Below are 259,548 nucleotides of genomic sequence, written 5' to 3'. Positions count from 1 at the left end.
TTTTATTATGGGTAAAATGAATGAGGTCTCCGGAGACACCTAATTTATAACTTCCGTCTGGAGTGCTTCCCGCCTGCCAGCCCCGAGCCATGCTCCCGCTTTCCTCTGCTGAGTGGCCCTGTGTGAGCCCAGACCTCACTCTTCTGACCCCTGGCAGCCTGGGGACTGCTTTTCCACCAGGCCTCCCCCCATGGCCTCTATGCCCATCCCCTCCACACCGGGGCAGCTGAGCAGTGCCTGGGCCAGGTCCTCAGGGGGCACAGGGCCGTTTTTCCTGCAGCACAGCAAGTCAAAGACTTCTTAGAGCGAGGAGGGGAGGAGCGAAGAGGGTGTTTTTGGAGCAGATGAATGGTGCCCCTGTCTGCTGCTGGCGCTGGCAGTGCTGACACAGGGTGGTTCAGCTCCCTGCCTCTTGTATGCAGTCTGCTCATGGCCCAGCAGGGAACCTAGCTCTGGCCTTTGGTGGTGGAAATTTCTTTGGCAGTGGTTTTCTTCCTATAAAAGTAAAAATAAAGCTTGCATATGACTTCCTCTGCTCTTGAGTCACACAAATACATCGTGTCCCTGTCTCAGTGCTGTCAGTAGGAAGCCTGCAAGTCAGAGGCTGCAGAGCAAGAACCACCAACACCTGTCCTGCATTTAGTTCAGTGCCTCCAGGGCTGTGTTTTGGCTCCAGCTGCCTCTGCCTCCTCCTCCTTCCCTTCAAAAGAAGAGACCAGCAACAAAGCAAAGCGAGAGAGGGAATACTCTGTCTGCTTTGGGCAAAGAGGGGGATTGCTGGTATAAGAGGGATGAGCCAGTGCTGGGGCTCTGTGGTCCAAGACTGGACCTGACAGCAGCTGGGGATGAAGGTCGGCCTCGTGCCCATCTGTTCTGCCTGCCCGTGTAATTCAGGTACAAGGTGCAAAAGCTGGATCTGGATCCCCTGCAGAGCAGTCCTGCCCTGTGGGCTGGCCCCGTTTCCAGCTAGGAGTGACGCTGGGGCTTCTGAGCCCCATGCAGCTGTTGTACTTAACAGACATGTTGAATCCATGTGATGGCTTTTTGAGTCTGTCTGTCCTTCTGACCTTCACGAGATCCTGTGGCAATGTGTATCCCAACATAATTACATGTGGGTGAAAGAATTACTTCCTGTTTGTCTTCTAAATTGCCTGAGAACAACCCCAGATAATCCATCACCCTGATGCTGCCTCAGGTGAGTAATGGCCCCTGCTTTGCCTTGTCTGTGCCACTTACAGGCTTCTCTTCTGTCACCTTGCCTCCGTTCCAGGATGAGGTGTCTGAAGTCCATTTAGCTCCTTACAGGGAAGCTGGTGGTACCATGCGTCCTCCCTGCACCTTTTCTAGCTCCACACCGGCCTTTGGGAGATGAACACATACCAGCATCTTTCCTCCTTTTGCTGAATCAGGAATGTAAGAGCTGCTGCAGAGTCTCAGGAGTATGTTTTCATGTCTAAAAACGTGGTCAGATGTTTTACAACAGCAGCCTTGGTTTCCTCAGCCCCCGGGACGTCAGTGATGGCACTGAGCGGTGCGCAGGCTGTGGTGCGGCCCCGGGGTCCTTCCCCTGGGAGAGGGGGATTGGATTAAAGGGGCTCCCCCTCTGCTCAGCGCCTGTCCCAGCTCCAAAACTAGGTGGGTGACTTTTTTTTTTTTAAATATACCTGAACTCTACCGTTTGGATTCAAGGATGCTGAAGTGATGTTTGAGGCTGTTCAAGTAGGGTGCTCTCATTTCTGGAAAATAGCACTTTCAAAGTAATTTGTGGATCTGGGTTTCTTTCCTAGGTGTTGTCTGAGTCTAGACCCTCTGTGTCTGAGGGATCGAAGCCCCTTTTCTGGCCCTCAGGAGCTGCTCCTCGCTTCTGGTTACAGATAACAATGTAAACCGCCCCGGTCACACCCTGTGGCTCCAGTTCTGGCCGTGTCCTGCCCGGGGCTGGCGGCCTCGCACTGCTGGCAGGCTCGGTTCCTGGGAGCAGGGCGGGAATTGTGGGGCGCCTCAGCCAGCTCCCGGCCCCGCCGCTCCTCGAGGTCCCCTCCTCAAGTCCCCAGGGCCAGCCTGGGCCTGCGGGATCCCTTCCAGCCCCAGCCGGGCCGCGAAGGCCCCACGGCGGGGAAGGGCCTCGCGGTGCCCCCCGCGGGACGGGCCCGGGGCAGCAGGGGGCGCCCGAGCACCGGCCGGGCCCCGCCGGGCCTCCTCTGGCCCCGGCCTCGCCGCCCTGCCCCCGGGGCCGCTGCCCGCGGCGGAGCCCGGCTTTGTTCTGCCCCCGCCCCCCCCTCTCCCCAGGCCAGCCCGAGGTGAGGCCGCACTGAAAGGCGGACTTGGGGCTGTGGAAGCTGAAAACACAGTTCGGTGCGCTTAAAAGAATAAAATAAAAGAGGTGCCGGCCTGACAAGTATGAATGAGCCTGGAGAAAACGTTCCTGTTCAGACGCTGCAAATACAGTGCATGGAGGTGTTATTTTGCTTAATTAGCAATAAATTCAAGCTTTATTTTTCATATTTCTAAGCCCTTTTGTATTTTGGAGACTGAGTGCGTGCTGAATTTATATAATTAATTTTACACAGACAAAAACCGCGCTTTCAGGAGCCTGTAGGCAAGCTAAGGTGCCATGTATCACAACTCTAACTTCATTTTTTTTAAGACCTGACAAAAATAATGCACGGCTCTTCTCATCTTCGAGGAAGAAGGCAGTGAAGAATCACAGGGAGGCTGACGAGGCAGGGGCTCCCCAGGCTGCTGTCCCTGAATGCTTTCCTCGGCCAAGCACCACCTCTCCTAGTCTCTGCACCGTGCTGCCCCAGGTACGTGCAGGGAAAACCGGCCTCGGGGCACGGACAGAGGCTCAGAGATCACCAGGGCACAGTCCCGTGGAGCACGAAGTCAGCGGTGCTGCGCTGCTTGCCCAGCCTGCGGGCTCCTGAGGAGCAGCGAGACCCCAGCCAGGGACACGGGCGCTGCTCCCAGGAGGACGGAGGAAAGTGAGCACCAGGCAAGGCCTCGTGCTGCTGAGCCCACACGGATGGGGACTGAGGGCAGGAATGGTGCCTGAGCAGTTCATGTCCAGCTGCAGCAAACCACCGGAGTTTCAGCTGCAAATGATCTACCTGGACTTAACTTGAGAAGGAAGGGAGGAAACGCCGCAAAGGCAGCCCTGCCAGGTAGGAGCCGTGGCGGCAGAGAGGGGACAGAGCCCCCGTGGTGCACGAGCCCCCGCTGCCTCTGTCTGTGCCGCTGCTCAGGCTCTGGCCTTGAGCGAGATGCCTGGGCCAGTGCTGGCTGGGACACGTCCCTGCCTCTGTCCTCGTGTGTTGGGAGTCCCCATTATTGAGAATGGGGAGAGAAAACTACTTCTGGCTTCAGCTGTGAGCCCCCAGCTGTAGCTCGTGTGAAAGACGCAGGTGAGCCCATGGGTTTTCATCAGCAGCTTGACCTCCTGGTCAGGGCTCTCGCCCTGCAGTGGAGAGGTGCCCTCTTTCTTCCACCCTTCTGACTTGTGTGTAATAGAAGGGCTAAGTGCTTATTACCTTTCCGTAGTCTTTTCCAGTTGCCAATCAAACGTGTCTGGTTTGGGGTTTTGTTTTGTTTCTTTGTTGCTGTGACTATGCAGGATGCTCTATCTCGCTGTAATTACAGTTCCATCATTGTCTTGGCATGAAAACATCTGCTGTCTCCCTGCGATCTCCACTTCTCCTATTTTTTTTGAGAATTTCACGGATCGTGATGACCTTCTATTTTCCATAACATCTCATGCATCTCAGTGTACACAGCTGTTTCTCCTGTGTTCCCCTGTCTCTCCCTCTATCCCTTTTTTTCTATCAGCATCTCCAGTGCATTCAGAATTTCAGCTCATCTGCTTATCAAATCAATATCTCACCTGCCATCTCCTCTGCGTCGCAACCTCTGTAAACACAACGCCTTTGCACCTAACTGCCCACGCCGCTTTCTCCTCTGAGCGCAATTTGTCTTCCAGCTCACGTCTAAAGTCTTTGTTCTTCTCACTTAACGTTTTTAAGTTAATTTTCTCGGCCTTTTTGTGTTGATTACGTTGTACTCTAGTTGTCTGGGTTTGAGGTCTGTCTGCACAGGGAGGAAGCTCCGCTGCAGGTGAGGTCGCTCCGGCTGCTGGTGCCGAGTTACAGCAATGACGGAGCGAGGTGGGGGAAGAGGAGCGGGGTTGCTGGCAGGGTGTGGCAAAGGCATTGGAGGGGCTGGAGAAACACGGGCTCGAGTTCTATTTTTGTATGACCTTGGTTCAGTAGCATTGGGTCCGTGAGTATGATGAACAGAGATACTTCAGTTTTTATTCTGTTCTGGCACCTTTTATTACTAGGACCTTCCCGCTATGCCTATTCTCTTAAAAAATAATAATAAAAAAATCAGCCCTATAACTACTGCAGAAGGACTAATAAAATTCCTGAGTATGACAGGACCTTAAATCTCTTTGCTTTGTTCCACGTCTGCCGAACGAGCATCCCAGCCCCCTGCCGCCCGCGCCTCCCCTCTTGCCTTCGTGCTGCTGCCGACGGCAGGAGCTGCCCACAGGAACCCGGCTTTGCTCCAGTCACTAGATGATGCTGCAGCAAAACTAATCCTGAGAGTATCGAAGGCTTCTTTATTTTATTTTATTTTATTCACCCTCAACCCATGGTCTGTATGTGTCTGAGCTAGGAATGTTCTATTCTTGAAAGACTTTGCAGAAGTTTGGCACCTGGAACGTGCGACTGAGGAACGGCTATTTATATGTTGACAGAGGAGAGGGTAGAGGGCAGAAAGCAGGGTGGAGATTACTGAATCATGCAATAACTTTTAAGATGGATGGAAATAACACTGTGCATGCATCATAGTTTTTTCCCCTTTCAGGAATATAGCTGTTTACGCAGATGGCTTGGTACTTTTTTATACAGATATGCATTATATGTGGGTACTTATATATAAATAAGGCTGTAAGGTCATACATTAAAGGATTTGATCATCCACAAAGAGTTACGTGGTTGTCAGAGTGTGTAATGGCTACTTGATTCGGGACAAAAAGAGCTCCTGTGAAGATGCAGGCTGCACATGGCCGAGGGTTTAGCACTCTGTGTCCTTACCCAGGCGAAGCTGCCAGCAGCGTTACCCAAGGTCCTGGAAAATCCTGGCAAAACTGCTCACAGGAAGGTACGTAATGGGAACACCGTGTGAGTGGAGGGAGGGATTTGGGTGAGCAACCCGAACGCCGAGGACGGTTTAACAGCTCTCCGGCGTCCTGCAGGGTGCTGGATTAGGCACAAAGCAGTAGGCAGAGGCGGGACCAGCCCCACAACCCCAAATCTCTGTGGGAAGCCGGGTTCCCCGCCCATGCACTCCAATGTGTCATAGATCCCTTGGTTTTGCTCTCTAACCAGCTCAGCAGCGCCGTGCCCATGTGGCAGGATGGCAGCACCGGCCTCGGCTGGCACCGCCGGGGGCTCCGCGGGAGGTGGGTGCTGGGAGGTGGGCGCCAGCCTCCTGCCACCGGGAACTGCTGGGGCTGCGCCTGCCTCGCCTCTTCCAAGGCTGCGTGAGGTGCAACAGAGCACCTTTTGCTGGAGCTCTGGCTCTGTAGGAAGGCACAGCAGCAACCTAGTGCCAAGACGGGGCCATAGGTGTTGGGCCAAGTGTTGCTCTGGAACAGGCCAAGCCAGAGCAAAACAAACGGAAATCAAATGGGGAATAAACGTTATCGGAAATAATTTCCGTCACTGAATGTGCTCCGGTGGCTTTGAAATAATTGGCTATTTCCTGGATGTATCCAGATGTACCAATGTTCCCCCTGTTTCCTTTCTGCATACTTGTGATCTTTCAGGGACCTGGTTGTCCAGTTGTCCCTCCCCCTTTGACTCTTTATCCCCCCCAATTTTCTTGTGGAGTTTGTATTTTTCCCCCAACAATGTCTCCGAGGAATCACAAATGTGTAATATGTGTCCCAACGCTTGTATTTTAATAGCGCGAAGCAAACCACATCAGCACAGGCAATTTCACATTCAACACATTATTGCTATTTAAAGCGCAGAGGTATAAAAATGATTGGCAATCCAGCTCGCCCAGAAATCACAGGCTGCTGCTGGCTGCCAGATTGTGATTTTTTAATATTGGCTGCTCCGTGCAGTCATTCCCTCACCTTTGACTTGCAGATTTCCTGGCGTTGAAATAGCAGAATCATTTTTGGTTGCAACAGACACATTGCTTGCTGCTGAAAAGAAGTCATTATCATTAAGCACACCCGTGTATATATACATACGCATATACATACACACACGGTAGAGTGGCTGGTCAGTTTTTCCAGCTGACCAACCCTTTACATTTCCCCCAATTGCAAAGATGTTTTCCCTGAGCTCCTGGGGGCCAGGCGGACAAGTGAGGACTGGTGGTTTTTTTTTTGTTCCCTGTTCTCATGGAGGAGCAGGGGCAGCCAGCGAGCTTGGTCCTGCGAGCAGGGGGTAGGGGGGGCTCCACATTTTGTTCCTCGGGCTGTAATAGCAATCCGTTGCTTTGCTGAGAGGTGTTAGCTATGTCAGTGCTGTTTACCTAAATGCCTTGCTCTGGGTTAATGTACAGTGTGATTAACAATTAGACCTTTATGAATTTCTATTTAAGACAACCTTACCCTGCTTACGTTTTAGTTTGAAATGAAAGAAAAATAGCTGTCCTTACAGGGAAATTAGACTTTGTCTTCCCTGGAAGTAATGGCCCCAGAGTGACATACGCTGTATAAAATCCCGTGTAGGTGCTTCCTGGTGTCTCCAACCCGCACCGTGCCTCAGGGTCTCCTGCAGCTGGCTGGAGGAAGGCAGGACCGGCCTCATCCTCAGCTCTGCTCTGGCAGCAGGGGCACCAGGGGTGTGCAGGTTCTTCTGGGGAACACGTCTTCCATGGACAGCAATGGCACAGCCAGGCGGGGAGAGGGGGAGATCGGAGCGCCTTGGGGTGGTGGCGCTCTCCCGCGAGGCCGTGCCAGGCCAGGAGCTGGCGGCAGCGCTTCGCCCGCCTCCGCGCCCATGGGCCCAACGCGGAGCGCTTGGCGCCCCTCTGCTTGCGGAAGGGATTAGCTACCTCATAACATCCAGACAAGATAATCTCTCCAATTTTGCCTGGAAGAAGTCCCTGACAAACAGCAGCAAAGCTACAATAATGCCAGATGAAACAGTAATTGAGTTTGCCTTCTTATTACTTTCTCAGCTAAGTTCGTGTTGTTTTTAATTTTATCTTATTTTTCTGTTGCTGATAGAGAACAGCCGAGTATTGTCCCTGTATTGACTCAAACCCGCAGCACTGTATGCGAGGTGAACCGCAGCCATACAGGGAGGAGAGCAAAAAGAAGGGAGAGAAGTGACTGAGAAGTTTTTAAAACTCCCATGCATTTTAAGAAAAGAGAAGGCTCTAAGTGGGAAGAAGCTTGGATGAGGGCTGCCCATTGCCTGCTCCTCGACCACCATATGTTAACAGCAGGGCTGTAACCGTGCCCGCGTCCCGGCATGCCGAGCTGTCTGTCTGTCTGTCTGAGGGAGTCTGTGGGACTGCAGCCCCTGGGCTATTTGCTTTTGGTAAGCTGCAGCCACAGCTCATCAGGGCTGCCAGCAAATGCAACATGAAAATTGAAGAAACCCTTAGGGGGTTTCCATTGACTTCAGCTTGTTCTGAAAATTGTTTTCACCTCTTAAGTAGCATGGCATGGTGAGGCTTGTGGGGTGTTCTCCAGAGATCTGAGCGTTCCTCTGGTCCCAGCTGGGTACCCAGAAAGAAATAAAGCTGAGTTTCAGAATAAACAGTGCAAGTGTCCAAAAGTTTCTGAGACTAAATTAATATGTACTGGCTGTCCTGAACATGTTCTTGCTGGTGGACAATCAGCTGGCAAGAGGCTAATGCTGTGTGAAGAGTAATGCATCACTGGAGCAACGCTGCTCTGATGATGCATTGCATTAATACATCATGGGGCCAGCAGCACCGTGATGATGTATGACTCCAAAATGGCCCCAGTCAGGAGAGCAGGTCCAGGAGACCCTGTCCATTCCCGCTTAGGATTGCCCAAATTTTCTATTTTTTTTCCCCTTTCATTGAAACAGCACCTTGATAAGAACCTTAGGATCCTGATGGGCCTCCAGGTGTGGTTCCCAAATGATGTGAAGATGTTGATTTGGAAAGGTGAAGCTGAAATGCTCTCGAGTGCCAGGTGAGCGGGTGTCACCTCCTGGCACGTGGCCACAGCTCCCTGAGCAAAGCGCACGGTGCTGCTAGGACTGCCAGCACCCCCATGGGATGTGCCAGGTCTGTGCCTGGCCGATGGCTGAGCAGCGAGCGTGGAGCGGTGGGGACGTGGTGCCTGCTCCTGCAGCACGGGCTGCGTGTTGCACGCAGCAGAAGTTTGCCAGTACCATGTTATCCCTCCAGTATTTTTAAAGATAACACACGGGCCCGCTGTCAGTCGTGGCCTCCAAGCAAAACATGTCATCCTTATTTCTTTTCTCTGCTTGCTAAATAGTAGCCGTGCATGTTTTTGAAGGGATTGTCTGGTTTATTTTTATTTGTCGTCTAGTATCAAAGCCCTGAAGGTCACATTTTTAAAGTTCTTTCCTCGGAGCTTCACAGACTATACATTTACCCTAAACAAAAAGAAAAGAAAAAAGCCTGCATTTTCAGAAAACCATTCCACACGCAGGGACTCTGGAAAGCTCTAAATGTCCCTGCCAGTTTGATGCTCCCAGCTCAGCTTAAAAGCAGCTCAGTTTTGCTTAGTTATAACCAGTCCATAAGTGTGAATGATGCACATTTTTTGACTGTGGCTATTCAAAGACCAAGCGTAAATGCCCACTTCTTACTTTCAGCCAGTGAGATGTGTGACTAACCCTGTTTCTGTCAGGTTTAAATGAATTCAGGGAAGCTGGCACAGGCAGCGATCCCGCAGCTGAGCTGGGTTTCGGTCACTGCTGCACGAGGAAAGGCGGCTCTGAGGGTGTGCGGGAGGCGGGAGGGTGGTGCAGGAAGAGAAATGAAGGGCCCAAATTTTGCTTCCAGCTCAGATGGACTGAGGGGAGCACTGCTATAGATCTTGTCACCCAAATCTCTTTTATGGGTTTTACTTCCCTGACGTAGCCGGTTCAAATTATTTGTGTAGCTTGATCTTAACATCGACAAACATTCCAGCTGAACTTTGGCCAAGACGGGACAGGTATGTCAGGACGGGTTGCTTAATTATGTTTACATCTAAATTACTGCAGTAGATCTTCACTTCCTCGAGAGTGATTTTCCACTGCACTTTAATTTCATAGAACAATATGAAAGACATGAATCTTCATGAAACTCTGCTCCTAATGCAGCAGAGACTCCACAACGTTCGCAGCCTTTGCTCTCCATCACACGGAGTCCCGGGGGAAGTTCAAGGCAGGATCCTTGCCATCTCAGCTTTGCAACCTCGGAAAGCCAAATAAATAAAGCAGAAAGTCAGCAAAGCCCTGATTCAGCAAAGGTGTAAGCACAAGTTCAGCATTAACCTCTGCTTAAGCTGATTTGGAACAAGGGAGTAAATCTGATGGCAGCCCGATAGTCAAACCAGGAATCCAGGACCCGGACAGCCGGAGCATCTGTGCTTTAAATCCAAGGGGAGAGGATGCTTCAAGATGAGGAATTTCTTAAATAAGGGAAGAGAACAAAGGGTTGACGCAGAGGGAAGGAGCGCTCCCGGGTACGGGGACATTTCTTGGCCATAACTTAGAGGCTGGTGCGGTGCTGGCCGAGGCTGCTCCCGGGGGTGGGATGGCAGTGGGCAGCAGCATGGGGAACATCTTCTGTAGGCGGCGGGCTCGTGGCATCAGCCTGTGGGCTGTGCAGTGCTGCGAGGAGGTCGTGGGATGCTGTCTGCACATGGGACCTGCCTGCTGGCGTGCCACAGGGCTGGGGCTCTGCAGGGCTCAGCTCCCGCGAGCAGGGCACAGCGGGCGCCGGGTTTGTCCCCCCGGCTCTTCGTGCTTATCTGATCTGCGCCTCCGTCATGATGTGGTTAGAATTAGATTACGGCATTTTAACGTAGTTACAGCTGCATTTACCAGGCACGTTTCTTCCTGACGTACAATGCTGGAATGCGAGATGCGGCCAGCGGCTGCGCACGGCTTCTGGTCTCCCAAGCTGGCGGCAGCCGGCCCGCGTGCCGTGCCAGGCCCCTCCAGAGGGCCGAGCGGAGGAGCCCAGTGCACTTCGCCAAGGGGATGTCCTGGGTGCGGGCACCAAGGGGCCTTCAGGCACCCCAACCCTTCTGGGGCGATGCATGGAGGTGCTGTGAGGGCACCCGACCCCACCAGCATGCACACAGAACAGAGGGCCCCGAGGGGAAACTGTGCCCGGCTGCACCATCTGCAAGGAAGGCCTGCAAGACAGGCGGCAGCTGCTGACAGACCGTGACACACACCGGGCCATGCGGGGCTGGGAAATAGCCCCTTACAGCCGGGCCATGGGGCTTTGTCCTTGCTTTGAGTGCAGGAAGATTCCTTCACAGGTTCCTCCAGTGCCAGCGGAGCTATGGCAGCTTGTACCTGCTGAAGAGCTGTGCTCAGGCAGCCTAAAAGCTTAGTGGAAGCCTTCCTGCTTGTGTCACCTTTGGTGTGACCTTACTGGGCATGGGATTTGCCAGATCAGCAATGAAAAGTATTTCAGTAGCTGGAAGAACTAAATAAATTGGTTAGCTCTCTGAAGACAGCTGGGAAACACCAGAAATCGGAGCTTTGTGTGTTTCCAGGGTGCCATAAGTGCAGGAATGCTACAACTTCAAAATGGAGCCGCTGGCCGGGGGGCACATGGCTCAGATAAACGGGCAGACAGCGAGCATTCCTCCCGGCTGCAGAGTCGCTCCTGGTCTCCAGGCTTTCAGGGTGTCTTGCAACAATTGTGGTCTGCCTGTTGGAAATGTATAGCGATGATGCCCTCTAGAGAGCGACTTGTTTTTCCTACCCCTAATTCAGCTTCCGATTTGTGCATTTTAAAGTGCATATACACATATAAACGTGTGCCTGTATCTACACAGATACTGCCTGCACATGTTCTGCGGTAGTTCTCCTTGGATGCTCTTGCTTTCTCCTGCAGTCAATTTTTTTGAATGACATGGAGCTGATAATGAATGTGGCTTCAGTGCCGAATGATTGGGCTGGCTCATCTCATTCCACCTCTCCCGGTTTTGAGCAAGAATGTGAGGACTCGCTGTGTCTATTTCAGATTCCATCATGAAAGGAATAATTGAGATTGAGATTCTTAGTCACTCAATGCAGAAGGTCAGGGAATTAATGCTGTGTTACATCCAGACCATTCATTTACTGTGCCTCCTTTTTTTTTTTTTAACTTAACCGTCTGTTGGAGAAAACAAATGTGCCACAGAGAAGGTAGCAGATCTCCAATGCTGCGCACTTCCCCAGCCTCTGATAATACATGGTTTGTCTTTATTTTGGGGGTGTTCCAGGGCAGTTTTATCATCGTAATTGATTAGTGGCAACAGAAAAAAAGTAGTCCAGGAGTAACAGGAAGAAATGATTCCAGTGAATCCATTGACTCTACTGTAGCATTGATCTACTTCTGGGAATTATTTATAGGGGAAGATTCATAGTTAATAATATTAGTTTGGACTTCTGGAACAGTTTATCAGAGGATCTTAAAGGCCTTTTCTAACAATTAATCGGGTAGAAAAATAAGGTGGAGAGCCTCAGTTCAGGGTCCTGGCATAGAAAATATTTGTGGCCCCAAAAGTGCATCTCCCCAGGAGGCACCACCAGCAAGAGGCGGTGGCACTGCCCAGGATCTTAGGATGCCTTCTTGGAGCAAGGCCATGGGAGCAGTGAAGGGACAAGCTGCTGCTGCTGCTGCTGCCTGTGCTGGGCACGGGGCTGGCAGCGAGGCTGGAGCCTGTCCTGCCACAGCACCGGGGTGGAAGCTGCTGCCAGCTCTCCGACAGTGAGAGGGAGTGCGCTAGGTCGGTCAGGTGGCTCCGATGTTTCTAGCTGAAGAAATGCATGGATTTCAGCTGCTGTCAGCTGGTGCAGTTGAGGGACAGTCCTTGAAGAAATCTGCACTAAAACCCTCGGAAAGGTGAAGGAAAGGTGTCCATGAGATGGTCACCTGAGCCAGATGGAGCAGGGAGCGCTGAACAGGGACAAAAACAAAACCACCTCTTCTCTCTCTGCCTTTCCTCCCCTTTTTGTTTTTGTTTTTAGCTTAATTGATCTATATCCTGCAATCCTACCTGCAGGAGAAATGACACGTCTGAAAAAAAGCAGGAGGATTTCTTTAAAGCGGTCTGTTTTTTGTTGTTGATGTTGTTTTGGTGAAATATATAGAATTGCCTGGAAGTTGTAAATCGAATTAAACACCATAGTTCTGAAAAACAAAATTCTCAGGGCTGTCTGTTGATTTCAAAGCTGATGAAAACAAAAGCAGGCTTTGAAACCTCTCCTCACCGAGCTTTCTCCTCCCCCCCCATCATCTAAAAGATGGGACTGATAATGTTTGTTTTTTTATTCTTCTTTTGAAACAGTTGAAAAACGGTGTCTTCTCAATTAGGATGAAAATCCCCATGTTTTTAATAAGGTCAGTGTAAGGTCTTCATTAGCAAGATGCTGGAATGCCTCAGTGCAGATCTGGAACTGCTGCTGAGAAAAACTTCAGTGTCTCCACAAAAAGTCCAGAGCCACATCTGCGCTAGATGTGCCAAAATTACTGGCTCTGGGATAAGGTTTTTCAGCTTAGGAACTGGTCACTGCGTTTTTAAATAACCACTCCTTCGCGCACAGCCCAGCTCAATGGCTTTTGTTTGTTGTTTTTTTTCCTGGCAAGCTGCTGCGGCAGGGGCAGATCCTCCTCGGTCCCCTGCACAGCCCGGCCGAGGGCAGGGTTTTGGCGGCTGTGTTCTTCCTGCGTTCCCCTTTCGGCGAGGTAGCAGCCGGTAACAAAGAGGCCTGGCAGCCCGAGCAGACGTGTAGCGCTCGCCACCAGGAGATGCAGTTGGATATTGAAGGCTGGAGAGCCTTAAAAAGCAAACCCCCAAACCTGATCCAATAAATCTGCACTCTGCTGAACTTTTGCCTGCGAGCATTGCAACAAAGCTGCTGGTGCCGTGCACGTGAAAACCTCTCCTCCGTTAGGAACGTCGGGATGTGGAACGCCTCTTCCAGGCCCTTCGGGGCTGGAGCTGCAGCCTCCTGGCCATCCACGGCTGTGCTGGAGCCGTGGCCGCGCGTCGCTCCCTTTCTCCGTGCCACCCTTGCTCTGCGGCCGGGCTGGCAGAGCCGGGCTGGCAGAGCCTCTCTACAGAGCGCTGCGGGCACCGAGGCAATGCCAGCGGCAGCGAGGCTTCAGCGAGACCAATTGTTTGACAACGACATATTCTGCATTTTAAATGCTCTTTGATTTCCTGGCAGCTCCCCCGTGCATTGCCCCTCCGTGATGCTGTCTAAATAACATTTGTCAGGTGAAGCCGCATCTGGGCAGCGGGCAGGCCAGCCCGCAGCGCACCGCCAGTGATCAGGGACTTCCGAAACCCTCCGGCCGATCAATCCCAAGAACTTATTAAATGATAGATGGAATATAATATGTCATTATTTCTTCCTTACGCATGAAAATGAATTATTCAGTAAAGATTTAGACCCTTTTTATTATGACACTGAATTTATAGCACACACAAAACATAAATGCAGATTTCTCCTGCAGCAGCGAGATGAACTCCTTCTCCGGGCGGCGTGCGTTAGGTGCAGCCGTCCGGCAGCGCCGCACAGTGTAGACGAGATGTCCAAGCAGGCAGGGTACACGGCTGCCATGCGGGCGATGAGGACCCACACCTTGCTCAGCTGCCCGCTTCCACCTTCCTTAACAGACATAATATTTTCAAAAGCCCCTAGCTGTTTTAGGAGCCCGACATCTATGTGTTTCAGAATCACTTAGCCTCCCAGGACGTGTGTGTCTCTGGTGAGATCCAGAGCCAGGTGTTGGTTAGGCCCTCTAAAAGCTTACCTCAGCGAACTCAGCACCTCAATTTCAGATCTGTGAAGCGGAGTTGCTCTATGTCGAGAGGCGAACAGTGAGGCTAAAACCTGCTAACGAGGAGTAGGTGCTGTGAGAGTACGTGGACAGATGTGTGAACGCGAATTCAGCTGTCTACAGCGCTACCAGCTAAAGTCTGGTTCGGGTTATATCGATAGTGGTAACTTTCCTTGTTGTTGGAATAAATGCTCCAACTTTTAATTGTGCAGCTAGGGACAATATTACCACTGAGCAGCAGTTACAGATGTCAGCTTCGCAGTTCATTAGCTCCTTCCAAAAGTCTGTTGGGAGCTCGGATCTTTAGCATGAATGCAGGCAGCCGGAGAGGAGGAGAGCACACGCTCCCGTCGTGGTGCCCATGGGCATCAGGCACCACAGCAGCCTGGCAGAGGGGTCGCTGCAACGCGGCCCCTTCCCTGGGGTTGTCTGACTGTGGAGGCTTCGAGAAGTAGCAGTGCTGGCCCCTCTGCTGCCCGTATGCACACATCCAGGGAGGCGAAGGTGGGTGCCTGGGTCCTCTGTGCTTGGACCAGGCAGTAGAGAAGCTTGTTCTCTCTGGATGTCATCCAGAGATGTTACCAAAACTTGCTGCTTCTTTCCCCTACCAGGCAGGGAATCCCCTGAACGGTAATAAACCTTCCACAGGCACTCTGTACTGCAGCACTTTTCATCTTGCATTAAACGTGAATAACTAATCAACTCGGCGCAGGTCTGCTGTTGAGAACCCCACGGTGCGTGAGGCGCAGACGCTGCTTTCACTGCGTGGGTGACGGACGGGCAGGACCGGGCAGCGCTCACCCCACAAGCACGCTGCTCCTGCATGGGGGCTGCAAGCGTGCCCGGAGCGCTGTGCCCAAGCCACAGTGGGCGGCTGCTCGCCCCGACGCGATTTGTGGGCCGGGAGGGGTGCAAATTCCAGGAGCTAAAGCTGTGGCCAAGCTGTGGCATTGCCCACTCAGTGATGCTCACCCCATCACTTGATGTTTGCGTGAGGCATCCCGGCTGGAAAGGGCTCTTGGTGTGGCAGCAAGAGAGAAAAAGGCCACCTCTTCCTCAAGGGTTTGTTGCAGGCTTTGATCATGTTCACGATAAAAAAAAAAAAAGGTGGGTGTGGTGAACAGCAGGCCCCCACGCTGCAGGATGTTGCCTCCAGCCCCACAGCTCTCCCTGCTCCCCCATGGAGGACAAACCTCAGCCTGGCCGTGCTGGTCGGGATTCTCCAGCTTCAAAAGCTGTGTTGGCTGAGGGCATTGGTGCCGTGCCCCGTGGGAGGCAGCTGGGCTGAGAGAGCACTGCGTGGAGAAGGAGACCCTGCATGCAGAGCAGAGAAAGCTCGCAGCCTGGGCTGCGCTGCTTTGGATATCAGTCACACGGTGCATGTCAGCTGAAACAACCGAGGGGCTGTTTGCAGAGCCCATTTATGTGCCTCTCAGCCCTGCTTCTGGTTTGACGCCCCGTTAGGACTGGAGACAGCAAAGAGAAAGAGGGGGAAAGGAATAAACTCAGGGGAGAAGAGGTTTAGGTCCAAAAGGAGCCACAGCACCACTGAACGATCCTGTCAGGGGGTTACCACTTGCTTCCTTTCCAGAGAAAAGCAGAGGCTTGCCCCTGCCCTGTGCTTTTACCAGTTGAGGATGGGATTTGTCCCCTCTCCGGGTTTGCCACACGTCCTTGGTTTCTGCAAATGGGGCATTAATGGGCTCTTCCTCCAGCACTCACCATTGGATTGCTGCTGCCAGGACACCAGGGGCAAGGACCTGGGGGTTTCTGCCCCAACAAGCCGTGTCCAGCCTGACATGCATACGTGAACCGCTCGGGTTTGTAAACCTCACCAAGGGCAAAACCACAACAGGGTAATGGAAGGCTGACTGAAAATGAGCTGAATTTGTAAATCTACATGATGTGTGCAAGAGAAATAGCAAAAATGACTGAATAGATTGAAACTGGTCACCTGCTTGAATCCGGCCACAGTGCAGGGAGAGGCAGACGAGACGGCACCGATAAAGCCTGCCCAAAGCCACCGGGCCACAGTTTTCCCTGATGTAGGGGATAACAGCAGAGATTTCTCTGTAACATACAGAAATCCAGATTTCATTCTCGAGCTGCAGCTGGCTCCACTCCAGCTCTCTCTGCCCACCAGCTGCCCCCTGCTCACCCTTTCCGCACTCCCTGTACAATTCCGCACCGGGATCAGGGAGGTTTTGGGGTGCCCTAAACCAGGCCTCGCTCCCCTGACGGCCAAAGCATCCCTGGGGCCAGGGCCGGGGCTGGGGCCGGTGCAGCTGCTGGAAGTCGATGGATGCCCCTGGAGATGTAGGGCACTGTGGCTTGGTCCCACTGGGCGGGTGGCCTGCACCCCTGATAAGGGCTTAACTTAGGTGAAATTGACTGCTGGCACCTCATATGACTGTGCCAGGCTGGCAGCCCCACACTGCTCCCACCTCCTGCTGTAGAGCTGCCGGGCACCGAGCGCCAGCGGCGGGAGCAATGCCGCGGCCGGCACCGGGGCCACTGGGGTGTTGAGTGCTGGGATGTGGGGACACCGGGACACTGGGATGGGACCACTGGGACACTGGGATGACACTGGGATGGGGCCACTGGGATGCTGTGATGTGGGGACACCAGGACAGTGGGATGACGCTGGGATGGGGACACTGTGACACGGACACCGTGATGCTGGGATGTGGGGGCCACTGGGACACCGTGAGGGGGACACGGGGCGGCTCCGTCCGGCTCCCTGCCGTTACCTCACGCCCCCCCCCCCCCAACTCGGCGCCGCGCTCCACAGGGACCCGGCGGGGGCCGAGGGGCGGCGGGGCCGCGGGTGCTCGGCGCTGCCCGCGGCCGCTCGGCCCCGCTCGCTCCCGACGGCTCGGTGCCGCGGCGGGCGCGCGGCCGCGGCGGGAGCGCGCGCGGCGGTGACGTCGCGGCCGGGCCACGCGACGGCGGCGGCCCCGCCCCGTGGCGCGCGGGATGGAGGGAGGGGGGGGGGGGAGGAGGAGGAGGAGGAGGAGGAGGATGGTGGCGGGGGGAGGGACGGCGCTGAGCCGAGCTGAGCCGAGCCGAGCCCACGTGTGACGGCTCTGGCCGCTGCCCCAGCGCCGCTCCGGCGAGAGCCTCCGGTAGCGGAGGGAGGAGGAGGAGGAGGAGGAGGAGGGGGGAAGGGAAGGGAAGGGAAGGGGAGCCGAGCCGAGCCGAGCCGAGCCGAGCCGGGCCGGGCCGGGCCGGGCCGGGCGGGGGGCGGGCGGGGGGGGGGTCTCGGGGCTCTCTCTCGCTCGGCGCGGCGCGGCTCGCTGCGGGCTCCGCGCGGCCATGGAGGCGGACGGGAGCCAGGCGACCTCGGGCAGCCCCGGCGAGGCGCAGCACGACCCCGGGTAAGTCGGCGGGGAGGCGGCGGCGGCGGCGGCGGCGGCGGGGCTGGGGGTGGGGGGGCGGGGGCCCGGGCACGGGCCGGGCCGCCCCCCCCCCCCCCCCCAGCCCTCCCGCCCCCAGCCCCGCTCCGCTCCGCGCCGCCGTGCGGTGCCCCGTCAAAATGGCCGATCCCGCCCCGGCGCTCAACCCCGCTCTGCTCTGCCCCCCCAGCAAGATGTTCATCGGCGGCCTCAGCTGGCAGACCTCCCCAGGTAGGCGCCGGGACCCCCCCCCCCCTCCCCGCACCCCCTTCCCTCACGCCCCCCCCCCCCCGTTTAGCACCCCCCCCTCGCCCCGCGCTGCCTCTGTGCTCTTCTCTCCGCAGACAGCCTTAGAGACTATTTTAGCAAATTCGGGGAGATCAGAGAGTGTATGGTCATGCGGGACCCCACCACCAAGCGCTCCAGGTAAACCCCCCCCCCCCCCCTCCCCGCCGCCGTGCACGCAGAACTTCGCCCGCGGGGCCCGGCGGGGCGAGGCGGGGACCCCCCCCCCCCTCTCCCGCAGCCCGGCTCGGCCCGGCCGGCACCGGGCGGCCGCGGGGAGGGGACGGGGCCGGGGCCGGGCCGGGGCCGGGGCCGGGGCCGGGGCCGGGGGGGGTGCGCGGGGCGGGGGCGGCGTTGCCTCCGTGCCGCCGCTCCTCCGCTGCCTCCGGTGCTCACCGCCCCCCGCCCCCCGCTCCCTGTTCTTTGTCTCTCGCAGAGGCTTCGGGTTTGTTACGTTCGCGGACCCGGCGAGCGTGGACAAAGTGCTGGCCCAGCCCCACCACGAGCTGGACTCCAAGACGGTAGGTGCGGGGGGCCCGGCCCGGCCGTGTCACGCTGTCATTGAGCCCGGCCTCCGCGGGTCTGTCTTTTTTTTTTTTTTTTTTTTTTTCCCCTTCCCGGAGTTCACTTTTAACAGAGGAAACGCTGTAACTTTTCTTTTTTCCTTTTTTTTTTTTTTTTTTTCAATCCGAATCTTCCCATAGCAGCTGCTGGCTCCTCCCATAGCCTTGTATTTTATCGAGCGGTGACATTGAAAAGAATTGTAGGGTGAAATGTAACTTTTTTGGTGTTCCGCTGCAGAAGACTTTCCGCAGGGAACTTTTTATTTGCTGCGATCGATTATTTATTTCCTTAGCGGTGTGTGTGTCTCAGGGCAGGGGTGACTTACCATCAGATCGCAAAAGCTGCCTCTGGTGTCACTCCCTAAGCCATTTTTTCAGAGAGGTTCCCCCTGCCCGGTAATTTCAGGGAGCTGTGTGAGAGCTCGAGGTTGGCGGTGGTAGAGCAGCCCAAGTCCTGATTTGTTGTCATTTCTGCAAAGCTTTTTGCTATGCTCAGTCTCCAGTGGATAACATAAGGAGACCGCTCATGAGATTATTCATCTGATCTATTTTTTAATGAACATTACATTTGCATGTGTTTTTTTTTTTTTTTGTTTCTTTTTAAACATGAAGTTCACCCCTTGACCTGATAGTGCACGTTCAGCGTTGGGTCAAACAATAGGTGCCCCGTGTGTGCAGCGTTAGGCCCTGTTTTTCTCCCTGCAATCGAGGCCACGCAGAAGGATGATGAAGTTTGCATGTGCCTTACTTTGTTTCAGTGTTCAGCCTCAGCAAACCTGGAGGGTGGGGGAAAGGACGCCGGTAGAGGTCATTTTTGCTCTGGTACCGATCGGTCTGAGGAGGGTCGTGTTTTGGGAAGGGAAGGATCGTATTGGTTCAACTGTCTGGCAGAGAGCTTCTGCTGAACGTATCAAATGTGTTCGTTGCTGTAACCGTCCTTTATAGTGTGCATTCTGGATCTGAAATGTTTTAACGTGAGCGTGGTGTTAGGGAGAATCCTGTCTCAGGGCTGGAACATCTTGCGTGTACCTGTGTGGATGAGATGTAGTTAACTGAGGCATAGAACAAGCAGGGAGCAAACACGAGTATGATTTTTAATGTGATTTCTGTGAAAACAAAAAAAACCAAAGCCCTTGTAGAAGCAGGTGGAATTTAGTGTTCTAATTTGACCTACAAATTCTGTTGGGCTTGTCTGAACACGTAGCCCATGCTTTCACATGCCTTAATAATTTGATTTTAGGTTTAATCAGATATGGTATGATAACTGATTCAACTGTGCTTCGGAGATTAAAGTCACCAGACTTTTCGTGTACGGCTGTATTCTCTATGTGTTTTAAAAGATAAATTTAGATAAGAAGAACAAAGACAAACAGTATCTTGAACGAGAGTTCAAAAAAAAATCATGGGAGGACACCCTGTCTCATTTCTGCCTATAATTAGGTCCTCCCCCAGCTTTTTTTCTTTAGTCTCTGCAATATATTAATTTTCTTTTCCTTGGGGAAGGGGTGAAAAGCTTGACCAGGACAAATTTGCCTCGATTTTGATTGTGTGATAATGACTGAATCAATTTGATAAACAAATCAGCCTTACAGTCAGAGTGCAACCTAAAAGTAACACACAGAGCTAGCCAGGCTCCCTTTCAGCCATTTATCTGTAAACGTATTGTAGTAACTGTTCTTTAGTATAACATAGCATTTGACTCTGTTTCAACGTTCAGCACAGGAGGCAGATCGGTTGGGTATTGGCATGGAAACGTCGCTCTTGTTTACAGTTACGTTAAAAGCTTTGTTTAGGTAATGGCCATTCATATCAGAAATAGTATTATAGTCATTTCCTAGAGGACTTGTAGATACAGTAAGTAGAATTGTACCTAACTAACTAATTTTTTTTTTGGTAGAATTTTTTTTTGGTTGTTGTTTAAATAGTTGACAGGGTTATGCAAAAGGTATGGATTTGACATGTTTATCGGTAGCGTTCATCTGAAAATGCTGATGGTGTGCATCCAAAAGTTCTTGTGAAGGAAAATCGCCTATTTAAGAAATAAGTGCTGTTGCTGTGGTGCAAAGAACTCCATGCTCTTTGAACTGACCTTCAGAAATGACTGTTTTGCTTTAGAATTTAATGGCTCTCCCAACTTTTTCTGCCAGTGGGACTCTGCAGCAATGTCGTTCTGGTGGGACTGACGTTCTCCTTTATTGAGAAATCTTTGACTTCAGAAGCAAATGTAGGAACGTGCATATTTGCCTCTACCTTTAGGTATCTCTGTGGAAAATCCATACCTGTTGTATTTCCCCAGTAGACAAATGCCTAGTCAGTGCTGAATATATTTGTAGATAATGTTAATCTCTATGAAAAGGTTAGCTTTCTAGATAAAGAATTTTACTTTTTATGCTTTTTGAACAATTATGTGGCATGTAATCGCTCATTTCTCAGGTATGCTTTTAAAAAAAGGAAAGATACTCTATTTGTATCCAATGCAGACAAATTAGTTTATCAGTTGCACATCAAATGTTTGTGATGTTTGCAATTTTGACATGTTAATTGAGTAAAACTGATTTTTGTGAGAGGCCCGTGGTTATTTATCAGTCCAATCACCACAGGAATGACAATAGCATATTGAAATATCTCCTTGTTCAGGTTTAGCTGGGGGCGCTGGGGGGGGGAATATAACAAAAACCAAACCCAAACTATCAAAGCCTCTACTTCTTTACATATGCCTTAGCATGATCAGAATTAAAGTTCGTTACGAAGTCAGAAATGACGCGGAAAGCAGTCGCGAGTTGCACAGTTAAGGTAGGATTTAGTCCTTTGAAAGATCCTTTTCCAGTCTCTTTATTTAGAACGTGTCTGTGTGCAGATGCTGCTAAAAAAAAAAATAAATACGGGTGCAATCAGGAGCACGTAGACATTTTATTACAGTCATTTTTAAAGTGACAATTTAAGATGGACATCTGTTTAGAAGGTGGGATTTTTTTAATTCACATCCAGCCATTTATTTATGATGCTTTTTATTTTCAAGTGATTTTTGACAGGTAGAGAACTTTTAATTTTTAAAGGTGACCCATGTGGAATTTTTTTTTTCAATTGCAGAAGTAGCATTTTGGAATTGCAAAGTGGACATGGTTTCTAATTTATGCAGCATGATGGGAGTCAATGCTGTACCTTGAAACAAGGGACTGTGGGGTGAAACAGATTTTTTGTTGTTGTTGCTTTTTGTCTCTGTGGTAGCATGCTTCGTTCAAGAATGCTTTAGGTAATTCCTTCATGGAAAATCTTTAAGAAGTTGGTCCCTTATGGTTTAAAGTGCCTGCATGTTTTGTCTTGCTCTCTTCTTTTTCCACCCCATAGTCTTTAATTGCTCACCCATATTTTTTGAGGGAAACAGTATACCAGATCAATTAGCGATGTTATTATGAAGGATAATCTTGCATTCCTTCTAACGATTTAGTTCTAATAATTAATTGAGATAATCTGACTTTTGAGTTTTGCATTTCTTTTTTTTTTTGTGTGGTGTTACTAGTCAGCTGACAAAACAGAAAACTAAAAAACAAAGTAACCCAAAGCCCAACTGAAGGAAGGTGCAGGTGTCAAAAACAACAGGTTAAGATCTTGATCAGGAGTGCTGATTTTTCTGTGCAACCTCCAGAGCATGCAGATATGGTTTAGCGTGCAGTTTTGTTGTAGAGGTAGCACCCAGAGGCTACACAGAGCTCCCTGGGTGCAAGCAGAGATCGTAGCCCTGAAGTTGATGCAGGGGATGTACGGAAGAGATGGTTTCTTCCTCTATTCCTATCTCCCTCCCCTTGCCAAAAAAACTACCTGACAAACCCAGACTGTGATCTCTCACTTCCAAAGTAGTTCTAGATGACCCAGTGTGCTGAATTATAAGCCTGAGAAATGAGGGATTAATAATTCAGTGATTTAAAAAAAAGAAAAGAAACAAACCCTGACAACAAAAGCTGTCTTGTTGATTTCCCCTTTCTTTTTCCTCAGATTGACCCTAAAGTTGCATTTCCCCGACGAGCACAGCCTAAGGTAAGTAGGAGGATCGATAATAGGATTTTAGGCACACAGAGAATCATTGTTGCCAGGCAGTTCAGGTTTCAAACAGGGAATTGGCAATGAAAGCTTTTAAAGCCGGAGTGCATGGCGTCTTAAGGGTATCAGCGTATGGCTGTGAAACTACAGGAGAGCTGCTTTGTGCGATATTACATGTCTCCAGTTTAACCGTCTCCTTGCAGAGTCCCGCTCAGCTGCCACTGGCTGAAAACCAGAGGCTTCTCTCGTTGTGGTGGGAGATCGTTGCTGCATTACTCGCGTTTGTTATGCTATTTTACGCAATGTGTTTTGCATGGTGTTTATGAAGAGCGTTTGGATTAAGTGCAGACTTTGGGCTTGTTTTGAGCTGAGCTTTCAGTTCTGTGGTTGTGATGGATGGGAATATATCTCTGCCTTCATTGTTTGCAAGTTTTCTTTTGTATAACTTCAGAGATGTGTTTGGAGACTTAATAAGTGTTGGATAGCAAGTTTCTGATGAAGCTCTGAACTCTTCAGGCCACAGGGTATTCTTTTGCAAGAACAGTGAAACAATGAGCTTTAAGTCCCTTATCCGCTGGCTGGAGGAGTGACCTTCTTCCAGGGCACTCTTGCTGTAGTGCGGCCGGTTTCCGCACAGGGACAAAGATGCTTTAGCTGTGTGCAGCGATGCTTCTGTCTGCATGCTTGCTCTGAAGCATCGCTAGGTGCCATTTCCTCTGGAGGACCTGCTTATGGAATAGAAGTGGTTGTTGCTCTTTAGACTGTGGCTAATGAAAGCAACAGATCAGTTTCAGATCCAAATGTGTGGGCAGTTGCATTTGAATTCTGAAAGTCAGAGGCCAAAGGAAAACTTTTATAATCAACTTGGTCTTAAGATTTGTTTCTGAGAATCTATAGGAAGAATTGAATTTATCTGGTGTACACCACTTGCATACACTATAATCACCTTGAGTTGCTTTGGTATCCTGTTTAAAAAGCGGGGAGACGACTGCAAAGTTGTAGAGGCATGTTTATAATACGGAAGAACAGTTGAAGGCTCATGGCATGAGATTACCTGAGCAAATTTAACCTAACAGTTTTATTGCGTATAGCTTTTATGAAAGCAAGCAGTTTAATGGTGTGTGGAACTATAACATTATATATTGTGCAAAGTGTGCATCTGGAAAAAACAGCGTGTAATTTAAGAACCTTAGACATACAGCAGGAGAGGTGCTAGTGATTTCTTTAAAATAAAAACGAACAACAACAACAAAAAAGCTAACAGTCTACTTGCAGAATTTTAAACCAAACTAATATAGTCAAGTATTTAGGGGTTCTTTTCTTCATTGGACATATCTAATAACTAATTAGTGAGTAATGAGTTGCCTGGCTTGCTTCCACGCTGAGCAGAGTTTATAGTTTGTGGGGTTTGTGGCTACTGGATTATGTTGTTGAATTAATGCTGTCTTTCAGATAAAATTCAGGAAACTTAAAAAAATTTGTAAGGTTTCGTGATTCAAGACGATTATCTTGCATGAGAGTGATCTTGCACTGTGGTTGCTGTTCCTTTCCCCCTGCCCAATAACTTTAAAGGCTTATTTGCTTTACAAACTGTCTTCAACTGCCAGGTATCTGTTTCTATAGTGCTATTTGTAAAAGTTAATAATAGTTACAACAGAGCTGTTAAACTGTCCTTTGCGATTTCTTCTAAAACAATAAATTAAAAAAAAAAAACACACCAAAAACAGGGCATGTCTTATGCAGTGGATATAAGTGTGTTAAATTGACCTGATTTTTGCATTGTTTAACAGGAAATTTTTACAAAAGGGATTTTGTTTTTCTTCAAGTAGCTTTCCTTGGTAGTTTTTTTGCTTTTGGTGAGAAATGTGTGGGGTCAATTCTGGAATGTACGTTGCTCTTAGCAGGAACTGCTCTGTCTGGAGAGAGGTCAGCGCTGTCTGCGGCTGCTTTTTACGTACTTGTCCCTTCTAAGGTGCTGGGATTTCCACAGGGTACTTGGGGGGGAGGAGGGACAACAGACTTGAAAGGGGCTTTATCATGAAACTGGAGAAAATCGTGTGCAGTGAAGAACAGATTTTACATCGTGATAGATTATTCTGGACTGTATTTTATAATCTGGATTTTTTTACTTTCTGTTTTTTTAATTAGGTACTGAATTAAGGTTTTGGACTTCAGTTGTTCACTTATCGCAGTTGAATAGTGAGTGTTCACCGTTAAAATGCGACTGTGCTTTAGTCTAATTAACTAGCTAATGCTTGGGTCTGTGGAGATTAATGGCATTTAATGAAATGTCTCTGTCTCTCTCTAGGTGCGAGGGGAGACTTTTTATTTTTTTCATTTTCCCCCACCAGCCGTCCTCCCTGGCGTGTGTAGCCAAACGCAAAGGGCTCAGCTCTCTCCAGTGGTCTCCGTGTCGGGGTACGGGGCTTTGGAGGAGGAGGCTGGGCTGCGGGAAGGCCGTGCTCGCTCACGGGGCCTGCTGGCAGTGCCTTCCTTCCACCGGGCCCTTCCTCCCCCTGGGAACCCTCCTGACCTGCCCAGGGTGCTCAGCTCTGGCCGGCCGCGGTTCTCGGGCCGCACGCGCCTCCTTGCCAGATCACGCCTCGCTGTGGCCTGCGGGGTCACGCTCGCTTTTTTGTGCTCGCACGATGATTTGTGTCCATTCCTTCCCCTCTTCTGATCGATTTTAATTGGCTGGGCCTCCTCTTTCAGACCGTGTCCCAGTAAAACGCTTTCTTTTGGGCTTTTTTTAACTGCATCTTCATGATTTGACACCTCTCTGGTGATGCAAATTGGTTACTGAGCAAGAAGTGGCAGGCTGTAACAGCGGAGCATTCTTCCCTGATTCTCTGAGAATGACCCTTGCAGAAAATCCTCAGTGATTGCCTCCAGTGGATTACGCAGTGATGTGTAATCCTTCTCTCCTTGTGAAGTCCAGGATGACTTGAAGCCATTGTTTTTGGAATATGCTGCAGGGGTTTGACTCGTTGAGGTTCCAGTCTATGGCTGTCAGCGAGATGAAAAGAATACACATCCATGTTCTGGAGGCTGCTGTTCCTTGATAACAATCTGTCCTGCTTCCAAATGCTGGAAGGAGCTCTCTAACAGTTGATTGTTTGTAACTCTGCTGACATAAAAATCCTTAAAAAGCAGCCAAGACTGGGTGGGCGGGGGAAGGAAGTAGTTTAGTACCCTTTTTTTTGAATACCAAAGACTACTGTCATTTGACTTGTGATATACGCAGCCTGTCAGCTCCGACCTTACCTGCTATGTTAGCTTGGAAAAGCCCTATCAAATTTAGCACGTTCACTAGATGTTCTCAAATGGGAGCAATTTCCACCCCCTGCACCACCTCCCCCTTCCTTGGAGAGTGTTACTTAAAGGGGAAAGGGGCAAAAACCAAACAAAGCTGAAGAGCAGAAATACAGCAGCCTCAGTCCATGAAGAAGCTCTTTGGTCATGAAAGTATGCTTGTGTAACTTACTGGTACAGATATTTGGATGCTTTGTTGTGCAAAGCAGTGCGTGAGGCAGAGGCAGATAAAACTTCACTCCAAACTTGCAGTTAACGAGGCTACTCCCTGAGTTGTGTTTTGTGCTCGGGTTCCTCCAGCATGGGACCGAGGATCCTGTTCTGGCACTACTATGAGGCCATGGTGCATGCGGCTGGGAGTTGGTCTGGCAAGTCAGCAAGCTGGAGCTACCGGTAGCAGTGTTCACAGCATTCGCCAGCACCATGTGTGACCTGGCGACTGCAGTCTGCGTCCTCTGCAGCGGCTGTGGGGGCAGCCCAACTACTGCTGGGAGCTGCTGGAGGTGCTCCTGCAGCGCCGTGCCGTGGGCTGGGCGCTGACCACCCGGAGTAGAGCTTGTTCTTGTCAGGGTTGTGTATTGTAATTTGGGATCTGATCTGCGTTGGTTGGGCACAGTATTCTGGTGACTGTCCAGCACAAAATAGCAAAAGGGCTTTATTTGGTGAGACAGATGTTTAGTCTGGTAGTCGAATGGTGATGCTGAATACCGGTGTTTCTGTTAGGTATGTTTCATCCTGACAGAGGACAGCGCAGGACCGATAACTAGTTCTGGCATCTCTGTGCTCAAGTCAGCCAGTGTATCTGCAAACTGTGCATACCTTGTCTGTGGACTAGCTGGTTTCCTGTCTGGCCGGGCCGATGGATTGCAAGAGGTGCAGTTGTACACATCTGTTCCTCCTTCTTGGGTGAAAAACAGCATCAACAACTCTCCTTTCATTGGAGTTGCTCTGGTTAAACCCATGTGAAGCTGGCTGTTCCAGAGCGGCAAATGGAGGGCATGCCCTTTTGAAATAATACCAAGGCTAACCTGGGATTTTTTTTTTTTTTTTAAGTGAAACAGTGGATTTGGATGTCTGATTCCAATTAAGTTAACCGTAGGTGGGGTGTCTGCATCCCTTGGCTGTTTGATAAGCATGAGCCAGAGTAGCAGAGAGGTTTTATTCCAAAGCAAATGATGGACCTTGGAAATCAAGAGTTCTGTTGTTTCCTCCCCTGCTTCTTCCTCTAAACTCCTCCGGGTTAGTCCCACTACTTCCCTTCTTGCTTTAAGTATAGGGTAGACTTTGAAGTCCTTTTCAAAAGAATGCGGCCTGAACACACTAGCAGAGCTTAGGATTCTTCCTTTCCTGCCACCCTTCCTTTCCTATCAGGCTCAAGAGCAGCTAGGTCAGACCTTTTTGCTATTAAATTTGTTGTTATTGTTTTTTTATTCCCCTGCATTTGCAGGTCTGGATAGAATAAGAGAGGTAGTATTTACTGCTCTTGGCATTGGGCATATATGTGTACCTTAATAATATTGCTTTATCTTCAGCATACAGAGTATGACGTCTTTGCCAAATGGTATGAGGGACTTCTTTTTGCAGCTTATGGCCAGTGCGTGGGTACCTTCAACCTACCCTGATGTAGATGCCTTGTTCAGCGTAAGCGGCTCTTGAAACTCGTCTCCCTTTGGCATCAGGTGCTCAAACAAAAAAGTTGATGAGTCTGAGTCTTGGCTGATCTTCTCAGGTAGTAGAGGATCAGGGTTTTAAAACCCATTATTCTTGGGCTCAGCTTCTTGCTTTCTGTGATCTGTTTGAGGCAGAACATGATCTCTGTTCTTTCATGCTGGCAGCCAGAGGAAAAAGTGGCTGTGCAAGGCATTCTGTGAGTGCAGTGAGTTTTGTCAGAGGCAAGAGCTGAGCTGGATTTTCCTCGCTTTGTTATTTTTGGAGATGTAAACATATATTTCTTCTCCCTAAACACTCAGGTAGATGCTCACATTGTCCTTAATCCCCAGAGACTGTCCTGTTCTTGTGTAAAATGTCTTTCTATTATCATTGCCTAAGGGTGTCTTTTGTGTTACAAAAACACAAAAGCTGTGTCTAGTGTATTTTTCATTTTAACTTACTGCTGACTTAAAAATTAAAATTGAACATTGCTTAACTTTTTTTTTTAATGTGTTTCTCCGTTCCCTTTGTTTTTCCCTATTATTAGATTTCTTTAAATGGCATCCAGCCGTAACTTTACTGCACTAAGACCTGGGTGCTCGGATATGCCAGGAAGGGGTCCGAAATAAGGGAGGATAGGGAGATGGAAGAAGAGCAGCATGCTAACACCCTTGTACACTCCTCTCTGCTTCCAGATTGAGTACATCTCGTCTGCAAAGTGCTGAGCCTTTATCAGCCCGGGGGTAGGTCTACTAATGACTGATCTAAAACCATCAAATTCATTTATTTGTCACTGCCAGTGACAGCCCAGTTAATGCTAATGGATTCTTTTTTTAGCCTGTTGACTCTGGTGATAGTCTCATAAATGTTGTGAAATCCAAAGCATTAGGGGAACTTCTAACTTATTTTTAGAGGAGAGCTAGTGAAACGGGGTAAAGTGATGTATGCAGATCAAGGTATATGCTATGCTGGGAAGGAAAAAGAACAGCTCTTCTATTTTGTTAAGTCACCCGAAGATGTCTTTGCTGTTCCTAATAGTTATTTGACTTTTCAATTGTATTTTAATGTTCTCTTCAAACACATTTTGGGTCATGCCCTAAAGGGAAGGGAAGCTGTAGATAGGGCCAGTCATTTTATGAGGGAAAAAAAGGGCTTCTTTCAGAAACTGGTTCATCTGCAGGGCCTGAATCTTCTCTGTCCCTATTGTGCAAAAGCACTTAAGCATATACTTAAGTTGGCATAAGCATGTGGGTAAGTGCTTTGCTGAATCAGAATGGACTAAAAGCACGTTATTAAATGCTTTGTTGAACTGAGGAGTCTGTAGCAGAAAAAGATTAAAAGATTACTTTGTGTGTTTGACAGTACTTTGTATACGGTCAGTTCCATCACTTCTCTTTCACAGATAGTCAGTTTCATCTCTCTTGTTTTTTCTCTTCCACCAGAGGATCTCTCTCACAAGAAAATACTTACTAATCTGCTGTTGCCTCAAAAAAGTAATTGCAAGCATGAGGCTGGGTCTCTGTAGTATCTGATTATTTTTTTTTAAATCGTCTAAGCTTAATTTAGTCTCTAGTCCTGCAATCACACATTCTGTTTGCCTTAGTCACTGGAATAATTCTGTAAACTATGTGAGTAGTGTTCAACGTGGCTTAGGTTTCTGAGATGATATTGCTGTAGAAATTGTGGTTTGCTGAGTAACTTTCAAGTTAATGTGAAGCCCTGTAGTCGGATCAGCATGCGGTATTAATAAGTTACTTCTAAACTTTGACGTTCTGCTGCTCTCCTGTTGAAAATGTTTCCTTTATTTTTTGAGTGCAGAGAAAATGTTAAGAATGTTAGGAAGTGCTTTGCCCTTGCTTGGTCGTTCCTCATGCTGGGACATCTGCAGCTGTATGTATTGTTGTGATCAAGTAGGCTTAATTTATGTATTAAGATTGTACTCGGAGCTTTAGATTAGAAAGAAGGACCCTACCCTGCTAACGTTTTTGAAACACTGCACATGAGGAATAGTTCCAGAGACTTTAGCAAGAGCAGTTAAATGCAAACAGGGCTTCTTAATATGTTGGTGAAGTGTACGTGGCAAGAAGGGTGAGGGGAAAGTAATATCAACAGCAGCAGAAAGCGTCATTCCCTCTGCCCTTCCCTCCCCCCAGCAAGGACTTGCATTAATTTCCCATTGACTCTGATGTACAATAGGGAAGAGGTTTCAAGCTGACTGAAGGGGCAAAGGTCCAAGAAAACTACTGTAGCAAGAGCTGATGTAGAGTGACAGTAATGAGGTGGCCTGGCAGGTGGGAGGGAAAACGGTGGGGTGGGGGAAAGAAACTAATATCTAGTGAATTAAGTAGTTCCCAAGGTTTGAAGTTGTTAAGTCCTGTTGGTTTTATTTTCTTCTGTATGGGCCTCGTAACTGTGAGATACGGCCAGAGCAAGGCCTCTGTGCTTCTTCCCTTGGCTGGGAACTTGGGCAAAGCCCTGGAGCAGTTCCAGCCCTTGTGGCTTAGCCCAGCTCATTGGGAATGCTGGTATTGCTCAGAGGATATGAAATTCTAGTCCCCCCAAACCTGTCCTGTGCTGTTTTCCTTTCTGTTCTGGTATTCCAGATTCTGAGCTCATCTTGATGCTGTTTTGTGGGTCAGTTTTGCATGAACAGGAAGGTGAGGAGCATAGGGAGAAAAAGCGTTCTGAAGATTTGATTTGTTTAAAATAAGGACTGTGAAGTGCCAGCAAGAGTTTCAGCTCCTTGAATGCTGGCAGAAATAGAGAACCTACTAGGTAGAGAGTCAGTAGAGGTTTTTGTTAGAATTGCTATATAAATGTTGTACAGGAATCCTCCTGAAGGGTGATTTGATGGGGTGTGTAAGGAGTTTGCAAAGAGCGGAGTGTTTGTCCCAAGCATCTGTAAATCCAGCTGGACTGAGAGGTATCGCTCAAGCTGGAGGCATGGACTGTGGCAAAAGCTTGTCAATAGCAAACCCTTAGCACTGGTTTTCTGTTGGGTGCACTGCTGGAGAAAGGTGCTGCTGCAGGGACCTTGCTCGTGTTTTTTCTGAAGCACTTACTGAAAGCAGGAAACGTGTAGTTTTCCATTTGGCCCTGTTATCAATCATTTATGTTCAGAGATGCACAGGTGCTGTTCTCTGCTCGGAGTCTGAGCTGCACGTTGAGCCTGATGCATACACGGTGTTTATCCTATGTTTGCCAAAGGTTTGCAAAATGTTGCAGAAAAGTATAGAAGATGCTCATTTGCTGGTGAAATCTTCCTACTTCTGGCATTGTGTTTGGCAGACCCGCAAAGTTTAAAGCAACACTGTGTGCTTAGTGAAGTGTAGAAGGGAACAGAAAACATGGAAAAGAAATCTGAAGTTGATGTGGAGATGTGAAATATCGCAGGAATTTGCTGAGGACACAGGGCTAGCACCCCACCTTTTGGTGCAGGGCTGCTGTGGGCTGTGGTGTTAAACGCTGTGCCTCTGCTCCCTGCAGCGTCCTGAAGATCCTCGGAGATCTCGTGTGAGTCCCACACGAGCCCAGCCAAGCCAGCTGCAGGGGGGGGTGTCAGTCTGGTGGCTGGGGCTCCCTTGTGTTTTTGTTTCAGTTTGCTCGTTTTTTAATGATTGATATATTTGTACTAGATAGCCGACCTTCCTCTCCAGTCAGTGCTGTAGGTTATCTCGATAACTCTGGCCCTGGCTGGGTGGCCTGCTGAATACGCAGCACACCTGAAGTTTGGTCTTCACCCTGTTCAAACTGTACTCGGTGATAAAGCCCCCTGAAAACCTGCGCTTTGTGCCATGATGTTCGTGTCCCAGGAGCACCGAGGTCAGCACAGCCTAGTGTCGTGGAGATGGGACTCTGAGGAGTGTGTGGGAACCCAGACGAAATAAGGCCCTGATGCTGCTGGGGATGCTGCCATTGACCCTGAAGAAACAAGGGCTGGAGGAAAAAATGGCACAAGGGATTATCCAGAGTATCTCAGTGTGGCAGAAAACGCAGCTGTTTCCTGACCCCCGGGTTCGGTGCTGTGAGGTAAACGGTCTCCTCTGTTCTGAAGAGATGCTGACAGCGTCCCTGGACGTTGGGAAGGAAGTGCGTGAAGCGAAGCAGTATCGAGCGCTGCCAGCTCTTTGTGACTTGTTTGAGGGATTAAACTGAGGTTTTTTTGTTTTTAACGACTTTTGATTGAGAACTCAGGAGGGAGGCCCTGACTCAAGAGTGCCGGTGCTGTGGGGCACGGTGGAGGTTGCAACTGCTGAACGCTGAGGTTCCTGCTGCGTGCTCGGGTTTCCGAACTGCACCGGCGGGGCGAGGCTTTGGGGAGGGGGGAAGCAAGATAAGGGCGCTAGGCCACAGTGTGCGAGAGGTGGTTTGTGGTGCGAGTTACGGCTGATGCCGTCACGTGGCGCTGCGGGCTGCCATGGGGGCTGGGGCGCAGCGCTCGCCTGGCGGCTCCGGGAGGCGAGGGCAGGGGCTGGCAGCGGACTCAAACACGCACGGCGCCGCTTCGCAGCGCAGGCCGGTCCTGGTGCCCTCAGAAACGAGAGGAGAGGAGCGAGCATGCTAAGCTGCAGGTGTCCTGGGGGCCCTCTGCCTCCAGATAGCGTTGGCTGCTCTCTTCCCTGCAGAGCTGGGCGCTCAGCCATGCCGGACGCTCCTCCGCCCCCGTGGCCCAGCTCCTGGAGCCTGGCGTTCTCCTTTGTGCAGCGGGACCGTGACCGCTGCTCGCAGCCAGGCCCTCGTCCTTCCCTGTCGGTGCCTGGAGAGGTGGCTGCGGCGGTTCCTCCTTCCTGGATGAGGAGTGTGTCCCGATGCGCCTCCACCGAGGGGCGCGTTGCCAGAGATGTGCCGTGTCTGAACTGCACCTGTCTGTCCCCCGCTGCCCACCTGGGGGTCCCTGTCCTGGTCAGCCTGCATCCCGTGGGTGGGTGGGTGGCGCGGAGGGGAGCTGGAGAGAGTCTCCTGCCAGGTGCCTGTGTGCTTTAAATCCCCAAGTCAGCCTAATCCTGGTGAATCACCGTGAACCGTGATCAAAGCGTTGGGTTATGCATGCGATGTCCGCAGCAATTTATGTACGAAGAGGGAGTTGTGCTTGTCTTGTGTGACTTTTTTTTTTGATTTGTTTTAATCCGGTCACATCTTCTATGTTGTATCTTCCAGATCAAATAAAATGATAGCTGAAAGCCGTCCATGGTTAAGATTTCCCACAAAGTTTTGTGATCCTGGCTTTGATTTTGTTGTAGTTATTAGAAGTCAGTTTAGATTTCTGGGCTGCTGTTTTTGAGGTATCTTCAGTGGATATTTTAGTAGGGGCATTTCTTTTTTCTCTCAATCAATTATTTGTATGTGTTGGGGGGTCGAGAAAGCAAAACATAAAATACAAAAAATGAAAGCAATTTAGTTACCAGTCCAAAGGCTTTAATGCTAAAGAGCCATGAAGAAACTTTATTGAAACTATAATTGCCGACATAAGCAGTGATTATCTGTCTTCATGCTTTTATAGTCCCCATCACTGTCATCTGAACACATCAAGCTGATGAGAGTGTGTGTGGAACTTTATTCAGCTGATGCTGCGTAATCCTGATCTCTTGCAATATGTGGAAAGTAAAATAAAGTGTCAATTCATTTGAAAATGATGGCTTCAGAAAAAAGGGAGGGAGGACAAGTATCCTTGCAGAAAATGTAACCTTATTTCATCCAGCTTGCAACTGAAGGAACGTGGTTGACAGGGTAAGCATCTTATATGGACAAGATGAAAAGAAAATTTTCTGTTTCTTAATGTTCTTAGAGGTCTTTGGCAGGTGCATTCCTTCATCTGCGGAGGGTGCATCCCTTTGTTTCCTTGAAATGTTCTGAATTTCCTCCAGCTGAGAGAAGGACAACAGCACCTGTTTGTCTTGCCGAGAACTGGAGATCGTTGGATCAAGGCAGACAAATGGATGCTGCCAAGCGCTTCTTGAGGTGGAACAGAGATCAGAGAGCAAGTCCTGAATTGCTTGGCCTGCTTATTGGTGCTGGTTATGTGGGCAAAAATGTGCTCTAGGCTGTAAAGAGGCAGAGGGAGGAAGAGGTAATTTGGTGGTTATGTGCAAGATTATTTTCCTGCTGCTTGGCAGGTCTGAAATGTGCAGCAGTAATGTACAAGTAGTTTTTGGTAGACTCGCTGGGTGCCGTGTACATGACATGGGGCTGTTCTGTAGAAGAAGAGCTTGCACTTCCAGTACAATTGAGTGAATAAATCTAATATGGCATTCCCGAACGGTAATCTGGTCCCTGTTTTTGTAAGGAGGATCTTAGGTCTTCACTGTCCTAAGGAATGTGAGAGACTTTCTGCTGCCTGGCAGCCAGAGTGGTAGAAGCAGCAGTGCGTGCAGAGCTCTGGCGTTTTGCGTTGAAGTTAGCAGACCAGGATAGATGGTTCAAGTTTGCTTGGTTGAGGCCAGGATTACTAGGGCCTGATTGCTGTCTCTTCTGTCCCTTGCTCTCCTGCTTTTTGTGTTTTCCAGGCAGGTGTGTAAATGCCTGAATTACATTTCTAAGTCTCATAACTTCCATCGAAGTCAGCTGCTCAGGGTTTCTGAGGAAGTCAGTGGAAGAAATGAGATAGGAGCCAGGAGTAGTTCTGTGATTTCTTAACGAACAGGACATAAGTAGTCCAGGGCTAAGTTTGGGCTGTAAGTGAACTGTTTTGTGGATGACTTTGGGGTAACGGAGGTACTTCTTGGACAAGAAACTGCTATGTTTTTTCTTGTTTTCCCCCCATAAAATTTGGAGGCAAAAAGGCAGCTCTTTTGATGGAGGAGAACATGCAGGAGAATTCACAGCTTCTAAATCTATTTTCATTAGCACTATTATTTACTGTTATCTGTTATTTACTCTAGGTAAAAACCATGAGTGACCATGTACATTTCAGGTGGACTTTTCTAAATTACTCATTGCTGGTTGTCTTTGCCGTCATTGAGGTTAGCAGGAGCTAACTGTAAGCTTCCATTAGAGCAGGTCAAAGCAAAGCTCCTAAATTGCTTGATACACTCATGGCCATTTCAAAAACACAACTAGAAAACTACTAGTAAAGTGCCTAGATACACAAAGAAGTAAGGTAATGCAGTTTTTAGAAGCATGTTCCTGCCTGGCTTCTATTTGAAAACAAAATGAGGTAGTGATATTTTGAGAGTTTCTGGTATTCATCTTAGTGAGATGCCAACGAAAAATGCTTCTTGGAGAAGTTTTATTGAAAATGTAGTTGAAAGTCTGCGGGACACAGGTTTCTGTAGACATCAGCATCTTCTTTTTGTAAAAGACTGAAGCGCTGAAATGACTGGAACTAGCTCAAATCTGACCCTTATTCGCATCACATGGAGATGAGCTAAGTGATTGTCATCGCTCTTGTTTCATGGATGTGGAAAACAGAAGTGCTGCTCACGTGTCCTGCAACGTCCAAACCGGTGGAAATAACCGGTGCCTCCAAAGAGGGCTGCTGCTGACTTGCCTCGGGTGCATCCTCCCCTGTGGGGCTGTGCCCGTGTCGCCTCTGCCCTGGTTAAAGTGAGGAGATGAGGGCTCGTGAAGCCGGCATTGTCCTGGCTGAGCCATGGCCAGTGCAGTGTGAGTGGTGTTGTGTTGTCTTCAGTTCCACGAGGGGACAAAGCTTTGTGCAAAGGTTGCCCTGGTGTTGCATCGCGGGGCTGTTTGGGAGCTGGGGAGCAGGCGTGAGTCAGTCGTGACAGCCCTCTGTGAAAGGCTGATGCTGGCTTATTGGAAACAGTTGTTCGAAGTAGGCCTGGTTTCACTGGGCATTCAAAGCATCTTAACAATGGTGCTGGTGTTGTTCACTGTCTGAGGGGGGACAAACGGATGCAGGGACTAGGCTGGAAAATGTTTAATATGTAGAGAAGAGCGGACGGAGCGCAGCACACTGCGCTGAAGCTTCTGCAAACAGCCTGGGGCAGGGAGGGGAAGAGATGAGCAGAGAAGGGCGCTCTGCTGCCGTCCACTTAACTTCTGGGGGATGCTCCGTGTGTGCCGGGGGGCTGAAGCAGCAGCAGGACGGTGCACTGGGGACTCTCCCCCCCCCCCCCCCCCCCCAGCACCGGTGCGGGTGGCAGCGCTTGGCTCCTTCCTCAGCAGCCCCTAAGCCTCTGCCCTCGCTGCCATTGCGGTGCAGCGCTGCCCGGGAAGCCTCCTGAGGGCCAGGCAGAGCCGTCCTCCTGCCCACAGAGGACTTGCCTGAACGGCACCCCTGTCGGGGAGGTAAAACGCACCGGGCCCCTCTGGGCCCCAGCCCAAGCACCCTGAAGGCTGCGCCCTGCTCCGCACCGTGGCCGGCTCCGTGAGGCGCTGGAAGCTCTGACTGATGTGATTTGGGATCCTCTGGCAGGCAGCGCTGTAGAAACGAGGAGTATCATCATGTTTTATTGTGGCTTCTAAGAACGCAGTGTGTTTGTGCTCCGGGGAGCCCCAGGGGCTTTGTTTTTTCACCAGGCCCGAGCTATTCTTCAGCGGAGCCTTCCCGGAGCGTGATCTAGTTCTGCCCATTAGGAGTGAGAGACGGGCCTGACTGATTTCTGCTCCCTGCTGCATAATAAATCTGATACTAAAATTAGTGCTGGTCTCCCTAGGCCATAATTCTTGCTGAGATTATAGAGAATTGTGTGTGCAGAAAGGAATCATCGTTGTGTGTGTGTGCAGTTTTTTGTTTTTTTATAACCTTGAGTGTCCAATTTCCAGGTTTTTTATTTAACCCCCCCCATCTTTTTCCCCTTTTCCTCTCTTTTGGGAAGCGCTTAGCCTTTCTGTGTATTTTGGCTATTTAAGCCTCTGTCACTGCAGGCAGATGAGTTCCTTGGGAGCTCTTCTGAAGGTTTTGTAATTGAGTCTTTTACCACGGCGACAGGATATTATTAACCTTCAGTAAAGCAATTTATTTCATACTCCTTTGTGGGGATAAGCTTTTTTTCCCCCAGGAAAATATGTATGTGGAAAGGGTTTTATGTACAGGGGTAGCTGGACTTGCAGTAGTTATTATGATTTAAAAAAATAATAATTTACATGAGAAATAGGCAGTTCTGTTTGTGTCAGTTTAAAAGAAACCTTTGGTCCTGCATGACTCCCACCCCTGCTCCAGCATTTTATTTTAAAGAACATAGTTTTTGCCTATCAGCGGCTTTGAAAGGAGGTTGTATTTCATTTTCGAACTCCATATATTTAGCCCCTGTGAGCACTAAAGCATTTTGTTCTCATCTTTGAGACGGCCTTAAAAAAATGAGCTGAGGCTGGAGGGAGGAGTTCTTCACGGGGTCTCCCTCTTGGCTTGGCCTTTGCCCTGAAATCAAATGCAGACTCATCCAGAAGTTGTTACAGATTGGGCAGCTCCTAGAATAGCAATTTCCAGCGAGCAGGCAGGAGCGCGGGATAAGTAGTCAGCCTGCCTGAATAACTTGTATTTTCTATTGAGCGTGATGACAAAGGCACCGGTCTGGGATTCAGGGGGTCTGGGCTTGTCTGTTACAGGGGATTGTGGCATTGCCTCTCCCTGTGCTTAATTTTTTATTTTCAAAGGAGGATGAGAGTATCTTTTCCCATATCTAGTTAGATTTTGCTTTTCACTTCAGTAGACTGTTAAACTTTTAAATAAATACAAATTGATGACGTTTTCCCGGTTTGTCTCGTTACTTGAAAACTTTGCAGTCACAGAGCCTGGTTTTTAAGGAGTTTGCAGTACCTTGTAGTATGAATGTGTTCTCCCAGCAATTATGAGATAAAGAGCTGGTATTATTGCCACATCATACAAGTGAGCTTGGATGAGAGGCAAAGTGCTTTGGCCAGAGCTTTACGTTTGTTAACACACTTGCATCTCCTGGCGCAGTTCATGGACTTCAGTTGCAGAGTTACCTGTTTTTCTACACTGTGCATCTTCAGCTGAACTGCTTCTGCTTTGCTATTGGAACGGGCACCCTAGAGAAGGTATTTTGGGAGGAGAGGCTGTTAATGACCTTTACTATGCCTGTCCTTGGGAGCCACAGTCTCCCAAGCTGGTCTTCCTGCATTTTACCACTTCTGATTTTTGGGATGTTTGGTCGCTTCTACACAAACCTTTTAGCATCTCTTCAGTGGTTCCATCCCGTGCATGTTGGAGGAGCCTTTCCATTCAGCTGTCAGAAAGCTCTGACTTGACCTGGGGAGCTCTTGCTCCTGGCAGCAGGGGCTGCAGGGTGCAGCATGCTGCGGGGCTGTGGGTCCTGCCACAGGAGCTGGGGAGGGCTGCTGGCGCCCACGGTGCCCCGTCCTCCGAGGTTACAGCTGTCTGTGTGCTGCTGGCACTGAACAGAGATCCTGGGAAACAAAGATAAATCCGGTGACCTTGCTTTTATACTGCAGCCTTCCAGCGCCATCGGTTCTGTGTGCTGATGGATCTTCTGCTTTGCCCGGAGCGGTGCAGTGCTGTTACTGCTTCAGGGGGAGCAAGGGGCTTCCCCAGGGGCTGCCCTCCTGCTGATGCCGTCCCCGCTCGTGCCTGGGCTGTGCTCGGCCCCCTTTCCTGTTTAGTCCTTCAGACCCAGCTAAGATGTGGGAGAAGGTGCATGTAACAGAACATTTTGGTCATCGGATGACTTTTTGGCCCGTTTGCGTGCTGGCTTGTAAAACTTTGGAGCTGGTAGATTTATTCTTATGTCTTCAGAGTATCTTTCTATTTTAAAAATGCTTAAACTACCTCCCCCCCCCCCCTTTTTTTTTTTACTATAGTTGTTGTAAGTGAGCCCCACAATCTGGAAAAAAAAGTATTAAAGCTTCCCCACCAGAGATTTAATTAAAATATTGTGAAAGGCAGTCATTGAAAATGAGAAACCTTTTGAGTGGAAGGCACCCTGATTTCCCTCCGCGGAGCTTTTTGTCACCATAGAGATGAAAAGAGAAGCTCAAAATTGCGCCTTCCCCTTGTGCGTTGCTACCGAGGGGCCGTGGCTGCAGGTAGCAGCTGCGCTGGTAGCAGCGGGGCCGGGGCTGCAGGGACAGCACGCGCTTTAACTCTTGCAGGGCTCCAGCGCCCGTCGGGATTTCCTTCCCCAATGGATGCGTGTCTTCATAGTTTATTGTTCTCTTTTAATTTCCTGTACTTCAGGGCTGGAATTTATCTAGGCTGGCGAAGGGGAAGAATTAAGACGCCTGTCCTTTTGTCTCGGTAAATCATCACCAAGCAACTTTGTGCATAGCACGGCCTGTTGGGTCTGCGCTGGGGTTGTTCCCAGTGGGTGCAGATCGCTGCATCGTTCTTGAGGTGCTCGTGCAGAGGGCCTGTTACAGTAACCCAACTTTGCATTTTTAATTTTATCACATAAGAGTAAAAATGGGAACCCTCTGCATCAGGGTTCAACCCTCTCTGATTCTTATTTAAAATATCTATGTCACTTTTTTGTGTGTGCCTTTATTTTAAAACAAAGGGGTTAAGGTTTTTTCCTTCCAGCAACTCCTCTAGAGGAGTAGGGATTAATAAACATGCTGTAAGTGATGTAACTGCTCTGATACAGTTTCAAAGACAGTCACACAAATTGAAGACTATTGGAGGGTATATGACACTGGGCAGTGTTATGCTTTTAATCATTTTAAAAACAAATTTTTCTCCCTAATTGTATTAAAAGAGAGTGAAGAGCAAGCTCAAGTGGATTCTTGGCACAAACATCTCAGACAAATGAAAGTAAAATGTATATTCAAGCTGTCTGCTGTTGTATATTTTACACCATACCTGTCTTTGTGTCTGATTGCAAATGAACTAATAGTTTAGTTTTAAGCTGTTTGAGTGAGACCTGTTGTGTTTAAACTTCTGGATAGAAAATGAACATAACCCATGAACCCATGTAATGGCTTTACTAATAGGGAGTATTGCTATATTGTAATTTGCAAATTAATGGTTTAACTCTGAGATTAAATATACAGCTGTGTTCTTGTGTAATGTTACAAGACAAAATTACATCAAGTACTTAAAAACAAAAGGGCCTAATCCAAAACCAGTGGGTGTCTTCCCAGGGACCTCACCAAGCTTCATATTAGGCCTTTTGTGCTCTGCAGCAAGGGTGCAGATGTGTAACGTGAGCAAAGTTGCTTAAATGTGCCTGTGCCCGCAGTAAGGGGCTGTTAACATCTAGCTACCTGAGATAGCAATATATTCAGAGCAAAATAATAAAATTACTTGTTTCCATGGTGGTGGTGACTAAGGCCACCTAACTGATGGTCAGGTTCAGCTTGTATCTGGCAGGCTCATCTAAGTGATGCTGTTGTGCACATCTATTTGAGTCCTTGCAAAATTATATGTGAATTTTCAGTGGAGACTGTATTTGGGAGCTGGGCTCGGCTCTGATGCAATTTGCCCTTGTGCTTTCCTTGACTGTTGCTAATAAGAAGTGCTGGCCTAAATCAGTGTCTTGGAGAATCATCGATTCACTAATTGCAGATAATCAAGTCTCTGCTCCCTGCTCATGCTGAGACCACTTTTGTTTCCTGCCATTCCGCCAGGATTCGGGCAGCATCTTCCAGCATTTGACGTAACCAATAAAGTAGATTTTGAGCTCTCGTATTGTTAATTCTCCGAGGTGATGAAGCTATTGGTATTCAGGCTCGATAAACAAGAAGCTGTTACACCGCTGCCCTCTCCCGCTGGAATGCGCTGCCGAGGTCTGAGCCTGGCGGGGCGCTGGGGGGAGCCGTGGCCGTGCGGGTGGGCTCAGCGCTGGCCTTGGCAGCCGCCTGGCTCCCCCGGCCTGCGGAGCTGCTCTGGACGCAGGCAGTAGTTGCTTTGTGTCTTACTGGTTTTTTAAGACGTGCTTCAAGAGGTTTCTTGTCTTCACGCTTCCGGGTTCAGGTAGGGAGGGCGTTTTTGCATGTTGTGGATTTTGCAGGTAGTGTTTATTGTGAAGCTGCTCAACATGGCTGTGTCCTGTGGCTAGCTCACACGGGAGAGGAGAGGAGAGGGGCTGCTGCTGCTGCACGCTGCCATCTCCTGCATGCCCCGTCCGCGCAGCAGGCTGCCCGCGGGCGCTCTGTGCTGTCCTGCAGCCAGCCACCCGGCGTGCCTCCAGCCCCGCTTCAGATCCTGTCGGGGTTGAGTATCACTGAAGGATGTGGAAAAAGGGGCAAGAGGTGATAATGGCTGGCAGGCTTTTCAAACGACTTCATGTAGAGCAGCGGTTGATCCCAGCCCATGAAAAAACAGGAGGAAATAAGAGTTCTGAGGAACACGCTGTTAGCTAGTGGACATGTCTTCTTTCTGTAGGTGTCGGTCTTCTGGGTCAAGTAGAGCAGGTCAAATCCTCTTAAGTTCCTCTTCCTTTGCTTTGCAGGTGCAGGAACTGATTGTACTGCCGTGGCTGAAGCGTTTTGCAGAAAATAACACGGGTTTCTCACGGTGCCTACCTGGCTGGGAGTTGTCTCTGTGTGCAGGCAGAGCCTGAGGTGCAGGCGTGGGCTGGCTGCCCCCTGTGCCGCCTGGAGGGGTGTGCGGGCAGGACACGGTGCTGCAGGGGCAGGAGCAGCGCCCGCTTCAGCCCTGTGCCTGTGTGCTGTGGTCACCCGTGGCGTGAGGTGTGTGCTGGCAGGTCTTGCGGCGGAGAAGGGCGTAAGGCAGCGTGCTTGTAGCACACAGAGGGCGATGGTGGCGTCAGCCTCGGGAGCGCGCGAGGACGCGCAGGGAGCAGGCCCGGCCCAGGCCGCACGGGCGCTCGGCAGCAGAGCCGGAGGAACAGATGATCGCGGACAGCTTAGGTTACATAATCTCTTCTGGGTTTAGTGTCAGCGCTCCCGCAGCCCCATCCAGCGCCAGTGCCCAGTCTGGCTTGCAGTGCTCCTGAACGTCCTTTTAATTTTTCTCTTTATTAATAGTTCTCTGACTGTAGCGCGCTCCCTCCCTGGCTGTGTGTGGTGTGCGTGCCTCGAGTGCGTGCCGCTGCTCCCTGCTGCTGGTGCTTCCTGCTCCCCCACCAGCCTCGAGCTTTTCACGTGTGTTTTTTTTGCTAGTTCGAGAGACGTTTTTGAAAAAATGTTGTGGGGAGGGAGGCAGGAGGGCTGGGCAGGGTTGGAGCTCACGAGAGGAGCTGACTGTTCTCATTCATAAGCGAGGCTCGTGGGGCCGTGAGGGAGAACGGAGGCCGGTTTGGGAAGATGGGCGCGGTGGTGGCTGAGCTGGTGGGGAAGGGGAGGCAGGGGGGCCCTCCTCTGTCCCCCAGGGATGGGGTGGTCCTCCTTCTGAGCACAGCTTTATCGGCTGGAAGAGAGTTTTTGAAACGTAGCTTGCTCATTTCTGAAAAGGCTGTTCTCTTTCTGTATGGAGCTTTTATTTTTGTAAATGAAGTTCAGTGCATTAGTTTGTGTTCTGCTGATAAGTAGTGAAGACTGATATGTCTGTGGAGGCAGAGCAGCAGCATTTCTGAGCGCTACAGGGCTGCGATGCAGGATGCCAGTGCCTCCCCTCACCGAACCCCATAACTAGGTCGCTTGGAAGTTACTCTCCACTCCTGCTGGGATTGTCACTAATTATACATACGAGCCCTGGTGGCTGGCACTTACCTGAAGCTCTAGTATTGTCAATGTCAGCTATTATTTTTATTGAAAATAATAAAATAATTTAAAAAATAATAAAATCATATGCAGACGTACATTTTCAGAGGGAAGGAGAAACTGAGATGTGATTCGAGATTCAAGTCTAGAAATCAAATAGAAACTGCAAGATATGTGTTTAGAGTGGACTTGTGATTTAGCAGCAACATTAAGCATTCAAAATACTTGTGCATTCGTTCACTGAGGCAGCTTCTCTTACGTTAGCTGTTGCATAATGCTCTCGTGTCAGTTTAAGCAGTTGAAAAATATTGTGGCGAAGGTATTTAATGCATTGTGAACATCGGTGCAATGTAGCAGCTATTTAAAAAATATACAATAAAAATATGGAGAGCAGAGAGCAGCGCACGCTGCTTTACACAGGCGTGTTGGCAGCAGGCTGAAGTTATGGGTAGAGGATTTGGAGATTGGTTTTTTTGTTGTTGTCGTTTTTTTAGTTTGTTTTTAGTCTCCTGGGGTCTTGATTTATTTTTGTTACTCTAAGTGATGGCTTAACTAGGAAAGGATGATGAGGGGCAGGAACTAGGTGAGAGGAACGAAAACGGGGGGGGGGGGGCACAACAAATGTTTAATACATTTTTTTGCAAGCATAAGCAAGTACTGTTCTTGCACATCTTGTGCTAGTAGCTAGTACTGAACAATTTCTTCCTAAACTCTGTGATTGTGAGTAAATTATGAAGCAAAACTGCTAATGCCATCATGATCTTGACTGTGAGCCAAATTGTGCAAAATCTAGTAGTATGTCTGTATGTGTAAAGAAAAAAAAGTCAAAGTGCTGCTAATACAGCCAGCTACTGCTGTTTGCTAAAGCGGTGGATTGCAGTCTGTGATCCCTAGGTGAGTAAGTCTCTAAATTGTATTCTGAGATGCTGTACGGCATAGCTGGAGTACTACAACATTATTATTATTTTTTTGCATAATGTGAAAGAGCAAGAATCTAGAGCTGTTTTATTTTTACTTATTTTTAATTTTTGTGCTTAGCATTTTGAGCTGTGTCATTTTGCTGGTGGATATGTGCAAATAGAAGTCAAGGCCCAGATGCAGGGGGGACATTAATTTTACTTTCTTTATAAATATATGTATGAATATGCACACGTAATGGATGCCAGAATCGCTTATATATTTACGTTTGTTCAAGTGTACAAGAAATGTGATTGACGCCACTGAAAAAGGGAGAGGGGAAAGCGCAGTGAGTTATAGCTTTTGGTCCCTAAACTGCTATTTCTTACTGTATCCTGGAAGAGCCTTCGTACTAATGATGCTGAGCAATAAATAACACAGGGAAGATTAATAGCTGCCTATGGTAGCAAATTATAGTTGATTTATTGCTCATAATATATACAGGTGCAGCTAATTTAATTAAACACAAGACCTTTTTAATGCTGTAAAGACATCCCTCTCTCTAAAAGCGAACCAGCAGTAGGATACTGTAATGAGGCTTTAAGTGAAATAAGCAGCATTACAAGCAAAGCTCTGCTTGGTCTGATCAGCCTCCTGGAGCTGGGGGAGGGAGTGTTTTTCCATAACCATTAATGCCACTTTAAGTCAACTTATGCCATAACAAAGTCCAATTTAATATACTGATGCAAGTTATCCCATCTCTGCTTCATCGTCCATAAAGCAGCATGTGCAGCTTGTTAGTTCTTGGCGATCCTCGCAGTGCTCGCCCGGCAGAGGAGCGGGCTGGGGCGTGGGTGGTGTGGGATCTCTCCCTGGGGACGTGAACAAGTAACAAACAAGTCACAGCTCCCTGGAGCTTCCCACGTGCTGGTGGGTTGTCTTCTGTTCATCCCTCGTCTGACTCTGAAGATGGGGAATGCGCTCAAAGGAACCCTCTTGGAGCCTGTACCTAGGTGTCCGCCGGCAGCTTTCTGGGTTGGCTTGTTGGTGGGTTTTAATCCCCTTCTGCTCCTTCTTCCAAACCAACGGAAGTAGGAAAGTTGAAGTGGGCATTGTTGTGTGTGTGCATAAAACTACAACTTTACCTGGCCTCACACTGTCATCTCTGCTCCCGCTGCTGTAAGTTCCCCACGAGCAGGGGCTGGCAAGCTTGCCCTGCAATGCAACCTCTTTCAGCTCATCACGATGCGGAGTTGGGTACTCCTGCCTGCATGTAATGGGGAAGATGCTCAGTGATACTCTGCCACCATTACTTGATTATTTGTGAAAGCGTAAAAGGCTCAAGTAGCTGATTGATTAATTTTTCTCTAAGTTTTCTTCCCTCTGTTGCCTTCATTTGGAATATGCAATCAGTGACGGAAAATGTGTTAGGAATAGATGGGTATGCATGTGAATGCTTAATTTTTTTTCTAATTCAGGCGTTCATGTGGGCACACGTGTCCTGATGCACGCTGTGCAGCCAGGTCTCCGGCACCCACGGGGGGCTCGGCAGCCGCTGCCCTGCTCAGGGGGCCGGGGCTGGGCAGAGCCTGGCGTCACCCAGCTCGAAGCGAGCGCCTGCTCGCCATCTCTATCCCTCCCGCTGGGAAGCAGGCCAGCAGCTATTTGTCATAAATCTTGCCAGTGCTTTGCTCCGGCACCTCGGTCGGTCACGGTTAAGGCTTCTGGTTTGGGGGCGTTAAACACAGCCTTGTCTGGGGCTGGAGGGATGTGTGGAGGGAGAGGGCATCGCTGTGTGTGCTGCGGCGGTGTCGGGCCGCGGGTCCATGTGGCAGGGAGCACGTCGGGCACGGCCGTGCTGCCGGAGTAGTGGAAGCAGCCCGGCTAGCATGAGTTAGGGTGCAGGAAGAAGAAAAGCCCCAGAGATGCCCGCTTTGTGAATTGGCAACATGCTATTTTAAATCCTTTCCCCCAGTTCCCCAGAACTCTTAAGCAAAAGGAAACGAAAATCTCCTACGCGTTTTCCAGGATGTGTTGCAGAAAATTCCCCTAGTCTGGTATGTCTTGTGGTACTTGCTGGTGCTTGCACGGGGAGAGATGTGTAAATGCAGATGGGTTTTTATTTTAGAAAGCTAGAACTACATATTTTCACATAGTTGTCAAAACTTCGACATCAGCTGATGGCAAGTACCAGGTCCGACGGCCCGGCTGCATGAAAGCAGCTGCTGTGCTGGTTTTGTGTCTCCATGGGAAAAAACTTTCCTTTCTTTTCTTTTTTTTTTTTTTTTTCCTTTTCTTCCCCCCCCCCCCATGTAGTCCTGTGGCTGTGTGCTGGCTGGAAGAGGAACTCTATGCCTCTGTTTCTTATCTGTTTAATAGATAGAGTAACAATTAATTTCACTTTTCAAGGATTCCGTTGTGAAGTGCTTTTGAGAAATCTGGGCTGAAATGTCACATTCGATAAGGCTGCTTGAGAGCTTCCATAAAAACTACTTTTAATCCAGATTACGTTTGATGATAAAATATTGCAGAATGTTCTGCTTCCCTGTTCTCTGCCCTCCTCTGTGCCTACGTCTTCTGTTAAGAGCTGGGAGGGAGCTGAGAGCATGGAGACAAAATGAGCACTTTTTTGACTTCTGAAACCTTTACAGTTACTCTTATGGTTCGGGGGAAGAGAGGAAACTGTCTGAAAACCTCCCTGGGACTGAAAATAACAACTTAATATTTTAATTTCCCATAGAAATTGTAACATTGTTTTCTAACTGGGTCCAGTGTTTGCCCTTTTGTGCTGTACTAACTCTTCTGGTACTTGTAGTTCTGATTATGTTCCCTCATCTGGTACTTCAGGAAATGTTTTCGTCTTCAAGCATGTCTAGTGACTCAGATACGCGTCTCCTTAGCATCTGGTGAGCGTAATTGTCGTTATTAATCTGCCCTGTGCCAATCTGTCTGCAGAGCATCGGTGGCAGGACAAAGAGGTGTGTGCCTGGGAGTGCATCCACGTGCCTTGTTCTGCGGAGACGTGACTTCAGGGAAAGAGTTAGAGAGGGGTCTGGGCTTGGCTGGTGGCCTTTCACTTCTGTCACTGCCTCCAGTACCGTTAGAAATAGGGAGCTAGGGACATTGTTGACTTGATGTTTTTAAATTGCATGTTGGGCACGACTGTATGCGGAGTAGTTGGAGCAAGAGTTTGAAGGGAAGTGGTTCCATGTGGACGAAATACTGTAAGAGTTGTTTTTAATGTGCACTGCTGTTGCTGAGGTGGGCTGCGAGGGAAAGTTGTGGTGTGAGCAGCTGCACCTGCATGCTGCCTCCTCAGAAACCGGTGAGGTTTGCTGCATCCCACTGCGCCTTCCTGCAGGCTGCTTGGTGTTTGTGCCAGCCTCTTACAGAGCCGGTGCGTGCTGCTGAACGGGCACGTCGGAGAGTTCTCGTGGCTCTAAAAGAAGAGTTAATTGGTCAAGGGGCTGGAATCGGTGTGCTGCCTGCCTTCGGACATGGTTGACCAATGCAAACATGCTCTAATTACGTCATGCTTCTATTTTCGATATTGTGAGTGGGTTGTAAGTTAATATCTGGCTCTAGAGTTCAGAGTTAGAGGCTCATTGGAACCACATACAACTTGGCATTATCTCCAGAGCTTTGTGCATTTTCATTTTAAACACAGTTGAATGAAATTTCCTACAAGAAAGTTCATTCTTGCCCCTCTGGTTCACGTAAGGATTCTGCTTCCCTGTGCTCTAGCCACAAGGTGGGCAATACATTAGCTTTAAAATGATCTTTTTTTCCTAAGCCCAGAATATCTCTTACAATGCCTGTTCTTAGGGGAAGGCTTTAAACACTTTTTCTCCTCTCTCTCTTTAGTGCTGTAACTCCTGCTTGCCAGTTCACATAATCACAGGCTTTTCCTTCATTCTCGTTGTTCATCAGATTTGACTGCTTAATGCTTTTTTTTCCCCCCTTTTTTCTGACATGGTGGTTTTGTCATTGCTTCCATAACAGCAATTTGTTGCCTTTGGCTTCAGAATAAATTGGGGAAATTAATAGTGCATGATTGAGAGCTCATATTTTAAAATAAGCTGAACTGGAAATAGATATTTTTTATTACTATTAAAAACTCCGCTTTTTCAGTCCTTTTGTTTTGAGCAAAGGGCACATTCTGCTTTAACAATTTTATCGTATGTGTGCTATTGTAATTTACATAAATGAATTTTAAATACAGTTATAAGCTGTGGGAAGATGTTATTGTCTCTGCACAATGAATGTGGAGATTTATGCTGTGCATACATCTTGAGTTAGATTAACATTTGTTCCCCTGTCTCTGCTGCGTAGTGTCGTGATGGAGTCTTGAAATCTTTACACAGGTACTTCTCGAGTGTGTTTGAAATAGCGTTTGAATTCTTCTTTCAGTTCATTCATTTCATTTAAAACACGCTTTATGGATATTAGACTCAATTCTGATGAAATTGAAAAAAATAACAGAACTTTGTTTTGTTCTGGGAGCGGCTGCGAGCGCCCTCCCGGGCCCAAATCTAAAACAGTTCCAGCTTTTGCCAGGGTTTGTTTGTGCGGAAGTCGAGCACCAGAGCTGTTCAGTGAAGTCAGTCCAACCATGTGCTTTAACTTCTGTTGCTTTGATGGATTGGGACCTTCGTCACGAATTTTCTGCAGTGTTTTTCTGTCTTCTGTCCAAAGCCATCAGTGGCGGAAGCTGGTTCAGCTCCTGCCAGGATTATTACAGCCCTCAGCTGTACCGCTCGTGACCTGGAATTGAGGAGGGCATCCGCATGGCGAGGTGGAAGCCTCACCCTGGAAGGTGCTGGCTGTGCACACCCTGCTTCGGGGTGAAACCTCAAGCTCAATGCAGACCTGTCCCCGGGAGCTGGCGGCAGAGCCTTAAACTGAGTTCTGGTCACTTGGAGTGAGGACTTGCCCCGTGCCCTGCGGTGGAGGGAGGCACAGGACGTCCCCTCTGTTCCAGCCCTTTCCAAGCCTTCCTTTTCCTCCGAGGAAAAAACAACCTGCAAAGTGGTGGTTGGCAGACTTTTTTGTGTTCAAGATGACACGATGGTCAAGTTCAGGTGGCGGAGCACACCATGAAGGGAGAAGTTTTGCTGGAGATCTGGGTTCGGGCGGGTTGGCCGCTGCACCGCAATGAGCAGGAGGAACCTTTCCGAAGCCGACGGCGTGCGGCGGGGCTGCTGGCTCGCTTGCCAAATGCAAGCCTCTGGTAAAGGCTCTTGTGGGGGCACTTAGCGTGCGTGTTGTGGGGGAGGAGAATAACAATTTGACTTGGGGCTGGTGATTTTTCTATTGCAGTGGTTGAATTTCTTTCAACTATAGTGGTGTTTCGAGTTCTGGGGACAATTACCAGCTCTTTTAGATGTCTTTTTATTTCCACAGCCTAAAAATGGCCATTTGGGGCAGATCCACCTGAATAGCATGGCTTTCTTTCAAGGCTGCCTATTGAGTCCTCACTTTATCAAGCCTGGGATTGTAATGTTTCCCAGCCAAGTAAGGGCCTCTCCCTGAGAGGTTAGGATTTAGGCCGGGAGTGTGCGCGCTGATACGCAGAGGTGTAAAGGAAAGCTGTGAGCGTGTTTTCTGTGTGTCATAGAGGATAGATTATAATTCTTAATTTATCACCCACATTGGCTTTCATCTGGATTATTTAAAGCAGACTTCCTCAGACAGCTGTGCAATTAATCTTAATTTGTGTCAGAGCATTGCCTAGACAAGGGGCGGCTTTCCAGCGGCAGCGGGACAGGTGAGTGACCCCGGCAGGGCCCCGCGTGCGTGCTGCTGGCTCCGGTGCCTCCTGGCTGCAGGCAGAGCTGGGCCCTGGGCAGCAGTGCGGGGTCCTCCTGTCCTCGAGGGCCTGGGCTCTGTCCCCGGCCCCGCTTGGCCGAGGAGGGGCCGTCCGCAGGCCGCGGTGCCGTCAGGGTGGCGAGGGATGCCGAGTCCCCGACAATTTCTCATCCCCTAGCCTGTGATGTGGGTGTGCGTAGCTGCCAGGACTAGTGGTGGTGTTTTTTAGCATTGCCACGCTTGGTTTCCTGCCAGCTGGAGTCTTTTCCCATTGTGATCGGGAGCAATACACTTACCATAAATGTTTCCTCTTAAAGTAGAAATTAAGAGAAACAAAGAAAGTGCAGGGGTTGTGCCGGAGGGCTCCGTGGGGCTGGCTGCTTGCGGTCACCTCCCTGGAGCCTTTCTGCTGGTTAGAGGAGGGTCCTCGGCCCCTGATGCGTCCTTGGGCGGCCTCCCTGGCGCTGGACACTGTCCTCATGTGGTCACTGCCGTGGTGGGATGGCAGCAGTGGGGCCAGTGCTTGCCAGCCCCACCGCTGCTCGCTCATGGCCTGCTCGGAGGGCACCGAGTCGTGGCTGGCGACATGGGGAGCGCGGCTCTGCCGAGGGGGGCGGCTTGTCTTTGTGTGTGCGCTGGGGTTTGGTTTTTGGGAGGGCCCGTGGCAGAGACACGTAATGAATAGTGCTCTGTTCTTCACAACCTGAACTTTCGGCGCAGGCTCCGGAGGGAAGTGTTGCCGGCTCTGCTTAGTGAGGGAGAAATATTACACAGAGCCGTGACTTCAATTTTTTCAGTTGATTTGGAAGGGTTGGGGACGAGAGAGAGATTATAGCTGAGAAAGGGGAAAAAGCTACACAAATAATCCCCCTTTTTTTGTTGTCATTTCTCTGTTTAAAAAAGGAGTTACAGCTCTGAGAAATGGCTCATCTGCGAAGTAAAACTTCTTTGAGTGTCTTGGAGATGGAAAAAGGGTGGTCTCATGGGGTACTGTTGTGCTTTTTTTTTCCATCTTTACTTGGCTGGACAAATTCTGCTTCCAAAAATGTACGTGAATGTTTCAGTGAGCTTTTCTTTGTATTAGTCCAGTTGCTACGGTGACCTTGGTGAGAGTTTTGTGTGTTTTAAGCTTGCGCTCTCTCTCTCTACTCCTGCTTTCAGTACTGCTTTCGTGTACAAGGATTGCTGTAGCTTTACTTTCTTGGTTTTGGACTGTCAGGAGCTTTCATGGGAAGGGGATGAATAATGCTTATTGCTAGGTAAATAGAGATGCTCTGTGGTTTTCCCATAGCAACGTGCTCACCTGGAGGTGCTTTCAGACCTCTCTGAAGAATCACCTGAAGGATTTGGTAAATTAATCTGTGGGGACGAGCAGCCCTGCTGGGCAAACACCATCAGGTTTCTCTGGCCTCCTGTACTAGGGCAGATGCAGTGTGCAGTGATGCTGGGAAGGCTGGATCATGGGGTGCTAAGAGACCTGGAGTGCATACTTGGGGTCTTTAAGTTTCCAAAGCAGCATGCAATCACTTAATCTGCCGTTGGGAGATACGATGACCCATTGCACAGATGCAGAGAACTAAGGCACGGAAGCTGATGGCTGTGTGACAGCCCTGTTGTGCCCGAGAAGTATTTAAATATCGTGAGTGCCTGATTTGGAAACGCCCGGTGTGCTTCCTAGGCTGCTTTGTGCCTTGCTGACTTGAGCCTGTCAGAACGGTGGCAGGCCTACTTAAAGCTGTTTGGGGGTCTCTTTTCTTCTCAGATCTGTAGCTGAGTATGGCAGCAGGAAGGTACTTTGAAGTTCAAGAAAATCCACTGGAAACAAAGACTTGCTCTCTGCTCACGGAGGGGCAGGCTGGAGGTCACTGCCTTGGGAGCTCGAGAGCAGCGTTATGGCTGAGCGCAAACAAACCACCTCTTCTCTCTCCCCCTCATATTTAGTTTTATGTTCTGTAGCTACTCTTGCAAAAATCCAGCATCAGTAGTTAAAGCTGAAACGTGCTAATCCATGGCAAAAACCAGGAGGAGTTTTTTGCAGAAAAGGATCTGTGCATTGTGTAGGTGCGTAGCATGAAAGTTCTGCTGCCTGTATTGAAGCAGTGAGTTTGGGTCTGAGTTGAAAGCCAAAAAAGTAAGGGGTAGGTCTTAGCGTGCTAAATAAGCATATTACAGCCCTCTTCCCATTTTCTCCTCTCAGAACAGCGGGAACAACTGGCACGCTTCCACAGCACCCGATGTTTTGGTTCTTCTTCTGCTCCACACTTTGATTTAGTCAGAAGACGCTGAGATCCTTTGCATATAGGACTCAGTGTAATGTCGGGCATGGAAATGAATTCCGGGTGTATTCAGATCTAGTAGAGTGCACCAGATAGGGTGGGAATCTGGAAGGAGGCTTTATCTCACGTGCTGGAACTGCAGCAGTGGTGAGGAGCTGCTCTTACAGCCTGAGGACATGGGGAGGAGCATGCACAGACCCGCAAGGTGGTCTCCTTTTCCAAAAAGCTGGATGCGGATAACTTGGGCATCCCCAGTACAAGCTTGCTTTTCTGTCCTGCTTGATAATGGAGCGAATGGCAGAGCCTTGAAGTCAGTGCAGAAATTTTGTTTTGCAGGCGATGTTGTCTTTGCTGTCTTTGAAGGTTCCAGCTGGTGTTTCTGGCTGGCCTCACCCATCCCTCGGGAGACAACATTAGGTCATTCGGGCTCCGTTTGCAAGGGCACTGAGCAGGGTAGAAGGCAGAAGTTATTTTAAGCTTCTATTGACCAAAGCAGGATTTTAGATGATAAATATTTTGTGTTCAGCTGCCAATTATCCTCAGTTGTTGAGATTCAAGATTTTTAGATAGTCTGTATGCAAGTCACTGTATAAGAGGAAAAAATTGGAAGTGGAGTTGTTTGTGCAACTCTGTATTTTTGGTAGGTGGTTTTTAAGTTCTTGGGAAAACCTGGCTGCGACAGCTGTGTGAGGTAATGCAGCGGATTGCCACGGCCTGGGTTGTGCTGAAACTTCCTGATAGTGAAAGAAACGTGGCATGCTCTTCTCATCACACTGAATGGCTGCAGAAGTTTTCTCTGTGTATTTAATAGTCACATCTCTTCACTTTTGAGATTTTCCTTGGGTACTGCACCACAGATTCCGGGGATTTCAGGCAACTTTGCAAAGAAGACTTAACTGTCTCAGATGAGGTTAAATGGTAAAAAAGCAGCTGGGGTCAATGGTCAGCTGTACTGAGTGCCTAACCTGTGCTCAGCTCCTTACTTTGCGGGAGTTAGGGCTTGTCATGCGTCCTCTCAGTGTCTCTGGTTCGTTGCTGTCCCTGTTTATCTTGCTGGCTCTCGTTGTGAGCTTTCTGGAGCAGGGAGTCTCGCTCTGTCCACGCGCTGTACGCTACTGTGGTAGGGCCCTGATCTTGTCAGGGCCTCCATGGGTGCTGGCACGATGTGAGGAGAACAACAATAATGATGAAAGTGTCCTTAAATGCCTTTTGACACGCATGCAACTCAAATTCCACTTGTGCCAAAGGAAAATGTTGCAGGCAATTTAATCCATAACACGGGGAAATGGCTGGGAGTTTTCAAAAGGGCTGCGGTAAAGAGCCAGTGGCCCCAGATGCGGGGGAAGGTGGGGATGGGGAGGAGTTGTCTTTTTTCTGTTTGAGGTCACCTGCTGATGTCATTTCAGGTTTAGAGGAGCTTTGTTGATCAGGAGCGGGATCTAAAGAAGGGTAGAGATGGGAATGTTTGCAATTAGCTACTTACGTGATAAACAGATATATCATAGTGACTGATCTATCCATCATAATACAATTTCCATCACTTTGATATATTTAGGTGATAGTGAGGGGAGAGGAAGCTTTCGTTCCCTGAAAAATGATTCTGAAGCACGTATTAATGTTGTTTTCTGTCCTTGCAGTCTCCTCCCCAACAGAGGATGAAGTTTGTGGGGCAAGGTAGTTTTTATTGCCATCGCTGTTACTCCTTTGCATCTTCGAAACGTTGTTTTGCAGCTGTCACCCTACAGATTAAAACTGGTTTCCCGAGCCAGCAGGACTGCTATTGGAAAGTGTGGCACGTTTCCTTTTCCAGGCGCTGAGAGTTCCTCTTTCCCTGGGCGTGAGGTCTGAGGACCCTTGGGTACCCTCTGCGGCGGTGGCTGTGGGTTTGGGCCCGCTCTGCTCGCACCGGTAGCGCTCTTGCTGTGGCTGAGTGTTTCCCTTGAGTCGTGTTTTGGGAAGAGTAGGGGCAGGTGCTTGCTCTTAGGAGCAATCGCTGCTGCTGAGCGTCTGGAAATAGAGCGAAGACCCATTTCTGAGGGGAAGATGTGCTTTGCCTTCATGGAGGAGTCTCCGAAGTGAGGCTGAGCGCTGGTGGAGCACTGGGTCCTGTGGGACTGCGCCGAGTTGCTGAAGACCGTGGGCAGATTTTTTTTTGAGCAGCTGTAGTTTTGGCAGCTCAACCTGTGAAATTTCAAACGTGCCCTGATGTTTGAAAAGTTCACAGAGTCTGTCCCGTGCCAGTCAGAACCCAACTAGGGATTCTGGGGTTTGGAGCACACAGAAAGGAGGCAACTCCCGGCCCTGCAAGGTCGGCCTGGCGGTGCCGAGGGGTGAGCTCCCATGAGAAGGAAGGCCTGCGCCGACACCGAGGTGGCCGCTTTGTCCGTGTGATGCGAAGCACACAACTGCTCTCCTGCTCACTGTTCTTTATGGCCTTTTTCTTGCTTAAGAATGGATGCTTGAACTGCATGTTTACTGAAATCCTGGTTTGCTGGGAGATCTGAGGATTTGCCAAGATCTAAACATCAGTGACCTTGGGATTTGGAGCCCTTGTTCAGGGAGCCAGGAAGGACAAGGTCTCTGCTGAGATGTTGGCCGTGCCCGCGTGTAGCGAAGCGAGCGGTGGGCGAGTGCTGTCTGGGCTTTTATTGCACGAGCCTTAGGATCCTGCCTGGATGTTCCTCGATGCGTGAGCTCTGTAGCCCAACCGAGGAGAAGTTTGCTTCCTGGATCAGGAGGGGAGCATTGTTAAACATGTAGCAGCACAAAGGCCTGCTTTTAATGAAATTTGAAGGGAAGCCCTTACTGAAGTTGAGCTCCTGAGCTTCTTTTAATGAAATGTGAGGAGCACCTTTGGCACCTCCTTTATTTACGCTTGCTAGTGAAAATGCAACTAGTGAATGCAAGCTAGTGAAAATGCAACTTGGTGGCAGGACTACGGGAACTTATTTTGGGGTGTTAGCACAGAAAGTCTCCTCTGTCTCCTTCCTTCTTGCCTTCAGCAGCATTAACAGTGTGTGCTGTACTCTTTGTGCTCCAGCACTGTGCAGCAGAGATTGTGCACTGCTGGGGTATTGCTTACTCCACGCGTTCGTTAGCCAAGTGGAGATCCAAGTCTAACCAGTGTGAAACGGAAGCAAATCTTCCTACCCACACAATAAAAGTAGCATTTGTGACCAGGAGAACTTGGATGATGTCACTCTTCTGCCATGGTCTCCTTTTCCATAGATGAAGCCTCTGATCGTTGGCTTAGCTTTGGAGCAGAGTGCCTCCACTCTGCAGGCTGTGCCAGCAGGCTGCTGGCATGGAGAACTGATCGATAGTGACTGTTTTTTTAAACATTTCTAGTTTCAAAGATTAAATATTACACTAGACTTTATGATTTGAGGTCATTTTAACCTCCTAGATCTGGGCTAGGACAGCTCATCTGCCTCTCATTTTTCAGGCTTTGTTACATACGTATTTGAAGTCATATGTAGAATAGTAAAAGCTTGTAGCAGTTAAAAAAGGGAGGGAGAAGTGTAAGTGCCACGGGCTGTTTGACAGTTAATACTCCCCCAGCTTATGATCGGAATTCAAAGTAGGTTTATGCCATTTGCCTTCCGTCTTATTTTACTGCATTAGTGGTTAACCTCAGCAGGACACTCCCTTATTATTATTATTGTTATTTTCTTTCAGGAAAATTGCCCAAAGAAAATTAGGTTCAAGTTGCATCAGGCAGATTTAAAATATATGTGTGTGTGTGTGTGTATATATATATATATATATATATATATATTTAATATATTTTTATATAGGAGAGGTGGAAGTCTTACTTGAAGAAGTAAGTAAGAATTGATGTCTCTTCCCATAGTCAACCGAGTCCGGGAAGCAGTGAACCTGAAGGAGGTTGGTATTTGCCCTCCTCCTTCTGTCCACCATGCGATGACATTAGGCAGAGGAGATAAGTGAAGGATATTTATTCTGGTGCCACTCAAGTGCAAGGCTAAGATGAAAGCCACCAGCATTCTTGGGTTCCCTGGCAGTTAAAATGGAAGAAGGCCGGAGTTGTACTTGTTCAGTTAAAACAATCTGCCTACCTGAAATTCCTTCTCTGTGTATTTTCTTTCTTTGTTTCTGGTTGTTTAGTTTATCATGAAAGCAGCAGTTGTGTTTTGCTCCAGAGATGATTGTGTAGATCTGGTCACGCTGCAACAGAGAAGTTTATTCACTTTGGAAAGAAACTAGAGTCCTTTAGGGGAAAAGCAGCTGTGTGAGTGGTTAGGGTGGATTGGGTTTTCTGTGCGTGTACATCTTCGTGAATCCTGGTATGCTTCTCTAACATGATGTTTCCATGCTTTTTTGAGGGATGTTGTACAGAAGGAGGTTGGTGTTGGTGGTGTGATGCTGTGTGTGTATACCCTTGTCTGCTGGTCTTTCTTTCTGGGTGTTTGTAGCATTCACGTAGCAGGCTGTTGAGCATCAGTGCTGCCAGAATGCCCCACAGAGGGGTGGGCGGTTTGCATTCATACAGATTGCCGTTACCGTTAGGTTGGGTTCTGATTTCATCAGTCAGGTTTCCAAGTCCTGAATTGGTTTTGGTGATAGGAAGCAGTAGAAAAAGTGATTTGCAGTGCATTTCTCTTCCCCCTAAAGGAACATTGTCAAGAATTGCAGGGGGAGATTAGACAATTAGTCTTGCTCTCCTAATTTGAATAGTTCTCGGAAAGTCTAATTTTCAAGTGTGTGCTCCTGAACCAAACTTGCTGTTCCCCACTGGCAGTCGGTTTTGAAAGTGTCTGTAATACATACACAGGATGGTGAGGGGGAGTCGTTTTAACCTCTGCCAAGAAGGAAAACACAACAGTTGGGAGAGGCACAATGTAATGATAAATATTTTATTGACATGTTCCAAACATATTGGATGTAAATTTACACAGTATCTGAGATTTGTGAATTTTTATGTTCCTGTAAACCCTATCTCGCTAATTGGCTGCAAGGTAACGAACATAAGAGGCAATGCTTCAGCATGCGCGGCCCGGAGCAGCGCGCCCCATTCCGGCAGGGGCCGGGGGTAAAACCCCTCTGTGCACATGAACAGGGGTCAGGCAGTGGGCACAGACAATCATTTTGTGGCTTCTGAGGAGTGTAGTGGGGGTCTCCAAAGGAATTGGAAGCCAGGTTGCCTTTGTAACCTTAAAAAGGTTTAATTGTTTTTCACATTAACTACTATCTTTAGGCACTGCCACCATCTTGTTTCCATTACCGCTTAGCCCTGATCTGGCTCTTGTTAAATCACTTGTGTGAGGAGCGGCTCTGGGCTTGGGGCAAGGCTTGGTGCTTTAGCAGCAGTGCCAGCAGCAGAAGCAGGTGCCTGAGCCCTCTGCTCAGTGTCCCCGGGCCGGTGGGATGCTGCTGCCCTGGGACCCCCCCCAGCAGAAGCTCAGGACGCCTGGCCTGGGGGCTGCCTGGTAGGACACCTCCTGGGAGACCTCCCCCTTTGACCGCCAGCCCTGTGACAAGGCCTGAAGAGAGAATTGTCCCTCTGCCGTTCTGAAACCCGAGCATTTGTCTGCAAAGCAGAGTGGGAAAAATTTGATTAAATCTGCAATTTGGTGTGAACGTTGCAGCTAAATGGGATTTTACAGAAATGTGTCCTTCTGACTTCTATCAGCATCCTCATAATTTAAAGGTTTTCCATTAGATGTGCAATAACTTTTTTTATTCTTGCAACACTCTGAAGATGTGTCCTGCTTCGTAGCCTTTGTGTGGGCTTCCCAATCAATGATCATCAAGAAAAAACACATCCAGTTTTGGATGTGTGGTTTGGGCTCAGAAGGTTATACAACATGTGTTTCACTGCTTTTCTTCCGAAATTCCTTTCCTGGAGTATTCTGTGGCTTTTATGATTTTTATTCCATCTAATTAGACTTCTGGGCTCAGAGGACTGGCCGAGCTCTGCCAGTTAGGCTCTGTCAGAGCAAAGTCTTTGGTGCTGTGAAGAATCCAGAGACGGTAACAATGTCTGTATTTCAGCGGTAACTGCAGGGGCTTGCAGGAGCTAGTGGTTCAGAAGCTCTGACTTTCTCTCTGAAGGGTGGTCTGATCATAGCTACTGCTGTCCTAAGTTGGCTGAGTTGGTACCCTTTGTGTGTTTTCATAGACTTTCTAGGAGTCAAATCTTCCATTCAAACTGCAAGGTTGAGAAAACAGCTTTTAAAAAATAAACAAAACAGGCTTATCTGCTTTAGTGAATCTTCTTTTTGGAGCTTCAAAATAGCTGAGGCATTGCTAACTTTTTTTTTTTTGAAAGATGCATCTTCAGAAATTAAAGCTTGGGCGTGTGAACGAGCTGCTGGCAGCAGGGAGGTGCTGCAGGGGGCGTTCAGCTCGCCCTGTCTGCTGCCACACCTTCCGCATACCGAACCCGCAAACTTTGGCTTCATCACCTCAAGAGAGCACGTTATGAATTAAGGCTTCAGTCAGTCTTTCAAGAGGATCCTTACAGGCTGGAACACCTGTTCTGGTTAAAAATTAAGATGCTGATTTGTTAAATGTAAATTTCCCAGTGTTTACTGAATCGTCACAGGAGGTAGGCAGGAAATCTGTATAAACGTGTCACTTATCCTTCATTTAGTAGCATGTCATGCATGATAGGTACCTAGTGACAACCCATGTGCTTGTGTTGCACAGGGCTTACTTACTCTGGGGCCTTTCTGAGCAAGCGTTGTAGAGACTTGCCTCCTCCTGGTGCCAGCAGCTTGCACTGCTGCAGCGCCCCGTGGCCCCCGGAGCAGCCCTTTGCGAGCTCCTGGACGTGTCCCGGGTGGTACCTGGACTACCTTACTGGGGTGTGAGTGACAGTAACGGGAGAACAGAAAATACTGCTTTGAGGGTTGGTCTTCTGCCCCTGAGTAGCCGTGGCAGGAACATGTCAATCCTGTGCTGTCATCTTTTTACCGGCCTCCTTTCAGTTCGCTCTTTCCATTACCTTTCTTTGGGTTGCCTGGTGGATTAGAGGCCAGTGATGACATCTCAGCTCTGCCTCTGGGTAATCACAGAAGAGCAAACCAAACTTGCCAGTCGCCATAGGAAATGTTTGAAGAAGACAGGAAATGCAAGGCACCTATTTCTATTTTTATCTACAGCCTTTTTCAGAAACATCATACAGTAGCCTTCTCCTCCGTGCCCACCTGGGATCTTGCGTAGTTCACGGCTACAGCTGTAGTTCACCAAAGAAAATCACTTGAAAAATCCTGTCCGGGAGGGTAAAGATCAAAAGGAGCTAACCTTTTGTCATCTCCTGACAAACAAAACACTCTTCTCAAGAGTTAGTTAGGAAATGTGCCTTCATTACAGAGAGAAGTGCAGCCCTCCCAGCATTGTATGTCTAATCTTCACTTGAGCTGAACGCAGGAAGTCTTTGTACCCGTGGACTTTTTTCCTACTGCATCTGCTTTTATCTTCCCTTAGCTCACCTGGCTGGGGCCTGTCTTGTGGAATGTGCAGTGTGCCAGTGCAGATGTGATAGGACTTGAAAGGAGAACTGCAAGATGAGCTGAGCAATACTTTTTTTTTTTTTATTTTGCCATTTTAATCTTGGTTAAACCTCTTAGTCAGAGGGTGATTTCCATTTCATCTTGAGTTACGCTGGGCTTCCATGGCTTGTTTCAAGCTACAGCTTGCCTCCTTAAATTTCTGATGTAACCCCTATTATTACATTACCCCGATGGCTGTAAGGAGCCATATCTACTCCTGGGTATATAAATATTTTCTATTCTCTGCCTTGATTTGTTAGACATTTGGGTTTGGTATGAGCATGAACAGAAAGGTTTATTCTTGTTTCAGGGGAAAGGCAACAAATGTTTATCTGAACGATCAAAGTAGAATTTGTGGGGAAACACAATGGAAACTATTCCTGTCTGTTTAGAAGCTGATATACAGGAGAAAGCCAGGAACAGAAATGAGCATACTCGCTTTTCCTGGGTCTTTCCTGGTCCTGACCTGCAGTGTTTCCATTAGGCAAATGCTTTTTCTTTGCATACGCCTAATACTTATTATGGATTTGTGATGAGCAGCAGAGGATTGTGAAAAGCAACAATCCCACTTCTTCTGAAATGCTGCTCTAGTGAAGCCACAGAAAGTGACATTTTAATTCTAAAATACTATATAATATAGCATTGTTATTTTTGCACTTCCTTTCTGTCTCCTTCTTACCTGACATGACTCTACCACCCCCGGCACGAGGAAACTTGGCTTTCCTGTGCTTTCTGAGGCAGGCGGTGCCCAGTGCGGTGGTTGCGCCGCTGCGTTCCGGGTTAACTGCGATAAACTTGGGTTCAGGGGCTTTCATTTTCTCTCGTCTGAAGCTTGCTCAGCTGAAGATAGCATCCCTAGCCCACTTGACAAAGCTGTCCTTGTTAGGTGTGGTGGCTTATCTTCTTAAATTAACTTTAATGTGTGTGACAGGAGTTCAGGCACTGGCCGCTGGAGGGCTCTGTGGAGAGCAGGGGTTCAGGCGCGTGCATTATGTTGCTTTAACCAATGTATTTCAGCACTTTGAGTTGTTACAGCCAGTCTAACGGGCTTGAAGTGAAGACACGGGTTTGCTGCATGTTCATATTGTGTACCTAAACCTGATTCTTTCAAAGAGATGAATTGTATGCTGTGTTTTCTTCCTCTCAGTGTGTCAAGGAAGTCTTGGGTAGCTGGTCCTGTGCAGCCTCCTGAGCAGTGGGGAGGTGCTTTGTACCCTTCACAAGGCAGATGTTGGGAACGACTTCCCCTTTGTGGTGCTGTTTGCGCACGACGTGGTGGTGAAGTTCCTTGGCCGTGGCAGTTGCGGGTACGTCAGCTATCTCTGTCTGCTTTCTTGAAGACCGTTTTCCCCCGGTTCTCAACGAGCTCAGTTAGTTCCACCTGCGGACACTGGGCACAGCGCTGCTTGCCCTGGGCAGAGCACTCAGGGTGTGCTCGCTCTCTGTGCAGCAGCACCCGCTTGGTGCCACCCGGTGCGCTGCAGCCCCGCCGCCATCACTGGAGCACAGCATCGTACAGCAGTCCCTTCTAGCCTGCTGAGCCAAAGGTTAGCTTGCAGCCTGTCCAAATCCATGATCGTACCATCTCGTTCCCTCCCACGCTTAGCATTTTGAACAGCAGTGTCCAATTATGGCCAGGAGACACTGCAAGAGCTTCACAGAAGGGTCATTATTTTGTCACCTAGGTGACAGTTTGTTACCCTGCCAGTTGTCTGGAGTGCAGTAAGCCACTTCACGCACAGCTGACATGGTTTAGACACTTCTAGTGAACAGAGTGGGTAGCTGTATCCTTAATCCTTGTATCTCCGAAAAAACAGTTTTCAACTGTTGCACCTGTAATGAGGATTCTTTGAATTGGTGAATTTTGCGGTGGTCATCTCCTTTGTCCCTTTCTGCTCGAGAAGGTGACACAAAGAGGGCTGTCCCGATCTAGAAACGTGAATCTTCAGAAGGCGCTGGGAGATAGGAAGGTGCTGTTCCTGTTTCTCAGATAGGTAAACAAGGTGTGGTGCTGTGATTTGGGAAGACTGGCAGAAGCCATCCCTGGGTGGCCGCTCAGACTAACATGAGGCTTCTGTGTCTAAACCAACGTATGTTTATAATCCTAACTTTCAGAGAGGTCAGCCTAGAAAACCCTCTTAAATTTATACTGCAAGTCATGAATCTGAGAGCTGAATGACTCCTCTTCGGAGATGTCAAGTACAGTTCAGTGCTTTAAGTTTTCTTTTACACTTGATTTCTATGATGCACTCCGGTAAGTAATGTCAAAGCTGCTGCTTTGCCGCTAGCCAAGTACAACCCCCCCATCCATTGCTATACGGGGAAGAAATGACATATTTACTGTGTGCCTCTTCTCGTTCTTCAGGGCTGTATTATGCATATAGCATTAAAGCCGTGCTGCACATAACGTGTTGGTAAGCATTTAACAACTGTCGTTACCACGGGTTGCGTTTTGGAGGAATCCTCTCTGCTGTTTCCTCATGCAAGGAATGGGATTAATTTCAAACTCTGTTCCTTCCACTCTAACCGTGGGCTTAGGCGAGGCCGTGAGGCAGGTGGGGCTTTGCTGTGCTTGCTTCTCAAGCAGCGCCGCCTGTGCCAGGCTTTGGGAGGTCTCCTGCAGGGCACCCATCCCTGTGCTCTCGTGTGCGGGCAGAGCTCCCACCGAGTGAAGCCAGTGCAGGGGTAGCCACTGGGAGTAAGGAAAGCCGATAAAACTTGCCAGCTGACTTTTATTGGTGGTCTACCCTCTGCTGCCTCTTGAGGAGTCGTTTGTTAACAAAGGTACTCTCAGCTTGGGGAGCGCGCTATAATCTTTCCAAGTCACTTAAAGCAGTGTAGACAGTTAAAGATTAATTTTGCACGCAGTGGCCTCTTTATTTTTAACTACTTTGCCTCCTGCATCTTTAGAAATAACAAACAAATGCTGCAAACATACCAACCCCCTTGGAAGAGAATGATTTCATTGTGGTGTGAACATGACATACATTACATAAATATTGGTGCTTACATGCCTGCTGTTTCATTGTCCTTGTGTGCTGAGTCTTCTAACCCTGCTTGTCGTGTTTTGTAAGAGCTTGGGAGGAAACATAATCAGCAATTTAAACCACTACAGTTACTGGTTTGGTCCAGATGGCCTTTCTAGCCTGGACTGTTTAGCAAGGTGGATTTTTTTGATTAATGTGATCAAACTGGTTTATCCGTTACTTCAGTTCAGCAGACCACAATTGTTGCATTTGTCTTGAACTCTTAGGTGTCTTTATGTTGGTTACTGCAGCATGTGAGAAGGCTTTACACACACAGTTTAAACCTTGCATCATCTCTGGAAGAGAAGTAACGAAGCCTTCTCCTTTTGAAGGCAGCGGGAGGTAGAAGAATGATGCACAGAGAAATTGTCCTTGTAACACTTGTGAGCTGCGTTGTGTTATACCCCTTCCTACCACGTGGCTTATGTACGTGGCCAGCAGCGTACTCCCACTGCGATGCAGCCATGCTGCTCTTTTAGCTCAAGTGATGGGGTGTTGTGCTAAGGAGCTCGAAGTCCCAGTTTTCAAGCCCTGCTGGTGACTAGCGGTGGAAGTAGTTTTAATTTCCTGAAGACTACATATGACTCCAGTGGAGCTAGGAGTTATCTGTTTGTTTCTGTAGCTAGGCCATACTTCCTTGCAGAGAACGAAATGTAAATCTCTACATGATCTAACAGTTGTTTCCTAAAATATGAGCAAAATCAAAGAATGAAGAATGCGTGGTGTTCAGAGCAGCTTGAGGAGCTGAAATACTGACTGAATAGCTGAGAGAAGAAGTAGGATTTCATTTTTTTTTTTTTCTGAGATTGTTTAATGCACTGAATTCATCTTTGCTAGCCAAGCCTTTAAAATAAGTCGAAGTACTTGTGTATATGTGCTCGTGCAATTGTAAGGTCTCTACCGAGACAGAGGCACCAGGGAGGGTAATTTCTGGTGCCGTCTGTCACTCCTCGGATCAACAACATTTTGTAAAACTTAAAGGCATGTGTAAGAGATGACTGCGATGTAACCTGCAGACAGACTTGGGACGGGACAGTGCCTGATAGGCTTGTTTAACCTTTGAGTGCCTCTTGGCTCAATAGCCCTTGGATACTGCTGCTCCATGGAAAAAGTTCTAAATATAGTCCTCGTTTGTTGTTGAATAATAACTTAAGGGGGTGGATGCCAGGGTTTCCAGCTCCTTGTGGAGCACGAGCAGTGTCGGAGCTACGTACTGTAAATGAGGCCCTCAGTACGCAGTCAGTCCCGTAACACTGCTGAGCACTGACATCGTTTTCTGGATGACTTAGTTGTAGGAAATTCTGCTGAAAGTCTGTTTGACTTAAAGCACTCACAAAGGTGAAACCTGAGGCTCATTTTTGCCCTAAAGAGATGCTGTCTTTTCCTTTCCTTCTCACCTGCTATGTATCAGCTGCCAGGCATGGGACCTTGCTGTCCACGTGTGTGCGCATTGCGCTGCAGAGATCTTGAAGGCAAATGGAATTGGCAGGGGATGTTTGGGGGGAGGGACTCAACATCAACCCTGTCTAGAAGAGGGAGAGATGAAATCTAAGGAAAGGTGGAGAGATTTGCCTGAGGTCACGCAGGAGGTGTGTGGTGAAGCTGGGTCTGAAACTCTTGTTTTCCAGAATCCAGTCATTTAACCAAGATGTCATCTGTTACGGAAAGTTCAAAACACCCATGTGGTTTTAACCACCCACTGAGTGAATCTGCCTCCTCTGTTGCTCTGCTCTCCCGGAGCCCTTACCTTAGAAGACCCTGCCATCTTGAACAATTTCCCTGTATAATGCTTGCTTCATTGCTGTTTCATTCCACTAACTTTCACTTGAAAATCAGATGCTTCCCTATCTTTTCTTTTTACTTCCTCATAGAGCTTTTCCCTGTTGCTCGTTAAATTGTGCAGCTGTGTTATTTAACATCATAAAGCGTTTGGAGATATCATCCTTATAAAAGGATCCAAAACGAACGTGCGTTGTAATTCTAGTCTTGAGGTAGCAAACTTCTACTTCCACATGGAATTGTGACTTAACTTTTATGGCTTTGTAAAAGCTTTTACATTTTTCATTTAGGTTATTTTAGTACTTTTCTGATTCTTAATGGTTTGTGTGTCGGTAAATATAATGTAGTTATTAAGTAATAATCTGTATAATTATGTACACTGAATTAACACAGGTGTGAGGTTGTATGTGAATTATTTTTTCCATGAGTTCAGTACTAGGCAACACGCTCGGTTGGATTGCCACACATTAGCACAATTGGAATACCTGTGCCTCGATGTGGTCAGAGGGCTCCTCTAATGCTGAAAGCCATCGCGAGGAAGGCTGTGCAGTGACCCTGTGCCCTCCGGGGAGGCGGGCATGCTACAGCCCCAGGGCTGGCCTCAGCAAGAGAGGATGGCAAAGCTTTGTTTTCCGATTACTTGGTAATGAGAGTTGCTGGAGTTTGGCAGCACAGATTTGCAACAGCCATGCCAGCTCTTGTGTATTGTAGTGGGCCTTCATAACTCATGATTAAAATTTAGCAGGCTTTCCACTGCCTATTTTTTTTTTTAAGGCAGGTTACTTGGCATTTGTGTCTAGGCTTTCTCTCCTGAGGCCTGGAGGTCGTGTGTTTCCTCCCCAGAAGCAAGGGGAGGCCTGGCTGGTGTCAGTCACTTCTGAAGCCAGGGTGCTGCGATCAGCTCTGCCTGTATGTGGTGGTCAGGGTATTCGTGTGCCTGAGCATGGTTTGCTGTTGTGTGGGCTGTCTTGTGGTGGTGGTTTTAAGTTCAGGTACTCCTTTTGGGGCCTGACTGCTGCCGTTCTCCCTGTGCTGGGGGTGCGTGTTGGGGCCTGGTGCTGGCGAGGCAGCACGTGCTGCAGCTCCGCGACCCCGCTCCTGGCGCTGCGGCGTTGCCGGCACTTGGCCGTTCCCTTCTGCCCGGGCACACGTATCCAGGCCTGTGCATGCCTTCAAGGGCAGCAGAAAGGGTCAGTGTGGAGCCGGGTACCGCGGGCGCGGGTATGTCGCTCTGTTCTCCTGTGATGTGTGCTCGCTTGTGTTTCCATGAGAGCTGGCTTGCGGATCTTCTGCCTGACGCTGGAACAGTCTGAAGCGGTGCTGTGTGCGAGGGGGCTCTTCTCAGGACTGACCTGTTGTGTGTCTTGCCGATGTCCTTGTCATACCTGGCGACATAGGCTTCAAATAATCATTAAAAGCATTTTCTCCCCCTTTTTTTTTTTTTCAAGCATCCTAGCCAAATCAAATAGGATAAAGAATTAGAGCAAGCCGAGGCTGGTGTAACATACTAAACCATGACTCTAACAGCAATTAATGCAAAAGAATGAACGTTTTACAGTGCCCTGCAGTTATCCTTCGTTCTTGGTAGTAAACTGAAATAAACCGGTTATCTATGTATGTACTCAGTAGACTAACCGCCATTTTTATTACATTACATAGTTTACTGCTCATTTTCTCTTCCATTTTCGGGCTTCTCTCAGGCTACTCTCCTTCCCCTTTCAGACTGACCCAAAAGAAGAGTATTATTGCTTAGCGCGGTTGATTTTTGACACCGAGTTCTGGTACTTGTGCATGGTACGTAGCACTCAACGTTTGACCGTAGTATGGTCAAGTGGCCAGGACTGGAGGTGGTTTAGGGAGCCTGCTCTACTGGGGAAAAGGGAGGAGGTGTAGCTCGCAGAGACTTAGACTCTGGTGATTTAGCATTGTGTTTAAGCCTTGCACAGGGTAGTCAGCTCTGGGGGAGCTGCTCACATGCTTGGTCAGCCCTCAGCTCCCAGTGTCCCAGGTCTTTTTTCAGCTTGGACATTGTTCCATGGTTATAGCAGCAGTGCTCCCTTCAGAAAGATAGGGGAGCCTGTAATGACACTGCCTTCATGTACAGCTTTGAGCTGACATGGTAACTTTCAGCAAGAAACTGACTTTGTCCTTGTAAGAAGCACAAGCAGTAATGCCAGTTTCGTTTCTTTCCCATTGAAAAGGAGCTCCTTGTACCCTGTTGCTCTCCCACGCTTTGTCTTGTCTCTTTAACTTGCAGTAAGTTTGGCATAGAAACTGTGCAAGGAATAGCACGCTGGTAGCTTATTTTGGTTGTGGCAACCATGAAACAGATTTGAGAGCTGTTAGTGCTTCCCAGGCCAAGGTTACCACTTGGTCTTGCCCCTAAGGTTTTACTGCTTGCTGACGTGGAAAGGAGGATGTGGGAGAGCCTGAGCCCTAGCAGCTTGCTCCGTGTGTATTATACATGGGGTACGAAGAACATCCGAGTGAAAACTTGAGGAAGAGCACTCTTCAGGCAAGAAAAAGAATATGTAATGTAAGAAAGTACTGTTACTTAATACATCTTTTTTTTTGCTTGGAAACTATAGTCAACACATGCTGTAATACTGCTCACTTGCGTGATACGGTAGCAGTGCGACGCTTCAGATTTATTACTTCTGGTTTTTCTTTAAAGAAATCCTGAATCTGGAATCAGAAGAATGCTTGTTTTCTCTTAAGCTACAGAAGGAAAAAAAAATTCAAAATGACATAAATCAAAAAATATATTAAAGGCCAACAGAACAGATGAAAACTTTTTTGGAAGATTGTGTATAATGTTTGGCAGAAGAGACTAATATGCTGTGGTTTTTGGCTGAATTTGTAAATGAGAAATACTCTAGGGTCTGTCTCCTTGAAATGGGCTGGTCTTGTATGTTTTGTGTGTACATATTTCAAAAAAAAAGCAGGGGTGATTTTCGCCTGTGTATAGAAGGTATGTATTAAAGTGTGTTTAATTTATAAGTACGTAAACTGCATTATATAAATTAAATTACAATTTTACACAGAATATTCAAGTGCTGTGCTGTTCTGGTAGTGCAAATGCTTGTTAGATTCCTTAATCGTAGCCAACAAATTCTGTATCCTCTTGTTGAATGTGGGGCTGGCAGTATATAGATTTTTGTGATCTTTCTTTCCGTTAATACACGTACTCTTGCACCTGTAGATGTCCTTCAATGCAAGCATGTTTGTGTGTGTGTGTGCGCAGCCTTCCTTGGACGAATGTGTATCTGGGAAGGCACACGAGGGATGTGGAAGAAGGGCCGGCCTTCTGAGGCATGCCCCAGTGTCTGCTAGCAGCTGCATGGAAGTAATCAGGCCGAGTGGATCCGAATGAGTTGGCTTTGTATCTGTTTGCTCTTCAGTAAACTTTTAATGACATGTTTCTTCCCATTTTAATGCATTTTAAAAATTATTTATGTGGTTGTGTTCAGTGTAACCAAGTGACACCACAAAGGACGTAGTGTGGGATGATCAGTTAAAGCCGCTGCTTCCTCCTGCGATGCTTTGGCCTTCTGCCTCCGGTTTCTAGGATGTTCCTGACACTTTAAGCAAGGGGAGTCACCCCGCGGACTGCTCGAGCTGCTTTGCGTTTGATCTAGGGAAGCTGTTTAGAGTCAAAAGTTTCTGTACCACTTCTTCTTAGGCTGGGAATCTGGTGTCATCTCTGCCCCATAATACACAGTGTTCTGTGCATTGTACAAAATGGATGCTCTTTTTTGCCCCTTCTCTCCCTAAAAGGAGATTAAAAAGTTCTGTGGGGAAAGAAATTTGAACCCTTGTACACCTGGTCAGTGCAGGGACACTGTCTGGCACAATTCAGCCTCCTGAACTCAGCTGCAAAGTTAGGACTCGGGTTGTTTTACAGAGATCACTTCCATTTGTAAAACATTTTTCCATACAGAAATGCTTGTGTCTGTGTAACAGTTCCTGAAGCGTCACGGACACTGCTTGGGGCCTTTACAAGGAGAGAGCAGCACATAAAAGCTATCAATTAGAAATGAGTGGAGCAGTGACCAAAGGTTATTTAAACAGTTACGGGTTTGGATTCAAGAGTAAATCCTCAGGCTGACCCTTTGGGCATGGCTGCTGGATGTGGAGGTGACAGCTCAGGAGCAGCAGCTGCCTTCCAGCCGCTGCCAGAGGGGCTTCAAGGTATCGGCACTTCACTTGAAACTCTGCTGAAGCCAGTGGGTGTGGTAAATGAGCCGACTCCAAAACTGCAGAGACTTACCTTAAAACATGTCTGGCAGAAAGCGAGCAGAGGGATTGGTGCCAGCAGGGCCCAGCACTGTGCGTGCAGGAGCTGAGGACAGGGCCGAGCCTTCGGCCTGACCGAGAAGGCCGCCTCTCGTCAGGGCTGGTGCTGTGACATCCTCCGTGGTGCTCGAGTTGTCCGTCCTCCATGGTGCTCGGGCTGTCCGGACGTGCGGGATGTCTGCGTACCCACCTGCTGCGCTCGGTTGCCTTACCGTGATAACTGGCTCCCTAGGTGTAGCAATAGTCATCATGCCTCTGAGTTGTGCTGTTTGCAGTGGGGACGTAACAACTAAAAGCTACATGTAAACAGCTTTGTTGGCTACTTTTACTTGGCTTATATTGTACACCTTAAATGTGCTATTTCTTTTGGCATAATGGCAAAATCGCTGCTTATGGGAGCTGCTGTAGATAATACAAAAAGCTCTTTGAAAAGAGCTTTATCAGAGTACAAAGTACTTGGAATTGAAAACCCCTAGAGGGTTGCTTTATTTTCCCCCTTCATTCAAACTTGTAGTGGTGCAGGATCGAGATACATCATGCCCTATTTTCAGCTGATTTGCATGTTAGAGAGAACGGAGTAATTGGTGTTTAACCAGAACAAAAGAGGATCTGTTTGCTAAAAGAAAAAGAATTCTTGAAGTAGACCCTAATACATATACTGCCTTTGTCTCTTCTCTCATTAAGAATTGAATAGGATGGCCTAGTAATTAGAATGTGGAAGGCATTGCTTTGGTGTTGATGCTTTTTGAGCTAATTGGTTTGAAAATTATATTTGATGTAGCTCTAAGGGATGTTGGCACAACACCTTCTTGGGACATGGACATCCTGTACTTCCATTTAGCTGCAGAAACAGGCACTCTGAGGCAGCGATTTGTCTTCTGGGTTGTGGTGGTGGTGGTGGTTGTTTTTTGCATGCGTGTGGTTTAAAAAGTGGTATTTACCTTCCCAGTTGAATACACAGGATACATCTGGCACATGTAAATCATTCGTCTTGTGTTGGTATGGAAAACTTGAAAGGACCTTGGAAAGAGATTAGCCCCTCTTTTTCCCAAATAATTGCATAATTCAAGCCTTAATAAAGCAGAGATTTAAGCTGAATTTGGGTTTGGATTTCTGCCTTTCTGCATTTTTGGGAACAGTTGGTTTTTGTACTTTTTTGACAAAAAGACCGAAGCAAACTCAGAGGTTGAGTGGATTGGAATAAAAAATGGGTCTAGAGCCATCCAGAGGCTTGCTTTGGTTTGTGCTGGGGAAGGATTCACCTCGGCCTCGCCTCCTTCAGCCCTGCCTCCAGTGCTGAAGGTGCAGGGGAGATGCTGATTGCCAGGGAAGATCCTTCCCTTGGATTCCAGAGCAGGATTGATTTAATTTGTGAGAACTTAATCTCAGAAACTTTTTGAGGTCTCCTTTGAATTGCTGAGGTTGTCTTTGGACAAGCCCCCTTGACAGATGTCTTATTTGTGTCCTGTATATGTACAGTGGGATGTGGGTAGGTGGAGATATGAGGAAATTCAGTGAAGATAGATGTATTTCTTACACCTAGAGTTAAAGCTAACAAAACAGTAAAGATTCAGCTGTAGAGATTTTAAGTGTGTTTTATTTGATAATGCTGCTGTTTTGTGGTAGAAATTTAAGTCTCAAACCTGTTGTTGGCTCTCTGCAGAGCCCTGTACGATCATATTAATAAAGTTTTACAGTGTGATGCAGTTATTTTATGAGGAAGAAGTGTACTTCTAAAATCTCCCTAAAGGCTTCTGTGATAAGAACAACACTTGTTTTTAACGACTTTAGGTTCTGGGGAGTATCTATTTAGCAATGTATTTGTTATTTAAATGGCTTTGGTCTTGCAGTGAACAAAAATCTGCCTTGGTTTACTTTTCATGTCTGTTCCCCTTCTCCTGGTGAGGAGGCACATGCCTCTTCTCATGGTTCTGGTGAGGCTCCGGGCGCGTCAGGTCAACGTTAGCACGGCGATCCTGCTGAAAGGTGTTTTTCTTCTACTACGGTAGCCCCTTAGGGCTTTATCTTTACATATAGTGGGCATCTAAATGTGTCACCTATCCCACCTCTGGATATGAAGAGGTGACAGGGGCCAGACTGCAGCTCTTAACCCCGGCTCAGGACCGATTTCCTCTGGCCTGCTTGCGTCCCAGCCAGGCCCGATGCCCGGTGCTGCCCAGTCACGTTTTCCACTGCTGGTTCAGCATGTCGTTCCCTTCAGGCCCATCATCAGGGGCATTTCAGACTGTGCACAAAGACTGGTGGATCTGGGGAGGTCGGTAGGTGGGCAGACATAAATTACAGCCACAACACTGACTTCTTTTTGAAAGCAAACCTCCAGGTTTTTTTCTTATGCGTCTTCCTTATTTACAAGTGGGCCTAGCAGACAAAAGGCTAAGAAGGGGTTAAATAACCTGGAAGAAATGTAGTATTTTTCCATTTAGAGTTAAAACAAGATGATGTGGATTGACCCAAAATGAAATTCTTTTTTTTAATTTGCCAACAAACTGAAAACATGTTTGTTTAATCATAAGCAAATTTATCCTCCTGTTTTTTTGGTTCTGTTTTGTTTATAGTTTAGCCAGCGAAATGAAAAATGAAACTCTTCTGCCAGCACTGCTTCCAGTTAGGGCTGCTCCAAGGAAGCTGTGTGCATCTCGCCTTCTGCGTTTTACCTAGGAACCATCAGAACTTGTTCACTGATTAATGTCTTGGAAATTATAAATTAACCATATGGAGCAGCTTCAGTTTAAGTAACTTGTATGTTCTGATGATAGCTAATCCTCTTAAAAAGTGTTTTTAATGACCAGTTTGTTTTCACCTGAGGTCATTAATGCACTAAAAATGGCTGTTAACTGCGTTCACGTCTTTTTTTTTTTTTCTTTTTAGCCCAAGGAGGAATGCTGCTATGCACCATATTTAATGGTCTAATACGTTTTATTTCTGACTTACCTTCTGGATGTGCTGGCTTTTTTTAATGTCTGTGTTGGATAAAAAAACAACTGTTTATTTTCTGTGTGCTAATGGCTGATCTTCCAGCCAGCTGGAGCAAGTGCCGTGCGGTACGCGGCGCGCTGAGGCAGCGGCGTGAGCGTGTCAGGGTCTGGGCTCCGCGCGTGTGCGAGGGACGGGGTGTGCAGCTCGGCGGTACCGCGGGTCCTGAAGTCATCGGGAGTTAAAACTTCAGACCCTGGGCTGTGGTAATTCTCCAGCCTCCTTCAGCTTAATTTTTCTGCTAATTTATTGCTCCTCTACGTTCCTACTTCTGTCACCTAAATGCAAATGCACTGGCAGCCTGCTTTATGGATAACACTTAAAAAATAATGGTGCAGTAATGAATGGTGAATTGCAGTGGAGATCTTGCTGAAGTGCTTGCAATATCCGCATTAATTTCAAATGAATTAATTGCAGTTAATACTATTGTATTAAAAACCTGTCAGAAGCTGTAACGATGATTAGGGTGCAAGTGTAAAATGTTATTTCAGATCAGCATCAACATGTTCTAAAATTGTGATATATGGAGTTAAAGTGTGTCTGACCTTAATGGCCATCATCATAAGCTTTTGTGCTAAGCCCATCTAGAACAGATGAATCAAAGTATCTAGCTGAGAAAGAGTGGCCATAAAACCATTCATTTTTTCCCCGATCGGGACTCCAGTGCAGTGGCAGGGTGAAGGAGGGGTCCTGTTGGGGGGCTTTGCATCCTGTTGGTCTCTGGCCGGCACGCGCTGCTGCTGAACCTCATCTGCTACCGGTGGGTGGTTCGAGCACCGACACAGGGAAGGTGGGCATAGCCTGCAGGTAGCTATGGAAGCATTTATTTCGTATTTATGTGCAGTCCTTCAGAAGCAATTGATGCTATGACAAATATATTTATTATTCAGTAGTTAATACTTTGAAGCAAAAGTGTCCCAGTGCCTTGCCTTTTACTCGAGTACTTGTTGGCCATGACTTGCGCATCTACAGCAGGTCTGTGAATTTTCTCTGGAGGAATGTGTCCTTGCTGGAGCCGAATCGGGTGGTTGGTACCTAGATAATAAGACAGGTCTTGGTGGGATGAGTGAAGTTACAGAGCCTGCAGTGTCTCAGAGCTTCTGGGGGGAGCTGCTGAGACTTCCAAGCATACCCACTGCTCTTGTGGAGGCCGGGGTGCTCTTGGGCTCCCTGAAGTGAGTCAGAGGAGGCTCTGGGTTGGTACGGGGGGAGCAGCGTGGAGGTGCTGAGAAGCTAACAGCGTTCAGTGATGTGTCCCGCAGAGTGGGCAAGAGCAGGACGTGGGCTCCGGTCTCCGCACCTCCCTTTGCCCCACCAGCAATGTGGCGTGGTTTGAGCGCCTCGGGGAGCTGCACACAAAGAAACCTGCACAAACACTGAGGGGAGGATGCGCGTTGCAAGGGCTGGTACCACTAGGTCATCTTTCTGATTACCTTTCTAATCAGCTGTTGATGGCTGCTGCAGAAGCATGGGGCTACTGTACCCCCCTTCCCATCTTGGTGTCCCCCCGGCCCCTGCCAGCATCTGCTCTGCCAGGGCTGACCCCGCTCCTGGAGAGCAGCTGCTGGTCAGGCTGCACCTTCATTCCTGCTGCCCTCACTCCAAGTCACAGCCGAAACTCCTCCGGAGCATTTATTGGTGGGGGATCGGGCGGTCCTTGAAGTTGGACAGTTTGGGCAGTTAAGGTCAAAAAAAAAAAAAAAAGCAATCCTTTTCTTCTAAGGGGAGACGAGTGTGAAGGGAGCTTGATTTAGTGCTGTATAAGCGCTGCCAGAGGCAAGACCCAAGGACATGGGAGCGCACAGGCAAAAGGTCTCTGCTTGCTGCAGTGCTGTGACACCTGGAAGGGCAGAGGAGCAGGGAAGCAGAGCTCCAGCTCTGATGTTTTACAGCCCTGGTCTCGTGCTGTGCTCCTGTCGCCATCCGAGGGGCTCCCAGATCTTCACACCTGGCTTAGGCAAACAGGCACGTAACTCTTCTCAGTTTAACCACTTGTATTTCTATTTTAGGTCGTAGTGTCTGGCCTTGAAGAGCACTACACCTGCAGTTTGTCTCCTGATAGTGGAAAGCAGAGAATGTTATTTAACAGACGAAGGCAGCTGCCTTTTGTTCATCTCGAGCATGAGTTCCGTCAGATGATTTGTAGATTCGGCTTCCATCCAACACAAAGGCGGGGACTAATTCTGGCATGTGTTGGACTGATGAGATTTCAGGCCAGATCTCTCTTTAAAACAAACAAACAAAAAAACCCACCCTTGATGTGTTACACAGTTCAGCCAGTTTCCAGGTTGTTTAATTAGATCTGTGCATTAGCTGATTTAGCCGGATTGGATGTCTCAATATACAAATGATTTATAAAGGAGAGAAAAAAGTATGTGTTAATTTCTAGTGAGTGATATTGTGTGCTGAAGTCACTTTGCACTTTGTATTAAATACGCTACAGTATTCAGGCTTTTCTTTAACTAGGAATTTGACTTCATTTTTTAAAAGGGATGACAGGGCTTTACAGTTAAAAAGCTTTTTATTGATGTAAATGTGTATGTATGTTTACATTTATATGTAAATGTAATTATTTAGTGAAGATTAGCAGGCAGTTGAGGCCCTATCTTTCCGTTTTGTATGTTACTAGTCATTTGCAAATTCATTTCAGTGTAGGTCAGAAATGATGGTTACCATTATATTTAATGCAGGAAGTATTCCCAGTGCGCCATTTCCTTGGACAGCCTGCCTTCTGCAAACTTGATCTGATTTCTTTCAAAGGCAGCAGAGAGTTCATCGTAATCTCTCCTGTTCTTAATCCACCCCTACGCCGTAGTTTGGTAACCACTTCCTAACGAAGAAGTCTGGGCTAAGGAACCTATTGAAACCATAGATAATTCTCCGTTTAATCAATTAACTGATAGTGGAAGCATTTGGAATCACATTAGCATGTCTGAGCTCTGGGCACCCTCGTGGTGCTGGGCTGCGTTGTGTTGGCTTGCGGGGGCAGATTGCTGCTGTCTGCTGGAGTTTTTCTGTTCAAAAAGCTCGACTGAGCTGTTCCCTTTGCAGCACACCTTCATCCTCCGGTAGCGTTGTGTTCCTTCCGCGGAGGACAGCCGTGCGGCTGCTGGACGTGGTCCACGCAGTGCTCCAGGAACGGTCGGAGCAGTTCTGCTGTCGCCACTCTCTCCCTTCTCTGTAGTTCCAACAGAATTCGGGGCCTTAGGGCATCCTGGCTCCTCCTTGCAATTGCATCATCCTTACTACTAACCGAATAGAACGCTGGTGGCTTTTTTTGGGGTTTGTTCTTAAATAAAGGCTTCTTCGTTTGAATTCTTGAGTTGTTTTAGTTTGCAACTACTCAAATCGGAGCGCGTCCAGACGCCAAGTCCTTATGTTTCCTTCATGTCCCTAAACTCTCTGCTGGGTAATTTGCATCTCAGCACTGCTCAGTTGCACTTTACTTAAGGGAAGGAGGGTTCTCGTGGTAGTGTACGTTCATTTACGTATGTTGCTAGTACTTTACAACTCTGACATGGATGTTTTGTTTGCTTCAGGCAACCAGCCCGGGATGTTTTTGTTGTTACCCTTTTGGTTTAAGGTGAGAGGTAGCTTGGCACTTCCTTTGCTTGATTTACAACTGGAATCTTGGTTTGAGGTCTGGTGGTAAAGGTCTGAGACGCTTGGAGGATTTTGATGAAAAAATGGTGAGCTGAAGGGTATTACTTTAAGAGTTGTTGCAGAAACTTAGGAAAATAAACTTTGTGGTTCGCTAAATGAAAATAATAAAACAAGGGAAGAAACACCACGGGGCACTGAGCAGCAGTGTGGTGTGTCATTTGATGTTTTAGCCTTCAGCAACCACTGCGACATCTCCAGCACTCTGCTGCATGGCAGCCAGCGCCTGCCATAGCCAGCTGTGAAGGTTTGTCATCAGAACCCAGAGGTTTGCTTTGTTGAAAATACACAAGTTTCTGTGTACTGGATCATGCTGATGAGTCTTTTGTGGCTTTTTTTTTTTAATAAAAGCAAAATCAAGATTTGGAGGAGGAATGTTAGTGGGAAGATGAGGAGGGGGAGGTTAGTAAGCTACTAGCTGGGAGATGGTGGAGTCCTATCTAAACTTGGAAGATTTTTTTTGGTTTTGCAGTCACTGCGTGGATGCAACCCCATCTTATTGTAGGCCAGCGTGCACAAAAAACGAATGCATGCTGGGGAACCTGCCCAGGTTAGTACACAGACAGTACCAGCAGAAAGCTTTTCTGCTTTGCCATAGTTCTTCACCTTCCCAGGTGTTTGCTCTGTGCAGTCTCGCTCCTGCTGGAAGCTTTGTGGGGCTTGTGAAGTCGGGACCTGCCCAAAATAGCCAGCTCAAGTAAAAGCCCCGTGCTTGCGTTAGATGCAGATGTTTGTGAAGCCTCCTCTGAAAAAATATTCCTGGATTCATCCTGGAATTTGAGCTTTCCCTTCCAGAGCTGGCGGGATCTCCTGGTTGCTCTTCTTCATGTGCTTTGTAGCTACAGTGTGGCTTAATGACCAAGAGGGACCTCATGCTGGAACAGAGCAAGCCTCCAAACACTCCGAAAGTGGCTCTGGGTGCTGCCCACAGCATCCTTTCCAGGCGCTCTTGGTGGCTTTTACAGGGCTGTGTTCTAACTTTAGTAACAGCAAATACTCTGTTTGTGTTTTCAAACACTCTTAATTTGTGCTGTTAGGAAACAGGCATAAAAATAAACCTGGCCTGCAAAGAGTTGCTGGATTAAATTCTGACCACGTGGCGAGGGCCGCAGAGAGCGGCCGCGCGGAGCAGCGTGTCGGGACCTTCGAGCGCTCCCCTCCTCAGCAGCTCTGGAGCAGTTAAAAATACTGTTGTTAACTAATAATAAAGCATTCATTTAGTAAATGAGTGCTGGCAAGGGAAGAGGCTGGTGCTGTTAACCACGTGAGGAGCAGCTTTTCCTGCTGTCCTGTGAGCAGCAGATTTGGTGCCAGCGCCGCCGTGATGTCCCCTGCGCCCTGGTGTGGCATGGAGGCACCAATGGCACGGCGAGGCTCTGCCCGATAACTGCACTGAGCTTCCCAGGGTATTTTAGGGCTTTGGTTTTGCATCTGTTTCGTGTTTGCTGTTAGTGTCTAAAGGCCTTGACCAGATCTACGCGCTTGCTTTGAGGAGGGAATGCCGGCCCCCGAGAGTGGGAGAGCGGGCAAGTCTCGCAGCAGAGCGCCACGGGGCAGAGTCTGCCTGATAATTGCCATGTTAGCCTCAACAAACAAACGGGATGCAGCGCTGGCTGGAGTTAAATACAGGATCCTCGTAGCAGCAAAATGGGTTGTGTGCTCTGACTCATAAGGTTGATTTTGAAGGAAATGTGCAGTTTTTTTAATCCTATTTTCCTTCCATTTTCTCCTTACTTTGATGACAACACTTGAAACACCTTTTTAACTCTGCATTTAAAACGCTTTTTTATAGCCGTGAAATATACCCTTGCGTGGTTTTTAGCTCTATTTAATTTTTAAAAGCCCTTCTTATTGCTGCTGCATAAGGAGAAATTTTTAGATTACGGGGAGAAGCAAATGTGACATTCTGTTCCGTATTAAAAGTTAATTTAGGGCAGAACTGCAGACCAAGAAAAGCGTGTCCTTTCTTTTCTTATACTTCCATGCAGTGTAATGACCCCTAATACCTCTGCAAGACCTGGTGCAGGGGCAGTGGAAGGCACCTGTCCGGGGGCACTGTGCGGACACAACTGAAGGAAGGAATCTTCACATTCCTCCAAAACGCCAGCCGAAGGAATCTACCTGCTCGTGCTGGAGCCGTGGCTCAGCCCTGTGTTGTTTGTATCCCTTTATCTTCCAGTGCTTTGGTCTCACGCTGACTTCCGGCACAGCACACTGTTAAAAATGACAGACGAGTTCAGGTGGTGGTTATGGAAATGAGGCTTTCCCTGGGACCCTGCTGAGATTGCTTTTAAAAACACAAAACAAAACACCGCCTTAGATACCTGGAAGGTGGAGTAGGAGGGTTTGTGTCGTTACATACGTAGGGGAGATCCAGGGTGTTCTCGGCCTTGTGGAAAACACAGCTCTGCCCTGCTCCTGGTGGTTCGCTCCTGGTGGTTCCCTTCTTGCCCCGCAGCACCAGCGGGGACCCCTCTGCAGGGGCCGTCCTTCGTCCCTCCGAGCTCCCTGCGGCCGGAGCCGCGTGGTCTTAATCAGGGAGCGGCCGGAGGGTTGCTACTGAGGCTTAATTATGCGATTGTAATTTTCTATAAAATGCATCATAAAACCTATTCATGGCTTGGCTTAAGAGTTATTCCAGCCTCTCTGGTTGTAGAATACATACTTTATGAAATTGCCTAAATCTGTATTTTTCTTGGAGTGTTGCTAGTCAGCCCCACAGGTTGCTAATAAATATTTCATGACCTTGTATGAAAGATTATTAAAATAATTTAAATGTCTAAATGACTGGCTCCCCTCAGCCTGAGCAAAGCCCAGAAGCAGACTTTGGCTCATTTTTGTGACCTCTCTTGGCGCGCCTCTATGCTGCCCTAAATTACAGACCCTACGTAAATGCTGCGTTATTCTCACCAGCTTTGAGTTTCTGCTGTCATTACATCTTTTTTTTTAACGCTAGTAGGTGAAATATATCTTTGTACTTCCACAGCGTTTACAGTGAAGGATGTAAAAATGTCTAGCATGCATTAATTTATCATGAACTCCATCTGAGTCGAGATGCTTTTCCCATTTTAACAGTCAAAGGGTGGGAGGAGAACCCGAGTTCCCACCTACCTCGATTCTTGCATTGCAGTTGATAAATAAGAAATTAGAAGGGCGAGGGGGAGACTGACGCAGCAGTCATCACAGCTTGAGAAAAGGGGCAAGCATGTCACTCATTTCCTACATTTTTTTTCTCCACCAGAGTGAACCCCCACCAGCTGAGTACACTTAGATCAGGTGCTCATTGCAGTGTCCAAGCCCAGCTTGAGAAACGAGCGTTGTGCGACGAGCGGAGCCCGCTGGGGGCTGCCCGGTGGGTGCACGCCGCAGCGAGCCGGGTGCTCGGTGCCATTCGTAGGCCTGTAGGACTTTGTAGGACTCCTCTTTCTGCTAATTGGACGTTATTGAAGTTCTGTTTGCCAAACGACGCTATGAGTTAAGGGGAGAATGACAACTTGATTTTTATTTGTGTGCGCAATATTTATGTATGTAAATTACTGGTATGTTTGCCTTTATCTCTAGATACAAATATAATGAGGAGGCACAGGAAGCTCATTTTGTTTAAGCAAATCGCAGTGCATGAAGCCATCATGTCCTGACACTTGTTTCGTAGAGGAAAACAAAGAGGAAGAATCTAGCTTTTGCTGGGAGGCATACAAATCTCTGCTTCTTTACATACTGGTTATTATGGCGTTAGCATGCTGAATCATTGTTTTTTTAATTATTTTTTCTTTTGGTGAAGACTGAGAAAAAGACAAAGACTAAAAATAAAAAACATAATTTTTGATATAACTGTGGAAACATGGTTAGTTCTAACACAGCAGGTGGCTAAGGGACTCAATCGGCAGAAACCAGCAGTGCTTTCAGTGCAATCAAAGTTAAGTGCAGAAATTTAATTAAATGGTAGCAAGGCTGGCAGAAACTTTGTAAAGCAGCAGTGCATTGTCAAATTCAACAATTATTTCAAGGAACACAATCCACAGATGGCGTCTAATTGATAAATTAAGGTTCTGCTGCCTGATTCCGCTTACATTTAAAGGTTCTTTTTTCTTAAACAAAACCTTAAAATTTTAAGGCTGCATCACTGTTTTTGAAAATATTCATAACAAACTGGCCTGTATATGTTGGATGGGCCTGATTATTGAGGAATCCATGCCTTCTGTATTAAATAGAGAAGGCATTTGTTTTATATTTCCTTGCTCAGTCTCTCATTCCAGCGGAGCTGTCGGTAAGGCACTGCAGGGAAATCCACCATGTGCTGCGTTCAGCTCCTGTGGCCCTCCCCGGTGTGCGGGGCAGGTAGGCAAATCATCTCCCAGCTCCTGAAAGCCTTTCAGCTTCCTGTCTGTCCCTTACAGCTTTCAGTCTGCTGCTTTCGGACATCATCAGCACATGCAAATCCTTCAGAGCCCAACCTGCTTCGCAGGTGCCTGCCGTGCCTGGGCTGCTCGGTTCCGGCACCGAGCCTGGAAGGACAGTGCCTAATGAACGTCTCCTTGCCATGGTCGCCTCATACATTGTGCATCGTCTTTAGAGGGGGTTCTGGGCTGGTTTTAGGTTTGCCCGCTTCCTTGGGTGCTGCGTTGTTGGTGCAGAGGAGCCCAGAGCGCACCCAGGACATCCTGCAGCAGCCCTGAGACGAGCTTCGTGTGGCTGTTTGGGTGCCTGTAGTGTTCAGCTAAAGAACAACCTACCCACCCACCCTGTTTTTCCCTTTTTTAAACTGAAGATGTATCAGGACTACTTTGTGGTTTTAGTTTACATGTGTAAATACAGTTCACTTTCCAAGGTTTAGCTGAGCCCTTAAAAGGGTGGCAGAAAAGATTCTCTCCAGCTCTTCAAATACGCTTATCATACTGTCCTTTCATCCTGGAGAGGGTCTTTTCCCTCAGCTAGTGGCACTTGCATCTCGAAAGTGGTTTGAACCAGGATTGGAGTTGAGAGAGAGAGGGGACATCTCACTATGTAGTAGGTATGTGATACATACACCTCCATATATAATACTTGTGTATCACCGGCTATAAAAAAAAAAAAAAAGAACTTCTGGCGTTCTAATTTCACACTTCCTTCTTTATTTAGGAAATTTTAGAAGATGTATGCAGGAGGGAGGTGGCCGGTTCATTGTATATATTTTTAAGCACAGGATGCAGATTCCCTAATTGCGTTTCTGAATATGTTCTGTCTTTTTTGGCATTGCCCTTGTGGTAGTAAATTCTGCATTAGCCGGATACTCGATGGAGCTGAATCCGTTCTGAGCGATGGAGCTGAATCAGTGCTTGTTATTTTTGGTTACTACTAGCAGTACACTCGAATTCAGTAACTCGACTGCTCCCTTCCCCCTTTCTCTTCTCCTGTGCCTAAATATATCCACCCAGTCAATCAGCACTGGCAGGCATCAGTGCTATGGCTGTCAGATCGAGTTAGCTCTGGGTAGCCTAAACTACTGGCTTGTTTTTTTGGGGGCTTGAAAATGTATTCGAATAGTGGCATCATGATTTGACTTGCAAATAAGTACAGTCTGGTAATGGGGCTCTTACATCGAAAGAATGATGCGGCACTTCAGACAAATGTATGTCTCCTTCCCATGAAGCTGATTAGAAATAATACAATACATGGTGATGTTTATGGCTACATGCTTAGTGAACAGAAACATTTCTGAATTTTCATTAATCGTGGATTTTGTAGTTTTTAATGGAACAAAGAAAAAGACGCAGGAAATTAAAGAAATGCTAATGTCTTACTGGGAAACTTAGAAAGCATTTGTTTTAGAGGCAAATCTGCTCTGGTCTGCATATTCTCTTTCATTGTTTCCTCATATCTAGGCTTTTTGGTTGTTTGTTTGTTTAAGAGCATCACTTAAGTGAACACATTATCTTTGTTGCTGCTCGTTCCCAAACCGAAGCAACTGGCCTTTGCTTGTGACGGCATAACTATTTCCACAGCAACCAGGCAGGATGTCACAAATTCAGAAGTGTGATTTTACATGCAGAACGGCAGCAGGAGCAGATGGATATGGGAAACAAAATCCCCACCCCCTCCCTTTGCCTTCTTACACTTCTTCAGAAAGAAATAAAAGCACTTCTGACAGCATCTCTCTTTGCAAATCTTCCAGAATACTGCCTAACTTGCGTGAATCGTTGCTATTTGCAGGAGAGGTGCAGCTAATGCTGGGTGCAGCGTGGTTACCGTGCGTGTAGCAGCACTGCGGTGACAGGGGCAGGGTGCTCTCACGAAGAGCAATGCCCTGTCCTTCTGTAAGCTCAGGAGTGATGTAGGGAAAATGAGCCTGCTTGGGAATTTGGGCTCATATTTAGCCTGGAAGTTGTTTCATTAAGTTTCATTAACTTTGGTAGCGACCCAATTCTATTAATCCTGAACGTAACAAAACGAAAAAGAAAAAGCAACCAGAACCTCACCACCTTTTCATATTTAGACACATTTGGTACCCATCTTGCATAGATGTTTGTCGTAACACCCGCCCACTGTGTGGGCAGAAGCCTCAAGAACATATGCTCGGTCTGTTTTCTCAAAAAAGATAATATTGGAAACAGGCACAGGAGGGGGTTTTGCACTTAATAACATTTGAGGACAGGGCCCGTGGTTTGAAAAAGACAGAATTGGTGCAGAGTCCCAGGTGAGGATGCTCTGGGCAGCTTGTGGAAGCGTGCCAGCCCCTCGCAGTGTCAAAGGCGTGCGTTGCTGTGGGGCGGCCACTGGGGAGGAGAAGACAGGTAAACCTCGGGGGTCCCCTGCCAGAGCTCACTCTGGTTCCACAAAGCCTTGAGCAGGCTCTTGTCCGGCTTTTGCTTAGTGGGAAATGATTTGTTCTTGTGTGTACAAGCACCAGTTAGGCGATGGTACTGGAAAGAAAGGAGCGCAGGGTCCTGGAGCCGTGGTTGCTGGCCTGGGCCTGGCGCTGGGTCCTCCAGAGGCTCTTGGTGGCGGTGGGAACCGTGGGCTCTGGTCTGGTGGGGGCAGGACCCCCGCAACAATGCTCAAGTTTAAGGTTTCAGGGGAGGTAGGTGTCAAACTTGCACTGACTGGAATTTCAAGAGCTGGGTGTCTATTTCTGTCTTGTAGCAGTAGAGTTGCAGACCAAGATCCCCTTGTATTTTTGTTGTTACTTGACTTTGAAAACACCAGCTGTGATCCTCCATACTATTATTGGTATGGATCACATGAAATTTTAATTAGCTTGGGTTGAAGGGAAGGGAAGTTCTGATAATTGATTTAATATACAAATGCCCCTCTGCCTTCTTTGGTTTATGTGCTGGAAAGATTATATTAGAAATTTTCTATTATAAGGGAGATGAAAATGTGTTTTTAGGCCTTTCTTGAAATAAAAAAATTAAGTGCCTCTAAACTATTCAAATGAAAAGCACTATTGATATTTCACTAATTCAGATAAAAGTAGAAATTACTGTTATTGTTGTTGTTATTAGCCTAATGGAACCAGTCAGTGATGGTGGAACTTGCGCAATCTGAGGCGACTCAACAAACCCAAGTGCTTTGGCTCAGCCGGTGGCAAAGCACAGTGCCCTTGCCATGGAGGCACAGCACAACACTGATAAAATGGGTGTGAAGTGTTTCCATGTCCTGCGTGCGGTGCTCTAGGAGCCCCACAAATCATGGAGCTAGCACCCCGCTAGTGAAACGGAGCCTGGTGTTAGCATCGCCATGGCACGGCTCTCCCGGCAGCGTCTGGAATGACTGGTGAAAAGCAAAGCAGTCGGTACTGGTGCTGTCAGGGATGATACATCGTCCGAGGCATATGCAGAACGATGGGAGCGTGCTGGTGTCACTGGGGCCGTGCGGTGCTGGCTGGCAGGCGATGCGTTCACCGGGCTTGCTCTGGGTGCCCCCAGAAGGAGCAGCGTGTGGGGCACCGGTTGGTCTTTGTGGTCTCTGATAAAGTGTTTCCACCAGGAAACGTGGAAGCCTTTAAGGATCAGACTATTTTCAGCACAACCAAACTGCTCCAGAAATGGCCGTTTTATAGCCGATAATAAAACATAATAATAATAGTAAAGACTGATATATCTTTAAACCTGGAACTATTTTGCGTGTGTTGTACAGGGCTACTGTAACTAATGTCCTTTGCTTTTGAAGAGGAGCTGGCTTTACCTGCCTCCTTGCATCGTGCCTGGTGACCTGTCCTCCCTCAGAGGGTGCTGGGCGAGGTGCTGGTCAGCTCGCAGCCACAAGGGAGTCCCAAGGCCGAGGAGGAGGCTGCGGTGCATTTAAGCTGCAGGTGCTTGCAGAAGTTGATCATCCTGTTCCCTTCTTTCCCCTTCACAACATAGAGATTTTTCTTACTTTCCCTCAAAATTTCTCATAAGGAATGGCATTTTTTCTTGGAAAAAAGATGACACCAAAACCCCCAAAACTCACCAACCCCAGGGGCTTTGCCAGCAAGAAATTTAACCTGCTCTAGCCCTATCTGTCTATATCTGCTCTATCTGTCTATAAAGGGCCATTTTTAAGCTTCTTGTATTCCAGAGCACCCAGAAATCCCCATTTGGGATGGGGAGGTGTGTTGCCTGCAATGCTTCGAGGTACAGCCCTTGTCCTGGAGAGCTTTGTGGCTCGGATACCCCCGGCAGATAACGTCAGAGGGATTTTGTTGGGCTGGGGTGCCAGTGGGGGGCTGCATTCTTCCATCAGGACCTGTCAGATACAAGGGTCTCTCGGGAAATGGCCCCTTGCTTCCCCCTCCCCTTTCCTGGCCCACCTCGCGTTCATCTGCAGCCATATCACTTCATTTCCCTGTCTTTTCAACTTCCCTTCTAGTTAATTGACTTGGGAGATCATGCCCGTTTTTCCTGACTGGGGCTGCCACCTTTGCTTTCTCCTGATCTAGCATGCACATATTCGCTGTTCACCTGTCTTTTTAGTTCCTGAAATGTCTGGAGGCAGGTTCCTGGTGCTTCCAGAGAGAAAACCTTGGGCATGGCATTGCGTTCGGCAGCAAGCGGTTGTGCCTTTTGGGCTTGGTGTGTGCTAGAGGCCAGGCTTGGTTCCTCAGGGCAGACATAGCTGTCCTTTGTTTGCCTATCCAAGTTTTAGGTCTTTCCTTCTACTCCTGTCCCATGTGCACTTAATTCCTGTTTTTCTTCATTACCTTCTTTTATGCTTTTTGAAAAAAAACAAAACACCAAACCACCAACAATAGAAGATTAAGAAGCCTCCAAACTATTCAGGTAGCTGCATAAGAAAAACGGCAGCACTGATATTAATACCTGTTCTGTCTGGGGTGTGCCGTTGGTGCTGGAAATGATCTCTATTCTCCCCCAGTATTTTACAGATGAGCACTGAAAAGCGTCTTTATTCAGTTTGACTGTTGCTATTATGTGGCGAGGCATTCAATAAAAGTTGTGATTTATGAGATGTGTGTGGCCGTTGTTGTTTTTTGCTCTGTCATCTATCAGGGAGAGAAAAGCCAGGCCTGATAATTCCTGGCACATAGCTTTTTCAGTTAAGAATGTCAGCTGTCAGGATGTCAAGAGAAGTTATTTCTCTGTTTTTTTTTTTTTTTAAATAGGCAGAGATCCTGCTCCTTACTGTGGTATGTTGATAAGGGAGTGCTTTCTGTATTGCTGAAAAAGTGTGTCCCAGGGTAAGGCCCTTAGTGTATGCCCACTTAAACTTACAATGCTTTGTGTTTTCAATGTGTGACAGCACTTGATTACTTAATATAAAAATACATTCAGTTTCTTTTTTGCTGCTTTTATGTGTTTTTTTTTCCTTTCTCACTTAGTGAATGCTTTTTTTTCTTCTCTGTGACTAGGTATTTTAAAAGTGTTCTTTTGCAAAATATGTGCACATTAGATAATCTGGTGTTGCATAAAAGCTCTTTCATATTTTGGGGGCTTCATGCATACATCAAATAGACCTAATTGAAGACAGGAGCTGTTTGTCACAAATGTGAATACAAGGATGGGGGACGGAGGGGAAGAATTATGTTAAATGCCAGGGCAATGTTTTTTTTCCTTATTAGTTATTTGCAGAAACGTATCAAAAAGTCATTTTGATGCAGAGTACAATAGTATCGCAAACTTGTGCTTTGCATCCTAAGTGCCTGGTTAGAGCACAGTTAGAAGCTGAAATCATTCCTCGATTAGTCCCTGGAGTCCTATATAAGTCTTTAACTCCCAGTATGTGGTCTGCGATTTAACAATGGATGAAGGATGGCTGAACTTGAACTGAATGTATAACCTGGAATTTTCAGACCTTCAGCCCCTTCCCCGTCTCCTCTCCCCTTCTTCCCAGAGAATATCCATCAGAACTTGCCGCAGCTGGCAGCGTGTTTGCCTTCGGGGCAGAACTTTGGAGCTAGGAAGACTGGCACGCTGCAGTTTGTAAAAACTGGGTAGCAAAAAAACTGGATAGCAGATCATCGTGGAAAAGAGGCAGGGAATGTGTCTGGCTGCCGCACAGTTCTGGGGTGGTGGTAGGGCTGTAAGCCCTCGTGGGGGCTGGCAGGGAGCTGGTCCCGGCTTACCGCAAGCTTCACGCGGCTGTTGCTGAAGCTTGTGATGACCTTCTCGTTATTTTAATGTTGTTAACCTTCATTTAAAAGGAAAACATCTTTACGCATTAATTCAGTCTGGACATTTATGTATTTTATATCACTTTAAAGAAACGAGACTGGAGAAGTGGGATGTAAACCTACAGAAGAGGTGGTTGTTAGCCGGTGAGGACTGTTCTGTTGTGCAGAGCCATGTGTGTGTCTTAAAGGTGTTCACGCGGTTCAGAGTTTTTCTTACTAATACCAGAGTGGTCTTTAGCCCTGGGTCTGACTGTGCAAGCTGTGGCACAGAGCTTCCAGCCTTCAGTTGAAGTTTACAGTGTGGTTACAGATCTTAAGATTCCCCAGGAGGAGGGAAACCTCCCGGCACCCTGCAGGTACCCAGACAGCAGTGTGAGGCTTGGGACTTCATCCTGAGGAACAACTGTACCATGGCTGGAAACTGCGGCCCTGGGGTGTCCCCGTGCAAGGGCTGGCCTGTTCCCATGGGCAGGGTCCCGAGCCCATCGGGGTCCTGCTTAGAGCTGGTCTCACTGAAGCCCGGGTGCTGAGTCACGCCGAGTGTTCTGCCATCCAAATGCCAGCGTATAAACACATCCTTCTTTGCAGAGTCTCTTGCCAAGTACTTGGATTTACAATGTTAACAACTTTAAATAAATTCTTCCTGGAGATAACTGATTTATTAGGCTCCCACCCTTCTGAAGGGAAAGCTAGTTGCAATTAACAAACAAAGCAGCATGAGGCAGTTATCAGTCTGGGTAATAAATCTTCCAGTGCTGGGTACCACTTGCTAATGGGTTTGGAAAGTAAAACTGCACGTCAGTCATCTGTGCCTTCAGCCCGGGCAGGCAGCATGTGCGCAGACGGCGTGTGCGTGCAGTGCAGTAGCTGTTAACGTGGCACTGATGGTCTCCACTTGTGTACCCGGGTGTGTGTCGGAGGTAAGTGGGGGGCTTGTGTTGGGCAAGCGGGTTGTGCTGTGCACCTCTCTCTGGCAGGGCTGGGAAGCGTAGAAGCCACGGATCTGTTTCTTCTGGTGGCGATGGCAGTGGAGGGGCAGCGGTCGTTGGTTTCCTCGCCGTAACGAGCAGAGGAGGTGCGTTAGCTCCTGGGTTCGACGTGCTGCGCGCACACGAGCCGTTTTGGTTCTGCTGCCATCCTGCAGTGGCTGGGTTCTCCTTGGCAGCAGCTGGATCTCCTTACCCTTGGAAAAGGGCTGCTTTCTGCATCCAGCTCTTTGTGGGGCTGGGGCGCGCTGGCTGCAGGGCCCACCTGCGCGGAGGAGGCCGGGTGGTGCGGCAGGGGGCAGGAGGAGCCGCGGAGCCGATGGCAGCGAAGGTCCTGCGCCGGGCTGCTGCCAGGCGAGGCAGTCTGAGCACGCTGGTGACTGCTGGCCACCAGCTGAGGTGTGGTGGCACCTGGGAGCTGGCCTTAGGCGTGTAGCAGCTGCCCATAGTCCCTGCTGCTGGTAGCCCACCCCTACCCCTTGGCCTCTGTCTCATGCTCACCCTCTTCCCTGCCCCTGTGCCTTAGGCTGGCTCCTCGTCCAGACCAGTGTCTCATCCTGGCTCCGGCTTGCTGGTGCAAGGCCGGGGAACAAACCCTCCAAGTTCTGGGCAGTGGTTACTGCTGTTCCCTGACTGCATCTTTGGATAAACAATTGGTCCAAGACCTGTTAGCGTAGTTTCCAGCGTTGGGGAGATATTTCTTGCTGGGTTTGTAAAAATGATCTAAATGGATCCGACATCCTGGCTATAAAACATCTGTAACGTTACACATTTAGTTATGTTACTAGAGACTTGAGTTCATTTTGATGGGTAGTATTTTATCTGCTACTTTTCCCCTTCTTGAAAGCAAGGCTTGCTATAGAGGAGGATTTATGGAAATATCTTTCCAGCACACAAAAAAAATCATGCACATTAAGATGTTGGAGTAAAAGAGAAATAATGTCTTTTTTTGGAGACCTTGGCTGATTTATCTCCTGCTTGGTAGTTTGGTATGACCTTCCTGGCTAGGAATAATATTTTTTATTCTTCCTTTAATAACAATAATGTCAGTAACAATGTCTTGCACTTTTCCAGCATCTTCAAATCAGACTTTCAGCGGGTTAGACATTTAATGAGTGAAGCCTCGCAGGCTCCAGTGAGCTGTGGGGATATATTCTTATTCTTTTTGTGGAAATCAAGGCACATAGCACTCGATTGTGCAACGTACTCAACCTAATGAGGCTTCCACAAACGCTGCAAGTTAAAATGTATGCTTAAATGCTGAGCCCTGCAGACTCCAGCTGAGTTTCTCCCAAGACTCTTTGATATATCAGCCCTATGGAGACTAAAATGACTTGCCCTGTGGTCAGTAAGTGAGTAAACATCACACAAGGGAGACAAGCTCTTGTAGCTGCGAGGTGCTGCCTTCCTTCGAAAAAAGTACGAATGTTTTCTCTTGTCTTGCTTCTACTCTTCATTCTCGATGCCGCTCCTTGGGGCCCTTTTATTCCTAGTCAAGGGTTATTTGATCTGCTTTAGAGCGACAACTCTGTTGCTTTTATAATGGCTGGTGGGTTCCCTCCCTGGCAAGGGAAACATCTTTCTTTTGTGAGAAGAAGGTGGGAGCAGAGTAATTCTTGCAATTCGCCAACCCATTTGTGTGGGGGGGAAAGAGGATAAAAGAAAATGTGGCATTTCATAGAATTGTGAAAGTATTTCAACAGCTGTAATAAGCAAATCTGGACGTTTTGCAAGATTTCAGTGGTCTCACATCAGAGGAAAAGATCACCCTAGTGAAAAAGCCAGGCAGTGTGTTGCATAGACATTAGCTTGACTCAGCAGATGAAGAAAAACTTGCTCATCAGTAACTGATTGCCATGTGCATCTGTATTATGTAGATGAAATTAATCAAGGCTAAGGGTTAAAGTTTCCCATTTGTTCTTTACAGAGAAATCATCTGGAGTATGTTGGGAGGGAGGTAAATTGCTTTACACATTTCTTTTTGCTTCATGTGATTTTTTTCTTGTTTTAGCAGAACATTATCTAGAATCTTAACAGAGCTCTTATCACTGATTTGTCAGGGTTATCGTGAAAAATTAGTTGGTACTAACTTAGAAGTATTTAAATTATGTCTGCTTTCTGCGCTGTAGAGGCAGTAAGTTTTTTTTTGAGTGACCTCACTGTTTGGAGCTGGAAGAATTTCAAAACTTACAGAATGTGCACTTTTCATAGTCTGCAAATTGGGCTGTGCTATTGGCTTTTGTTGAACGCTGTGTTAAGCCTCCAAATACATTTCTTCCTTCTCCTTTTTGCAAGTGCATGCTTAAAGACGGGTTCATTGACAGCACCGTAAAAGCCATTCTAGCTGCTGAGCCATGCGCTCTTGAGCGTATTGACAGCGCGAGCTGCTCGGCATGCTAAAAGGTACGGCTGGCTGAGGAGCGTAACTGCCTGTGCATGCTCTCGACTTGAGAGGCGAGTGTGGAGCAGTGAAAGATGGGTGCCGTAGGACGAGAGCACGTCCCCGCAGATCAGCTGGCTCTCTGCCCCGTGCCAGTCTCTCCAGCAGGAGCACCTTCTGATGGACGAGTCCTGTGCAGGATCCATGTCCCGGCTCCTAGCTGAGAGCCGTGGTGCTCACAGCCCACCTGTGAGCTGGCAGCGGCTTCGCCTGGACGTGGCTCCACGAGCCGGCTGCTCATGCCCCAGGGGAAGGGCTCTGGGTTGGCACTGGGAATGTCCCCCGGTGCTGGCGGCGCTCCAGGCAGCCGTGGCAGCTGTATGCAAATACGGCAGCAATCGAAGGCACTTACTGGGTTTTGCCTACTGCTTTTGCTCCAACACAGCTATAGATTTTCATGGGGTTGATATGACTCAAATCAGAAAAATACTGGGAAGACTGTTGACTGAGGGTTTTGAGTCAATGGGAGCTGCAGGCCCTGGAAAAATGAGGCCACTTAAGTGCCCCGGTATGGATTTTGGCATCCAGCTGCAGGCAGACAGCTTTGAAGCAGTTGGCCTGTGTGGCCAGCTGCCCTCTGCGGCTGGCCTCCAGCCACTGGTGGTGGTGGAAGCTGCCCTTTGAAGGCTCTCTGCAGGCCCACAGCTGTGCAGCCGGTGGTGGGAAGGCGGAAAAAAGTGCCCTTCACCGCCACATCCAGCTTCCCTGCCCTGTCTGGCTCTCTGCGGTCCCCTCTCTGGCCTGGGAAAGCAGGGATGCTGCTTAACTTTGTTACCTCCTACTTGCTTTGATCCAGATTACAAGTGAGGACCTGGGCATGTCTGGGGAAGCTGCTCAGCTTGGCTTCCCACTTTGGCCTACTTCAGCGCAGCCCAGCTGAAAGGCTGCCTCGCTGTAGAAACTTACGCCAAATGGACTGTGAATATGCCCTTGTAAATACGTTCTTTTACAGTCCTGGGTCCTGTTGGAGGACACAAGCTTTCCGGTTGTTTTCTGGATATGGCACATAATGTTTCCTTCCAGAAGACAGTAAAATATAAATAGTGGAACTGATGAACCTTGTAATGGTCAGTTAGGCTGTTCCCGTCAAATACTGCTGCCATGTCTTGGAGCGTGAGGTCCCTGGGCAGAATGTCGTCTCGCTCTCTTTTTGCCTGTGCAAAGTGATACTCTGCACGTAGGTTTAGGAGCTGAGTCTTACTTGGTTGGGACCTTTGTCCCTGTGTTACATGGGCACTGCAAAAATCTTGCCCCTAGTCCGTTGTCATATTGAACAGTGATCTGCACTTGTGGCCGTGAGATGTATTCCTTCAAAATTAATTATCTTTGTTCAGTGTATTAATGCAGTTTTTAAGCACTGCTGAACACTAATCAGGCTGTCGTGTTAGGTGAGCTGTCCACACTGACTGAATATTTAGTTACCTTCCTTCCCACACTGAGCGTGAGGAGCTAAAGCAGCCGAGGGGATTTAAATAGATTTTCTCTCTGTTCCCCTCTTCCTGCCTCTAGACCTTGCTTCCCTAATGCATAAAGGAGTTAACTAGAGCAGAGTGGAAGGGAGCATCCCTAAGGGATATGATATGATACAACTGGTTGTAACAAGGCTGTGAGGCTGTGATCTATTCCTGTTCTCTGGAGGGTGTGAAGTCTGGCTCTGGTGAATTTTACTGTATCTTTTGATTTGAAGCTTGAAGCCAGATTTTGCTCAAAGAAATGCTGAGCTCTCACAGCTGGGGCTAATTTCCAGGAGATGGGAGCTCCCATGCCGGGAGCTTGCCGTGGTCGTGCACGTTGGGGCAGTGCCGTGGCCGTGTCTGCGTTGTGCTTGGTGAGGGATGCTCCCGAGGGCACGGTGGCAGCCACGCGGACTGCAGTGCTGCGGCTGAACCTGCCGGCCTTCCTGGGGCACACGGGAGCGTTAAGTTCGGCCGGAGGCAGGAAAGCAACCAGCAAAGGCACTGCCAGCATTGAGGCCTGATTTGCTTGTGGAACTGGCTCCGGCTGTCGATTCAGCCTGTCACAGAGAAATCACTTTGCTTGTTCTGCCTCCTGCTGATAGCAGAGACTTCGGGGGGAGGGAGCAACAAACCGCCAGCCAAAAAAACAACCCTCAAAGTTAACAGCAAAACCAGAGACAGCCAAAAACTAGGAATACAGCAGGGACTCAGTTGAGTTTCATTTCTGAATGGTTTGGGAGAACACAACCCATCTGTATTTTCCACGGAAATCAAGGGAACTGATTTACCCCGCCGGGGATCTGTGCTGCTTGTTGGAATTAAAGAGCTCTTTCATTCCTGCCTACCTTGCTGTAGCTGGAGTAGGTTCTCACAGGACGACATTAGCTTACGCAGGGGTCAGGCACAAGGTATTTGCACTCGTTAAGTCTTGCTGAAATCCTATTTTGAATACTTAAGCATGTTGTACGTGGCACGTAAAGCCGTGCTGCCTTTGGACAGGATTGAGTTTCTCTTCCTCTTGGTGAGCTCGAGAGCCTAATATTTGCTAGCTTATGGTGCCACGGTACTGTAGACAAAATCTGTCCATTGTTTCTGAACCGTATAGTGGTTGATATATTGGGGAAGGGGATGGTTACTGGGGTGTACTCTTACTTTGTGAATGGAGAAGAGTTGACGGCTTTCAGTAAATGTTGCCTTTTTCATGATGGGCTTTGTGTTATGTTTTAAAAGCTTTTTGGAAGTTGCTATGAGGATCCTGGAGACAAAAAAAAAAAATAGAAAAGAAAAAGAAAACCTGGAGAACTCTTGCTTATGGTTTGTGTTCTGCCAAAGAAGCCTAGCACTTTAGTTAACAAGACCACTTACATGAGTTACTGTTGTTGTTAACTAGAGTTAATGCTGTAGTTTGGATGTACAACACAATGGAGTATAAAATGCAGTTTAATATATATACCAAAGATGAGGTTTCCAATTACAAACCGATTTAGAAGGTAGATACATTAGAAATGATGAAAAGTCAAACGGCAGATGAGGTGAGCAGGCTGGAATACGCATGTACCCACGCACACACTGTAGCACAAGGAGAGGAAAGTGTTCTGAAGAACAGTTATATATGCATAATTAGTTTAATCTGAAATGAATGCTAATTTCAGCAATTCATGGTGCAGATTCACTATTAGTACTTTAGTCCAATTCCACCATGCTGAGATGTTTAGGAGGTAAAGAATGGTGGGGAAATGATACTTAAAACCATTATGTTTGACCTAAAGCCAAATAAGTAAGTCCTGTGTTAAAAACAAAGAGTGCCTTTGCTCATCTGAAAATAGTGGTGGGTACTTGTTGCCTGAGATTTTGAAATTCCTTGAATTCAGCCAAATATTTCATCAGCTTAAAATCCCCTTTATTCATTTAAATATTCATGATAATAAGACAGTTACAGTGGGGGGAGAAAAAACCACAAAACCAAGAAACTTAAAAATGGAGTTGGTATGCGAGGATATTGATGGACACTGAACTGGAGGCTCTAACTGCAAAACTGTGTGTTTCTTCATTTGTCCTTTATTGGTTGGTTTTATTTCATAAGATGTATTGACATGCTAGAATGGGACAGGATTTTTGCTTCCAGAGACTGTGCCATCAGCCTGTTGTTTAGAGATTTTCCTTGTATGCCCCAAACTGATCTAATTGTAACCTTAACCTTGCAAAAAAATGGCATTAAACCAGAAGAGCTGTCTTGATGAAGCACCGTGGCTTTTCCTGCTTCTGCACCAGCTGAAGTGTTTGCTCAGTTGCAGAACACAAAGGCAAATGTATTTCTCAAAAGCCAAGCCAATAAAGGGATTGTAACCTTGAGTGACTCTTTGCAGTTGTAGTCACATGTGTTTTGATTAACTGCAACACCAACACAGTATACAAACAAAGCAATTCTGCAGGTACTTGCAATTAACAGACTTTATAACCAACATTAGATCTAACTCTCCCCTGTTGATTCCTGCTATAGCGAGAGAGACACCTTCGGTGTGCAGAGGCTCCAAAAACATTTATTATCTACATTTTGCACAGTCCTGCAACAGCAAATGATAGATATATTATACTGCAAATTAAAAACAAAGACAGGAAGCTGGCAGTGTGGTGGTTTCTGACTGACCTAGACCTCTTAGTGTCATTCATAAAACGCAGGTTTGTGATTGACTCTCGCAAATCACTTCCTGCTATCCCCATGCCGCATCACCACTGCGGGCAGCGAGCAGCTGGAGCTGCCGAGTGCCCTGCTTGCGGGAGCGCCCCGCCACCAGCAGCCTCTGGGCACTGGTGCTGAGTGTGCTCCGGGAAGTGGTGCAGAGCCGCAGTCACTTGCCTTGGAGGGGCTTGAGGGTGGGCACTCTTTCAGATTTCTTTTTTTTTTTTTCTGCTATAATTAAAAAAAAATACTGGTAATGGTTGCAAACTGATGGCAAGGCATGTTTTTCTTAGATATAGACATAAATGTTTTTGTAAAATAGTAGGGGATTTGGGGATGTGCTAATTTATTTTCACAAATTTCACAAAAATTCACAAATGAGAAATTTTGATTTAAAAAAACCTTTAATTTTGAAAAGAAAAGCTCTTCAGTTAGCTCAGTTCTCTGTGCTCTGGTCATTTGTCATCGTTAATGTTTACTAAGCAATGTTAAGTGTACTTCAGTAAATACTTCTTAACCCTTTGTTCTTCCTCCCTGCAACAAGCACAGGTCTGGGGAGGTGACAGCGGAGGGAATCCCACGAGGCACGAGAGCACCCCTGACGGGACGCAGTAGGAGTCCGTTGGCCTCGGTGCCATGTCTCTGACTGTAGTCAGCAGCAGTACTGAGTGGGGGAATTAATGTGCTCTCCTTGTGTGCCCTTGCAGCTGGTAGCAGTGAAGGTTTTTGAGCTTCCTAGTCAATTATTTCACCCGTAGCTCCCTCAGAACTCTTGGGTGAACAGGTCCTGATGGTTGGATTAGCTTTAAGATCTCTTTCGCTGGTCATTCAGTGGCTGATGTCCAGAGCGGGTGTCCCTGGTGCAGTAAAACGCCTGAGTTAGTGAACACCTTTTTTTTCTTTTTTCCAATAATCTTATGTTTTTTGAATGCTCCATGGTGTTTGGCTGGCATTGAAGGGCCGTTGCCATTAGCTGTTAGGCCAGCAGCGTGCGCGGCTCCTGGCTGCGCGGTGCCAAGCCCGGGGAACCCTCAGGCTGGGGGCCTGCCCTCGCCTCGCAGCTCCCCTGTGTGGCTGTGGGGGCGGATTTGCAGGTTAGAGCAGGACTTGGAAGCTTCGTTTCCAGTTGGCCCGAGTCCCGCCACACTCATCTAGCAATCGCAAATCGGTGGGGCCGTACCGGCACAGACAAGCCAGCCGCGCGGCAGCTTTCTGGCTGTGTTCCCCCACCGCGGGTGCCCCGAGTCGCGGCTCCGGGCCGAGCACGCGGCCTCTGTGCCGGGGCGAGAGGGCGGCACCGGCGCGTCCTGTCGGAGCGCGTCAGGGCAGGAGGAATTGCTAAAGCTACAAATTACTTGTATTCTTTTGCTGAGGGTAATGTGTGTAACAAAGCAATTGAACTGTCTCTTCAGGAAAACGTAGATTGTAAAAGCAGACTTAATTTTGTCCTTCACTTTTGTACCAAGGAGCTGATTTCTGAAACCATTTCCCAGCTCGCAACACGTCTCTAGGCATTAAAATGTTGTGAATTTGCTTGTCATTACCAATATTTTCCTGGACTGAAGCTATTGAAACAAAGTAGTCTGTCTGTCTTTTTTTTTAATCTTCAATCCTGCTTCTAACAGAAGTACCTCTTTCTTGGTCAAATATAAAAATGATGATAATTTCAAATATTGCTTTAGAATAATTGCTTTCCTCCCTCTTTTGTATGACAACAGAAGCTCAGCCTGATCTTAAATCAGATGCTGGCAGGCAGAGGGCTCTTGACAGCCCTGCAAAATCCTTTAGTTACAAGTCGGCTTTAGCCAATTCTTTATTTGTAAATGACAATTTTCTACAGAAAAATATATGCTTGGACTTCAATTTCGAGTCCTAGATTGCAGCCAGGAAAAAATAATTGAATTTTTACACCTTTTTTTTCTTTTCTTCCTAACTTTAAAAAAATAAAGTGAAGCCCCGTAAAGCGTGGTTAGGGGGCTGATTGAGGGAAGTATCTACCCTGGTTAATTTGAATGGCGGCGGAGACGGGAGTGATGTTTAATTTGTTCTGCGCTGAGAGAATTTGGGGCAACTCCAAGCTTTTTGTTCAGTGTCTCAGCTCCGTGAAGGCTTCGCTGGTAGCCGTGCACCCCGGCTTGTCACTATGGCTCCAGTCACATCACAAAGCCCGGCTGGGCCAGCGCCAGTTTGGGCAGCAGCACCGCTCCTGGCAGCCCGGGCTGATGGGGCTGCAGAGCCCGGCAGTGACCTGCAGGCAGCCCCATGCGCCTCCGTCGCTGTCATAAAGTGCATCTCATCTGTACTAAAAATAAAAAGGTAAGAGAGGGAAGCAGGCCTAACCTCTGCATTGAGCAGCTGCAGCAGTGGCGTCCCCGGCCGGCTGCCCGGTGTCCTTCCCTTTTCACGGGTTCAGAATTTGCTGGCTGTTGTTCAGCCAAAGCCGGTCCTGCTTCTGGTGTTACGGGGTGTTTTTTTCCCTTCAGTGTCTGCAAGTTGGCTCCTTCAGCCAGTTTCTGTCACACAGGAAACAAAATCAAGCATTTTAATATATGAATTTCTTACTGATGTGTTTGTTGGTTTCTTGAGTTAACATGCGATATTAACTTCAAAACATCTGTACAAGGTGGAGTAGTCTGCTAGGTGGCTGTTGCCTCCAGCTGGAAGGGCATTGCGTGCTGTGAGGTAGAGCCTTTCACCTGGGTCCAGGCCTACGGGGATGGTGCCTGGACCTTTGGAGTGTGTTGACAGCATTGCCCTGGATCTGCATTCGGTGTAAGGTGGCCCGCAGGGCACACAGGCTCTTTGGGATTGGCCCACCAGTGGCACCAGCTTCCCCGCTGCTGTTCTGTAGGTTCGGGTCCCTGGGCTGGGTCCTGTCTGTCCTAAAGGGTTATGGATAATGAGCCATCTGAAAGGACGTGCTCTGTAGGGAGTCCAGCATAATCCCTTCACGTTGTGTTTGAGTGGGAAGGGTCAACAAGAAGAGCTGGGTGCTCAGCTGGGGTCTTGGGTAACACTCGGGGCAGGGCGATGTGGGGCCTGATCTGGCCCCTGGATGGTGGCGATACCACGCGTTTCAGCTGGAGCGCGGTCTGTGGCAGCTAGGGCACTGAGTCAGTGGCTCTTGCTGTCTCACCTCATGTGATTAGTTTTAAAGTGACTGTACCAAGTTCCTTTTAAACTGGCTTATGGAAACTTAATAACATAGCGCTTCAATTTGGTGTAATTGCCTTTTGCCAGCCAAGGAGCAGGCACTTTGTCTTTAGGAAAGAAGGGGGGGGAAAATGTCATGCCTTTTTGAGATGGTAGCTACGAGGATATGACACTTGGAATCCTTTTTCACTTATATTTGCATTGAGAAGCACAATAAAAATCATTTATTAAAAAAAAATATCCAGGGGCTAGAGTTGTTATTGAGTGCCTTTACTCAGCCATTTCTCAAATAAAAACAAAACAAGACAAAGAAAAAAGAAGTATCTAATCAAATAGAATCTGAATTGCTTTTGTAGAGAAATATTCTCATTAACTGGGCTAGGGATGGCATCTGACGAATATTTTTTTTCCACATATTGTTTGAAATAATCTGGTTAAACCATATGCTTGTCTTGTAATTTCTTGCAGATGGTCACAAGAACAAAGAAAATATTTGTAGGTGGATTATCGGCTAATACAGTAGTGGAAGACGTAAAGCAATACTTTGAACAGTTTGGCAAGGTAAGTTCCTGCCCAAATGAGCACTGCATATTTTGAATTCTTCTTTTTTTTCCCTTTCTTTTTAAAGTGTGTTTTGAAAACCAAAAGCGCAGTGAGGCCTGTGCTCAAAGGAGGGCCAAATTTTCTGCCTTTCAATATAATTTCTCAAAGCCTATTTAAATTGGTTCTGGAATTCCTTTTGTTTGTTGCTTATGAATGTGTACAGCATTGCCAACACTGTTTACCTTTATTAAAAAAAAATCATTGGGAGTTGAATTTGCATATGTTCAGGAAGAATTTGACCCTTAGCTGAATGATTACACAGTTGTCTACTCCATAAAATCAGCCTTCTGTTTACTCCGATTCCGGTAGCTAAAAGAGCATATAGAGGTATTTGAGAGAGCTCATTAAGTTGTGGAAATGCCTGAAGGAACCATGTGAATAGCAAAAGTAATACGGAAGTCACTGGAATATCCTTTTCAATTCTTATTAAAAAACTCTTGAGCAACATTGTTGTGGAACTATATGTAGAATTCTGAAATCGTTAAAAAAAAAACACAACCAAAACAGAAAAACTCAGAAGTTCCTGGAAGGATTTAGTACTGTTTGAAGGAAACCTGAACCTTGCCAGAATATTATTTTCAGCAGTGAAGCTCCAGATGGAGTTTGGTGCCACCCGCTTCCTTGGGGTGCCGTGTCCTCAAAGGTGGTGTTTCAGGACTGGGCTCTGTCATGTCAAAGTCCGTCTGGGCATTTTGCATCCCCAAGGCTTCTGGATGCCTGTTCACCTTCCAACGAGGTGAAGAGTTTGCACATGGAGACTCCTGTAAGCCCCCTCTCTGCAGAGGCAGTAGACCCAGAACCACGGCTGTGGTGGTGTAATGAGCTGTAGGTTGGCGTACTGGGGTGAGCTGATCCTCTGGAGTCAGGGCAGGACAGAGCACTTCGGTTCCTGGAGGCACAGAGCCCGAGGCCCCAGTGCTCCCAGTGGGCACTGAACCTTTGGTGCTGCACACAGCTCTATTCCCGTCTTTTGGAGTGCATCAGCTGATGATTTAGATGCATGATTGCATGAGGACACAGCAGGCTATCCCAAAGCAAAGCAGCTCCCATTCCTTGTAGTTAGTTTATATTTCTTTTGTCTGGCTCTGAAATGCCTTGGCCATGCAGTATTTTGTTGAGGGCTGAGGAGGGGAGTTTATAAACTGTTCCTGTGCTGGATTGATGGTTGTTTTGCAAGCCATTCATTTTATTTTCAATAATAATCTTCGATTCCGGCAGGATGTTTACAGCCTGCTGAGTCTTTTATTAAAGGATTACATGAGCTTTTGGATGTTTCTTGTGTAGTTACTTCTAATTGCAGAACTCCTCTAACCTGTATTTTGAAGTTAATAATAGTTTCAATATAAGTGCTTTGCATATTGTCTGCATGCTCTCTTAATATAGCCTTTTTAATTTCACCATCTGGTAGTTTCATGTTTGCAGTTTTACAGTCCCTGAGAATGCAGACAACTGGGCTGCGTTTTTCAGTAGACTTGTGGTTCGGGATGCTTCAGTTCCTGCTTTTGTGATTTGCCTTTCTTGAGACAGCTTAAAGAGGTCAGACTTTCAATAGGCAGTGCTTTTGGAAGATAACATACTTTTTCAAGTGTCGTAAATTGAGGGCTAAAAAATAAAGGGGCTGAAAATAATTGTGCAAGTTGCGACCAAAGCTATAACCCTACCCCTAGCAGGAGAGATGAGGTATGTCCTGCTGAGGCTGCGTGGTCCAGTTGCTGGAGTTCAGCTACTGCAGGAGTTGGGGCTCACAGAGCTTGCCCCTGTGCTACCACATGGCATTTTCCAGTTTCATCCCAGTTTCATGCTGCTGTATGCTAGCTTGTGAACAGGAGCTGAGTTTGAAGGCAGTGGCATTTTGGAGGAGAGGCTTTTTGGCTGTGTCGCTGTATCTCGACCTTGTGTGCAGGCATTCAAGTGCTCTCTGCTGTACTTTGTTGTTTGTCAGCTGAGACGGGTTTGAGGGGTGTTTTGAGGTGACGCTCTGGTTGTGAGAAGGTGCAGTGCTAGTTAATACCCCTAGGAATCGTGGACTTGTGGTCCAGCTAAATCAGAAGACTCATTAGCCCACTGCAGTGGGTGGGATTCTGATTCAGGTACAATGACCCTGGACTGGGCCTGTGGGACTGTGTAGGAGCTGCTTCCTTCTCCATGTCTGTTCCCCTTCCCGACCTTTCCTTGACTTGCTGGTTTAGGCTGCAGGCTCGTTGTGGCAGACTGATGACACATTTGTGCACTGCTTAGCACACAAGCCTCGCTCTCCCATCAAGCCATTACAATGCAAACAATGCATCAGGATCGATTGGCAAGGTTTGCGTTTGCTTAGCACTTTCTTAAAATAAAGACAATTGCATTACATAATTAACGTGTAGAAGAGCCGCCCATATTTGATAAGAACATCTCAGGTGACTTCCTCTTTGAAATGCTGAGCTTATTTATTGGTGTGGAAAAAATTGCTTAACTGCTGCTGTGCTTCTTGAAATCCTGTTTGTACTTGCTGCAGAGAAGAGCTTTGCAACCAGGGGAGGTCGTTTTGGTAACTTGAGGTAGCTCTTGAAATACTCTACGTGGTTAGAGCAGCTATCAGCTCTGGGGCCAAGCTGACTCACTAATTTAACTGGAGTTGGCAGGAAGGGCCCTAAAGTGTTGAATTTGAAACCGCTTCCTTTTGAAAAGTAAATGTCAGAACCTTTCTCTCCAGTAAAAAGAAAACTGCATTTAATAAACCCTCTTCCCTGACTTCACCAGTGAAAATGCCTGCCAGCTAGAACACCAAAATATGTGGTAATGATAACTCCTGAGACTTTTATCGTGAAGTTTCTGATATGATTGTTTTTTCTTTCTGTAAGGCCGAGATACGTGAGAATCCTCGCATTCAATCAGCGAGGAAGGGAAGTCCCTTACTGCTGTAAGCTGTGGAGGAAGACTGGGAAAAATTACCTGAGTTAAAACCAAGAGGCTTAACAGAAGGAGTGCAAAACAGTGTAATTAAAAGCCTCGTGACTGCTGAACGCTTAGGGTCGGTAATGCTGAACATGTGGGGGCACACAGGCGCTGTAGCCCCCCCGAGAGGCTCGCAGCCCCTCTGCAGGAGGAGAGGAGGGGGCCAGGGCCTGGGGGAGCCTTGGGATGCGCTGTGCCCTGGAGGGCGGCCCGCCTGGGAGGGTGCTCGGTGCTGCGGCCATTTCGGGGGGCTCGGGGAGCAAGGTGCGGCTGAGGGCGTGAGGAGGCTGAGCCAGCAAAGCAGCACTTTGAACAGTAACCCTTTCAAATCAGAGTAAAACAGTCGCTTCTGTGATCCACTGTTACTTCAGTCAAAGATGTTTCAGACATTTTGGCAAACGTAATACATTCGCTGGCTGTGTTAACTAATCCAGGGTCCTCAGCATTGCTGGTGTGTGAAAAGCTGTCTGTTACAACCGAGTTTGAAAACGAGCGTAAATGAGAGGGTGCAGGCCGGCCAGTGGCGGCAGTGCTGGGGCTGCCGACCTGCCAGTGTCATGGCTTTCTGAAAGCGTAACCGAACGGTGCGCTCTGAGGTCAGGACGTGTCAGAGCATTTAAGGCTTCTGGTATTGTTAAAAAGTAAAGTAACAGCCTCCTAAAGCCTCACCCAGAGGACTGTGACCAGCAGAAGGCCCCTCGGCACCAGTGAAATGCCCTCTGTCAAGACGTGCACGTTCTGCACCTTTCGGGATGCAAGTGGGTGATGATAAGGGACTTGTTCGGTTCGGTTCTAGGTAACGCTCCCTGCATAGAGCTCCTGTGAAAGTAATGTAGTCCTTATTTTGCGACTTGAATTATACTTCACATGGCGAACTGTGTAATTAGTTTGGAAGACTTATGCCTAGTCATTGGTTTATCCTAATCGGCTTTGGCTTTTCCCAACAACAAAGTGAGCTTATTTTCCTAAGCTGAAACAACTCTGCTCCCTTTGTTCCTGTCTTTTATTGTCTCATTCCTTTCATTCTGTTTTACTGCCAAAGTTTTGTTTCATTAGGCCTACAAGTCATTTCCAATCCAGTGGGCTGCTACAATGAGGCCTTTATACCTCAGCTGCCCTGGTTCCCATGTCCCTTTGGTCAGGAGCCAGCGCTTGCTGTCTGACACCGCTTTAACCCCCTCGCTGCCCGCGCTGCTGCCTGCCCCGGGGCGGCCACGTCGCATCGAGGCCTTGGCGTGGTGCGGGCCGGGCCCGCAGCGTGGGCCAGAGCCCACCTGAGCTACGAGCGCCGAGCGATGGCCAGCGGCCACTCATTGCTGCACGAACATGATGGGGCTCCGGGTAGACTTTTTTACCACACTGCTGAAATAGAATTCTGTTTAAGTCTTCCTCATGAAGTAGTGCAGTCAGTCTTGCTGGGAAGTCTTTGAAATGGTGTGTTTCCAGCCCAATGGGAACAGAGTTGTGTTAAAGGTATGGGTCAGCTGTCTTGAACTATTTAGATCAATCCAGATATGACTGTTCTGGTAGAAAAATCATGTTTTCTTGCGTTGGAGAGAATACATTTAATTTATACTTTTTGAAATAGAATAGTGGTTTTTAAAGGAGATGTGTGAAATATTTTGGTGGATTTTTTTACATACTGTTACTTTAAACTGCTAGAAAAGAAGTGCTAGTGTTGGTGGCTCCAGCTGTTTTACTTGCTCTCAAAGACTTGAAGTAGGTGCATTTGCTGTGTTTTCTTTAACAGCAATCCTAAAATGACTTGTGGGGAAGAGGGCAGTGGCATTTGCTTTTTATTTTAAAATTTCAAATGAAATTGGAACAGAGATGTATGCATTAATCTTGTTTTCTGTTCTGACTTGCCACGAGGTCCCTCAGACAAATTGTAGGCATGCTTCAACTTTGCTTGGAATATGTTGTTTCCTCACAAATGGATTTAAGATTTAGAGAATTTGAAGCAAGACAGGATTTTTGAGTTATCTCTCTGGATCTGAAATGTTTTATACAGTTGCTTGTTATTTCCTGTGAGACACAGAACAGACCAGGGGAATAATAATTTCTAGCTTCTGATGTTGTGTTTTTCTGCAAAACTGTTGTGCTTTTGAAAGATTGTGATTTTTCTAATCTCCCCCTTCTGTAGCCATGGCTTACGTTCTGGTTGCAGTTAACCAAGAGCAGTAACCAAGAGGAGAGCCATTCCTAGCCCTGCCCCTGCCCCAGGCCTCCCTTAGCAGAGCCGTGGTGCTGGGTGCAAGAAAAGTAAAGCTGAAAGCAGCGAGGCTGCAAATAGCAAAACGTGAGGATGAGAATGTTCTCTTTCTGTTGTACAGCATTGTACCTTAAAACAAAGAGCAATACAAGTAAAGGACTGGTTTAACCTTTGAAAAAATAATCTGCTTTGAGTAATAGACAAAGTCCCTCTACTTTTTGTATTTAACTGTGCCGGGAGGGGAAGAGGGAAGGAGGTGTGATCCACACAGAGGATTTTAGCCTAATCAGGTGGTTTACATAACTTGCTTCCTACATGCTTTTCTCTCTGACAGCTGTGAAAATATAAATCAAGAAAACATGAGAGAAAACTCCTCCTTGTTTGGCAAGGCTGTCTGGGTGTGAACGAGTTAATGCGCTGTTGGAGTATTAAGCACTCCGGTGGTTTACTTTTCCCTGAGACCTTGAGCATGGCCTCTGAAGATGTTATTACAATAGAGTTGTTAGCATGAGAAAAGGTGGTTTGCTCGCCATGGGTTCATTTCAGGGGGGCTTGGAAGTCTGTGTGGAGCTGGGGCTAAGGCCAGAGTCAGGAGGTGCAAGGAATTTCGCTTGTCTGAAAGTGAAAGCTTAGTTAATTCAGACTTGACATACAGTTTGAATTGTATTGTTACGTCTGTTGGACACTGATGTGTAGACTTAATGTTCAGTGGGATCCAGGGATGGTCATTGTAAAAGTATTTGCTTTGCAGAAAAGTAATGTTTTGGTTTGACAGGGTGTTAGCCTCTCACATTTTCATTGCTGTATTTCCAGATTCAATATTTGTGAATTGGTTATGTTTTCTGAAATGTAAGGACAGATCGGGACTGTTATTTACGTTCTCAGCTGCAATAGCCTGAGTTTTGAAACATTTTAATATGCTGTAAACCAGAGAATGTGTCGGCTTTATTTTCAGCTGCCGCTAATGGCACTGTTCTCTTCGGAGCAAACCTGAGCTCTAGGCCCGGTGATGAATAACTCTGAGGTCCTTACATCCTTCTTTCTATCAAAGCTACCTAGGTGTACTTTGGGAGAAGTTGCTTAATTTGATTCATTGCGACTCCTTAAAACAGAATGAGCAGCAGACAAACACGTCATTGTTTGCAGCCCTTGATAAGTTTGGAACAATGCAGAACGCAATCTGTGCAGGCTGTTCTGTTACGGCATTGCAGAGCAGCACTCAGCCTTGCTTGGGCTGCTGCCTCTGCCCTTCGCAGAGGCTTTAAAGTCCCAGTGTTCGTGGATTTCCTAATTCGAGTGTTACATCCGTGATACTATAAAGGATAATGAATATTCCTTTAATTTTTTTGCTTTGGCATGTCACAAAGGGATCTGGGATATAGTGGTCCCTCGTGGCCTAAGCACTTTTTATTATTTCTGCTCCCCTCCCACGCATGCTCTTTCCTTTCTTTTTTTTTTTTTTTTAACGAATCAAGAAACTTGATCGTTACTTAAAAAGAAGTCAGTGTTTTCATTCTCTCAATGAAAAGTTGTACACAGGAAGTCAGTTTTTAGGTGGTCTGTAATAAGACATGCTTTGTGGAAGTGGTTTTGTTATAAATTAGATGTTGGTTTCTACCTGAATTTTATGAAAAGAGGAAATGTTAAGGCAGGATTTGTGGGCACAGCAGCTGTATCAGAACACAGCAGAAGTTTAAAGCACAATTTTATTTCCTTTTTACTCTGGTTAAATGAAACGGCAAGGAAGCTTTTGTGCTGCAGCACTGTAACCCATGTGAGATTAGGTAATTGTGGTGGAGAGTCAGGGCCCCGAACATCTGTCTTCTGTTTCCCACTGTGCCACCCACTTGCCGTCTGACTTTGGGCAAGCTGTTTTATCTTGCCTTACATTTCCTTACCTTTCTTACTTAGTAAGCTCTGAAGGGCGTGGGAAATGTAAATATGCCAACACTCATGTCACTCGCAGCCTTCAGCCGTGTGGACTCGATGAAGGCTGGAAGGAACACCCCGGTAGCAGTAGGAAGGGGCTGAGGCCGAGCTCTGTGCCGGCGGTACCGGAGCTGGCTCAGTGTCCGTGCCTGACAGCTGCTGCAGGTACGTGGGGCGGCTCTGCTGGAACAGCAGCGCAAGCAGCCTCGCTCCCCCGAGCTGTAAGACAAGGGCTGCATCCTTTGTTTAAAATGTGTTTTTAAAGACAACAAGACAACCCTGTTATATCTTCTTTTTTTTTTCTTTCCCATAAAGGCATGGCTGGTGCATTATGTTGTGCCTCGCATACTTCAGTAATAATAGGGGAGCAGTTTTGATCCTGAGCTTGCAGGGCATGGTTCCGAAGCATACCGAGAGTCCAAATGAAATCCATGATTAATCAGGGGTGAGGCTTGGTGGAAGGAAGTTGTAAGAAAATACTCGTTAACTCCTCCAGCGTGCACGTGAATGCTTGTTTGCAGTGCGTAGATACCAATTTTGCAACTGACTCAAACCCATAAAGTTACCCTGTATCTTATCTGAGACCCCATGAAAGTTGATTTTTCATCCTTTCCTCTTCTGTTTTATAAAAACCTGATATAATGTACCTAACACGTTTAACTAACCATGTTTGCTAACCTATTCAAATTATCCCTGCGGTGGTCTTGGATTCATCCCCAGTGTGGGTGAGTGGGGCTGTAGATGCAGGACTTCTCTGGAAGGAAATGTTTGTTTTTATTGTGCTCGGGTAGCATCTCAGAGCCCTGTTCACGGAGCAGGGCCCATGGGGTTGGCCACTATGCAAAAAGACAACAGCAAGATGAACTCTGCCCCAGCCAGCTGCATCTAAAGCAAGAGAGAGTGGTGTTAAACTGCAGCAGTAGGAGTGACGTAAGATTTTCTTTGGTAGGTATTTCTAACATATGCTGTGAAATTGCATCAGATTCCGCTGTGGTACTTGAAGTGCAGCCTCTCGGACTTTCCGAGAAGGTGTTTCTGAACGTAGATGCTGCTCCTAACATGTGTGGAACTGATAGCCTGTCTCCAGAACATGACTTCTGGGGGTGCCAAAGCTTTGCCTTGGGAAAACTTGTGTTTTAACATTAGTTCACTGAAGGAAATGTAGCAGCAGTTGTTTGAAACTATGGTGTAATTGAAGCTTGCACTACACTGCCCACAAATTTGGGGTAGGTTCATGAGCGAAGTGAGTTAGTTAAAACATGGATTAGACAGCAAGTTTTTGAGTGCTGTCATACTGCACAATACATCGATATTGAGTGATACGATGTGAAATGGGAGGATTTGTTAAATGCAGCTTTAAGGCTGCGTGCTTCAGAAAAGGGCTTTCAAAAATACCTATGAGGAACTTCCTACAGATTGTTCCAAGTGTGGAAAGAGCCCATGTTGCTGATGGAGGTAATGATGTTTTCCATGTGGAAACGAGGGGCCGTAATCCCTCCCTTGGGAGCGTTCAGCAGGCTGGGTGCAGGCAGGGCCCCGGGGAGCCAGCCCTGCTGCCACCAGCCGCCTGGAGCAGTGGTCCCGGCCCCGTCGTGCACCCTGTGCTAATTGCTAGGGAAGTGCTGGTTTTGATCCGCATCTTGATTTGTAAAGATTTGTTATTATTTTTCTGATGGAAAATGGGTTTTAAGTGGGGGATTTTGTGCTGAGCCTTCTGGTCCTTGTTTTGTTTGAATTCTTGTTCTTTTTAAAATGTATTTCTATGATTTTCCATCACAGTGGTAAATAAATAAATAAATAACCAAGATTTTCCAGTCTGTCCTACAAGTGAAATAACAGAATTTTGTTCACACATGCAATACTGAGGTATTACTGGTTTAATTAAACTCATGCTAGTTCTGCAGAGGTAGAAGATGAAATTCATTTGACACCCATCTTACACATGTTTGCCTCTAAGGGAATTTGGTATTTGTTTTTCTAGGGAAAAATGTGGCTGGGCATATTTTGGTAGAAGTGGAGTAGTAACCAAGTACTGGTAGATTGATTAACTTGAGTCCTGTCAATAACCATACAGTATGGTGTAACAATATGTGCCAGTCCTGTGAGAGATGTGTGTATTTATACTGCGTGATGCAGTACATGTATTTATAAATACATCTTTGGAATTGGGGACAAGGGCAAAGTAGCTCAAATGAAGAGCCAATTAAGATAATCTAAGCAGAATGAGGATTAGCTCCCTCTTAATCTGAAGGATACCTAAAATGCATGTGGCCAGTTTAGATCAAACAAATGTTTGTCTCTGTCAGGGACATTCACAAGAGCTTTTGGGTGAATTGGAATTCAGAATGGTGTTTTTAGTTTATTGTCCAGGGCAAAATGTTTTTGAAATAGCGATCTGGGCTGTGACGGGTGCTGCTGGCAGGATGTATCACAGGCTCTTTGCTCTCATGTCCTCGTGTGGAGGTTTGAAGAGAATTAGGATACACCATAATGAAATGATTGCTCATATAAAATGAGTTCACATTTACAGTTTTTCTTTTCATGAAAAACTGAAAACACCAGCAAGTCTGTCGGAGAAGTTCTTCGTATTTTCTTTTTAAAATGGTTGCGGTGCCCACCCTGACCTTTGCTGTTACTCCCGATCCTGCGAAAGGGAGCTCTCAAAGGAGCCGGTAACACGTTCGCGTGCCACCAGGTGGTAGTGGCAGTGAGATTACATAAATCTGAGCAAATACAGCATGTCTAAGATCACACCTGGAGCATCTATTTATTTTAACGCTAGCGTTATAAACTGCGGGCCCCCGATTTGGGTCTGCGGTGCTGAGCGTCAGCGTGCTGCAGCGGTGTGTCGGGCAGCCAGGCGGGCAGCAGACCGCGCTGCAGCGATGCCCCGTGCCTGCGGAGGCGGCTCTGCGAGCGGTGGCTTTCCGAGGGAAGGTCCCTGCGCTGACTCTGTTGCTCTGCCGAGCGCTTTAGCGAGTTCAGATTGGTGCCGTGTTAATTGCCAGGACGGGGAGGGTGGGAGCAGATTTCACCAGGGGCAATGGAAGAGATCCAATGAATTTCCACTCTGTTTCCCTGCTTGGCAAACCAGCACTTACTGTCACTTTGCATAAATAGGTTTATTTCAGAGGGTCAGCCGTCACCACTCCCCCTCTTCCCCTCCCGGCCCGCCCTCCCCTGAAGGATAGGAGGCCGACGAGCATTTAATTTCCCCAACAGCAGGTGCTTGTCATCCATCTGAAGATAGCTGCCAACATCTGGTGCAATTGCCTCAGCAAACGCAGTAACAAGGCGGCCTGCAGTTCAAACGCAGAGAGAGCATTGCCTCTTTAATGATAACAAGCTGTTGGCTTCCCCTCTGAGATGAATTCATCTCACAGATGTTTGTCTAGTTTTGGCAATCTTATCACTATAGCTTTGGTGATTATGCTCAACTGGAGACTATTACTATAAAAGAAGTTTGAACTTGTTCCATTTTTGCATTATTTATTTATTTATTCATTTATTTCTTTGCTTTCTGGATATAATTTGTATCAACAACTGTAATGTTGGTCTCATTACCCAAGTACCCTTACTTTTTTTTATTGCATCTGCTGAACAGTAGCTCGCTACTTGACATTCACCACTGTTGAATGTCTTTCAGCCACGCTGACATTTTTAACATTCCCCATCAACAGCTTTGTGGTTTGAACCCTCTATTTAACACTACATTTTCTGGGATTACTTGGCGCTCATTCTGTCTGCTCTCCCTAATAACTGCAATATACTTCCTATTTCTACCAAGCACGAGTCGCCAAGAATATTCTGGATACTTGCTTTTGGACGGTGGTGCTCTGGTGACCTTGGCAGGGGTTTGTAATGAGAACATGCGATCATCTTCATTTTTACATCTTGAATGTTTCCAGTCTCAGTGTGATTGTACGAAACGTAGACCTGCAGGCGGAAGGCTTCGGCGCTCGTTTGCTATTGTTTGCTTTCCTAACGTGCCTTTTTTGTTGTTTTGTTTTTAAGGAGACATTTTCTCCTGAGCATGTGGAATTTAGTTCTGGTAAATAGGGTCTATTTTTGGAAACATGCTTATGAATAGGTGACTCATGCCTGAATGAAGATGTGTCACTGTTGGTGGGGACACCACATATATAATTTCTTAGTCTATAAATAGATGTCTGTCCAAGTATTGGTGACATGGTGATGCTTCGCACCGACTCTTTAGCTGCAGAGTAGGTTCTGAGGAGAGTGTTTAGAGTGTCAATCTCTCCTGCTAGAGCAATCATTTCTGCTGATGTTTAAGGAATCGACATCGATAGCTTTGTAAAATGCTGTAAGTACTTGAATTGGCACAGTGGAAATCAGGATTCAAGTACAGTCTCAAACCACTATCACGGGGTGTATTTGTAGTGTTTCTCTCCATTTTACAGGTGGAGAAACTGAGTTGGGGAGTTCAGATACTTGTCCAAGGCCGTGGGTATCACCTGTAGGTCCCTGAAATTCAGAAACTCACGTCTGCTCACTTCATGCATACGCTCATCTGTCGCTTGGGGAGATTTTAAACTAAACTTTTGGAATTACAGATCACCATGATCTTCAAATACGGGAAACAGCAGTTCCTTCTTCCCGTCCTCACTAATCCTAAGCTGGTTACGTGCTGTTGGTGTTTGCTCAACACCATCTACCCACCAGCACAGCACATATGGTTTAATGTCTTTCTCTTTTTTTCTGCTCCTGCTGTAGTTACAGTATTATTAAAAATCCATTAAATTTTAATGTACATCATAAAGTATGTGCTCCTGTGAATGTGGGCACAGATAATTATTTCTGATGAATAAACCAAGAGGACAAGTATGTAAGAAGTTCATCCTGCAGCTTTCAATTTTCATTATATACATCTCCTGCAGGGGCAATCGTTGTGATGTTGCAGCTGGTTGTTTCTGTGGCCTGGCTCTCCCTAGAGATGGTTGATGACAATGCAAATTTCAACTAGCAGAAGTGCCAGTGTTTTGTGGACCTATTTGTAGATAGATGGTTTACCAGGGAAAGTAACCCTCTGGAAGGTAGAGGACATGAAGAGCACTGCAATGCTGAGCAACTTTCTCAGAGTTTCTGTTCGTTACGTATCAGCTTTGTGGAATCTGGAAAGTAACCCAATTATTTCTCATTAAAACAACCCAGAGTCTGGGAACAAGCAAGGTATCGTTGCTAAATCACCACCAGGAAACTAGGGAAGCTCTTCTTGGTTTCCAGAGCCTGAAGTAGGCAAGGGAATCATTAAAAATAATGCATTACGGTGTCCATAAAGTTTCATGCAGTATGTAATAGTCCGTAGGGGCCTCACCTAGTTTTCCATATATGATACATACGTAATGGTTACAGCTTCTCATTAAGCTTCCCATAACACTGAATATACTTCTCTTTAACACCTCCTTCTGGCTTCACATTATTTGCCAAGCATTTCCTAATAAGCAGGAACTTAAATATTTATTTTGCTTGCCTCGTCCCCTCCAGGCTAAAGAAGTTGTTGCCCTCTCTTCTCTGTTGAACTTCCTATTCGTGAATGTTCTGGGCACAATCCAGTAGCCAAAAGGACGTTGCTAGGATTCTCCTGCTCTGGTTTTAAGAATCCCCTTGGTATTTCTTGGTTTGAGAGCATACCTGCACCTAGGGAATTAGCCTTGGTGTAGCCTGTAAGCTCTCGCAGGGACCTTGATCTTCACTAAGGGCTAGGTGCCACTGCTATCCTAAATCAGGAAGCAGAACTAGCCCAAGGAGTCTGGAGATCACACCAAAACCCTTGTACCATAGGTTTGTTTGCATGTGGGTGTTTTATGTTAAAACTGCTCAGGTCTCGATGGATCCTCTGCGGTCACTCGCTTGCTTCTTGGCCTGGATGACACCTCGCAGCACCTCGCACTGCTGATGGCATACGGTTCAGAGAAGTTCATACCAGAAAAGATGATGGTTTGAGATGATGTGGTCTGCAATGAGTCCAGGAGGAAAGAGAAGGACAGAGTGATGACTGTGCTGGGACCAAGGTTTAGGAGTTTGGCTTTGTGGATGTGGCACTGATTTGCTGTGTTACTGTGGTATCATTCAGATCCCCACCTGAAATCTGGGACTAATGGTGTGACTTTCCTATTGCTGCCTTAACTGCCGGCTCTTCCAAGAGGCAGTGAGCGTGTCTGCGTGCAGCACCTTGCCCTGACCTTGATCAAAGTCATAGCGCTGCTGTGATACCAAATAATGACAAATAAATTCACCTTTGTACAGTTTAGTCTCACAGGCTTTGTTCCTTCATCCCCGATCCTCCCTGTGAAGGATTTTGTTTACTTTTCCTGAAATGGAAGAGGCCCTGTTACAGGGTCCTCTTTCAAAAATAAACCTTTAAAAAGGAAAATAAAAGAAGGAACAAAAATCAGACCTCATCTGATAAAACAGAGCCGATACTGATCTTGAGTTCAAGGCAACTTGAAACAGAGGTCTGTTTAAGTGCAACACAAACTCTTCCATTTCTGGATGGTTTGAGACCCCCCTCCTGTCCGTCCTGTACTTTCTGAAAACAAACAAACAAGAAAGAGAACTGCAGTAAAATTCTAGAAGTCGCAAATATTGATTTGTTTTTCTTTCGCCATTGCCTTCAATTAGGTTTATGCTCAGAAGTTCACAAAGTCAGTTAGGTGCTTTGGAAAAACTGTCTTTCATTTGACCTTCTTACTGTATTTTGACTTTAAGAAAGTAAGAATATCTTGTAAAGACTGGGTTGTGTTACTTCCAAGCCCAGCAGCAGACTGTCGAGTTGGGAGAAAGAAAAGGAGAGGGAGGGAGAGGCAGTCTTGCCTGCTATCTAAGGGGGGCGTCGAGTTGTCGTCGCAGCCCCCTGCACGCTGTACTCCCGCTGCCGGCTGCGCTTTGGGCGCGCAGCTCCGGCTGTCGGTCTGTCGTATTTATTTACTTAGTGGTCTCTTGAAATTTCTTATTCCTGTGTGGAGCTTTGAAAGCCCGCCTGTCAAAATGGAAGTGAGCTATCGATAGTCAGCAACGTGGGAGTGAGCTGCTCTGGCTGTTTGTGAAATCTGGATTCATTTACTTGATGGACTCTTTAGGCTGCAGTGACTCCAGAGGAGCCCATCGTGTCAAAAGAAAAGAGCTGTAGAGATTAAATACCCGGCAATCGCGAAAGCAAGTGAATCAACACAAACATCGCTCCGTCTTCGCGCTCTGACTCCCTGGAATGTGACCTTGTCTTTGATGCTGCGGGCTCCCAGCATCAGTCAGAGCGGGCGCGCTGTCGGAGCGGCCGCCTGGCGCAGGGGAAGGGCGTCCCGCTGCTGCCGTGACCTTGTCTCCGTGCGGGACCCTGCCCGGCCCGGGGAGAGGAAGGGGGCTGGAGCGTCTCCTTCAGCAAGGAGTTCGCCTTGCTCCTCCTGCAGACGGAGGATTGTGGTGGATTCTTATTAGTGAAGCCAAAATTGGCAATCCGGGTTGTACCTGGAGGAAGATGCCCTTTCCTTCGAATCACAGAACCACAGAGTGGCTCGGGTTGGAAGGGAGCTTAAAGATCACGTAGGTACAACACCCTTCCGTGGGCAGGGATGCAAGAGCTTTGGTGCTCTTTGAGGTCTGGCGGCACCCTGTGTAGCATCCTCCGCTCTCCCGGGGATAAAACGGGGAGGCTGACGGTGCCTTTGAGGCTCCATGGTGCCAGTGGCCAGGCCGAGCCAGAGGATAAGCTCAGCACTTCCATTGCTGGAAACGGAGCTCGAGAACAGACCCATGAGTGGCCGTGGCATGACGAACGAATTGGGTCGTGCATGGGAGCACACAAATTGCAGTCAGGGTGGGCTTCTTCAGGCCCCAACGCCGCAGCTGTTGAGAGCTGCCCGGTACAAGGTGTGAGGCTTCGTGGCTTGTGTTAGTGTGCAAGCAGGCCTCGAGTCCCGTTCACTTAAATACCTTACTGACACCAGTGGGCTCGTCTTCAAAAGCCCTTGCAGTTTGTGGTGATGGTTCTGAAGCAGTAAATATTGACTGTTCCCTGCTCCAGAGTGGCTGCGGAGGCTGAATGAGAACCTCGGTAATGCCGGAGCCTCACCTGGTTCGTCAGTAATTAGGAGAGGGGTTCCTGGGGAAATGTGACCCTTTTGTTTTGTTGACTAATAGGTCATACTTCTCATTTCTGCTTTTCCGTTTAAGTGGATAGGTTTATAGATTATTCCTTGACCTAAAAATTTGCTCCATAAAACGTACAGGAGGTGAAAAAACCTGAGACTGCATCTTTTGGGACCAGAGGCTTGCTTTCGACCTCTATTTACATGGTGTAAATCAAACCGTGGTGGAGTTGTGAAAATAGGACAGGCTGACACTTGCGTCAGGGGCTATTTGGCCGTATCGCAGTAGTAATGCTGGGTAAAATGCTAATACGCGGTACGATTTTGCCGTGGCCACTGGTGATAAGGGAAGTGCTCTAAAAATAAAAGAATTGGAGATAATTGATGATTTCAGCCAGATTGTTCGTGGATGTTAACTGGCAAAACTTCGTGAGATGAGAGGATCCGTGCTGATTTACACCCACCTTGTGTGAATGGATGTGGTCCAGACGTCAGCAGTGCCGAGAGCTGCACTGATTTGCACGAGCTGCGAATTGGACGCTGGAAAAAGGCGTGCTCTTCAAAGGAAAGGTCTGCCCGTGCTCTTTTGAGTCTCGTTCTTCTCTGTGCTGTTGTGGCCTCTGCAAACAGGAGTTGGTAACGCGGATCTGTGCGTGGATGCGGCAGCAGCCCCGCGCAGTAGAGCCTGCGTGCGCTTGTTTGCTTGTAGCACGGGAAGAAATCCGTTCATTTGCTTGTAGTGCTACTGAAATATTAATGCAGAACAAATCATCCAGGTTAAGCTGAACATCAGACTGAAAAGAGAGAAATGGTGTGTGATGGTATCAGTGGTTTGTAAAGGGAAATGTTTGCCTCCCCTGTGATTGGATCTGTTTGGCAGAGTTCTGCGTGTTGCATGGGCAGAGGGATCCTCAGTAGCCAGGACATGTAAGTGGCTAAAATTTCACTCTCCAACCCTTCGCCAGGTTCCCAGGAGCTCAGGTGAAATGGGAGAAGGAGCTTCACCATTTTGCATCATCTGTGACTGATTTGGAGGGTATATGGAAAACATTAACTGCTCTTCAAACAGACTGTTTGAAGCAGTTATTTTACCCACATGGTAAATATAGGAGACATCCGTAGCAGCCTGGTAGTAATAATAATACTTATATGGCACTTTACATTTTCAGACTGCTGTCCAAGTAGTTGCTGATGTGTCTTGTCTTTTGCAGCAATGTGTAGTTAAACTTGAAGGATATTGGCCTGAATTTGTGGCAGTTTATCAGCAGTGTCTGTGGGCGAATTCCTTTTCTGCTGTTTGGTACTATGGAAGTAAACTGATTTCTCCTGTGTCTTGACATTGATTCCAGTCTTTCATCATGGTAGTGAAAAAGATGATCTTTAAGCTGAATGGAGAAGACAGATGTCTCTCTGCCTATTGCACTACAAAAAAGATGAGCACAGCTTTACAGAAAACGGATGCTCCTTTTTCCAGCCTATAGCATGTAAATGAACTGAGATGTGAGAAGGAGCTTGCTTTTTCCGTGGCACAGCCTTGCTGACTTCTATGCACATTCTGGCTCGGCGTGTACTTTGCGTGCTCCAGCGTGGCTGACAGCAGCTGCAGTGTGCAGTGTTTCCTGCTAGTTTGGGTAAAATTCCCCTTGTTCTGCCTGCTGGACCTCTGGGTCCGTGGGATGTGTCACGGCATTAATCCTGGGCTGTGCTGGCTAAACCTTTGTCTGTGTTTCCTTTGTAGCAGTGGGATGGGGCAGGGCAGGGGCAGGCAGCACGCTGACATTGCGTGAGGTTTGGGTGGGAGGGGTTGGCTGCACCCACCCGTGCCTTGTTGGTGCGGGGAAGGAGAGGGGCCCGTCCTCTGCCGTGCCGTGCCCTGCTTGTCTGTCCCTCTGGAGTGCGGGGACAGCCACTGAGACTGCCGTGTGTCTCTCTTACATAATGTCTCCAAGGATATTTTTTTTTTCCTTTAAAGGTATTTCCAAAGAGCATTGGTGCAGGCAGAGGGAATAGGTTTGCACACCTGCCCGCAATTAAGTAGTTTGCTTTTATGTTCCTTAATCTTTTATGACAGTCGCAAGGACAGTATGTGTAATGAGAAATTGTCATTAAGCCAAGTGCATAATGCTCATGAATGAAATGCTCCACACCCAGCCGCACTTCCCATTTGTTAAGTGTCTTGTGCAGGTACGATCCCAGGGTGTTGAAACTGCAGCGCCCGGGGGCTGGCACGAGGCAAGAAATGGAGTGTGGAGACACAGGTGCTAGGGGATGGCTTTTGGGAGGGGTAAAGGAAAGGAAGAAAACATCCTTAATGGAAAGGACCGCCGGAGAAAGAGCTAAGTTCTTAGAAAGAGGACCTTGCAAAGCATGCACAGCTGACGTGAAAAAGTAATTAAAAGGAAAACCCTAATGGGACATTAGGGGGAGATGCAGCTGGAACTTGAATAAGCAAATGTAAAGAGGGAATTAAGTTTGTAAGCTTTCCTCTAAGGAACTGATGGGGAAAATATGGCAACAACTTCTGCTGATGCAAATCAGCATTGAGTCCGTTGCTGAAGAGCCCTAGCTTGTGAGTCTGGCACGCTGTATGCTTGCTAGTCCTGAACCTTGAAAACCACGGGGAAAGAGGATGTGGCATTTTGCAGAGGTGGTGTGAAGGACATTTTATTCCAAAGCAAAAGATACTGCCTTTAAAAATGAAGTGAAAGTGGTGGTCGTGTGGTTTGCCTGGGGCAAACTGGTAGTTTGTAATAAATAATATTAATTTAAGTGTATAATGCTTTAAATTATCTAGATAATTTAATGTATGTGATTTTTAAACAGTAATTCATCAGCTCTGATCTTAGGGGAAAAAAGAACACAAAAAACAGAACCACAGACAAAAAACTTCCAAGTAATATTAGCACTTCTGTTTTACTGTGGAGAGTAATCTACAGCAGAGACATTTATTTTTAGATATGAAGAATTTGCATGTGTGTTTCCAGATGTATTCTTAGACTTTGTACTGCTTAAAATTCAGCTACCACAGTATGTAGATCCGAATTTTCTTTTCTGTAACATTTTGTCTCTGCCACTGTGGATATCTTTTTTCTTCTTTCCTTTTTTTCTCCTTTTTCCTTTTTTTTTTTTTTTTTTTTCCCAGCAGAGTGTGGAGGGGGGTGTTGATGATTAAGGCAGCCCGTAAGTCTCTTAGCTTCCTCTGAACTTTACTCCCTCTGCGAGGAATGACCTATTTAGATGAGGCCCTTTGATGCAGCGGGAAGGTCAGGTGAGGTCAGAGCCGTGGCCGTGCCAGAAATCCCACAGATGCAGGAAGCGAAGAACTTCTGGAGGATGCGGCTGAACAGGCAGTTATTTCAGTGTGTTCTTTCTCTGTGTGTGCATTTGTTCTCTCACTAAATTCCTGAAACAGAGAGGGACGGATCCTCAGCACAGCCCAACCGTAACGCCTCTGTGTTTCCTGGGCAGGTAGGGTCCCTGCCCGCAGCGGCTGGAGGAAGGGAAGCACAGAGGGTGGAGAGCTGCGGTGAGCACAGCAGCAGAGCTGGATTCCTTCTTTCTTTGAGACCCTGCTTGGTGAATTGCTCAGCTCTTGTGCAGACACCTACAAGTTGAAACCCTGCCTCCCTAACTTCTCCTTCACAGGCCTGTCTCTGTCCTTACAGCTTGTTGTTTGGAGGAGGGGTCTAGGCAGATGTGTTAAATCCTCCAGCCTTTTTTAATTTTTCTAATTGCCGTGTGGAAGAAAGGGGAGGAGGGAAGAATGCTCCTCTTGGCTTGGATGTCCCAAAGTAAAATCCCAGCTGAACAGCTTAAAATAGATGGTCAGCTGGTTGCTAGGGCTGGAGCCAGCCTGGAGAGCGAGGCATCTGTCCCCCAGGAATGCTGCCTGGTCATCAGGCCGGATAAATTAGGACTAGTTCTGGTCTGTTTGCGCAAGAAACAGACTGTACTGAGGATGGGGAGCTGCCCTAAAAGTCAGCATCCAGCCCCGTGACATCTGTCTGGAATCGATAATTCACTGATCTTGGATATTGCGGGTCTGAAACCTCAACGTGCTAATGCTCTGGGGGTGCTGCCGCCTGCACCTGTCCTCGCAGCGCCGCCTCCTCTCCGGTCTGTGCCAGGCAGATCTGTGAAGCTACTTTTAATGGTACATCTAATAACTGCTCCAGCTTAAAAAGGGGGGGGGAAAGATTATGCCTTTGATATCACCACAACGACCAAGTCTGTATTTTACCTTCTGTGCCTTTCCGCCCCATGCTGCCTCCTCCCTCCCTCCGAGGCCAGGGGCCAGATCCAATGGCAGCGCTGCTTTTGCTCAGATGCAGCACAAAACAGATTTTTCTAGTGGCTGAATTTAATCACTTAGATGCAGAACACTGATAGACTGAATCAATTTAATTCCTGTTGCTCGTGACTGGGAGGGGAGAGAGGAAGGTCATAACAATTTAGAAAGCAACAACTTGGCTTAAAAACATAACCGATAGGTCTGTCTTTGGGGGAGTTCTTTGAAACCTGCTCAGGTCAATAAATACAGCAGCCTTAGGAAGTGGGAAACATCTGCAGGGTGGGGAAAGGTCATTTATCAGTGTGAGCATAAGGCCTGACACACTGGGGCTGGAGGATCACCTCCCATCAGGAAATGAAGTTGAAGCTCCCCCCTCCTTTTTTTTTTTTTTTGGCGTGAGCTGCTGGAAAGGACATCTTATCATCAGGCCTTAAGCACCTGAAATGGCCCATGGTATCTGCGCATTTTGGCGTTCTCCATGTTTACCTCAGATCATCTCCACCGAGACAGCGAGTGCTGTGCTGCAGGGTTCTTGAGCGGTGCCAGATCTCTTTGGGAGGCGTCAGCGACCTGCTGGGCCATGGTCTTGCTCAAAGAACGGGAGGACTTGGTTGGAAATGGAGCAGTCCATGAGTCTCCTTTCAAAACAAGGCCCTGTTTTTCCTACCATCTGTTGTAATTACAGTGTATGTGTTCCGTATGAAGTCCAAAGCTCAGGGCTTGGTGGCAGCACTCTTGTGCCTTTTCCAAGGGCGCTGTCTGTAGATCGTGGCTCTGGGGTGTGGACTGTGTGGGTGTCTGGACAGTGCCACACCTGGGGTACGGCCTTTAATGTGCCTGGTGCTTGTGGACACGACTGCCGTGTCAGTGATCGCGGGAGATGAAACTTCTCCTCTCCAGGATTCACCCAGGTAAGCTGCTGGTCGGCAGGGCTGGGCAGAGCAGCAGAGCCCTTGCCTCCGTGTGGCCGCGATTGCCTGGTGGCTGGCATCCGAAGCAGGCCGCTCCCTTACGTGAGGCACGTGTTAGTAGCAAAGCAATAAAAGCAAACTTGGCTAGCTTAACAGCAAACTTGGTAGCCTGCCACAGCCATCGGCCCATATGCACAATGGTAAATAAAAGCTGTAGCTGAATTTCTTTCAAGTTTATATAACATTTTTACAGTATGTAACGGAAGGGGGGATCCCTCTGATGAGCAGTTCTACCAAAAACTGAGTCGGAGCCTCCCGTTCTGTGAAGTAGGTGTGCAGCAGGGCAGCGACGCAGCAGAGGAGCAGCTTGCACATGTTCGCCTCGGCCTCTCGGCTCCTTTCCTCCAGAGGCCTGGGGCTGGCACCCCACAAACGCCTCGTGGCCGAGGGGACCTGCGCGAGGACACGTGGCTGCTGGCAGAGGCAGCGCAGGCTCCGTGTGCAGGCAGCTAACGTGGAGGTGTGCGCCTGGGTGCTCGGCCGTAGGGGTGTGGAGGGCTGCGCACCGCCTCACGCTGTGGCAGTGGGAGCAGAAGGGGAGGAAGCTTGGCGGCACTGAGTGGTGGTCAGCTTAAAAATAGACCCGTCTAATTATAGCTTTGGCAGAAGGCCGCTGCCCGCCCAGCGAGTGGTTCCGTCTGTCGGCAGTCGCACCCTTCGTGCCCACGAGCGTGAGGCAGAGGCGATGCCTTGTGCTGCTGCCCGTCCTGCGGTGCGGGGCGGCCGAGCGGTGTGATGCTGGGCTTCTCCATTGCTCTCCCCCAGCCCCTGCCTTGTTCCTCGAGCACCATGAGCCCTGTGACTGCTGCGTGGCCCACACAGCGTTGAACCCCACAGGGTCCGGCCTCCCCGGGGTGCTGTGCGAGTAGGTGCCTCACGGCACAGCCTGCCCTCACACAGTGCCAGGCCCCTCCACGCGGTTTGGGTGCCTTTTGCTTTCTGCCTGTGCTGTGAAGTGCCCGGCTCATGTGTGGGTGGCCTCGTGCTCTGTTGCTGCCGGCTAGGAAGGAGGTGTAATGTAAACACCCGTTTAATTGCCACATGTCGATTGCCGGCAAGTCTTCCACTTTATAGACAGGCAGCGTCAGGGACCGGCGTTGGTTCAGTCACAATCACCCAGCCTCGGAAAGGAGGGAGAGCAGGAAAGGGAATCAGAGGCCACACAAATTATCTGTGTTTCTCTCTAACGGGGCAGAGCCATGTCTCTGAGCTCTGAGGGTTTCCTCAGGACCAGAAGGTGTTTGGCCTACTGGCAGGCTGGGGCTGGAGGGAGAAGCCGGCACCAGGGCTCCGCGTGCTGTTGTCTCCACCTGGTGCTGGGGCCCCGTTGGCTTCCTCTGTGTGTTCTTGAGCGGGCAGCAAGAGCTGGTCCACTTCTGTGGGAACCGAAGTGCGTTGTTGGGTGAGTTTACGTGGGAGCATGCGCCCGCTAAGCCCCGGCAAGCTGTGAGGCCCATTGCTGCTTTCATTGGGAAGGGCCATGGCAACATCCTTTGTCCGTTTTGTTCCTAAACAGGTGCTTCTGTTGTCATTGGCATTTTCTGAGCTGACTGTTTTTTGAATACAAGTGGAAGATTGAGAAATTTTTGGCCACGTTGGGAAGCGTAAGGGGGCGAAGACATGAGCTTTGCAAGGGGAAGCTCTACGGATGGCTTGTGCTGGCAGCTGGAGAGGGAAACCCGCGCCTCGGGGTCGGAGGAAGGGTTTGCTTTGGCTTCTCGCCCCACTGCGGGCTCCTGCTGCTGCCTGTCCCCGTGGTGCTTGGGTCCCCAGGGAGTGAGGGCTGGTGGTGCATGTGTCCCCAGCTGCTGTGGCTGCTCTCGCCCCTGGGACAACGCCATGCCTGCGGTGGCAGCCTCACTGCCATGGCAGCTGTGCTCCTGTGGCGCGGCTCGGGCAGCGGCGGGCGCGCAGCATGGTCAGCACATCGCCCAGTGAGCAGGATGGGAGCGGAGTGGGGCAGAGCCCCTGTGGGGCAGCTGGTGGCCGGGTACAGCCTCTCTGCTTCGGAGAGCAAAGAAAAGCTGTTTGTGAGCTGCGACCTGGCTGTCGGTGTGAGCACCCAGCGCTGATGTGCCGGCGATCGCTGACTGCACTCACCGGCTGGGTTACACTGCAGCCATCCTGCCCATTGCCGTGGCTGGGAACCACATCGCCTCTTCGCCACCATGCACGTAGACCCGGGCAGACGAGTGAATCGATTGCATGTACGGTCTGTGCTTCTTGCGAGGGTTTTTTCCCCTGATGTGTTTTCACCTTCCCACTCCAAATTAGAGGCTGTTTGGGAGAGTTCATTCTCGTGAGCTTTTGCATTCCCACAAGGAGATTTGTACTGCTGCTTCCGTTACAAACCCCTGGTTATAAAAATATCTGCTGCTAGTTGAAACTTAATCTAATTAAATCTTAATTATATGGGGCCCGAGGACAAGGTTGTGTTTTATATACATTAAAAAAATATGTGTGTGGGGGCTGTTTTCTTTGAGATTCCGTCTAGCACCGAGGACTATTCTTTTCATATTCTGGATGTTTATAATCAGTTTAATTCTAGGACCTGTCAGGCAGGTACGATCTTTTTGGTTTTTATTTGTACAGCCACTTGCATATTCGATTCTTATCTATAACTGTAGCTTTTGCAATGGAAGTAACCTGCAGAGCAGTGCAAACTTTTGATGGATGGAACTTCTGATGATAAAAGTCAGCAGCGATGAGAATAATAGAGTTTTAAAGAGGGATTTGAGCAGAGAGGGTGACCCATTTTCCTGTTGCGAGGCGCCGTATGGCCCCGTGTGCTGGGACGGGGGCAGTCGCAGAATACACATCTGTTTGCAGAGTGGTTTGGTAGCACTCCAGCCTTTCCAGCAAATGTTGAATTTCTGCCTAAATGTGTTTTTACCTAGAGGACCCTTTACCTAAATTAGACATGAAGTTTCAGTACCATTTTGTGCAGGAGAGCTTTTTGCACTTGAAATAAAACCAACTGCTTTTTTTTTCCAAAGAGGATACTGAGAGGAGGTGAATGTCTCTCCATACACAACTCATATAAGGGCAGTTGTGAGTTCCTTTTGTTGGTGGCTTTTTTTTTGTGATTCTGTATTAATGTTTCAACTTTGGACTGCCAGTTCAGGTTTGAAATTCGGGGCTGCTGTTCCATTCACTAGTATGTACTTAGAGGTGGAATTTCTGCCTTAGTTTTCAATCTCTTGAGCCTTTGTCATTTTTATCACAACCTTATGTGCTATTTAAACACTTTATTTAATCGGTTATTCTTTTAAGTGGGCTTAATTGTATGAAGATTATCATGCATGAGAGACATCTATAATTAGAGGGGGGTTTGGTGCTATTAGTGTTTTAGTGAACAAAATTACAGTGTTCATAAACTGTTTGGAGGGCGGAGGCAGCATATATTGTAACGTTCAACAAGTTTCATGTTATCCGAAGAGAGGATTGACTCTCTCTAACTTTGATGAGAGCTTGGGTTCCTCCACTATTTGCTCTACAAGTGTGGTCCTCTGCTTTCTTTCATCTCTTCTTTCGTCTTTCCTCCTGGCATGGGAGTGGAAACAAACTTGTCTCTGCTTTATTGAAACGCCACGGGGCTGACCTGGAGGCCTGGACGTTAAGCAAGGTTTACCCCATTAAATTACAGAGCAGGCATGGTGCGATGCTGACCGCATCTGGAGCTCTGCTCCTCTTCAGTGAAAAGCTTCCAAAATTCTTGCTCTCGCTGCGTTTTTGGAATAGAATAAGACATAAGAGCTTTGGTTTCGAGTTCTCTTTTATGGAAATAGTAATCAAATTCAAAATGACTTTTCACTTTTCCTAGAAAGCAGGAACTACTTATATGGCAAACATTAATTGGCAAACGTATACTGGTTGGACTTTAAAAGCCTCTGAGTAGATTTGGCGTTTTTCCCCCCAACGTCCCTCTTGAGATCTATAGAGAATATCTTTCCAATGAATATGGTCTTTGAAACTGGCAGGAGTGGCTTTTTGTATTTATTGCATGTGGACTGTACTGCTGCCTTCATTTGTAGATCACACAGAGTTAAATCTCTGAGGTCCTCTGTCTCGTGTTGCTGCTGGCTTCTGTGCAAAGGGGATGTAGAATAACTACCCTTCTGGTTTGGAAAGGTGCTGTATCTGTTTTGTTTGAACTGATACAGTGAGGTGAATCTGGAGCTCTGCTTTAGTCCTCCCCATGGATTCCTGCCCCTCGCAGCCCCGTCAGGCTGCGGAGGTTCCCCGGTTGGCCGGAGCCCTGGGAAGCAGCAGCGCGGGAGGGACCCGGCTGGCTGGAGCAGCAGTGCTGCAGTGCCAGGGCTGCCTTGGGGCAGGAGGGCCTTCGTTTTGATTTGAATAGGTAACGAAACAGCTTTTCCTGTCTGAAGACAGAGGGTGGGGAATTCTTGTTCTGTTGATTGTGAGCGACAGGATCGCAGACTGGCAGAGGTTGAAGAGGACCTCTGGGGGTCTCCAGGCATGGAGACTCCCAGCCCCTCTGGGCAGCCTGTTTGACCACCCCTAGGGCAGCGTTTTATCATCTTCAAAGAGAGTTTCCTGTGCTTCAGTTTGTGCCGTTACCCCCTGTCCCGTCAGCGGGCACCACCGGGAACAGCCAGGTTCCCTCCTATCTGTTATTCCTGCACGCTGACGGGGTGCCGCTGCGCCTTCTCTTCTCCAGGCTGAGCACCCCCAGCTCTCCCGGCCTTCCTGCCGAGGAGCGATGCTCCAGCCTCCGGCCTGCTGCAGCCCAGGGTGCCGTTGGCTTTCCTTGCCACAAGGGTGCATCGCTGGGTCACGGCCAATTTGTTGTCCACCAGGACTTCCAAGCCCTCTGCAGGGCTGCTTTCCAGCTGGTGGGCCCCAGCAGGTACTGGCGCCCGGAGGAGAAGCAGCACAGAAAAGATCCTTCCCACTGGCGTGATGTGCCCTTGTCTGGCCGGTTCTTGGCAAACTCCAACTTCAGCAGCTCCAGCACCTCTCTTGGAAAAAGAAAACCACCGCTGGTCTTCTTTCACTTGCATCCTCCTGTTAACTGTGTGCGTGTGCGAAAGTACAAAACCGTACAAAACCGTTGTGATATTTCATATGCAGGTAGGTAATTTATTGGGAACAATTACTCTGCTGATCATTTGTGAGCTGAAATGAGCTGGAGAAGATGGTGAGTGCTGTAGGCTGGCAGCCTGCCTGCAGTATGCATATTGTTAGAATTTCTTCCTCCTCCATCTCCTCCCTTTCCCCATTGAAGTGACATGACACCAGGGGACCATTGATTTCTGCTCTCCACGTTAATGAAAAATTCCTTGTTGGCTCCTAGTTTTCTAAATCCTTTGAGACAGCTGCAACAGTTTAGATACTTCAGGAGCAAACATGCCAGCCAGGGTGATGTATGACTTTGTGAACTTTCAAGGGACAAAAGGGTACGCTTTTCTTGGCCATAAAACCGAGAGAGGCTCTTATCCTTGTAATTATTACATTTTCTGTAGCCAGTTTGCTGAACATATTTTGGTAACTCAGTACACAGTTTCCATCTCAGATGGCATGCGAGATTTATCATGTTTCTTAATGCCTAATAATTTTATTTTGAAGTTTAGATCCAGCCAAATAAGAGCCATAAGTCTTGATAACGCTGCATAAAGCCTTCTCATACATTTGAGAGGACTCAAAATGCAGCCCTCATTTTCTCTGCTGTGTATCTCTTTGCCAAGTTAAAACCATTAATTTTGAGAGAAGGGAAGTATTATTTTAGATCACCTTGTAATGCTTTGTTGCCACATTTTATGTTCCTGGACAGCATGGTAGTGGAACACTCCCCATTTACGAAGTGCAGGCTACAGATGGCAACTCATTAAAACTTTAGTGATAATCACCCTTCCTATGGAATTACCACTTAAATCTAGTTAGTGGAGGAGGAGGAGTGTCACAGAAACACGCTTCTTCTGGGTGATTTAAAAGCATATGGGATTGAGTGTTTTATGTGTGCCCCCTTGTCAGGAGTCCTCCGAGCAGATTGCCGGAATCGTTGAGCAGTTAGAGTTTAATGGAGGTGCAGGAGCTTTTGCTCTTGATCCCTTTGACAGTTAAGCTGTCGTCTTCAAGTGCATTTTTTTTCCAAAAAAACACAAAAAACTTGTAAATACAGCTTTTCTGCAGAATAAATGGAGGCAAGAACAAGTATGTGAGGCAGCTTGTAAGAAGCTTTTTGGTCATTTCAAGGTTGGGAAGCGTTCTTTGGGGAGCAATGCATCATTGTTAGGTGGCCGCAAAGAAAAAAAAGGTGCTTGCTTGTATGTCCTCACTTGTGCAGATGGTAAGAGGAATGGTCCCAAGGGCTCCTTGAGAGCTTGGAAGTTAGAAAATATATTTGGATTCAACTCTCAGCATCGTTACAGATTTTCTTTGGGACTTTGAGCAAGTCGCTAACTTCTGCCTCAGTTTCCCACTTGTAAAATCGTGTTGAAGGGTCACTGCCTTGATGATAGCAAAGTATTAGTATTACTAACTATAGTTCGATAGTCTTGCAGTGTGTTCTGAGACTTAGATGTAGGGAGTGTAATTCCCGAAGGCCCGATTCCCAAAGGCGTGTGGTGCTGGGACTCTGCTCTTCCCGACAGCCGCGTTCAGGCCCTCCCTGCTCAGGCACTGAGCAGCATCTCGCATATACAAATGAAATTCATCGCAGAGGTGTCTGAAAAGCTCCCCATATAATTTGCTTTTGTTAAGAATGTCACCATGTTCTTGTATAATACTGTTTTTAAATCTATCTCAAAGGTGTGGGATTTGCAAGCCTAAAAGAGGCCTTTTGGGATTTTTGGACAACGAAACCCTACTCCCTTTTCTGGATAGTGTGTTTTTTTTTTTTTTTTTTGTCACCTCAGCGTCCTTTGGTTTTTGGGTATTAGACTGCTGAGAAGAGGGCTCTTCATCTCATGTTAAGCTGCTTTCAATTGTGCGGAGGGACCGAGCGAAGCTTTCTGGCTTTCCGTGTTCCTTCCTGCCCCCTCCTTTAACAAGTGCAGAATCTTCACAGGTGCCTTGTGCTCAGAAAAACGGGGCTGAGGAGGCTGGCTGAGGTCGGCACACCTTTGCGCAGGTGCTGTCCCCGTGCAGCACCCCGTACGGACCCACAAGTTATCCCTTACGGGAGCGTAAGCGATCTGCCTTGGCTGGGCAATGCAGGTGCGTGAAGGGTGCGACCTCATCTTCCTTTCCCAAGGTCTTGTGCTGTGATGTCCCCATGCCCCCTGTCTGCACGGCTCTGCAAAACTGTCTTTTCCTGAATTTCACTGGAGGACAGCCAGAGGCTGGGCAGGCTGCTTTGCTACTGACTGCTCCTGCTGTTGGCTGCAGGTTTGTTGGCGTGTGTGGGGTGAGCCACCAGCCAAAATCTGGCTACTGTTTCCTCTGAGTCACATCTGTCTGGTCTTCCTAAAGCAAATAGAAAAGCTCTCCTGCTTTCGGCGCTGCAGAGCCGAGAGCTGTGTTCAGGCTGCTCCCTGCTTCCCTGTGCCTGCTATGGTCAAACCTGGTCCCATTGCGAGCAAAGAGCTTGAATTTTGTGTGCTGGGTAAGTGGTGGACGATTGAAAGAAAAAAGAAAAGTGTTTAGGACAGTATCCTACCGTGAATCAAATTTTACATTGGAGAACCATGATGCAGGCTGGGACAAAGTGAGATCTCTTAAATACAGCCCTTTCTCCTCATTATAGCTGTATTTGAAATAGTAATTGTCTGTTTCGTGTACTTCAGTGAATTCCTCATTCTGTCCTTGCATCGAGCAGCCTGACTGCAGTTCAGTCTCTGCCCTGCTGTCGCTTGGCTGGTTGCTGGAGACTGGATTTAAGTGCCTGTAGGTGTTTTTGCTTATCTTGTAGCTTGGATTTAGCCTCATTCATCAACAGTCAGAGCTTTGCTGCAGCCTGAGCCCGTTCTCTGACAGCGCTGATGTGACTGAGACAGCAGAGGTGACCAGGGGCCATAGCACTCTGTCTGGTGTCGCCGCTCTGACTTCCCCAGGTTCGGAGAGCGGGCTGACCACGGCCTGACCTCCCCCCCGGCCGCTGCGGGTGTAAATGCACGTCGTCACACCTGAAGGCTCCTGAGGGATCCCAGGCCTGCAGGTTGCAGGGATGTGAGCTGTGTGCTTCCGAGCTAGCTGGGGGGCCCGGAGGTGCCCAGGAGTTGCAGGGTGCTCGCACCTCCCCGCAGCCCAGCAGTCGCAGGCTCACGCACGCGCCTCTTCCCCTCATGGTGTGAGAAACCAGGCAAAAACAGATGGATGCAGATTATTTTTTTCCCCTTGCGCATTTGTATGCTGGACAGTGAAGATAGAAGAATCCACCCTCCTGGAAGGATATCGGCTTTTAAACAAGGCACATTTGAAAAAAATACAATAACATTTGTGCATATTTGTTCCAGTAGGAACACACGCTCCTCGGTGGCAGATGTGGAGGCTGCGGGTGTGAAGCAACACGCACATGTGCAGGCAGCACGATAAGCTGAGCAGAGCTGCTGCTGTGGGCGCACGTTGGAAGTACTTGGGGCTGCTTTGTTACCAACCCCAAGAAAAGGAGAAAAAACAGAAAAAAAATCTGCTAATGCATAGTTTAGGGGGCAAAAAAAGGGAAATGAAAGCCCACCCGCTTCATTGCAGCTGAACTTGGTAAAAAGTTCCCCGAAGGGCACCTCGGCTGCTGCACCGTCAGGCTTTTGAGAGCACTCTTGGTCGCACCCTGACGTGCGTGTGTGGCACTGCACGTGTGAGCTGGTGTGTAGCTACAAATTGCATGTAATAATAGAAAATGCATATTAATTTTTAATAGGAGTCTGTAACAGCTCACGATGCTGAAATATGGTGTCTCTGTTGACAATTGCTATTTTTGGTGGAAACAAACCCTAAGGCCTTTTCAGTGCTTCTGCGTGTTTATAAACACTGCTGTCTGCAGAAGAGGAAATGTGCTTCTCAGCATCTCGGGGCAGTAAGTAATTTTTCTCTCCGATTTAATGGAAAACTTCAAAGTTGATTGTTTGGACTAGCCATGGCAGCAATTGTGTATTAAGTTCCCTTTTGGTTTTCACATCTTTTAAATGCATTTAGCTACCGAGTATGCAGATACCAGGCCGTGGGAATCATTTGGACGGAGAACCCCCCTGTTTTTTGCGTGCTTGCTTGAGCAAAAGTTTTGCTGTGAAACAGTAGTCTTGGAATGTATGTAGGAATGCACTCTGTATTGTGTGTGCAGTGCTTTGTTTGGTCTTTCAGAAGGCAGCCCAATTTACCTCTAATTGTTCAGTGCATATTTCTAACAGATGCAGTTTATTTTCTTGTCGGTTGCTGCCCTTTTTGGGAAGCCAAGCAGCCAGAGAGCTTTTGTAAGAAATGTGGCAGCCTGTTTGCTTTCGTGTCCTCAACCCAGGCAAGAGCTGTCTGCCTTCTCCCTGCTCTTCGCAGATCTTGGGTCCCCAGCGCTAGCTTTCTGAATGTTAACTCGGCTGTTAATTGCTTTAGAAACCACCACTTTCCAGCTCTTGGTGGGGGATGTTTGTGTTTTTATGTGGATGGCAGGAAACTTTGATGTCAGGGTGCTTTGGTGCCAGGCGCTGGGCATTGCTGTGCGGTGTCAGGTCCGCAGCTGCCTGTTCCAACCACCTCGTGTTTCTAGCCTTTCTCGGTGGTCTGGGCAGGTTCAGTGACATTTGTACTCTCCCAGGAGCACAAAGAAACCTCATGGCTGCTGTGGGTCTGACGATGTGTAGTTTAAACTGGAAGCTAGGGATGTCTGGTGTGTGTCGGTGTGAGTGTTGGTGGGTGCAGTGCTGGGAGGACAGGGGCTGTGCTCTCAGCCTCTGCAAGTTTCCTTCACCAAAACCTAGTACCGGAACGATCTTTTTTGGGTGGAACAATCGTCACCCCTCGGGGTACCCAGCTGCCCCTGGCAGGGCTGGGAGCGTTGGGTGAGGGAGAGGAGGTGCCTGCAGCGGGTGAGGGACCCTCTGCCAGGCCCAGCAGCAGGGTGTTTGACGATTTGTTCCCTTTGCCTGAAGATGAGAACTTCTGCTAGTTGTTTTTCTAGGAATTGTTTTCTCCCTCCTTCCTGAAAGTCAGTCCAGAAGCTGCTGGAGGGAGGTATCTCTAGACAACTGGGGACTGTTTACCAGACACTTCAATCACTGCAGCTGCTGGTGCAGGAGTTCTTCAGTTTCTGCTGGGTCATCTGCACAGGCCTGGCTTTTATTTTCACCCTGACAAAATGCTGTGAGACTTCCCCAGAGCTGGGAATAGGCGCCAGCAGGCACGGTGCTGCGGCGTTTGCTCTGAAGGCTCAGCTCTGGGTGCCGCTGGCTCTGCTCTTCTGCTCCAGCTTTTTTGGGGAGGGGGCTGGCACCCCAGCACGCATTTTCCATGGTGCTGGTGAAGGTGAAGCGTGCAAGTATCCCAGTGCATGTAGCTGTGGCTGTCATTTATTAGACTATCGAGAGGGTTTGATTTTTCCAAATAACCCTCTGAATTATTCTGTGTAATTAACTCATGAACTTATTTAAAATGATAACAGGGTGGGGAGGAGGAGAGGAACTGTCGTGGATCTTAGTAAACTGATAGTATTGCATCGCTTCTCCCCACTGATCACAAGGTCGTCTCCAACAGCTGTTCAGGCGTAATTAGCCAGCCCAGACTTCGTGGTTTGAACAATTGAAAAATTACAGGGGTCAATGACTCGGTGTCTTAAATTTTAATAAGTACATAAAACCAAAGTGCTGAGTTATTAAAAATTAATCCCGCTAAGCGGTTGTTTGGGCTTTTTGGAGACGGAACGCCTGAACGTGTCCATTTGTCCACCGGGGCTGGAGAAGTGCGAGCAGTTATCGCTGTGGCCGGCGCTGCTCTCCGGCAGCAGTTTAATGAGAGTGCTAAGTTTGATTATTATTTTAATCAAGGTCATATTTTGTTTATGCGGAAGTAGAATGAACTGTGGCCCTCAGTAATCCTTTCTCTCTCCTTGCTAGCTCAGCCTTTGTAATTCCTGTAAGCTGCTCACACGAGCAGAGCGGGGATATTCACGCAGTCAAGTGGATATTGTGCAAGTGTTGATTATCGTGCGCGGCTCCGTTTGAGGTACTGAGATGTTCTCTTCAAATGGACGGGAGATCTGTCCACATTAATGTTATAAGCCTAAATTTTTCCACCCCCTTTGGGACTTTAGATCCTGGTTGTAAAACTTGGTTTGGAGCTTAAAGCATGGTGAGCGCGCTTTCTTCTCTCCGGGCGATCGATCTTCAGGAAGCATTTGGCCATGTCATTTACACAAGAACAAATTTGGGAACTGCTGGCGGGTCGGCCTTTACAGCTTTGTGTGTGTGCCATTTCGTAAGGCCATGAGAACTTCTTACAAAAGAAAGCAACCCCCTTCTCTGAACCACCTGGTATTGTTCTCAGAGGCAATTAAATCGAAGTGGCATGCAAAGTGGGGAGCGGAGGTTGAGCCCGCGGGTGGGTTTTGGAATGAGACATTTATTTCCTTAAGTTGTGCTGGAATTCTTAAAGGAATCCAATAAGAATATTTGCTTTTATTTAAACTGAAAAAGTATTGGGAAGATGCATGTTATTGAATTGCTCCAGGGATTGCTAGAAAAATCGTGAGGTGCATTAGGCTCGTTATCACATTGTCTGAATTGCCAGGTAGCCGGAGATGGGGTGTTAGGTCTTTTTCCTCCATCCCGAGCATAGGCCTGTGACTTAACCAGGGTCATTGTGCACCAGCTTTATAGCCAGCAGAATGTGACGTATTATTGTAGTGGTTCTTAAAAAGCAGCAGCCCCAGGGAAAGCTCTGGGGCCTTGTGGCCAAGCTGCCCGCAAAGAGAGGCTGAGGAGGGGACGTCCTGCGCCAGAAGCCCAGTGTTCCCGGTCCCGATCTGCTCCCTCTGCGGGTGACCTTGAGCAGCCCAGCTGCTGAAGCCTGCAGATTTCTTAAGATTAAACTGAGGTGATTTTCGATTTCCCTAAGTCACGGGGCTGCAGCTTACGGGAGCTGGGCAGCGCCCGGTGGTGCCGCTGCCGCGTGAGCGTGCTGGCAGCCGGGCACGGGCACGGGGGCGGCCTCTGAAACGCGCAGCAGGGTCTGGGGGATGAGTGCCTTGGAGGCAGTGGGGTCCGCAGGGCTCTGCGTGATGCACAGGGGACTTCAGGTTGGGTTTGCAGTGCTGCCTACCTGTCGGGTAAGAGAAGACAACGCAGCCTAGCTGCTGGAAAGGTCAGGAGGGCTGACCGGTAGTTTGTCCCAGCTTTCTTCATTGTCAGTGTGGTGCGTGCCTCTGAACCCCTGCCAGGTCTCTCCTGCTCTGGGGGCTGACCAGACTTGGAACGGGAGGCCCCGAAGCTCTTGGCCTAGGACTGTGCCCTTCCAGGTCCTCACCTTGCTGCAGAGGACGTGTGCGGAGAGGCCGGGGTGCTCCGGAGGCTGGAGTATCGTTGGGGTCCGGCTTGCGGGGGCCGTCCCCTCCTGCCCAGAAGGAGCTGCTCTGCCCTCAGCCCTGCGCCGTGCCAGCCTCCACCACCCTCCAGGATGTGCGGAGAGCGAGGGAATAGCAAGAGCCTTATTAAGATGTTTTTAGATAACATTTGCTCAGCTGCGAGCCAGCAAAAGATTTTCAGAGTCTATTAGGCAGCCAGTGCTATTGAATCGTAAGGTTGATTTGAAAAATTGGCACCTAATGGTTTACAACTGGAATAAATTTCCAGAAATTGGATCGCGGAGAGAAACTTCTTTTTGTGTGTGTGTGCGAGTGTGCTTGTGTCCGTTCCCCTGGAAAGGGGCTGCTTGTCACTTCAATCAGCGCCCTGGATTTTTTCCTTCTAATTAGGGAACACGATGAGTTCAGATCAGCGTCTATTCATCTCTGTTTTGACAAAGCCGTTTGATGGGCGAGGATTGTGGAGGGGGACTCTCCTCACTGCAGCCTTTTTCCTCTTTCCTCCTCCTGCCGGGGTTTGTAAAGGCCAAAGCCTGAGAATTCCTGAAAAATTAATGGGGCCTCAATAGGTGCCTTACATCTGCTGCTAACCTCCCTCTCCCAAACCCACCACGGGTCACAACTGAAAAGTTGCCAGCATAATGGCTGCACAGCAGCTGCTCTTTTGTATGTAAATAGGGCCCGAGGAGAGCGGAGCTCCTCGCCTTGTGCCAGGACAGCAGGATTTCGGGGGGCCAGCCCTGGCTCTGTGAAACGCCCCGTGCCGACCCCGCAAATGTCACCGGCAGGTTTGTCCCCGTCCCGCTCCGCGGGTGTCTCGGTCTCCAGCACCGAGCGCAGTCGCCGTGCTGCTAAATAATTTAAAGAGCTGCCTCAAAGGAATTCAGGGGTAGGGGAAAGGTCTCTGCCTGCAGAAAACACTGGCAGCTCTCCCCCCTCATCATAGCGCTTGAAATATTCAGTAGCATCCTAGAGGGCTCTGAACTCATAAATGTCTGCCTTTTTTCCATTATGGAGAAGTCCTGCGTGTGTTTCATTACTGTTATTATTACATTATTTCCAGTTAGCTGGTGCTTGTTTTTAAGCCTAGGTTTAAAACGAAAGGTGCCGCAGACGCTTCGTGTTTAGGCTGGGCCCGACGGTGCAGCTCTTCCTCCCGTCCTCGGGACACTTCCATTTCGAGCTGCCTTTGGCGAGGTCAGTCGTCAGTGGAGAGGTTTCTCTGAAAGAGAGATTTCTTTCGGCAACCTCTGAAGCTCGACGTGCCCAGAGGAGCGGATGCTGTCGCAGGCCGCTGCCCTGAGCCCTGCTTCTCACTGCCTCAGCTTCTCGTTCTGCAAACAGCCCTGGGGGAGGGAGAGGATGGATCACAGCCTGTGAAAGAAGTGCTTTCTTTTCCCTCCCTCAGTGAATCTACTGAAAAGTTCAGTCTCCCTCCTCTTTTCCTTGCAAACCGTGTTTTCTCCCTCTAGCAGGAGCCTCTCTGTGTACCCGGGGGGTTTCTTGTCCCCGCTGCTGCCTCGAGGCCGCACTGCGGTGTTTGTGAGCTCTGGGCCTCACCTCCCGGATTCTGCAACCCTCGACCTTCTGGATTAACGGGAAGGCCACAGGCCTTCCTTTTTCCCCGGGTGGGATGGGGTTTTTTATTCCTGCTGTTAATGTGATGCTCACCTCCCCCCCACCCAAGGCAAAACCGAAAGGTGAGGAGTCTTCTCGGTTTGGCAGTGTGTAAAAGCTTTTTAAAACTAAACAAGAAAACCAATTATTTTTCTAACTGCTTTACTCCTTCAAATCTTTCACTGTAATGGAGATTTAGAATCCATCACTGTTTAGCTATTATTTCTGTGTAAACAGAGTCATGCCCTATTGCACCAAGCAAACAGTCAATTTTTTCCATTATACTTAGCTGCAAATAACAAGGGTACAGAATAGATGACCCGTTTTGGAGCATATTTTTCTCCACGCAGTGCTCTGCGTGCCCGTGTCCGCAGAGGAGGACAAGGAAGTGGCGAAGCCCAGCCCAGCGCTGCGTGCTGCCGGGTCCAGGTCTGTCCGGGCACCACGGAGGGTGAGGACAGCCCTTGCCTTGCCGCCTTTGGTTGTCCCCACAGGGGCAGGGGGCACATCGGGGTCCCACGGGAGTGTGCCCAGACAGCAGGGGACAGCCGTGCTTGGGACAACGGGCGCTGCTCCTCGCCGTAGCCGGCTACGTCTGATTTTTATTCAAATGCACCAGACTTCGCGTGTTGTGTGAAAGCGTAGCGCGCAAGTGTGTAGCCAGCAGCTGTTTTTAAAATTAAACAGACACTTGAGGTTAAAAATCCACAAGTTCAACGTTCACTTCCTTCTGTGTTATTAAGTTTGGATTCCATCCAAAAACTCGATAATTTTATTTTATGTCATTGAGTTTGTTTGTTTACATTTTGCATTTCATTCACATCTCGCTGGTAGATTTCGCTCTCCGGCTCTGAGGCCTCGCTGCTGGGGAGCAGTGTTCAAGCTGCAAGTTTTCTAGCTTTATTTTCTGAAAATTCAAAAAAAAAATTTTTTTTTTTTTAGGACAGCAGCATTTTTGGACCCCCTGCGGGGTGCGGCAGTAGCCCCCTGCATGCCTTGCTGGGCAGCTGGGAGGGATCGGCGCAGTCGCGCTGGCGGCTCCGAGCTGCCGAGCATCGCTGCTGCAGGGATCCGGCTGTCTCGCAGGACCAGTTAGATGCAACAGTGCAGACTGAAATAGCAAAGTGTGATAAATTAAAGGAATAAAGCACCGTAAGGGACTCGTTTAAAAAAAATAGCTTTAGAAGAAGCGTGTGAGGAGGACTGCAGTGTGAAGGGGAGCTGGCTCCGCCGAGTGCCCAGGTGTTTCTAGTGAAGAAAGGGCAACGTTGATGCCTTTTCACAGGACCACAACGTAGTCACCCGTTGGTAAAATAAATTAATCCTAATTGGGAAGTTGCAGCAAAGGGCTAATGAGGTGGTTGAGGTAAGAGGGAGGAAACAGAAGAGCTCTTGGGTCTGGCAAGGCCGGGTGGGGGTGCCTCTGCGTAGGTCTGGGGGGTTAAGCCCCAGGCAGGGATTGTTTGACCAAGGAGCAGTGTCAACCAGGAAGCAGGAGTGATAGATTTAGTGCCGAAACTGAAATAACGTTTCATGCTATCAGTAAGCGAAAGGGGTAAGGTATACTGTTGCTTAAGACAGTGAAGGACTAAGATCCAGGGTGTCCCTTCCAGTGCTGAGTTCCCCTGACTTTCACACTTGAATTTCATTCCTCTTCTATAGTGTTTGGCTTGCATGACTAAGAAAGGGCTTTTTTTTTTTTTTTTTTAGTTTTGTTTTAAAAATACTTTATATATAGCCTGTTCCCAATTGAGGCTTTTATTTGAGAAACAAATGCTTCTGGTTAGCTTCTGTATGGAATACGTCCAGCTGTAAACCATCACCACGAGCAAAATTCATTGACAGCAAAAGAAATAAAAACAAACATTCCCTGAGATGGGGCACTTCTGTCCGTGGGCCGTGGGTATTATTGTCTTTAAAGGAAAATAATGATATGTATGCGTGCATTCAGGGCCTGAGCTCGGCAGCCTGGGGGCAGCTGAAGCTCTGAACCCAGCCCTGGGTTTTGGGGCGCAGAGTCCTGGAGGTGCACGGGGCGAGGAGGTTGCGGGAAGCCCAGGCGGGCGGTGGGGAGCTGGGGAGGTCCCTTTGTTTGGGGGTAGGAGGGTGCAATATTCCAAGTAACCTGGATTTGCAGCCGTGGGAAGGGAAAGAACCCCTCTGGTTTTGATAGCCGGCTTTGAGCTGTGCCTGCACGGTCCCCTTTCTACTGGAGCTGATAGTTTTGATCACGGAGGCTGCTGAGCTGGCTGCGCTCGGAGGGACAGAGCGGGCTGGGGAGGCCGTTTGTTAGGGCCGTTCGTTCGCTTTGTGGCGATGTGGAGTGGTGGTGCTTTTTTCTTTTTTTTTTTTTTTTTCTCTTTCACTCTCATAGCTCAAGGGAGCATAACTCAAACTGGAATCTCGTGGGTAGCAGTGTCCTTCTCATGCAAATCTGTTTTCTTTTTTTTTTTTTCTTCTCCATTTTTCTCCCTTTGGAGCGAGCTCTTCCCATGCCCAATCTTCCCTTCCGCGCTCCTCTCTCCAGGCACCGTCACCAGCGCTCTCGCTGACGGCGTCCTGTTCTGGAGGAGGGTCGGGGGGTTGAAGAAGTCCTTGTGTAGTCCTCCAGACATTGGTTTCTCCTGCTGATCTCAAACAAATGCAGGTGCTCCGGGGGAAGAAACCAGCCCCAACCTGCCCCTTGCAGCACGGCGGGCTGCGAGGTGGCCCTCGAGAGAGCGGGGACCTGCGGCAGGGGAGGCCGGCTGCGCGCAGGGCCGGCTGTAGGGCTGGTGAGCACTGGGGAGGCGGAGGAGAACCTCCTCTGCTGTGTGAGTTGCACATCTGCCAGAAGCTCGGCATTGGACAGCTTCTTTTTGTTGCTTTGCTCCCGTCCCCGTCCCGCTCCCCTTTCTTTTTTCTTTTTTTTTTTTAATTCCAGAACAACATATTGAGGGATTTGATTTGTTTTTGTTCTTGCTTTTGTTTTTCCAAAGCCATGAACACGCTTTAGACAAACATAATGAAACAATTTAAAAAAATAAAAGGAATGGAAATAACCTCCTCTAAAGTGGCAGAAAAAAACACTATCAGCATCATCAGCTGTGCTCATGACAAGGAATACACTATTTCAGTGCGTCAAAGACACTTAAATTTGCTTCATCTGAGAACCCCTGTGTGGAGGCAGCGCTGCGATGCATCCATTTCTGTTGTTTTACAAAGAGGCTCTGGTGATCTGGGTCTTGGTTTTTTTTTTTTTTTTTTTTTTGTTTTTTTTTTTTTTTGTTTTCTTGCAGGGTTCTTTCTGGCAGATTGTTTTAAATCTGCCGGGCTTTTGATACAGCCCCTGAAACTGAGCTGTGTGGAAAGGCATGATGATTAAAAACCCGAACGCCACACAGACCTCCTGCCTCACTTCTGGTAGTTTTTTCCCCCGTCGCCGAATGGCTGGAAGAATTGGGTTGCGCAGGTTGTTTGGATTTCCAGTCTATTAGCACCTGACCTAGTAGCAGTGCTGCCTTTGGAAAGCCTTGTGTCTTAGGATATGTTTGCAGGGGGTATTTTGGGCCCCTGGAAGGAGGATCATTTTCTGAACTGCCTAGAGAAGCAACTGTCTTGTATTACGGTTATTGTTGGAGAGTATTAATGGACCAAAAACATCCTGTCACAAGAATCCTTAGCAAGATGTTTGTATTTTTTAAAGAGGGAGGCAAAATTGTTTCTTCCCTTTTTATTAAACAGTAGGATAGGTTCAACCTCTGTTCTGGTGACTCTTTAATTGGCACAAAAGGGCAGTTTAGCTTTATCTTAAGGAGCGGTTGTCAAACAAGCTGGAATTGTTTGCCTCTCAGAAACATATAGAGCTATGTAGTAGATTTTGCATCTCCTTTCCAGCCATTACATAGCGCAGCAAGTTTCATTGGCACGAAAAGAGCAGCTAATGAGCACACTCCTCCACCTCTGCTGCTGTCCCCACGAGAAGTGCAGTTCCCAGTAGGAGCCTCGTGCTGCAGCGATGGGAGGCTTCTCCTCTGGGAGCCGAGCGAGCACGTGGAGGGGCAGGAGGGGAGGGGCAGGAGGACGCCGTGGCACGGGCTGTCCCGTTGTGTCCTCCCCACCAAAGGGAAACGTGCGTGCTTGGAGAGCCCCGCGGGCAGAGCAGCACCATCATGGTACCAGTGCCAGCCGAGGTGTGTGGGGTGTCGTGCAAATCTTGCTCAACCTGAAGTGTTCGGTGTCAGCGTTGGCTAAAACCCATCAGAAACCGGGGCGGTCATCTCAGCCAAGTTGCTAATTTAACCTTTTGTTCTAATCCCTTTTGTTGTGCTGATGATTTAGGAAAAGCCAGGAGGAGAGGGGAGTGCTGCAATTCTTTGCAGGTCAGGACCAGCATTACCATGGCTGCACAGGAGGCTGGCGAGGCCGGGCAGGGTGCCGCTGGGCAGCATCGAGCGGGGACGGCGGCGCAGGAGAGCTGGGGAAGGTGCAGAGGGGCTGTGGGTGAGCACCCATCCTGGCAGCCTGCTTTCCTCCAAGCGAGCGTGCGCTGCTGCTTTGCAGAGTAACTGCCTTTTCCCCAGGACTTCGTTTCCATTTCGGTCAGCGAGACGCGGGGCGTGCAGCAGGCCGGGCTACGGGCCCCTAATTAGAGCACCGCTGTCAGCGCGGAGCGGTGCCTGGGTAATTGGCGCCGCGCAGATCCCGCGGGCAGCCCCCCCGTGGTCCGCCTGGCCTCGCGCAAGCCTCGCGTGTCCCCATTTGCAGTGCGGCGTCAGCCACCCCGTGCCCCTGTGCGCGTCCTGCGGCGCGGCGCTCGGTGGCTGGCAGTTAGCAGCTCCTGGAAGAAGCTGTAAAGCCCGAGCGGTTGGCCATTTACCGCAAACAATGCGCCAGCATGTCTTAACCTTTCGGTTGGCTGGTAACAGCAGAGATCTGTCCTTTTGGTTTCATTGAAGTGCACAGCAACCTTTTAACAGCGGAGGAGCTGCAGCGACTCTTCCAGAGCGGGTGTCTGAATGCTGCTTATTGATTCGGGGGAAAGGGGGCACCCACTGTGAGTTCAGCTTCTCCTGGTTTTATAGCACATAATTAAAACTTCCTGGCAGAGTAACGAATGGTTCGACCTAAGCCCTCTCCACCACCGTGCTAGCGGCTCCAGCTTCCCCAGGCGCTGCTCCCCTCTCGGGACGTCCCTGTGCCCATGGGTCTGGGGACGGGCTCACGAGCCGCCGTGCTTTCCACCCCTGCTTTGTCCTGGTGAAAGCAGTTACTAAATGAAATCAGCAGCCCCGAACGCCCCTCTTTAAGAGGCAGGTGTTTTAGTACTAATTTTGCCTTTGGTCTTAGGAAGAGGGGTAACCATGCCTAAAGGAGCTGCTTTTGTCCTGTAAAACCACGGCCGGTCCTGGGTCAGTGCCTGGGGGCGCGGGGCTGGCGTGGCTGCGGGAGGCTGCAGACCGTCCAGGAGAGCTGCCAGTGGTGCAGGAGCACGGGGTAATGTAATTAATGGTTGTGAAGTGCTCCGAAGTGGCTGTGGCGAATGCTCTGGTCCCCTTACACCTCTGAATTCCTTCAGCTTGTGTCTTGCTGGCGCCGGGCTGTGTTGGTGACTCAGCCCCAGCCTGGCTCCTTGGTGCCAGTAAGAGCGCTGCTGCCGTGCTGCTCGGGGGATTGGGACGGAGCGAGGGCTGGGATCCGAATGGAGACAGCTTTTAGGTCTTGGGTTGCATTTTGTTGTTCTCCAAATTCCTCTTCAAATCCATCTGCTCTCCTGACATCCTTTTTATGTTGCTCGGAGGACGGGGAGGCAGTTGCATTGTGAGTGCGGTCAGGTCAAACTCCTCACTTTTATCTCCGCTCTCCTGTAGGTGATGGGTATTCGGGGAATAAAACGCTAAGAGCAGGGTTTAACAGGCCTTTGTTTGCTATTGTCCAGCTGTGCTTGAGACAGCAACAGAGACGGTGAACAATAAACAGTGAAAGGAAGTAGGGCTTGTAAACAGACCCGTGTCTCTTCTTCCTATTCCTGTGTTCCTGGAAGATGACAAATTCTGCTTTTCACTCCAACTACGTTGGTAAGAATAACAAAGTGAGGTGCATTCGGTACAGCTCAAAGCAGTTGTCGTTTTGGCTGTCACTTAATTTTTTTTTTTTACGTATCTCCATCTGTGTGCATGTATATTTATGCCTGTGCGTGCGTGTTTTGCAGGCGCTGACAAGGAAGCGGCTCTGTTCAGTGACTGTCCCTCCTCAGGGCCCTGCATTCGCTGCACTGTCCCCGCAGCCGCTCCCTGGGGCCGCGGTGCTTTAGCCTGGGTCGTGGGGACACGAGGCTGGACGAGGATCCTGCGCCAGGACCCTCGCCCTTCTCAGGCAACCCTTTGGGAGCACAGCGGAGCACTGCCCTGAAGGCTCTGAAGTTTTTCTCGCCTTCTCCATCACTGTAGAGAGCCTGTTTGACGCCTCTTTGCTATGATGGCTAGAAGCTCACCGAACTTCTCGCCTGGATTTATTCGTGGCTGTTTTATTCCCACTTTGTTCACTTGCAGCTCTGTGGGAAGCTGGGCACCTTCCTGTCAGAGGTTTCTTTGAAAATCTTATCTCGAAGTCATGCAGCACATGCCAAAGTCTTCACTTCTTTCTGCTCCCACTACTTAAAGCTGTGACCCTGGTGTGAAAGGTTTGCATATTGGTGGCTTAGTGTGGTTTGTAAGGATGTCTGAAGAAAACTTCACTGCCTCAGGTCAGCATTTTGACTTTTTTTTTTTTTTTTTACCCTAGTTTTTATCACTTGGTCTTTCATGTTTCTGTGGGCTGTTTTCTGAGTCTCTGCTCAGCCCCTTTCCCAGCACCATTGTGGCGCTGTGCTGTGGAACAGAAAACGAAGGAGCCTGGCAGAGCAGCATGCACTGGCTGGGGTTGTTGGACGAGCCTTCTGCGTGTTGGCACGCTGAGGTCGATCTTTCCCACTTACCCCTCCCCATGTAAGCCGTAGTTTCGCCGAGTGCTTGTGAGCATCCTCAGGTGAGAGGCACCCCAGGGAAAGCTCGGGGTGGCAGCAGCTGGTTCGTGCCCCGTTTGTTCCATCTCTTTTGAAAAAGCCACCAAGGGCTCGTGTGCAATAAAAGGAAATTTTATCTTTTTGTTTCAGATCATAAATAAGAAGCAAGTAACGTGGTGCTACCCTCTTCTTTTTTTTCATCTCCAAGCACTTTGCCTCTCGGCGAGCCTCGGGCTGGTGGGAGATGCAGTTGTGGGGCTGCTGGGCGCGGGGCTCGGCAGGCGCCCAGCTGTGTCCCCCCCGGCCGGGCTCCGTCCTGCTCCTTGCGGGCAGTCACCTCCCGGTGAAGGTCTCCACCTACTTCAGGAGCACCGTTTGAGTAGCTGTGCTGTCCTTAATTTTTAAGCCCTGAGAGTGGCTCTCCGGTAGGAATAGCATCTGCAAAACAAAGCAATCAAAGGCAGGCTGTCCTCCTCCCTGGGCGTGTTTGGGTAGCGGCACCTCAGGGGGCGCGAATCGAGCGCTTTAAACTGTCGGCTGTCCTCCGTGTGAAAGGCTGGAAAGTTGCAGCCCGCAGCATCCCTCCAACTCATCTGTGGCTCGTGATGTATATCGAATGGAGATATCCATTCTGCTGAAGGGCGTATAACAAAAGCAATCTAACCTATTCCACCCAAATAAATAAGTCTGAAAATAAATCTCTCATTGTATTGTCTTTATAAATGTCTTTTAAATCGAGTCTGAGTGACAAGACGCGGTTGAGTCACTAGAAGATCATCTCTGATAGTGTTGGAGGAGCCTTTTCAAATATATTTTATACCCCAATTGTCATTGCAGTTGTACTTATCTTGGCCGCCTGCATTCCCCTTCGCTTGCTGCAGATTTTAAAATGACAAGCGGTACATTGAAGACGGAGATGCCTCTGAACGCTGCTCGCTTCCTCCTTGATTGGGCCTGGATGGCTGGGGAGGGAGCGTGTGGGTAGGAGGGGGCGCAGGCTCCTCGGGGCCACCTCCCGTGGCCGTGGTGGGGGCACCGGGGGGGGTCTGGCCTGCCGTGACCCAGCCGGCGTGGGGTGACCCAGCCGGCACGGCCTCGGCCCCGAGCGGGCGGCCTGCGCGTGCTTATTAGGTTTTCAAATGTTATTTAGCTTGATTGCAGCCTCCTTACAAAAGGAGTTAAGACGCAGATATAAAAGATAATAGAACTATAAATTGCAAGGCAGGTTCTTATGAAATCAGTAAATTATTCATTTAACAGTTCTGTGCGTGCTAATTTCGTGTTGCTATGGTGCCTCAAAATGGAGGAGGGAGGTCAGGCTGCAAAACGCGGGGCTCGCCCAGACCACGCAGATCTTTGTGGAAGGCAGATAACGCGTTACACACAACCTTCAGCCCGATGATAAATTGCCTCTTTATCTGGCGTTGTCCTGGGAGATCCAAGGCAGACAACTGAAAGAGATGTTTCACACTAGCTAACATTTTTTGGAATTAGACCAAAAATCGCTCATTTCAGTCTTGAAATCTGTTTAAGTATGCATTGTCTTAGTGGCATCTCTTCTCGGTCTGTCTCTGGAGATAGACAAATCACAGCAGTCTGAAAGCCAACTTTCGGGGCCGTGTTAATGCGCGCGTTACTGCTCACTCTGCTCTTCCTGGTGGCTAGCAAAGAGCTGCTTGGGGACATGAACTTTCCTCTAACTACCGTTTTGAAGAAGGGGACATTCTTTACTGTTGGTTTGGGGTTTTTTTGGCTATGACTTACTAATTGACAGAAAAACTCCTGTGTTCTTGCTAATCCGTAGCCGTTTGCAGGTGGTGTGCTGCGCTCCCTGTGCCCTGCAGTGCTGCTGCCCATGGCTCTCCTTCCAAGGGCAGAACAGAGGCTGAAGCGCCAGGCACAAACGTCAGGCTTCCAACCACGTTAAACTTGCAGGCAAAATAGGACTGGCGTGGTTCTGTAGGGTGGCAATAGGAAGAGATCTCTACTAATGCTGATTGTATCTGTTGCATTGTTTTTTAACGGCTGCTGCTTAAGCAATGAAGGCATTTGCCCCAGGAAGACGCTCCTGTGGCCAGGGGACAGCGAATTGTCAGTGTTTTCTCTAACAGATGTTGGCGGGGCTCTTAGGTCGCGTTGCTTTCTGCGGGGCTGCAAGGGTCCTGTGCCAGGATCCCCGCTGGACCCTCCCAGGCTCACCCCGGGGGGCGCTTGCAGGTGCTGTCCCTGATGGGGACAGGGCAGGGACAAAGCTGTCTGTAGGGTTTGTGAGGGCAAAGCAAAGCGTTTCAAAACGGGATGGAGATGGTTTTGTTGCAGGAGTACTGTTCGTGGAAATGCGAGTCTTTCGGTTATCTTAGATACAGCAGCCAGGTAAAATGAGTTTGGTAGCATAGCTGTGTCTTACCCAAACCACTGAGTGTTTCCGAGATAAATGGGACATAGGACGCAGAATCCTCCAGCGTCGTAAAATGCAGTCACATTCCCTCAGAGAGAGGGGACTCAGACCAGCATCTCCTCCTTCCCTGCTGCCTCTGTGCACCGTACCAGTTCCCAGCCATCTCTGAGCGCTCCAAAGCAAATGGGGGAGACTCGGGACGAATGGCCAGAAGCCCGTGGAGCTGCGTTACCCAGAGGGAAGTAACTGCTGTTGCACAGCAGTGGTACTTCTTCTGCTGTGCTTGGTTAATTGAGCCCACTGTGAGTGTTCGGGAGCACGTGTACCTATTTTTTTCCCTGAGACACCAAATACAGAGAATATCTTTGTGCATATGGGGAAGTATTTGTGGTCTTTTGCACTGAATAAGTTTTCCTGCTGGCACACGTGCTAGCTGCTGCTGCACTTCAGGTAAGAAGATAATGATCACATCATTAAGACACTACTAAAGCTGGCATTACTTGTTAGGTCAACATATCGATCTTGACATTACGCTGCAAGATTTTTTTTAGGTAATGCTTGTCCATCCTGCCTCTTGCTCCAGGAGCCGGAAACAAGAGGGAGGGGGGAAACGCAAAACTAAAACTCAACTGAAGCAACCTGACACGGGTCTTTTCCCCAAAATAAAAGCTACCTGCTCTTTGAAAGATCTGATCTGATTGGATTACTGGCAGGTTTCCTTTAAGTCGATGGAAATCCCAAGGGAGTTGCTGGGTTTGTGGGTGGATAATTTGGCCCTTCTAAGTAAAGACTCTCCTTCAGCTGTTTGTGTCGGGGTGCGCGGTGCCTTCCTGGGGACGGGATGGCCGTGGCCCCTCCAGCCAGCAGCAGGAGGCAGCCCGGGCCGTGCCACCCGGCCCCGCAGCCCTGGCAGGGCTCAGAGCTGCAGACTTGGTCGGGTGATGCTTGTGGGGTGGGTGCTGCTTTGCACCCACCGTGGGTCATGCCCAAAGAGCTGTGTAGAAGCACAGAGCCGTGGCAGGGTGCTCTCCCCCTTTCTTCCAAAGCCCTGCGAGCCCCATGTGTGTTCCTGCCGTCACCACGTGCGGGGGCCCCGGGCATCTCTGGCGCCTGCGGGCTGCTGCGGTGCCACGAGCAAATGCTCCAGCAGCCAGCTTCTGGGGAGCTGTCTGTAGCTGCACAGCTGTCCTTCAAAGCCTGGCATACTCTGCAGTGTACCTAACATTCTGAGCATATTGGAAACCTCGGAAATACCCTTCTTGTCCTTACTGCAGAAAAAAAGCATCTCACTTTTTAATAAATTTCTACTTGTCTAGTTCCTTCTTTTGTATTGAAGCTGTCCAGGCCGGCTTTCCTGATTTCCCTTAGCTCTTTTTATCATATGTTACTTAAATAATGGCATTTTTGAAGAATAGCAGTGATTTTAATAATATATATGAATTTTATATGTATATATGTAATGTTTTATATTACTAAACCTTTATTCGGTGTTTTAATCAAAGCTAACTGACTGCACTTTTAAAGTCAAGAGTGATTTTTAAGTCAGAAATTATAGTTCAAAAATGCACGATGTTTTTTGGTCTGACTTCCAGAGAAGCAGTGTTTACACCAGTGTTGAGCTAGCTTAATATCCCTCTCTAAATATATTTCATTAAGAAAGGTCCATATGGTGTGTCAGGGAGAAGGGGAATGCAGAGCAGAACCTGTGTCTGCCAAAGAAAACTGTTTTGATCTAATGTTCTGCATAGTACAACTTTTTGGGGAAAAAAATAAACATTGTCAGATGGGTGCTGCCAAATTTCACAATTTATCAAGGGTTTCAGGCTGTTCAGTGATATTTTTTTCTTCTGAATACTCCAGTTTCTGGAGTCTTGTGATTTACACAAGACTGTTCATTTTCATCTTTATAACATGTTGTAGAAAAAAAGCCTCAAAATATGGAACCGAGAGGCTCTAGTGTCAGTGAGCTAGGAAGACACTTGACTGCATTATATTTAAAGTCTCGCAGCGTTTTATGTGCATCTCCTGACTCAGGGAACCTCAGAGCTGGTGTGAAGCAGGGACGGGGAAGTGGTGGTGGTGAGCGAGCAGGTGTCCTCCAGAGGAAACCCAGTGTTTTGTCATGCTTGCCTTTAGTCTAATCTGAGCTCATCTTTGTTTTTCACACATCCAGTAAAGTTTTCCAAGTTTGTCTAAGGTTAGTTCACACCAATAAACAAAACCTGCCACAGAGACGTGCGGCACTTTATACCTTTTGGGCTTACTCCAGGAAATGTTTGTAAGATGCCACCTAATTAGGGTCTGGGGAGTTTAAGGAGCTGATTTTGAGTTTCTAACACTCGAGACAGATGTGGGTTTGATCCTTGTGGTCTCCCGGGGGGCCCAGCGAGCAGATCTGGAAAGCCTACAACTCCTGTACCAAAGAGGAGGAGGTCACTGGCAAACCGGTGGCGGCCGAGAGAGCTTCACTCTCTTTTCTCTTTCCTCTTGTTGAGGAAAGGTCTTGGCAAGCCAGCTGCCCCAGGATGAGACTACAGCTGTCTGTAATTCTCAGCTCTGCCCCTCTCAGGTTGCTTCGACCTTCGCAGTGATGGGGTGCAGCACAATGCTGGGTCTGGGACCAGGCGTTAGCGGGTGCGGGTAACCCCGGCTCGGCCTGCAAGGCCCAGCGTGCGCACCGAGCTGCTTTGGGGCTGGAAGTCAGCCCTCCTTAATGCGGCCCTGGGAAACAGCTTTGTTGCAATAATTTGCTGCAGAGACAAGTCAATCCAGAGTAACCCGGAAGATAATGTCATAGGTTTTGGTGGGGGGAGGCGGAAGGGCTGTGTCCCGATGGACAGCAGCTCCGGTTACCTCCACGCGGCTTTTTGCAGGGCCGTGCACAGCGCCGCGTGTGGAGAAGCGTACGGTCTCGTCCAGGTTGTTGGCAGCAAGATACGGGTCTATTTTTATGACATCGCAAAACGATACTTTATGGTAGCTAGGTGTTAGAAGTCAGCAACAAGTAAACAATGTAAAATGCTCGTTTGCATTAGTGACATTCTCTTGGCACGAAAGTGCTGGCAAAGCTCTTGGGCCACAGCGTGTGTACGTGAAGGAAAACCATCAGGATTCTTTGAATTTTGGTAGTATTTTGGCTGGTCATTACACAGTTCCTCCGGAGAGGCTTCCTGGGGCCTTACTAAGCCCCTCTGAGGAAGAGAGTAGCGAAGCAGCTGGCTACGTCTGCCAGGCACAGGCGAAGCAAGTGGGTGCAAATTTACTGTACTGAAATCCAGTTTTGAAAGAATAAGATGTGGAAGGTTGAAGTAGAAAATTGTGAGAATAAGGAGGAGTTAAAAGGGCCCGTGTCCTGCAGCTGGAACAGCAAGGTTAAATCTGGCTACCTGTGGTCCACTGTGGATTTAGTTGTGAGATCAGCCCTGTAGCCTTACTTACGGAAGGGGTGTAAATCTCATTTCTCAAGACACTTAAATCTGGGTTAGCGGAAGCACAAGCAAAACACAGCAGAGAGCTCTCTTGCCTCAGCCTCTTGGAGGTGAGGACAGATCCTTTTGCTTCTTCCTAAGAAGTTTTCCAGTGTGCAGCTGGCATTTGAAAACACCCTATTAATAAATTTGTGAACCTTTTCATTGTTTGTTTCCAGATTATTTTTCTTTCTTTTGTACTTTTTCTCTTTTTTTTCCCCTTGCTTATTTTAAGCATTGGTTACAAAATGAATGCTCTGCTTACTGCCGTCCTTTATCATGTAATGTTTTCAGCAGACGCTCAAGAATTAAATATGTACAATTTCCATAATACTGATTATCCCTGTTTAAGTGCTATTTTAGAGGGTATTAATTTCTGTTGCAGTAGCAGCCGCAGCACTTAGCACCACCAGCCCAGTTTTCCCTCTGTGCCTGAGACTTGATTTTGGTGTGAGCCACGATTTGGCCTGAATTGCACATCGCCCTTGTTTTAGCCCCGCGCTCTGAAGGGAGACGCGTTTGTGCCGCAGACAGTCAGCCATCCAGGCTGAGGAGTTGGTGCTTTGTTTGAAGAAGGCTGCCTCTGTCACTTTTGATGTCTTCTGTTTTTTGTATGCAGAAACACAAAGCACAATTAGAATACAGTTATATATCCTCATACTTATTAAAGCTTGGATTAACATGACATAAAGTTTTGTCTGGGGAGCCTTTTGCTATGGCTCAGGGAGCATTTTTGTGTGACAGTAATAGGCTACAGTTAATATACTTGAATGATACCAGAATCTGTGTAATAAGACAGAACAAAGGGGGTTTATTTGAAGCTGAATTACAAAGGTGGAATTATCATTGTGAACAATCCACTGAGATGGGAGCTTAGTTATTGTATCTTGTCTTATTTCAGCATAATAAAGTGTAGCCAGTGAAGCAAAGTTTAAAAATATATATACGCCTCTCAGAAGGACACCTTGTCAGTCAGCCGGGATTGATGCATGGACCTGTCACCTTTATTCTTAACACCAAAATCCTCTCTTTGCCCATTTTTTTGGTTTGCTTGATTTACAGAGCCTGTTTGCCGTGATTCAAGAGTCTCTTGTAGCAGTTCTAGGAGAGATTCATCACTGGGCCATAATCCATTCAAATAGCTTTTGGGCAAGAAATGAGAAGTGTTTGAAGCCCAGGGGTTTACAAGAAAATTTTAACAGGCAGCTGTTGAGCCCTGCAGAGGAAGAAGGGGGACGGTTTTGTTGTTCCGCAGGGCTTCCAGGAGAAAAAGGGATGGAAAGGTGGGAGCTGCCCCTTGAGAGCTGCACGCTGCGCTGGGGGGAATCGCCTCCGGCCCTGGCCCCGCCGTGCTGCGGCCACGGGCAGCCGAGTCGAAGCAGCCGGTGCCAGCGTTATCTCATTACTGTACAGATTTTATTTCACATCCGTGCTTTTAACCTCTTAAATGGTTTAATTGTTTTGCCAAACCGGGGAGTTGATACAACCCGACCGGTGAGCTGCCCGCCTCAGCAGAGGGGCTGCGCTTTGCTCCCGCCGCGCGTTGGTCCCGGGGACATGGGGTGCTCAGCAGGAGCGAGGGGAGCACGGCGAGAGTACGTGGGTGTGCACCCCTGTGCAGATACCCACGCACAGGTATGGAGCAGATGGAAACAGCAGCTTTGGAAAACTCTGCAAATGTGCGTTGTTTTGGTCAGCAGTACAAAATAAGACATCCTTTAAAAAAAAGTGTGAAACATGAGTAATTCTGTAGGTTTGCGTTCAGTCCATGTGTAATACTGTTCCAGTGAACAGGATGCCCTGATTTGCAGGTGGAATAAGGGGGTTTGGCAGGGGGCTGGGTTGTTTTGCTGCATTTAGGGTTGGTGTGCTGGGCTGATGTGATCGGTCCCCTGCAGAGCACCTCGGCGTCCCCTGGGAAAACACGCCAAGAAAGCGCACCTTATTATAACAATTACATCAGCTTTTGACGAGAGAGGATGGCATCCGTAGCCAGATGCTGTTTTGTGTTTTAAAGGCTGAAATGTTCTTTCCCAGACAACCGGGCTCCCCTGCTCCGTGGTGCCCGGCCCCCTGCGTGCTCCTGCCCCGTCGGCAGCCCCGCTGGCCGCGGAGAGCCGTGTTCAGCCGCGTCGGTGCTGCGAGCGAGCCCCCTGCCCGTGCCTCAAATCCCCGTTATGTGGATAATGAGGGTGGAGGAGGAGCATCCTTTAATTTTCATTTGTAAACTGAAGAAAATGATTTCTTTTTCACACACATTGTTTTGATGATTTAAGTAGCTGCAGGAGGTTGAATGGCTTCAGCGTGGCTTTAAACAAAAAAAATCTCACAAGAGAAATTTTTTTATTATTTTTTTCATTAGGGTCTGAAAGAGTAGTAACGCGGTTTCAGAAACCCGGGAATCACGATGATGCCTGTAATTCCCGTGCTGTCCAGGGGTAATTAAAAAATACAGCTGGACCTTGGTTTCAGATGGCTGGGTAAGGCTCTGTCAAAGCGATGAGCGCTTGCCGTGCTGACACGTGTGAAACTCAATTTACCCACCAATAGCCGTAGTTCGTGGGCATTAAATCTCTCTCCCAACAACGTGACACTCGGGCACAGCAGGACGCGATGGCATTAGAGGAGCTCCGAGGGGCACGCAGTTAGGTTTAGGTGTGAGAGGATCTGTGCTGTGCCTCAGCCAGGGCTGCTAATTGCTTGCTTTTTAATATTGTATTCAGCCTTAACAGCCTGCTCTCCGGCAGATTGCCTTTCCCAGCACTACCATTACCAAGGAGCCCGGCCAGAGTGGGAAGGGGTGGAGCAGGGGGGCTGAAATCAAGGTGGTGCTTTACAAATCCATCCCGGCAGCCCCAGCTAGTGTTCCAGTCTGAGCTCCGTGATTGAGCTCAAATTAAGCGGGGTCAGGCTGCAGCAAGCGTCCCGAGCTTTGGAGTGATCAAAATGGCATTTCGAGCCCAGTGCTCCTCGTCCTGTAAAACCCGCGGGCAGAACGCAGGCGGGGATGATGGGCGATGGGTGGTGGTGATTGCCACCGGAGGTTGCTGGTGATGGTTTTCTGTGGCGAACAGATTTCAAAGATGCATTCCCACAAACGTTTTTTTGCCTTCTGTCTTCTAATCAAGACTTCCGGCATATTTTAAAAGAGCTAAAGGACAAGTCTAACCCCCCAAACAACAGAAATCCGGGCTATTGCTTCATTGGTAACACTTCTCCCCTGTGCTGAGGGTGGAACGCTGCTACAGCGCGAGTGGCGCGGGGCTGCCAGTGGGGCTGCAGCTCCAGGGAAGTTCCTGCTCCCCGCTCTGCCGTGTAAGCGCCGTGGCAGAGCTCTGGTCTTTTCAAGAGGCTTGTGAAAGCACATCCAGGAACTTTGCTGCCCCGTTTTTGTCACTGATTGGTGACAACAGGACGATCACTTCTGCTGCCTGTGCGTCGGTACCGTGAGCTGCTAGAGCAGGCAGCGCGTCTTACTGCGTGCGCTGGGGATGGCGGGGCTCTGGTCCAAGGAGCAGCCTAAAAAAAAGCCATAAATCAGAAGTGAGATGAGTTTGGTGTGAGCACGGTTCTCTGAATTCCCACCTCGTTAGCAGCCAGGGCAGGAGTTGAGGACGTGGTCCTGTGCCGCAGCCTGCAGTGCCTGCTGCGGGGGCCTGGCTCTGGGCTGGTTTTCCATGGATTAAAAAAACATCACTAAATGTAAGCCCTGTTTGATTTGGGGTTGAGAGACAAGCGAGGAGAGAGCTCTGCTTAGAAGAAATAGCCCGGGAAAAGTATTCTTTAATATGCAAGTCAGTAAATGAAAAGAACAATAAAAGGAAAAAGGATCTAGCAGGAAATAAAATGAAACTTTTTTTCATTACAGTGAAGGAAAACTTAGATGAGTTTTTCTTTGCTAATAAACTACGCTGTTTCATTTTGCAGCTGAGCCTTTCTCTGAAGCTGACTGTGGCAATTGTTCATACTTTTTTTTTTTTAAACTCCGGGCAATAAAAAAAGCCCTTCATGCATCAGGAAGCATAGTAACGCAATACTTGTCTTATCTGCGCACTTATTCAGCAGGTATTTACAGAAGGGCAGTAGGAAGCTCTTTAAACTCTATCCTGTTACTTTGCTCAGGATGTCGCTTCATCAGATCTGTTTAGCTGTGTCTGTCCGACACTGGGGCTGTGCTCCAAAGGCGTCTTTGAAGACCCACACCTTGGTTTCCTGCGAGCAGGGTTTTTCTCTCTGTGCTCTGTAACAGGCAAAGCTCTGAGCAAGGCTTTACTGCGTGGCTCGAGGGCACTGAACGAAAGCTGTAGCTTATTGCTGCTCATTTAGTGGGTAAGGAAACCTGTGCTTCAGTGGTTTTTGTTTGTACTCTCAAATATGGTGGAGGGGCATGTGGTTGCTTTATTCCTCTGCAGGTTTCGTGACTGGGGAGGAGGAGCTCAGGGTAACGCAACGAAGCAGGACGTGGCCCTGGTATTGCCACGCGAGTTGCGGGGTGCTGGTCCCTTGATTCCAGAAAGTGCTTAAAGGGAAAATGTGAAAATGAAATTGTTCTCTTCAAACAACACATCTTGGGCTTAATTGGACTTAACTGCACTTAAAAAGGAGCCACACTTAACAGGAATTTTCATGTATTAGGGATTGTTCCCAAAATAGTCAATGCCTGATTCGGAGTCCAATGTATTCCACTTCATCTGGTGCTCAGAGAGATGAGTTCTGATGCTCTTTCTGGCATGTGGCTTTTAATGGTCTCTCTGCAACTAGTTATTTGGCATGTTTGTTTGTAGTAAACAAAACAGCTGCTCGCGTTTTAGCGTTGCATCAGTAGGGAAAATGCTGGGTTTGGAAAGAAAAGACTGCACGCTGTACGTAGCGCACTTCATCCAAGGACCTGCAAGTGCTCTGCAAATATTTGAAGCTCCCTTTGCCACCGAGGGAGGCTGGCGCCTCGTTTGTTCTGGGCGTTGTGCTGCCCGCCTGGAGCCCGGGGAGGCCGGTGGCAGGGCTGGAGGAACATCCGAGGCCTGGAGCTGCTGGAGATTTGGATCTTTCCAGATTTGGAGCTTTGGAGCTTCCCGGATCTGTGCAGGGCAGGCACCATGGCTCAAGTATTGTTTGGAAAAGAAAACAGATTGCAACTTTGCAGTGCTAATATGCAAACGAGCACTGTGAAGGGAGGAAGAATTATTTCTGCTGACGGCAGCTAATGTGCCGTGAAAGTAAAATCACAAACTGCCTCGCACCTGGCTTGCTGAAATGCTGAAAGAGCAATGTTCCACCCGGTGCTCCGCGGCCGCAGCGCTGCAGAGCCGTGTGAGCAGGAGAGGTCGGCCCGTTCCTGCCCCTGGCTCCTGTCAGGGCGCTTGGGTGGACGGGGAGACTCCTGAATGCTGGTGGGGACGTGGGGCTGGTGAGACTCCATCTGAGAGCCCCTGACTCTCAGAGTAAAGGAGCTGGGATGAACTTCAGTGTTGCCAGCTCTTGTGGCTGTGCCTTCGCCCTTGTGCTGCTTGATAGATTTAAGCTTCAGTTCAGAGTGATGTGGTGGTACGGAGATCTCTGCATTCGCTTTCTAAAGAGCAAAAGTGCTCCTACTTTTCACCTGGAGAAGCGTAAAAATGTAAACCCTCATGTGTGAGTGCCAGAAACAGAAAGAATATTTAAAAATTATTGTGTGCATCGAAAAGTATTGCGTGCATTTGTCTTATGTTTTTGTCTGGTGATAACTCCTGTAGGCAGGAAGAGAGGGCAAAGGGCTGGGAGCAGAGCAGAACTCATAAGAAAAGGGGGAAAGCACTTGTGAGAAGTAACTCTGTAGAAAATAATGCATAATGCATGCGTATGCATGTGTCTGCATACAGGGAGGCGGGATGCCTTCGATAGATAGAAGAGGATGCGTGTGAGAAGTGAGAAATCTCCTGATTCTGGCAGGGAAACAGAGGTCGAGATTTCAAGGGTTGTGTTGGCTCTGGGACCACACACGGGTCACTTAAAATGGCTGTAGCCCGAGTTCCCTTTGAGTCCCACCCTCTTCCTCGTCTATGAGGTGGGTAAAACACAAGGATGTTTTGAGGCAGGGTGAGCTGGATGTCTGTAAGCGAGTTTGGAGGCTCTCCAGCAGACGTTTTTAACGAGATGTGTCCCTGCCTCTCTGGTGCAGGGCGGCAGCAGGAGGCCTGAGAGGGAGTGGGGTCAGGATACGCTCCTTGTCCTGCGTTGTAACGCATACGGGAGTGTTTCTAGTTGTTGACGTGTGTTTTAAAGTTATCAGTTGCTCCCTGTCTCATACTGTAGCACGGACCAAGTTTGATCACAGAAGAAATTCCCGTGGCACCGATTTCTGACAGAAATATGGATTGGAGTCGCTGCTCTAATTCACAAGTACGTTTTGTTAACCGAGTGCTACAGCTTCATGTAAACATGCATATCGTATGGCATCGGATCAGTCTGCTTCAAGAAACGGGTACGGACGTCTGCTTTTTGTCCTCTGTTTCATTAGCTTGTGCTGTTTTAAAGCAAGCAGCTTTAGGAAGGGGGGTGAGGCCTGCCGCTGCGCTTGTCCCTGCGTGTGGCGGGGACACCTGAAACGCTGGAGAGGGAGGAGGCGAGCGGCTCCATGTCCTGCCGTGCCCACTGTAGTGCGGGGTCTGCCCTCGGTGGTGCTCGCGGGGCTGACCCTCGCTGTGGGGCTGGCTCCGACTGCTGCTTGGGCTGCCCCTGATGTGGATGCCACCTGCGGGCAGAAGCCACCGCGTGGCAATGGCTCCCCCTGGCCTGGCACAGGTGACGGCCCATACCAGTGCTGAGCCACGGCCATACAGGTGCTGGCCACCTCAGGACCTGCCGGCTGTGGGTGACTTAATGCTGCAGCTCAGATGCTGCCTTCTGTGGCCAGGTTCGTGCCTGTGTTATGCTGGTGGACAAAAAAAGGGTCATCCTGGAAGCTTTTGCTTTATTTATAAGGCATTTGTCATCTGTGTTGCCATCTGGACATGTTTCAAGTGCATCGTCTCTGAGTGGCACCGCTCCTGGCCCTGAGGCCGGTCCTGAGGTGACGGAAGCCACAGGCATTCAGGCACCACTCTCAGGACAAGACACTGCTCTTTGTGGTGATATTTTTAGTTCGTTGGTACCAGTCTCCGTGGGTGCAGGGCTGTAAGTAGCACAGCACGCAGCCGGCTGGCCCTGCCCTGGCTCTGGGGGTTCGTGCTCATAGTGACAGCGTGCAGCTCCCTGTGCCTGCCGTGAGGGCCGCGTGCTCCCTTGGCACCCTTCTCCGTCGGGGTCTCGCAGCAGGGGCCCGCGGCTGGGTGCTGGCTACCCACAGCGCTGCTGCCCTGTGGGCAGGAGCAGCCGGGCGTCCTGTGGCCTCCTGAGTCACGGCCTCCGTGCCGGCTCGGCCGCCTCTGTTACTCCGCTTCAGAAATGCAGCGCTGGAACCTATTTCCCCGTCAAGCTAAGCAGACCCAGGGGACGGCTGCCCGCACGCTGGCGGGCATAAATTGTTCTGGGCAATTAGACCTGGCTGCAGGACTTGATTGCAGAGACCAGAGCAGGCCCAAGGCTTTGCTCCGACCGAGGCAGGCTATTCTGTCTCCATAAAAGCACAACAAACATGTTCGTGCCCTGAAGCTGATGAGGGGGCAACGCTGTGATGGCTCTGCTCTGCTCCCTGTGCTGCTCTTGTCTTCAGCTTGATTTCCATCACGAAAGGCGTCCCTGAAGCACCGGTGTGACAGGCGCCGGGGAGGCCAGGGCCGCCTCGGGCACTGCCAGTGCCTGGATGCCGTTAGGAGCTGTGAAGCTGTCTCCTAGAGAGGCTCGTTCTGCGTCCCCCTTCTTTGCAGTGACCTGTGCACCTCCCTGGTGGTGCTCCCAGCTGCCTGGGTATTTCGTACCTTTGGAGAAACGTCCCAGGAGTTTATACAGTGCTTTCCGTTCTGCTGGATGGAGGGGGCCATCAACTCAAGGTGATGTTACGCTGGCTTGCTGGCACTGGCCCTGTTTGCTTTCTTCCTTCCTGTTTTCACTGACTTTTCCACAGCTGGTCATGTAGTGCCCAGCAGTCCCTGTTGCCAGAGAACTGCCTTGATGTTTCCAAGTGCTTTTTGCAAGAACCTTGACTTCCCATTCGGTGGTGTTAGGTAATGTGTGGCAGGCCAAAGGGAAACTCCCAAGAATCCTCACTGAGTTTATAACCTGGTCGGAGAGTGACAAACTACCTCGCTTCCATCAATACTTCATATTATTAAGGAATTAGCATTAAGGAATTCATGAGAAATTGTGTATGGAGTCATGTTTAATTTGTCCTGCTGTGGAAAGCTTTTTTTTTTTTTTTCTGGAGAGCATTAGTCATTCCAGCATCGCCCTTGGTAGAGTAAGTGTTGAGTAACGTCTTGGCTTTTCGCGGGAGCGTTTTGAAGTCCAGGAGTAGCCACTGTGATTTTTGGCAAGCAATTGGGATGCTCTTTGCCATGTCACGGCTGGTGAGCAAGCCCCGAGATTAACGTGATTGAATGACTGTTTTAATTTCAGCCCTGACGGAGCAAAATTAGTTACAATGATATGTGTGTGTTGAATAAAATTGTAGTTTTATTAGCTATAATTGCTGAAGAAGACTTTTTAAAGACTTGACTGCTGGGGGGAAAGATTGCTAGCACTGGAATTTGTTCTTGCACAGTATGGCATTGATTATTACCGCGGTGCATAATGTGCTAGCCCTTGGTTGGAAAGTCGTCACAGTGCAACGCTGGGACGCACCCAGCAAGGGACCCCACCGTGCGTCCCCAGCCCCCGGGGAGCGCTGCACGACTCGTGACGGATCCGCAGAGGTTGCCGGCCTGGTGCCATGCACCCGTGGCTGCAAGTGGAGCTGTCACGGTTGGTGCTTTCGGCCCTGGAGGTCCCCAGCCGAGGTGGTGGCCGTCGGGGCCGAGCGGTTGGGTGCAGTGGGATGGGGACCCGCCACCTCCCGGTGGTCGCCTCCCCTCCGCTGGGCTCCGGATCCTGAACGGGCACCGCTGAGCCTGAGGAGAGCTCAGGAGGGAAGGGGCTGAGCTGGGAGGAGGGAGGGTGCTCGTGATGGAGAGTGAGGAAAAGGTTAAAGTATTTGTTTCTTTGTTTAATTCCATTGTAATCAAACCCAGAGGCCTGGTGTGGGGGAACAATTTTTTCTAACTGTCTGGCATGCGATATGCATTTGTCTTAATTTATGTGGGGGGAGGTTGTAAATCTGCAGAAGCGCAGTGCTGGCGCTTAGATTTCACATGCGTATTTAAAATAATAGCACCTGACAGTTTACTAGGAGCTAAGAGGTTTTTCTGCTTCAGAAAGCAAAATATTGTAAGAGTTGTGCAGTTTGTATAAATAATTTGAGGAATTAGGCCAGAATATCCAGCACACTTCTCTGGAAGAGCAAAAGACGTGATAGACCTGTAAAGTTTGCAGACCTGGGGCAGAGGGGTAGAAACGCAGCCCAGACATGTAGCTGAATGTAATTTCTTTTCTCGGAGGACCTTATCCGAATTGCCACAGTGTTAGATTGCGGTGTGTTATTTCGCTTCCCTGGCCTCATTCTGCTTTACCTTGAAGGGACGGAAAAGGTGGCTTGAGAGTGCTGGAAGTGAGCAGCCCCTGCCAAATCCATCACAGCTCTGCCGTGGGGTCCTGGGGGGCAGGCAGGAGGGACCCCACCTGCTCTGGATGTGTCGGGAACTCGGGTTTTGGATCAGGACGGACTTTGCTGGGCTGGATGAGGAATAAAGGCTGCTGCGTGGTCATGAGTTATAGCTGTGAAAGTCGGTGGTTTCCCCATGGAGGTTTTACTGAATGAGCAAACTTGATTCAAAGGGAAAAAAAGGAACTTGGAATATGAAATAGGGGCTGCGGTTCCTCCCCTGCAGCATGCAGACACCCTGTAAATAACCGCCAGCTTTACAAGCTGCCTTTACAGGAGCTGCCCCTGGGCTTGCCGCCCCGTGCAGACGCAGAGCAGCGGCAGCGCCTCGGAGCTGTGCCCTGCCCGGCCGTGCGGGCGGCTCCGCAGGGGTGCACGCTGATGGTGCTTCCTCTCCTCCCCAAACTGCTCCCTTTCCGGGGGGTTGTCCTCTATCCTGGGTCCCGTTCCTGATCCCAGAGCTTTCCCAGTGGCACTCTGTGGTGGTCCCACGGTGAAGAGGCACTGTGGGGTCTCCACTGGCTCCTGGGGAACTGGTTACAATTTTGGTCTGATTTCAAATGCCTTGGCTCAGCGTACAAATCCGGGTTGTAGAACAAGACCAGAAATGAAGTTTTCCAGAAAACGTCCAGTTTCAGTCATTCCAGCTTTCCAGCTTGGTTTTCACTGATTTCGGTGGCAGCAGCTGTGGTGGCTGATTCAAATTACTGTCCTCCGGAGAGGTGCCGAATTGCTTCTTATCTTTGTAGAAGATTCAGCCTGTTCATTAAGGTGTGAGCGGTGATGGGCTGGCACCAGGTTTGATCATCTCTGACTGCTCAGGACTGCCCTGCAGAAAATGAGAGGAGTTGAAAATCCCTCAGAGGAAAGTGGGAGGAATGAATGGAGAATATTGTGTATTCCAGTTCTGGCTGGATCAGTTGCGTTAAATTCAGAGCCTTTCTGAGTACAATTAATAGTCATTTTATTTAGGTCATCCTGGTTTTGTTGCTTTAAATATATGTCGCCATTAAGGTGGAAGAAAATCAAATACATTTATCTCTGTGAATCCTTTTGTGAACTGGTTGGGCATATTTTAAATAACCCAGGGAACTGTTAGGATTATTAAAGCCTTTGGCTCCTCCAATATTTTTTTTTCTTTCCTCCTCTTATTCCCTATTCCTCCTTCCAGGCAGTGATTAAAGAAGTGGTATAGCCCTTTCTTCCCTTAGAGCCCCAAGTGGATCGGAAAAAAAAGGTTAAATAAACTAAAACCCATTACTTAGGCTTCATGTAAGAAACTGGGTCTAAATTGGATGTGTGTGGGGCATGCTGGGACAGGGGAGAAGTCGTCCGGACTTAGGAAGTGTCCGTTTGCTCCTGGCATTATCTGGCAAGTCCGTCTATCTTTTCTTTGCCCTAAGTGTGAAGACTGTGTTTATTTTGTAGCGCTCCCATTTGATGCTCATTATTACTTAGGATTAATCAGCTCCTTTCAGCCTCCATATTGAGCCAGAGCACATCGGAAGACAGGCACCCGTTTTGGGGTCGCCCGGTGTTCCTGACCGCTGGCTCCGTGCCGCGGGACGTCCTCGCGGTCCTGTGCAGGCTGCCTGGGAGCTGGCTCGGCCGCCGCCGCCCTGCTGCGAGCTCAGCCCCGTGCTGCCGCGGCTCCAGGGGGCCACCTTCACAGGCAGCCCCTCACGGGCTCCGACTGCGGGCTGGGGGGTGAGGCCACGGGGCTGAAGACGCGCCTGGGGATGGGGATGGGGAGGGCAGCTCTGCAACCAGCTGTCCTCTGCATCTGGTGGGGAGCCGGGGCTGCTGCTCAAGCACGTGGGGCTGAAGTTCCCCTGGCTTCCAGTAGCACTGGGTGCTGGCAGAGGCGGCCTTGAAACGCTGCCTGGGCCTTGTGAAACCCTGCATGTTGCTGCAGGTGGATGATCCTGCTTCGGGGTGAAGCTCTCTGCTCCAACTCCCCTGCCTGTGGTATGGAGGCTGTGTCCTCCCTGGCCCTTGGGGTCTGCCGGTCGGTCCCTCGGGTCTGTGGTAGGCAGGTGGTCAGTCCTGGGTGCATCCCAGCCAAGCCTCGGAGGTGGGATTGTCTCCAGTCCTGTTTCTGCCCCTGCAGAAAACATCCTTCTTTTCTGTAAGCAAGGCGTGAGCTGCGTGTTTTGAGTTGAGATCTGGAAAACTCGCTGTTCGAGCATCTTTGAAATACTGGCCAAGCAAAGGAACCTCGTCGTGGAGGAGGGGGTTAACTTCTGGACAGCCACAGCTTCTGAGCCTACTCAAGTTTCATTGAGTTGCATCTATGTTGTTTTTCTTCCCTTGAAATAGGGATCAATTTGCTTACTACAGGGTTTACTGCCGGTTACCTTGACTGTGTCCCTTATTTCTCCTTGATGAAAACTTGAACAAGCCGCTTGTGTTTGATTCACAGAGAACCGTGAGAAACGGGCTGTGTGTGTGAGGCAGTGTGGTTTTCTCATTCTATTCAGCCCTTTGTATATTCAAATTCTTCTAGTTTCAGTTCTTGCTGTTCTGCCAGATTTCCATACCATTGATGGGTTTTCTGCATTAATAAGTTTCTTTCTCCCCCTCCCTCCCATACCCTCACCACCTTTTTGCAACTGGTGAAAAGTTTTTCTAAGCGCGCTGCCCTCTCCATATTGATTTTCTTCTCCTGCTTGTCTAACCAGCTCTTAGATGTTTTATTTTGCAAAGCGTTAATAGAATTTTTCTTTTGCCATTGGACTCTATCTATTCAGGAGGTTTCAAGAAGTCTCATTGTGTCATTGGACTATAGAGGAAAGAGGCTATTCTTCTGTTACAATGGCTGCCCTAAAAAATAACGCAGGGTGGGGTAAACTCAAAAAGGGCAGAGACGGAGATAAAATGTTCTGACCTTAGGAGACAGAAAAGATAACCAATTAGACATTGTTGAAAGGGCACCAGCTGGCTTGACGAACACCCCCCTGATTATTTTTTCTTAAAGGCGCGCTTGGTCCAGATCTGAAGCTCAGCTGCAGGGAGCCAGCTCCCCCCTTCCAGGTTCTGGGTTTGAGCCCGGGGCTCTGATCCTTCCCCACGTAGCTGCGCGCCCGGCTCCGGCCCCAGCAGCGGGTGCAGGGGGAGCCGCGCTCCTCGGGGTCCCGGCCGGCACGACGGAAACCTCCTGGCTTAGCCCACGCAGCCTTGGCTCGTTACTGCTAGTAAGGGTTTATTTGCATAAAAAAGATCTCTGCCAAGATCATCATGCCGGTGGAGCGGGGCCTTGGTACACATGGCACAAAACTCTGTTTGCTGCGGGGGGAGACGCCCGGCACGCCGCGGGTGGGACCTCCGAAGACCTCGGAGGTCTTCTCGGGGCTCCGGGGTGGGACTCGAAGCAAAGACTTGGTGGTGGGAGGGGTGGTGAAGCTCGCGGAACAGAGTGGTTTGCGTGGGGTAAAAGGGTGGTCAGCGGGCTCGTCTGGCCTGAGGCTGAGGAAGCCACAGAGCTGTAGGAAGCAGCATGAGGTGCAGGGTGTAATTCTGGTTCCCAGCGAGGCCAGGACCTGTGGGAATGAAAAATAAAGATTGCTGCACCAGCGTAACCTCAGAGCAGAGATAAGTGGGTTTGGTAGGGTGAAGGGGAGCCCTGTCCTTATCTGCCTTCCGATAGTACTCAGACTTGTGAGTTTTCTTCTTCGAAGTGAAGAAAGACAGCAGGACAAATGACTTCGTGCTTAATGTGGTTTGGAGTTTTCAGTGCCTCAGCATCTTTAGGTCTCGTTCACGATGGGTGTTCAGGAGGCATGCCGTTCTCTGCCATCTCAGGGTGTTGCTACCACATTCTGCAAACTCCTCTGAAAAAGTTAAGAACAAGTTAACCAGAGACAGGTTTTAATAACGTCCAGGTATAGTGTAAGGTTTTGCTGCACTGCATTTTTATTATATCGTGGAATGTGTTTTAATACAGTAGTTAAGAGAGGCTCAAGCTGTGTTTTTACCACCTTCCCCAGGCATGTCTCTGCTCAGCCAAGGCTGGTACCGTAATTTAGCACGGAAGCAGGCTGAACGCGTGCTCCCCTGCATAGGAGCACTCCAGTCAAACTGGGCTCCCCGAGCCAGGAATTTTAACCAGGTGGGAGCTTTCAAATCCTGCTCTAATTCCAAGATCGTGTTAAGGCAGCAGAATCTGGCATGGGCACCAAAAGCGATCCCACCTTGGCATGAAGTGCTGCTCCTCTGCCGTCTGCAGCAGCCCGTCAGTGCAGGGACACTGATGGGACTTGCAGCTAACCTGGAGGAGAAGCGCGTAGCCGGGGCTGCTCCCCCGGCGTGATTTGCTGCACGAACACATTGGCAGGAAGGAAGAGGTCAGCACAGAAGTGAGCACAAGCTGCTGGGATGAAAGGTAGACCCTTTGGTGGCACTGTGCAAGGTGAAGAGAGAGTGTAACTGCGTTGTAAGTCACTTTTCCTGAGATAAATGATTTATAGAAATCCAGAATATAAAAGCGTGAAAATCTCATAGAAATTACTGAGGGGGAAAGAAAAAAAAACACAAAACTTTAAAAGATGACCTTCCCCCAATGTCTTCCTCAAACAGTGATGCAGGTTCTTGTCAACCCCTGGTTTAAAACAAGGAATAGGAAGGCTGTAAGTTTTTTCAGAAGTTTTTTCGGAAAGGCTGCACAGGACCTTTCCTGCAGTGGGCAGGACTGACCTGCACCAGCCCCTGAAGACTCTGAGCAACAGTTTAAAATGTGATAGTGCTGGAAAATAAATCCCAGCACAACAATCTTCTAAAATAAGTGTAAAATTTTAGGTGTGGCTGCACGGATTAAATGGAGGTGGAATAAATCATGCAAATAGTAATGAAAGTTGAAAGCAATTTGGTTGCACTTCAGTACGTTTCATCAGTCATCTCTCTTCTGAAGTGGAAATGCCAAGCCTGATGCGAATTAAACTTTGTCCCTCCTCCCTCTCCCCTCTTTCCTCTAGCTTTTCAAAAGGCCTTTTGAAAACCTCTGAATACCTTTTTTTGGCTGACCAGATTTTACCCTGCTCATGCTCCTTGAAACCTCCTAATTCTCAGCCAAGACAGCGACTCTGATTTGGAGAAGTCGTGGGTGTGATTTGCATCCTCAATTCCTCTCTTGGTCCTTCTTTATCTCTCTAAGAAAGGGAAAAAGGCTGAGAAGAGGCATGGCTAGGGACCGATGAGAGGTGGAAGAGCTGCTTAGAAGTTTGGCTTTCCAGGGCAACAGAACTTTTAATGTTCACTTTTCTGTGTTAGGATCAAATGTCAGCTAGCACGTGTTGAAAGCAGCAGATTTCCAAGAGGCAGAGCTGACCCTGAGCACGAGGAAGGAGATCTGGTGCATTGTTTCTACCTACCTGAATTGAGGCTGCTCCTGTCTTTGCCTCCCCTTCCCAGTTTGTTTGTGCTTTGTGAACTGTGCAGCCGGTGTGTTAAAGCACGCCTCTCCCCTCTTGTGTCTTGCAGGTAGAGGACGCCATGCTTATGTTTGACAAGACGACCAACAGGCATAGAGGTAAGAGGGAACGGGAGCTCAGACATCCCATTTTGTGACAGCTTCTGCACGGTGAGCACCGCCAAAAATCAGTGTCAGCACGATGACCCGTGTGGCTAAATTCAGCGGTGCTAAATCAGCAGAGCTCTTTGTGTTCGAGATGGCTCCCTCTGTCCTGCAGGTGTACAGAGGAAGGGTTGCTCGGCATGTAAGGCCAAATCTCATGTGGGTTTTCTTTTTGGAGGTGACTTTCCTGGTCAGTCTAATGAATTCTCTTTGGGAGGATCATCGTCAGGCTCTGCAGTGTCCCTGCTGATGGTAAAGCTCAGGGAGCTCTGTGGTGAGGCTGCAGGGAAGGGGCCTGAGTTAGAACAGGGGAAAAAATCCCTCTGGGTATCTGCTGTTGGTCCTATGGGACGTGCATCCAAATGGGATGCACTGGATCTGGGTCCACCCACATCCGCAGGATACACAGGGGTTATAGCAAGGTGGCTGGCATTAGAGCAAGCTGGGCGTAAGGCCAGTTGGGTTGAGACACCAGGATATTAAGGTGTTAAAGCCTTCTGTTAGGGCTTCCAGCATGCTGGAGGTTTGAAGCTCAGGGCTGCTCATCCTCCGGTGTTAACTCAGAGCAGGATCTCCAGGAGAGGAACTTCCCTCCACATATTTCACAAGACAGACAAGGTTTCATCATTGCTTGTACAGTTCTGTGAAAATGAGCCGAGGGTTATTTTCAGTGTTACGGCCGTGCCTTTCAGTGGAAATAAATGATGCTGCTCTGTCTCTGGGTGAGCAGGTGAGTGGCTCACGCCATGGCTGCGGGGCACGGAGCTCCCAGGCAGAGCAGTCCGGCAGCGGCACCGCCGAGCTGCGGGGGGTACCTGGCACAAGGAGAGGTGCTGCGGACGGGCTCTGCGACCCTGCTCTCTGAAAGAGGTTGGCTTTACGCTGCCACCCTCCCCACCTTACCAAAGCGTGTGTTCTGAGGCAGCGCAGCTTGTGGCTTCTTCCGCCATGCGACCGCAGGGACACGTAGCCCAGGGGTTGGGCTCTGCCCCTCGCACTCCAGCCTCTTACACGTTCTCGTGTGGACTCGTTGAGGGGGCTCGTCTGAGTGATAACTTACTGTCTTTACCACGTTTGTTTTAGCTTTTTGGTATCATGCAATCATGCATGTGGCCCCTTTATTTAGGGAGCCTGCCAAAAGGTGTGATGTAGCCTGCATCAGGTCAGGCAGTGTTGGGAGCCCGGGGAGCGGAGAGGGGAGCAGCCCAGAGCACTTGACTGCTGCCTTCGTGCCTCGTCTTCATCTCGGCAGCAACATCGGGAGACCCAGGCCCCTGGCGCTGCCTCGTTTGTTCACTGGTCTGGTATTCGCCTTAACAAGCAACCTAGTGCAAGCGGTGGGAGAGTCAGGCAAACCTCCAAGATAACATTTCCTCCCTCCAGCAATTCGCTCCCAGGCACTGATCCCTCTCTCAAGTCCAGGATCACAGCACCCAGAAAAATTCGGCAGCACTGAGCAAAAGGCTTGCTTGGAAAGCTGATCTCTGAGAGCCAGGGGAGGCCTTTGAACAGCCAGTACCCATCATTTGGTAATGGGAGCCAAAACCGTTGCATAGTTTGGGAAGTTCAACCCCTGACAGCTTCCTTTTATATCCGTGGAGTTTCCCATCCTCTTTGCAACCACCCTTAAACAAGCCATAAAGACCATTCACTGGGGACAGTGCTGTGGAGCTGCCGCTGTTACCGCGGAGCCGTCCCCACCGGAGGGGAGGCCGCAGGCACGGGTGGCTCTGCACGGCACTTGCATGTCCTGCCCTGCGTCCCTGTGGGGACAGGGTGAGAAAGTCCCTCTCTGCTGCGGTGTCCCGAGTCCTGGCGCAGAGTCGTGGCTGTGCCAGCAGCGAGCCCTGCTGCTGCCGCTCAGCTGTCTGTGGCCTCCTGAAACGCTTCTGCCCAATGTAATAGGGCTGTGCTGCCAGGGCAGGCAGGAGGCCGTGTAGGGACACCAAAAATAGAGGGACCAGCGTGGGAGGGTCAGCTCCGTCTGCGGGGCTCTTTTCCAGGGAGCAGGCTTACGCTTCTGCTGGGTGACCGGTGGGGACTGCTGCTAACTGCTGGCATTAGCCAAAATTCCTGCCGGCACCAAGCCCGGCACGGTGCCGAGTGGCACCGCTGTGGCTGAAGCAGCTGCCCCACAGGCACCGAGACCGGGCTCTGGGTCTTCACCTCTGCCAGTGAACGGTGGAAGGAAGAAGCAAGAGTAACAAAGCGAAAGGTAGAGAGTTGTCTTTATGCTCGTGTTTGAATTTTGCCAGTCTTCTCCGACGTTTTTTCCTTCTCCGTGCAGGTAGCTGCCAGTAATCAGGCTAATGAACTGGCTAGTAGGCTGTCATCATGAAGCGAGTTCTGCTGCATCGATCGTTTATAAAATCACCCCAGATTTTACAAATTGTGACATTCTGATTGTGTTGAAAACATGTTTAAAATGCAGTAGCATGCAAGCAGCGGTGTTAATGGCAATTCTTAAAACCACTTGCGGGTTGCAATCTGTATCTTCAAATTAGCCAAGGGAAGGAGAAATGGCAGATAAAATATCCACTGTGGTTTACTGTAGTTAGTGTATGCCTAGAATAATCAACGTAGGCAAGGGAAAGGAAAAGTATTAAAATTCGCTCCCTACTGCTAGAAAGGAGGTAAATTTCCTTGCAAGCAAATCGAGAATGTTTGTTGACGTACTGCTGGCACGTGTGTGCTGCTCGTGTGTGTATCCTGATAGCGTGTAACTTGTCTGCGAGCGTGGCGCGGGATCCACATCAGTACTCAGTAAAATTAATGTGCAGACTTAACCAGACATAGCCAGAAGCCTTTTCAAAACTGCTCATTGTTGAACACTTTTATTAATGCCTTGGGACGGCTTGAAAGCCTCACCCCAAATAAAACATTGGCCTTGCCAATGGAACACAACTCTTAGAACATTTTAAATGTCATCAAGGTAACCATTTTGTTTCCTCTGTTGATGTATTTTTCTTTTCCAGTGTCCAACCATTCCTGGAAGTTCTCTAAAGAAAATAAGAGCCTTACTGCATTTTGTGCTCATCTGTCTAGCCATATTAATGGGAGGCTCCAAATTCTGTGTGCATTTAATGGGAGAGGTGGTTACTTCTTGGAGTATTGTAGGTAAAACAATCTCTGGCTTCGCTGGGAGACAGTGTCGTCTTGCAAGGCTTCTCTTCCTAGCTTGGTCATTTAATTTTGATAGTGGGGATGCAAAGAAGTAGCACTTAGTGGCTCTGAGTCGGCTTTGTTAAGGTGACATTTCTTTTTAGAAAGGGTAATTTTGTATTTCTGCACCTTGTGCTGTACTTGTGCATTTCTGTACAGGGATTATAAAACACAAAAGTTCCGTAAACACCCTGGAAAATCACTTTCATCACTTTCTTCACTGCCTAAAATTTCATAGAGCTGAAAATTACTGGGTCAATCTTGAAAGGATTTAGTAATTGGAAAGAAGAAAAAAAAAGAGGGTGGTGTTACTTTGTTACCCTTGCAAAGTGCAGATAAAATCTGGAGTTCAGCATTAGTTATTGATCTTTGGGGTTAGAGGGAGCCTTGCAAGATGATGATGTCCTTCTAACTTCATTATGTAGCAGAGCTCTAGCAAGCGTACCGATCTGCTGCGAGCAGGCAGGCAGAGGGGGCCGGAGGGGATGGAGGGGCCGGGGGGGCTGGCGGGCTGGCCTCCTCGCCCTTGTGCTTTTCCCCGCGCCGGGTGACCCGCAGATCCCGGCAGCGGGAGCCTCGTTTGTTGTACCCATCAAAGCTGAGCAGAAATGCTGCAGCCAGCGGGGCTGCTCGGAGGAGGGAGGGAGGAAGTGTCAGATGAAAGGTGTCTGAACCGAGGGGTGCAGGAGCGGGCTCAGCGCTCCCCTGGCTGTTTCAGTTTAGCGGAAAGGAAAGTGCAGTGGAGTGGAGTGGCTCCTGATTGATAAATTCGCGTGGCAACTCCCTCTTCTCCCCTTTCTTTCTGTGATTGTTAAGCACGTAGGTAGAGAAGAGTCAAGAGAAGGTGAGGTATCGGTTAGTTAATGTGATGGGATGCTCTTGATCCTTAAATGCTCTCCACGGGCATGTGCCTGCTTTGGGCTGTGCTTGCCTTGCCCATCTGCTGCCTCAGAAGCCATCGGCAGCATCTGCCACGTCAGTCCCACGTCTTGAGCGTGCAGGAAGAAAAATAAAGATTTTGACTGATTGAATCCCCCAAGTTGTAATTGCTGGTATTAAATGTAATGCTATATGTTTTTCCGAGCCATACAGCCCCCAGAGTTATTTTCATATCAATTAACTCTCTCACATGGTTAGGAATGGCAGGAGAGAGAGGAGAGAAGTGACAGCATGTGATCTGGGCTTCTTTAATCTTAAAACTAAACAAAATTAGCGAAAGACAGGCTGTCTGTGCGATGCAAACAATATCCTACGTGTTTGGGCTTAACCCATCTCCAGAAGACGGGCGTTTATCGTGGCAGACCTTGCAGTGACTCGGCCTGCTGCAGACCCGCTGGCGGTGCCGTGCCTCCGCTGGGCTCCTGGTGTCTTCGGTGCAGAGATCAGCGTGCCTGTGAGAGGAGAGCCCTGGGGGCTGATCTAAAACTGCAGAATCCAAACCAAAAGATTCGTTGTTGCCTTCTCCCGGCTGCTCACCGGTGTGGCGTGGCTGCCCGTGCACCTCCACGCACGCACTCAGCTCCACCGCTTCCTCGCCACCTTCTCCTCTCAGGGCAGAGGTGAGGGTTGAGCCTCGTGCTTGTGCCATGCCTATCTGGCAGATCGCAGCGCATAAAAGTAATTGTCCAGGTGGAAGCGGTTGGCATAATCGCTGTATTTATTGGAAGAGACAGGAGTGATGTTGTTGGTGAGATATTGCCTGTGCCGCAGCGAAGGATGATGCTTTTCTTAGGAGAAAAACAGCCTTTTGTGTTGTCCGACTGCCAAAACCTCCGTTTCGTAGTTGACCTCTGAAGTTATAATTGACATTTTTATAGATGAGATATAAATATAATTAAGAGTCACTGCAGTTATTTGTTTATCGCTGTCTCCCTCAAATAAAGCAAGGTCATGTGCATTTAAAAATACATCTCCAAGCAGTTTTGAGCAGGCAGTGTTTAAGATACGTGGAAGTAATTGCCTAATTTGGTCATTTTCAGCGTAGCTTTTCTTGGCAGCGGTGTGCCAGTAGTACCGTGCACTCGGAGGGAAGCACGGGAGGAAACCTTTTGTCTGCTCACGGAACTTTGCTTTTAGAAGGATGGGGCTAAAGGGAGAGCTCCTGCTTGGCCGGGTTTGACCCGCAGGATTTTGGAAAAGCATCCACAATGATGGTGGTGGTGTTTTTAGCGCATAAAGTGCTTTAAGAGCTTTGGATGAAAAGTGTGACGTAAGACATAAATGGAGGTGGTATTATTATTATTGCTCTCCTAGATGAGACTGGCTTTTATTCCCTTGTCAATTTTATCACTCCATAAATGGGACTCCAGAGAGTGCAGTTGTTTGGAGAGAAGCGCTCGCCCTGCTTCGGCTCGTCCGTACACACGTTCCCTAGCCGGTGGAATTCATCCTGGGGACCTGCATCTTGCAGCACCAAGCCCGATTTTAACCCCTGGTGCACGGAGACACAGCGCGTTTGTCTCCTGTAGGAGGCACAGAGGGCTGGAGGGAAGAGTAGCTGCAGACAGGGCTTTTTATAGCGACTTTAAAGCAAATATTTGCTTCAAAACTTCAGAGGAGGGCTGTGAAGATTAATTAGTTAGTATTATTTACCATTTACAGACCTATCAGTGAAAGTAGTGATGGCTGAGCTACAGTGCCATCGTTCACACCTATCTGTTTAGATTGCAGTTATGACATGTGCCATATTAATATTTCATGTGTGTATGCTTTTAATATTACATCCTCACTTATAAATATTCATGTCGTAAAACACATTAATGACTGCAAGGCTGAAGAATAATATTCACAGCTCTCTGCTTTGTATCCTGAGTTCAAACCCATCCCAGGTGGGCAGGAGGAGGCGCCGCGGTGGCTGCGGCTGGCGAGGTGGCGCGCGAGGAACGGTGGGTCCGCGTCCCGCCTGTTCCCATCTGGCTTAGATCTCTCCCCCTTCGATCTCTCCCCCTTCACCTCGGAGCCCATCGGGGACACTGCGAGCGCTCCATGCCCCGGGCAGGGGTGGCTGCAGCCGGGTGGTGCCTTCGGCAGGCCCCACACCAGCCCCCCAGGCTTGATGCGCTTGGCGCTGCTCACCGGTTGTGTGTCAATGAACACAAAGCAAAAAGGAAAAGCTGCCAAATCTTGGATCCGTCTCCCCTGTCTTCTAATTTCCTGGCCAGCGGCTATTGCTGCTGCAACAGGGCGCCTTACGTGAAGTGTAAGGATAAATGCATTCACGCCAGTATGAGCCCTGCGTCCCAGCAGACCCCGTTTCAGAATAGCAAATAAGGCTCCTGGCCGCGCTTTTCAAGGCGATTATTGAACGTCTCGGGTGGTTACAGTCATTCTGCCCCCAGCCTCATGCTGTATAACGCCACCTGAGGCTTGGAATAATTGCCCAGCTATGTACTGTCTGTCATACCTTATTGCTTAATTTTATACCAGTAATGAAAATTACATCCAGAGGAGGAGAAAGAGCGAACAGCTGCACTGGCCAGGACGCACCTAAGGAATAGATGTGTGCAAATGCTTTCTCTAAAGAAGGGGAGAGACTCGGCTTGCCAGCAGCACTCGGGAGATGGCTTGACATTTTTATTTTCTTGTTTAACAAACAAATGCAATAATAATAAGGAAAAAAAATCCCACCAACCTCCAGTAAAGGTTGCAAACATAGCACAGCAATTAGTTTGAAAGTCTCCAGTTACACAACCAGACTTTAAGGTAAATGCCAACTTAAAAGTACGTTGTAAAGGACAGTGGATTTGTAATGCTCATTTGTATCTTGTCTTTATAGCTAACTTAAAAACAAATTATTTAATTGCCTCTTCCCAGAGGGAGCCTTGTGTAGCCAGACCTTTTTGACCTTCTTAATTTATCTAGCCTCCTTTCAATTAGCTTTAATACAGGCAGTGAGAAGAGGAGACATTGACGGAAATGTGCAGGCTGCTCCGCACCCTCCTCTATACAGGTGAGGCGAGGCGAGGGCAGGCGGCCCCGACACCCGGTGCTGAACAGGACCCAGAACAGAACGTGCAGGAAGGTAGAGGCGTTCAGGAGGAAGGTCAGCGTTTACTGTGGCACCTGTGTACAGAAGATACTAAATAGCTTTTCAAATAAGCCTTCTGAAATCACTGGGATGCTCTAAATGATGGCCTCGCAGATCACCAGAGGCTGATAGCCAGGTGCCTCAGATGGGAAAGCAGAGACACAGGAAGGTGGGAGCTGGCAGTGTTGGTGTTGTAGAAGGTATCGGTGTGGCACCCAGGGCTAGAAGTAGGCAGAGCCACCAGCAGCAAGCTGGGCATTTCCCTCCCGTAGAACTTCAGTTAATAGTCACTATCTCAAAAAGAGAAGTCTTCCCATTCACCTAGTACTGAACAGTATCAATAACTTAATGTAATTAGACTACGGTAGTATTGGAGAGTGCAAAGTAAATCAATGGAACCTTTCTCATCTCTGAAAGGTTCTTCAGGAACCTTAAAGCAAGAATTGTGCAAACATTCAAGATATATTTTTTTAATTATGATAACGGTTCTGTTGCATGTGTGGAAAGTCAGTACGCAGGGGCTCGGCTGGGATGAGTGTTTGCATTAGAAGCAGACAATGTAATCTTCACAGCCGAAGCTGCATTGAGAAGACAGTGAGGTCATTTTAATATGCCTTCAGTTTGCCATCTTTATTGTCACTGCTGAGCAGCCAGTTTGAGCGACAGATAAATTAGCAAAAATCCTGATGATCTGTGAATGGAAGGAAACCCTAAATGCCGTGAATAAGTTCTTGCTTATGAATCTACTCAGCTAATGATACCAAAAACCTTTTGCCTCCCAAAATGCAAGAACGAAGTGATTAGCAGGTAGTGCTTCAAGTCTTGTGGGACTATTTGAAAATGTTAATTGAGGAAAGGCCAGAAACAGGAGGAGAACAAAATGCAACATTTACATAGATGGGCAGTCTTAATACAATGAGCAGAATTAAAATCAGCAGAGCGACCTTGAGAAAATAGGCAGCTACTTGCAACGTGTCTGTGCCCAAAAATATGATGTGAAAATACCGAAACATCCTGCATTTTCCCTCCCTAATGCATTGTTTTCTTTTCCCAGTGGATTGCTCAAAGTGTATTGGGTGAAGCTTTTTAAATACACCGCATGGGTGGGGATTTTATTTTTCCTATCTGTGCTCTGTATCTGCTGCTTTTGATAATAAAGCTTTTAGAGCACTTCTACCGAACATGGGGAGGGCGTTCTCAGCAGCCTGGGAAGGCTGAGGGAGGGCGAGCCGTAGTCAGCGGTGTCACCGGGAGCGGTTGGCGTCCCTCCGTGTGCCGGCGTCAGTCCCCTCTGTCCGCTGCCACCCCGTCGCGGCTGGTGCCCGGATGCTGCTGAAGCCTTTAATTTTCCAAGGTCATTGCCATACGTACAGCCTCCTGGTGACCTGTTTCCACGAACAGATAACATCCCCTATCCCAAAACCTGGAGATTCAGCAGAAATGCGGTTACGCAAATATGCTGGCAGTGCAGGGGAAGCTCTGCCAGGCTGCCCCTGGCCGCTCTGTTTCCCCGGGCAGTTGTTCTGGTGGGGGGCGAGGCGAGGGGTGGCCGGGCTGGGCGGGGGTCACCCCATGCGGGGGTGCGAGCTGCTGCCCCTGGGCTGCTCGGCGCGAGGCTCTGGTGGCTCCGCTGCTGGCAGAGGGCTTGGGAGCGGGGCGTGTAGATGGAAACAACGCTACCCTACAATTAATGGTTTACGGCTCTTGCAGGGATACATTCTACCTAATCAATCCTCTTGTATTAGCAAATTAGAAGCTGTTAAAATTACCAGTTTAGATATGTAAAACGCGTACCGCAGCAGCAACGCCTGTGCCTGCGCCGTGATGCTGCTGCTGTCCCGGCTCTGGCCTGGCTCCCCGCTGCCACCCTGCTGTCCTGCACGGGACCTCGCAGCTCAGAGTATTGTGGGAGGTGGGCCCGGAAAGGCCAAAGGGGGAAGCACTGACTTCCTGAAACTCTCCAGCTCCAAGTTCACCTCCCAGCCAGCCCGCAGTTAGCAACAAGGGAAGGCAGAAAGGTCTCCAAACAGAGTGATTCTGCCATGATTTCATCTTCCCCTCTCTCCCCCTTCAGGTGAGACCCTTTGTGCTCGCTCCCCAGGTGTCTCGCGGTGCAGATTTTGGGTTGGGTGACGCGGAGGGACGGCAGACAGCTCGTCACAGGCTGAGCAGGAGGGAGCTTGTGTGGCTTGCACCGTTCCTTCTCGGTGCCCTCTTACCTGTACTTGGGGCTGGTTTTCCTAAACCATTAAGTTTGGACTTCAGATTTCTTTAATTAGGTTGATTAATATGTTCTGGCAAGGAGTGATTTTGCTTATTCTGTATGTTTGTTTGTTTGTTTGTTTTTTAACCTATAAGCTGATGTAAGAACATCTGGCACTTTTTTTTGCTGGATCTGATAGAATAAATAAGTTGAAAAACAGCTTCTTGCAAAAAAGCACAGGTCAGCGGATTTGGTGGGGTTTGTGCTTGTTTTTGTTTTTCTTGTTAATTTATTGAGCGTTTTCTGGACCAGAAAGAGTACCTTAAACTAATGTGATGATTTGGAGATTATTCTCCATTTAAAAACTCCTGTGAACAATAACCACTTTTCCTCATTTTCCTGCTTTGGTAGAAGACCAGGAGCGAGCAGATCTATAGCAGGTACCCGCCCAGCCCTCCACGGAGCGATTTCGAAGCCCTTTGCACACATGTAGGGAATGAAGCCCGCAGCATCCCCATGAAAGCAGTAGGTTGTAGGGAGCTCGGGGCACGGCGAGGTTAATTGACTTGCCGGCACTCCTGTCAGAGCTGAGAGCGGAGCCAGGGCGGGCTCCTGGGCGGGTGCTTCCACCATGGCACCGTCTTGCCGTATTTACTCTTGGTGGGACTATCGCTGGCCCCAGCATAAGTCACTGGGGAGCAGTGTCATTGACTTCAGGCGGTGAGCACCGACCAGTGGGCAGCGAGCGCCAGGCGCGAACACCCCCGGGGAAGTTGTGCGGGTCTCTTCTATCAGCTCTGCTCCTCCGCACCCACTCAGCCGACTAACAAAGGAGTGAGGACATTTGTTTTCCTCCAGCTTCTGGATGTTCCCCGTAATTGCAGGAAAACAAATCAGATGACAGAAGTGTGGGATTTGTTTTCTTGCAGATCAGCTGCCTGTTTCCCCACCACCGAGGTTTTCGCGTGACCGTTTGAGTGGGTTTTGGTTTATCCCTCGCAGGGCAGGAGCCTGTGCTGGTTTTGTCCCCACGTTTGGGGTTTTGGAGGCTTCAGAAGCGGCATGTGGGTTGGGTGGGGGGAGATGGCGGTAGGCTAATAACGTGCCTGGCTGCTCGGGGAAGGAGCAGCTGCGGAGGGGAGATGAGAGCAGCTGTGGGTATGAAATTAGTCATTCTATGAAGAAATGGATTTGATAAATAATAAAACAGTGGTATTAACAACAGATGCTTTCCAGGTCAGATGACTTTGATAAAAGCACCCAACAACCGTGGGTAATGGTATGAAAAATATATATCTATATTTATAGGTCTATCTATATGAAAAGGCCTATAAATAAACGTGTGCTTGCGCAGAGATGTGTGTGTACATGCTTACATGTAAATGTACCTGGCATTTTATCTCTCTTTTAAGGTGACAGTGAAAGTTCAACGCAGACTTTGAGACTTGCCAAGAAAACCTGAAATCTGATCAATGCCTCCCGCATCTGAAGGCTCCCACCCTGAGCACTGGCTGCATTTGTTTTTATATTCATACCTTTTCATTTTGATAACTGTTTTGATTTGTAAAATACTATGCCTTATACAATGTTTCCTTTATGATGATTTAGTATGCTCCTCTTATCTTTCACCTTAAATCTTTGATAAGAGCATTTTAAAAATGAAATTGCTACCTGACACCATTATCAACCGTTGGCTGCCTGCCAGAGGAGAAGGCATTACCCAGGCGGAGGCAGGAGAGACGAGAGACTTCCAGAGCCGCAGCCAGCAGCGCGCAAAGCGCCCAGAGTGGTGCTGGGTGCAGGTACTGGGCAAAGGAGGGCAAGGAGTGGGGCCAAGAGCACTGCAGGACCTGAGCATGGCCTCTGCTGCCCGCTCCTCGCCCCACAGCCCCACTGGGGTAACACCGGCCGTGTCCAGGTGATGGCACCGAGTCCGGGCATTTCTCTCTCCCCTTCCTGCTGAAGCGTTGGTGCCCCGAGCTGGCCCGTCAGCGGTGCTTGGCATGGCAGCGGGGCTGCTTCGTTTTCCCCACAAAGCCGTAAAAGCAAACCTGGGGCTCAGGTTGCCTTTATCTGGCAGCACAACGTTGCCTGCGAGTTTCCAGCACGTTCGTGTAATTGAAATGTTTTTGGATAACTGTTCGCTGTGCCTGCTGAATGTAATTTATCAGTGGAAAGGCATCAGCAGTGGGAATATCAGTAAATAGAACTGTCTGACATGGCAGGTCATTTTTATTTTAATATAGTGGATTTAATGAACTCTTGTCTTTATAATTCATGGTACTTGCAGAATGCATCCATTTCCCCTCCTTAATGACGTTAGTTACAGATCTGTCCTTTGTTAGAGGGCTTTATTACGGCTGGAGACCTTAACTCTCTATGAGTTGTGGCGATGCGTCCCCAGCGCGAAGGGTTGTGTAATAGATTGTTGCCTTTTACGTTCAAAACTATTAGCGATAAACATAGCCAAAAACCTCCCTGAGTACTTCATGCATTATTAATTATTATTATTATTGAAACTCCTGAAAGGTCATTTGTGAAGACCTGTGCTGTGTTTTGCCAGCTTACCGGGGCTGGATCTGGGCTGCTCGCGCAGTGACACCTTGCCGCTAGCTCGTGCGTGCTTGAGTGTTTGGGTCGCAGCCAACAGAAGCCCCCAAATCTGCTGTCAAGTGATTTAATAGCATTTGTGTCCAGCCTAACCCAATCTATCTCACCTCGCAGAGAAGAAAAAAAATAATCCTGCATCAAAATTACTGCTTTTGGAACTGTCTTGTCTCTTTTGAGTAGGAACTGGAGACAACTAGACAAGCTTCAATGAAAGCGAATAAAGAAACATTACTTTCTGAACACAATCTTCTGTTACCAGTCACTTTTCAACAGACATTCAATCAAAATGCTAATAGCAAAGGCAACAAGGGAGTGAGGTTATTGTAATACTAATTGATAGGCTGCAGGGATGGGTTTTGATAAGTGCTGCTGAAGATGTATTTTTGAAATATGATTCTCTTTAATTACAATGATACTAATAAGAATGAACAAATGATTTAATGATAGTTTTCTAGGTAATGGCTTAAAGATTTTGTTCAAGTTATTTTGAAGGCTTTTTTTAAAACCAGAAATTATGAAAATCACCTTAAAAATAAAGCCATAGTGGAAGGTAGTGACTTTATCTAGACTTGTGTGGCTACTTTGCATCAAAATTAATACTGTAAAATATGAAGCTCTTGAATACAAAATCCAATCATTTATTTATACAATAGACTTTGCTAAAAGCCCATAGTTGAAGCCACATTGCATGTAGGAATGCATTTAACGTCTAATGCTTGGAATAATTAGGATCAATTATGCCAGCCAGAATTTTAAAAGATGTTTTGAGGGAGGGCAAAAATGTGCTGAGGGGTGTTCAGTACGGCTTTAAAGTGCAGCTAGGGTACCCGTTTTGATCGTCCTGATGGAGGCTGCTGACACTGGCTACTGGGAAGCTCCAGACGAAGCCACCGCAGGTGACGGCGCGAGTCCCCGGTCAGTGGGCGCTGTGCCAGCGGGCGCCCTCCTGCCTGCTCTGTGCCCCAGGAAATGGGGGGGACAAAGGAAAAGGGCAGAGCTGTCACTAGCGGGCTGCCTCGGCTTCAGCTAATTTTTGATGAATTAATTGATAATAAAACAAAGAAGGTTGTTGTTGGTTTTGAGTGAGGGTTTTGCTTTTGTTGACGTGGGTGGGGGCTTTTCTGGGGCAGGGAAGGATGATCTCTGCTGCCTTTCAATTTGTCAGGCTCTCTCTCAAAGATCTGCCAGAGAAGAAAGGGTAATTAATAGGCTTGAAGTCATTTCCGATGTGTCAGTATTTCTGCCTTGCTTCCAAGTGATAATGTTCGCTGGCTCGAGGCCTCCGGGGAGCCTTCCATCTTATTAACTTGTCTAGGAGAAACAGTGAGTGGGGACAGCTTGGGCCAGTGGGTGACATGAAATAAGGATTTGTGGTGTAGTGAGCTGTAAACACTGGGGCTGATTGAGTAAAAAGTGGGGAAAAAAATTAAAAATGAGGAAAAAAAACACTAAAAAGGCCACTTGTCATAAGTACAGCAGCACACGTCCTGGTGGGGGAAGCGATGCACTTTATTTAGGCCAGCCTGTACCGACCCCGGAGCAAGGACCCTCTTGCTTCATGTGTCTCAAAAACCACTCTGTGGAGCTGGAGCTCTGCATCCTGAATTTCCATCCTCCCTGGTGCATGTCTGTGTAGTCTTTATCCTGTTGCCCACCACATGACCAGCCTTCTGCTTCCTCCACCTTTGTGCCCTGTGTACAGGGCATCGCCTGTCCAAGCCTGGGAAGGGAATGGGCAACTGCACTGCGATGCCAAAACGTGCGCTTTAGGATATTCCTATGGAAAATTTTCCTTTACACCACAGAGACATAGAAAAACAACTTAAATGCATATCCCTTCCCCTGCCTGTTAAGTAAATCCCTGTGAGCAGAGGGGTTCCTTTCGGAACTTGTGGTGCAGGCTGGTTTTGGAGGTGGGGAGCGCCTTGTGCTGCTTGGGTTGTCCTTCATCAGCTTTTGATCAGGAGAGGCACAATTAGAGGAGCAGTTGTGTGCATCTAGTTGGCAAAATAATTGTTATTTCTTATCCTACCTCACTCTCAGTGTTACATCATTCCAAGGTCATGCTCCGGAGGGAGATGTGCAGGAGAGGAGAGATTCCTGGTCACTGCATGTGTTCGGCAGCTCCACCTGGAATCCCTGCGTCAGCACAGGGGGTGTGTAATTGCTTCCCCCCTCTCAGTCCTGGTGAGATTTCATTAATTAGAATTAGAACACTTAAAAATAGTGAGAATTTTTAAACTGTTATCCCGATTGTCCTGTGTGATGTCGGAAGGGGCTGGATGACACCTCGGTTTTCCTCCTCCTCCTGCCAGCTTTGCTCAGTGATGGTGCAGGGCCTGACGCCCCCGAAGCACCGCTGGGCTTGGTCCTGTTTGGGGTGGGAGCCTGGGGGCAGCAGGTGGAGAGCGGGGCGGGGCGGTACCCAGGTGCACCTCATTCAGGGCAGTTAGAAATACAGTGGTTGGAGGCAGGGTCAGAGTTTGGGCTGTGCTGGGTTGTCCACAGGTCTCTGACTTCAGCGAAAGCTGCAAGATGCCCTGGAGAAGAGGGAGAGGGACGAGAGAGCAGTATCTGTATGTTCAGCCTGGTAAAACAAGGAGGGGATGGCTCGGAGCAGTGTTCTGTGCAACTGAGCTGATGCGCCTTGTGCAGAGCTGATCATCGCTGTTGTTGGAGCTCTGACCTTCATGACAGATGTGGGCTTACGTAAGGGTGATGCTGTATCTACATATTTAACCTTCTTGGCTTGTTTTGGTTTTGACTTTAAATTCTTCATAGCAGAAGTGCAAAAGAGATTTCATTAGCTGTTAAAGAAAAACACAACGGAGACAGCACTGGTTTCAACTGTGTACAAGCTGTTCCTTGGAGATTGTTCCCTTTTTTTATTTTTTAAAGTAGCAAACCTTGGTGTTTTGGGTCACTGGGAAGGAACAGGATGTCTTTCACATATTGACAGATTTGTTTCTTCTCTTTTCTTTTCTGATCTCACTCCTGTTTGTCAAGCTCACTTTTCATTTTCCAGAGAAATGATTATGACTAAACATCTCTGACAACCTCTTCGCAAAGTGTGAGAAGGCTACAATGGAGAAAAAAAAAGCCATCTCAAAGCAGTTCAATGATTAACCTACTTAACTGGGAAGTTTTTCTTTTCCACTGCGGCGCGTATTTCTGCACAATGGAGTTCCTCTTGCAAGCACTTGCTCGGGAGGCACTAGTATAATTAAAATTTGTTTTAATATTCTTTGAAAATTAAACCTGAATCCTTCATGTTAGGAAGAATGACCGTGCATGTATTAGTCCTCTATGTTTTCTTGTTGTTGTTAGCTTATTCAAATATTAACACTGCCTGCATGCTCAAAATGATGTTTTGTGTCCATTAACAGAGCTTAATTCTCAAATTAAATGATGAATGATATATAGGAGTAGGTGGAAGCTGGTTCCTGGATTTTTTATTTTATTTTTATTTTTTAATGCTAATGTTACTCCCTAGAGGTAAATAAGGGGAGGGGATGCAGTGCAATATTATCACTCTGAAATTAAAATAAAGCCTCATTATTTGAGGATGGAATTTAGTGGCTGAAGGTTTACTCTTTGTCTGAAGCTTCATGCTGAATTCTTCCAGCTAATTGCCTGCTGATTAGCTGACACAGGCATTGCTAATGCTGGCCTTGAGCATGAAATTATCCCCTGAATGTCCGGGACAGGCAGTGCAGAGCTGGGCAGCTGTGGGGCTGCCTTGGGCTCTGCTGACCTGCAGGGATGGGACAGGACAGGGATGGGACAGGGTAGGACACTTGCTCCATGCCAGCCAGGAGCCCTCGGCCCCATGGCCACTGCTCCTTCCCTCGCGGTGCAGCAGCGTGGCTCGTGGCCTAATGCACTTCGTGATACTGTGTACATTTGCACACCTCTGTTTCTTTTTTCCTGATAGTTTTGAGTTCTTTCCAACTGAAGGACTTGAGTAGCCAATATAAATATATATGTATTTGGTACCTGTGTGGAAACAAAGGAAATGCTAGCCTTCAGATACCAGGTAGCCACTTCTCTACCTTCTCTAGTCAAACTTAGCCCTTCTGTGGGGAAAGTTTTTAGGGGAGTAAAAAAATACAGAATTTAAAGCTGCAAGCTATTTAAAAACTATTCTTTTATTTTTGCACTGACTGTGGAAAAACTACCTCCGCTTGCTAAAAGCGCCAGGAAACCTCCAAGTATGTGGATGTTTTCCCCTTTCCCCAGCTGTCTTTCTGAACTTGATTTGAAACGCGCTGGAAATATCTCTGTTCCTGATCTATTGAAAGTTTCCATTATTGACCGGCAGAAAGGCTGCTTTTGTGTGTGTGTTGCTTGTGGGCAAAAGATAATTTTAAAAAGCACCCTGTTTATCTCAAGAGAGCAGCGCGGTCGGAGTGCCGGGGAGGCGGCAGCCCCGGGCCAGCCGTGGCTGATGGGTCTCGAGCTCTGGGTGCAAGACAAGGCATTGTGAGAGCAGCTTGATGCTGGCTGGGGGCTTGGGGACGTTCCAGGGGCTGTGGCAGGCCCAGCCGGTGGCCGCAGCCACCTCCCCCTTCCCACCCCGTGGGCAGCCAGGGCTTACGGGGATTAGCGACGCTAAACCCGGCCTCCCCTCCTCCTGGGAGCCGGGCACTAATAAAGCTGTACCAGGCTGAAAGGACAAGTAAACACTGCTTTGTAGCTATGGCAACTCGGGAAACAAGAGCTGCGTGGAGTATTTCGGAGGAGAGCCCTTATTATCGAGAGTTTAAAGGGAAGGTTCTTAAAAACGCGGAGAGGCTTGGCAGGGTAATTAGACTTGGTGCTCTCAGAGCAAATGCGTAGTCTCATGAAGCGTTACCAGAGCGTCTGGCCTCGCTGAGAAAATACAGAGACACTCAGCACAACAGCACATCAAACCCGGGCGGAGATCGTGCCGACATGAGTGGGTGTGCTGCCACCGAGCCCCTGGTTTGCGCTCTTATCCTGTCAGTCCCGGCCCTCGAGGCCTGCCCGCTGCGCGGCCTGCCTGCCGGCATGGTGTTACACTGCCTGGGCTGCCTGGGAGGAGGAGGCTTGTGCTCCTCAGCCCCAGATCAGGTGCAGGTCACAGCCTGAGAACTGCCTGCAGCTCTGGGAGCATTGTTAGACAGGTCCTGGGCAGGAGGAGCTGAATCTGTGTGTGAGCTCTGCGCTGCTGGTGGCTTCCAGGTGGCCCACTGGCATGTAAGTGGTGAGTTCTGGTGGCCGAGTTTTTGACGTTTGAAGTCAAAACGCAACCAGCTAATGAGTCACTATGTGGTGGTTCACATGAAGCCCCTCGTGTCCTCACCTCTGCTGAGCTGCTCCCCTGTTTCAGCACCCCAGGGGGAATGGGCTGAGGGTCTGGCTTTGGCTCTGCTGCTGGTTCCCTGCGTGCTGGTGGCAACTCTCCTCCTAGCTCCATGCCTCAGTTTGCCTGTCTGTGCTAGGCGTGAATAGCAGTGCACTTGCCTTTTGTCCACTGCCTTGAGCTCCTTAAATGATTTTTAACGGTTTGCAGGTGTCAGACTTTATTAAAAGAGGAGAAGCAATGTGATGCTCAGGTGGAAGTGACGATTTCTATCCAAAGGAAAGAACTGTTGGCCTCTGCTTTCATCTTCCAAAATGGTGCAGTACAGTCAGTGCTGGGGGAGGATGTTAGCTGACAGCCAAGCAACCAAAGACCTCTTTTTGTCTCCCAGCACGGCGAGGCAGAAGCCTCCAGCCTCGGGCAGCCTTTGCTGCGACCTGCTCTGCCTGCAGAGCAGAGGGCAGCCCGGCTGCAGCAAGGCTGGGTTTCTGCTCCTGGCCTGCTCTGCTCAGTCTCGGGGGCTGAGGGGCTGGGGCAGCTAGTGGGGCCTGGCAGGGCAGAGATAGCATCAGCTGGGCTCAGTTGATGCTGAAATAATCATGGCAATCGATAGCTTGCTTTGTGCCGGTTCCCTTGGTCGCACAGGCCATCGAAGGAAATGATTTTAGCTGCTTGCCTGGAGCACGCCTGTCTGGGGAGTAACCATGCAGAAATGGCTGTGGCGGCCGTGTTATTTGTACGTCCGGCGCTCTGGCAAAAGATAAAGTGTGCATCGTATGATTGATGGAAACCCAGTGTCAGGTGGGTGTCAGTCCTACCAGACTGAAATGACAATGGCATCATGTAGTGGATCAAAACATTAAGTCTTTAAAACCATATGTTCGATGTGTCATATCACAAGAGCTTTATATTCCTGGTGATAACAATCAGCAACGCGTTATCTGTGGTTTCTCGCCTGTACATTTCTTACAAGCTGATAAACTTTGAGCTGGATGGGAATCAGGCATGCCTTGTCGTTAATGTCTCGATCAGACTTGGAAGAGCGCGGCTGGGTGATGGCGCAGCCCCCCGGTGGGTGAGGCCAAGCACCTCTGCTACGGCTCCCTGCTGGCAGCGCTGGACACCGGGCGCTTCTGTAGCGTGGGGTCCTGGTGCAGACTCCCTGTAACAGAGAATGCCTGCCCCAAAAGGCAGCAGCCCAGGTGGAAAGGCCCAGTGAAACATGGAGAAAAAACCAGGAGCATGAAGGAAAGGCCCATGGCTGCGCTGCTCCTCGCGTGCGTGCTCCTTGCATGTGCTCCCTGCCAGCGCTGCCCCAGGCTCCATAGCCATGTAGCTGCTGCGGCCAGCAGTGATACAGAAATAAGTCGTGAGTGTCGGTGTTTGAGGAGAGGGATGCTTCACTTCACTTGGCATTTCAATACCTTCCAGCAGTAGGTTGGAATTAGCGCTTTTTTTGGTGTGTGGCGATTTATTTTGTTAAAAACCAAGGCATTATTCATAATTATGCAGTTTTATGAGGGTATACATAGCAGTATTCTTCCCGTGGTAGGCTGTGGGAGCTGGCATAATATTTAAATAAGAGCCCTGGGGAAAGGACATGCTTGCATTCAGAGGAGGGCTCCGCGCAGTTGCGGGCTCAGCCTATTGAACTAGCGTATAATTACCTCTATTCAGCACTGCTGCTCCAGTTATCAGCTGGCCGTCAGGGGAAGGCCAGCGTTTTAAAATGACATAGATTGTTAGAGAACATCAAACTTTTTTAATACAGTTAATGATCCTCAGCTATAAATAGTCTGTTCCCATTGACTGGCAATAAGGCTTTTGTGCTGTGCCTCACAGAGCTGCAAGGCTTTTCTTAGTTTGTTTTTTTTCCTCCATATGTACTGTAGGTCCTTTCATCCAGATCACTTACAAATAGCACCCCCCACCCCCCCCTTTTCTGGATCGGGAAATGAAGGTCCTACAGAGCAGGACTTTGTCCAAGGTCACGTAGGGGCTAATGGGTGAGGAAGCTGGGGGCCTGGCAGCTTTGTCCTCTGGTCATTTGACCCTCCTCCTCCTCCCATGGGGATGGGACAGGGATGGGCTCCTCTGGCATCCCTGCACCTTTCCAGTGCCACTGGATAGTCTTCTGGGAACGTCTGGCCCCTGCCTCATTAGTAAGGCAGGCAGCTTTGGCATATGCAGTGCCCCCAAAGTTTGCTCATTATCTTTCAAGTTGAAATAAGTATGTAGGTTAGTGGAGGAGAATTTGGGAGGCTGAGCTCAGAGGCTGCCATCGCTGCGGCACCAGCAGGGGCTGCGTGTCTCAGCTGCAGCCCAGGCGTTGGAAGCGACGGGGACGAGGTCTGGAGGAGCCCCTGTCCGAGCGGGGCCGTGCGCTGATGGAGGAAATCCTGGAGCAAGTGAGCATCTGCAGAGAGGAAGGGAGGGGACAAAAAGCTTTGCCATCGACACTCTTGTCTGGAGACTGTGTAATTTGATTCGTACCTAAGGTGAACATCAGTAACTGCTGAAAACTCAGCGTGCGATGACCACAGCTCATTACAACTCTCCACAGACACGGCTGACTTTACGTACTGTAGCTAATTATTCCATTTCTGCATCTGGCAGGGATAACGTTTTTCACAAAAACACTGTAAAATACCAGGGACTTCACGTTTCTTTTTTTATGTCTCTGGGATGGACTGCTTTATGCACGGACTGGGTTCAGACCCACAGACACTGCAAGTCTCAGCCTTTCACCCAGGGCACCGATGCAGACTGGCGCGCCCCTGCTCCGTGGGGCACTCGCGAGGATCAGCGCGCTGCATGGACTTGAACGCAGCCTCGCCTAATGCAAAATCCTGTGAAAGTCCAAGGCTGTGTGAAACCTGGCCCGGTGCGTTTTCTCTGTGCTCAGGTAGTTCTTGTTACCTGGGAGCACAGATACCTCACCCTGTAGACTGCTTTACTCACAACAGAGTTTGATTTGAACTGGCCACGAAGTCCTAGAGCAGTACCCAGGAGCTGAGTACCACCAGTGCTCTGAGCTGGTTGCTTCAGGCAGCATCGTGGGACTCCTGCGTGGTGCCGGGCTGGAGCTGCTGCTGTGATTGTGTAGCCGTCAGAACGGGCTGAACGTCCGAGTGCAATAACGCCAACAAAGAAACCCCAAACCCTGCAGCAGGTCCCCAACTGTCCCACCAGTGATTACATAGCTGCGTTTTGAATCGCCCGGAAGTTGCGGCGAGATCCTGCCACAGCTTTGTTCCGAGCGCCTGCAGACACAATAGGAAAAGGTCATCGCATAAACACCGCTTCTCCGAGGCGATCTCTTTGTCTGATGTGAAAGCCGGGAAGCAAAGGGTATTCTAATTTGAACTGCTCTGTCACTGAGGCTGGATCGGGAGTGCCTCCCCCACGCCTTGCCACCCTCAGACGTCTCCAGGTCAACAGCCTCGCGCAGGAGAGGTGCACCCGATCCGCGGGCTTTGGCTGCTGAGAGGCGCCGAGTGCCTGTGTGGGGGCGTGAGTGGAGGCCGGTGGGCTGCGAGGGGGCACAGGACGGGAACTGCAGCGGGCAGCGGCTCGAGGTCTGGGCCGGCAGCACCCAGGCTGTGAAAATGCTTCAGGGAATGCTCCGGTGTGTGTAATTAGTTCACCGTTCCCTTCGGCTGTGACGGCTGCTTGCGGTGGTTTTGTTCTTAAGTGTAAAGATTTCAGAGTTCTCCCCAGTGGTTTGAAGAAAGGTTGAGTGTGTGGGGAAATCCACAGAACAATGTCACCAAAAATGCAAGGAGGAAAAGAAGGCTTTTAATAAAGCACTGCTTGGCATTTGTGCCTGGGAGTTGGGTTTGGATTAATTCGGACTGGGGAGAAGCTGGTGGAGAAGGTCACCTCTGAAGGCAGCAGATGAAAGAGCAGTGTGGCCGGCTCTTCTTGGGGAGCTTCGGCAGAAACCCGTCGGTCTGCAGGTGCTTGGGCAGCCTGTCCGCCAGCCTGTAGCTCCCTGGCAGGCCCCATATGCAGCCCCCATAGGTTGGTGCTTGTGCTTGGGTCAGGGCAGAGGGGGTGGAGGGGAACAAACGGCGAGGAAACCATCCACAGCAGGGAGCAGCTTGGCTGAGGTGTCCTGAGTGGGCTCCCGGGAAGATCAGACGATGGTGTTGTGGCATCCAGTGATGACAAAATCGCGGTTACCTGAGGTACGATGCTCAGCAAAGAGCCTCTCTTCTGCCTCGTCTGTCAGTGCACGGTCAGGAAGGGCTGCAGAGGAAGTAAAGCATCCTCTTGTATCTGAGGAACGTAGAAAGCACACTGAAATTCTAGAAGTGATTGTAGCAAAGGGGTCTGGATTTCGTGCCTGCAATGTCAGAGCCTTGTTTTCCTTTTCCATTACCGCAGATCTGTGTCATAAAGCCGGTCAGCCCTGTGTGGTCCCTATTAAAAGTTTTCTTTCCCAGGGTGATTCTGCTCCTTTGTTGCATCTGGTTCTTGAACACTTTATACGATCAAACAGCAAAACTGCTTTTATTGATGCAGCAAAGAACAATGGGCTCTCTCCAGCAGTGCTCCCAAAATACACTCTTGGCTTTTTTTATGCCTGGCTTCCAACAGTGGAAAAAATGATTAAGATATGTTAGGTTTACTCTGGTCACTTCAACAGGAGATTGGTAATATCAACAAATAATTCCAGCAAATGGATTAGCTCCTCTTCTCCAGCAAGGCCGGAGCGATGTGTACTTGCCCTGTCTGTGCTCTTTCTGCGAGACAGACAGCTGAAAAAGCAGAACGCAGCCACGATTTAATAGAGCGCGGATCGGGTTAGGCAGAGATGATGGCATCAGGCATGTGTCAGGTCACTGGAGTGATTGCAAGCTGGTCGGACGTGCGTGGTTGCTGTTCATACAGTGACTGCACCCACTGCGGCCCTGAGCTCACGCTCGCTTCCTCTGAGAGGCAATTTCCTGTCCGTGCAGAGATGGGAAGCAGAGAAGACAGAAGAGGATCAGCAGAGGCTTAAAACCAGTTCTGCTGCGTGTGTGAGCTTAGCTTTTTGGAGCATCTAGGTACGGGCTCTGAATTTCCCATGTGAGCAGATGTCAGGGCACGTGTAAGTCTGCCATATTAAAACATGTGCCATATTAAAAATCCATGCGTATATAAATGGCATCTGTCAGCCATTGCCCCTTGGACATAAATAAAATCTGACGTCTCCTGGCTGTCTGGAGCTGTTACTGTATAAGCCAGGCTGTTTGCCTGTGTCGCAAAAGGAGAGGTGTGCGGAGCTTTGGATGGAGCTGTGGAGCGGGCGCTGGTGGATGTATCGCATCCACATGTTGTGGTGAGGGTAAAGACCCCTGCAGGGCTCAGCCTCTGCTTGGAGGAGCCTGAGAGGAGTCTGGAGAGCGAGCTGCTGCAGCTGCTTCCATAAGGATCCCTTGTTTCGTAACATTCTTTAAAAAGAAAAAAACAACACCCAAACCCATGAGAGTGAAGTCGCATTTAGACTGCATTGACTTGGCAGAAGAGTACTTTTTCCAGCCTGAAGGAGCATACAGGGTTTTAATTCCATGAGTGCACATCCCATGTAGTATTTTGATTTATTTGTCCGTTCTTTTGGAGCGCTTTATTATGTGGCCTTTGTTTTCCTTCAGATGTAAGGTGCTTGTTACAATCCATTGCTTGCCTGCCTTCCACTTCTAAACCTGTGCATTTCCACAGCAGGTTGCATCTGGCTTACTGGGAAAGAAAAGAGGCTATGTACAGTGACTGAAGATTTCTTCTTTATATAGCACCTTAAAAAAAAGTGTAGTACCATTGAAATGAAAGCCCGGCTTTCTGCGATAAAGGGCCCTGCAAATTGACTGCAGGGTCTTTCAGAAAAGTCTGTCTCCTTTTGATACAGACATAGCTGGGGGGAAAAGAAAAGGGAAAAACAGGGTTGCCTGTGCTCACAGGAGTAAACAGGTGAGCGTTGTTAATATAAGTCCTGAAGAGCAATCCTGCCTGCTCTGCACAGTGCTGATGTATCTGGTCCCGTTGTATTTACGAACATTTCAGCTCTCACCAGATTGTCGCCCCACAGAGATGCCGGTGCTTTCGGCGTGGCAGAGTAATGAAACGTCACTCCGCGTGCTCGCTGACAGCTGGGGAGGAAATCCACCTCCCCGCACAGCCGCTTTATGCTTTAATATACATTAAAGGTGCCTTTGGGACAAGTCCCTATCAGCCACACCGACAGGCCGTTCTCAAGTTGTCAAGGGAGAGCTGACATGAATTTCTAGATGGTGCTAGTGTAACAGATGAGGGCTTTTCCCCACATATATTCTAAATATATGTGCAAGAAAGTGATTATCTCAATGTAATTCATTATTTGCTTGAAGCGCATGCTAAACCTGAACTCGCTCTGATATGCATTTATGTACTGAAGGAACTGATGTTATCTCTCTGCCCGTGGGCTCCAACAAGAAAGCAATCTTGGAGCTTATACTAAAGAAGGGTGATTTCCCCCTCTCCTCTACTTCTGATCAGAGCGTTCCTGGGAACAAACTCCAGAGGGGTCAGAACTTTTTTTTTTGGTGTTAACCCACGTGCACAGGGGAGGTGTTTGCAGGGGGCTTCGTGCCGTGTCTCGCACTTGGATTTTTCAGGGGAGGCCTTGGTGGCCTGCGCAGCGCTGCCGTCTCCTCAGTGGTGGGATCTGGTTTCCGGGAATAGCTCAGCAAATAGTTTGCTCTTTACTTGTGTATCCAGAGGAACAAATGGTGCATATATTCAAAGCATCTGTCATGGCCAGGCACTTTCTCACAGAAGTATATGTTGTTTGCTTAGGCAAATGCTGATGCGATGTATGAGCAGTGGGGAGGGAGCCTTGGCCAGGATATTAAAATGTCCAAGAATGCTGTGTGTTGCCTGGAGCTACAGCCCGAAGGGGTCACACGGCACAATTCAAAGGTATTATTTTAACCCGAGGCTGAGCTGCTCATTTTTGCTGGTATTTCCCTCTACTCTCATCAGCGTTTATTTCAATTCCTTGAATAGTATTCTGTTGTTTGGTGCCTAATTCTCTCTTCCTTTGCATGATGGTATATAGGCAGCAGGGCAACGAGAGGCCACGCTCTCCTTCCCAGCTGAGGCTTGCAGCAGTTCAGGGTGCAGCCCGGGACAGGTAACAAGCCCGTGCAGAACACACACCTGTAAGAAACGTGCCATTGACTGTCTCGCAGTTTTTGCATGCAGCAGCATCTGACCTGGAAGTGAGGCGCAAATACAGCAAGCGAACCACAGCTATGAAAAACCAGTAGGCATCACTGGGCTGGGCAGAGAAGTACAGGTCAGGTTTTCCTGTTCGTTTTCTTCAGTGTGTTTTGGTGGCAGGGTTTTCTGGGTGAAAGTGGCTGAAAACGGACCAGTTGGTGGATGGAGAGTGGTGGAGTGCGGGGCTGGCCGCTGCCGTTGTCCCGTTGTGCAGCTCCGTGAGCAGCCGGCTAGGGGGGAGGCGAGAGGTGCGCGCTTGGCCATGTGCCCACCTCGTCGTGGCCCAGGTTCAGCTCATTCACAGTTCTGTGCACGGTTTTTGCAAAGCAACCAGCTGTTGTGCATGCGTGTAGGTGTTGATAAATACTAAAGACTCACGATCCCCTGGTCAATCATGGTGATTTTCTGGGATTGAGCGAGGTTTTTTTGGTCTCTGTTGCAGAAGATAACTCTAGGAATGCGTACTTCTTTTATTTTTAATAATCTGTTTCTACAACTGAAGGATTTCAGATTTCTTTTGTAAGAGCAAGTGCCTGCTTAAACATGGAGACAAATACAACCAATAATATGTACTTGAAATTTAATGCAAGCTAATTCATTTTGGCACAGCCCCAGATATGCTGATTAAATGGCCTGTGAAGTGCTACAATATCTTGATAATGTACGTTCTACATTTGATTATATAATCAATTATGTTGCACCTAATAAAATCTAAAATTAGTGAAAAAGCTCGGAGCAGATTGTATCGGGTACCGAGTGGGTCTTGGGCAGCTTGAAGAAAACTTCTGCTGCCATAAGCTGGGAAAGGGCGCGCGTGTGTGCTGCCTGTTCCAGAAGTGCCGCTCTTCAGTAAACTGAAGGGGGCAGCTCAGCGAAGCGCTGCTGCTTAACTTAGTGACCTGGTTTAAAATAAAATAAACCAGCTGCAGTTCCTGCTAGCTTCTTGGGAATTCCCGGGTGCGTGGATATCCCGAATCGGTGGCCAGCGCCCAGGGTGCAGCGGGGTTCGTTCAGCGGACCCTGTGCGTCCGTCAGCTCCTGCCCTCCCGGGCGGCGTGCACGGGGCTGCGGCAACGGGGGGACCAGCTGCAGGCCAAATCCTCGTGTCCAGGCTTGGGTGACCTGTTCTGCTCCAGCATCCGTGGTGCCCTCGCTGCCTCCCGGTGCCGGCCGAGGGCATGACTCTGCTCTCGGGCCTGCCGCGAGCACGGCGCGCCAGGACTCACCGACCCGACGTGGCCGCGCGTGAGGGAGCAGCCGTAATAGTCTGGCAATCGTTTCTCATTCCTTTACAGGAAAGTTAGAGGTTTCTGGGTGACTGGCTATGGCAGATTAGGGGGAATTTGGCCAGGGTTTTATGGCCCTCCTGTAAGACAGGGTTGATGGGAAACAAATGTGTTATGGCCCCCGACAAGCTGTTGCTACATTTTTTGTTTCATTTTCAAACAGCACTATCAACCAGTTGGAATATGGGCCTGGAGTATCGCGGGGAGTAATCTAATTAGTATGAAGTCAATTCACTAGTTCCTTTTGTATCTCGTGATTAAATAAGTGGGAAAATGGCTTGAAAATTAGGTGCTAGAACGACCCAATTACATTTCTGTAGCTTTTTGTATTCAATTTCATAAACAATTTTGCTCTTCGCTGGTTAATCAGTGAATGCCTTTTTCCAGTTTGAAAAGCACTTTTGAAATTATAATGCAATTAAATTGTGTGTGGATGTTCTGGCATAGCGAGTGTGAAAGCTGGGGGCCTGGCAGACAGCCATGTTGTACCTTGACAGTAATGAGTTCCTGAGCTGGCAGCTTGCTCGTGTCATTCATAATATTGTCCACGCCGGGTTACTGTAAGATGCAGCTGCCTTCATTCCTTCACGGACGGGGTCACCGGCATCCGTGTGCTGCACCCGCTGTGACGGCCCTGGGGAGGGGGGACCTCGTCCCTGCCCGACCAAACTTTCCCCGGGCATCCTCGGGGGCTCTGCGGTGCCGCTGGGCACAGGGCTCGCTCTGCAGGACCCTGCCCTGTGCCCGGCTGGCAGAAGGGGTTCTCCCACCGTCACATTTTTTGCTAACAGTGTTGAGTAGCTGCACGCTTGCTCTGTTTTGTTCACCCCCACCTCCCCATTTTCTCTCTTCCCCTTACATGAGCCTCTGTAAGACTAAAGGATGGTGAGGGGGTTGTGGGGGATTAACTACTGTTTTCCTGGAGGACGTTACTGGGGCAAGTAGGAAAACGCTTAGATGGTGGCCAGAAGTATCCCCTGTCAAGGTGGAATGCAAAATTGCTGCTTTAAGTAAATGACTAAATTCCTGCTGAAGAGAAGCAGGCCCAAGTTACGTGAAAGCAAGGCACAGCACGAGGAGCCACGGCTGATGCCTTCGCTTCCCTTGGGCCTGCTGGGTGCGTCTGGGCTGGGTTTGCATCGAGCAGTGTCACAAATGCGGTGACACTGCTGCCCAAATCCGTCCACGTTGGTTTGAGTCTCTGGGAGCGGCCGTCCCGGTGGTCTGAGGGCCGGGGGCACGAGGTTTTCTGGGGGAACCCAGGTGGCGTGGCCGGGTACAGCCTGCGCTCCTGGCAGGGACGTGTTTGCTCTGCGGGAGACGTGGGAGGCGCGGGAGGCTTGCGGTGTTAGCTCATAAGCAGTGACAACTGGCCCTGGGGCGCGTTTTGTGGCGGTTCATAATGACGGTAAGGCACTCGCACAGTCTTGCAGAGGAGCAGCGTGACGTGTCAGGAGACCTGCCAGAGCTCTGCCTCCTTCCTTCAGCTGCCAGCTCACCTCGAGCCATTCGTCCTTTCTCATCCCCAGTCCTCCTGTGGCAGGCTGTGAGGTCTCAGCTCTCCCATTTGCCTCTGTCCTGCCCATGTGCCTTCCCCCAGGCTCTCCTGCGGGTTTGGGATCGGGCAGTCCCCGGTGGAGCCATCTCAGCCCCTTCTTCTCCGTGTAGGGTGAAACCTTCTCCTTGTCAAAATCACGAGCAGGTCTGCCCCGGCCTCGCTGCAGCCTTGCTACCGGATAGCTCTTGGCTCTGGAAAGCATTCAGTGAATTGTTGGCTCTGTGCAGCCATGTGTCCCCGTGGGCTTTCTGAAGTCGGCTGGGGTTTCTCAAGGCATGCCCGTTACCCTTGTGGGCTGTTTGTCTCGTGTTCAGCCTGCTTGTGGCCAGCAGGAGCTGAATTCAGCCTCCTCGGGAAGGAGGTGGCTGCGCGATCGCCGCCGCCTGTGATTTACAGCCAAGCACCACAAGGATAAAAGTAGAAAGCTGTGTTAAGAGAAAAAGAAATAATGTTAGAAATAATGACTTGCTTGGCAGGTTTTAACAAGTTCAGTAATGGTATTAGGTGCCCTTGGCTCAAGATAGTAACCTCCTCTTAAATGATCATTACCTGACTAATAAAGACCTCAGAGCAGGTCATTACAGCTTAATTTAGACATAGCATCCTGTTTGGTTTGCACAGCATTGCCATCTTTCAAGTTGTTGAATCCATCGCCTGAGCGCTGTGGTTGGGAGTTGGGGTTTGCCTGGGCTTTCACTCGCAGCTGTTGAGCAGCCTAACGAGGAGCTGAGCGTTTGCTCTCGGTGGCTGCTCGCGGAGGCGGGGATGTGTGCGGGCAGGGAAGGGGACGAGTGACTGTCCTAGCCTGTTGCTTGCAGCTCGTGCTCTTCCTCAGCCTCGATTCAAGGAAGAGAAGAAAGAAATGATAGGAACGGAGGCCGCAGAGGTGTGAGCACGTGTAGAAATGCAGGTGTGCGGGAAATGCTCTTTGCTTGACGTCCGCCTTGGAGTCAAACAGGGGTTTTGTACGGTGCTGGGCTGGTGTTCGAGCCTAACTGTGGTTCTCTAACAAAAAGATTATAAGAGTTTATTGCTTCCTGTTAATCGTACTTTGCGCTTCTGTTGTTCCTTTTCAGAGCACTTCATAAACACGATTTTTGTGATAGAACTGTGTGAGTCATGAATGGCGTGAGAAAGGCATATGGGATGGATCGTCCTTTCTCAGTGCACATGAGCTAAGGACACCAAGCAGAATTACCAGGCCACAAGTTTGGCACAAGCTCAAGGGCATCTTTTTCTCATATAAGACACAGGTAAACTGTGGAGCTTATTGCCACGAGACACTGTGGAGATCAGGGGGGCGAGAGGCTTCAAAAAGTTGTTGTTGGCGGCTGCCGGTGAGCGCAGTGGGCAGCTCCTGTGCTTGATGCGGCTGCATTTCAGCTCTGCTCTTGGTGCCTGCTATCTTCAAGTGATTTTAGGTCTTTTTACCTTGAAAAGAGTTAATCGGGTATGATATTGCCATGTCACTCATTCGTAATGGCTGAGCACCGCGGGAGGCTGCTGCCCGTAACACTGCTCCGCGTCGTGCAGCGTGTCAGTGCAGCGGGACGAGGCAGGGGAAGCAGCGTCTGCCTCTGCTCTTCAGGGACGAATACACGTGTGCCCAACGTGTGCACATGGCTGCTTTCTGTCTCAGTAGCAAAGTTGCTTTAAATGGAAGCAGTTTTTGTGCCAGCATAGATAGAGTGTCTGAGGACAGCTGTTACTTCGTGCCTGTAGGTGTGGACGCAGTGGCGTTTTGGGCTGGCCGATGGTGGTGCTCAGCGCTCGAGCGCGGAGGAAACGCCGCTGCTTTCTGCAGTGAGCTCGCTGCCCTTGACAGCTCCAGGGCTCCTCAGCACCAAGGAGGCCACCACTTGTGCGTGGTCTGTAGTGGTCTGCCGGGGAGCAGAGCTGCAGGCAGGACTCGTGCCACCTCTTCGTGCTGCGGTGTGACAGGAGCTGCTGCTCCACCTCGGCTGCGGCTCGCTTCTTGTCCCTGCCCTGGTGAATCCCCTGGGTTAGCACATCAGAGCCAGTCCCAGCTGTTTAAGGAACGTCTCAGCTGAACCCTTTCGTGTGATTCATGTACAGGCTGCTTGGTGAGGGCAGGGGATTAAAGGATGGAGCCATTTTCAAAGCCACATCATGGCTTGGCGGGAGGCAGGGCAGCCACAGCGCTGCTCACTGCCAGCCCTGGCACAGCCCCTAATCCGGGTGCTGGGGACATGGAGCCATGCAGGCAGCACCGGGGAAGTTTCCCCTGGTGCTTCCTTCTTCCTGCTCCTCTCCCTGCATGACGGGGTACCTGAGCACCTCGCAGGAGCGGTAGAAAGTGAGCACACCTGAGCTGTGCGTGTACCTTCCCACCCTCTCCTGAGCAGGGCTGATAGATGAGCAGCAGCAGTTGTGTGGGAGCAGAGACGCCAGCCTGGGACCTGCCATACCACAGCAGCCCTGTCCTCGCTCAGAGATGAGCTGTCATGCTTCCCTAACCCCATTAGCAACAAGCTTCAAATGCAAGTAATTGTAATAACCAACCCCCACCAGTTATTAATATTTTGAGGACATCTCTTTGATAAGCCCATCTTTTCAGCCAATTTCCTATTCAACCAAAAGCAAAACATCTTTTCTCCCAGTAATGTAAATGTGTTGTTAAAATGAAGAAAAGGAAATGGAAAAAAGAAATCCCCCCAACAACAAAACCTCAATGCCAGGCTCGGTGCTGCATCGCCTTTGTTAGCCCCAGATAGAATTATGCATCATGAATAAAAACTGCTGTCAACATGCATTGGTTTCAAAACATTAGAGCATATGGTATGTGATTATCTGTATTGTCAAATGCAATAAAGTGAATTTGGATATAATAAAAAATGTAATATTTTAGAAATTTGGTAATAAACTGTGGAAGAATTGACAGGCAGAGAGTATTTGACGCCCGTAGGCAGGCAGATGAAATTGGCAGGCAGTGGGCAGTGGCTGCTGCTTTCGGTGGGGAGCTCGGCCTGGGCAGCGGCGCCGGGGCAGCCGTGGCCTCGCAGCCTTTCCCGCTGCCCTCCCTGCTGCTCCCTTCCGTGGTGGAAAACTACATTATAGTCCGCCAGGTTTGTCACTGGCTCTGGGTGCTGTGGCTGAGGAACAGGCACAAGCGTTCACTTGAAGCACGAGGTTGCCGTTCTGGCGGTAGACAGATTAATTGGATTTTACAAGTATTTGGGGTTTTCTTCTTTGATAGCAAAAAGAAATCCATTAGTTTATATCACGCTTCCCCTGCCCGGCTGCGCTCCCATCGTTTTTGTATACCACCAGCTTGTGAGAGAGCTGGAAAATCCTTACCTGGAACGAAAGGAGCAGTGAGGAGCTGTGATGAGCAGGCGTGGGTCTGCTCCAGGATGCTGCTGAGGAGCTGGAGTTATATACAGGCAAAAAAGCAAACGTTGCCTGGGATTGCTTCCTCCTTCAGTAGCTCCTGTTCCAGCCCGGTGCGTTAATTCTCGAGCCTGAGCTAATTCTCAACCCAACTGTTGAGGCGCGGTGTCTCTAGCACAGAGAAGCTGAATCGGGAGCAAACTTTGGGGCCTCCTGCGTAGGAAATTCAGATGCAAAAAATACAGACATAAGTGTATCACACGTACATGCAATTTTTCTTAGGTCACCGTTAATGCTTCTAAATGATCTGTGAATGCATTAATGGTTTCTGTTAATTAACAATATGATAAAGCTGGCATTTAGTAAGTTGCTGTGTAGTGTGCATTTTAGTCATTATGTACTCAGCACTTTGGTTTGATTTCAGAATGTTAATAGAATAAAATTTTAATGAAGATTTGTTGTTATGAAAAATTTATTACGAGAAGTTCAGGTACTGCTTGCATTAGCACGGTCTGTAAGGGAAGGGGGGTTCCCTGCCCGCAGCCAACCCTGAGGCACCAGCCTGGGTCCCCCCCGGATCCCTCCTGCCGCCCCCCATCTCCTGCTGCCCTGCTTGGGCTTCGTGGGTCAGAGCAGGGCGCTGGAGAGCGGGACAAATCCCTCTGTCTGCCCTTCTTCCTTCCTTCTTTCGGGGATGATCACTGCCAAAATCGTGTGGGTGGATTTTTGCCTGTTCAAACAGGCAGGCTGCTATGTGGTGCGATGGCTTCTCGTTCTAAGATGCCCTCTTTTTTTTTTTTCCCCCTTTTTTCCTTTTTTATTTTTTTGAACGATGCTCCCTTTGCAAATGCCACGCAGCCGTGGGAGGACAGCGAGGAACCTGAGCGCTGCAGCTTCCCAGAACAAAAGCAGAGGAGTATCTTGCTGGTGCCCTTTATCCAGCTGCGCGGCTGACCTCAGCTCTTCGCTCTCCTGCCGCGCCGGTATTGAAACGGTAGCACCTTGCGTGGAGGTTTTGATCTAAGGCGGTTGTCTGCTGATTTAATTTTGAGAATTTACTCTCATGTCATGGAGTATATATTGACACTTTAAGCAGCAGTAATACCTGCCTGCGTCTGCCGGGAGAAGCTGGCTATTTCCTGCACCCGCCCCGAGATGCACATCAGCAGCGGCTGGGTGTGCAGGCTAATCATCTGTCTTGATGAGCGTCATTCACAGAAGCACTGCCAGAGAGCACACTTCACAGTTAAATGAGGCTGATGCCACGGCCCTGGATGGCAGGCGTTAACCTTCTCTTTCCCCTCCTGGCTCCTGGCACACCCCTGCCCGGTGCGGGCCCGGGGTGCTGGGGTGAGGCCTTGTTCTGCGGGGAGCCGGGCTGCCTCCGCGCGGTGCCTCGGGTCTGGCGGTGGCTCCCTGGAGAGCAGGAGGGTGAGAGGAGAGAGGTGTGCCGTGGTTGTGCTCTGTGGACATGGGCACTTGCTTCCCAGGAAGCAGAAACCCCCTTTTCGTGCATGCAGCGCAGGAAGCAGGGCTAAGAAGGAACCGCAACTCAGAACTGACAGCTCTTGTCTGACAGCTCTGAGCTGTGACGAGCTGAGCTGCAGTATGGCGGATGGAGGCGTCCTGGAAGGGACTAGGAAGCAGAGGTGAAGCTACATGGGACCTGGAACACGAGGAAGAGTCCAGCGACTTGTCCAGGGACACAAAGTAGGAGGGTGGCAAAGTTGGGGCTGAGTTTTGGGAGTCCTGACGGCTGGGTTCTGGCTCTTGGAGCAGAGGAGCGGCTGTCCCTGGAGGGCCCTGATCCAGGCTGCGAATTGCCTTCTAGACAGCACGAAGCTGGAACCATCCCTGCTTCGCTGTCTGAGCAATTAAAAAGTCCCAGCCTCTCTGCTCACTTTGCTCTGCCTGTCTGTAAACACGGGCTCTGGTGGCAGTGATTAGCAGCCTGGGTTCCCCGGCCCCCCTCCCCTCCTGTGCAGGTTCGTTATTATTATGAGGCGGCCTGGCAGCCGGGTGCGAGATAGCTTACTAAGTAACTTTTTCCCTTCTGATTACAAGGGATGTGTGAATAAAGCAGAACTGTATTGATTCACACCAATCTATGCATCGACTGTGTGGGAGCCACTTGCAATTCCCAGCAGCACCAGAAAGCTTTGCAACAGGGAGAAATATGACCAGGCAAGTTGAGAAAATAAATTAAACTAGTGTCAACTTTTCTTGTTTCTTCCCTCATTATTAATGGATGGAATGGGGCTCGTTTATCAAGAGGAGGAAAAATTAATTGACGTGGGCTTTAATATTATTATGCCTGGCTTGTCTGGTCACTTTTTTTTTTTCCCTTTTTCTTTTTGAAAAGCATTTTATTACAGTTTACGGGACCAGCTGCCAAAACTATTGGTATAAACAAGAAAGCAGGTGCATAAATAATGCCTCAGCAGGCCCGGACGTTTCTGTGCTTCGAAGCTTAAGTCACTTAAATAAGGGGAGAAAAGGAGAGGCATAGAGGAAACAAACGAGAAGATCAGGTACTGAGGTACACAAAAGGGGAATGCAGCCTGAACTAATATTTCCTCATTATGGTGCTGTGCTTCTGCAGGGCTGTCGGGGGATCCACATCCCTCAGCACAGCCGCTGCAAGCCCCGGGGCCGGGGCCGTGCTGTGCTCACACCGTGCCGGGTGCCGGGGGCCTGGAGAAGGACGTGGCCGCGGCAGCGTCCTGCGAGCGTTAGAGGAGCCTGGTCCCGCGGTAATGAGCGCGCCAGCAGGCGGCTGCCAGGTTATTCTTGCCTAGCAGCAGGAGTAAGATTTAAGCATCGCTTATTGGTATGATGTGAACCATGTAAATCTCTTCCCTTCTCCTCTCCTTGCTCTTGTCTACTTCCCTTGGTTTTGCGGATTATTGTGTAGGCACAAAAGAGCCTTGGTGATTACTTATTTCCCAGAACCCTTTAAGGAGCTATCTCATACTTTGGCATGCTATAAATATAGTAAGAGGCAGTCCCAGCTGCGAAGATCGCGCAGTCTGACGAGACAATACAGACCCAACTTGGGTGAAAGGGAGCCCTGCAGATGCAGATGAGATGAAGTGACCTCCACATTGTGGGGTGACCCTGAGACAGCCTGGGAATTGGAACAGGCTCCTCCAGCGCTCACTGCAGTGTGTTCGTCCACCAGAGCACCGGTCTCTGTGGCTGAGGAGTCTCTTCGTGAAGCAGAGGTGTCCGTGCACCTCTTCTCTTCACCCTGCGTATCCTCGGGGAAAGGCACTGGGCTGGCAGTCGGTGATGGGTGGTGATGGAGCTTGGGTTGGGTTGGGTTGGGTGGCTGCTGGGGGTGGTAGCCCCCAGACCAGGGCAGGGCACGCTGTTGAGGCCAGGGTCTCAGTCTGTCCGTCACAGCCTCTGGGGCCAACCCCAGCATTAGCCTGGGTTTAACCTTTTTGGCGCAGGATGCGATCACCTTGTTTTGCTCGCTTTAACGTACGTGCAGGCTTGAAAGAGCAAGACCTTTCACACGGTAAGCTGCTTTCGCGCAATTCTGCTGCTGAGTGACGTCCTCGGTATGTACAAACGCAGCTGTAATATATATTGCTGTACACCAGATAAAAGCCTGGCTGTGGAAAAGCTGCTGCCAACTAGCAAGAGAAAGTAGATATATTTCATAGCAATAGTGTCGTCATCTCAGCTATATTTTACTGAGGTTGACATAAAACTTCTCAAGTGACGACAAAGGTGTGAAATATAGTTGATTCGAGTGTGGAAAAAAAAACAAAATGCAGAACATAGGAGCACTGACATTTGGTATCTTCAATACTGCTTCTTAATATTATTTATGGCTCCTACTGATTTTTTTAAGTTGCTTTAATCTTTTTATGGTTTCAGTCACTTTCTCTGAGCAGTGTTTCTCTCATTTCTGGAGTGCTGTGGCAGGAAGTGCTGCAGCAGGGCTTCTCTGCCCAGAGCCTCCCACCCACGGACCTGGGCATCTTCCCGGGCTGAACAAGACTCTGGACCAAAGGGGGTTTTTGGAGTAGTGAAGGCATGCTGGGGACATGTCCCACGTGGTTGGACATGAACCCTCTGGGCTGATGTTGGCAGGCACATTGGAAAAGTTTGCAGGGGAACAGGGCTGTGTGGATGTTTGTGACTGTCTCGCTTTGCACGAAGACGTATTCCCCCAGGTTTTGCCCTCCCCTGTGCACCGCACGCTTGTACCCGTTTCCCTGTGAAAATGACCAGTTGGGCAGCCCCCTCCCTGCCCAGCTTCGCTTCCGTGGGCAGCAGGAGCTCTGCACACAGGCAGGATCTGACCCGCGCCTGCTCTTCGCTCGAGGCTTGCTCGCAGTAGCCGGCTCCCCGGCAGATCTGCATCCTGGCAGCGCCCAGTAACTGGCGTTTGAATAGAGTGAAATGACTCCTCTTTTTTGAGCAGATGCTAAAGGAGGGTTTTTTCACCTGAAGGTCATGAATACATGTCTCAGCTTCCTTTAGTGCTCACTCTTGGCTTGGTGCCTCTCATTTGGGGGCATCGGTTTGCCTCGTATTTTATTTTTTTCCCCCTCTTCTTTGTCTTTTCTTTTACAGAAAAGATTATTCAAATGAATATTCAGTTTTATTCATTTGAATAAAAAAACCAAACCGTTTGACTCTGTTAAATGCTTATCTCTTAAATAGAGCTTGTTAGCTTCCAATAATAGCTTCATTCAGAAGGATGCAGTATAATTTCATTTTAAAATGTGTGCTCCTTGACAACCGGAATCCTATTTATGTCACCATTTTAAACAGCCTTCTTTGTTTTGTGTTAATCTTTTTCATACACTTTCCAAGGACCATTTTTTGTTGACTCCTAGTACCTCTCATAAGAAATAATTGTCTATTTAGTCCAGGAAGGTTTCTAAGAGTTTTGGTAATTTAAAAATGAGCATGTATTCATTACACTAACTAATAAGGCATGCATACAGTAATATTTTTTATATGTGCAATTACTGAAAGTTGTAATCTAATATTTAAAAAGTGAAACAAAGAAGGTCCCATTACCAGTCAGTTTTATGAAGTTTTTAGCTCTGGGGTATATAATCTCTTGGGGGTTGCTTATTTAAGGAGCAGTAGGATCTCTTGAACAGCATCCTATGGATTTAAGTGCCTGTATATGTGCAGATTAAAATCCTCTGGTTACTTCCCCGTCCAGCAAGTGCAGGGATTGCACAGCCACACCGTGGCACTGAGAGGTGATCAGTGTTTTTCACTACTCCTGTGCTTGTCCAGAGAGGAACAAACGAAAGATAACGCTGGGTTTTCTTACAGACCCTCTCAAGTCTGTTTTTTACTTGCCTGTGTGAGTGGCATAGATGTTTAAAACCCTGCAAATGAGTGTTGACACCTATGGACTGTTATTTTATTCTTGTTATAAAATCTGTAAATAAAGAAAGCTGAGAGGCTATCTGATATAATCAGAGAAATAATTTCTTGATAAACCTGTGTTTAAGCCAGATGGAGTGGGATGAGGATGGGAAACTTCTTTCCTGGTCTGAGCGCCTAATGCCCGCAGTGGGCTTTCTGGCGGTGCTCTGCATATTAGTGCTAATCTCCTCTAAATTCCCCTTCCCGGCTCCATTCTGGCAGCGAGACCTGACAGAAGACGAAGGAGAAATCCTCAAGTGCAGAATTCGCTAATGAGTTACTAATGGTGAAGATGCTTGTGGTGCTGAGGCTGCTAACGACGTGCGGGCCCGGCTGGACGCTCGCTGTGCTGGGCAGAGCCGGATCCGGCCGCGCCGCCCGCAGCCCCAGTCCCTGCCAGCACAAGGTGCTGCCGGGCTGCCTGGGGTGCTGTGCTTAGCCAGTTAACCACAAAAATTCCAGTTCTGACTGCAGCTCTGTTTAAGGTGGATTTAAACGGAGTAACTTGGAAGGCAAATAAAAGACCTAGGTCAAGTAAAACACTTAGAGCTGCTACATGCAGCACAAAGCAAAGTAGTGCAGAGCTGTGAGAGCCGGGTTGCACCATTAGACAACGTGGTACACCTCGGGGGAGAGCTACACACCATTTCTAGTGTTTTTTTCCCCCAAGGAGAGGGTCCAGAGACTCGGCCTCATGGCTTCACACAGGGCCAGGAGCACACCCTGCGGCACTGTGGCACGGGTTTGGGATGAGGTGCCATCGCTGTGTTCCCGAGCAGCTGAGGCTGGGGCTGGTGGCACGAGGTGGCCTAGCTCGCAGTGGGGACAGGCACGAGGTCTGTGGTCATCCCTGACCCGTACCATGGTGTGACGGGGATGCTGGTGGCACCCGGCTCCGCTGGTGGTGGCACGGTGCGATGCTGCTCTGCTGACACGCGGGGCCAGCACCGCTCCCGGGACGGGTCAGGGGGTGAAGCTCATTCTATTGGTACATTTGTAAGGTTTCATTAGGTTAATCACTGGTGATGTTTATTCATCAAGTCATTGCCAGAAATGTAGCACGTTAGATTTTTGTGTTAGCTTGATTTTTTTTTTAAAAAAAGAAGAAATGAGCAGGGCGAATTAATGCGTAGAGCTGTGGTGGGCTGCCAGATTTCTCCGTGCAGCGTATCTGCAGCCGCGTGGAGCCAGCAGAGCAGACCGTGTACAGCTACAGGCGGGCAGCAGGCATCAAACAACCCTAAACCAGCCCAAATCCACAGCTCCTTTGAAGCAGCAGCGCAGAGGAGAGGAGTGATTAGATCAGAGGCCTCAAACGTAGCGGCTTCTTAGCGGCCTCAGGATGTCCTGATGAGGCAGTAGAGGAAGTCATTCAGGAAGAAGGGGATAAATGAGCACCTCCGGCGCTTGGCCGGCCCAAGCACAAAGCTCTGCCACGTGCCTGTGCAACCGTTAGTGGTTGCCTCATCGCCGGGGCAGCGAGGGGTAACTGAGGAATTATCTTCTGTCCTCATGGGTTTTTATTTTTTTTGGTCATGTAATGAGTCAGCCCTAATGGAGAAGTCCCATGGAATTAAACAGGAGATAAAATCAATATGGTTCCGTAGACATATAATTGGGTTTTGTAGAGGTTGCTCTTAAAAACCATAAGGTGTAAAAGAAAATATAGCCTTATTGTAGTTTCTGAGCCATCTTGTAACCAGGGTGTAACTATCCATTAAATTCTTCAGGATGGATCAAAAAATCCATAAGGAGGTTTTAATTCTCCATTAAGTCCTATGGAAGAGCTGTAACAGAACCGTATTAATTTTCTCTGAGATGATGCTCCTTCCCTCCATTAGTCTGTAATGAGCTCGGCAACAGCCCTGTAGAAAGCAGGTATATTTACATGTGCGTATTTCTGTGAAAGTTTTCCGAAATCCAAAAGGCCAAGTAATGCTTTATTAGAATGAAAGCTCTTTGACTTCACTAACATTTTCCTTTCCTCCTCCCCTTTTTATTCCTTTATTGAACAGGATTTGGGTTCGTTACTTTTGAAAATGAAGACGTGGTGGAAAAAGTCTGTGAAATTCACTTCCACGAAATCAATAATAAAATGGTAAGTGCTCTTTCTGACACGCGGGTCGGTGCCAGCGAGGTCTCCCCAGCGGTCACAGACGTGCCCAGGGCCGTGCCATCCCAGGAGCCGGTTGCGGTGTCCCAGGCGCGCAGTGCTGCGGGGTCGGGGTGCGGAGCCTTGCTCTGGTGCTGCGGCTGCTGTGGCCCTGCCATCGAGCGCCGGCGTTCCCCGGCCTGGCCCAGCCCAGCAGCCAGGCCCCTCGTGAAGTTTTTTCTAAATGACATCGAGTCCCAGGTTGCGGGTTGCCCTGTCAGTAAAGCCACTGAGCCAGATGAAAAAGGGCATTTGTATTTCAATCGATGCAAAAACTTTGATATTTTTGGCTAAAATATTCTTTTTCCCTTTGTCAAAACATCCTTTGCTTCTCAAATGTGTATTCAGATATGCATTGTATATTGGTCTGATATGTGTTCACAGACTTTAAATTCAATAATAGAGCTTTTAGTGCGGATAAGATCAAAGCAATCTCCTTGGCATATGCTGGAGGCCTGATTCAATATTTGACTTGCTAATTTTTCCCAGGGCACTGAAATAATATTCTTCATATTGTTCCTGACTGCAATATGCATCGGAAATAAAAGTAACAACCCCTTTGGCGACTGTGGTGGTGAGGTACTGAGGCAGGGCCGGGGCAACCCGGTGTGCCCTATGCCAGCCCCCTGCTCCAGCCCCGATGCGTGCCGTGGGCTTTGCCTCCGGCCCGGCCTGGCCTTTTACTGCTCTCCCCGCATCCCTTGCTGCCAGCGTTCCTTCGGGAGTTTCCTCCTGCCACCAGTGCTGCATCGCGTGAGATAAATGTGGGCTGTGGGGGAGGTTTCATTCCCGTCTAGTCACTAAATGCTGATTAATCTGCCTTAAAACAAAACAAGAAGTAACACCAAACGCCCCCACCCCAGCCCAGGAACAACAGACCCAGCCACAAATCAGAAACACTTTAAATGTAAATTTAGGTAAGACTTGTCAGCTGGGAAGGCAGAACTACCGTGCTGTGCTCCGTGACTCTCCTGCTGCTTAATTCGAGGGTGGGTGCCTGTAATGTAACGCTCCATGGACGTACTTCCTTCACACAAGACGTTTCCCTTTGGAGCACGACTCAGCCTTCACCTGGTGCAAACCAGGTCGCGGCCCAGGTCGCCTGGTGAGGTGCTGGGAGGCAGAGCAGCAGCGTGATGCCGAGCCCCAGCCCCAAGGAGCACACAGCAGGGCGGAGCACGGCGCTGGATGCCTCCTGTGGGGAGGGGGAGACGTGTGTGCGGCCACCCAGACAGGTTCCCCGCAGGAGCACGGCACGTGCAGCTTCCGGCTGAAGCCGTGTGCCCGCGGGACGGGTACCTGGAGGCACGAGTGAGTGGAAGGTCCAGGGTTGCTTCCCTTCCTTTGCCACGAATCTCAGGTTGGGCTTTGCTGTGTTGTTAAAATCCTGCACTGTTTGCTGCTGGCATGCCCCTGCTGGGGCAGAGCTGGGATTGCTGCTGGAGGGTTTCTTCTCCGCTGAGAGGCTGCGTGGTAAGGGAACAGCAGCGCCGGCAGCCTGCAGGATGGGACAGGGCGAAAACACTTGAGGAACGTCACAAGGAGCAAAAGAAGCAGTGTAGGCTGTTGGTGTTTTGTTGTCGCGGATAATTAAAGTACATTCTTCCCGGCACTCTGTGCCTACTTGGTGCGTGATCCACGTGCCACGGTGCTTCGAGCGTGCTCTCCTTGTCACTTCTTCTACAGCACTAATTTTAAAAGCGGCCCACGAGGGAGGAGATGAGACATGATCCTGTCTTGGGACTGACTCATCGTGTTGCTGATGTGTCTGCAGATTAATTACCAAGCCCAGGCAGGAGCGGGAGAGCCCGTGCACGCATGTGTGACAGCGAGCTGGTGCAGATGGCCGGCAGTGACACGCGGATCAGGGCTGGACACGGACACACTTCCTGCGGCCCCCTTGGGGACTGACCACTCCTGCTTTGTTTTTAGCATGTCCCCCCCGAGTGCTGTGCTGCACGGGGAGCAGGTGCTGGCCATCCTGGTCCCAAGGTGCGCGGGCACCGTGCACTGCACTCACTGTCATCGCCCCCGAGCAGGGGCAGCGGGTGGCTGCTGTTCCTGAGCCCATTTGCAGCCTCCCTTTCCGTGCAGGCTATTTTTAGCCCTTCCATTCTGCTTCTGTTGCCATCCATAAAGCTTAGAATGTCAAGTGTAATATTAAACGAGCAGTGTGCAAGTGAAAAGAAAATGCCAGCGAGGTGTTTAATAAATGAAACCTGGAATTTACGTGGGAGGCCACGGATTCTCTCCAAACTCCGAGGGGAGGGGGGCAGAATAAATAACCAAAGCAAAATGTCCCCAGAATATTGTTCTTCTCGCACAAGCAGGCTGTTTTGCCCCCAAAAAATGGTTTTCTAGGGGGGTGCAAAAGTAGCCAGAAAAGAAATGTGATGGAGTCATTGATTTTCTTTGCGATTTGGCTGCGATAAAGTTGTTCACATCCTAGGTACAGGGTGACACGTGCGGGGAGCTGGGCTGCCCCTGCTGTGCTGCAAGTCGCCACCTCCGGTCAGCTGTTCAAAAACAGGCTCGCATTGCCAGGCACCTGTAGCTTTCTTTCTTCTGCCTGGTGGATTCAGTGGCCTGGTTTGTTTGTGGTTTGTTTTAGTGTATCAGCACTGCTCGGGCTTCTCCCAGCACTGGCAGCCTTCACTGCGTGCTGGGGCTGTAGATGTGGTGTGCATCATGCACCTCTGCCTTTGGGTCTTCATGCAAGGTCCGAGGCACCCCGTTCCCGGAGAGGCCGAGCCGTGCCCACGTGCAGGAGGCAGGGAGCAGGACTCCGCTGCGATGCCAGCAAGCTCCCTGGAGCTGGGGTCTCCCACTGTACAAGTCTGCAGGACTTGCCCCAGGGAGCTGCCACCACGCACAGAGCCTGGCTCCGGGCCGTGCTTGTCGGCCGTCACGGGGCTGCGCTGCTGCTCCTCGTGTCCTGCTGCAGGGCTGCTTTCCCTGCTCCTGGAGCTGGAGCCTGACGTGCTGCTGGTTGTGGCACTGCTGTCAGGTCATGCAAGGAGGATGAGGGTCGTGGCGATGGCCGTGCTGCCGCGAGGGAGGCAGGGCCCGTGCGGGACGGCTCTGCAGGGGGTTGCTGGCGATCACGATGCTCAGGAGAAGCCCGAAGCTGGCAAGGTGCAGCAGCGTTGGAAACCCCTCCTGTCAGCTGAAGGACGCTGCAGGCCGCCTGCAGCCTGGATCCATTCCTCTAACGTCGGTCTCGGATGTGCCTGTGAGTGACGTAGCTGGTGAGACGTGTGGTGACGCTGCCCTTGTCACGTTCCCCTGGCACGGCCAGGTTCAGCAGCCTGCGCAGGACAGCGGGGAGCTGCCTGGTGCTGGGGGCTATCGGGGGCTTTGGGGGACAAGAAAATTGCAAGAAACTTTCAGACTGCGCTTCTCCAGCATCTCCTACAGCCTGAGGATGTGCCAAGCAACTTCTGAGCCCAGTGTCCCCATCCCACCTTGGTCAGTGATGTAATGCTGTTTTTAGATGTGCTTAAAAACCTTTCTTCTGCTTCTGGTGTAGTGCTACCTTTGCAGCATTGTTGGTGAACACGGGTTGCTGTTAGAGGAGAGGTAGTTTGGCTTGCCATGGCATGAGTGGCAGCGGGTCCCTGAGGTAATCCGATCTCAACTAACTGTGAAGTGCACTTTGCTGGCAAGACAAAGTTGCCTTGTCTTTGGGCGGTAAAATAGATTTTTTGTGCATTGTGAATATGGGAGCACTCTGCTCTCCTCAAAATAGCTCTGGTTTCCCTGGAAAGCTGTTAGCCATATTTTTTGAAACATCCTGGTGCTGCGAGCTGACAGCCTGTTCTGTTGCTCTGGGTATAAGAGGCTTTTCACTCCCCATCTCAGCCGTCCTGGGTTCTAGTGGCTTTGACTGCTTGTCTTGACCCAGGAGCACCCCACTGTAATGTTAATTCTCCAAACTAGACCAAACAAAAATAGCAAATTTTAGTTTCCCTGTCCTTTTTTTTTTTTTTTTCTCGATTTAGAGTTAAAACTTCCTTTGTTAGGCTGCTGAAACTAAAGCACATCTTTTCGTGCAGGGGAGGTGGAAGAAAATCTGGCAATGATTAAGGAGTGCAGAAATGCTGAACTGGAAGTAAGTGTAGGATCCAGGTTTACGCATAACGTGCCCGCATCAGGCAGGCTCCTGGGGGCGACGCGGTACGGAGCTGAGTCCCCTTCCCATCAGATGCTCTCCGCAGGCGGAAGCCCAACTGCGGGTCCCGCTGGGACAGCCTGCCCCGTGGCCCCCTGGGGTTTTGCCCTGTGGTCACCATTGCTGCGGGTGGTGACAGCCATCCCTGTCCCGAGCAGCCTGGCCCCTCACCTCCTGCTTCGCTGTCCCCGTTTGCCAGTGGGATGGGGCTCGGGCAGCTTCCGTGAGCACGTCAGGCCCTGCTGCCTCTGCACACTGAGTGTGCTCACGGTTCCGTACCCGCACATCACACGGCCCGGAGAGGAGACGTCTCTGCTGGATAATGGCAAATATTTCTGCCCTCCGTATGGGGCGTATTGGTTTACAAGGCTTAGGAATTATTTCTCTTTCCTACTGGTGGCTTTTTCTTTTCCTTTAAATCCAAGTTAAAACTCCTTTGCAGCTCACTACCATTCCCTTTATATCCTCGTGTGCTGTGAAAATCATAAATTAAGCTAGTCTTTCAGAGAGCAGCGGTAGGCTGTTTTGTGGTTGCAAAAGCTAATTACTGGGTTATTGTTTCTAACGGTGCTAATCCAAACTTCATTTTCCTGTTAATTGTCCGTCGAGCCAGGCTAGATTGTTTTTATCATTCTGAATATTTGCAGCGAAAGCAGCTACGAGGTGTAACCAATGCCTCCGTGACATTTTGAGTGGTGGCGAACCCGAGGAATATGGCTGAGAAATGAGATGATACACTTCTGGCGATCACCCTGCTGCAATTTGGCTGGAGAAATTAGATTGGCACACTCCTGTTAAACGTCTCTCTGATTAAAAATAAGCAAAGGAAAGTTTCAGAGGATATTGCCGAGCTGCTTTGCTGGCGCGTGAGGCATCGGGGAGGCTGGCGCTTGTGCTCGGCATTTCGAGCACACGAAGAGCCCTGGGCTCTTGGAGGCAGTGATGGGGAGTCACACGCAGCAGGTTGCTGCGCTTGGGTTGGGAGGCTCCTGGGGGCACTGAGGTTTTGGGGTGGATGGAAACAGTGCGGCAGGCACCCCCACAGGCTGAGACCCGCCGTGGGTCCTGGCCACTGCCTTCCCTGCCCTGCTGTGCCCGCGGCACCGCAGGCTGTGAGCTGCTGGCCAGTGAGTTAGCTGGCGGAGTGTTTTGCTTCCTTCCTTTTCCGTCTCTCCTTATCTTAATGTCAGGGCACGGAAAGCCTGTGGGGCACCGCGGGGCTTTCCATCCCGTCGTGTGCCTGCAGCATGCACACATGCCATCCCGCTCCATGTCCCATCCCGCGCAGTGCTGCTCCTGAGGCCTCCTGCAAGGGCACAGACATCTGCTAGCAGGAGAGTACCAGGGCACAACTCCGGAAGAATATTGCTCCAAACTTAACCAGATTCGGGCAGTTTGCTTTCAAGAAGTGCGTGTTTTGACAACATTGGCGGGATGTGAGTGTTTTAGCATTGGGATGTGTTGCAAGCAAAGTAAATGGGATCTGCACGAGGTTTGCAGCAGAAAGGGGAGGAGTAGGTGGTTTTGTTTAAAATACTCCCATTACAGTCAGTTAACCTTTATGTTACCTAAATGAAATCTGTATAAACCTGAAATTTTCACTGATCAGGTTGCCTAGGAACAGGCGGTTGGTTTTCATAAGACAATGAATACACTGTCACTGATAGGGCTATTAGGAACAGAAGCATTTAGCCACGTTATGCGACATCCCTGGGCTTGCCTGCTGTGGTTGCTGCTTGCCCCTGGGCGCCCGCCCGCCCCTGCCTGCTGGTACGAGTGTCGGAGGTGACGGGGACACGATGCTGCTCGGAGCAAGCCCCCGGTAGGCAGCAACAGCACAGCCACTGGGCCATCTGCTCGCTTCTCCCCGTCCCATCCAGAGGCACAGAAGCAGCCCCTGAAGGTGCACCCGGGCCCCTCAGGGCCCTTCCCCAGAGCGGGTCCCAGTCCCGGGGCTCTGCCTGGCTGCAGAGGAGTTAGCGGAGGCTGGCGATGTGATTAACGCGGCATTAAGTGACTACAAAGGGCAGCAGGAGTAACTGGAAGTGAAAGAATGCAGATCGTTTATTAATAGGGTTTACAGAAATTTTCTGCTGGGTAGAAATATCGATTCTTTATTCCTGTTTTAAAAGGAGCTTTTTGTAATGATCACCGAGAGTCATTTTCTGCTATCGATTGTAATAGAGCTGTGCTGAAGACTTTCCTCCATCCATTCCACGCCCGCAAGTGTCATTGAGAGTAAACGCAGCGCAGGTTTTCCTTTCAGGACCACGGCAACTTCTTCAATCAGCATTTCTGTCATCTTTACGGCGTTGGTTTGCTATGTGTTTAAAGAGACATACACGTTTGCTCTTTTAAATCCGTTTACACTACTCTGAAAGTTCACCTTTGAGGGGGAGGCGGTGTGGGGAGGAAAATGCTAAAAATAAATCTCCCCCCTTAAGTAGATCAGTTCTGCATTTGACATTTACATGGAATTCATTTGCATCTCATTTGTACATGTTTCTGCTCAATAGGTAGAATGTAAGAAAGCACAACCTAAAGAAGTGATGTTTCCACCAGGGACGAGAGGAAGGGCACGTGGATTACCGTATACCATGGACGCTTTTATGCTAGGGATGGGAATGTTGGGTAAGTGTGCAATAGCCACCAAACGTCTTCCAGAGCGAGCCTCCCCTGTGTTGTCTCCCTGATTTGTGAACACGTAAGGCATAGGGGTGAGCACATCTCGGCACTTGTGCGAGTGCGAGCCTAAAACTTCAGCAGGGGTGGAGTGGGGAAAATAATCCTGTCTGTGGTAAATGATTAACTCCCCCCCTTCCTGGAATATAAAAATTTGCATTTAAATGGATGTTTTAAATAGCCTGTTTTACTCTTACTCACAAAAATAGAATGATGAAAGATGCAGTGTGTTCATTCTGACTAAAAATGATCTCTCCCCCTTTTTAGAGGAATTGAGTCACACATTATTCCCCTTCTTTTAAAGGTATCTTTGACAGTTCAGCATAGATAATTGAAAATCTTGCCGGTTCTTAAATGGCATGCAAGATGGAGAAAGCAGGGAGATGTGTAACAGTATAGGTCGCAACAATAATTACGAGTTTCAAGGAGATGGAACGGTATTTTAGTCCAGTGTATTGTGTCCAGAAAATACTAATTAAATGGGATAAATGATATTTAATGGCAAAATTCTATTTGTGCACGAGGTCTATTTAGTTATAATTGGTTCTCATTTGTTTCTGCCTAGATAGTTGTTCTTTCTATATAGTCTGACAACCAACCTCTTGATATTCTGTCCTCAGATTTACTAAGCCAAAATCCTGCTAATGCATTGCCAGTGTCTTTTTGTAAAACCCGTGTATTTTCCACTTTCTGCTCCCTTCGTATTGCCAGACCTTCCCTCGGTTGTTATTTGCTGGGTCTGTAAAGTGTACATGAGGGGTGGGGAGGCTGGTGGTGTCCCCAGGCAGAAGTGACCCTTCCCAGCCACCTCCCTGCTCCGCAGCCTTTCCTGGGTGCTCTCTGGGTTCTGTCTGGAGCTGCAGCCCTGCGGCCGTTCTCCTCGCCCGTCACCCCCCAGCGCCGCTCACCCGAAGGCACCCGTCAGCTGCAGCGGGCGCGGGGCCCCGGGTGTCCACGGTCCTGGCACCAGCACTTGCTGTCTTCAGCCTGAGGGGGGAGAGGCAGGGCGCCCTTAGGAATTTTTCCGGGCTTTATTTAAGTGGAACCAGGCAGTTCCCCGTGGGACTGGCCCACAAAGAGGGTGGTGGGTTTTGATCTCAAGAGTGCCATGTTCTCCATCAGTGGCAGGAGTAGAAACTCCACTGTCCCAGCAGACCTGTCCATCTAGTGCTTCATAAACAAGACATTCTTCAGCTTTTCGAGATGAATTTTTCTGAAGTTTAGTTGATCATAGATTTGAAAATCTAGGAAAAATCCTAGTTGATCCTGAGCATGAAAACGAGCCTTGAAAACTGGTGCTCAGTGCTCCCAAGCTCCACGGAGCGGGTCCACGGGCAGCATGGTCTGGGGCCCTGCAGGACCCAAAGGCTCCTGGAGCGGGCGTCAGGACAGAGGATTTGGTTCCTGTGTTCTGCTGAGATGTCTGACTTCAGGCACTGCTTGATGTCATGGGAAAAACTTCCCTGCCATGTTTGCTGTATCTCAGAATTAATAGCACTTCTCTTCAGGTGGCCGGAACGATCCATTTCGGGGATGTGTAATTTGGTTATTTCAGCCGATCATCTGTTCTTCTGTTCCCACGTTCCACCGCCACCCTCGCCCAAAGTGTTTGGAAATTACATTTTATGGTTAAAATATTTATCTTGTTCTAGTCAGTCTGTGATTTTGTTACCTGTGAGTTCCCAGTGTGCCTGTGCATACGTACTGCTCTGCTTCTCTCGCTTCTGTGCTGCGGTGCCCAGCGGCCCAGAGGTGGGTGCGCGGTGGCACAGCACAGCCTGGCTGCTGGGTGCTGGGCTCAAGGACCGGGGACGGCATCGGCTCTGCCGTGTTCCTCGCAGCCTGGCAAGGAGGAAAAGTTGAGAGGAGTTCCTGGAGCTGGTGCCTGCCCCGGGGACCTGAAAGGAAGATCAAGCCCTCAGGTGCGGCGTGACTAATAGCTGCTGGGGCTGCCTCTGTGGAAAAAGATCGCTTCAGGCTTTAAGAAGCAACAAAGAAGCCCTCGGTGAGCAGATTGGCTCCTGCAGACAGCCGCGGTGGGACGCCTGCTGACAAGTTTACCTCCCGCTGCACAGGTGCAGGCCATCCGGACTGGTGCTGCTCCGTTGCTTCTCGCAGGACGGCCTTTAGCGTGCTCTTACTAGATTTCAAATCAGAGTGGCTTGCTCAGAATTAATGATTGATTTATGGTGAAGGCCAGATGCTTCATTATCAGCTCGCACTGTGGTTTTTTTATCTTCCAAGTTCCTGCTTGCTACGGTGGCACCGTGTTAAATAATTAAGTGCTGAACAACAAAATTGCAGCACAAGAGTCGGAGGCTGGCTGGTCGGCCATTACAAGCCCCTTCCCAAAGGCCGCCCGGAGGAGTTCGCTTCAAGGCTGGTAAGGGAGCACCAGGAGGAGGCTCAGTGGGGAGCCCACACCTCCTGCCCGCTGCCAGCCGCAGAGGGGAGCGGAGGGTGTAATTAACCCGTCGCACAGAGAAGACCCAGTGTCGTGTGCTGACGGGGGTAGATCCCAAAAGGCCTGTGTCAGATTTACTCCGCTCCTCGTTTTAGGTGTTTGGCCGGACTGAAAACGAGTGGATTGGAGCTGCTCTTGAAAGGTTTTTATACCTTTTTCCAGGAGCCCTTGTCCAAGGTCACCTTCTCCAGATGCTGTTCACAGGCAGAGGAGGAAATCAAAGGAACAAATGAACAAGACAACCCAAAGGAAAGAGCGGAGAGTGACTCCCTCCAAAGCTATTAAGGAAGTTGGTCTTTTTCATTAATCATAGCCTCCCTGAGGAGCCTGCAGCAGCCGGGGTCTAAAGGTGCACAGGCAGCCGCTTCTGTGATGATTTGGTTGATTGGAACAAAATTAAAGTGTTCTTCTGAAAGGATTTTTTGACTGCGAGAGTGCAGGCAGGCTGAGCCTTCTGCCAGGACTGCTCCTGGGCTGTCTCAGTCTCTGTCTGCTGATGGGAAGCGCGCATCCTCGGGGGAGACCAGGAACATTAATTAGCCACTCTGCATAAAGAGCGGGCTGGAATGGTTTCAGCTCCCGTGACCTCTTTCTCTCTGGCAGCTCACCTGGCAGGAGGATGGCAAGGCTCTCACACACTCCGTGGTGAGCAGGCACCAGCAGGCAGCGCACGTCTTCAGCTGGGTGAGGACTGCCGGGGCCCGAAAGCTCGCACAGCGCCCGGAAGCCCACCCCTGCCAGCTGGTCCTGGTACAAACCCATCACCCGTGGAGCCCCTTCACCAGGGGCCACGTAGGTGCTGCTGTGTTACCCCTGCTTTCTGCTCTCTGTTCAGGTCCATACCTGAAAACTTGAAAAAAAAACAGAGAAAAGAGAAAAACAAAGAGGGGAAACATCAATAGCAGGTTGTCTCCGTCCCTCCTTCCCTCCCACCTTCAGCAGCTCTGGCTGGGTCGGGGCAGCTGCTGGTGTGGGGGTCCCGGCAGGGGTGCCGGGCTCTGGGGGTGGCTACTGCAATGCTTGATCTGAGGTAGGACCCTACAGCACTTGTTTCATTTGGTTGCAGGCTTGCAGGTGTTTAATATTAAAGTTGAGCCCTTTTTAACTTGCAAACCCCTCCAGAGATAGGAGAGCACGGCCCGTAAAGCTTTTGCCCTGAGACTGCTGAAATAATGTCTGATATTAACACCAAATTTCAGAAAATCCCTACCAGGCTGCTTATATCATTGCACCAGGCAGACTGGGGCTCTGCATTACTGCACACGTTCAGTCGAGGTAGGTTGAACTCATGCATAAAAGAAGCTTGTGCCCTTCAAAGAAAGTCATTCCTTTTTTCCATCAGACTCTTTAATAGAGCAGTAGCCGCCTCTGAGGCAGAATTAAGGAAAGGGAACCCTGTGTTGGACACACACTTCCCAGCAGGCGGGCAGGACTTCCAGGAGCCGCTGGGCTCCTGCAGCAGCTCCAGGTGCGGTGTTCACCCCGGTTAGCACAGCTGTGCTCAGCTCGGGCTTAGCTTTTTCCTGTCCTTGAAGTAGGAGACAGATCAGTAGGAGACTTTTTTGGACCAACGGGGCAACTTTTACAGCAGGTCTGTTTCTCTTCATAGCTGCTCCCTGGTACACAGTCACCCCCATGTGCCTGTAGGAGCTGGTTTTTGTTCTACATTCCCTGGTGCAGTGGGTGCTTACGTCAAGGTCACAGACAAGGCTTTTTTAAGCAAGACCCTGAGCATTCTTGTAGTGTGGGGCGATGCTTTGGCAGGAGGACAGCACCTTTCCTTGCAAACAACCTGGAGTTCCTTACTCTGAGCCGCACTAATAATAATAATATAACTCATAATTTTCTTGCATCGACTGAAGTACTTGAATTAATTTTAAAAGCAGGAGTCCCCAGGCCCCAAAGTGATCACGCAGTGTGTCCGTATACTAACCATGAGGTTTGTCCATCCTGGATCACCACATTTAAAAATTAAAAGATGTTTCCACAGGGTGGTTCAGTGGTTGTGGACACTTCCTCCTGTGGAGGAGACAAACTGTTTCTCCCTCTAGAGCTGCGCTGGGACATCAGGGAGCTGAGGGTCCGGCTTGGGTGTCCTGCCTTCCCTGTGACCTTGTGTGCGTGCTTGGCGAGGTGCTCAGTCCCCAGGGCCACAGGTTGCCATGTGTATAGAGGAAGGGGGGCACTCTGCCCAGTTTCCCCTTCTGTAAAATAGCCTGTAATGCTTGGGCTTTAATGGGGGTCCACCATGATGGGCTTTAACACTAGTAACGTTGTGGTACCCTTAGGTAAACTGCAAGTAAGAAGGTCAGTGTTACCTGTTCGCAGTTATTTTTGTCCTGGAAGCAGAGCCTTTGCTTTCCTCCGGGAGACCTTCCCCATACGGCAGCACTGACCGCACGCTGCAGCAGTAGCGGACTTGGCGGCAGCACCGGGTGTTCCCTCCAGCGGGAGCGTGACCGTGACCATCGTGTGGTCAGCGTGGCGATACCGCAGCCACCACCGTCACCTTGTGTACAGCAGTGCTATGCACGGGCCAGGGAGCGTCCAGCGCAGGCAAGGATCCAGCCTGCGGGGCGGGCGTGCAGGGCCCGCTGCTGGTGACAGCAGAGACAGGGAGCTGGGTGAAAGTGCTGTGAAAGTGATTTTGGGTGTTGGTTTCAGTTTGCGCTCCCATGGGCAGCAGGGTCTTGCTTCACAGGAGGCAATCCAGGCAAAACTTGGATTTTTGGTTTAGCAACAAGGGATGATGAAAGAGTTTGGTTATTCACTAGGGCTACTGAAGCAAATAAACTGTTCGGTACCCAGTGCAGGATGAGAATGGCATCTAATGGAAATGGTGGATAGGTCAGCATGGCCATAATTTGGCTTGATGAAGCAGCCACATAGGCATGGTGTTAATGTGATATTGATATTCAGCCAGCCAATTTCTCCTGCACGGATCGGGTTTTGACTTGTTAGAGCAGAGCTGGGCACTGCAGCAGTAAATGAAGAGGAAAATTGAAGTAATGTTGTATTATAAATTTATGATTTCATCTGCCTGACCTAGAGAGTGCTGAGCGCCTTGGATGCAGCCGAGACCCCCACCCGGGAAGCCACGCTGCTGGCATTGGACACAGCGGCTTTGGCCGGGCAGAGCGGGGCTGCCGCACGCTGCCCGAGGTCTGGGACACGCATGGGGGCAGGCGCAGCCCCGACCCTGTGGGGCAGCCGATGAGATGCGCCCGCAGCATCCGCACCCTGGGGCAGACCTGGGTGCTCCTCGGCACACGGGGCCGCACGGCCCCCTAGGTCACCAGCCAGAGCCTGCCTTGGAGTCATTTGGGTCTGAATGGGAGCAAATGTTTTCTTCTTGGCAAGGAGAGTGGCTGTGGTCGGTGCCGCAGAGCGATTTTTCATTGTGGAGCTCGCAGTGGTGTTAATGGCGCTAGTTACTTAGCAAACAATCCATTTATCAATATTGTAGGTTTAAAAAAAAAAAAAAAAAAAAAAGGAAAAAGGTTTGTAAAGCTTAACTCTGAAAGATCTGATTTAACGACAGAGGTGATTAATTTCTAAGGGAATCCAGCTGTTGAGCTGTGAAATAAATAGGCAGGGGCTAAGCAGTGTGTACATATCTGCTGAAAGCTGCCATGTGCTGTCCTGCAATTGCAGGGCTGCTTTCCCCTGGCATTGCCTTATCCCATAATCAAAATTCATCCAAGCATTTTTATCTTCCTGTTTTAGATTATGATAAATAGCATATTATATCTATATATAAATCTAATCATAAATGGAGAGACTTGGTGCGGCAGCAAAATTACTGTACAATGTATTAGTATTTTAAAGAATAAACAAACACGGAGATACAGGACCTCCAGAGGAACCGCTCAGCAGCTCCCCATGTTCTTGAGGTCCGTCCCAGCTGCTGCTGTCACCACTGCAGGATGTCTGTTGGCTTCAGGTGGAGAGAGAACAAACTTCTTAAGATGATTTCTTGGTCTTGAGAGGCCTTTCCTGGAAACTGGAGGAGTCTGGGCAGACCGGTTAACACTGGTAGCCAAGGGGAGCTTTAAGTAGTGTTGGAATTGCAAAGGAGAATTCCTGTTTTTAAGGAATTTGAGCAAGCAGAAGGGTCAGAAGTGAGGATGCAGTTTTAGGAAACCTTTGTAGCACAAAGGACCGCATGCAGCACCCACAGCGCCGGTTGGGGCAGAAGCGGCCGTGGCTCTGCGTGAGGGCTGGGAGGCCGCAGCATGCGGCCCCTCGGCTGCTGCCGCCCCGCATGTGGTTTTGGGCCTTGACGTCTGACAGGTTGCAAACCTCTGGTGCCTGACCAGCAGAACCTCTCTGCCCTGGCCTGGCTGGCAGCCGTGGCGAGACCCTTGGGCAAGCAGCTGTGGGGTGGCCCAGCGGGCGCTGCTGCCTTTGTCCATGCGGCCTGGTCCCACATGGTCCCACACGGCTGCGGGAGGGGACGGGGCTGAGGCTGGCTGTGCTCACGGCCCTGCCGCACTTCAGCACCCGCAGCTGTATGAGCAGCCCTGCCCTGCGAGCAGTGTTGCTGTTCACTTCCATCTCCTGCGTGGAAGAGGGCACAATTGCACCTTAATGCATTTACGTAGGCATTTTTATTAGCAAAATGGTCTTGAGTGGTATTTTTTTCATAATAAAACTTCAAAAGCTGCCTGAGGTTGGATGTGTGTATCTTAGCAATTGCTTTAGGAAGCGGTTCTCATATCTGGGTTTTACTTTCCTGAAAAATTAAAAGCTCTTTGACTCTGGCTCATTGCCGTTGCTGCCTCTAACTCTTTGATGTGTTAACTGTTGTCCTTCACACTCCTGGGATAAAGAATTACTACTACCTTAATCTCCAACTGTCAATAGCTCTGAAGCAAAGTACATTCATTGTAAGCTCTCCAAATGTCAGAGCAAACCTGTGTTATGTGTTTAGCCTTAGCATTTGGCATTTACTCTTCCAGCTAACAAGTATGCACAGTCCTTGGACTTCAGATACCAAAGTGCATGTTAATTACGTGAGTGACAGGTCTCACGCACAAAGCAAGGCAGGCAAGTGATCAGCAAAGTCATATATCTCTAGATGTTTCTATTCAAGATTATAACGAAACCTTTCTGCAGTTTTGCATGAGCAGAATAAATCTCATTTTTGAGTACCCCCTTGTAAAATCAAGTTTCTTCCATGTTATTTTGCATTATATTTATAAATTAAAAGACCTTTATTAATCTTGAAACTTTTTTTTCTCTCTCCTTTTTAATTTTTTTTTATTATTTTTTTATATTTCTGTGATCAAGGTTACCCGAATTTTGTTGCAACATATGGCCGAGGATATCCTGGATTTGCCCCAAGTTACAGCTATCAATTCCCAGGTATGTACATTTCATTTGCAGATTTGCTTTTTTTCCCTTCTTTCCTTCTTTAGTTTTTCCTTTTTTTCCTTTTTTTTTTTTTTTTAAATTCATAGCTGCAAGTTGAGACAGGCAAGTCTGCAGGGAGCATCTCACATAACAATTTTTTTTTACTATTAAAAATATTTATATATATATACATATACATATTTTAAAGACATTTTTATTAATGTGTAAATTGGTACTGGTTATTTGAAAACAAACTTCTTAAATTAAAACATAAAGCAACAGAGATAATTTAAGAGCTATTAGCCTCCCTTTGATGGTTTTTTTCTTTCATATATATATTACAGATAAATGTACAGGCACACACACACACAGACTCTCACACACGTACACATGTTCTGTGGTAAGTTCATATTCATTAGAAGTGCAGTTTGGAGTAAAGCCCAACATTCCTGTATATTCGTAGATACCTTCGGTGTCCTTCCTAGCAGTTAGTTCCTCACGGCGTGTGCTCGTTGGGTGTGCTTTGTGCTGTTCTCGCTCCCTCCCTGGGCCGTGCAGTGCGCTCCCCTCCAAGGGCTGCGGGCTGCGGTTGCTGCTCCCCCTACGCAGCACCATGAGGCCTCGAGGCTGCTGCTGGGACTGAAACTGCATGGGATTGAGAATTTCTTTTTACTTCACCTCAGCGTTTCTCAGGGAGATCTAGCAGGATGCTGTGTTTATCGCCACTAGTGGCTAAAGCCCACCTGGACACCGTGGCATGGCAGCCTCTGTGTTGCACGGTCAGTTCACAAGTGCACTCGTCGCTGAGGTCCCGTGCGAGTGGTCCCACCACCCTGTGCCGTGCTCTCTAATGGCTTAGGAAGGGAATGGTGGAAGCACAGCTTTGCTCAGGTCAGTTGAGAAACCGAGTGAAACCCTGCCCGTGGTGAAGTCGCTGCAGGCGCAGTGGCGAGGACACCGAGCACCCTCCCAGACGGACCCATAGGTGGGTCAGAGAACATGGAGCGGTGCTTGGCTCTGCCGGGGGCACAATGGGGGAAGGATAAGTCCGTGTGTTCAACTCTGGGTCAATAGGATGAAGCATTACTTTGACAGGATACGCATTATTAACATCCGTAAGATGAATAATGTCCTTGCACGGTAGTTTCTGCAGAACTGGTTTCTGCAGGATGAATAGCACCAAGGGAAACTCGTTAGATTTTCTTTTCCATTGCTGAAATTTACAAATGCTAAGGCTCTATTTTAAACTCAACTGCCTGTTTCCCACCTGTGCTTCAGCCCTCTCAAACTGAGTCAGGTCCTTTGGAGGACATGGATAGAACGACCCCTGCCTTGGCAGGGCGCTGGGGCTCCAAAAGGCTGGCAGGGGCTGGTGCCCCGCGGACAGTGCCGGGGCGGCAGGACAGGGCAGGTGCTGGTACCGCCGCCAGCTGCAGCGGCCCCATGCTGGCAGCTCCTCCAGCCAGGAGCAGGGTGCTGGGCTCGGCCAGGTGCTGCTCCCTAACACAGGAAGGTCGCCCAAATGCACGCACGCACTCTCCAGGCAGGCACTGATGTGTGCTTGAACGCTGGAGGAGGCTTCAGAAGGCGCTTGCCTGTCTCTCGCTGTCCTCCTGGGTTCTCATGACTCCTGCACCAGCTCATTTGTATGAAGACAGCTAAATGAGAGACAGCTTTGATATGTTAAATGATGAAAATCGGCAGAGATGACTTTAATTATAAACATGTCTAAAACGAACGTGTCGGCTGGCTGAAAGCAGAGATGCCGTTTGACTCCAGCCCTTATTATATATACTTCTATTAAGGGCCAGGTTTTTCAAAACAGGCCTTCCAGTTAGTTGCTAGTTATTTTCAATCTCTTGCAGAGATTGCAAATGCAGAAGAAAATCAAAGCAAATTGTCACCTCTAGAAAGCAGGTGCGCTTAACTGCAGGCCCCAGTGATGCCTTCTGCACCAGGGGCCAGCTCGAAAACTGGGCTCGGAAGGGAAGCTGCGCAGCGGCCACCTCGGCTGGCATGGCTGTGTCGGGGCTAGGGCCATGCCCGCGTTGCTCTCCCTGCAGGTCGTAAGTTCCTTTACAGCATTTAGACCCTGGCAGGGGCGGCACAGGAGCACTGCTCCTCATGGGTGCTGCATGGCGGGGGCGCAGCGGGAATGGTGCCGTGAGGGCGGCTCGGGCAGGCTGCGGTGGCGCTCGCGGCAGGGGACACCCCTGAGCAGATGTGGTGTCCCCTCGGGAGCCAGCTGTTCGAGGAGAGCGCGTCTGGGGCAGTAAGTGCTCCAGCATGGAGCGTGAGATAGGTGCGAGCCTGGTGGAGAGGAATCTGAAATAGGCTTTTTTAATAAGTTGTCATGTCCAAGCGCTCAATGCCATGATGTGGGAAAAAAAAGTGATGTGGCCACTTCTGAAGGAGCACCCCGGGCGGTGTGTCGGAGAGCTTCGGCACCCTCGCAACAACCTGTTACTTAAACAGCAGCGGTGCTGCAGCCCCATGTCTGTGCTAATGTACATCTAAATACCCAGCTGCAGTTCGCTACAGAGAAGTGGCAGTGCATTCTGCTGGAGTGCTGGCGTGTGAAGGCTCTCCCACACGGGTGCCTGCGCTGCCGCAGGTCAGCCTGGCAGGGCTGGCCACAGGCATCGTGCTGGTTACTTCTCGGGTTACACAACCTACTGACTTTTTTAATTAAAAGAAAAGAGTGCCCACCGAAACTGAACTGTACCACTGATATTTACCATTGTGGAAATGAAGCAATGCTACAGATGTCATGCTCCACCTGCTTGCATTGTCATTCCTGCGCGGGGCAAGCAGCCTGCCTGCGCTGTCGGCAGTGCGCCCTTGCAACGCCCGGCCCCGCAGTGAGGCACACGTAGTCAGGTTGGCGACTGCTCTATCTTCTTCCATCACGTTATTTTTTTTCCTCTATGCATTTATAACTCAGTACATAGCCTTTTTCTTTTAATTACAATCACTCCCTTTCTGTGTCATTTTTTTTTAATTTCTGGGACTTATCTTTTCAGTTTAATCTATTAATTTCTGTTCTTATTTCACTTTGCAGACTATTTGCCGATTTCACAAGACATAATTTTTATCAACTAGTTCTTAAAGATGCATAACAAATTAATCGGGGTTTACTACAGTGCTAATGAGAGAGAGAGACAGAAAAAGCCTGGGTGGTCCATGTTTAATATCAATGTCCACTGAAAAATTGCTGCTCTTACTGACTGGTTTGATTGACTGGACTTTTATTTTATTTTTTATTTTTTTAAAGGCTCCATATCCTCACTGCTTTGAGTTTGCTTTTTATTTTTTCTTTTTTAAATTTTTTTCCTCTGCTTTGTTATGAGTTTTTAATGCCCACTTGGAATGTAACTCACAAGGACTGGGGATAGGGGCATTATGAAGGCATGACTTCTCACAAACTTCTTAGAAATAATTTTATCAAGGAAGGAAAAATGATGATTGGTTCTTACACAGCAGCCCCAAAGAGAGATGCTGGCACCTTTTTACACAGAGACGTTCAGCAGTAGCACAAATCATAGTTACAGCGGAGTGAGACTAGGGTCTCCTCTTGCTGGGGTTATCGACAAAGCAGGGTTTAATTCCTCCAAACGAGCACACCCCGTGCAGGCAGGTGTGAACCTGTGCCGCCACTGGCTGTGGGTGCAGCTGACCCACTCGTGTTGTGTTCTCTTGATTTGCTTTGTCGTGGGGGCTCTGCCCAGAGCTGCCGCAGTCACGGAGCTGTGCCCCGATGCAGCAGTGCCGGGGTCGGTGGCTGGCGAGCCCCCGCGTGGCCGCCAGGCTGGGGGCTGGAGCGCTGTGCTGCAGCAGCCCCCGCTCGAGCTCTGCACCGCTAGCTGCCCCCTCCTCTTGCAGCAGGCAATGCTTTCACGTACTCCCTGCAGCTGCTCTTACTTCCAGACTTTGCTTGCAAATCATGGGCAAATTGCTTAAATTTTGGCAAGAGGGGCAAGCTTTCACCTCGCTAGCTTGAGCTGTATTGCGCCTCTTAATCTTCACCCAAATGCCAGAAGAACCTCAAAGCTCTGCGATATGCCTCTATCCATTGGCTTCCCTTTTAACAAGACCAGGTTCTGGTGTTTTGGGTAGAAAACACACATTGTATTTGAATCCTGTTTTTCTTTAAGTGTTTCTACCCATTTTATAAGTTTGTGAGAAGTAAATTGCATGCTTACAGTAGAACTGTAATGCATTTTAATGTTTGTTAATCCACTTGTTAAAATGTCAGTGTCAAAGGCTCTACAATACACGGCTATGCTGTTCATTTCATTAAAGATGCTTGATGTAATAATTGGTTAGTTTTCTTTTTACTTTTCTGCAGGCAATAGCTTTTTTTAATCTGTATGGCTTCTTATTATTTTGTTTGGGTTTTTTTGCTATGAATTGCTTTGCTTTTGTGAACTTGTCTTAGTGTGCATGATTTGCAAACATTTCGGCTATTGTGAATTTTCTCATTTTTTGTAAATAGTCCATCTGTGCTTTTCTTTTTTTCTTTTTTATGACTTTTTTCCTGTAAGTAACTAAGGTAGAAAATAATAATAAATTGTTTACAATGGATATGCTGTGTTGCTGCTCTCTTAGCTTGCAGTTTTAATATTTTGGTTTGGATGCACCAAATAACCAGTACCAATGACAATTTAATAAAAGAATAAAACAACCATCACTCCAAGCGTGTGACCCAGTATTTGAAGAACCTGCAGATGGATGGTTACATACGAGGTGTGTTGACAGCAAAAATTAAAACAAGAAAATATGACAACGCACTTGTAACTGGGGGGAGAGCAATGTCTACATGTAAAAATTGCAGTATTCCCAACACTCTGATCTTCCATCATGCTGACCGAGGTGGGTTTAAGCATCAAACCCACAGGTGTGTTAGAAACCCTTGTTGCAAACTCTCCAGCACTGATGTGCAGGAGTCTCTTTCTTCTGTTTGGAAATGGAAAGGAAAACCAGGTAACTCGTTGCTTTAGAGAAGGTCCCTCGCTGGGATGGCAAACGTTGTCCCCAGACCCCACAGTGGGACTGGTGCTGCTGGCTGTGCCTGGGAAAGCACGGAAGTTGCCATCGCTTTGTTTCCCTCTGTTATACTTTCTTCCATCATTATCTGCATGTCTGGGGATTGTCAAAGTTACTTAGAAGCCTTCAGCTCAGGAATTTAAATTTCTTTTTAATTAAGGGTTTGTTTGCTTGAATGTTTAAAACTTATTAAAGCCTTTGTGTATGGGGAGAGGTGGGAAAAACAAATATTTTTCACAAACTTTTCTGAGCTCCTGGAAATACACTTGCTTATTAATAATGATACTCCATAGTCTGCAAAGCCCAGTCTTGGGTCCACTCTTGCAGTGCCTGGTGCTGTGAAAATGCAACACAAGATCAGTTAAAAGTTTAAACTATATTTTTTATTATTATGAGAGCATTTAAAACCGAACCAACTTTCTGTTAATGTATAAAGCTTAATTTAGTTTCTTTTCTGATAGCAGTAGCAAACTGTTCACTTGTAGTCCATCAGTTCTGGGAAGGAAGCTGTTCTTACATAGAAGTTATTTGTGATGCTTGCCTAGTGAGTCTGATAGTTATTTTCTGGGTCAAGAAAAGGAGCTGGTACCAAAGACAAGAGTAATTGCTATAATAATGACAAGCTTCAGGCTTCTTTTTCATTGTGCCTGAAAGAAGGAGGTAAGGAATTAAGTTGCTGTATCTGGTATTGAGGACATTCAGGAATATTACAAAGCTGCAAGCTTATTTTGCTCTTCTGCAGGTCTCTCACTCTTGGTTTCCCACTCCTTTATAAGTAATCTCCTAAAGGAGATGCAGTGGGAGTGAGAGGAAAAGGGTATGTTTGTAGCTTCACCATACTGCCAAGCAGACCATTTTGTATGTAGCAAGACATGGTATAAAGCAGTGGAAGTACTCGGGAGGTGCAGCTAAGTTAAGCCTTGTAATAGTAAGAGGAACCATTCTGACTTCTTTGTCTAACCCTCTCTTAACTGCTTAAAATCTGCTGTAATCATCCCTGCACTGCATGCTTTTGTTCACCTAAAACACATTACTGCATCTGCATGGCATAAAGTGGTTTACAAAATGCATTTGAAATCTGCTAGAATCACCTTAATTGTCACTCTTCAGAACTTTCAGTTTCTGTCTTCATCAATGAAAACAAAGGCTGTGGACTTGACCTGGTTTAAAATTAAGAGTTTGGGTTTCCTTTGCTGGCCAAGGGCAGGCTGAGGAGGGGCCGTTCTTGTTGCAGTCACATCCTTGGAGCAAGGAGCAGCTGAAGCTGTGGAAAACAAACTGAGAAGTTAATATAGCAAAGCCCATAGAGCCAGAAGGTACTCCTTCAAGTTCTGCTTAGATGGCAATAGCTTTTGGTTTGATGCAAGAAAAATGTTATCTAGAGCTGTTCCCCAAATCCAAGCAGAACTTAAGCAGCTTTTAGGTGCATTTGTTTTCTGAGAAGAGTTGTGTTGTGTTTTTTTTTTTACCGTGTTGCAGAGAAGTGCTTTGTAAAATTCCTTTTCACCTGCCATTTGCCCCGCTCCTTAGAGTAATATCCTGGCTATTGAATTTAAGGGGAGTTTTTCAGGAGAGAAGCTGCTGATCTCAGCCAGTGGTCCAGCTTCCAACTTGAACAGCAGCAGGTGGCTAGTACAAGTGCTGCCCCCACTTCTGTCCAGCTCCAGGCAAGAGGCTTTGTGCTGCGAGCAAGGTTCTGGTAAGGTTTCCCCATACTGCTTGTCTGGCAAACTTTGCCAGACCCTATGTTGATGCCTTGAACACCTACTTGATCAGTAAGGACATCTTGAACATTGAACTTGGTTGTCCTGTTCCCAGCTGCTCACTGATCTGTGCATGAAATTTGCGATGGGCTTTAAATGTTCATGTTTAAATGTTAATGCCCTGAAAATGAGTGATCCTAAAGGGACAGGGAGGAAAGGAAAGAAAAACCAAACAAACCTGCCAGTCCATCCGGGTCTCTCATGAGCTCTTTGTGTTTCGGGCAGTTCTGCAGCAAAAGAGTCCCTGAGTGATCGTTGTGTGGTGAGCAGGCCGCAGCTGCAGCAGCTGGGGAACTTAATGAGAATACTTAGCCACAGGAGTAGAGAGTCATAATGCAAGCCCATACATATGGAAGCAAACACAGGTTACCCTATGGAAAGCATAACATGATGTGGTAACGCCAGGTCTGCTGTAGGAAGTTCTACCTGTCCAAATCGGCTGGAGCACAGCAGCTCACCTGCTTAGGCCTTTGGCCTCCGTAGATACAATTTTTAACTGTAAAGCTGTTAAAAACTGGGAGCTGGGGGGTTGAAAAAGAATTGAAAAGATTATTCTCCTTAAAGCACAAAAACATTCTTCAGTCACATTTAATAGTTGGGTTTCAAGCTCATAATTAAGTTTTAAGTAGCTTCCAAGTTCTCCTTTGCCCAGAAGCAGTAATACATAGTCCCTGCAGTGATGCCCTAAGGGTTTTTAGGCTCAGCACCACAATCCTCTCCTCTGACCTTTTTCATAATGTAGATTATGAAATGCACAGCGGCAGTTCCTCCACCAAGGAAGCGTGAAGTTCCCTGTCCCTGCCAGCCACTGCTGTTGCGCTCCATAAGCTGCGGGGAGCTGTAGCGTGTCTTCTGGCGAGGCACTCACTCCTGACTTGGAAACCTGCAAGTTGTGGAGAATTTCCTGCCCTCTGATAACCTTGTACTCTGATTAATTACCTCCTCCTTTATGTAGGTGCCTCTCATCTGTGTTGAATTTTGCCAGCTTCAGCTTCCAGGCGTGAGTTCTTTTTATGCGTTCGTTCATAGTCTGGGATCTGTCTTTTAATAATACTTACCCAGATAGTTTAGATCATTCATAAAAATTTAAACAAGCTGTTTAAACAAAATAGCTCATTTTCTCTACCATCAAAGCAACTGAAATGAGGCTTGAAGCAAATCAGTGCCACTTTGCTGAACTTTAAATATATGCCTTGATGCTGTTCCACCTAACCTGCCCTTGTTCGTTCAGCAGCAGGTGACTGAAATTCCGTGCTGCTGTGCTGTGTGTCAGATGTGGGTTCAGTGAATTCACAAGTACTCCTACCCCTGCAATGATCATTTCATTTATACGTACCTTGTTTATTAAAAATCAATGGTAAGTGTTTGGCTTTGGGCTTTAAAATGAGAAATGCTTTCATCGGGCGATCAGCTTAGTACTAAACAGAATTACTTGCTTTTAGGAAGCGATTTAGTTGAGATTCTCTTTCATGCACATCAGCTGCTTTCACTTGAAGCTCATAATTCCCTGTATTTCACCAGATACTAAATTAGGGAGAATTACATACCAAGTTACAGTGGTGGGTGGTGGGAGGTATAGTTTTCATAGGACACATTTCAGAAGTGTAGTGAATGCCTTAAAGCTGCTATAGGGTTGGAATAGCTTTTAAGTAGAGTAAATAAGCTAAAACAGCTACCAGCTTTTGCTTCTTGGTTTGGATTGTTTTGGTTTGGGTTGTGTTTTTTTTGCTTTTGGTTTTGTTGTGTTTTTTTTTTTTTTTTGAATAAATATTTTTCTTAGAGTGAACCATTTGCCTTTGAGAACTTTCCCAGTTTTCTGTATGGTGAAATAACTGCAAAAGGGTTATTACACTTGAAATGACACAGAATGATAATTTGGAGACAAACAAGGCTTTGTCTCACTGATGCATAAAGTAATTACTAGGCAAAAGTGCATCATTCTCATTTTAAAAACCGTGGCCTGAGAGTGGTAAACAGCTGAAAAATGGGTTGTTCACTGTACATAATGTGGAAGTGCCAAATTTTAAATTAACTATATTTGGCTTTTATTGTTTTGTTGAAATTCCAAAGCAGAAATATTTGTTCATAATAACATCCATCTGCAAACACGCATCCGGTGTGAAGCGCATTACGGGTGTCTGACGTTGGGAATTTTCCTACAAAATCTTGCTACGCATCGTACATTTTAAGCAGCAGATGACTGTGCCTTGAATAACACAGTGGGCTGTTTAATGAGGTTTCCATTATGCATGATGTGCTGTATCTGAAGTTCGCTAATTTTCTGACCTGGTGAAATAGATTTTAATAAGCTTGATGTAACACAGCATATAAAGACAAAGGGAAACAGTTAATGGGGCTGTCACAATAAAGAACTCTGAGCAGGCCTGGAGAAGCTAAAAGTATTAATAGAATTGATCAAAAGCTTAGGAAACAAATTCTCCATTTCCGTGGACCTCGTGCCTTGTTCCCCTCTGGCCGTCGGGCAAGCGGCTCTGCCCCACGCCCGCGGGGACACGGCGGGTTCGCTGCTGGAAGCGCCAGGCACTGCGGACAGTCACATCCTGTGGGCGTGGGGAGGGCTTCACAGGGTCTTCGATGAAATCCAAAAGTGTTAATTGCTACTAAACCGTGATAGCATGTGAGTGGTTTGGTAGAATCCTTGTCTTTCACCAAGCCCAGATAAAATTCAGTTTCTCTGTGTATGTTCCTCTCTGTATGGTGAGCGGTTAGTTGTTAATCTGAAGCTTGAAATGGCAGCTGGTTTTCCTTTCTCATTCTTGTTTCTTATAGAAAAGGAGAGGGGGAGACAGAGGACTGAAAGATGAAGGTTTTAAACATAAAGGGATTGTTTTGGGATGGAGCTTTCCCTTGTGCATGCTCACCATTAAAGACTGCATTTGTGTCCAGTAAATTGGACCCACGCCTGCCCGCCTCCCAAAAAAAGGCTACTGGGCTCTTCTGCTTCATGCTTGTGAGTCTCTGATACTTTTGAAATGAAGCCTAAAGATCCTACAAAGAGGATAACACTGCCTAATGGAAAGAATAATGCAAGCGAGAACCCATTTGAAATGACAGCTGTGAGCCTCGCAACGCTTTTCTGTGCTGATCAAAGGCGCTGGTAACGCTGCTTGAAAGGAGGGGATCAGTTTCCCCTCGCCTTTTCCCACTCAACCTGCAGATGATTTTACATTCTCGACTTCACACTTTTTTTTCTGGGAGATCAAGTGAACTCCCAAACGACTGATGTAGATCGGCACGCTGCGTGAGCCAGGTCAGCCTAAAAGACAAAGCGCTGTAAGATGAGGCGGAACGTAAACCTGGAGCTCGGCCGCCTGGCCTCCGAAACGCCCCGCTCGGAGCGGTGCTCGGGAGGCTGAGCCCCGGCGCTCAGCTGTGACGCCAACGCATGCAAATAGTCGGTTAACTGGGAGGAAGTATTCTGCTTGTTTTATGGTGGCTTTTATTCTCCATGCACATCTCATAATTTCTGTTGTTTTTCTGAAGTCTGGTGCTGAAGGCAGATGATGATTTGAGACTCTCAGCTTGCATTTTTATTGTTGCTTTAAATCCACGTGCTTATTGCCAAAGTCTAAACGTATGACCTCTTCTGCCCTACATGCTTTAGCTGGTAGGAAGCAGAGAAAATCCTTTGCATAGTCTTTTTTGATGGAAAACCTGATATCTTGGTCTTTGTGACTTGTTGGTTTTGTTGTTTGGTTGCTGTTGTCTGGCTGCTTGCATCGTGTCCTCCTGGGTCTGCAGGGGCTGAGCAGAGCCGAGCCTGAAGCACTTGGTGGTTGCCCATCTGGGCCAGGACAGCAGGGGAGGGCTGGTGATGGCCTGGCCACGGCCGTGACAGCGGTGGCCCGGCTGGCAGCGGGGCAGCACTTGCAGGTGAAGTTTTGGGTCCTCCCGGCCCCGCTGCCAAGCACCCCCAGCTCCCCACAGCACCCCCAGACAGCGGGACGTGGCCGCAGCTGCAGCACGCTTCAGCAGAGGCTGCTTCCCCTCCCTTTGCCTGAGCCTTGCAGTTCCTTGCCATCATCTGCAAGTGCAAACAAAGACTCCTCCCTCCTCAGTTCTGCCCCAGTAGCACAGACTAGAAGCGAAGTGCTGGCCGTGTCCGCAGCGAGACCCCCAGCACAACAGAGCTGCACAGCCGCTGCACTCTTCTTTCCCCTCTCGGGGAGCTGGCAAGTGTGTGCTGGCTTCTCCTGCCTCGTTGCTGAGATGTTTTCTTTTGAAAGCTTGAGCGACATGAAAAGGGCACTGTGTTCAAACCATGCCTTCGTTACTGGCGCTGCAGGGGGTTTCCAGACCCCAGCAAGGGATGCTCGGGCGATGCAGATGCTGTGCCTGTCTCAGGGTGAGGTGCAGACCCTTGAAAGCAAATGGGTGTGATTTGCTTTGCTGCAATGGGAGATGTTTTATAGTGTCCTCGCAGCAGAGAGGAAGGGGGTATATAATGCTTATTGTGTTTTTCACTTGTTTCTAGTCGTCTTTCAGCTACCATCGTGCTGGGGTAGAGGAGAAATGTGGTTTTAGAAGGAAGCGAGCAAAGTGAAGACACGGGTGGCTTTGCAGGCAGCTTCACTCCAGCCTGGAATACTGCTGTGGTACATGGGGCAGGGGCTGTGGCCCGTGGGAAGCACCGGCGGCCCCGGTCCCCTGGTGCTGGAGGTGCTCCTGGGCAGCCCTGGGGCCCAGTCCTGGTTCTGCAGAGACCTGCAATGGTGTGTGCCCCCCACGGAGCCTCTGAGCCCCGTGCAAGGACTGGCCCTCCTCATGCAGCATTGCTCTTGCCAGATTTGTTCCCAAATCTCCTGAAAGATCTGCTAAATCCCGGATCTTAGTTTTTTTCTTCTTGGTAATGCCAAGTATGAGCCAGTACGGCTATGTGCTGCCTGCTGAACTCCAGTCCTGCTGCTCTCGGTCGCATGCCACCCTTTCGATCCCCTGCTCTCAAACTTGTTTATTGGTTGGAGAAAGCATTTGCTTGCAGACAGCCCCTGACTCAGTCTGTGACCTCAGGGCACAGCATTTAAAAACAGATATGTCCGTCTTCCCTCGCATGAGGCTGCTTCAGTATTTAAAGTGAAACTATTGATGCAGGAAGCAGAAAAATTTATCTGTGAAAAATTGACCTCCAAATACTGGCTTTGGCTCATTCTGAGCAATAAGAGAGCATGAAATTGCTGTGAATCCTCAGGGCTTTCCTGGTCAGTGTGCAAGCCCACTGCAAAACGTTTACTGTAAAATATCGTCTAATTGCAATGCCTAAAGTGGGCACTTTGCTCCTTTGGAACAGCTTTGGTGTCTTGTTTTCTCTAGGCAATTATATGCAGAGGATACACAAAGAAGGACAGGGATTGTTTCTGCGAGAATTGGAGCCCCTCACACAAACACGGTGAACGAGTCGATCTCACCCTCCAGCCCTTTCTGATTTCCCAGTTGACTTCAGAGCGCAGCGGGCTTGGAGGAAGCCAGCCTGGGCCCCCTGCATCTCAGACGGTGGGATCACCGCTGGGGGCTGGATCTAGAGCATGCTGCGGCCAGTGCCTCCCAGCGGCTTCCCAGTGCCCTGGTCTGGGTGCCCAGTTCCCTCCAAGCCTGTTAAAAACGCCCCGGGAGTGTGCAGGCGGCAGATGCAGAGGCTCAGTGCACGGCTCTGCCAAGGCAAGCTCCTGAGGCAGCCCCACCGCCATCGGGCAGGGCAGGACGGAGCGGATCCACCTCCGCCACTGCCTGGGGAGCAGCACTCTGGAAGGTGCCTCGGGGACTCGGGGGAGCTGGTTTAAACCCAGGCCCAGGGGAAGGGGCTGTCACTGCTGGAACGCAGGCAGACGTCCTCGCCGAAGTGCTGGTGTGATCTGCAGGGCCAGCAAGAGGCTCTGTGGACAAGCAGATTGCTTCTGGGGCACAGAAACTAGCACAAGTGCTTGCTAATGCTTTCTGCTTCCGTAAATAGCTCCAGGTACCCCAGCTCTCAAATTTTAATACAATGGTGCAGGAACGCAGAAGGACAATTAAGGCAGAAGTTTATTGCAGGACACAGAAGGGGTTCAGCGTTAATTTCACTGTCACTGTAGTCACATTGTTTAAAGTCCTCACTGATTTAAAAATGTGTAAACAATGGGAGGTAATAATACAGCATGACCAAAAGGGTTCCAGTAATGCTATAGGATTGGTGTGAAGGGAATTACAGATATTTTGTGGTGGAGCTTGAGACCAGAATGGGTGAGAGCCGGGCTGCATCCTTTGCTCTCTGCAGATAACTTTCTGGAGTCACTTTGCTTCTTTGTGCCTCATTTTATCCCATCTGTGAAATGGAGACAGTGTCAGCTGCCAACCATTCCTGAGAGATTCAGGGACAAAGAACTCCATAAGTATAAGACATAAGTTGGCACAGTTCTTAGACACCACACAGCATTAATGTGCTCGATAGTGTGATGACTGGGAAATTTGTTTTCAGATGAAGGAGCTGATTAATGCAGTGCCTGGCAAATGTAATTTCAGTGTGTGGGACTGATTACTTTCAGTGTGTTGGATTGATTTAGGGATCCTCCAGTGATGGAGCCAGTCTGTGAGTCTGTACTGGTAAGCAGGTTTTGCCAGTCGGGATAATCCATCACTGCTTCCATCTCCCACTTGCGCAGCGTCCGCGCCATCCTGCTGCACCATGCGGCCGTCCTGGGCAGCACGTGAGCAGGCCTGATCGCACGTGAGCTGTCTGGAGTGCCGTGTCGTGTAGATGCTTTCATCTCAGAATCAGGAGAATGGCTTTCTTTGGGGGAGGGGGGATTAATTTTACACACATCTGTCTGCAGTGAACTCTGGAATGCCATAATAAATGCTTTGTTCAGGCTCTTTCTGTGGAGTGCTTTCTCCACCCTTGTTATTTCATTCTTTGCATGGCAAAACTTTTTGTCCTGCATTTCAAATAGATACTGAGAGTCCCTGGCAGTTGAACAAGAGAAACAAACTTTCCAGCCCTGTTCTTTATGCTGCTTTCAGGGGATGCTTGGTGATTTGAAGGGTATTAGATTGGTTTTGGCAGAGGCATTTTATTCCATGGGAAATCCACAGCTCCTCTGATCCCTTACGGATGGTTTAGCGAGCCCCCAGAGCCTCCAAGTGGCAGATTTGCTGGTGGACGGCTGGTCCTGAATGTGACACGGGAATGCTGAGGATGCTGTTCTCAGGACGCGTTAGCAGGATGTGTGCCGTGGCGGAGGAGGAGAGGCTTTAAGGACAGTGCCAGCTTTGCTCCTGCATCACCCACAGCACCAGCTTGGGGTTTGGCCTAGGCATGGCTCTGCACAAAAATGAAGCCCAGAGCCTGTGCACTTGTCCTACAGGTGTTTTCCCTGCTGTTTGAAGGTTGGTTTGACTTTCTAATACTGAAGTCTTCTCACTCCAGGATGTTGTAGATCCGCTACCCGTATGTCAGGAGGGAGCCAACCAGGGTTAATGTGTCCATCACCAGCAAGAGTACACTTTGGTTACAATATCCCCCAGTATGGATGTGCTTCCCACTGCATCCCGCTCCTTGGAGATCATAGCAGATCATCAACATAATGAAAACAAACAGTTCACAGTGGCATTAAGTAACAGGATTTGCTGCACGCGTGGGCTCTGTGGGCGGGGAGCAGCAGCAGGCAGCAGCCTGGGGTAGCTCTGCATACATTTACCTAGACTTTTTCTTTTCCCTCAACAGCCCTATTACCATATTTAAATGCAAGTATGTCTTCTTTTAATTAATGTTTTAAGTAGCCTCAAGTCACTCTAGCCTAGCTGCACTCTGTTCATGCCCCCGGTAGATTCCCTGTAGCTCAGATGGTAGCGCTAGAGGTAGCGGGCTCGTAGTCTGCTGGTTCTTCTGGATCTCGCTCTCTCCGTCTCCCTAGTTTGCTGTTCTCTTTTCTGTTGTCTCAGTTATTTTTGTGTGGTTCTTCAGCATTGCAAAGCAGCTGTGATCAAAGTCCTGGAGCATGCTTGAGGGGCAGGTGCCGTGGCACCCCAGAGGGTGTCCTGGCTGGGACCAGAAGCAGCCGGAGCTCCCAAAGACCAGGAGTGCTGTGACTGCTTTGTTGACTTTGCAGCAAGGGTATTTGGGGTTCTTGCTGATAGCCTGGACCTTGCCATTGCCCTCTTAAAATACATATTTAAAGTCAGAGCCTCTGGCAGATCTTTTTAATATTAATTAAGTAAAGAAACCGAATCTGAAATCTTGCTAGCAGCATTTCATTCATTTGTAACGTCTCAGCCCCCCTGTAGCAGGGTGTATGTCTTAGAGATCCTTGATCTGTGGCTGTTTTGCTTTCAAAAGCTTTTTCTTTCTCTCTTTTTTTAAATTACATCCCAGTGAGTTTTTTCTGCTTGATCCCAGCAAATCTGTGATCTTGACATGAAGACCTTCTCGTATTTTCCATTACTGTTATGTCTATAGATCAGCACATTATTATCACTTGCAAATAAGCACGGAACAAAACGCACCCATTGTTTTGTGCGAGCGGTCTGACCCTAACCATCTGAAAGTAAGGAGATGTAAGCTAAGTGCTGCAGGCATCCCTCTGAGTTTATCCACCTTGGCTTCTGCAGCGTGCCATGGCCAGATGCACGGGACGAAACGCCGTCAGCGGCACACGCTGCTGTTTACATCTTCTGCAAGGAGATTTGGGCCACCTTTGTACCAGCAAAGACTGCCTGCAGCAGGCACACGGGCAGGGCTCGTCTCATCCCAAACACAGTGCCCGTCGATGGCACGGGGAGCTGGGACCACAGCCTCATGCTGCCCTTTGGAGACGCCTTGCCCTTAGCAGGCCACGGCCGCCCGCGCCCCGCAGAGACGCGTGGTGCCCGCTGGCTTCTTTCTTTACCCTTCTCCTTTTCTCCACGGCCAGGTTTTCCGGCAGCGGCTTATGGACCAGTAGCAGCGGCAGCCGTGGCAGCAGCAAGAGGATCAGGTAGGGGGGCCCGTGGAAGAGCAAACCCTCAGAGTGCAGGGTCAGGTAAAAGCTCTGTCGGTATTCTGTGTGGCTGCAGCTCTCCATCATTTCTCTGATTTTCCTCACACTTATCCTGGGGACCTGAAAACAATCAATCACCAAAAAAAAAATCAAAAAAAAAAAAAAAATCAAACCCAAACCCAAACTACAAGCAGAGGCCACGGGGCCTGGAGCACCTTGCAGGAGATTGGCGTAAGAACTGCCAAAACCTGGGTAGATATTCTAATTTGTTTCTTTATTTATTCCTTTATTATGTTGGTTTCTTTGTTTCTTTGGTTTAAATTTGAGATTATAAAGGACACCAAAACAAAGAAAAAATGTGGGTTTTTTTGAAAAAAAGTTTTCATTTCTCATGGAAAGTTTGTGCTGAGGTAATGCAGCAGCATAGGCTCCTGCTGTGCTCAGAGCTGTGCTCCCCGCTTCAAACCAGTCTGGACACATCCCTTACTGGGATGGTGTTTTCCTTCTGTGCAGGGGTGGCCGTGGATGAGCAGGAGGAGTGCACCCCGGTGCTGCGGGGCCAGGGACATGCATTGCAGTGCTGGCAACCCAGCACTGATGGCAATTTGCCCCTTTCTTGGGCAACCACCTCCATCCCCTGCTGCAAACTCCAGCCTGCTTCCCATGAGAAATGCCAAAGCTTTTCTTCCTGTCCTTCTGAAACTTTTATTTTTTCCCCTTAAGGGAAATCATTGCCAATTACCGTTATTATCTTTGGTTTTAAATTCAGATAAACATACGAATTAGTGCTTTACTTAGGGAATTGAGTGTTCAGTGCAGTCATAAGTGAGCTGCTCGTTTGTCAGCGCCCTCCTCTGCCCTGGCCCTGGCCTGTCCCCATGCATACAGGTGGCTCCGAGCCGCCGAGCCCAGCCAAGGGAGAAGCTGGCTGTGGCCTCCTCGGCTCAGGGGCTGCTCCCTGGGGTCGGAGCCACCGGCCCCTCACCGCTGTGCCGGGCAGAGGCCTGTGCCCAGGTGGAGGACGCGGCGTTGGCAGCTGTTTCCCAGCTCACTCATGACACAGTCCTGATGTGGGGGTTTCTTGGTGACTTTTCTGGCAGTCCCAGTGTGTGAACTGGGCTCTTCCAGAAAAGAACCGACTAAACCGCTACGCAACGGGTCAGAAGGAGGGCGCAGGCCCTTATGTGTCTCAAGTGTGAGCCTAATGCCATGGAGGCCAAAGCAAGACACCAGGAGAACTCCGTTCCATGCAAACTGGCACTGCTTGCAGGCTACAAAGGATTATCTGTACCAGTTCCATTTTGTGGCATGTAGAGAGCGCCTAAGGGGTGACTTGCCAGACTGGTTGTGGGGATCCCCAATCTCCCTGCTCTTCCCACTGCCCCTTCACAGAGGGAAACAAAAAAGCAATCAAACAAAAGAAACAAAGAGGAAAAAAAGGGGTTGATTTTTGCATATGATTTCAGGAGAAAAAAAAGACTTCATTGTTTCTGCCTCTTCCTCATGTTTTGCCCTTCAGGTTTTGTTTTACGTACAAACAGACCTGGTGAGTTGCCCCTTAGCAAGGCACAGAGGGTTTGGCTGGATTAACGTTGCTTCCCTGATTATTTTTTTAATCGGAGTGCTTTTGGTGCCCATTACAACTGAACTGAGCATTGATCAATTCTGTGCCTGAAAATCATTTGTCTTTAATTTGAGTGTTTTTTGTTTTTCCTTCTGTTGGGTTTTCTGTTTTGTTTCTTTCGTTTTTTATTTGAACTTGCAATACGAAACTAAAACTAATCCTAAATTAACAACACCCTTTCTGGCAAGTTTAAAGAGCAGTATGGTGTTTGGAAATGTCTTTCAAGCCTCGAAATTGCCTCTTTGCACAAAACTGGCAAAGCCCCAAAACTGAATCAAAAGAACCCCTCCCAGCCCCAAGATCTCAAGGAGGAAGGTGGGTTTGTTGCAGCCCTGGCCCCGCTGCCACTTGCACGTGCAGTGAGCCCTGCTCTGGGCACAGTGTGTTTCATGTAGAGTCATCTCCATCCAAAGACAGTTTTCGGAAGGGACATCCTGAGTTCGCCACTTCCATCCAGCCATGGTAGTGAATTGTATTCAGGAGCAGTAGAGTGTAATCTTGTGATACAGTGTATGGGCCCGATTCATTACAAGAAAAATGGTTGGGGATTTTTCTTCTTTTCGGTTGGTTTTTCTTTTTTCCCTTTACAAATTTGCACAGCCCTCCTTTGCACGTGCCCCAGCCCAAAGCCCAGAGCACAGCACCGTTGCCCCATGCTGGCCCAGTTCCATCTTCAGCCCGGACGGAACCAGAAAGTGCCCAGGCAGGGCCCCTGCCCCACTCGCTGCTGGCCTGCCCTGCCCCAGGCTGCAGGCCAGGCCCTATGGCTGCTGCCCCTTCCGCAGCCCCACTGCGGGCAGCATGGCGTTGTGTCCCCTCTGGCCACCTCCACAGTGACCTGGCCCCAGGTCCTGCCCTCACCACTGAGCACAGTGGCTCTGCAGCGCCAGCACTCAGCCTGGCGCCTGGGCCTGCGTCTTGGTCTCCCAAGGAGACTGCGGCCTTTTCATTTCCAAACCCCCTCGGCTCTGGTGTGTGGGCACTAATGACCTCCGTTGCTCCTGGGGTGGTGGTCCTGTGTCCATGGAGGAAACCTGCATGTTTGCTTAACAGCGGGAGCAGCCCGCCGGGGGCAGTTAACCGCATGGGGGCTGCGGCAGGGCCGCAGTGGCTGTGGGCAACTCCTGGCCCCGTCCCCTGCGCTATCCGGTCTTCGCTTCCCTCTCCCCTTCTTTTTCTATTGCAGCTTGTGAGGACACAGCCACCAGTTTACCACACTAGATCAAACAAGTTCTCTTATCTGTCACAGCAGCTATCTCCTACAATCAGCAAAAAGGGACATTTCCCTCTACTCATGCTCAATGTCAGTCATAAATTCAGGTTCAGCTTAGCCGTTCACGTGCGGGCAGGGTGAATGCAGTGATGCCTCTCACAGTAAATCACGTGCCCGGTCCACATCCCTGTGAGGAGGCGATAGCTGAGGTCTCTTGAGCTGATGAGGGGGTTTGGCCACATCCGTTCACATCAGGTGGGGCTGTGCTGCCGGATCCCTCGGCTGCTTTTCACAACCTCATCCATTCTTGTATTTTTTTTTAATGAATTGGGACCTGAGCCATGGAAAATGAGCAAACTTAAAAGTTTGAGTGCTGCAAACTCCTCCTAGACAACTTCACTATCAATGTCACATTTCTTTTTAAATCCACCTGACATATTTTAAGTGTAAAACATTTTTGTCTTGTAAATGCTTTTTTTAAAATAAAATCATGTGGGGGGGGGGACATTTTTATCTTGCATTTGACATGGGGGGGATTAATTTGGAAGGAAAGTGAGACAGCAAAAAATTGGCAGGAGAGGATTTTTGTTCCTTCCTTTTTGGTTCATTGACAAGTCTGAGATTTTTCCAGTTTCCAACCTGTTGCCACCAACTATTCCTCCCTGATGACTGGAGACAAAAACGCTAAGGCCGTAATCTCAGTCCGATCCCCGCTGCTCGGCACCAGCGGCAGCCGCGCACGCCTGTCCCAGGTGAGCCGTGCCGGTGCGGCGGGTCCGACGGGCACGCTTCGGCCCGCCGAGATGGCCGGCGGTGCCCAGCGCGGTGGGACAGCACGGGGGCACGGCGCAAGGAGCTGCCCCACTCCCAGCCCCCGGCTCCAGCACATCTGGATTTCGGGCGCCAGTCCCGGCTTTGAGCCCCGTGCCCCAACAACCCCTTACTGTACTTTATACTTGCCAGTATAACGAATCTAGTAACGTGAGCTACTGACCTTGATGGTGAGTGTGAGCAGTTATGTTTTGTTGTTTTCTCTCTTGCTTGGTTGGGGCTGCTGTGAGAGAGGGTGTCTCTGAGGCATACTTTCCGGCCTCTCTTACACTCGGACGTGCACACCTCCTCTCAAACACTCTTCTGAGCGCTCTCAGCGGGAAGGTTTGTCCACACCTATTAATCCTCTCTCAGTGTCCAGCTTCTTGTTAGTAGCAGCTGGTTGCATGTTTTTTGCTTGTTCAGATGAAACGGTTCAAGAAACAACTCATATCAACTCTTGAGAAATGTCTCTATTTTTTTGTACACTTTCTTTCTTTTGATGTTTTTATTAATTTCCCTTACTTAAAAAGCAAAACACTTGTTGTCCCCCGTAAAACATTTCACATCTCCCCTTGCCTGTTCTTAGAGTGTATGTATCTGTGGGACTGAACTAAATGCATGCACTGTAGTAGTCGTACTGGTAGCAGTAGATGTAGTTGTAGAACATGCATTGTTGAGTTGATATTATAGGTACCATCAACGTGAAATAGCGCGGCAGTTAAAAGCATAGCCTTGGTCTGATTGAAAGTGTAGGGCTATCAATAAAGCAGAGAGCTGCTAAAGGCTTGGATCCATAGTACCGTATTTGTTAAATCCCATTATCTGGAAGTTTAAATTGAACATGGCTGTAGGCAACCTACACCCTTCTGTACAATAACCCGCACATGCTGTTATGTTGATAGTAAATTTGCTATATTTTTTCAAATTAAAGTCCCTAGGAATTAAAATGCTGAGTATAACTATATTCTCCTATTTTTATTTTGTATTTAAAAGAATTTAAGATATTTTTAAAATCATTTTACAATCATGGTTTCTTCATCAGCCTGTTACTCGCCCATATTAGCCCATAGAATCATTCGTTAGCAGTTGTAGACCAGATGTGCCAAATGCAAATCACTCCATTTGGGTGTCTGTATAATACCATGTGTGTGAAGCAGCTTCCTGCAGACTGTCCTGAGCTGTAAAGCAATTGTTTTTAGGTCATAAACCTTAAATCTTGTTATGCAATAGAGACTCTAAGCTAGTGGCGGTTTGTATTCATTGCCATGTCACTGAGCTTAAGGGAATATTTTTCTATTAAGATTTAACATTTCATAAATATCGGCATTAGGAGTTTGAGACAAGTTCATCATCTTTGCCATTGAGCCAGCAAGCGTCTTTGCTTCTCATGCCCCGGTTTATGCACTAAACTTTTTTAATTCTTTCACAAATGAAGTTGTAGTCAGTAAGTTTCACAGATGGTAATTGAGATCCTGAATTAGGCTTTGCTTATTTGTTTAGTTTGTTGGTTGTCAGAAAGTACCCTGCTGGGAGCAGACAGATTCTGTATGGCACCGTCCCACCCCCTCCGCAGCCTCCCTCCTCCCCGGGCACTCGGGCGATGCCCTGCAAACCGAGTGCGCTTTGAGCGTGTTCCTGCTCCGCTGGGTACAGGCAATCTTAGGGCACTTATTTCAGCAAGTGCTTTAAAAGGAAATAAAATATCCAGAATGGGCTTTCAAAATGTAATTAAGAGTTTGTATCTGCTCCTTACCTCTAATAGAACATGAAGTAAATCAACCAAACAACTGCTTGGATGGAGCTGACACAATGCAAGCCCATGCAAGGCAATCTGAGCCACCCAGATTACTTCCCTTATTGCCCCTGAGGAGCTGAACCACTCCTGCATCAAGGGGGAGAGTAATTTCCCCCTTCAATCTCAATCTGCCAAGGAGACAGGAGGACCCACTGTTTAATGCACAAGGCATATGATGAAGTGAGGAGTGTATCTAAAAGTTAGCAGAGCGACAAATTGCATGGGGTTTAGGAATCCTGATCTTATACTTAAAGAAGGTGCTCTAAAAATTTAATCTTGTCGTTAGGCACCCATAGTGTTAGCAAATTACAGCCATAAAAAAGTGGGACCGCAGTTGGTCTGTGTGTGGAAGGAGCGGAGCCGATGCCGGCACACAGAAATGTCAGGAGGAGGAGCGTTTTGGAGATCCAGTGATGAGCCAGTCTGGGATTTATACGGCTCATTGAGAGGACTCCCTTGTGGCACGGCAGCTCAGATGGAACTACTCTCCTTCTTTTATTTTGCTATATAAAAGTACATAAAATTTAATCCAAGCTATGTAATCTCAAAAGCCAGAACCTAACAAGTGGACCACTTGGGAGTAGCAAGCAGGCTGAAATTTCTCACTCCATTGGAACAGCCTGTAATTATGTGACAGAGGCTGGCAACTGGAGCTCAGCACAGCTGATGCATCGAAAAATTAATGGCTGCATCAGATTTTATCTTTTGCTTATCTTCCTAACAGAGACAGTCAGCATTTGAGAGCATTGCAAGCGGTCAGGGAGGGAGGGGTAAGACAAAGAACCACGCACAGCTTTGTGCTCCTGTAACGGGTGAGCACAAAGACAAATGTCTCGTGTTAAACAGAAAAGAAACCAGACTCTGCACCAAGACCTGTCTGAACAGTGAATACGCCATTCTCCTCCAGCCTGTGTAGCATGGCTACGTGAGAAGGGCAGTCGGCGTTTCTGTGGGTGCTTTTTGCAGGTGTCACTGACAATATCCTTCTTTCTCTTTAGTGAGTGCTACAGTTACTTTTCAGATTACCCCAAACTAAAAATAATGAAAGCAGAGTCATTTCTGTGTCAGTTGGGAAGTCCTGTGTTGTTCCAGGCTGTTTGAGCCCCCACACCTGTTCTTTCCAGAACTCAGGCTACCCACAAGCCTTATTTGTCTTCTTTTACTCTAGGATGCCATTTTCTGAATTTTTAAATCCTCATGGGACTGAGCTTTCTAAAGGACAAAGTGGTAAATTCAGTAGATTTAAAACAATTTTGTGCTGCTGTTATTAGGCCTTGACCACAGCAGCGATTGTTTTACAGGGCTCCTGGCTGAAGTCTGTTGTGGTTTAAATACATCAGCTTTAATCAATAATTTTGTAATAGAAAATCTCGTGCACTTGATAAATCATCTCCAGTGCAATTAGTGACCACCTCTGAAGTGCAGACTTAAGTACAGTGTAAGTTAATCTTTAATGAATTTAGTGGCTAACTTTTAATAGTCTTTTCAATCAGGAGAATTATTTTCAATGGGAAAAGGCTCCTCAGCAGAGCTCGTGGAGGACGCACGTCGTGCCCCGTGCAGCCCCCTGGCTGGGCAGCCTGTGCTGCAGCCCTGCCGAGCGCTGCGGTGGCCAAGTGACACCGTTTGGCTGCGTCTTCCCCAGTGGGAGCGGAGGGACAGAGCTCTTGGCCTCTTAATTAAACTTTGTTCCACGCAAGATGCAGACGAGCCATTGTGAAGTTTGAAAGCGGGGCCTTCGGCGTGAGCTGACTGATGCAATGAGATACTTAAGCACACAAGCACGTCTCGTGCATTTTAATCACCAAAAGCGTAGAGTACTCGCTGAGCTGAGGAGTAACTCGCCTGTCTGGCAGCAGGCGCAGGCTGTTACCCATTAGTGGAACAACAGCTAAATGTGACACGGTGCACATTTTACAGACACACTATTGTGAGTATTTTCATGCTGATTCTCTCCCCAAACGTTTTAGAAGTAAATACATAATTACAGTTATATTTTTCCCTCTCTCCTTTCTGAGATAAAAAAGTGAAAAAGAAGCAGTGGCATTTTTCCTTGCAGCAGATGCTAGCATGCATCTGGCTCTGGATTAGCATGAGGAGTGTGGATCAGTAATTGCTGGAGAAGGCGAAATTGGTCTTCAGGTATATAAACTGGCGCTTTTTAAAAATAATCAATTCATACATCTGGGTCTTTTTAGAGGCATTTCCTGGTAGTTATAGCAAGAGCCCAGAGCTGTGTGCCATGGAGGGCTCCCAGGTGCCTGCGAAGGAGCCGCGAGTATTCGCTGCTGACAGATGAACCGATGCCCTTGGCTCTTCGAGACACCGCGTGGTAGGCACAGCATCTCACAGTTTCCTTATCCATGAGCTCACATTTTCCTTTGCAAATGACTGAAAACCCGTGTCAGGCAGCCTTATCCCTGTTGGTGCCTGTAGCTTGTGTTTGCTGGCAGCAGTGGCAGGGGTCGGGGAGGTCCTGCCCGGGGCGTGAAGGCTGGGAGGGCACATGGTTGCTGACACTCATGTCGAAGATCTCATTTTGGTGGGACTCAGCAGGCAGAGCAGTGCCACTTTCTCCTTCCTCCCAGTGCTGGGCCTGGGTGTAAGGGAGCAGGATCAACAAAACAATTTCGAGCTAAACAAACACAGCAGTGATGGGGAGGGTCTTGTCCTTGCCCATTCCAAGAGAGGCGTGCAAAGCAGTGCAGGCGTACAGGGCCACTCAGGGGCACTCGTCTGACCGACAGAGTCTGGTGGAAACCTCTGTGCAGGCTCCTGGTGCAAACTCCATGGCACAAGAGGATCGTGGCATGAGAACACCGGGGTTCAATGCGGCCGCACACCTCGCCTGCTGCCCAGCTGGCCCAAGGCTGCTGTCCCCACAGGCGTCCGCCCCGCGGGAGGGTGCCCCTGCCGCACTGCCCTCCTCTGCGGCCGCGTCAGGCAGTGGAACAAAAACCTGGTTTTGTTTTAATTTTCCTCCTGTATTGTCTGTTATTGTACAAAAGGCTTCAATTTAAAATTAACAGGAGTGATAGCCAGTTAATGTGTTACAGTGGGAGGCCGGAGTTTCTGTTGCTATGGCAATGGAGTTTGGTTCATTTGTTTTGTAGATGAGTAATTACTACGCAATTAGAGCAGGCTAAAAATAAAGGGGCCTTTTGTTCCCTGTTACTCATTAATATTAATAAAAGACCTGTCCGGGCTGTGGTAAACAATTAATGCAGATGTGGTTGCCCATGGTAAAAGTAGCAACAGATTTCATGTTACGCAGCGAGAGGTGACGGTGCCAGCTTCTCTTAGCTTGGCTCTTGTTCATTTTAAATAGAAAAATTATTAGAGGGAGGTCTGCATTAGCACAGAATCACAAGCTTTAGCCCTCATTTGCCAGCTGGATGGACGGTAATAAGTGTTAAAGCTTCATGCGCGGGCACTGGCAGCGCGTACAGCGCTGGGGCCGGGTCCCACGGCTCGGTGAGCACCCGTGGCCCAGGGCACAGAGAGGGGGCAGTGGCCACCTTGCTTGGGACAGGGACCTCCTCGATTGCCCCAGCCGGGCACTGGAGCAGGGAGCTCGCCTGAAAACCCAAACACTTTGTGGTGGGGGTACTGCTGCTGAAACGGCTCTGAGGCAGCTGTACAGACATCCAGCGCCAAAAGAGAGCAAGAGGAAACAATCCCAACCATTTCACATGAAGTATGTAAAAATTAAACCACACCAGATTTTAAATTAACTGTAAAACCAGCTAAATTGGCAGAGAAACCTGTTGGGAAGATGGCTGACAGGACTGAGTGTCTCTACCTCTATTTCACATGCTGGTCTCCACACAGCTGGTGAGCATCCCAGGCCGCAGCGTGGGGCCAGGGTGGTCCCTGCCCACCCGAGACCCTCGGTGCTCAGCACCTGAGCGAGAGGCGGTCGGTGTGGGGCAGTGCAGGCACCCCAGTGCCCTGGCCTGGCATCCTCGAGTGATGTTCTCGGGGGGAGCGACTGCAGAAAAATGGAAACCGCCTCCCTCCCAAACTGTTTAACTAATGGAGGGAAACGTAGCACAGCCTTTGTAAGGTCGACATTTGTTTGTTGTTAAGGATCTAATTAGAAACATGAGAGGGAGCTGAATGGCTGCTTGCTCGGCTAATTAGCGACATGCACGAAGACCACTTTGAACTTCAAGGACACAAAGCTATTAGCGCTTACATCAAAAATGGATTAAACTTCTGTGCTTTTATAATGATTAAAGATGAGCTGCTCGAGAGGAAATCCTTTTGTAAGGCTGTGACAAGAGCTGGCTCCCTGATTGCAGCTTCTACAAGTGAAGCTTTGTGTGGCCTCCGCGCAGCGCTCGGCCCGGCGCGCGAGTGACACCGCTAACTTGCAATATGGAGAATATGATTAGGCAGTAAATATTGATTGTTTGCAAAAAATTACAGCCAAGCTGGAAAGTGCATTTCTTTGTCATGCTACATAAGTGTACGACTTAGAAAAGCTGGGCTTGAATACGTTGGATTTTGTGTCTTTTTTTTTGGCAAATCAGTGCACATCAGCAGCTATGGCTGATGCTTCAGAGGAGTTAAGTGCAGTCTTTAGCAGAACAGGTGCTGCTCACGTGCCTGCAGCGTGCACCAAGGGGACGGTGCTTGGTTTTTAAACACCTGCACCACTTGAATTTTTAGCTTACACAAGTCTGTTCAAACTGTGCAGCTCTGGCTCTCTGCTCGTCCACCATCACTCAGAATTCGCTGTTTGCGTCCATGCCGAGTGCTCGGCCTCCGTACGGCGGCAGAGCAGGAGAAGCCCCCGTGCCGTGCTGGCAGGAGAGCGCCAGAACGGAGGCAGGAACGGTCGCCACAAGTTCACAATTGTCATTACCACACCAACGTGTCCAGCTTGGTTCATAGCAGCTTGGATTGCTGCTAGCTGCGGGTCTGGGAAGTGTTAATAATTGTCACCAACACCGCGCGGTCTGGGAGGCGGCTGCCGCGAGGAGGCTCAGGCGGTGCCCCCCTCCCATGCTCTGCTCAGTTCCAGCTGTAATTGCCGAGCTTGGGAACCTGTTCACCACCCACTGCTTTTTGTCGTTATCCTTGCGATATTTTGATGTGTGAAGCCGTTTCCAAAGGGGCTGCAGAGACAGAACAACCTTTTAAAGTGTGACTGCAGATAGAAAATAACGTACAAATAGTACCTTGTTAAGGCAGATAGCAGCTCTCAGTGTCTCTTGGCCTCATCACCACTTACTTTGCTGATGAGCCCAACAGTTGTTTTATTTTGTTTGTTCCTGCAGGGCCGGGAGGGCTGCAGGCAGGGAGGGCTGCCCGCCACTGCCTGCGGCTGTGCCCCCTTGCAGAGCCGCACTGAGAAGGCACAGAGCCAGCACTAGGGGTTTCCAGAGGCAGGACTGACCTGGCTGTCCTAAGAAAAATGTCTCTGGCTTTCAGTACTGACAGAGGATCTCTGTCTGCCACAGGTTCTTACAGAGAGGTGTTTGCTTTTCAAGTCTGCTTGGAAAGAGCGCAAACGACGCACGGCACCGCGCAGGTCTCCACAGGAGCCGTGCTAAATGGCACCTCTAATTGTAACTCCGGGGTTATTTGCTTTTCTGGTTTGTCTCCCACTTTCTGTTTCAGCTAGTTGTGAGCTGTTTGTACGTTGCTGCTCTCCAGAATGTCTGTGTCTTTCCAGCTCATTATTTCCGAGACATTTTTTAGTTTGAGCATTGATTTGAATTGGAGGTGTGCCGGGTGCGGTTAGTCTCAGACATGAAATGGTGCTGCATGTAAATACAGCAGATATAGGACAGCAATGCTTCTGATAGTTCATCCTGACCACAAACAAATGTGTTTGTGCCTCTGGCAGGAGCTGTGTGCAGTGATTGGTATATAACAGAAGAGCCTAAACGTGAACATTTAATTCTCAGTGCTGTGTCTCTGCACTCTCACAGTCTCAATGGCAAACAAGAATCACAAGCACCGACATCTTATTTCACACTGGCATTAATTTGTATGTTGAGTCTCAAGTAAATCACATCTGGGTAGTTAGCATCTCTGAAAAGCAAGGTACACGCGCCCATTAACTTCAGCTGTGAGTGCACAAAGAATTAGCTTTGGCCAAGCTGTCTGTGAGACGAGTGCAGTGCTAGCTAACGACACGATATTCGTAAGGCTCTAAGCACTAATGATTTAAGCTTTGCGCGCAGTGCTGGAGTTTCTCCGCAGTCCATACTGTGGTGGTTATTTAAAGTATCAGCACCGCACTGTGACTGCTGCTCCATTAGTCATGCACGAAGATGTGGCCATTGGTGCTCATGCTTCAGGACACACAGGATGCTCAGGAAATCAGGAGGGGAGCAATCTGCCCCGCACCAGTAGCCCCGGTTCTACTGTAATGTCCTCTGTGGCATTTACACTCGGGTTCTTGCAAAGACAGTACAGCAGGCTTGAATGCTTGGGTAACTCCTGGGGAAATTCCCAATTTCCAGACACTGCAGCACAATACCATAGAGGTTTGAGGAAGGCAGTAAAAGCGTCCTCTCCCCTACTTGGCTGCCTGTGGCCAACTTACTGTCTCAGGGAATGGGATCTAGTTACCCTTTAGCTACAGATGATATTCCTTCTGCAGAAAAGTGGGCAACTCCTCTTAAATCCAGCAGTAAGTCTCAAGTGAGTTAAATTGCATGTCCCCAAGCACTGGTATAGCTCCTGTCCCAGCTGGGCTACCCGGGCCCTGTGGTTGGTTGTGTGCAGAGGACGGGGCCACAGCGCACTCGGGCAAGTACCATCCCTGTGCCGTTGGTGCCAAGAGCCTGCTCGCCCTCATCTCCTGTGTGTGCCCTCCTGCTGGCCAGAAGTCACCTCCCTGACCTGTCTGCCCCCACCCCGATCCGTACATCCCCCACCTCAATCCCCTTTCCATCTCCATCGCCGGCGTTAACTGTTATTAGATTGTTTCCTCCTTCGAGCTAGAAGATGTTGTTTGTGGAATGTTATATGAATTTTTCATAAAGATAAAAAACAGCCTAATCTTGTGAGCTTTGAGTCTTGGTAGTGGGTAATGGCTTTGATTTAAAGCATTTTGTCTTAATGATAGTTATATTGAAAATTTCCTGCTGCTTTCAAGCACGTGTCGTTATTATCATAAACATTGATGGTAGAAATGCCTGCCAAATTGTGCGTGGCTGTTTATGGTAGATGAGAGAGTCATCCAGAAATTAGAGCACTGGATCAACAAGTTGTCAAAAAGCCTGTTTGTGTGGAAAGGCACCGCCGGGGCTGGCGGGATGAAGCAGAGCAAGGAGGGCTGGGAGGAACAGCGTGCCGTAGGTGACCAGCGCTGGGTGTAGAAAATGCTTGGTGTGAAATTAGCAGCAAATTTCTGACGAGGAGCCGCTTCTGAAGAAACTGAGGGATGGGGGAGAGGACAGCCCCTTTCCAGGCAGGGCACGGGGCTGTGCTCCCCTGCCTGGTCCCAGGGCAATGCCGCTCCCCGCGGTGTCTCGCCGTGCTGTGGGCTGGGGCTAGCCCAGGCTTCCCTCCAACGGCGGCTGTGGGGGAAGCAGGAGGCTCACAGGTGCTGGGACGTCTCCTCCCAGTGGCAGCTCCGCACTGCTAGGACTGAACAATCCCTTCCACTTGGTTTGGTTTTTAAAATATTTTTTCACAGAGCCTCTTGCATCCGCTCCGCTTGAAAAAATAAACAGATACACACTTTTAAAATTAGAATATGTTTACGGGGGGGGCGTCGTTCTTCTCTTGTTCTTTACACGTGTCGCTGTGGTCTCCATGCCGTGCTCCACATCAGCACCTGCTCTCGGAGTAACACCTCCACCAGCCTCTATGGTTGGACTCTGCTGTAGCAATGCCAGTAGTAAATTAGCTCACCAGTGTTAATTGCTGCCCAGGGATAATGAGCCCTCCCCAGGAGGTGATTGATTGTCATTAGGCGGTTCTCCGGGAGCGCTGCTGTAGTGCTTACAGATGTGTGGCTGGGGCGAGCGCGGGCGGTGGCACGGGCCCAGATTTACACCCCAGTGTCTGCAGAAGGGGATGGGGACAGGGACGTCTGCAGGAGGGGATGGGGACATCTGTGGGAGGGGATGGGGACATCTGCGGGCGAGGAGAAGCTGCGAGCTGCGGCTCGCTTCGGCACTCAGCTGTGCTCTCAGCTACGAGATGCATTTCTGGCTGTGATAACGGGGCACTATATTTCATCCTGAAGTATTCTGCCTGTTCTCAAGGAGGAAAGCCAGTAAATCATCCGGTGGTTTCTTTCAAACTTGAGATTTCCCTTGCCTGTGTGCAGTGGCGGGGAAGGCAGCCGTGGATTTTGCACTGCTCATCACATTTCTATTTTTCTAACTTGTGAAATGTTTGTATGTTAAGTGCAAAAAAAAAAGCACAAGCATGGTATTTACTATAGAAAAGACTGCTCTACTGACCTCTTTTCCCACTGCTGCCACCTTGGGCTGACTTTGCCCAGGGGCTGAGCCCTCTTCCTGGGCTCGGTGGACGCCTGGTCTGTGCTCCAGCTGCCCAGGTCCAGGTGTGGCTGCTGGCTTGGTGCACAAACAGAGGATGTGATGTGGCTTTGGATCAACTCCTGAGTTAATCTGTCCTGAGGACGTTAAATGTTAAGGGTTTTAATCACTTTGGGAAGCTTCTCTTGCTTTGAGTGTATATTTAAGTCTAGGTTCTGGTGCCGTTGGAGAGGGAGAAGTGTTGTAACCCAGTGCTGCATGTGGCTGTGTGCCAGAGCAGTGGTCACCAGGCAGTGCCTGCCTTACAGCCCTGCGCGTATTTCCTGGCTTGCTTTTGAAACACAGCGTAATTGAGGGGTGCTTAAGAGTGTTGTTTCGTTGCCATGGCTAATTTACTAAGCCCTGAGAGGATTGATCATAAGCCCAGGACCATGCAAGGTTTCTTTGTAGGTCAGTAATATCAAAATCCTTATATTTTTTTCTTCCTTCCCCTCCCTCATTACCTTCATCATTTATAGCTGAATTGAGTTTCTCTGCGTGGGATTTCAGCATGCAACTTGTTGTGCTTTACCCATGTGCTCCCTCCCCTCCCAGAGAGGCATTTGGATCCTGTTTAGTGCAATACACCACTTGCTAAGGCAAATGTCATAATGAATCCTGACTTAGAAATTTCTCAAGAGCTCATCGAAAGAGAGTTTATCTTTCAATAGTGACCTTTCTTGTTGAATGCGGATTAATGTACGAGCAAGGACTGTGCTAACACGGCGGTTTGTAGGAGAAGGTGCTCGATAAGAGAGCTCACATGAGCTCCGTCCCTGCTCCCAGCAGTGTTTGGAGCACCGAGCCTCCTGCCTCTCCATCAGCCTGAGCTGCCAGCTTCGCTTTGGGCTCCAGCTGTTGGCTCCTTCACATAACTCACTTGTCTGAGTGGTGCGTCTAACACGCGTGTTAGACGTGGATAAAGACAGCTCTAGCTCTGCTAAAGGGCGCCGAGATGAGTTAGTAATAAAATAGCCTTGCTCATTGAAACACTGTCTTGAGGTTATGGATGCATTTTAAAACTCTCTCCAAATTCCTATTCAGCTTGGCAGGAAGACGTGCAGTAGGTTCTCTGCCTGGGCAGAGAAGCCCCAGCAGTGCTCGAGGAGCGGGTGCAGTGAACGTGCAGGGTTGCACCGAATGCATCCCAGAGAAGAGCTCCCGTGTGCAGGTGCACGCGGCTCTTAGACAGCTCCTGCTGCGACAGAGCTGACAGAGGAGCTTGGTCCTGCAGATCTGCGTCTCCACGGTGTCTTCATTTTCCGTAGAGGACTGAAATGGTTTCCAGAGTCTGGAGGATTTTTGTTTTGTTTTCTGCTTCATGTTAGTCTCAGATTATTCACAGGTTTGTGTACAACAAATTTCTTTTCAGGCATTTCTTACCCAAACACATCGCATTTTGTATGTTGGGAAAGTCATTCAAGGTCCCTTTGCTGTTGTTTCAAAGCGATCGTAAAAGTGCCTCCAGCTCGAGGTGCGCTTCAGTGCAGCTATTGTAAGAAGACAAATATTTAGCAACTCGCCATGGCTGAGTGAATCGTTAAAATAAGGCTTTCTGAGGAGTGTTTAGTCTCCTGGTAATTATGAGAGCTTTTCTATTTCATGTATCAGGTCTGAAGCAAAGTGTCAGCTCTGTGAAAGCTTCCAGCCCTTCCTGTAAAGTTTTGCAAACAGCTGTTTAGCAGGCGGTGCACAAAGCGGGCATCCCACGCCCCCGCGGAGCCGCTTGCAGAGAGCGGGGCGTTGGGCGTGCGTTTGTGCCGCGCGTTCTTCTGCAGTCACTTCTGTGATCATCAGTGTGTAGTATTAAATTGATGCTCAGTGGATAGAAAATTGCCTTTTCCTTACATTACACACCCGCAATCAGAAGGACGTTTGAATAAACAGTTGCCAACTCATTCTGCATGTATGACAGCCGGTACTCCGATGTTCTTGGAGATGTAAATGACGGTGGCTGGGCTGATTCGGAGGGACGGAGCATCTCTCTGGCTCCTTGCTGGTCTGTTTGCTCTTTCCCTTCAGTGAGGTTTCAGGACACGGCAGAGCATGTCTCCTTGTCAGCTGTGCACGGTTTTGCAGTTGTGAGTTAATGATGCAGAGATGCCGCAGCGTATGGATGTCTGATGAGCCCCAGCATCGCCGCGGCTCGTCCCCACACGGGTCGCTGCTCCTGCCCGCAGCAGCGCGGCGTCGGGCAGCCCCCGGCATCGCATGGGCACTGGCCCTGGCTGCGTCCTGCTCCTGGTCCCAGGCTGCAGCAATGTTCACAGGGGTGTTCACTAACGGCATCCCCGCAGCCTTGCCCCAAGCATCTCCGGTGGGGCTGGCCGCAGCACCCCACATCCCCGCTCGCCGCCAAACCCAAGGGCAGCCTTTGCATCACACGTCTGCTGTGGGATGCCCAGCTCACCAGCCCTGCCCTCATTTCAGTACCATTTTGAAACACTGTAACATTTGATCACTGTATCTTGAAATTGAATCTTAAAACATTATACAGGCATGTTCGTGCCAGCCCCAACGTGCTGTTGCTGTTAGCGGGCTGCGGCAGAGAGAAATTTGGCCTTGCACCCCAACTTTGATTTTTAATTAAATCTTCCGTGCACCTCTAGATGAGAGCCATGTGTTTTGGGGACCGTGTCTTCACATTACTGTCACGATTCGGACTTCTTCCCAGCAAACCATGCTGTGAAATCCATTGCGAATCGTGGGGAGGCAGCCGCTCGCGCAGGACGGCAGCCGTGCTGGCAGGGCAGCGCTGTCCCACTGCTGTCCTGGGCTGGGGGCTGGCATTGCCTCCCCTGGCAATAACAACACCCTTGTCACCCCTTGCACCTCCTACTGGCACACGTGTTGCTGTATGACAATTAAAAGCAGGTCGTGAACTGGCAATGCAGCCACCGGTGTTGCTGCTGCCACGTGTTACACAAGCACCCTTGCCAGCCTTGGTGCACCCTGTGGCCCGTTAGCTGCACCCTGCAGTTTGGGGCTGCTTTTGTAACGTTTGGTGCTTCTGTTGACATTCCAGACCATGGCTGTCCCCAGCTGTTCTTGCCCTCTACCTTCTGGTATCCTTGGTCTCTAAAAAACGTGTGTCCTTACATCCTTCTTGCCTGACATGCTGGGCACATCCTTCCCTGCAGCGGCCGTGTCACTCCTGGAGGCTCGTGGCTTCGCACAAGCGGCCGAGTGGGGCTTTCTGTGTGACTGGGCAATGAAGCCCGCATCCATTTTGTAGAAACAGAAGGAAGAAAAGGGGAAAAAAAAGTGCTAGCTTATAGTAATAAAGGGCTTTTGAACATCTCAGCTGGATATTTTTCTTCATGAGTGAGAAGGCCAAATGTTATCTTGACATTTAATCTTTAATAATAAAAAAATGGTACTTTGTTTGCCAGTGAATTCCAAAATAATCTGTTTACTCTCTCATGCCTTATTTCATTTAACTTGCTAGCTTAGATGACCTACTTACTTTCCCCTGCTACCACTTTAGAGCCACAGAAAATCATTTATTTTGCAAAATTTACTTTCCTGTTGCTGCAGAGCCAACAGTCGCCATTTTGATGGGTTTTTGAGTAGTTAATCCATTCATTTGAGAAATGCGTGCCTCCTGCGTGGTCAGCGCGGTGGGGACGGTCGGAGGGCTGGTGGCGGCTTGGCCCCGGCGAGGTGCCGGCCTCAGCTCAGCGCTGGGCTGGCCGCTGGCCCCGAGTTCTCATTCACGTTCTGCAGTTGGTGAGGCAGGTCTGTTCCAAAGCCCACTTTGTGTCTTGGAAAGAGCTCGTCAGGAGCACCGTCTTCCCTCACACTGCTCCTGCTGGGTGAGCAGGACTTGTCCCCGGGCTGGTGTTCAGCCCCAGTAAACCCCAGCAGTTGATCGGCTCGGTGCTGAGCTAGGGGCAGGGGGTTATTGCAGGCTATCAAACTTTATAAACCCTTTTAGTGCCTAATGGAGATAGGCAGGGAGCTGCAGCGGGGGGAGAAGGCTGAGCAGGTCCTGGCACAGGCTCGAGCATGGAGGTGAGGGTGGTGGAAGCTGCTGCGGGTCGGGAGCAGTCCCGTGCCTGCTTACACCCATGAGCACAGCTTGGGCAAGCTCACAGGGACACGGTGGCTGCGTGGTCGGGCCGGCTGTGTCCTGCCAGCGGCGGCAGACCTATTTGTGCTGTGTTCAGAGTGGTGTTAGGTGCCCCAGTAGTCGTGCTCGGCTGTGAGGACGTGGCCAGAGCCTGGGCAGGCTGCAGCAGCGCTGCTGGTGCGACCGGGCCTCTCCCCCCGTGTACCTGCAGCACCTTGTGTGGCCGGGGGAGCTGAGGGGCCCTGGGGCCAGATGGTAGTGGTGGGGTGCAGGGGGCAGGGTGTAGGGCACAGGGTGCGGGGTGCAGGGTGCAGGCCGCGGGCTGGCCGTGCCACAAGGCGATGGTGGGTGCGGGCGGGCGAGGCTGGCGCTTGCCGAGGGGCCGCCAGCACGGCACGGGCGTAGCTCCAGCTTCCAGCAGCCATCCCCATCAGCTCTCCCCAGCCTGCTGACTTTTCTTTTGCATTGAAACCTCTTACTCATAAATTTTACATCCAAGAGCAACCGTGAGAAATGCCAGAAGCCTGATCATCTAACATGCTTTAATACCTAAATTTATTCTTTAGTATCATTCTTATTTACATTGTTTTTCTGTCTCAAAAAAAAATACAAAGGGAGGAAAAAAATAAAATTTTCTTTTACTTCCACGTTAGGAGGTGAGTTGTCATACACCCTCTGGAATTCTTTTTTGTTTTTGATCTTTATTTATTTGTTTAATTTTGGTTGATGTCCCAAGCATGGTTTTGGAGACGAAGGTAGGTCTTCGCTCTCCAAATCAAAAGGAAAAAAATAAATAAATAAAACAACACTCTCCTTGCTCATACTTAAAAAAAAACCAAACTGTTCCATTCCATACCATTAAAAAACAAACAACAACAACAAAAAACTATCGAACTATTTCTACAGCTTACCAATTTAAAAGGGCGGGTTTTTTTTCAAAAGTATCGAATGGATCCAAAAACGATTTTACTAGAAGTGATTGAAGTTATTTGCTGTCAACATTTTAATATCAATATTACCACAATGTGTAGTCTCAAATTAGTTCCTTTGTAGTTTGCATGGGATGTGAATGCTGTCTCGGCGTGCCCAGACCTAGAGAACTTGTTACTACTGCATGAGCATCAAGTCAGATGTTGAAAAATATCTATTATATTTTGTGATAATTTGGTGAAAATGAGCACCTCCAGTCTCTGGTTGCAGTAGTGTGTTGAATGATTGTTCTTTTTTTTTTTTTATATATATTCATATATATATTTTGGAGCTCTAAGCTTCGTAGTAGTACGGGCTGACTATTATTCAGTACTTGCTCTCCTATCGCATGGCCTTGGTTAAGTGTTAGAAGTTGGGCCTAGGCTGTTTATTCTGGTGTTTGGCTTTGTAATAACGGTGCATGCCTGGCGTCTGGCCTCATACCCAGCTTTATTCTCTGCACACCAGTCTTGAATAGCTACAGTGCTCAACCGAATTTTGGCGCACCCGCTTCCCCGGCAGGCTCCAACCCAGCCCGGCCCGGAGGCTTTCCCGGGGCCAACAGCCCCGGGCCCGTCGCAGACCTCTACGGCACGGCCAGCCAGGACTCCGGCGTCGGCAACTACATAAGCGCTGCCAGCCCACAGCCGGGCTCCGGCTTCGGCCACGGGATCGCCGTAAGTACCACGCGCCACGGCCCCTGCGTGCCAGCCAGGGCTGGGGGGGGGCTGGGGTCATTATTTAGTGACATTAAGGTTTTTTTTGTGATTTTTTTTTAAACTATTAAACGATGGAGTGGGTAGTGCATCACTCCCATAGCCTCTGCCGCTGTGCTTAACCTGCTGCGGTTGCCGACAGGCTTCGTGCAGAGCTGCACACTGTTGCCCCAGAGCCGCTGGAGTTGCAAACCGGATTGGTAACGCTCGTCTGATGCCTTCTGAGGTCCTGCCATGGCGTATTTTAAAAGGACCTGTTTAATAATTATAGCCTTCCAAGCTTCTGCTTGTCCAGATGGTCTTTACATCAGTCCAATGGCCTGCTGAGGCTGATGTGCCTGCTTGCAGGCAGTGTACCAAGCCTCTGCTCACACAGAGGGGGACAAAGATGCTCTCTGGGACACCAGTCCTGCCCATGTCCCTTCCACAGGGGTCATGGTGTCCCGCTGGTGGCACGGGACTGTCCGGGCTTGGAGCTTCCAGCCTCTGCCATTGCGGCCTCAGTGTGGAGCTGGGGGCACATTAGCGTGGGAGGTGGGTGCTGGCTCACCCCCAGGCATCTTCAGACCAGTTACGGTGTCACTAACAGTCCTTAAAATTTGCAGGTTACAAGTAAGTCACTTGTGTTGTCAAGTCATTGGAAACGTATTTCTGTAATGCTGCGTGGTTCTGAAGGCTCACTAATTACGGGCGATGGAAATTTGCTTAACAAAGCTGCATGCTGTTTTTCAGATTGCACTGTTTTACCTGTGTGTGTTAGCATGAATGTGGTTGAACCGCTTTAGTGGCTGTCAGTCTCTGAAACAGAATACCAGCAAATTAAGTTGTTTTACTTTTTCCTGGTAAAATGCTGAGATTTTTTTTTCCTCTTGTAAGGTAAACATGTCAAAGTACAGAGAACTCCCCCGAGATTCCTCTAACTAAACGGAGAATTTTGTTCTTTGACCAAACTGGATGAAATGGGGGAGTGGGAGCATAGTGCAGACAAAATTCCTGAAACCGTGTTATTTTTATTGCATAAACTGCTGGTACCCAAAAAGCCAAAACAGCCTGCTGCCCTCCACTTGTGCCCTTGTGCTCTGCATTCCTGCCCTGGTCCTGCTCCTCACATGGACACACAAGGGACCTGACAGCCCCCTTGGATCCATTCTAATACAAAATGTAGAATATTATTATTCTGCTAAGAGCTACACCGATTTAAACTGCCACTTCCAAGACCCTTATTTCCATTTTTCACTCGACAAAAAAGACCTGTTTGTTCTGGAAAACTTGGTCACTTTGACCTCAGTGACATCCCAATCTTTCAAGTAATGAGATGCACAATAAAAGCCGTGATATCCTGATTTGTCTGCACTAATACTTCTTCAAAGACTGATTTTGTATTTGACTTGCAGATTGGCAGCCTCTTAATTTCTCCTATCCCCCAATAACTGCAAAGAGTTCAGTAGCCCTTTTTTACATACATATTTATTTAACACTCTCCATTTACTAACCCTGGTTTAAAAACAAAAAAGGGAAAACCCTAAGTTTATTTTTGTAACCGGGGGAATGAGAAGATGATGGTCTTGGAAAGGTAACGAGTGTTCAGAACGTGGAGTCATTAGTGACCAGAACAACTTTTGGAAATACATATTCATGCTGGCAACACAGTCTTTCAAGTCCTTTGATAATTTCTTGCCAAAAATTAATAATCATCTGTTCCCATGTATAGAGCACTGATGAACTTAACAATTGTACAATTTTAGGGACCTTTGATTGCAACGGCTTTTACAAATGGATACCATTGAAACGTTACACATGGTTGGTTGCCATCTCACTTGGAGGTATTACAGTATATACCATTTGTACTTTGTGCTAAACTACCATTTCCCTTATATTTACTTTAAGTGAACAATTCTTTTATCTTCATTTTGTCTTTCCTTGGCCTTTAATCATTCCTTTCTGTGATTTATTTTATTTAAATCAATCTCATGGGTTGGAAACTGGAAGGCAGATCGGGAGCTAGAACCCAGCGAAGACGTGTCTTCATATTCATTACACTTCGTGCAATAATTTGGAGACTTCAAAACCCCACAGAAATAAACGGTGATCCCAAAAAACCTTTGGGGAAGCAATCAAGTGCCAGTTGACAGCATCATGGTCAGGGTTATAGATACGCTATGAATGCACTCATCTAAAAATAGACGAGCCCCACTGCTTTATTACAGAGAAACCATCATTCTTAATTAAGTGCTGTACCAAATATTACAGCTAAAAGATAACATTGTAACTAGTAACCATAGAGCAATTATCAAGATTAAAAAAAAATTAAAGCTAAGCAAATTAAATTAAAGACATTACCTGAGTAATGCATCCTTGGATCGCTGCCAGTTTCCTACCCTTTGAACTAAGCTCGAGTTAATTAAATGTTTAATTTTTTTATTATTTTTTGGCCTTTGGTATATTCATCTTTGCAAACAAATAGTCTTACACAGAGAATAGCATAGATTAGAAAAGTCAGTCAATGAAAACTAGAAGGTATGCCCGTGAAACCACGCAAGTTCACCATTAGAGCTCTTGCCGCAGACACACAAATGTAATATATGTGACAACCTTAATTTCTCTGTCTTTAGCTCAGCACTATCTGATCAATTTCAGGTTTCACATTCAAAATCAGTGTATGAATTAGGACTGTAGTTAGTCAAAGGTCTGGGATCTGTGGAAAATGTTCAGAGGCTTTAAATAATACAAAAATAGATGTAAAAATAGATGTATAGTTAAATACTAGTGAATAAAGGGGTTTGCTATTTACTCTTCATCTACTCATAAACACACAAGATTACCTGAAATTGTTTCATGAATTGATTCGGTCCACCAAGTAGCATTTTTTATGGGAAAGCAAAAAAAATGCACAAGCACTCTTGCTTTAATCCCGGTTATTATTTGTACATATCAGTGTGCATTCTCAGGTCGATTTGTCAGAATCCTTCACGTTTTCTGGGCCGCCAGCCTGTGTAATAACAAGGTGGTACACAAAGCATGCTAGAGGTTTGAGCAGAACATCATAATTCAAACTAATAATGCTACAGTGAAGGCAGTGCTCATCAGATTAATATATTGTAATCATTTTACACTTACCACAACACATCAAATTGTAACCATCATTTACTGGCCAGTATTAAAACTCAAGCCATTAATGACTTAAAAACAGAAAGTGCTTTTAATGTTGCTCATTACTAATTAAAATAGATTTTGAGTGGAGGAAATGAGCCTTGTTATTAATTCCTCCAGGACCACCGGGTTTGAAGTTACCGCCGCGGCACATCCTGGGGCACACATGCCCTCCCACCACGGCAGAGCCCCCGCGGTGCCCGTGGCCAGGACCGGCCGTGGTGCAGTGCTTGGCGTTGCACCGCTGGCACAGCGTTGGGGTGGCTTTGGGCAGTGATCCCAGGGACACGGCCAGCACGGGCACCTCGCTGCAGCTGCCCGAAGCCCTTAGTATTTATTTCCAACCTTACAGCTGCGGTGTGCCCACACAAATACAATAAAATAGAAAAAATGTAACACTCATTTTACAGGAGCCTTGTAAATTTGGGGCGCAATGCCCGAGGAACACCTTGTGTTCTTCCAGTGCATTGAGTCGCCTTTGATCGCCACGAAGCCCAGCTGGTGCCAACAGAGCCCAGCCACAGGAGCACGGGGGCCGGGGGCCGGGAGGTACAGGGTAGGAAGGAGAAATGGCGTTGTGCTCCGCTGCTCTGGAGCCGCGGCCTGCACCTGCAGCATGGCCAGGACAGCGCCAGGTCAGGCCACGCTGCAGCGCCTGAGCACCGCGGGTGGCCACACGCGCGTGGTCGGGTTTCAAAACCTCCACTGACCCTCCTCTCCTCTGTGTCCTGTGTGTGCTCCTCTCCTTTCAGAGCCTATCTGGATGTCCGGGCAAGTCAGGGCGAAGTTTCTGAGTGGTCCCATGTTTAGGTGATATCATCAGACTTTGAGCACTACATCATCACCAATAACAAACAAACTGGAGGTGGCACTCGACGGACTTAGGTTGTTTAAAATCTCTCTCATCATCTCATGAATCTGCTGTACTATAAAAACAACAGCTTTTAAAAGTATGTATATAAAATCCATTTCTTGTTCGTTTTATTTTCTGGATGGGTTCCCCCCCTTTTTAAACCTATTCAAACCCACGTTTTTTCGTAGCGTTTTGACATAGTCTCGTAGCCACGTAGACCTAATTCTTTGTGTATCTCGTAGGAGCCTAACCATAGCCTAGCTGTTTATATTAAGGGTTTTCTTTCGTTTCCTTTCCCCCCCACCCTCCGTGTTCCTCTCGTTCTCCGTAGTCGTTGTTGCTTACAGGACGCTGAGGCGGCACCGCGGGTCTCAGCGGGTGGCACCAGTTCTGGCACCGTAGACCTGGGCGGGTGGCAGCGCCGCGGCGGCGGCGACGGGCTGGGCGCTGCCGGGGCACGGCAGGCGCGGGCACGCGCTCCGGCAGCGGGTTCCCTAGCCCTTCTTTTTGTTTGTGACGTCTTCGTTAACCTGATTCTATCTATTTTCGGCAATAAGGCAAGGACGGCAGACTTTGGCGCGTCCTTTTTCTATAAGTGCTTTTTTTTGTTGAAAGAGGTGATATAAGGTTTTTTGAAATTGTGAATTCTGAAAAAAAATACTGTAAATACAATTCCATTAACTACATATAAACTATTAAGAAAGAGAAATACAAACTATTTTTGTGATGGAGTCAGTCTGAGGCAGTTTCTCTATTAAAATGGAAGAAAAAAAAAAGTAAAGTTTTAACCGTGTAGACCAACTGCCAGAGCTGGCCCACCAGCGTTAGACTAACACTGTTTCGCTTGCTCTGTAGGTGTGGTAGACCTTCGAACTGTCCTAGCGTCATACCAGCATACTATCTAGTCATACGTGCACAGCTTACCAAGTAACAGTCTCGTTGTATTTTTAATTTAAAAACTGCTTTTCCCAAGACTGAAAAAGAAGCTACGGTTTTACTATTTAACGCATTTAAGGTTCAAAGCACACCTGTTCTTAGTTGTCGTTTCGAATTAGATCCACTTGCTGTCCAGTCATTTCAGCTGCTCCGAGCGCCCTGCGAAGCCCGGGGAGGAGAGGGCTCCCCGCCCCAGGGAGCTGCAGGCGGAGCGGTGGTAGAGCTTGCATCGTTACCTTTTTTATCCATTACTTTTCTGTATTAACGAATTAGGAAAGCGACTTTGTTTTTTGGGAATACCTCAGTGCTACAAGTTTCACCCTAGAAGCAACGGAAGATTTTAATTTATTGTAGTTGTAAACAGAATTTTAAAAAAATAAAGTATAAAACATCATTGCACTGTGACTGGTAGGGGAAAAACTGACAGTTTCCTATTTGCACATGTTTAATATTTGGCTGTTATATATATGGTCCTCTGTTGGGGGAGGAAACTTATGAAGGATATTTTTTAATTTAATTTTTTTAATATTGGTAAATAGGCCTGCAACAGCAAACTAGAAGTACAACATGGTAGGTGGCATTAAGAACATACTGTAGTGTGGATATATTTCTTCTTTTTTTAACGTAATATTGACAAGTTTTATTAATATTTTTTTAAATTGTTACGTTTATAAATTTGGTACTTTAGGTACAGCCAGTATAAGACACTGAATGCGACATTTGTTAAAAAGAGCTGCTGCACTCCTATTTTTGTAAATTTTACTAACAAGTAGACTAATGTAGACGTTCAATAGACAAGGTAGAGCAAGGCATCTTTAACAAAAACAAGGCACCATACTGCTAACCGAAAGGAGAAAACCTTGTTTTTCTTATTTTTAAAAAAAGAATCATGCTTTTTTGTGTAATATTTTAGGTTTTTTTCTTATTTCAGAACAACCAGGTTTAAGCAAAATGCTGGACGCTTTTTAAATATTGAGACTTGATCAAGTAATAAAGTAAATAAAACAATTCTTTAAAAAATAAAAACTAAAAAAAACAACAAACCAAATTCCCTGAAATTCAATGTATAATCAGGGAATTTTTTATTGATATTTTGTCAATGTTGATGATGTACTGTACTACCAGTTGGTTTTCCTCTCCATTCCCTATCACCTCATAGAATATCCTTTGTTGATCATTGTTGTATGTTAATAGTGTATAAAATGGCTATCTTGTAAGAGTGCTGTCCTGATGCTAGTGTAGTGAATTTTTCCCCCCCTCTTTCTCTCTTCCTCTTCTAGTACATATTGGTAGGTGTATCGTAATTAAGGTTAAAAATTTAGATGTAGTTATTCAGATTTAGGACCAGTAAGGATAGAACTTTCTCTTATTTAAGAAAAAAAAAAAATGCTAATAATTTTGGGAAGGTTTTCCTTTTTTTTTTTCTTTTCCTGTTTTTTTTTTTCTTTTTTCTTTTCTTTTGCTGATCTGATGCGGTTTCAACTAACCAAAGGTCTCACAATGTTAAAAATGCTGGCAAACTCTTAAGGCATTTTGTAGATCCCCACCCTTGACTTTGAAAAGGGGATGTGCCATACTACCTTAAATGCTAATGCTAGATATGCAAAACTGGATTTTTTTAATTTATTTTTTAAAAGAGGGAGGCACGGTATATTAAAACGATTTTACTAAGAGAAAAAAATATTTTTTTAAGAATGCTCAGAAGAAATTGCTAATCTGTGTGAATATGTTTTAGATGTTTATATACCTTTTGAAAAGTCCCAGTGGCCCATAGCACAAATGTCGTGGAATCCGATATGTTTTGATGTGGCTACCTAGACTAAGGTTCACATTAGTCCCCCACTCATCTAGAAGTCCATTTCAAAGGGGTTTTTGTTCGTTCGTTCGTTTGGGGGTTTTCTGTAAATTTTCTGCACAAAGGCTCAGCTACATCTTTATTTTAGTCAAGCACAGGGAGCGAACACGCAGTTATGGCAGATATTGCCCTTTTCTTTCCAAACAGCTCGTACAGAACTGCTACCCCCAGAGTGACCAAAAAGAGAGATTTCTATCCAGCTGTGCAAAATGGGCACCGAAAATACCTCCCCCCGAGAGCGGTCAGTGGCGGGGAAGCAGGTTTTCCCCCGTCGCACGCCTCCCGCAGCGCTGGGTGCTGTGCTGGCCGTGCCGTGGGACAATTTTTCTTACCAAACACAATGCCAATTTTGAAAGGAATTGCAGAAATCCAAAAGAATTCAGTTACCCTCCCCCACCAAAAAGAAAAAAAAAAGAAAAAAAAGTCATTTGTGATTGGCTTGATTAAAATGAAGCCTGATCTGTCCCTTTTTTTGTTTCTTACACTTCATAAATGTTCATTTTGAGTTGAATTTGTAGCTTGGACTTTAAGGTAGCATGGCTCTCTTGCTGTAAGTTTTTTGTTTTTTGTTGGTTTCTTTTTTCATTGTACAGCAGCATTCAGCTGGTGAATGTTACACATCTTGCTAGACTAGTTAAACCATTGGGTAATTGTTGGTAATAACGACCTGAAAGGTGTTCAGATTTCTTTTCTTCCCTCCCCTGCTCTGAAACCTCTGATGCTGTTTTCATCTTTAGTGTGAATGAGGGCTAGTGACTCCAGCCACAGTTACCTTCCTGTTTCGTTTTTGCCATTCACTCAATGCAACATAATCAATAATAAAGCAATATAGTTTACTACATTTTTACTGAAGGCCAGCCATGGTTATGTATGATATTGCATATGAAACTGTTTACAAAAAAAAAACACTAACTCATAGCTGTCTTTTATGCTATGGATATGTCTCTTGGGTGGAATTCTTTGAATTTTTTTTTTAGTTTAGTTCTGTTTGTTTTTTTAAGCAAAATAGTTTAAACAGAAAACTGAAGTTAGTGTAAGTTTAAGAGACAGGATGCATTGAAGACACACCGGCAGATCCTGGGGTCTGCGCACATACACTGTAGAGTTTCATACGTACAGAATCGAATTCAAACCCATTTCTGTGTGTGAACACTACGTGAGGAGATTCTGTAAGCTAAGCAATACTTTAATACTGTAATAAAAATTACCAAAAATAATAAAAAATAAGTAGTTTGAGAGAGTAAATCTACATGATCGGTTCTCGGTTACCGAACAATCCGAATGTATCGTCTTGAGAGAATTTCATTTCAGATCAGTGTAAAAATCCAAGCAGCCTGGCGGAGAAGCAGGACTCACCCGTGCTATACAGCTCTGTATTCTGTACATACTTGTAACACCAAGCGTGGGATCTGTGTGTCGCGTTGACCGTAGTGGGTAGCAAATTAAGTCATTCTCTGTTGTACGAGGTCTGAACTCCATCAGTACTAGAATGCAAGTCTAAGCATTTCAGGTGGTCATAAATGTACCTAAATAAACTATGGCACAGTGGCAAGCCTAGCCCTTCCTTTTATACTTTAGTATGAACTGATGAGAACTTTGGTAGTGACTTTTTTTTTATATATATACATATATATATGTATCTATATATATCAAGCATCTTTCAGGTCTCTGTGTATGGCTTTCTAAAGCCCTGTTGTAAAATACTATGTGGATGGGGGTCTCTCACATCACAGATGTGGAAAGTATAATTTTATATTTGTATTTTCAAATAAATAAGTTTGTGAAAGGTTTCCATCCTCTACTGTGGTCCAGAAATCAATGTGTTTGTCTGACAAAAAAATACAATAAACTGTTTTGAACAGATCTGTGAGTCCCTTTTGTTTGAAGCGGGGGGAAGTGTTTGTTCCTGGGGGGAGACCAGCATATGGCCCCATCGCCCCTGCCCTCGGGGTCCCCATCCAGGGCTCCAGTGACCTTCTCCTTCCCTCCGATCAGTCTGCATCAAGGGCTGATTGCAGCATTTCTGCAGCATTTTCCCGTGCTGCCGATGCCGCGGGCACGGCACAGCCTGTGCACACGCATCTGGTGAGAGTAACGCGACGAGGGCAGCATTAGCCAACTTCGTTAGCGAGGGCGAATGGCTCAGCTGCGCAGGTGATGCAGTGACACCTCCCTGTCCTCCCCCTGTGGCATCAGGAGAACACCCAAACCCTCCCGCTGAGTGCCTGCACCTGCAAATTGTGGAGGGTCTGCAGCGCTAAGGCATCGCAGGGCCGTGCATCCTGCACCAGCATCGGCCGTGGAGGTGGGCATGGTGCGGGCTGCTCCCCGGGGAGCAGTCAGCACATCGGCCCCGCCACGGGCCTGGTGGTTAGGGGAGCTCCAAGGGAAAAATTAGATTAGAAGAACAAATGAAAAATAATTTAGGAAGTACTGTTTATGTGTGGTGGAAGGAGCTTCCACGACGAGGGCTGCAGGAAACGATTTGACTTCCATCCAGAAGAAAAGGAGCGCAGGTCTGGAGTACATTAGTGTGGTGGGAGGCCGGGAATAGCAGCCACTTAACCCTGTCATTCAGCAAACATTAGTGAATTATGAGTGTATTATACGTTGGGTTATGTGTTTTGCAAAATGCCCGGAGGCCCGCTATATCTGCACTAAAATGTTAGTGGGGGTCTCTGTCAAAATGTAAATTTTTATACCAACTCCAGAATAAAAATAAGATTTCGTGTTCGCCTCCCAGCTACTGAAATCAAATTGCAGCCAAAATCAGTTGTAAAATAAGCAAAAATTTCCCTTCCCTGTCAAATTAGTGCCCCGATAAAGAAAACAGGGGACATAAACATGATTTACGTTCTTTTCCTCCCGCCATAAACATTTACAGCCTGTAGCACTGGGGTCTGCGTGGTAGCCGGGCTCTGGAGCTGTGCAGTGTCACGGTGCCCGTCCCGGTGCTGTCCCAGCCGAGGGACCCCCGGCACAGGGACCCCCCCCACCGCTGCTGAGCGCGGGCAGCTCCGGGGGCGCTGCCACCGCTCCCTGCGGGCTGCGGCTCAGCAGCTGAAGCCAAGGCAGCACTTATTAATTATGAGCTTAAGCACTTCCCTTCATGGCTATTTACAAGGGCCGCCTCGTTATTAGTAGGGAATAATACAAAGGAGCGGGCTTTTAAAGCTCATTTGTTCCGCGGGACGCTGATCAGCTGCCAGCTGGGAGCACCGCAGTGTGCCCCGGGAGGGCTGGGACTGTGGTTATGGGGACAGACCCCCCCCAAATCCCCCATGCCATTCTGCTCCCAGCTATGTGAGGTGTCGTAAGGCGTCAACGGTTACGCCAGGCTCCTTATTGCAAGCGTGCTGGGGCTGCAGCTTTTGGCTGGCCACAAGGTGCTGTCAGGAGAGATGCTCGTGATCCTCAGCTCTTTTGCAGAGGGCACGGATGCTGCCTTCCTCCCCAGGGCCATGTAGCCAGGTTTCCTGCTATTTACCTGCGCGGCAGCGGCTGGAATTAACAGCAGGGCAGGCTCCCATGGGCTGGTGCCTGCTGCTGGGTTCCACAGCTCAGGAATTGCTTGGCTGCAGGGGAACAAACAGCAGTTTCGGGGCTCTGTAGGCTCTGCCCCTACCCCAGAGCCGAGAAGCTGCCCCACCTCGGCCTGACCCGCTCCGTCCCTTTGTATCGGAGTCCTGCTGTGTTTTTGTTACGGGCTCTGAAAACAGAACCAGAAGGGTTCTGATGCTCAGCCACATCCTCCTCCACTCCTGGGCTTTCTCCAGGAGCCAAGGTGGTGGCAGTGGTGGTGGCAGTGGCACTGGCGGTGGCAGCAGCGGTGGCCATCCCTCGCCCCGTTGCCACCGCGAGGTAATTGCCGTGACATATTGAGTGGCACTCGCCTGGGGAGCGAGCGAGAGGAGCCCACACATCGCTCCTGCTCAGGAATAATTACTGATTAAAAACTAGTTAAAAAGGCAATGAAGACCGAGACATGCATTAACCGAACGACCCCCGTCTCGAGCCAGCCACGGAGAGATGGCAGCGAGTACAAAACCATCGCTTAAAGCATCACCAAACAGGAAGGGTGGCTTGAGTTCCCCCAGCTTTATTGTACAGCTCTGCTGAAGCTCTCCCCATGCTCCGAAATCCCATTTACTGTCAGGGCCTCATGGGGGGAATGTGGCCTGCAGAGCCAGAAGGACCACGGCTGCTTTTACCCTTTGTTCAGTTACAGTTTTAATGTCATGATTTCCTAAACAGGGCTGGGCTCTGGCTATGCACCTGGAGGAGCACAGAGAATTGGGGATGGGGAGCACAGGAAGGCAAACCCCCCCCCCCCCCCCCCCACCAGCCGGTCCTTCTGCTTGGAGAGAAAACTCTTTCCACCCCAGCCCTGCCTGAGAACTGGCACCACGAGCTGCTTCGTAAGGGCCCTGTTTTCCAAAAGGAGTCTGAATAAAAGTGTTTTTCCTTTCCGGTTACTGCACTTCACTCGCAGTTCCTGACAGCTTTGAAAATGGCTCCAATTGAAATCATCATTTCATATTGATTTTGTTTTTTTTTTTTTTTCTTCCCTCCCCTGACAGCTTTGCACTGAAGGTGTTTTCGAGTGTTACTGAAATAGAAAGCTAAATTTCCCCTTAAAGCCTGCCTTTTCGGCAGGCTGCTCCGGCGCTCTTACTCATCTGCTCCGGGTATCTCCGCACCCCGCTGCAGGGGTCAGAGCTTGGGGCCAGCCACTGCTCCACTGATCCCGATCCCATTCCAATTTTCCACTCCCCAATACACAGGCTCCTTTGTGCAAGGGCTGATTTTTCACAGGTGGCTGGGGACCGCACCCTGGGAAGGTGCTGTGGTGCTGGGATGGGATGGGGATGGGGTTGGGATGGGATGGGACGGGACGGGACGGGGCCATCCCACACCTCGGGTCTGCAGCTTTGGTGCATCACACCATAACTCAGCCCGCACTGAGGGCCAGGTGCTGCTCCTGCCGGGCTCCTCCTGCTCCTTTGCACCTGGCTTTTCTGAGCATGCCAGAGCAGGGCTGGGGCACTGCTTGTGTGTAAAGAGCAGCTGGTAAAGTGGGGCACTGGTGCAATGTAAACAGCAGCAAGAATAATAAGCATGAGACAGCATGTGCCTCTGTATGCCTGCGGTGCATTTGAGCCACTAATAAAAATGCTCAGAATTTGTACAGGATTTCGCATCTTCAAAAGGAGGCAGCATTTTGTTCCTCCTCAGCCCCTTTCATCCAAAGAGCCAAGCGCTTTCTACCATTATGTCACCACCTTTTGATAGGTGGGGAATACCTCTCTTTTATCTTGAGAGAGTGAACCTGAATGGGGCTGCCAGCTCTAAACCCTCTCTGCTGCCCTTGTGGGAGCCACGTCCCCAGCCCCAGCCCATTCCCGTCACCTTCCCTGTCCCCTGCCCTCATGGTGGCTGGGGAGAGGCAGTGCTTGCATGGCACCCAGGGCTTGGCCCCATTGGTGACCCCTGCGGCACCAGGAGGCTGCGAGGACGGGGCATTAACAATCCACGACAGCTCGCCAGTCTGAAGGGCACGCGCACAAGCTGTCAATATTGATAGTCGTGACACTGTGTAAATGCAACCTCTCCGCTTTCTGCTGCATCGATCCGGCAGCGCTGGGAATATCGCGCGCAGCCGGCGGCG

The 259,548-nt window shown here is 48.6% G+C and overlaps 1 protein-coding gene across 12 annotated transcripts; it reads left to right on the top strand.

The window, feature by feature from the left end:
* Positions 1 to 17,271: 17,271 nt before the first annotated feature.
* Positions 17,272 to 255,741, top strand: MSI2 (musashi RNA binding protein 2). 12 transcript variants are annotated; one of them, XM_040532876.1, is made up of 14 exons: positions 17,272 to 17,408; positions 17,617 to 17,657; positions 17,771 to 17,852; positions 18,148 to 18,232; positions 22,268 to 22,309; positions 95,841 to 95,933; positions 158,502 to 158,550; positions 196,785 to 196,867; positions 203,609 to 203,723; positions 211,531 to 211,605; positions 227,306 to 227,368; positions 246,893 to 247,047; positions 248,832 to 248,909; positions 250,989 to 255,741. In XM_040532876.1, the coding sequence occupies exons 1-13, from the start codon at positions 17,347 to 17,349 to the stop codon at positions 248,871 to 248,873; spliced, it is 987 nt and encodes a 328-aa protein (XP_040388810.1). In that variant the 5' UTR covers positions 17,272 to 17,346; the 3' UTR covers positions 248,874 to 248,909; positions 250,989 to 255,741. The 12 variants fall into 12 exon arrangements, with proteins under 12 accessions (XP_040388810.1, XP_040388806.1, XP_040388807.1 ...); XM_040532872.1 differs by having other exon boundaries at positions 246,839 to 247,047; XM_040532873.1 differs by having other exon boundaries at positions 227,306 to 227,413.
* The last annotated feature ends 3,807 nt before the right edge of the window (positions 255,742 to 259,548 follow it).

The sequence above is a fragment of the Cygnus olor genome, chromosome 20, assembly GCF_009769625.2.
Source record: "Cygnus olor isolate bCygOlo1 chromosome 20, bCygOlo1.pri.v2, whole genome shotgun sequence".
Classification (NCBI taxonomy): domain Eukaryota; kingdom Metazoa; phylum Chordata; class Aves; order Anseriformes; family Anatidae; genus Cygnus; species Cygnus olor.
Note: the sequence above shows the minus strand (reverse complement) of the source record. Positions and strands in the feature narration are given on the sequence as shown.

Bases quoted from the DNA above. Each gene is read 5' to 3' on its own strand.
- MSI2 (XM_040532870.1), top strand. From the start codon at position 17,347: ATGGAGGCGGACGGGAGCCAGGCGACCTCGGGCAGCCCCGGCGAGGCG. The intron at 196,868-203,608 runs GTAAGTGCTCTT...TCTGCTCAATAG, and splicing joins ACGAAATCAATAATAAAATG to GTAGAATGTAAGAAAGCACA. The intron at 247,048-248,831 runs GTAAGTACCACG...GTACAATTTTAG, and splicing joins GCTTCGGCCACGGGATCGCC to GGACCTTTGATTGCAACGGC.